The sequence below is a fragment of the Boleophthalmus pectinirostris genome, unplaced genomic scaffold (genome assembly GCF_026225935.1).
Source record: "Boleophthalmus pectinirostris isolate CB_2022bp ecotype Guang Dong unplaced genomic scaffold, ASM2622593v1 HiC_scaffold_22, whole genome shotgun sequence".
In the NCBI taxonomy this organism is placed as follows: Eukaryota; Metazoa; Chordata; class Actinopteri; order Gobiiformes; family Gobiidae; genus Boleophthalmus; species Boleophthalmus pectinirostris.
This window is the reverse complement of record NW_026571190.1, coordinates 13,800,162-14,087,692: the sequence shown is the minus strand read 5'-3', so window position 1 is coordinate 14,087,692 and position 287,531 is coordinate 13,800,162. Positions and strand designations below refer to the sequence as shown.

Sequence of the window (287,531 nt, the reverse complement as noted above, 5' to 3'; positions counted from 1 at the left end):
TATCGTAATGTTTTTCTTGATTATATTACACACTCACCATTTCTTCCTGACTTTTGATAACTACCAGGTCTGCACCCATATTTTGACATTGCCTTCTGCTGTTGCTCCAAGTGTTAACTGTTTGAGGCATAAAATAACATCTAAAGCCAAACCTCTTCCACCCATCGGGACAGGACACTGCATGACACAAAACAATAACAGTGAAATGTTGATACGTAAATGTCCAAAAGGAGATTTGTCCAGACAGTAGCAGTGAGCCGTGGTTATTAGTATAGTTATAGGTGAAGCAATAGCCTGTCATATTTCAGAAGTAATGGTGGCATCTGGGCCATACAATAGTCAGGGTACTACTACTATTTCAACATGTATGCTTAACTTTAGTATGCTTTACTGTAGTAGACTTTTAGACCTATTAATGTAAAATGATATACTAGTAAGTGAAATAACAGAATAAAATGACAATTTACACTTTCCCCACAAGGTGTCCCCCTTACAGCCCTGTTCACTTCCCCTCCAAGGAAGGGGACGTGTGTTAGTGGGGTGCTATAAAGTCCAGAAATTTAACCTGTACTTAAAAGTATATGATCAGATAAATGTGTTGTTTTCCTTCAGATAGTTCAAACCTCAGAGGACTCACCCATGTTGGCCTTGGCCCTGTGCAGCTCTTTCACCACAGAGAAATAACTGTTGTTCATCTGGTCCCTCTCCACTGTCAGGTTCAGGATCTGGGTCTGCAGAGCCTCTGTCTGTCGAGAGGAGTTCAACCATTGTCCCATCATCTGAACATACACTGTGTGGACTGAAAGAAGCAGGTACATTATTAATATGATTGTGCTGTATTATAACAAGTTAAAGGGCATAGTTATTGAATTTGTGGATTTAAGATTTTGTTGTTTGTACCCTCATATTTTTTGTTTTTGTATTTTATTTAGTTATGCTGTTTTTGTTTTGTTAAATTAATAAATGTTTAAATTACAGAATAATTTCCTCTTTAGATGAATCTTATTAAAATACATAGTCATTTGGTGTGGGAACCTGTGGCCTGTGTCTTGAAAGTGCCAGAAGTACCAGACTTTGTGCATCATTTTAAGTTTTATCTTTCCAACTACATTCATTTCAGTCAGATTCTACATTCAGATATCACTTTTAGTTTTCCCAAATATAGTTTAATGCTACTAGTTAAGTCTTGGAGCACTAATTCTTAACTTCCTATCATACTTACTTGAGTAATATGTAGAAGTATTCCAATTCAATTCAATATTTTATAATTATAACATTGTATACATGACATACTGTATATTGAACTGAAACTCACATCTGGCTCCAACTCCCACAGCAATGATGAATAAAGTGAAACTGAGGACACCCAGACAAACTGTGGCAACTTTGAATCTTGCAGTGTCTGAACTGACCACAGCTTCTGTAACCCCATTGTGGCTGTCTGTGAACACAACACAATGCAATGAACATGCACATTAAAAAGGAATCAGAGTTGGAATCTCAGTTACATTTTTTTGAGTAATTTTATTTATTTTTTTTTTCATAAAATGGTTATTCTCTAAGTGGTTTTCAGGCACGATACTTATACTCCTATCTGAGTTACATATATTTTACAGTGTAACAGGACTCTTACTTGAGCAAGTTTTTTTGGTTACTCTTTCTGCTTTGAGTAAATGGCAAAAGCTTAATGCTGACAATATAAAATGCCTTGAACATTTGTTTTTTGCAGTGCTCTTTCTGATATGATTTCATTTTTTCCACTTTTCCCAAATTACAAAATGTGTGTATTATGTTTTGTTGGTATATTACTTACTGATGCATCATGTCATATTTTTCACTTATTTCACTTGTTATTTTATTAGCATGCAAATTAAGGAATTACAATTTCTTACAAATTACATAAACATGATTTAATTTATTTTACATAATATTTACATTAAACCATAACCATTTCTTGGAGTGCTGACCTCCTGTTTATGACATCCTTCCAATAAATAACTAGAAAAGCACTCAGAGAGCGCAGACCTCCGCCAAGGACTACAGTCCCCCTCATATTAATTGTGTTTTCCATAAATATTTGTCTCGTATCTTTCAATTTGGAATATGAAAGAGGATCCGATTGTCCATCCCTGAGTCAAATTTCATGGGGTTTGGTCAATAATTAACCGAGATATTGAGAAACAAAATTTTTGGCCCCATTTACCACAATGTTAACTAAAATTTCAAAGTGATCCAGAATCCAGGATTTCTTCCGGATCACCCCCAAAATGAAATCAGTTCTTCCTTTTCACATTTCCAACAAATCCTGAAAATTTCATCAAAATCGGTCCATAACTTTTTGAGTTATGTTGCTAACAGACAAACAAACAAACAAACAGACAAACGCTGGCAAAAACATAACCTCCTTGGCGGAGGTAATAACAATGCATTGGATTTACATAACACTTTTCAAGACAATCAAACATTATACTAGTACAAGTAAGCAGTTATAGCCACAGCTGCCCTGAGGTAGACTGATGGAAGCAACCACCCTCTGACCATCACCAACAGTCACGTACACAACACGTTCGTACTAGGCCAGGTGCATGAAGTGTCTTGCCTTAGAACACAATGTCAGTATAGCCCCATACATATATATTCTACCAACATCATATTAAACAACAATTAAACAATTTGGTCACAATTGGTTTTGATGTGGTTGAAAATAAACTGTCCACAGTTTGCCTACCTGTGTCCACTGTTCCATGTGGTTGTTTTTTCCCAACGTCCAGCACCTCTAAATTCATATATATGTTCTCATCCATAGACATCCTGCCCCTTGTTTAATGTTGAATGCACTGACCTATACTGGCTTAAACGCAACTGAAACTTATATCGAAATAGTTATGTTCCTTAAAACCTGACCAAACATGTTACAACTGATGTAAACCTCAATGAGTTTTCTTTTATACTTCCACATTTTAGTGAAGGTTATGCTGATTACACCTGTTCATTTTTTCTCTCAAAAATGCTTAAGTAAAGAGGTTATAGAACTGTATTATTATGTAAAATTTTGAATCAATCCATCTAAATTAAGCCTTTGTTCAACTGTAGGGTGACCAGACGTTTCTATTTACCTGGGACAGTCCCAGTTTTGAGTTCTGTGTCCCCTGTCCCAGCAGATTTATACAAACCAGTGATTTGTCCCAGTTATATACAAGAAATGTCCCAGGTGTCCCTATTTTTGACTAATATGATACCTGCCAAAAGAAAAAAAGAAGCCTACATTGTCATTTGTTTAGGCAAAACATAGAAAAGCTGCTTAAAAATTACAGAAACACAAAATGAGAAAATGTGACTGACTCACATTAATGCCGAGTGCATAACAATTTTGTTTCACAATTTTATTATTACCAACCAACCCAAACCAGAGATGTCCTATTTTTTATTTTTTATTTATTTATTTATTTATTTTTTTGACAATCTAGTCACACTATTCAACTGTGTAACCTGTGGATCCACCACGTCCTCGTCTCTATGTGAATATGACGATGTTATTGCTTTGCCTGGAATGTTCCACAGTATGGCATTTAAATGATCATGTCTGCATTTGTTTATTGTCTTTAAACTTGCGATATTACTGTGAGTGAACAGTGTGAAAAACTTTCTTCAGTCATTTAGTTCTGCGCGTGCGCGATATGTAGTGTGTGCGTGCTCGTTCCCGTCAAGCACGTAGAAGGAAACGTAACAACTGCGTCATTTGCGCGGCGCCTTGCTCCCGATGCACTTCTCCCGAAATCCTAAAGATAGATGTTTCGATTTCAGGTGAGCACCAAACCCGTGTGGTATCAGATCTGAGCTGGTGTTATTTCTGTGTACATGAGGTTAAATGTCGTCCGGGAGCGTGGAGGTTTAACCCGCTGTTCTTTGTTTATGCGCGGCTCAAGTCCAATGCGGTGTTGGCCTGTGCAGCAGCAGTTTTTCCTGATGACATGAGCCACAGGGAGGACAAGTCTTCAGGGCGCGAACAGCCTGATCAAACAGGGGTCAATATCGCACTGCACATTATAAAAAAGACTGTGCTTCTTTGTATAAATGTTTTTAAAATCCACGATCCGTCCACGTCTTGCAATCGATATAACGCTGCGTCTCTTGCGTGATGTAACAGTGTTAGCATTGCGGCTAACGAGTGCCACTGATGCTACAAGACATCTTCAAATACAATAAAAATAAACCACGCAGCATGTTGTATTTTAGTACACATATACTCATTGGATCTAGTTAAGGAATTACCGACAGCTCATCACATTTTAAACCTGATTTATTTTTAGGGGATAGATTTTCATTGCTTCACATCTGGACATTGATTTCTGTACACTACACATGCACATTTTATATTACTCCTTTTCTTTAACGAACTGTTTTAAGAGAGAATTAACATACATTTTGTTAACTATTAGTTCTATGTTAATTTGGCTTAGAAAGATCAACCATATTATCTGCCATGTTATTGAACAGTATTTTGTCTAAATCTTGACAACAATAATATCACAGTCAAATCAACATCACAATTGACTAGTCACAAAAGTTGTTTATTAAGATATATAGATAATATAATGCCCTTTAGTAAGAATTAAATGCTTTGTCTCCATTGCTCTTGTGTTTTAAACCTGCTTATCTTGTAGTTTAGACCTACACAAGATTATATTTGAAATGCATGGGATTCTTGGCACATAGCATTTCTCTCTCATTTGCAGGATCTTGTCGGACATGTTTACAAAGTGTTCTGTTAACTGCCCTATTCTTGGTTCAACAAAACTAATAGCAAAATACAGTCACACAATCCTGGGTGCTGGTCCTTATTACTAATGTAAACAAATATAAACTTTGAGTATGTTTTAATGTTCAGTTCTTAGATTGATAGCAATCTCTGTCCATTATAAGTCTGTGAAAAGCTATGAAAAAGCCTTAGATAGAACTATGCATCAACAGCCCCAAAAACATCCATGCAGTATATGCGCTGACTGCCTTGATATTAGTTGTCAAAAAACAGTTGAATATTTGTTTACTATTTGTGTTTTGCATTAGAATGGTGTTCTTTGTATATTTCTCTCCCTGGTGTTTGCAATAGATCTTGGGATTGTGATCACATCATATGGAATTTTAAGTGAGCCTAATTTTAAACCAATAGAGATTTTAAGATGCTAAATACTACCCTTAGCATGCGTTAAAATTTTTTCTGACACTATAAAGTGATATATTTACCAGTAGTGACCCAGCAGTTTATCGGGTTGTTCCACTGTGCTTTTGCTTACTTTGTAACATTGTTTTGGCTAATACATCTCTGAGAGTATTTCACTGCTGTCACAAACATGAAACATTTCCATGGTAACCGCCATTTTTTGAAGTCCCATCCGAAGCTCCATCTTAACAACATGAATCTTTTTGCTTTTATTTCAGTCCCTGGATGATGACTGTACGTTGGAGGAGGAGGATGACGGGCTGATAGAGGAGGAAGATGAGATCGATCAGTTCAATGATGACACATTTGGGGCAGGAGCAATTGGTCAGTAAATACTTTTTATTGATTAAAGTATTATCTTTATGGCACTTATTGATTATACTTTTTTTTTTAGTTCTTGGTTAAATGTCTCTTCTAAAAACGTATATGTTCAAAATATGAGCATTAGCATTTTCCTGGTGTCTTTCTAACATTAGATACATACATAGTGCAAAATAGAAATGGAAAATAGGCATCAGTATTAGTTCCAAAGTTCCAAAAAAGTTAGTTCCCAAAAGCAATGCTACAAAGTGAGCAAGAATATGAAATGATGTAAATCAAAAAAGCAAGGCCAATATTGTGACCTGAAGTGCCCATTTTATCATTATATTAACTATGAATGAAGTTAAAATCCAGTCATGTCTCATGCTCGTGAACCCACGTCTTTTCATCTCATCTTGTCTAAAATTTGATACTGTGACATGCATAACAAATAATAATTTATTCTACTATTACTTCCATCGTCTTCAGAGGATGACGACTGGCAGGAGGAGCACAAACGTCTGGCGGAGCTGGATGAACGCGATGGACTGGGAGGGGTTGTGCCAGGATCTGGACCGGGATCTGGACCGGGACTCGGAGCTATGGGGGGAGCTGCAGACACCCCACCACTTGGCCCCCCTGCATCATCTCTGCCCTCACTAAACTTCACGTCTTCCTCTGGTTTTCCTCGTCCAGGTCAGTGAAGAATATAACTTAAAATATCTCTCTAGCTCCAAATGAAAATATGCCTTGCAACAAGATGGCCTGTAATATATTTCTGTCACTGAAGTAGATGATATGTGAAGTCTTTCTGAGATACAGTTTCAAATACGATGGATAAATGCTTTACCCACTATGTTACCTCCTCTCACTTGAGTTTTCTTTTCTTTTGTTTTGTTTGTGGTGCACTTCTTGACATTGGATCTAATCTAATGTTGTCTGAAATAATGCACAGAAATTTTGACATTCATAATATTTAACTTTTGAAATGTGACAACTACAACACCATTTTTTGTTTATGTTGTGGTTTATCTCTCCTGAGTTGGTATAATAATGTATCCTAAATCTTCAGATACAGAGGAGAGAGGAGGAGGGGGAGGTGACCTGGCAGAGTCCTTAGCCCGGTTCATACTTGATGCAGACCCTGCCATCGCTGGTGTGGGGGCAGCAGAGAGACCAAACCCCGCTCTGTCCGGTCTCCAGGGTTTGGACCGGTCCAGAGTCCTGCCTCAGCCAGCCCCCATCCCAAACCAACTCCCCCCTCACCCCCAGATGCCCTCCACTTCTGGTGAGACAGTACATTTACACCATACACTGCGCTTCACTTATGATGAAAATAATGAACTTGTTGATAAAATAATAATTTGCCTCAGATAAACAAAAATATTTCCTTCCTACTTTTATGTTATGTTTTTAAGTGGAATTCAAACAGCTGCAGCACAACATAATAATAAACACAGGGATGGATATATATATATATATATATATATATATATATATATATATATATATATATATATATAATACATATATGTAATATGTCTGTTGTAGGCCTGCCCCTTGGCCCTGCATCAATGCTCAGCTACCAGCAGCAACAGCAGCAGCACTTAATGCGCAGAGGAACTTCTCCTATGGGACAGGTTTGGTTTGATGTATTTTCGTTCTATATTGTACATCTCATCAAACTGACTGTAGTGTATGCAATTATGCACACGGTAATTGGAAATATCTTATTTTAGATGAACTCTCACAATATTTGGGAGAACAGTATGGGGTTTGGGCCCGTTAGCGTCACCCCAGGACTGCCCACGCACATGGAGGTAAGAAGCATTGGGCATGTGGCCACTGTTTTGATATAAAATATCAACAAACAGTAGTGTTTTTTCCCTGATTACAAAAATAAAATTTCAAAATTACTAGGGGTGTAACGGTACATGTATTCATGCCATTTCGGTACAGGGCGTTTTAGTTCGGTGCAGGGCTGTACATGAGTGAATTTGCGCAATTTGTGTGTGTTTACATTTCGTCACTACATGTGCAGCTACACGGAAGGCTCTGTTATTTAATATTCACAAGGGAACTCGTCCATGATTGGGGTGGCAGTGTTTTCCGCCGTGCTTTATAGTTAGGGAGGCCACCTTGACTCCATCCCTCTGAACCATGTGAATCCTTGCAAAACTACCGTCATTGTGCCTCAGTCCTCACTTTCGCTGGCATAGAAACTCCATCCGCACAGATCTGCACTTAATGTAGACAAGTGGACAAGTTGTTTTTTCTGGCCAAAAATATGAAGATCGTGTGAAACTTCTTCCTGGAACTGTTAGTGCTGCGCTTTACTTTTTGAAAAGTTTTGTTTATTGTTTACGAGGAATTTATTTTTTATAATATTTCATACAATTGTTGCTTATTTGAGAATATTTAATTTAATTTATTAGTATTACCAAGCAGCACTTTGCATTTAATTTATTTTCCTGTTTGTATAATGTTAAAACAAATTGTTGGTTTAATAAACGCGCAAATGATTTTTAGCATTTTGTTCCCATACTATACCACAAATGAACCGAACCGTGACCTCAAAACCGAAGTACATACCAAACCGTGATTTTTGTGTACCACCACTAAAAATTACAAATAATTACTTGGTGTACATGAACGTTAAGGTTTTGTTTGACCTGGTTCAGTAGTTTAATCCATGTTAATCTTTGGGAATGAAAATTGTACTTGCAAATCAATATCGTGAGTGGATGTTTGTTTTTATTGCTCCAGTGCAGTACAAAAATTAGGACTGGACAAAATGTATCACAATCAACTTGAAATTTGAATTGAGTTGAGTTTAAATTGTAGTTTGAGTTTGTGCAATTACTAAATTCGCTAAGGCTGCAATTATTTAGGGGGTAAAATATTCTCTGCAAAGAACATAATATCCTGTCTTCTTATTCAAATACTATCTTGTACTATACCCGCATATTCTGAAATGCATGGTATTTGTGTTTTCGTTTATCATCTCAGTCGTCGTCTCAAATGTTATTAATTCTAGAGTTATTTACATTGTGCACTGAACAGAAACCTCCTTTTTAAACTTTTATTGGGAATCTAATCGCAACCACAATAAATTTGTTTGATTTTATAAAAACATTTTATGTAAAAAATGTATGTAAAAAATGAGGTAGCTTTAACAAAAATGTATGATTTAAATTTTAGTTGTTTTTTTGTTGTTGTTTTTTTTCAGGACAGTCCACTTATGTCCATTATCAAAGAGGTGGGTTTGCCCAAAAGACCACCTCAGAACCGGAGCGATGAAAGCAGAGATCTGTCAGAGAGGGTGCCGCCCCCTCGCTCATCCTCGCCTGTGATTGGCTCTCCTCCTGTGAGAGCGGTTCCTATCGGGACTCCACCCAAGCAACCAATGAGCCACGCCCTCAACCATCAGGTGAAATAATTTTACTAATGTACTATACATGGAATTGTTGTAAATGCATGTAACATTTACCTAATAATGTTTACTCTTTAATGTTTTATGATAAGAATTGTAGCTTGTAAAATTGGACACCAACAGAAAGATTTAGGAGTGGTTGCATTTACCTTTCAACAGTAAGGTGCAACAGTATACAGAGACATTCTCCCAGTAACTATACCTTTTGTGGTTTCAATTCCTCCTAGGGTTTTTTGTATAATGTTGGGCTCTTGAGCAAAATACTGATAATATAACAAAAAAAACAATCAGCTTTTTAAATGATGATGATGAAGGCCATTTAAAATGTTTTAATTTCATAAACCTGACTTATCTGTGTCCCAAAATACTGTTGCAAAAATAATTGTAATATTTTGGGTTTAAATTCTTGGCTACATTAATTTAGAGAAACACTTGTCTTTTCTTTCCTCTCAAGTCTGTGATTCTAACTGTAGTTACTTTAGTCCCTCCTGACTCTCTCTCTGCTGTGTTTGTTTGTATTTTTATGCGTATTGCATTTAGATCCACCACCCCACTGCAGTACACGTCCGCGCCCCGGTGCCTCACAGATACCCCCCTCCTCATTTCCCTGAGCGCCTATCTCCAAACACCCTCCTCAACATAGCAGTGAGTCCACATCCTCTTCCCTTAGAGTTTAAACATTTTTGACTATCAGAAAGTACTCATGAGTTTCAACTTCCTGTTATATTTCTGCATCCATCTGGTCCTTGGGAACTTGGGTTTTTGAGATGAGATTTTGTGGTTCCATCTGGTTTGGGTTTAACTCAGAAAGTTGGGAATTTTATCTCTTAAGTAGTCAAATTGTGGAGTCTGCTCATTTTTTGTCATCGGCCATCTCAAAAGTTAAACATTAATGTTAACTTTACCTAACACTTTTACCAGTTAATGTTCTGTAATTATTTCAACAGTAGTATCAGGTCTTTCTTGTGCAGATTTGTTGCTCTTGGGATATGGGATAGTAAAACTCTAAATGTAATAACATCCAGAGAGCTCAAATATTTAAGATAAATTGACAAATCAACTGAATTTCATCCATCCGCAAGTGTTTGTGTGCATTTTCTTTTAACCCAGAAAAAACATATTTCCAAGCACCCAAACATGAACAGAGCACACAACAGTACTTTTTGTGGTGCATGAATTATGACTTTAAGGTGCATTTAGTAACTTTTCAGGAGGAGGGTACACCACCTGCTTTTTTCAAAGTGGCAGACACTACCAGCTAAGTTACCAGTTTCTACTTACACCTGTCAAAAATATGGCATAAAGAAGAATAGATTTTAAACATTATTTATTTATTTTATATTCATAAAACACTAGATTATCAAGAAATGACAAATCTTCACATTTTAAATTTGATTTCATGTTGATGTTGATCATTGTTTTGTTTTGCGCAGAACTCCCCTCTGTGCCGCGGTCCATTTCCTCCTGGAGTTTTGTCTCAGATCCAGAGAGCTCAAATGCTCAACTCTCAGGTTAGTTCAGTTCGTTACTTCAGTAACTAATTATATTTAAAATTATGGCCTATTGCTTCTCCACTGTTCTATACATCTTCATTTTCACTGGTATTTTCTTGAAAAGTATTATGAGTTGAATAGCTTGTAGAAGTAGGACTGGTTGATATAGCAAAAACCAGTGATATTCCATAAACAATAGAAACTTTTTACCTGTGCCTTTAACACAGAAAGTAGTACAATTTCTTCATCAAGTCCGTTTAATAAAGAGGATGTAAGCCTCTTTATTAGAAAGACCAAGTATGTATACTTGGTCTTTTTTAGTCTTAAATAGTTTATTTGCATTTATTGTCAGATTTTGTATAATTATAATGCTAACTTTTATATGATTGTTTTCTCTTTTTCTGATGTGGTGATTGGTGCAGCTTAGGATTGGAATGTAGTCTCTAATGATTTTTGACCTTCTTCTCTGTCCTGTGTGCAGGTGGCAGGCTTCCCTCGCGGAGGCCCCCCTCCCATGATGCCCGGAGGTGGGTTCAGGCCGTTCTTCGGTGGTCCTCCTCCTCATGGGCATAGGATGGGACCACCCCCTCCTCATGGACCCCCCAACCACCCGCCACCCATTCGCCACAACACCACCCACCTTCACCCACAGCATCGCAGAATGCTCACCCAGCGCATGCAGAGCCGAGGAGGGTAAGGACTGGACAATACGCTCAACTTTTCTGGCATAATGTGAAATTACTTGAGTTTAAAGGCTCAGTCTCACCAAAGATTTAGTGAGATTTAAGTGTGACATATAGCTAAAGAAAATATTGTTAAATTATAATACTGAAACCAGTTTATGCCATCGACGCAATAACACTCAAGTGGGATTATCCCCCAAAACATTCTAAATGTACAATTTTGTTAAAAATGAGGTATGAAAAAAGAGAACAAAAGTCTTGTCAGTTTTTATATATAATCATAGTCATAGAAGTTGTTTATTCAACCCTTTATTACTCAAATCCTATCCTAGTACAAAGAAATGACCAAAAGTTCACCACTACACACTTATGCACGATAAATATTGCCCCCTAAAAACTATTGTTCTATCCATCATCATATCTGAGTGACCTTGTCTCTCTCCTGTCTCCTTTCCCCGTCTAAAAGCTCTATTCTCACTGCAACAACACAATACCTTTCTACATCAGTAGGCAACACATTAGTTGCTAAACTTTGTGGAGAGGACGTTTCTTAACAAACTAGTTAAAAAACACATTTGACCAGTGTAGTTTAGAAAAATCAACTCCCAACTGCAAACGAATTCTACGAAGTTACCTGAACCAAGTAAATGACCATAATTGTTTGTTAAATGTCCTTATTGTAGGGGCCGGCCTGGACTGGATCGGCGCAGCAGAGACCCCTACAGTAACCTGATGACCCAGAAGGAGAAAGAGTGGGTCACCAAGATCCAAATGATGCAGCTCCAGAGCACTGACCCCTATTTGGATGACTACTACTACCAGGTAAGGGAGTATAGGAGTACTGGCTATGTTCAAGTCAATTCAAAGCACTGCACCTGATTTTTACTGCCTTAGATATAGAACTAGTTTATTCCAAAACTAATGACAAGCATGCATCTTATAGTTTGCAAAGGATAAAACTCCTTTGACCCTAAGAGTAGCTTATTATATATCTTTACTGATGTACAGAATTATTGAAGGGTAGAGTGTGAACAAGATCGAAGTTACCATCTATCTCTTCATCTCTCTATCTCTCTATCTGTCCATCATTAATGAAGTGGAGCAATAGAATATTTAAATAATTTGTTGATTAAAACTGGGACTTCAACCTTTTGAGTTAGTAAATTTAAACTTGTTATTTATTATGTTATGTATACAGAACTATTATGAAAAGATGGAGAAGCGTCAGGAAAAGGAACGAGACAGCAGTAAAAAGGAGCATACCACCAAACTCATTACTCCACAGGTGGCCAAAGTGGAGCACACCTACAGGCCAGGTGAGAAACTGTTCACTCACAACACAGTTTTCACAGATACGCGTCCACCTGCGTATGGTGGTGCTCGACCCCACGACACAAATGGGGTTTGTTGAAGCAGGACGACGCGCCATTTCTGAAAACACATGCACTTGTGTGGTGAATACAGACATGTCTCTGCTCTGTGACCAACAAAAGGAGCTGTAAACCTTGAGGAGATTCACAAGAGCTACAGGAGATGCACAGAAACCCTCAGTGTTCAACTCGGCAAAACACCATATCTTCTCCCCCTTCTCTCCGTGTGGAGAAACACTCGCTTTTCACTAAACTCACTACAACCTCCTCAAACTAGCGCCTTTGCTCTCCTCTCACAGCCTCATGCTGTGTCTTTTATTTTATAAATAATCTACAGGTAAAATGCTGTCAATACCATTTTAACTTTGTCTGAAAGAACGCTTAAAGAAACACTTTGATCAAAACTTTCAGCACGCGCACACACCAGTGTGAATAACCCCATTTTAATGTGCACTGTAGAGTGCTTACAGATGTTAAAACATAAATGTCAAATCTAATCAATTAAATTCTTCCTTTGATACTACTTTTGCATACAACCCACACTTTATTTACTCTCTACCAAAACATACCCTGGCCTGTAGTCTATTTACATGTCTGTCTTGTGTCCACAGTCCAGTTTGCAGGATCTCTGGGTAAACTGACAGTGTCCAGTGTCAACAACCCTCGAAAGATGATCGATGCAGTGGTGACGAGTCGCTCCGATGACGAGGTTTGTGTGGATGAAGGATGTTAGTAAAAAAATTTTTTGGCGAAACAAGGACGGCTATAACAAATCATAAGCTTGAATTGTTTGGCATACTGGCTTACTGTGTGGTTTTGTTCAGTGAAAGAGGCTACTCGTCAGTCATTATGCAAACTATACAATTCAGGTAGTGGCACTAAAGAACAGCGAGTGTTGCATTACTGGTACTTAAAAAAAATAATAAAATGTATAAATCGGACCCAACCCTAATCGGAGGTGGCACCCCTATTAATTCCTTTATTACTTTAGTGCAGATTATATTGTCTACCATTAAACGGAAATTTTAAACTACAACAAAAAATACAAACTTTTCCAGTTTCTGTTGATGTTTATGAAATACTTTTTTTATTTGCAGGAAAAGCGTGAGAAACAAGTTTGGAATAAGAGACGCCAGATCCTCTATACAGTGGAGAAGGTAAATGAGAGGATCAAACTGAAACATTAAAACTGAACTTATGATTCCATTATTACGCTGATAAAATGTTTGTGTTGCAGATGTACAGTTTGTTGCTGGAGGTGCAGGACTTTGAGAAACGTTTTGTCCTGACCCCAGAGGAAGAGAGAGAGGCTCTGCTCGAACAACACAAAACTAACACGGTTCAACTCTGCAACTCTTTGCGTGAGAAAGAGTGGGAGGACAAGTAAGGGACCAAGGCTTTAAGTTCAGAAATCTAAACCTAAGCATGCACAATTTCCAGATTATAATAACTGTGTAACTATAACGATAATACCTTTACTTTTACTTTTTAAATGTATAATATATGTATTTTTCAAATATAGGGTCATTGTTGGGCATGGCACTATATTGTCCACTCTATTTATACAACACATTTCTAAGATTAAGAATTCTTGATTTTTTTCTTTCTTTGATTTATTGATTAGTCTTTTGATAGCAAAATGCCTGTAAAGTTTAAAGGTGAGATTTTTATCCAATTTGCACCCAGATAAAGTTAATTAAAGTGATCAAGTACACTACAGATAAATGTTTAAAGACACTGTACTTGATTTTTACTGGTTTTCAGTGTAACTTTTCACACCAAGTCAGATCTGTGACACAGGCAACAGGCAAGTCTACTCCACACAGTAAGAATGTTTTTTCTGGTCCATCAATTAATCTTTTAATCGCGCCTGTAATTAGAAGTTCTGCAATTTTCCAGGCAAAGCAAAAGCATTTACATGTAGACAAGCAGGTGGCGGACCCTTGAGCAGAAAAGTTATAGTGGACCATCAAAAACTAGTAAACTTGTAGAGGCGACCTTCCACCAAAAACACTACATTTGTGCTGAGTTTTAACTTGACATGTTTCTTCCCCGCCTGCAGGGTGAGTGACGAGCAGCTGGTGATGATCATGTCCGTGAGGAAGGGGAAGCGGTTGATCTCCAGGCTCTTCCCCTTCCTGCCCTCTGCCCAGGCAACAGCCGTTCTCATGGCAATTGCCCGAAACCTGCCCGCACTCGCCAAGAAGGACAAACAGGACCAGGTGAGGAAACACAGCTGGAATGATTCCTTCTCAAATTGGCCATTAGGCACATATAGGAAAAAACGATAACTCTTAATTGGAAATATGTATATAAATATAAATATAAAAGAGTATTTGGGATGGGACATTTTGTACAAGAAAAGACTGAATTTATTTTTATTTTTTTTAACTATTTTGTTCAAATGTCCATGTTTTTTTGGGTTGTTTTTTTTTGTGTGGCATGTTTAAGCCCTACATTTACTACCTGATTTTTTTGGAATACAGCCAAGTAAGTATAGAGCAGTGGGAGAAGATAGGGGGTAGGTGAAAACATAATTTTTTGGAGCACAATGCAGGATTGCTCAACCATGCATGAATCAATCAAAATACAAACCTAGTTAAGCCAATGAGGTAACATTGTTTTAACGTGCTAAAGAGCTCATAAAAGTCTGTTTGCCATAATCGATCACCTTAAATTTTTTTTCTCCCTTAGGTGCTGTGTTGGTTAGTGGAGCCCGTCTCTACTGTGGTCCAGTCCATGTCCAGCTCTGCTCTCACTGACCTCCTCCAGGAGTTGCAAAGCACCGAGGGGCAGCTAGCATCAGTGCTACACAACAAGGTACTCAACAGTCACTATGCAATGAGTAGATTACTTAAGGCAGGATTGATTTTAATACCATAAACAACTCAACCCTTTGTCATTAATGCAAAAAAGGCACATTTTCTGCCCTAAACGGCAGTCTTTTACTGACAGAGAATTGGCCGTAGATAGATAAAAAACAAAACATATAACTGACAATTACACATGACTTAACCTCGATCCCGATTAGTCGCCCAACCGTAGGATGGCACAGACGACTGACAAGCAATTTTTAAACAGTAATAATAGTAACCCAGAGTTTAACAGAAATTGATTGGGGAAAAAACAAAAAATGGAAAAAGCCCAAAAGCATTTATATGTAACATTTTTAAAAATCTTATTACTTGATTATTGAAATTGTTCATGTGAATGTCACACATTTTAAGATTATTTGAAATTGGTAGTATTATAAATGTATATAATATTTAAAAAAATGTTCCCCCTTTGTCTGTCTGTAGTTTGGAGTGACGCTGCTGTATCTGATCCTGAGTGAAGGGGAGCGGATGCAGAGCTCTGAGCCAAACTGTCAGCTCATGGACGACAATCGATGGTAAACAGTGATTTCACCTGGTCTGGCCTAAAAGAGTTCAGTTAAGGTTGTTAGGACAGTCACAATTGAATCAAAGTTACAATTTTAATACTTTAAATCCAAGAACTAGTCAGCTGGACTATGTTTTGGATGTTAAAGTTTGTTACAAATTTTCTAACTATAAAGGTGCACAATGTAACTTTTCTGGTGCGTACTCCGCCACCTGCTTGTCTTCATATAGATGTGAACCCTTCACTGCATGGAACGACATGGTAACTAGATGTCACCACATTGCAGTGGCGCAGGGTCCAGCATGCTGATCTTACAGAGCAGAGGTACTGGGTATGAGCCTGAGTATCCAGCTAGCGTCAGGGCCCATGCAGTGTACATAATTTCCCTGTGCCAATGTAGTGTTCTCTACGAGATTATAAGCACAATATATAGATAAAAATAGACTGCGCCCAGGGTTAAAAGAAAAATTTAAGTAAAATATTCCATTGTTTTAATATTCTATTCATATTATTTTACCAAATGCATATAATACACGCACACAAATGTGAAACAAACTAGTTTTATCTGCAATCACATCACAGAGAATGTCCTTTGAACCTCTGTGCAATACTAAAACATTTCCTCTAGATGTCACTGTGGAAGTGTGTTTCGAAGCCTCGACACATTCAAATGCTTTGATGTATCAAGAAGCCTTAGTTTCCCCATCACTACAAATTGAATACTATGTGAAATTTTAAGCACTGCAAAAACAATCTTGGAGGCAAACAGGCGTGTTTACGAAACCAGAAAAGTTGTATAGTGCATTTTTAGCAATTTTCATCTTTCAGCAATTTCAACTTTCTTCCAAGTGAATTCATTTCTGATGATGTACTTGGAGTAAAACAAGATAGTAGTGGTTTTGTGATTATGTGATCATTTCTGTTGCAGATACTGAACATTTTAACATTGTGTCTTTTTGTCCCAGGACTGAGCTGGTGTTCTCTGTGACGCGGGAGCTGCTGTCTGTCCCGTCCGCGTCTCTGTCTCCTCCGTTATTCACACCTCCAAACCTCCTCTCACTCTTCTCCCGCTACGTTGACCGGCAAAGATTGGAATTGTTACAAGACAAACTACAGTGAGTGTGTTTGGGTTTTTATTTTAATGGCAGATTAATGGTTGAATGCATACAGTAATATCTACTTTGAGTCAAAACGTTGGGACACACTTTTTCAGTTAATGGTATTGGACTTTTTAGACAGGAGAGTCTCACTGAATGCATCAAAACTATGGATAAACACCTATGAAATGTAGTAAAATGACTCCAAACGTGTACACTGCTAGTCAAAAGTTTGGACTCCCCCTCTCATTCAATGTTTTTTCTACATGTTTAAAACTTTTTACATTTGATATAGATACAGAAGACATAATGAAATATGAAGTAAGATGTATGGAATTATGTAGTAAAAAAAAAAAAGTTACTAACTAACTAAAAAAAACTATAAATCTTCAAATTACCCACCCTTTGCTTTGTCGCATTATGTAACTTTTTTCTTTACTAAATAATTCTATATATTGCTTTATATATTTGATGTCTTCCGTATGTATCTAAAATGTAGAGGTAAGAAAAAAGGGGAAAAAATTAATGAGATGTGTGCGGTGTGTCCAAACTTTTGACTGGTTGTGTATGTGGACTTTAAAAGCTGGTGTTTGACTACTAACTAGCAAGCTTCATCGGGGCTTGTGTACTTGGTAGCAAAAGTTTTATTCTTTGATATATTTTACTCCTAGATGTCTCAATTTCTATCAACAATTAGATTTTTAGATTTTACATGCTTTAAAATAACCACTCTTTGCTTTGAATAAAGCTTTGAACTTAGCTTAGCTTTTCTGTTCAAAAAGAATAGATAATAATAGCTTAAAATAATAATAGCACTCTAAAGTTTCAATTTTGTACATGCACTAACCATCTTATGTCACATTTTTTGTATTCACAGGATCTCAGCTTTGTCCAGGTAGAAGTTACTACAGTGGTGGACACAGCCCTCATTGCAGATGTTTTCTTTGGTGTGAATGGTGACTGGATCTGTCATTTTTAAACAGCAGAATCTAACGAATAATGTATTTTGTTTAGTCTCTGGTTTGAATGTGTGTGTGAGACGATCATGAGCGAAGGACTGTGTGTATGACAAATGACAATGAAATCTGCATTTTTAAATATCTTGTTTACGATTATGCCCGTGATGAACCTTAAAATTAAAAAAGTATTTCTATTATATAAAATGTACTGTTTCATTATTTTGAATGTGTACATAAGTTGTTTCAATTTCACAGTTGGCACCAATAAAGCTTTTTAAAAAAAACACAGGCAATGGCAACAGTTTCAAGCTGATTTTATTCATGCATGTTTTTCTCACTGCGTGCATAAAAACACATACAACTGCTTAAAGATGCGCTATGTAACTTTTCTGATGGGGAGTCTGACACCTATTTTTATTCTTTTATGTTGAAAAACATTACATTCATACTTCTCCACAGATCTGACCTGTAACTCGGCCTGGTGGCATCGGCATTGCCCTGTGTCCCCATGGAGATAGTAGATGGTAATGCCATACTGTAGAACATTCAATTCAACATTTCCATGGAGACAAGCAGGTGGCAAATCCGTGTATCATTCGTTCATTCGTTTTTCAATATAAAACCAAAAATAAGAAAACGAAAAAACAACAGTTTTCTTCGTTATTTGTCTCCAAAACCAAAATGAAAAAACGGATAACGATTCGTTTTTTCAGTTTTTCGATTTTGTGTTTAAATGAAGAATGGAAAAAACGGATAACGGCCGTTTCCCGTTTACGTGACTTCCGTGACTGCGATGCCGAACTTTTGCACCGCATACGGACTGAACCGGGACTGATCCAGGTCCGAGACCAGACCGAGACCAGAGCGGGACTGAGACCGGGACCAGACCGGGACCAGAGCGGGACTGAGACCGGGACCAGACCGGGACCAGGGCGGACTCCGAGCTTTGACTCCGAGCCTCCACGGGGTCCGAGCCTCAGCTTGGAGCTCCGGCCCTGCCGTGGGCTCTGAGCCTCCGGTCTGGTCCCGGTCTTGTCTCGATCTCGGTCTCAGGCCCGCTCTGGTCCCGGTCTGGTCCCAGTCTCACCGCATACGGACTGAATCAGGACGGATCCAGGTCCGAGACCAGACCGAGCTGCTCTGGTCCTCCGCGATCAAGAACCGCGGCTGATTCCGAGGTGGTGCAAAGCCTCCGACTGACGCTTTCACCCCAACGAAAACGAACCGAACTAAGAGCTTTTGGTTCAGATGGACCAGGTCCGGGACCAGAGCGCTACTGAGACTCAGTCCCGGTCTCGGTCCCGCTCTGGTCCCGGTGTCAGTCCCGCTCTGGTCCCGGTCTGGTCCCGGTCTCAGTCCCGCTCTGGTCTCGGTCTGGTCTCGGACCTGGACAGTCCCGGTTCAGTCCGTACGAGGTGCAAAAGTTCGGCATCGCAGTCACGGAAGTCACGTAAACGGGAAACGGCCGTTATCCGTTTTTTCCATTCTTCATTTAAACACAAAATCGAAAACTGAAAAAACGAATCGTTATCCGTTTTTTCATTTTGGTTTTGGAGACAAATAACGAAGAAAACTGTTGTTTTTTCGTTTTCTTATTTTTGGTTTTATATTGAAAAACGAATGAACGAATGATACACGGATTAAATCACACCAGAAAATTTGCACAGTGCACCTTTAAATATAGATTAAACCTATTTAATTTTGTATGTATATGGCTGTGTTTCATTTTACTATATCCTGTCATGTGAAGGGAAAAGTTACAATTGTTTTTAAAAGTATACATGTTTGGTGTAGGACATATGTAATGCATATAGAATCAACTAAAATATAAACTGAAAAATTATTAATCAATGCCAAATATTTAGATGTTTTATGTGTCATTACATTAGAATTGTACATTGGGATAGTGACAAGTAAAAGTGTTACTTAAAAGGGATTTGGGGTGAGTAAAGCAGAAGACTGAATTACTCTTGCATGTTGCTATAATGGCCAACTCCATGTTTAGGAGCACTGTGGTCTCTCCACTTCACTAATGAGTCTGAACAAAAAGTGCTGTGAAAAATAAAATGGATTACACATAATAAATTATATTTATATATTAAGTTCTCTCCCAGGCCAGTCTCAGCTGGGAACGCCTCCGGGTCCCCCCGGAGGAGCTGGAGGACGTGTCTGGGGTGAAGGAATTCTGGGAGTCCCTGCTTAGACTGCTGCCCCCGTGACCCAGCCCCAGAAAAGCAGAAGAAAATTGATGGATATTAAGTTAAGAAATAAGTATTAAATTATGTTAGATGATTTGGACACGTATAGAGTAGGGAGAGAGAATACATGGTACAGAGGAGGGACAAAGAAAAGGTTCACATGAAGTTGGTGTGAGAAAAGGGATGCAAACTGACAGAGGAAAGTGAAAACATTGCATCATGTCTGTTTTTTGTTTTGTTCTGGGTTTTTTTTTCTCCTTGATTTTTCCTTTATTTTATTGAAAAATTAAATGAAATTTAAAAAGCTTTCAGCATTGATTTCATGAACATAGACATACAATGCCATTTAAAACAAAAATAGTGAAATTTCTTCCCCCAATAATGTAACACCAAAACACATGTATTTACTGATACAGGATTGAATGAGAACCTCTCATCTAAAAAATTCAACCATATCATTGATGATTAATTTGATAGATTGCCCAGACCTATGTACTTCAAATTTACATCTGGGGGTCACAGACCACTTGAATGGCGGTAGAGGAATACCAGGGAAGTACAACTCCACACTGAAGCAGAGCTGCCTCTGCCCCATTACAGTCGGAGAAGAAATTCCACATCATAATCACTTTTGGGAGTTTGATTTTTGATGTAGAAACTGCATTACCACAGCCCAGCTGTCTGCACACGATTGAGGCATGTCTCATGTCCCACTTATTATTCTCTGCAGCGATCATCCTTTGGGACCCCCATTCCTTCACAAAAAGGGTCCCTGAGCACACAGTGTGGCCAGTGTCTCGCACTAATCCATTGTCCAGCATAACATCCTCTGCATCTAACAATAACAAAACAAAAGCTTACAACATGTTTTAATATATTAAAAGAAAGAAGCCTCTGCTCTGGTTTAAACAGTACTACAATCACAGCTGACTCTCAGGAGCCAGTGCCAGTTAAAGTGAGGGAGTGGTAAATCTAAAGAGTACATGCTACTTGCTTGTCTCCATTGAGATAACATTGCCTTTACTACAGTTTTCCACAGTATGGCATAAAATTAAGTTAAATGCTGTATTGTTGGACATTCCAAATGAAGTAATAGCATTCCAGTGGATGCAGGTGGCATATACTTTTAAAAGTTACATAGTGCAGCTTTAATCTGCATAGAGGACACTTACACATTTTTGTCATTCTCCATATGGACATAAGTCTCATAAGAAAGCTCAGAGCATCCAGAGTTTCCTCACTGAGCTGCAGAGGCTGCACTGAGCAATGACTGGCAGCAAGTGTTGGGGTTTAAATACTGACAATTCAGAGAGGAAATGTCCTCTAGAATTAAACCAACTTGGGCATTAGAATTATCTTATTGGATGAATGTTATTATATCAAAAATAAATAAATAAATAAAGATATAGCCCCTTCAATTGGGTTTATGATGGGTTGGGGTTATTATGGGTCTGTTTCAGGGCTTATGAGATGCTTATGAGGCACTTATCAAAAAAAAAAAAAAAATCATAATATTTCTCTAATAAGAAATTTCACAACTAAAAACAGCTATTTTGTAGATGAATAGTAAATTTGTACCTTCCACTGCCACAGACAGCTTCCGGCTTTGTGAGGAGAAGTGGCGTCCAGCCACAGTGTTGTGATAGATGCACTGGTACACCCCAGAGTGGGATTTTTCTGTCGAAACAAACCTGAAGATGGCCGTGTGATTGACAGCAGTTTGGTTCTGAGTGTGAGTGGTTTTGCCTCCAATGAAGACCAGACTAAAATGGCCTCCAGGCAACTGTGGAGGCACTGAACAGTTAATGTAGAAGGTGTAGGGGCTGAAGATGATCACAGGGTCTTCTCCTGTGCAGTTTCTCTCAGATTCAACCTTGATGACAGCTGGAAGAAGTATGTCTGTGAAGAAGCACATGGCACTGTTTAAGATTGGATATTTAAACAACTATTTATGCTAAAATTCACTCAGTCAAATGTAACTGTTCTGTTACATAAGGTTTTCAAAAACAAACCACAAGCTGTACTCAGTGCTGTAAATCACAAGAGTTAATTCACATACACAAATTCAGACACACAGTTGGATCTCCATGTGCAGACAAACACCAGCGGCTCTGGGCTCACCTGAGCACAGCACGTGGATAGTGGAGGTGGACATGCCTTCCCTGACAAAGCCACAGCCCAGCAGAGCCCTCTCAGAGCCCTCACAGTTGGAGTAGAAATTCCACACAGGCTGCAGCTCCTTCACACTGCTCTGTGTGTGTGTGTGCACCACAGAACCACAGTCCAGCTGTCTGCACACCACTGCAGCCTCCTTCAGAGTCCACAGCTGCTGCTTCACAGGCCTCCACATTCGCTGGTGTTCTACCTCAAGAGTACCCAGGCACCTGCTCTTTGTTCCCACTAAACGCACATATGACGACTCTAAAAAGGAACTCATATAATCATTCACATATAATCATAACACCACAAGGTGGCAGATGGCCAATGTTCAAACACTTTTTTACCTTTGATATAAAAGTAGTCCATGCTATCAGAGCAGAAGGTGTTTGGTTTCATCTCAAAGTTGTACAGGCACCAGTACAATTGCTTGGTGGCGGTCATTACTGGGGGCAGAAAGAAGTGAGCTGTGTTGTCCTGGGCTGGCTGGGTGAACTCAGTTTCGTTGTTGTTGTTGTCATCATCATCTCGGATCCGAAGCACAAATGAGCGAACTTTAAATGGAGCATTGATGCTGCATTTGATCACATAGGGATGGCCCTTATACACACTTGACTCGCCCTGAGTGGAGTAGACATTGATCATTGGGGGTGCTGGTTTTTCTGTGGAATAAAAAAAGAATAATTGATTTTTTTGTTTTTACCAGCACACCTTTGTGGCTTTACAAGTTAATTTAAAAAAAAGTCCTATATTATGCTCAATATATAATCAAGATATTAAGGAGCTCCTGAAGTGCCTTAAACAAATTATCTTTTCACAAGGAAGTATGATGTTCCACTGTATGATATTAAACATCTATTTCCATGGAGACCAGAAGACTCCACCAAGCATAATTTTATGTAAGATCTGTGGAGAGGTGAGCTGGCTCCCGGTAAAAATATTTCTCAAGTATTTTTGAGCCATAAAAACACATGTAATTGCAAGATAGATAATTAAATGTGATACTTAAGAATAGTCCAGACAAGCCTTTGTAGCGTGTTTATTTCACCTTGTCATATGTTGTCTCATCTATAATGATTGTCTATTGTTTGTTCATGTAGTTGCTGAGCTTTTGCACATGTTTTTCCAGTGTGTTTTTAACTACAAATGATAAATAACCTAACCTAATCTTCAAGGGTGAATGTATCTCAGTAAACATACTATGTGGGTCACAGTGTTGGTTCTGTGTATCTTCTTGTGGTAGTTTGTCAGACTGAAATTTAAGCAAGTTGCCATGGGTAGCCCACAAATGCCCTTTCGAACTAAACATAATATATGTTTTAAAGCTTACTGCATTAGAAATGTCAGTTTTCCTTGCTAAGCTCCTTTGCAATCTTGCACAAACAAAATATAGTTTATAGGATCTCCATAAGAGCCAACACTTTTAATAGAAGTAGTGTCTATATGAAGAACTAAACCAGCTCTACCCAATGGATAATTGTTTCATACTGACCACCACAGACCAGAAGAGTGGGTCTGCAGTATGTGCTTGGGTCCAGTGGTGTAGAGGGACAGTCTCTGAGATGCTCCTCTTGGCCGCTGCAGTGAAATGCAGAGCTCCAGTTATAATAATCAGCATATCGGTACACAGAGTTGAAACTCCATGAGAACCCACAGCCCAGCTCCCGACAGGCCACAAAAGCATTCTCTGTGGTGAAAGTCGACTCACAGATGTTCAGCCAAGACTCGTTGGATTTTACTTGTGCAAGACCTGAACAGTTCTGATAAGTCTCCACTAGCCGAATGCCCTCTGAATCAAAGAAACAATCAGACATAAATCACAGTCATTTATGCAGCCATAGTTCAAGTAAAGTGCAATAATAAAAAGAGGGCAGAAAATATATATGAACCTATTTACTGCTCCGACCTCACGTTTGCCTCACATCCTATGTTCATGAACACTCTGGAACTTGGATGCTTAAAGACTCTTTGAGCTTTAAGTGATGTTAGAATGTTGTTACCTCATCAAAAACATACCTGGAGTTGTGTTCATTCACACATGTTTGAGTAATCCTGCATTATTAGTCTATCTTCATCTCCAAAGATCCTCTGTTCCACCTTGTGATGTCATGTTTTCATGTTAACCACTACTTTTTACCTTTAGTTCAGTATAGGCAGGGCTGAAATTATTCAAATTATTCTAGTTAAAGGTGTAGTCAGCCTAAATATGCAGTGTTTGTGTGTTAAACATGTGAGATTGAAACTAAACCCAACTCCAGGTCTGTTTTTTAATGAGTTAACAACATTATAATTTCAATCAGAAAATAGAGTAATATGGATCCTTGATGTAGTTAAGTCAGTGATTTCTCAAGTGGCTAAACATGGACTAAACAGATCAAACCAGGATAAAATATAAGCAAGTTTAATGTATGATACTATAGTCCCTGAACATGTTAAATAACAATATGCAATAAATTGTGCTTGTAAACTGTAACCATGCTGTAACTAATTCATGCATCACCACTCACTTACCTTTGGTGGTGGTCACAGATTTATTAATTGGTTTTGCTGATGACTTCCATCCACGTCGACTGTGGACCTCATTTGCCAGCAGAAAAACGCAAAATAATACCTCCAAAATCCATCTCTTAACTGTGATTCTGAGCAGAGACATAGTTTAGAATATGCTGCACATGTACAATGGAGCTGATCTAACCATAGAAACCCCGAAGTGGGAGTCTGCAATACAAATACAATACAAAGGTTGTGTTGACACTATGGTCTGGATAACCAACTGGAGATCTGAAGCAGTAGGCCTGTTTCCCAACCAGGGACACTTGGGGTAACAAACATGGATTATAACTGGTGACAATCTCAAAAAGTCTTAAAGGTTCTATGTTATGCAAAATTGACTTGTGTGAGTTTTAAGCCATGTTACCTCCTCATAGGCCTAACTGGAGTTGTGTTTTGTTTAATTCACATATTTGAGTAATCCTGCGTTACTAGACTCTGTACAGCTCAAAATGCTCTGTTCCACCTTGTGATGTCATTAAGCAGTAGTTTTCAAATTACTCAAAAGTCTCAAAGGGGATATAGGTGGGTGTATGTGTATTTTAGATTATAGGACACTTCAGCTGCATACACATTAGAGTTTTGTAGGACATCCAGATCATTCACCCTTTGAGTCTTTGGAGTCACTCATAGTAAATCTGTCTCCTGCTGTTCTGATTTGAACCAGTTTTGGAAGTTCCCACATTTATTTGCATTTAACTAAAAAAACAAACAATTTAAGAGGAGGAAGAAGACTTCTGGTGTCTTTTTTTATATATATTCAGGGTACGTTCACACTTACACAACACCACATCAAAATTGGGAGTAAACTAACTCTGGTCTAAGTCTACATTAGGACTAAACCAAGAGGGGCCCAAACAAAGTCAACATTAGGAATAAACTGAGAGCAAACTAGGTCAGAAGTTCAGAACCAGGGTCAAGGATGAAAGCACCCTTAGAGGACCTATATAGTGTACAGTAACATAATCAGCAATGTTCCTATCAGACAGAATACACTTTTTATTATTACTAACTAGAAACAATGAGATGAATCTTTATGTAAAATTTGGAAAAAATAGTTGTTAGATTAATCAATAAAAAAATAATTGTTAATTCGAACCCAAGTGCTATCACAACACAATCAGAGTGCATCCCTCTAAAAACTACTGCACATCGCATCAGATTTGTCAAGTTACTCCATACAGTTTTGGATCATGTTTTTGCGTATTTATTGTTGTGTGGTAGCAAGGATGTCATTGGTTTGTTGGCTGAGCATTGCACAGAATCTGACAGCTAACCGTAAGGAGGGTCTGAATAATGTCTGGGAGAGATCACAAAATTACTGAAACATGCATGGATGAGATCTAAAACCTCTTCAGGCATGTTTTATTTCCATTATGAATTAAGTCTTAAGCTAAGTTTAAATAAAATAATACCATCAAATCATCACTGACAACATTTGATCAGCATGCATTTTTGTTAAAACATCTTGTCTCTTTAGTTCTTTTCGTTACATATCACTTGAATGGCAGTAGGAGAAAACCACTCATCGATATGTCCACAGTCGAGCAGTGCCTCCTCTGGCCCGTCACAGTCAGAGAAAAAATGCCACATGGATTCAAACGTTTGGAGTTGGATTTTTGAGGTAGAAACAGCCTCCCCACAGCCCACTTGTCTGCACACAATAGAAGAGTGCTTGATGCCCCAGCCGGAGGATTCTGCAGTCACCTTCTTCATTTGGGACATGCCCTTCCTCATGAACAGTGTCCCGGAGCAAGCTTTAGTGCCGTCATTTTGCTGTTGTCCGTCATCCAGCATTATATCACGAGACTCTGTGAAGAAATGGAAGTCCATATGATGAGTTCAAAAACTTATTTCACTAAAACTTTATTTAAACATTAAAACATTAACGTTGTTATGTTTAAGATTTCACTCTAAATGTTGCTCTTGCTTTTTCAAATCCTTCCTGGTTGTACACGGGCAACACATGGGGCATTTGTAGAGGTAATTCTGTAACTATTACCTAGCAACCATGATGACAAGGGCCAAAATGTGTCAAAATTACACTATGGTTAAGATTAGACTAAGAAAAATAGCTGACTCCTTGCACGTAAATTGTCCTGTGTCAAGTCATGTTTATGTAATTTAAAATCAAAATCTTACATACAATTCTTTTGAACAAAATGTGCCCTGTTGTTGCAGTTGCCATAATAAATGAGTTTTATTTTTGAATCTAATAAGTAGTACTGAAGTAGTATCAAATAATTTGTATGGCGTATTTCTAATCCAAAAATAAAAAACTGGCAGGGCATGTCTTTAAAGAAGCTGTATGTAAAGTTTTGATTTTAAATTCTATAAACATCTATCTGTGTTCCCAGATATGAGGTTAACATGCTCAAATTAGGTATAACTTTTACTGATAACAAATAGAATGCAGATTTATTTTTAATTACAAAAAACTTTGGACATGATGGCCAACTTGTTCATGTTTTGATTCAGAAAGCAGCTCATATGGGTTTTTCATTTTGGTTACCACTTTCAATGCTAAAATCCAGTTGATTTAAACCTAGAAGGACTCTCTGACCTGAGTCATCATGACCTAAACTTCAGCTCCTGTACCCAGTTTTTAACCTGTGCCTCAGCTGCTGCAGCATGTGCTGTCCATATACTGACAATGATGAAAACTAGTGTCCTCTGTATGCAGCATAAGGCACTGCCAACACAGATGCAGTGTAAAAGTGCAGGATACATACAGTTCTTTTGTACAATTACCTTGGACTGTGATGGTGACTGCCTTGCTCTGAAAAGTGAAGTCTTGCTCATGAATGGTGTTGTAGTAGACACAGCTGTAGTTTCCACTGTGAGCTTTGTTGGTGTGTAGAATGAAAATGGCTGAATAGTTGCTCGAGATTTGAGTCAGTGCAGGTTTTTTGGTGCCAGTGAAAAGTAGAGAGAAGCGACCTCCAAGAAACTGAGCCTCCACAGAACAGTTCACAAAGATGCTGTGGCCCTCAGGGACCAAAACATGCTTAGTATCTTCAGAATAAAGTCTGTCTGTCAAAACTGTGATGGTGGGAGGAGCCATGATATCTGCAAAGAACAACAGAAGTATATGTAAAGGTTCAGCTGAACATGAAGTGTGGTATATGGTGTGAGCACTACGCCAAAGCTCGATGGCTTTGATTTTCCTCACACTGCTGTTATTCGGCAAATTAAACAAAAAATTATAACTAAACAATGTTTGCTATAGCAGACAAATTGGTCCATAAGAATTATTATCATAATGACTTGGATTTCAGGGCTTTACCTTGCATTGATTATTAATTTGACTCAGCGGTCAGTGTATCATGTTAAGTGGGATTGAACATTGAATTGGACATTGCTCTGACACTGAGCTGTCCTGTTTAATGCACATGTTGTCAGTACCTGAGCACAGCACGTGGACAGTGGAGGTGGACATGCCTTCCCTGACAGAGCCACAGTCCAGCAGAGCCCTCTCAGAGCCCTCACAGTCAGAGTAGAAATTCCACACAGGCTGCAGCTCCTTCACGCTGCTCTGTGTGTGTGTGTGCACCACAGAGCCACAGTCCAGCTGTCTGCACACCACTGCAGCCTCCTTCAGGCCCCACAGCGGCTGCTTCACAGGCCTCCACTCTCCTCTGTGCTCCAGCTCCAGACTGCCCAGGCACCTGCTCTTTGCTCCCACTAAATGCAGCTATGACGACTCTGAAAAAGAGTTTTTAAGGCAGTATAAAAATGGTTAGCTATGGCTTTTTAACAAGCACTAATTGACTGAGGTTTGTGATTTGTATGCATTTCAAATTAAAGTACTATTTACAATTTGTTTGATGAAGTATTTCTATTCAACCAATGATCAGAAGTACTGTTTTCAAGAGAAAGAGTAACAAACTAAAACCTTGAGGCATTAACAGAGGAGCATTGCACTCTCAGGTTGCAGATTTCAAAAGTTGAACTTGAATTTAAATAGAATTTTCAGAAATACTGTATTAAAATACACTTTATATGAGCATTAGAAATATTAGAGAAAGCTCCTGTAAACATCTAGAAACATTTTATTATTCTTTTCGCTCTAAAATTTAACTTCAAGTAAATTATTTTTTCATTTATTATGTGTATTTTTAACCTTTGATATTGAGAGTGAATGCTCTGTCCTTAGAGAAGATCCCAGGACTGGACTCATAGTCGTAACTGCAGTGATATTTTCCCTCTTGGAGCTGTTTGTCCAACACAAAGTGAGCAGCATTGTTCACAGCAGTTTTGTTTTCCAGCAAAATTAATGAACTCTGAGACTCAAACTTCAGATTGAAAGTTTTCACTCGATAGGGTGAAGTCACACTACATGTAACAAGGACCTGGTGAGTTCTGTATACAATTAGCGCTTGTGGTTCCATTTCTGCCACCCTGGAAAACATGGACATTTCAGGCGAAGATGGATATTCTGCAAAAGATAAGTATATTCTAACATAACCTATGTTTGGGACTGAATCAGGAAACTGCTAAGAATTTAAAAATACTGGCACTAAGCAAAAATATTTTTTGCTAATATTTTTTGAAAAAATAAAATATTTTGATTTTATAGATAAGCGGGTCTTAAGATAAAAATGAAAAATACAGTGCAATGTCTGCATCTAATTTAAAAGTGTTTTATCCTCCGAGAATCAGGGAGTGAGCTGTTAGCATGCTAGTTGTTAGCATTAGTATTAGCATTACCATGATGAAATATATAAAGTAAGTGAGGATGAACTTAAAATTGTTTAAAATAAAGTAGTTGAGTTTTTCACAGTTTTAAGACAAAATACAACATCTGTAAGTAAGAGCAGAACCGACCCAGTGTCCAAGGATTTTTGTCATGCAAAATGAAACCAAATGTCATACAAGATTTTTTAACAAGCCAGTAAGTGGCATCAAATGGGGTGAATGGTGAGGAGACCAGGAGAGACATTTATAAATTATCTAGGGCTGGGCAAAAATAATTTTTTTAATCGCGATTAATCGCATGTTATACGCAAAACCAATTGATGAATTAAAAAGTAGAGTATAGTTCTCTTTTATTGAAAATGTAAATGAAAGAGCCATACATTTGTTGTGCAAACAGCATTTCTTTCACAGGGGAACCTCAGAGCCTTCAAGGTGTTCAGGGAAGGCTCAAGAAAAAATATTGAATGGACGTTTGTTCTACTAATATATTTATTGAATATTTTTTCTGCTGTGAGTAATGAACACTTCACTAGTAATAATTTCTAGATCAGTGTTATAAACTTGGACTGATATTTCTTAGGAAACAAAGGGTTAACATAATGGAATGGAAATGGACCAATCAAATTTTTTCTTCCAATGGTATCTGGGTCAATCAGTTACTCCAGCACTAAACTAAAGAAATAAGCTCAGCTCAGAGCGCACGGCTGGTCCGGCCAGAGCCGGTGCCCGCGGCCGGAGACGCGACGGGAGTCGGAGCCCGCGGCCGGGCCCGCGGCTCGCGGTGGCTCGGGCACGTTGCATCTCACGTGGTCAGAAAAAAGTGAAAAAAAAAGTGTAAAGAAAAGACGTCAAACTTAAAGAAACGCTCGCGGTGGACTTTTTCAAAATAAAAGCCAGTGAGAAACAAACGTTTACAATAAAATAAATAAATAAATAATAAAAACTGCGTTAACGGCGTTAAAATAATTGTCGGCGTTAATAACTTAATTAGTTAACGCAAAGTTAACGCGTTAACGTGCCCGGCCCTAAAATTATCCACTATAGTACGTGTTCCAGGACTAAACCCTTTAGCCACAGTGCAGCATTGAAATATGACTATTTAATAAAGAAATAGCATATACTTACTGTCACATGTGAGAAAAGCAGGTTTGCATTTAGTATGATTGCCCTCTGCTGATGTTAAGGAGACACTGCAGTGTGTGAGTTGCTGTTCGTGTCCGCTACAACTTATGTTCACAGAAGTTGTCACAGTGAGTTTCATATTTGGTGGTGGAAGAGGCTGAGGAAATCCACAGCCCATATCTCTGCACCCAATAAAGCCTTGAAGATCAGTGAAGTCATCATGACACAAATCATGCCACATGCCGCCATATTTGACCAAAACATATCCAGTGCATCTGTTGTGTCCCCTCTCCAACATCATAGCCTCTGTCAAGCAATAAAAAATATGTTAGAATAAGCAACAGAATGAATAAAATAAATTTAAAGAGGAATTATACTCCTATAGAGTATTAATTGCAAACATTTTTGAAAATGCTATATTCACTATAAACAATTTATTAAAATGTTTAATAAGTTTAATTTTCATTTTTGACTCTGAGTCCCCCCTCCTTTTGTTCCTGCACTAAGTCACTCTATCATCAGAGTGCTATCACACACACAAATCACACAATAGGTGTGCTTTTGACTAATGAAAGCACTGTATATTTATGGAAAATTGCTGTGTGGAAGCTTGGGTGACGCAGGCTTGAGGGCTGAGCAATGGACAGAATCATACAACTAACTGTAAGGACGGTTTGAACAGAGAAGAGATTGCTAGATTAATAAGGATGACATCTAAAACCACTTCAGGCATGTTTTTGCGGAGGGAACATTAAAGTCCCAAAAAGTCAATTTCATATATTACAGTTTGCTTTTTTACATAGTCTTCCTTGTCAGGTTTTAACAATCAGAATCAAATCAGATCACATCACATAAGATGCAACAGTTTACACTGCATTTCATTAAATTGATAACTTCATAACTCAATTATCAGATTGGGCATGTTAGAAATCTCAGGCTAATAATGGACTCAGACTAGAACTTTAACAGCCATATCAAATCAATAACATCTGCAGCCTTTTACCATCTAAAAAACAGCAAAAATCAAAGGTTTACTGTTTAAAGCAGACTTGGAGAGACTTATCCATGCATTTGTCTCCAGTAGGTTAGATTACTGTAATGGTCTGCTCACTGTCCATCCATCCATTTTTGTCCGCTTATCCGGAGCCGGGTCGTGGGGGCAGCAGCCTAAGCAGGGACTCCCAGACTTCCTTCACCTCAGACACGTCCTCCAGCTCCTGTGGGGGGACCCCGAGGTGTTTCCAGGCCAGTTGAGAGACATAGTCCCTCCAGCGTGTCCTGGGTCTTCCCCGGGGCCTCCTCCGGGTGGGACATGCCTGGAACACCTCCCGAGGGAGGCGCCCAGGAGGCATCCGGAACAGATGTCCGAGCCACCTCAACTGGCTCCTCTCGACGTGGAGGAGCAGCGGCTCTACTCCGAGCTCCTCCCGTGTGACTGAGCTCCTCACCCTATCTCTGTAAGGGAGCGCCCAGCCACCCTGTGGAGGAAACTCATTTCGAGCGCTTGTATCTGCGATCTTGTCCTTTCGGTCACTACCCAGAGCTCATGACCATAGGTGGTCTGCTCACTGGCCTCTCCAAAAGAGCTGTAAAACAGCTGTAGTACATCCAGAAAGCTGCAGTTTGGGTCCTGACTTGAACCAGGAAGTACAAGCACATAAGTTCTGTGCTCAGGTTTCTGCACTGGCTCCTGTGGCTCAGAGAATAAACTTTAAAGTGGCTCTGCTTGTGTATAAGTCTCTCCACGGCCGAGCACCAAAGTACATCTCTGATATGTTCAGTGCCATATGAACAATCTCGCACTCTGAGGACCTCAGGGACCGGCCTCCTGCTGGTGCCCAGAATCAGGACTAAACACGAGGAGTCAGCATTTCACATTTACGCAGCTAAAACCCGAAACAGATGAAGATGTGAGACAGGCCACTTCTTTGATGATGTTTAAATCCAGGCTCAAAACTGTTAGGACCTTAATTCTTTCTGTGGCTGTGATATTACATCATGACACAGATGCAACTGTCTGGAAAAGTCTCCTGTGGTTGTTTGCTCTGAGTCCCCCCTTCTTCTCCAATCTCCACTTAATTTTAAATTTTGATTATGCACCAGGACAGAGAATCAAGTGTGAGGCAGTTGTTTACCATGATTCTTAGTAACATACCATGCCTTAGTAATGTGTCTGATGGGACAAAAAAGGTGACCTTGTTAGTAGTTTCTGTATTAATTGATACAGAATAAAATGCCTTGTGAAATGCTTAGATTAAATATTACAGTCTCAATAATATCTTATTTAGCTGTTTACTATGCAATGTAAGATGCAGAGGCATTCATCCTGACAGGAACAATTTAAAATCAAATGCAGGTCCCAACAATTCAACCCTACAGTGATCAAGTTGGAGATTTTGATACAATGAGAACACTATCTGGTATAATTTTTATTTATGTATTTTAATAATAATAATAATAATAATAATAATAATAATTCAACCTTACCAATTGTGATCTTTACCTGTACACGACATATTGAGGACAGTATGTGCTTCTTCATACCACCACTGGCAGAGGCTGGGAATGCTGCAGTCATAATTGAGTTCCCACAAGGGCTGTGGCTCAGGGAGGTACATGTCTCTGGAGGAGATGAAGGCCCCACAGCCCATTTCTTTGCACACGTTTGATAACCAGGTCTCTCTTAAGGAGCCCCAGCCTGGAATCAGAGGCCTCCACTCCACTCCATTCTTCCCCTCGAGATATATATATATATACTCCACACTCTGTGGTGATAAACTGCTATTGTAGCCACAGGTGACCTGGGGCAGACTGACTGGAGTAAGGCTGTCAATCTGCATCTGCCTTTCTGACTACCACCAACACTCACACACTAATCTTTTGAATGTGAATAAGCTCGCGAAATGTTGCACAAAACAAGAAGTTGAAACCCATGAAAAGACATGAGGTTATTTATGAAAATAAAATGTGTAGGCTTTACAGTGGCAGTTGAGTAGGAGCACTTTTTTGCAGTCGCTTTGTGCCGTGGAGTGACATTGATGGAGCTGTGTCTCGTTCCTTAAACACTGAATATTGATGGAGGGGACAGCTGTTTCTTGAATGGAGTATGTGGCTCGGCTGACAGACCCACAGCCCAGCTCCGCACACATCAAGTCCGCCATGAAGGGGTCCACTTCAAGGGGTTTTTGAAACACAAACGTGCAACCAATCTTGATCAGACTTCACCCTCACTGTTCCCAGAGCAATAAATAGAGTCAGTAGCAATTCTCAGGGTCTCTGCAGAGAAGAGGAGAGAACAAATAGATTATAGGTTTCCATAGCCATCAAATAGGCCTAGTCAGTTTTGTGTGACTACAATTGGACACATTTACATGGCCACATCAGATAACTCTATAACCCATGTTTATATGCACAAAAGAAATCTGATAACCAAAAACACATATGTTCCATTTCATTCATAGAATTTAGAGAAACAATGGTATTGGTATATATATGTAAGTACAGATTGTGGGAGGAGATAAGGGCTGGATGAAAGCAGACATTTTCTTAGCACTCAAGCCTCAGATACAGGACAAGACAAAATTGCTCAAACATGCATTAACCATCCTAGAGAACAACTCTGGAATATTTTTCTAACTAGTAAGGAGTAATGTCATGATAAGGAAACACCATTGGGACATGGCTTAGAAAAAGGTGATTTTGCATAATAGACCATGTGTCCTTTAAGATGAATACAGAGTGAACATGCATATTTAAAGATGCTTTGAGTAACTCTTCATGGAGATGTGTAATTAATATGATTAACTGAGATTCAGGACCATGCCACAACTGCCCTCTCCTCCTCATCAGCGAACCACAACTCACTTCGAACACACCTCTAATTTCCCAGAAGCCTATTTGTAGCAGCCTTTCCCATCATCCCAGTTTGTATTGGCTAACTCTTGTCTGCCTTTCAGCCATAAGACGCCTATAAGGGGGGGTCCCATTTTGGCTGAACCAACTGAAGATTGAGATGAAGCCCCCACTTCGAGTCTCAGCCCAGCCTTCTCCGCACTAACGTGTACATTATCAATAAACTTCTTCTTCTTCGCACTATGTCGTTGTTGGCGTGGTCCTTGCTAGTGAAGTTATTGCTTTCTCTGGAATGTTGTTTCACAGTATGGTATTAAACCTTTTTATCTTCATGGAGACCAAACCAGACCAAGTTACAGCTCAGATCTGTGGAGAGGCAACCACACTCACAGTCAGAATGCTTGTTTTTCTATGTGCTTTTTTTTTTTGCTATAAAACCACATGTAACTGAATAAATGTAAGGTAGAGCTGTTTAATGTTATACTGTGGAACATTCCAGGCAAAGCAGTAACATGTCCATAAAAACAAGCAGGTGAAGGACCCCCAACATTTAAGTTGTCAGGAGTAAAACAAAACTGGAGTCAATGTCAAAATATGTCTCCATAAATATGTCCCATACCTGAACACTCCACCATCGTGCCCGAAGCGTAGGACTCCACGGACTCCACTTTTTTGCGATTTGCCTTGTCTTTGCACTGCCGGATGGTTTGCTTGGTGCCATGGCAGAAGAAGTGGACCTCCCACGTGGGTTTGGGATTCTTGACGTTAAATTGAAACTTAACAGATGTGGCTGAACCGCAGTCCATCTGTCGACAGGCCAATTCTGCAAAATCCACCACGCGAGACCATTCAGTGGATCTCACTTTCAGAGTCCTCCACTGGCCCTGGTGCTTCATTTCCAAATGTCCTGAGCACTAAGCATCTCCATTTATGAGACGTGCATCCACCACAGCTGAAAACAGAGGGACACATGAAGCCTAGAGGCTGTTCTTATTAAAGCTACAATAAGTTACTTTCTGGAGGTGGCTTGTCACCTGCATTATTCCATGGAAATAAACAGAATAAAAATCATTCTTCGGAACATTCTCAGTGAAAATAGGTTTTATGCCAAATGGTGGAATATTACTGCTAAAGGAACAACATCTCCACAGAAATAAACAGAAGGAGGCTCTCCTCTAAGCCAAGTAAGAGTTAGGTATATGGAGATGCAAGCTTGCTCAGAGTTAGGTTGCATGTTTTCAGTGCAATTAAAAAAAGAAGAAGAAGAAGAAGAAGAAGAAGAAGAAGAAGAAGAAGAAAACATCTATTTTTTGCTACAGATTGACATAGTGTGCCTTTAATGTCATGTTAAACAATTTACTTCAAATAGTGTTTCAAGTGTTTCAGTGCACCTATTTTACACACCATAGTATCAGCTGATTAGAGGGAGGCCCACTCCCAGTAAGAATAAATGTTTTTCAAGATGAAGATAAATAAGTTTACTGACAATGCAACATTCCAGGCAAAGCAATAACATCTATAATGGAGGCATTCAGGTAGCAACCCCCACCATAAAAACAAACAAACCAAATATAATTATCTTAAATTACTAGTAAAAGGAAACACTGTACAAGAAAAAATGTGGGTATCAGCATCACTGGTTAATGCCTTTTAGTTTTAACATTTTAGGCCCTACTCAAAATATGAACACAAATGTTCTGCTCACTACAAAAATAAACAAACAAAATATATATTCTGTGTGAAAATACTGCAATGTTTTTTGGCAAGAGGTTTTAAAATAAAATGCAATTAATTACAAAATAATTAAAATATAATAGATGTACTCACGACTTGTGGCAGTTGGATTGGTGCCTTTTGCTATTGTTCTGGACATCAGAGCCCATATTAAAAACAGCAAAAGACATTTCATTAAACACAATTATCATGAAAAACTGAACTAACTTGAAATCAATCAGATGTTCCCACAGAAAACCCAGGATGAAAGGTGCAGTCATTTATTAGCAGCAGTTTATCAGAGCGATCAAGGGACATGTTGACATGCCCTGAAGGTTCATGTGATCAGATTGTCAACAAAAAAACAAAAAAAGGGCCAATTAGTAAATATGATGTCTTTTGGTTTACAGTTTGTTACTATTTAAAAGTCAGTTTTAGATTATTATGCAAAATTAAAAAGTATTTATAGAATAAAATACCCCAGTGGAGTGTGCAATATTTTATTGTTTGGTGTGTCATGTCTGTCCATTAACTTGCTGTTCCAATCAAATAAAAAAAAAATTAATCTAATCTATTTTCTGGGAGGAATTATCAGAGCCTGGAATAATTTAGATAATTATCTTTTTTCAAAATTGCGTATTGCACTTTTTATGCTTTAGAAATATTAGATCTACAGAATACAGACCTACAATCAGCCTGGCATAATGGGAAAGATAAAGCTGTAGACCTGTGTCAATAGCAAGGTGCACATATGGCCTGAAACAAATGTGAAATTACTGCTCTGGCCATTTTTGCCTTCTTCTCCTAGATAAGAGTCATACAAAGTTGATGCAGCCAGCTCAAGTGATGACCTGAGTGATTAAGTCACAGTGATGCAAATAATTCATGCATAAACAAGAATGTTTCACAGCAAATAGTTTATTCCAACTTTTTTATAGAAAAGTAAATAAACATATAAAACAGCAGTAGATGGCCAGAAAGCCACAGGGTTAAAAATATGACATTAATAATAACTTATTTAGTCTGATGAAAAAAAAATGCCCTAAAATAGGCTTCAGTTCAGAGGTAAATTATTAAGTAAAACAGTTTAAAAGTTTGTAGCTTTTTTTTTTAAGTCTATAACCCTCAACTTCATAATGGCCAAACCTTAGTAGTTGATCTTTACCATAACTCTTCAACAAGCTCTAGTATACCATAATCATAACAAATATGTGGAAACATAAGCTAGTGTGGAAGATAGAGCTCATTTTCATAAGTAGGAAAACGCACACACACAAATATAGTAAAATTCTGACTTAAAATGTGCTATCATCTTTTCATATTCTTTTCAGTTAGTGTTTCTTCAATATTACCGTATGGCCATTTACTAAATCTGCTGTAGATCATTCCAAAAACTATTCAGGTAAGGTCATATTTTTCTTTTCTCATTTAATTTATAACCATTTTATATAAAATTCAACTGCTTGGAGAAGGCTCAGACTTATAATAGTTTAAGTCAAGTGAACCAGCAAATCGATCTAAACTTTGTCAATATCAATGCCTGTTAAAACACGCAATGTAAATGCAGATAAGTGAAAAAACTGAGCAAATGTAAAGCATTTTGTTGTGTAATACTGATAGCACCTTGACTTTAAGTGTTTGCCAATAGCTGATATCAACCTATACCAAGGCAGACACTGAAATATAATTTATTTCCTTTAAACACAGTGTATGGTTAAAAATTATAATGAAAAACCTGTGAATATGTTTTCTAACTGTTATTTATCATTTAAAGCAACTACAGAACAACTTTGAAAAAATGTACATGGTGTTTTAGGGTTAACAGTTCAAACTACCTGTTCTTAACACAGGGTTCACAGTCAGTTACCAGACCTTTAATATTCAGATTTTTTTGTATCTCCAAAACAATTGCTGTAGTGTCTATTTTTGAGATTTCTCCCCCTTCTTCTCTCTCTAGGTTCCTCCTCTGCTCTGTTGCATGCAGCTGATTGTTGATTGTTGGTGCGTCTTTAAATTACAGATCCAAGCGAACGTCTTTCCACATTTATTGCAGCTAAACGGCTTTTCTCCGGTATGAACACGCTGGTGTTTTTTCAAATTTCCTGCTTCGGAAAAACGCTTCCCACAAGTATCACATTTAAAAGGCCTTTCTCCTGTATGCACTCTTTGGTGAATTTCCAAATTTGACCAAGCAGGGAAAAGTTTACCACAAATTTTGCAAATGTATTTTTTTCCTATTTTATATTTTTGTGAGGTCGAAGTTTGAAATGTATGATTTAACGATGTGCTAGTAGATGGTGCTGAGGTAGAAGAGGAGTTCAGTGTAGCATTGGGAGTATTTGAGTGGTTTTGTTGAGGTGTTCTAGTGTTGAGAAGCAAGTGCGGGTTTCTTAACATTGTAGGAGTCCATTGGGAATGAACTGACTGGATTCGTATTGAAGACAATGGGGAAGCTGTGGGCAGAGCTGCAGAAAGAAAAAAAAGAAGTCAAATTATTATCTTAAATATGGAAATGTGGGTAGAGCAGTCTTGTCCATGTTTTTCTAATACATTGCTGTGGCGCATTACCCTAAATCAAATCCATGCATCCATGCCTCTCCCCTGTTCCAGCACTGAGAAATTATTAATTATATATTTAAATGAAAAGATGAACATATCAGGTTTATCATTTTTCACTGTAAAATAAGGGTCTAAATTAGCGTATAGACTACTTGAATGCGTACTGTATGTTTTTTTCTGAATGAGGGCCCAGTTGCTTATCTCCATGGAAGTGTTATTGCTTTGTCTGGAATGTTCCACAGTATGGCATAAAACACATCCATTTTGCATTTATTAAATTACAGGTTTTATTAAATTACAGGTGTTTTTATTGACCTCATTCTTAATGTGATTGTTCTTTCTTCCCCACAGTTCTGTAACTGTTTGCTTGCTTGTCTCTGTGTACATAGATAGCAAGTGGCTGACCCTCCACCATTACACATGCATAGTGCACTTCAAGTAAATGGTAAACGTCTTGCCTTGCAAAGCACTGGGTTGTGGCTGGTTTGGGGCACTTGTTTCATTGAACCTCTCTCCATTCACTCTGCTTCTCTCATTTTCCACAGTAACCATGTTCTTCTCCCTCTCTGTGGAGGCATTTCCAGTGAACAACCCACCAGGGTGTGCTGTTAATCCTTTGTCTGGGGCCCAACTTGTGAAAAATGGCTCCAGTTCAAAAAAGGCTAAATCAGAGCCAGTGGCAGAGTGTGATGAGGCGGGAATCTTCACATTACTTTGCTGAAAAAACAACAAAAAAATGTTGATAAATGATTTTGGTAATTCATTGTTCCTATAGGAATAGTCATACACTGCAGGCGACGGCACCTTCTACAGCACCTGACAGTATTTGTGGCACCTGCCAGATATGCCAGACCTTTTGTGGCACCTAGCTGTCAGTACTGATCTAGGCTGGGAAGCACTAGTGTACCACCAGTTTCAGTTAAATTAATTCATGTGTGTATTTCAATGCATAATTTACTATTTTGGAGTGTCCTGGGCAACCTCTGAAGCAGTTTAGAAAGCAAAACAATAATCATTCCTAAATATGAAGGAATCAGATAGAGGGGTGCTTTACTAGATCAGAAATAGTAGCAGGAGGAAGGTAAACTAGATTGGAAATGTCAGCTAGAGTAGCACAGAGGGTTAGACATATCTGGCAGGTTCCACATCAAGTGCCACAAGTGTACTCAATTACATGTACAAGTATTGTTGCCAAAAGTGTACTTAAGTAATAGTAAAAAGTATGCATGAAAAATACTACAGTTAGTTACAAGTTACTCTTTAACAGAATTTTAGAAACATTTTAGGTTATGGTTTTAAACAAAAAATGATCAATGTTTAAGTGTGAGTGTAAGTGGGTTTACTGAGGATCTAACATCTAAATGTAAAATAAAATTTTGTTATTTTAAACTTCAGTCTGCCTATCTTCTGAGCTCTGGCCATCCAGAGTAGCCTATTCAGCACAGTTATGTGTGTTTGTCAGTATAGAAGGTACAGAAATAGCTGTGGATTGTGCAGTTGGGAACAATACTCAGTAATGTCAATGCTTTAAAATGTAACTAATTGCAATTACATGTGTAGAATTATACTCAATAACAGGTTGAAAAATTAGCTAAAAAATATATATATATATATATATATATATATATACACACACACACACACACACACCCAAAGATCCACTCAATTGCAGTAATGTGAGTATTTCTAATTAGTTACTTTCCACCACTTATGTTTATGTTGAAGAGGAGGTTATAGACCTGTGTGGTTTCTTTTACCAACTATATATTCAGAAAAAGCTAAATTTAAGAAAGTAATACAAATAATCTGCAATTGTGTCACAATTTTTTCTTATCACTTCTCTGTACAAAGAACAGATAGAATTTATCAAAATGAAACACACAAAACAACACATTTTCATTTTAAATTTTTAATTATGAAATTGCAGTTTATATATTACAAAATTGTGACACAATCCAGTCCTATTACATGATATCTAGGTTTATTACCTTTTGAACATACATTACACAGTATAATCATACAAAACATTATACAGTTGAGTTGAAGAAATAAAACTTATAAAATATATACTTTGTAAATATAGCTTGGTTTAAGGTTCAATTCTATCTTCTCTGATATTTGAGTGTGTTGATTTTGTTTTTGTTTGTTTTTTTTAGCTGTTGAATATGGCTGTTCTATTATAGAGAAATCATGATCACTATAAATTAAAGTCATGATCACATTTTGTACAGGTAAAGTTAACTAGTGGAAGAAGACAAATACCAAATAGTAACTGTATGTAAGATTTTGATTTTAAATTCCAAAAACATTACCTAACTGTGTAAACTTGTTGAAATCGAACATAGCTTTTAGTGATAACAACTGTAATGGTGATTTATTCTTAATTACAAAAATGACAGCCAAGTTGTTTGTTATAATTTGTTGTTTTAGTTCTCAAGATAATTATCCAATCAGAAAGCAAAATGAGCTTCAGAGGTGTCTCAGTGTCATCTGAATTTTCACTACCTAAATCCCAGTCCCTGCAGCCAGTGCCTTTGTGTGCTGTCCATATACTGAGAAAAAACTTGTGTGTGTCCTCTATATGCAGGTTTAGGCACTGGCAACACAGGTTCAGTTGTGACTGCAGTACCTTTTTAAAACTGTAAGAGTGCAGGATACATACAGTTTCTTTAAAGAAAGGCCAACACATGAACAGTTTGTTAGCTGAGGCTGAAACATGTGCAGACAAGAACACATTCATTTTCTACAAAATTACAAATCCCATTGTTCCTGATTTCCCAGTCCACTTTTTAAAACTATTTCTGAATTCATATCAAATAGCCGGAAGGTAAGCAAACATAAATTGTGGAAAGAAATCAAAACAATCATGGAGGAATGGATAGATTTATACTTAAACAGAATCTTTTTTTTGTGCTTTGTGCACAACAGGAAAGATGTCTGTACTTTTCTCTAGGTCTTTCCCTCCATATAAAAGAGAGATATCTTTCTGGATTTTCCAGGCAACTATTGTGGCACTTTGCCCAATCAGCTAGAAGTATTCGTCTGCCCATTATTATTTTGAGTGAAGTGTCTTTTTTCGTGTTTCTTCAGGTTACTGGGGTCTGAAAACTTTTCATTGCACACAGAGCACTGGTAGGGCCTCTCTCCTGTGTGAATGTTCTTATGAATCTTCATGTTCCAGATCTGAGAAAACAACTTTCCACAAATGTTACATGCGAATGGCTTCTCTCCTGTATGTGTCCGGAGATGGGACTCTAAATTAGCTGGAGAACTAAACCTTTTACCACAAAAATCACATGCGCAATTCTTTTTACGCTCAGTTTTGTCCCTTCTTTTCTTAAAACTAGTCACCAAATCCAAGTTTGGATCTAGGAATTCAGCTGGGAGCTGTCCAGTTAAAATAGCACCAGAAACTTGGATATTGGAAAATAGATTTGCACTGGTGTTGTAAGATGCTATTTGTGAAGAAGGACCAGGGAGATTTGGGTCTTGGGAGAAATTTGTTAAATTATCATTAGTCCAAAGAGATGTGGAGCTGAAGCTAACCTCAGATAAACCCTGGTTGGATTCGTGAACCTGATTGGCTGAAATCTGTGAAGCTGCGGCAAATGGGAGCTCAGCTTTGAAGTCATCTGTGCTGGACTCAACAAGACCTGCAGATAAAAATATGATTTTTAGGTTATCCAGTACAAATTACAAGTAGTCGTAGTAGTAATAGTAATGTATAGATAGTAATAGTATTTATTATTCCTTTTTAAACCTGTAAAAGCACATCCTACATATCCTCCCCCTTTAAAGGCACAATGTGTAACTATCCTGGTAAGGGATCCACTGCACACTTGTTGTCACTGAGACAGTATTAGCTGTTGTCTCCATGGAGATGGACAATACCTGGCGCCACCAATGCAAGTTACAGGTCAGATCTGTGGAGAGGCAACCTGACTCTCAGTAAGAATGCATGTTTTTCAAGGTATTTTTTTGGCAATAAAACACCTTATTGAAGAAATGCAACATAAAGAAGCGTAATGCTCTACTGTGGAACATTTCAGGTATAGCAATGACATCGCCATGGAGTCAATCCGGATGTAGGACACCCTCTCATCAGAAAAGTTACACAGTTCACCTTTAGCAAACTAACTTTATGAGTATTTCTATAGTTTTATGTGGTGGACCTTCTTGTATGATGAGGCTTGGAGTGTTGGGTTTGTCCCTCAGTTCCTCTGGCTCCTCCACTTTGACCAGCACCAAGTCAGGTTCCTCCTCCGACTGAAAAACATAAATTAAATGAAAACAACTTTATATTTCAAAATGTACAGAGACTGTGGTATAGGGCTACATGATTTGAGAATAATAGTAAAACTGTGTCAAATCTTTTAACCAAACATAGTGTGTGTTCACATTTGCTCTGGTTAAGTCCTCGTTTGCTTCCAGTTTTTGTCTTAAGGTAGAATGGGTCCAGTTCAAGTCCTGGTCTAGTCCAGCTTTATTTCATTAACTGTATAAAAAAATGGATTAAGGGAGTATGGCGTCACCCACAATGTTCAACTCCAGTCAAATGAAGCTCACCAAGGCTAGAAGATATACAAGTCAATATGGAGCAGAGTATTAGGAATAGGAAATTTATTTACAGACAAAATAGGATCACCAGGATCATGTAGAGCGGGCTAATACATACATTTTAAGATCAAAAGAGGAGCGTGACAGCAGCAGTTATGGAGAGAGGGGCAACATTTTTTCAATACTTTCTATCTGGAATGCAAAGGCTAGCAGATTAACTATATATTGAGTCTATGGTTTATTTCCAGTTTTAAACCCAGTTTTGAAAATTAACCAAATAGGCTATAATATATATGCTGTAAATAAGCAGCTGAACTACAGGATAAAAATAAAAAATATAATATATATATTTTTTTAAAGTACTTATTATTACTTTCTGTCAATGTCTTATCAAAGTGTTAAGGAGGCCTGTTACTATTACTATCTTGTATTTATTTTACTGTGGTTGCATTAGCTTTTCACCAATACAACAACTAAGAAAACCAACCAAGTCATTTGAATGCCATGCTTTATTTACTTTATTTTAAAAAAGAACAATTTGAATAGGTAAAATGTATAAATACAAAATCTATCACAACCTATATCTTATTTGTGAAACAAATGTCATTTTAACTACAATATATTTCTGGTGAATCAACAACATTAACAACAAAACATTTTCATTTTCTTCATCATGTTTGAAAAGTTTTGTCACTCTCAAACTATGATGATACAAAATAGTTAGTAAGAAGAAGTAAACTCCAAATTTAGAAAATCTTTTGCTACCATTGGAGGTAGAAATTAATATTTTGATGAGGCATTTAAGTGTGCACTACCATGACCGTGCTGCTTAAAGAAACTGTATGTAACCTCTCTAAGCTCTTCCAGTTTTAAAAAGGTACTAAAATTACATATGAACCTGGGTTGCTAATTCGTTAACCTGGAGACACAGGACACATAAGTTTTTCTCATTCTCAGTATATGGACAGGCCATACCTCAAGTGAAAGCTCAGAGCATCCAGATTTCCCTCCCTGAGCTGCAGAGGCTGCACTGGCATTGAGCAATGACTGCCTGCAGGTGCTGGGGTTTAGGTAGTGACCATTCAGATCAGAGGGAGGCATTTTAGGTTTAAACCAACTGGATTTTCACACTGAACCTGGCAAGCAAATGCATACCTCTTTATTAATGACAACTCATTAGAAATAAAATTGTTCTGACTGCTGGAATAGATAAAATTTACAGTATTGTGTAAAAAAAAACGTTTTGCAAGGGTGAGCAACGTGGCAAATCATAATATGCTTTACTTGGGGCCAGATCATGATTTCAATTTCATCCTGATTCATACACAGTTCAGTATCTTCCTAAGCCTTTCATAGGTAAAGTAATCTGCCATTTCTGAAAGTTACGCTTCACTGTAATCGATCCAGCGGTTACTCACTCACAGTCATACAGAGGCTGACCAATCGGATGGGAGTAGGTAGGGAAAAAGTGTGTTTGAGAATTGGACAGAGAAATGGTGAATGAATGAATGAATGAATGAATGAGTGAGTGAGTGAATATGACCAAAATAGGAGTTTATCACAGGCATGAGATCACAATTTCTTTCTGTATCCATCCTATTTTATTTTATTTTATTGACCTTTATTTAACCAGGATAGTCCTGATTCAGTCCTTAAGACATTGGACACATTTTAACTCTCGTCCTGGCAGGCCTCAGGATGACACTTGATCTTGTGGTTCTTAACGTTTCGGATCCAGGCGAACGTTGCTCCGCAGATGTCACAGCTGTACGGCTTCTCCCCTGAATGGACCCTCTGATGTTTCTTTAAGTTTCCAGCCTCTGAAAAACTCTTTCCACAAGTCGCGCACTCAAAAGGTTTCTCTCCTGTGTGAATCCTCTGGTGAATTTCAACTTTCTTTGGACGATTGAACGTTTTGCCGCAAAAACTACACACGAACAGTCTCTGCTTTGGTGGGGGCTGGTTCCATGGTTTCCCACTTTCTGGGAAATTTGTTGCTATGGGATATTCAAGGATGTAGGGAGAGGGTCCGTTCAGATTTGATGAAGTTGTTGAGAAATTGTTTGTAGACAAAGAGTAAGAACAAGTTGGCTTCTCCGCATCAATAACCGAAGTCTTGTTTAAAAGATCCTCAACTAGTGCCATAGGGCTTTTGTTGTTGCACATTAAGTCGAATGGTAAGTCACTGTTAGTTTGAGAAGTTTGAGGAGAGGAGTCACTGACCTCCACTCTCCTGTTGGTGGTGCTCTTTCGTCGCAGGGGTCTCGGTGGGGTCTGGGTCCTGGTCTTGGGGCAGGTCTGGATTTGGCCAATTTTGGGTCCCTCTGCTACACATGGGGCTGGCTCCATGATGTCTGCAACAAAAGATACAAAAAAGTTTGGTCAGTTATTTATTGGTCAGATCTGTGAAGAGGTGACTCACAGTAAGAATTTTCTAAATATCTTTAAGGAATAAAAAGCACTAACTACATAAAAGCAGGATAGATATATTAAGAATATATTAAGAATGACATCTCCATGGAGACAAGCAGGGCGTGAACACCCCACTAGAAAAGTTACATGGTGAACCTTTAAGTAATAGCGGATGCTACATTCAAGTGGTCAGCGATTCTTCTGATATGAGAAGTTAGGATCATAAAGTCAGAATAATCATGTCACTATGGATGGGCAAAAATATCAAAATATTGATATATCGTACTGTTTAATCTGTTGACACATTATTGATATCAGGGGTTGCTGTATCGATATATCGACAAGAGTATTTTTTTGGTATATTTTACTAAATTATTTTGTTACAGAGCTACAGTTTTATTGCTTGTTCAGAGGAAGGAAACTCGTATGCGACACATTTGACGTTTTCACAGTTTTGATAATTAAAATGTTTGTGTTTCATTTTAACTTTGCACAAGAAGTGGTTTAAATTTTTTTTTAATGTCACAGCCACGATTTAGCCGTTATTTTTTATTGAACTGTATCAAATTGATTTGAAATATATCGTATCCAAGCAAAAGTGCACTGTATCGAGGTATTTATCATGGCCTGTGTATCGAGGTATGTATTGTATTCGCAACTTCTTAATGATAAACAGCGCTACATGTCACAAATCAAGAAAATCACTTGGCCTGTTCGTGAACAGTGTAGAAAAGAGATAACCAGTAGGCTAATGTTGTCTTCAGATTGCTGCATCAAAATCGCACCAATTTCAGATTTTTAAACTCAAACGCCCCGCATGAATGCGCAAAAGTGCTGCAGAAACACTGGAACAGCATACACTTTGCATGTAAACCCAACGGCCCTGACGCCACATCTGAACACAGCATTGATGTTGCTACTAGCCTTCTAAACATTAGTTTATTTGTTTACATTGGCTAGTTAACGATACATTGGTAATTAATTAAATAGCTGTAGTGTCAGGTCTTTCTTGAGCAGATCTGTTGCTCTTAAGATATGAATGACTGACAGAAACCCCCTAAATGTAATATGTTTTAGTCAAAGAGCTCAAATATGCAGACTGTTGTGGCCTGGGTTCCTGAGTTGTTTTTCTGACTTGTGCCAGTGTTCATATGCATTTTTTAAAAACTTTTTTTCAACATTTTCCGGAGTTCCCAAGGACCACATGGACACAGCAAATAGCACATGCTCACACTGGCTTTTTGATTAGCTCCAACGCAATTTTAATTTGATTTTCAATATTTAATACTATATGCGTACCAAATGCCATGCCAATCTCCATTTAAGTTTTTGTTTGCCTGGATGCTCCAACGTGTTTAGTTATTACAAAACTGAATATGTTCCTAGAATTCTCATGTAAATACTGAATGCCATATATTTGAACTCACCATTGTCTTCAATCAAATGGACGACTTCTTCTTTTGTTTCTGATTTAGTTTCCTCCTTCACTATTACTGGCTCTGGCTCCACAAACTGCACATCTGGAGACTGATCAAAACAAGTAACAATGAAGACATGTAACATTGTGTTTTAAAATCCATTTCTTTGAGATAATAATTTAACGCATTATATACACTTACTTTACTCTGAGGACATTGCGGCTCTTCTGTGACGCTGGCTGTGAGGGCACGATCTGGCCAGAGCGAGACAGTCTGCTGGTCGAATGCTCCATCTAATAAAAGAAATTCTGTTAATGATTCTCACACCTCATACACCTTTAAACATCGGATTTAAACAGACAGAGCGTGCTTTCACTATCCCACCAACAGCACATGAATGTAAAAAGATCAGGAGGATGGAAATTCTGCCATCTGAACAGCCCAACATACAGGTGACAGCAACATAAATCAATTCATTACTGAGAAAGGGCAAAGGATCATGGTCTATGTAGTTCTTCTGCCTTTTTAGCTGGAAAAAGCTGCATATTTTAAACAAAGTAGCTTGAAATTGAATAAACTGTATTGAAAATCAAATATTAATTGTCACTAAAACTGCTATCAAAACTAGACACTCATTTAAGCAAAAGCATTGTATCGATAAGTATCAATACTAGAGGAAAAGAAATCAGGAAATTTCAAAACAGTTTGACCTTTCTTGAACAGTTTCATCTTGAGTTTTATCAGAACTAATGTAAGACCACATGTTATAATACCCCACAGACGCACCATCTGTGGTCAGAATGTATTATCTGTCCAAGGTGGCATTTATTGATTAACTGATTTTCTATGGAGACTTGCATACATATACTTGCATGTACAGGCAAAATATTAAGGGGTGGGTATAAATTATCTGTGTGGACAAATTGACAGAGACATACTGTGCAATATACATGGAGTGTGCAATATTCCATTGTTTGGCCCTCTGTGATCCCAGTCCTTTGGGACAACAGATGGAAATGAGCCTTTGGCTATAATCTGGGGTCTGTCTGTCTTAATTATTTTGTGTTGAAAATTGCAATCATGTCTAAAAGAGAGCTTTTAAAATTGTCATTTGGGTATCAAAAATTGGTATCGAATAACGCTACCTGGTAGCACATGCTCCATGTATGTACCCTGTGTATTACTCTGTAATACATTATATTGTTCTATTACGTTACAATACACTCCTGACTGCTCAGCCTGAAACCAGAATTGTCCAAGCAAAGCTGCTATAAAACAGAACTAAGAAAGTCAATAAACCAAAGTGTTTAAACAGATGTAAGTTTCGGGGATAGGACACAGTGCCAAAAACTGGGCATGTAGGCCTAATTTTGAATTTAGGGAACCTGATAACCATGTAAAGTCACACATCGGGTAACACGAGCATTTTTTTATGCAACTAAAGAACATCATCTAGCCAATTTATTCAACATTTCCTTAAATAATAATTCATATAAAAGTTGACAATTCTGTCAATAATGATCTAGTTTAATTTAAGAGGTGTGTACAGGTCAAATTATTTAGTTAACTATTGTATTCTCATGGCAGCTCATGTTTTAAATTGTATTGTACATTTTCAATTTTTGAGGGATAATTCTGCTTTCCTGTTATGGTGTCAGTTGCATAAATTGGTTTAGTTTATAGTCTTCACATTTATAGACAGGTCTACTAGCACGTGAGTTAGATGGTACTCGATACAAACTGGGAACATAAGAACTACTCAGCTGAAGTGATCCTTTTTCCTTCTTACCTCCGGAGGATATCTCCCGGAGCCTGTCGTTGCCGCCGCCGCCGCCGATCTGCACCCTCAAGCGGCCGCTGTTGAAGGCGCTCTCCCGCAGCCTCCTCTCCGCGGTTCCCCGGGCCATCTTGAGCTCCAGGAGATGCAGTTTTCTTTTCAGAGCTTTGTTTTCCTTCTGACACTGGGACATCTGTAGACTCACCACGGCATAGTCATCGTCCACCAGTTTGCAGATCTCGGCCACCGCGGCGTTCGCTAGTACCTCCATGATGGATGCTAGCTGGGTTTGAAAGGCTAAACGACTCGACATGGCTTTCTCTTTCTCTTCTTTTTGATAAAACTAATGCTAAAACGTATAATGACTTCTTATAAAAGCGAACATTTAAGCAAAAGCTGTCTAAATGTGCCCTTTGCGACAGTAAACATAAGCAAGCTGCACGCACAATAGTTCGCTTCTGGTTGCTCTGACTAAATCGTCACTTCCGGGGGCGTGTTAAGGATTTACAAAATACGAGGTTGCTGTTCGAGCCTCGGCACAAACACAATAAATAATTGGATTAATAAATTTATATCAGAATATACTTTGGATGGACACAAAATGGTGTAAAAATAATAAAACAGATTTAGACGATTCAGATTGCAAAAGAGCAAAGGTATCACATGCATATTTAGAATAAGACATAGTATAAGAAATAGTTGCATGTATAAATAGAATAAAATACAATTGAAAAATAGTAAATATAAATATCTTGGCTATTGTGGAGTAAGCAGGAGATACAGTGCACAGATGAAATGGTGATTTGAAATGACATAGGGTATACCTTTTATGTGTTGTTGGGGTGTTGTTGTACAGGTATATGGAGTATGGTATGAAGTTAGTCCTGTATCGTTACAACAGAGAAAATTATTATTGCATTTTAGTTATCCAAGTTGCTCTGATTTGAATATGGACATGTCCTAAACTGAACTTGACATTTTCTATAAAGTTCACTTCTCTTTTTGTTCACTAGATGGCAGAAGTCTTGCATTTCATTCATTACACTAAGTTTTTCCACATCCTGTTGGAAAAACTTGTGCCTGCACCCTCCCCCTTTACCCACTCTACCTGCGAGTTCAATTTTACAAATTTTATTTACTTTTACGCACATTTTTAGACATATAATAAACATGTGGATCTTGGATAAACATCGAATATCTTTTGGTTGGGGTTTGATGTTGTTTGGACTTTTCTCCACGTTGCTTTGTGTTTCGGGGGAGACCCACACCTCTTCTCCCTCTGGCTCCGGGTTGATCCAGGACTTACGGGCCGCGCTGGGAGATCTGGCCGGGGTGGGGAGGACCTACCTGGGCGGGCTGTTCGGGGAACAAACGGTGCTCTCTGTTCAAAAGGTAAAACACATGGATATCCACTTGGAAATCAACTTTTAAGTGACATTACAGGAAATCACATTTCTATCATTTCTATCCATTTTTACAAATTGACTATCCAAATTACTTTTATATTTTTATTATAAGGGTTACAAAAAGTGCCCATTATATGATTGTACATTTGACATAGTAGCCTACATGCTCAAAGCTATGCTAAAAACCACTTGAGCATCCCAACTTCCTGGTTTGACTAGTTTGAATTTAAACAGCAAACATTACTTGACCTAATTTGCTCATACAGAGTAGAAAGCTATAGGCCTAGACCTATGTGTGTATATATATATATATATATATATATATATATATATATATATATATATATATATATATATATATATATATATATATATATATATATAATATATACCTTATGTATGGCACTGGACATTTCTAAATTGCATTTCTTTTTCAGGCTTTCTCCAATGTTTTTAAAGTTGTTGCAGAAAATGTGGCCAGTGGACTCAATGTGATTCTTCAGTATATTTCACACTTATTTGAAACAGCTGGAATCAACGGTACTTTCAAAATCATTGTTCTTATAATACAATTTCAACATATTGATAAAAGATCAAACTTTACAACTACATTTTTCTATTGGTGATCATATCTCGGAACATATTAAACTGCTTTTTATCATTCATTTTCAGGGCTGAATGAATCAAAGCATGATTTGTAAAAAGACTAGCTATACAATGTTAATTTCAAGTTTTAATTATGACACATACTAGGACTGCAAGCTGCAAGTCAAATTGTGATCAAGTCAAAATCACAATTTGAATGGATGCAATTAGTAATAGTAATAGTGCCATAATCTCCTTCACAAACAAAATATCCTGTTTTATTCTGCATAAACACAGCTAATCCTGTAGTTGAGATATGTGCGCACACGTTCTAAAATGTGATTCTTGTATTAGTTTGTCAGTTAATTTTTCAGTATGTTTCTCAATTATTCTGGACACATGTAAAATACTTTGAACAGAATCTTATTTAAATATAAATCACAAATAACATCACAATGCTTGTCAGAAAAACACAGCTGTATATTTTTCCCAAACCATGCATCCCTGCCACATACAACTTGTGTCTTTGTCTTACAGTGAAAATACCTGCCCATGTGACCCCATCAGGAGTTGTTTTTGTGGTGCAGTGGATCCTCGTAGCCATCCTCACCTACTGGATAATTTCGCTCACCTTCCAACTTGTTGCCTCTACACTTAAACGGGCTCTCTGGCTTTTCAAAATTAGTGTAGCATTGTTTTTCTTTGTGCTAATTTTAAGAGACTATAGCGTTGGTACAGAGACGATGGCTATTCGATTGACTGTGCTGGTGCTTGTTTGTGTTCTGCTGGGGGTGGGCTCCTCAGGGGGGTCCAGTGCAGCTGATAAAACTGCAGATTTAGAGGAGCAGGTGAGGATTTTGGAAAGGCGGCTGAGAGAAATGGAGAGGTGGAGGAGAATAGATGAGTAAGTTCTGGTTTCCAAATGATATGACGACAATCAATAAGCCTTGAGTTTAATTGAAAAATTAAATGAACGAACCCTATAGGCCTTATGAGAATTTTAAATATGTATGCAAAACTAAACACAATCCCAGCCCTACTTATGTTATGCAGATAATGGACCTAAAATATCATGTTTTTATATTAAATGATCAGTTCAGCATTCATCATTTTCATTTCTTTTTTTTGTTTTTTTGTTTCAAATACCATATAATTGATACCTGCCCCCAAATGGAAAAAAAATCATTAAAATTGAGCCCACATGAGTCATATCTCTGATACAGTTTTAATTACAGTAATTCAAAGTCAAATTTTTTATTGTTTGTCAAATAATAATATAGTTTTGTACTCTTTAGGTAACTTGTCATAATTCCAGTCAGAACAGTTGTTTTACCAACTTAACCAACAACCCCCTCCGAAGTGTTCCCATAGACTCATATGTACTTTAACACCTTTGAACATCTCAGGACTTGTTTTGTAGGAGTATGTTTAGTTTTATTATTACCCAATGCCATTTTCTCTTTACCTATGTTGCTTTTGGAAATGTTACTGGTGTTGATGTAGTTGCTATTTCTTTTATATGCCATCTGCATAGACAGATGGCAACATAATCTGTTTTAAAAATGCTGGAATAACTTAGAAGTGCACTATGTAAGTTTTCTGGTGACGGGGAGGGGGGTAAAATCTTCATGGTGATATTATTGCTAAGCGTAGAATACGCCACAGTATAGTATTTTATCTTGCATTTATTCAGTGACAGGTGTTTAAAAAATACCTGGGAAAAACTGGTGGCTGGTGGTGTCGTGGCATCCCCTGCTTATCGCAATGGAGATAGATATGATTAATGATATACTGTGGAACATTCAAGAAACATTCAAGGTTAAGCAGTGACAACTCCATGGACTCTTTTTCAGAAAATACACATATTGCACCTTCAATATCTACGCCGTATGTGGTGCCTTAAATCTTTTCATGTATCTCCATTAGGTTAAATGTCACTATACTTGAATACTTTTTTGTCTCTGTACTTTTTATGATGCAGTTTTAATGTTTTGTGCTTTCATTGCTTTCCGTCCATTTGTTGTCCAATTTCTAAAAGGCACTTTACTACTTAACTAAATCTTGCAGTATATTAAATGTCTTGTCTTTTTGTATTGTGCCATTTTATTCTTAATTTCCTCAGTCCTTCCAAGTGTTGTTTACACAGAATAATGTTGCAAAACCAAAGGGTAACCAAATGGACATGAGGATATTGTATCTGAAAATGTTTTAAATAATACATATTAAATGCTTTCTTAAAATTGTGCCACATGTCTTGGTTACTTGAAAATTATGTGTGCTGAAAATTTGAGCAAAGACATAGGGCCAGATAGATGAAGTTGTTTTTATGACTTCCTTATAAAGAGTTTTCAATTAAAGTTGCACCAGGTGACCTTCTATTGAGAGTCCCAGCACATGCATGCCTCCAAGATGTAGGTACTTTGCCCGGAATGTTCTTCAGTATGAGATTTAACTTTATCTATATAAATACCTTAAAAAACATGCATTCATACTGAGAGCAAGCTTGCCTCTCCACAGATCTGACCTGACATTGGCCTAGTGCACCTGCCTGTCTTCATTGAGATAGATCAGTTTATTTGTATACTATGGAACATTTCCAGAGAAGCAGATGACAGAAACTCCACCCAAAAAGTTACCTTTAACATACAAATAGCCCAGGAGGTACACAAATTCTGCAGGCCATGACCCCCACTGCACAATGAAGTCATAATTTCAACTTGCAAAACATGAATTAATCATGTTTTGTTGTGTTTATTTTCAGTAGTTTACTGTGTTATTTGGTCGAATTTCTCATACAGTTTTCAATTAAAATTAGGTTAAATATCGTGTCATAACTTTAGCCTGTAGCCCACTTAAAATGAGATGGTTTCTAGTTTGAAGTGTTTAATTAAAAATACCTCATTCAACCTTCCTTGTTGGCCTTGTTCCAAATATAAAATCCTTCACTTATAATGTATGATTCTAATGTATGTGGCCTTTCAGGATCATCCGCTTGCTCAGTAATCAAACTGGGCAGAAAAGGAAGGAAGCCTTGCCCATAGCCCAGAGAAATTTTAAAGTAGAAAATATTTCCAAAAATGTGATGGTGCCCTTACATGACTTTCACTGCTAATATTTAGTTATTGCACAAACAAAAGGGTCATACGAGTACATACATGTTTCTGTAATTACCACTATATTGACTGAAGCCTCACCCAAGTGACAGTGAGCTTTCTAAGGATAACTTGTTTATACTTGATACTCAGACGCTGGGTGAAGGTACTTCATTACTACACTTCACTAAAACTGTTAGGGAATTTTGTTTCTTCTCTTCATATTTCTGAAGTGAATTTAAAAGTAGTGAGTTTTGATTTAAAGGTATTATTTTTTGTTGTGCCGTGCCGTACATGCAGGGGCCATAAAGATAAAATCCTTGGTAAAATAGTTGTAACCAAAATTTTATTCTCAAAAAGAAAAATATTTAGGTGCACTATGCAAGTTTTCTAGTGAGGTGTATACATTTTCTTCTTCTTCTCTCAATGGAGATGTTTTAGCATTGCTTGCAATGTTCCACAGTATGGCATTAAACCTATCTATCTCAATCAAAACAAGCATGCAGATGGTGCCACTAGGCCAAGTTACAAGTCAAATGTGTGGAGAGGTGTCTAAGTAAGAATGCATACAATGGAATATTTCAGGCAAAGAAATACCATTTCCATGGAGACAAGCAAAAGATGGACCCTCACACCAGAAACTAGAAAAGTTAGAGGCACCTTTAAATAGTCCATAGCTTGCTAAGTTTTCTTGAATAAATAGTTTTCCAAATCATATTTTTTTACATCTACGTTTTGATCAATATTTTTTTAAATTAAAACATTCTCTTGTTTACAAATCAGATGCCCTTCCCCATTCAACCTCCTTCATTTAGTTGAACTGGCTCAAAGATAAACCTGGCCTGTATTTAACTGAATCTACATAAAAATGGTGTAAAAAGACACACTACTTCAGAAGTTGTACAGCACATCCTTGTGTTTATTAGAATTGTAAAAGACTAAAAAAAAAGTCAGGTTTGAGGCAGTTGTTTTACATAAAGGCAGTTTGTAGGTGGTTTTGAGAACAGAAGGTTGTTTCCAGTGTTGGGAAGGTTACTTTTAAAATGTAATCCCCTACAGATTACAGATTACACACCCCAAAATGTAGTTTGTAACGTAATCCATTAAATTACTTAAAGTGAGTAACGTAATCTGATTACTTTGGATTACTTGATATTGTCATGTTTTTTTAAACATGAATGTAGCAACCACATCCTGAAAATTCTTGTTTGTTGTCTTCAAATTGTCTGAGCCCAAGTCTCCATGAATAAGCAACTGTTTGCTATAGAGAAACAAAGACCACGATATCTTAATATAAGAGGTTTTGTCTGTTAAAAGACAGTAACAAGATAAGCTTTTCCTTCACCATATTAAAAAATATTATTGATAGAGAAATTATTTTTTATATGAGATCACATTAAATTATGTCAACCTACTGTTAGGTGTCGTGTTGTTTAGACCTGGTTTAGTCCTGGTTTAGTCCTGTTTTACTCCTGATTTTAGACCTGGTTTAGACCAGGTCTAGACCAGGTCTTTAGTTCTGGTTTAGTCGTGGTTTAGTCCTAGTTTAAACCTGGTTCAGTCCTGCTTTAGTCCTGGGTTAGTCCTGGTTTAGTCCTGGTGTTAGTTCTGGTTTAGAGGCGCACAGGAGGAAGCGCGGTTTACGCGAGAAAACACGGTCCACACGCGGCGCACGAGACGGCGGTGTCCGCGCTGTAACTACGGAAGGAGACGTGGTCCGCGGGTTCTCAGGTTGATGACGATGATGAAGGTGTGTGTTTGTGTTTGTGTGTGTTTGTGTGTGTTTGTGTGCACGTCCACTCATGTCGCAGGTCAGTCTAGGACAGTAGTGCAGATATTATGAGTCTATGCAGGTTGTTTTCACCGGTGCCAGTAGCTCTTGTTTCACATTTAAGTTGTAGGCGATTTTATATTTGTTTTTTTTTATATATATATCTCACATCGGGAGAAGAATTTCCAAGACACAAATGCGTTTTTACCAATGCACTGCTGCTTCCACTGTGGGACTGACACCGCCAACGTTAACATGACGTTTACATCGCTCTTATTGCGCGCGTTCTGTTTGGGTTTCCGGCAATGAGTGAAATTACCGAAATAAAAAAATAAATAAATGGGATGTAGCACAAAATGTGAAAACAGGAAAATACCGCCTTGTAATCCACGTATTTCAGCAAAGTAACTGTAATCCAATTACCACTCATTGAAACAGTAACTGTAACGGAATACAGTTACTCATAATTTGTACTCTGATTACGTAACGGCGGTACATGTAATCCGTTACTCCCCAACACTGGTTGGGTCCACACTGGTATGAAAAGTAATGAATTCATCCAATTAAATCGTATAGTCTATAAATGGCGCATTAGCCATTTGCACAACAAGACTTTCACTTTACACTAACACTTTATAGTAATTATACTACTGCCTTAACGCTTTAATTAAGAGCAAAGAGTTCATATTAAACAGATGAGGGCAGCTAAAATGATTAATGTTAAAATGCAGATTTTGTTGCAACACAGTAAATTCTAGGGGTAAGTCTATAATAGAAATGATCCGGTTCAAGATTTGCAAATTGAATTTACCTTTTGGATATTTCATGGTAAAATACAATATGATCAGTGGGGAAATTTGGCTCTTGCCCCAACTGGGATCATCACATCATCATCACCTGCTCCCTGTGTCTCTTGAAATGAAAAGTTTGTGGAGCCAATCTAAAAAATATTCATATTCAGCATTTGTAGATCACAAGTTTACATATTTCTATCAAAGGCAGTGAATCCCCCATAGAGATATAGCCCTGTGCCCTCCATTTGAAATTATGACATTAATGCATAAACACAGCCTTCTCATGCCAGTAAAGTCTACCGTACTGTAAGAAATTTCAGTGACGCAATCAATGGCAAATGCATTGAAACTACTCTGAAATAGTTTCTCATTATTTTTTATACCAGTGTGAACGCATCTGCAAGTAAAAGCTTTTCACAGTTTTCCCCATGAGTATAAAATGAGAGGTAGGAGCTTTAGATAGTTCCTAAAATATTAGTATTTTATATAGATATAGTGTAGTGTTTTACATTCACAAACATCAAATTATTTTGGTGTTTAAATACCATAATATTTTTCGCTACACCACCATGTTAAACCCATCAGATAATACTGCCTACAATAAACAATACATTTCTACTTTCTGTTACATTTAAAACAACATTGAAGACTGTTAGTGGCACCATAGAGAAAACTATAAAAATAAAACAAGGTCTGTTAGTAGTATATATAACAAAAAAAGACATTCAAAAAGGCACAAACTGAGCAAAATCTAAAAGGTGCATCATATAACTTTTCTGGTGGAGGGTCACATGGTTGTCTCCATGGAGATGTTATTTCTTTGTATGAAAGATTCCTCTGTATGGCATTAAACTTCTTTCTAGCATGTATTTATTTACAGGTGTTTTAAATCCTCAAAAATGACTTGCATTTTTACCCATATAATTTGTGTCATCACCTGCTTGTCTCCATAATAGACTGATGGACAAACCATTGTGGAGACAAGCAGATGATGTATATGCCCTCCACCAGAAAAAGTTACATAGCGCAACTTTAACATGATACATACAATAAAACTAAATATTAGAGTATATGCTTAAACATGATCACATTGGAAACAGAAGCTAAATAATGATTGACAACAGGTTTATAAAGATGAGAACAAATTCAGTGTAATTTCTCCATAGCAAAGTGGGAAGTTAATTTGGCCTGTATAAACTTGCAAATGTTATGAAATATTTGTCTTATACTTGGAGTTAATTAAATAAAATAATGATAAATAAAAATATAACTACTTCATACATTTATACTCTAAGCTGTTTCAAGTTCTACATTGGTACTGTACTTAAGAGGGTATTGCACTTGAGGTCATAAGTGTTACCACAACATATTTATGTTACATGAGTTATGTTTTTGACACCATTTCCCCCCTCCCCTTGCTATCAGCACTAAGTCACAACATAATCAGTGTGCATTCTCTAATGAAACTACTGCACATTGTATCAGTTTGTGAAGTTGGAGTGTATTGTTTTAGATCCTGCTCTTATATTTATGTAAAATATGTGGGTACAAGAAGTATGGGCTCATACTGCTAACTGTAAGGAGGGTTCCAATAGGGCCCAGAGGCGGGCCGTGGGGGAGATCGCAAGATTACTCAAACATGCATGAATGACATTTGAAACCAGGCATGTTTTTAGATGAGAGAACATTATAACATGGTAAAAAATCAGTTTTTCCTAATACCCACTCTTTAAGATGTTTTCAACAACTGCTTTCTATGTCTAAATCAGCTAAATGTAGATATATTGACTGTGTGATTTTTTTTTTGATACAGCAGCAATATACAGCAAAATACATAAATAAAGCTACTAATTAAAGCTAATACTTTGTTGTCTCATACTTAAAAGGAAACTATTGACTGAAACTTGAGAAGTGGAGTGCAAGATTAAAAAAAATATCTAAAAACACACCAACAGAAGATACCCGTGTTCTTCATGTAACAGTTTCCTCTGCTATTCCACAGACAGTGATTATGTCATGCAAAAAAAATAATAAAATATATATGTATGTATGTATGTATGTATGTTTATATATATATATATATATATATATATATATATATATATATATATATATATATATATATATATATATATATATATACATATACATATATATATATATATATATATATATATATATATATATATATATATACATATATATATATATATATATATATATATATATATATATATATATAAAAAACACAGTTTAAATAATGTAAAAACACATTGAAATATTTGTACATTAGCATTGTAGTGGTTTTAAATTTGCTAAGTTATGGTTACCAATTCTCAACAAGCAGGTCATTTAAAATTTGGTATTTCAATGTTAATTTATTTCAAGCAACAATACTGGTAATTATTAAATGGGCAAATGACAGATTGATATACAGAGATTAATAAGGTTAGCGCTGTGATATAAATCTGGAATGGCCCCATTTAAATTATTTGGGAAGGAGACAGAAAAAAAAGGACACTTTGCCAATAATTGCTCCTTAATTTTTACAAAATAATAAAAAAATATATACTGACACTTGACATTATGTTTAACATCATTTTAACCTCGCTCTCCATTTTTGGCATTTTCTGTATTTACCCTAATCTTTAGAAGGTATCTATATAGATGCATTTTGCCTGAAAACCTTGACCATGTATTGTTATTTAAAAGTTACAGTATGTAACTTTCTGAAGGTGGCATGTTGCCAGCATCATTCCACAGAAAAATAGTTAGAACCACATTTTGGATCAGTGTCCATGGAGAGAAGTTTTATGCCATTACCCTGGAAACAAGCAAGATGAGGCCTTACGAGAAGTTTTTTGGACCAAAAAAAAACATACTGTGGCTTTAAAAGCTTAAACAACTCATATAAACTTTCTTTCCATATAGAGAGATGTTCTCAGCTGAAACAGGCTCTGTATTATATAAAGGAAGCACTTTAGCTAACTCTATATCATGAAACAGTTTTGATTAAAAGAGTCTTCTTGAAAATTGGCTCATTTTAGATCCATTAAGTTTTATGCTTAAATTTGCGCAAAAATTGTATTCCTACAGTACAGAGCTGTACAGGCAGCTTTTGAGGTAAAATGAAAAAGTCCACTTGCATGCTGGTTGTTGTTAAATTTACCATGGTGGCAAAACACCGCTCTGAAAAGTCAAAGTGAAAAGTGCTTATGAACTTGGTACGGTGAATAATTTGGATGCTCGATATGCATAAGGTAAGTAAGTGAGGAATAACTTTGAACCATTGCAAACCTTTATGGCAGTATTTATGATCCATACATATTTTGTGTGATACTGTCAGAATAATTTTATTATCCCACATTTGCTAAATACTTGTGTGATATTCTAGGCCTATGAGTTAACCATTTATGTACTACAATTCTTTGATTTATAATGTACCAATCACTTGTCACTTGTTGAATAACCTCTCTGTGTTTGACAACTGTGTGCAGTGTCCTATCGCTCTAGTGAACCTCGAGATGATTCCTCACATGAAGCCAACTCCCACTGTCACACATGCAAGAGTTATGATGGTGTCTGTCCATACCTAAGACACCTCCTGATTGTTAATCATGTTTTATGTGTTTGTACTATGCATAGCTGCATCAGTTTCTTATTATGTCTTGGCTGTTTCCCCTTCCCCTTGAGAATTATCATTCTGTAACTAGGGCCTCCTAATGAAATAAAAAGAGGAGAGCGGCCTTGAGTCATCAGAACGTGTGGAGACTGTTGGCCTGATGCCCACTCTCTGCCCGTTCTCCTCATGAGTAAAACTGAATTAATCTCTTGTCTTTCTTCTTGTTTTTAATGTTTAGATAAACCTAACAGATACTTAAATCTCAACTAAGACATTTGCAGGCACATTTTAGCAAATTCCTTATGCACTGTTAAAACATACCATCTGACCATCGCCAAAGAGATAATAAAAATGAGCAACTTTTTTTTTTTTTCCAATATCGCCCACCCCACTGTATACTCCCTGCTAACAAATAACCAATCAGATATTTATAGGAAGTTAGTGGAGTTTTTGCTGATATCAAAAGTAGCAGCAGTGTCAGTTGAATGCAGTGCATCTATAGTGGAGGGGGGAACTGGAGGGGCAGAGCCTGAGGATGGAGAGGTCTGAAAAGAAAGACAAACAGAGTGGAAAGAGGGAGACAATAAGTTTTTGTAAACAGAATATAGTTGTTGACATGTCATAAATTCTCTCAAGGTCCAACAGCATGAAATTAAGAATCTAACATCTATTGACCTTATTCCACCTTAACTTACTTTTGCCTCTAAATGCTACTAAAATGCATTTTTTGTTGTGGTGGCACTTAAAATTTGAGATTTTGAGAAAAGTTTTGCGGTTAATATAAAGTAGGTTGAATTATGTCAAATATTCAACCATGCACCTATTTTCTGTATAGAACTTATAGAACTTGTTTTCAAGTAACCTCATGCAAAATAATACAATCCCAAAGCAACTTCAGGAATAAAGTGAACAAACAATTTATAAACTGTGTCATGAATTGCATTGTTCTTGTGATTTTGGCATTGGAAAACAAATTAAACTAATATAACTATTGCACATCGCATAAGGTAAGTGAACTTGTAATGCATTGTTTTTTATCATGCTTTTGTATATTTATTGAAGATGGCAGTGCAGAGCCATGGGTGATGTAGGCTTTTGGGCTGAGCTTTGGACAGGCTTGTACTGCCAACCATAAGGACTAGGGGGGTTCGAATAGGGCCTGAGAGAGATCGCAAGATTACAAAAAAAAAATGCGCTGATAAGTACCCCATTTGAAGGCCTTTCATTACATGTCAAATTCAAAACACAGCAAAGGTAAGCTACAACTAAATAAGACTATACATTCTAAACTTAAGGCCGCCACACACTACAGAATTGTTCAGTCTTAAACGCTTTTTTAAACATGTAACAAAAAGTGCACACCTCAGACACAAGGAAAATCTTAAGAGATTTAAGACTGCAGCGGGATATAGCTGTGTACCAGTGGCTACAAAGTTATGAGCGCACCTCGTGTCAGCTGTTTCCTGTCTAGAGTAAAACCATTTGATTTGAGACTCAAAAAGATCAGAGCATTGAACTTCTAGTTTAGATGCAAGTCAAAACTGTGTTATTATTATTTGTGAAATGCGGTACAATACTTCAGATACATGATTTTTTAAGCACAGAAGGTTGACGATAAAGTACACAGGAAGTAGAGTCTCGATCTCTAATCTGCAGCTTCACCATAATCTGTGCTGCGTGGATGTAAACAGACACACATGAGGAACTACCCTTTTGAATGCTTCAAACTGGAGTAAAATCACAGTTTTGTGGACTGAGGGTTATTTGTAGAGGACAAGTTCTATGGAGAATGGATGAGGTGCTGCAGTTTAAATTTACAACTTACGAGAGGTGAGTAATAGTTATTTTCGCTATGTCGTGAGTTTGGTTATTGAGCCTCTATGTCCATCACTCCATCTGCCCCAACACTCTGTTCTATTGGCTTCTGGTGTGGTGATGCTTTGTGGTTAAATTCTGACAGCGCAACTGAGAACACTGAAAAAAATCGCACACAAAGACACAAAGTGGGGTCACGTCTCCCCGACCTTGGGGAGAAGCAAATCACAGCCTAAATTGGGCAAACTGTGGCGGCCTTAAAACACATTATTTTTTAATCGCTAATTGAAGACTCAACACAAAGAAAACACTGTGCTATGTTACGCTATACTGGTGTTCACTACCTTTTACCTTATTTCCAATTAGATGTTAATGTTCACAAGTGGAGGGTGAGCATACATTGGCAGTAAAATATTATTCTTGAAAAAAATAAATGAAAATCATCACATTCTTGCACACACATATAATTTAAACAAAAATAAACAGACAATTAATATGCAGATTTGTGTTCAGACCTGTGGAGGCTGAGCCAGCAGAGGGTCGGTGGGAGCAGGAGCCATGTTTTCCATTTTAATCTCTTCTTTTGCTGGAGGTTCACTGTACATTACTGGAGCTGGCGTATAACCCTAAAACACACAAGAGTTTAATTTAAAGGTACAGCATACACACCATATACACAATATGGCAGAGAATTTATTTATTTATTTATTTTTTATTTAGATTTTTTTTTTTTTTTTTTTTTATTACTATGTAAAATAATTGCCTTTATGTAGATTACTGTTGGAACATAATGCAATTTTATCATTTATCAAATATCCGAATAAAAGTATTATTTTTACAGCTGCCTATGTCCAATAATAATGTGCTTAAAGTCAAGTCAAATTCAGTTTGTGCATGATTACATTACTAACTATAATTTTATAACTTTTTTAATGCTGTATCCTAAATTGTGGATAATTAAGATAACATAGCATATGATGAAGTATATTTCTGGAGATTAAAGATTAAAAAGAAAAAATGACAACAAGAACCGTACAAAACCGAAAACTGCGACCTTAAACCGCAACATGAACCGAACCATGAATTTTGTGAACCGTGCTACCCCAAATATGTATTATATATTTGCAATAATGCCTGTATACTATAGTGCAGGGGTCTCCAACCTGTAGCTCGGGGCCCTTTACAAGTAGCACGCTAAGGGATTTCAAAGTGATACCATTGTGCTGAATAACAAAAAATTTGTTTAATTATACGCCTATTACCATTGTAAATGTATGATTTTGAAGTCCAAATTTGAGCAAAAGAAATGGATAAGGGTTTATGTTTTATGGGCATCTAACTGTAGCCAAAGGCTTGCCCCCTTTCTTATAATCTTCTCAGTTTCTTGCAGATGCTAATTTTTGTTTTGTAAAGGTAGCTCACTGGAGGAAAAGACCCCTGCTATAGAGAATTTTAATTTTTTTATTTTTAAATAATATTGTTTCCTTTTAATAATATGCAATATATACATATTTATATAGTATATTTCTTTTCTATGGATCATATGATTGCTCTCTGTGTCCGTAATAAAGATTTATCACACAAGTATTTTCAGCAATGTCTTTCTACCCTCCTGTCACTAGTCATAAAACTATCTTTGTCCCAAGAGGTCAAAGGTGATTCCCTGGAAATATTCAGCATTTCTTTGAGCCACAGAAAGCACGAGTCATACCATTGGAGCGTTGGGTGCAGGTGAGTAAGAGGGGTAGGGCCCAGCGGCTGGAGGTGGACCATTCCATTGGGGAGCTCCTGCAGGGGGATAACCTGGGTTTTGAGGAGGGTAACCTGGGTTTTGAGGAGGGTAACCTGGGTTTTGAGGAGGGTAACCCGGGTTTTGAGGAGGGTATGTTGGGTTTGGAGCCGGGTTAAAGCCCTGTTAAAAGAGAAAATAAGGAATCACTTAGGGAAATGTTTGGATTGAAGTAGCACTAAACCATATAAAAGGGAGTAAACTAGAGATTAATCGCAATTACCATAACTTTTTCCACAAAAAACACACACAAAAAAATGTATTCTGCATAAAACTGTTAATCCTGAAGTTCAGATATGTACAAACATGTTCTGAAATCATGTGATTCTTGTTGTTGTTTGTCATCATTAAAAAAAGAATCACAAATCTAATCACAATGCCTGTCACAAAAATCACATTCAGGTACTTTTCCTAATTTGTTAAGCCCTAGACTAAACAAGGACTTAGCCAATACTAATGAAGACTAAACAAGGTCAAAACCAAGCATATCAAAACTAACAAAGAATGAACTAAGCCTCCAAACCAGGACAAAATAAAAAAAAGACTAAAGTTACAACAAATCTAACCGGAGAAGTGGGTGGGCCATTCCACTGTCCTGGACCTGGGGCAGCAGGAGGAGGGTGGATGGAAGGACCCTAAACAGAAAACAGATATCATTATGTTAACATGCATGCTAGGAAAACCGATGAAGTGTGGCCATACCAGCTTGTCAAAGCCGGATACCATCAGATCTCAAAAGCTAAGCAAGGCTGGGCCTGGGTAGTACTTGGATGGGAGACCCCTTGGAATTCCAGGTGCCACAGTGGGGTGCCAGTGGTCAAAACTGTCGCTGTGTCCTTAGGCAAGACACTTTGCCTAGTATGGAAGTAGTGTGTGTGTGAGTGATGGTGGTGGTGGTCGGAGGGGCCAATGGCACAGATTGGCAGCCTCGCTTCCGTCAATCTGCCCCACGGCAGCTGTGGCTACAGTAGTAACTTACCATCACCGAGTGTGGGGTGAGTGAATAATGAACTGTAAAGCACTTTGGGTATCTTGAAAGGCGCTATATAAATGCAATGATTAATTAATTGAGTGTTATGACTAACACAGTTAGGAGGTAGAACACCACAAATGTATGGTCTGATATGTAAAGTATCAAGTAGAGTTAATTTAAGGCTAATGAAAAAACTATTTTGGAAGCCACAGTTGACCTGCGGCACACTGGCGGCAGTACAGCTGCCATTGCGAATCTACGTTTGCCACCATCTTATGCTTGGATTTTCATTTATTGGTGGTTTACTTACCATGGTTTACTTACCATGAAATCCAAAAGGTAAATTCTCAAATGCTGAACCTTATAATTTTTATTACTGATTAGATGTAAAAACACACTGTATTATGACATAAATCTACATTTTAACAATATTATTTTTAGCCGCCTTCCATCTGTATGAAATATTATTGGCCAAAAGAACAAAAGAAGCCCAGCAATAGACAGTGATTGTGCTATATTGTCACAACAGTACGTAACTGCCAGTAGTTTAGTTTAGTTTATTAGTTTATTTTAACAGTGACTATGTGCACGCATTCATCTCATAATTCTTGTAGGAGATGCTTGCTTTCTTTTCAAAAAATAACATTTGCACATTTAAAATTACTCAAATACTAGTCGGATATTACCATATATAAGTTCACATCACAATTAATGCACAATTACATGCAAATAAAAAAAGAGTATTGACTGTGTTTACTCTCTACAAAGGGCTTTCATTGTAAGTAAAGTCCCTGGGGTGAGAGGAGAGTTTCAGCTTGATCCACCCTTTAATGCCCTTGAATGAGAAGGCCATGTGTGCAAAGGCTGAGCTACATCTAGGAAGTCTGTCATACTGACTTGTGGACCTGGCTGTTCTGGTGGTCTGCTCAGAGCAAAGCTGGACAAATCTCTTAAGTGGTAGAGGTGCAGCATTGTTTAAAATTCTATGTATTAATTGCACATCCAATTAAACTGAGAATTTGCTTGTGTAACATTTTATATTTTGTAAGGATTTGACGATGATGATGCCTTAATGTTTACTTGTCTAGCACTTTTTTTGCCTAATTATACAAAGATTTGAGTGGTTTTAATGTTGTCTCTTTTGTTTGAGACCAACTGGAAATGCAATAGTTTATATCAGAAATGTTTTTAGCGTCTAGAAGATAAACCTTTGCTGCATAGTGAAGCTTGAACCCCAGCCTTCAGGGAAGTGTGTCATTTCTTTGTTTTTATGGTTGTAAATGTACCATTGCTGCAACCTTGTTTTCTGGCCATTCCACAAGCATTTATAACCTGCTTACTAATAATAGTGCCATCCCTATGATAAACTGAAGGGGATCACATATGCTACAATAGAACATAAACTAGTCTACATAACACTAGAATATGACAGCCGGTGAATTCTTACCAAGTCAGTGCTTGGTGCTGGGTAATATCCCTGTGAAAAAACAAAACAAAAACATCATCAGAATAACAGGCAAGGATCTTTATAGATATATATATAAAGTCTTTAAAATGTTCAGGCTGGAAATAAATTTTTTAAAGGTCTTACTCCTCCAGGCTGTGGCTGGTTGTATGGAGGGCAAGGTCCGGTCGGTCCACTAGGTACGACTACTGTACCAGGAGAGGCCTAAATTAAAGAAGTACTTAGGTTTAGCATTAAACTATAATGTAGATCATGATTTTACACTTTGTTTTACCAGTGATCTAAAATGGCTTATACGCAATTGTTTTTCATGTATTTGAGCTAAATTTGTCTTGCCCCAGTATAAAAATATTGTGGAAGCCGCATTTTAAAAACAGAAAATACCAGACTTAATAGGCCCCACCTCTTCAGGGTGGCATTTCACCGTAACAAGCAGTGGATTTTCAGTTACTTATTTTTACAGTTGAATAATGGCCATGTGAAATTTTTTAACTCTATATGTATAACTCAAATCTTTTTTAATAATTTTAAGTACAGAGCAGTGGACAGAGATTTACAATTTACTGAGCACTCAAACCTCAAATGCATGACAAGATAGGATTATTCCAACATGCATGAGTAGTAACGCAACTCACAATGAAACTCTGTTAAAACAAGGTTAAAATAAAAAGGTAAATTTTGGTTCAGAAATTGCACAGTAGCTTAGAAAATAGACTAGTTGGAAAGAAAAAAGGCATATTATATTTATAAATTTATATATAAAAGTTAGACCTGTGTTTGGGCGGTCGTGGCTTTCGACTTGAAGATCTTCTTTCGGCAGCAGCAGCAGATTCCAGCTGGTATCCCCAGGAGCAACAGCAGAGCAAGGAGTGGGTGTCCATTCACTTCAACATCTGCACAAAAGAATTGCCAACAGTAATACATAACATGCACAATCCAAAATAATTTTAGAGTAATTTATTTACTCGGCCACAATATTGCTGCGAGCACAGCAATCCCAAACATGTCAAGTGAAATGCGTTAATCCCTCATGATGATGAATATAAATTGTACGACAATACACCTGCACACTGTGCAGTGGTTCACACTAAGTTTGTCAGTGCAATTATCAGGTTCCAGGCTCTGTTTGGTAATGTCTCAGTAAATGTATTGGTTAACAGAGTTTCCGCATTTGTACAAGTCTGAAAATTAACAGGAATCGGGGCGAGATGGTTCTTTCACATCGAAGCTCATCTGAGGAGCACTTGTATTTACTATTGATCACAAAAATTGACTGCAGATTAAAAATGTGCACAGATAAGCCAAAAGGGCAGGTGCTTGAATACCACCTGGGCTCTAAGTGCCCTTGTGGTCAACACAGTTTTTAGGTTTAATATTTCCCCCATGAAGACAGCAGTTCTTTCTCTCCTGTGTGTCTCTTGCCTGCTCATGTGCGTCTGTCTGTCACAGCTTCTAGGCTCGACCTGTATGTCTTAACTTTAAGTACATAATGCCAGTTGAAAGGCTGTAGTTGTCATTCCACGCCATTTCAACAAATGGCCCACGCATTTCGATCTCAAAAAAATTTGAAAAAATTACCAAATAGTCCCTTACTATCATGTGCTAACCCTGTGAAGTTTTAGTGACTTTTGATCATTTTTAAGTTACAGCTCATTTTATGAGGGGAGTATGTGTCCATTTACGGGCCCAGAATGAGCATTATTTTTTCTCGGCTGTTTTCACAAGACGATATCTCCGTAACACACATACAGGGCTGAAATTTTGTAGGCTTGTACTCTTCTACTTTGTGTTTAAATAACATCTATCGAAAGTTTGCCTGCCAGCTACGATTCAAAATTTTGCCTACGATCAGAAATCTTTCAATGCAAACTGCCAAAATCGTGCAGTAGACACGCATCTAAAAACACTGAAATAATTCATATTTTACAAATTTACAGAAAATTACAGTTTTTAAGATTCACTGATGAGTCACTTCACTTTTTAGAAGTAGTGTAAGCGCATTAAGCTTAGAGCCATGCAGTTTTAGCACATTTCACATTGTGCATTAAAATTGTTCATCATTATATGCTTACTTAACTGAACTAAAATCTGAGTGCAATTTTAGTTTCAAACCCATCATATATATATATATATATATATATATATATATATATATATATATATATATATATATATATATATATATATATATATATATATATATATATACAGTCCCTGACTGTATATAATCTAGGATTGGGAGCATCATATGACAAGGCGACAAAACTTTTGTCTTGCCAAAATCTGACCTTTCTGTGTTCATTAAATGATCAATCTTTCTTCAATGAAGCAAATTTTTTTAAGTATATTGAGCATAATTTGGGAGGGTTTTAGCTTTCATATGAGACATTTCTAAAACCAATCGATTATTTTAAAGTCAGGTTATAAGCTTTTGTTTCTACAAAATGGATAAGCGACAAGACTTTTGTCAGGGACAGATTTTATAATAAAGCAACTCGCATATAGAAACAGTAAAGTTAGAGATAAAAATGAGATTAACGCGATTAAAAAACATAACGTAAAAACATATATATATATATATATATATATTAGGGGTGTCAAATTATCGCGTTAATTGCGATTAATTAATTACAGTCATATTTAGCGCGTTATGTTTTTTAATCGCGTTAATCTCATTTTTATCTCTAACTTTACTGTTTCTGTATGCGAGTTGCTTTATTATAAAATCTGTTTTTATGTGTTGTTGGGACAACAACACACACACACACACACACAAAAACACATTTATAATTTTTTTTATTTCGGTAATTCCACTCATTGCCGGAAACCCACACAAAACGCGCGCAGTAAGAGCGATGTAAACGTCATGTTAACGTTGGCGGCGTCAGTCACACAGTGGACGAGGCCTACAACTTAAATGTCACTGGTGAAAACAACCTGCATAGGCTCATGATGTCTGCACTACTGTCCTATAGTGACCTGCCACATGAGGGGACACGCACACAAACACACACAAACACACACACAAACACACACAAACACATACAAACACAAACACACACCTTCATCATCGTCATTAATCTGAGAACGCGCGAACCACGTTTCCTTCCGTAGTTACTGCGCGGACACCAACGTCTCGAGCGCCGCGTACGTTTTCTCGCGTACGCTGCGTAAACCGCGCTTCCTCCTGTGCGCCTCTAAACCAGAACTAACACCAAGAATAAAACCGGGACTAACCCAGTCCAGGACTAAACCAGGACTAAACCAGGTCTAAACCAGAACTAAAACCAGGTCTAAACCAGGTCTAAACCAGGACTAAACCAGAACTAACCCATTCCAGGACTAAACTAGGACTAAAGTAGGACTAAAGCAGGTCTAAACCAGGACTAAAACCAGTGATCTCATATATAAAGCAGTTATCTATTAATAATATTTTTAATATGGTTAAGGAAAGACTGGACTTTTTATTGTGTTTAAGTAGACAAAAGTTATTATGTTCAGATTTCCTCGTCTTTGCTGCTTTACAGCAAACAGTTTCTTATTCATGGAGACTTGGGCTCAACAGCCAATTTGGAGAGATTTGTTAAACAATAAATGACTTTATAAAGTCACTTTTTTTTGTTCTATATCAGTCTTTTGATCTGCCACAATAATGTAATAATGAATTTAAATGAAAATACCTCAAATTGAAGGCTTTTCTCAGCAATTTTTAGGTGAGATTAAAAAGAGATTAATTAGATTAATTAATTACTACAACAGATACCGGGAAAAACAAAGGACATCTCAGTCCAGAAAAGTGCAGTACTGAGAACAGCAAAGATACTGCGCAGAACTCTCAAGCTCCCAGGCCTCTGGTAGAGGACCCGAGCTGAATGAGGGTGAGAGAGACCTACCACCGTGGAAGGTGAGAAACACATTTTATATATATATATATATATATATATACATATTATATATATATATATATATATATATATATATATATATATATATATATATATATATATATATATATATATATATATACATATATATATATATATATATATATATATATATATATATATATATATATATATATATATATATATATATATATATATATATATATACATATATACATACATACATATATATACATATTATATATATATATATATATATATAATATATATATATATATATATACATACATACATACATATACATATATGTATATATATACATATATACATATACATATATATATATATACACACACACATATATGTATATATATATACATATATGTATATATACATATATATACATACATATATATACATATATATACATATATATATATATTATATACATATATATATACACACACACACACACACACACATACATATATATATATATATATATATATATATATATATATATATATATATATATATATATATATATATTATTTTTTTTTTTTTTTACTTTCACTTACCAGTGAGCTCCAGCTTGGTTGTAGACACCAGCCGATCTTTGCGGTCACTGAGGCTATACAATCCCACATCACTGATGTTCACCTTGACAATCTCAATGTTTTTACTACTGAGTCGAACTCTGTCATAATAATCAGCCAGTTCCTGAGACACAGGAGAGCCATGTCGGACCTAAATGAAGAGAATACACAAAAACATGATTAAAATGCATTGCACTAAAACATGGTTAACGTTTTTTTGTTTGTTTTGTTTTTTTAATACTTTATTATTTTTTTTAAGTTAATTTTTTAAAGTAATTTTACTACTTGGTTGGACATGGGCAGCAGATATGGCATACATAGAGGTAAAAAGACAACACCTTTAATTTGTTAAATGGAGGTTTAAACTCAAGAAATGCCTTCCTTGCATGTAAATTGTTGGTGTTAATGTCATAGCTATTTTTATTTGTTTTGGAACTCACCACAACCTTTCTGTATTTTATTTTTTTTTTCTTGGCACTGACACTTACCCTATATAAAACTATGATGCATTTTTACAACAGGTACTATCCCACCAAATCAAGTAATAATTAGAAAACATACTCACTTGAATGGATTACAAATGCAAGATCTCAAATCAATCAATATTCACTGATCATAACTGGTTATGAGTATTACAGTAAATAGCCTCTTTATTCATTTTTAATAAGAATCCATTTCACTAGCTAGGGCTACACTAACAACGACATAGTGTGAAGAAGTCTATTGATAATGTACGAAGCGGGGCAGAGATGGCTGGGTTGAGACTCTAAGTGGGAGCTCCGTCTCAATCTTCAATTGGCCCAGCCGGAACAGAACCCCCCTTGTAGGGGTCTTATGACTGAAAAATTAACAAAATAGGGGGTGGGAGGGTGGGGTCAAGTTCGCCGAGACAAACTGGGATGATGGGAATGGCTGCTACATATAGGCTTCTGGGAAATTAGAGGTGTGGTCGAGGTGAGCTGTGGTTTGCTGGTGAGAGGAGGGGACGGTTGAGGCGTGGTCCTGCTCCTGAATCTCAATTAATCATATTGACTACATTTAACTAAAAAACTTTCTCATAAATGATCATTATTATGATGGTGTATCTGTGGCTAGTTGGTGGTTAAAATTCTGCACACAATAGTTTAGTGTTTATATTTATCACATTATGGAAACTAAAATCCAAAATGTGCCCTTTCTACTAGTCACTAGGTAGCGTTGTGGGCCCTGTAAAAAGCTCAAAATAGGCGCTGCTAATTCTCAAGTATGGAGCACATTGTATTGTGGAACTTATGAACATATAGTCCACATCCACAGGGACTGATAAAAAAGTTAAAGACAATATATAATAATATATAAAAAATATATAAAACTAGTTTGCAGTGGTCCAAATTATTTCTCACTTATATTATGCATTCTGAGCATCCTAATTGTTCAGGTTATAAGAACATTCCACAAAACATAACTAATGTGGTAAAATGATATTATTATGCTAATGGTAAAAGTAACAGCATCTCACCAGTGTAACATTATCAGACTGTCCATAGAATCGAAGTGTAGCATCTTCTTTTCTGATGCCTTCTAATGAGATATACAGGGTTCTCCCGGCCACACGTTGTACAGCTTTCTTCTCAGCTGCAAAACAAACAAAATAACACATGTGGGGGTATTCCATCAAAGCCACAACAAGTTCAGGTTTATTCTGAAAGCCTGTGCCTGAAGTTTAAAGCAGAACTAAGTAATCTTTACCTTTTTCAACAGTTTAAAAATGTATTTTGAGTCGCGCCAACACAACGGAGACATGCACATGCTGAAACTTTTGGTAAAAGTGTTTATAGACATTTTTTTTTTGCCATGTTGTTGGAACAGAATTTAGGATTGATCAGGCTGGACTTGTTTCATCTCACTTCATGGAATACCTCCTAAATCAAGAACCTTGCCTTATATAATATGTGTGTTGTATATGTTATGTGTTGACTTACCCAATACAGCCACTTTGAGTGAGGAAATCTCTTTACCCCAGTAGTCTTTTTGGACGTACGTTCCCTCATCGTCAAATGTCACCTAGTAGAGCCAGTAGAACAAAACTCAATGTAGAAGGCTGGATTACATTACAGACTACATAGTACCATAGACAAACACAGTATATAGAATGTAACTCCTAACCCAAGGAACAACTGAAAATATGAGTTAAATTCCAAAACAAAGATTAAACAATTATTACTAAAACAGATTTTTAACAAGAATTGACCTGATCTACTTAAGGATTAAAGTAGAAAAAATAAAAAACTGAATTCACAACTAAACCAGATGCAATTCAGCATGAAACCAGGACTAAACTAAAACCGAACCAGGACTGAACCATGACTAGATTTAAACCAGTACAACTCAGTACTGTTTTACAGACAAACAGATAAAAAGCACCAAGATCCCTGAACTCACCTGTTCCAAGTACCAGCGCCGGTCATTACCTGACCCAGACACGTGACCCCTCAGCGCTCGACTACTAAAAATAATAAAAAACAATAAAAAAAACTTAATTGAACGTAATTCTCCATTGTAGCTACCACATTTTGGAAACAGAGAGGAGAATTATTCAATATTTAAATGAGTACTTTATTTTTATTTTAACATGATGTTTTTCATTCTTTACTTTACAGTAGTAATATGGTAGAACATTTTTTGTCATTTTCAGTCAGTGACAGTTTAAATGTCCTCAGTTTCAAAAACATTGTCCTCCTGGATTACACTAACTAATTAATAGTACAGCCCATGAATTTGCATTTACCTTGACCTCATTTTGTCCCAATAAACCAGTGTTGGCTGGGTGTTGTCCGCTGAGGTGAACTCCAATTTCTCTGAACTTTTGGGTAAATAAATCTTCAACTGTCGACCGTGATAGAGACGCTCATGCTGGTCGTGAACTATGTAGGACTCTGCAAAGAGATAAACATAAATTAAGTATAAAACAGCTATAGATGTTAATGAGCTTAATATTTGGGTAACTCATAATAAATGTTTTTACACAAAATTTCCAGATTTAGACGGTTTGGCCATGTACAGAGGGGTTACAGTGAATAAATGGTACAGAGGAGGGAAAGTGAATATATAGTAGAAAGGAGGGATGATGAATACAGTCCCTGACAAAAGTCTTGTCGCTTATCCATTTTGTAGAAACAAAAGCTTATAACTTGACTTTAAATTAATCGATTGGTTTTAGAAATGTCTCATATGAAAGCTAAAACCCTCCCAAATTATGCTCAATATACTAAAATAAATTTGCTTCACTGAAAAAAGATTGATCATTTAATGAACACAGAAAGGTCAGATTTTGGCAAGACAAAAGTCTTGTCGCCTTGTCATATGATGCACCCAATCCTAGATTACAGCCTCACCTGTGGTCAGTTACTGATCAATCAGTTAGTGGGTGTGTATAAAAAGAACCCCAGCACACCAGACCTTCACATCAACTGCAACTTGACCTCTGACAACATGCCTAAGATCCACCCTGAGACCAAAGCATTAATTATCAAGAGGCTGAAGACCAGATCCACTGCTGAGGTGGCTGACACCTTCAATGTGTCTCAGCGTCAAGTACAAAGAATAAGAAAAAGATTTGAAATGACTGGAGATATTTTTGACAAGCCCAGGTCCTGCAGACGCTGCAAGACAACTGCTCGGGAGGACCGTTTGTTGATTCGAAAATCCACGGCCCCTTTTCCACTGCAGCAGACTCCACCAGGCCTGGTCACCTCAAGTCCCTGTGTCAACCAGAACAGTTTGTAGAATTCTGTCTCGAAATGGCCTCCACGGTCGAATCAGTGCACAGAAACCAGCACTAAACAAAAGGCAATTAAAAAAACAAGTGGCATTTGCCAAGGCCCACAGCCTGCTAAAAGGATGGACACTGGAAAAGTGGCAGAAGGTGGATTTCTCAGATGAATCCTTGGTTGAATTACATCACAGCCGCCACAAATATTGCAGGAGACCTACTGGAGCCCGCATGTATCCAAGATTCACCCAGAAAACAGTTAAGTTTGGTGGCGGAAAAATCATGGTCTGAGGTTCCATCCAGTATGGGGGTGCGCGAGACATTTGCAGGGTGGAAGGCAATATCAATAACCTAAAATATCAAGACATATTAGCTACCTCTTACATTCCCAACCATAAAAGGGGTCAAATTTTGCAGCAGGATGGTGCTCCATCGTATAATTCTATCTCGACATCAAAGTTTCTCAAGGCGAAGAAGATCAAGGTGCTCCAGGACTGGCCAGCCCAGTCACCAGACATGAACATCATTGAGCATGTCTGGGGTAGAATGAAAGAGGAAGCATGGAAGGCAAAACCAAAGAATCTTGATGAACTCTGGGAGGCATGTAAGACGCTTTCTTTGCTATTCCTGATGACTTCATCAACAAATTGTATGAATCATTGTGGAACCGCATGGATGTAGTCCTTGAAGCTCATGGAAGTCATACAAGATATTAAATATGGATCTCACAGCACCACTACTTAATTCACTGACGTTATGCAACATATTTTTGTATTTGAAGTAAATTATTTGTTCAATTTTCTGTAGGCGACAAAACTTTTGTCTTGCCAAAATCTGACCTTTCTGTGTTCATTAAATGATCAATCTTTTTTCAGTGAAGCAAATTTATTTTAGTATATTGAGCATAATTTGGGAGGGTTTTAGCTTTCATATGAGACATTTCTAAAACCAATCGATTAATTTAAAGTCAAGTTATAAGCTTTTGTTTCTACAAAATGGATAAGCGACAAGACTTTTGTCAGGGACTGTAAGTGTATAAGGATGCTAAGGTTAGAGCTGCCAGGAAACAAGAGGCCTAGAGGAAAAGCAAAGATGTTTTTTCATAGAGAAAACATGGAGAATCTGTCATGACAAGGACTGTCTGAATAGAGCACTGAGTTAGGAAGGAGTTAGGAAAAGGAGCCTGCATGCTTCCTTTCATAGCTCCTTTAGCATAGAGGCTATGAGACATCCCACATTTTCCCTGAATGTTTCCAAACAGGGCCGATCTCTGCAGAAGAGTTTGTAATGCATTAAAAGTTTTGTTGCCTCAGACATTATTACAATACAAATACCTAGACAAACCTTAAACCCAAACTTTATATAAGAATAAACATAAAAGCTTTTAGGGTCATCACAGCTTTATGTTCTTTAACTGTAGACTACATAATGACATAAGGGAAGATCTGCGCGCAATGTTTACATTTATAAAAACAAAATTTAAAGCCACATGGCTCATTTGCATAAACTCTGCTGAAATTGCCGTGTATGCTCTGTGCTCATCGTAAATACATTAAAAGACAGGATATGGCGAAATACCTCTAGGCACAGAGGACATAGCAGAGTACAGGGCACAGGCTAGAGCTGCCGGTGAGTCTGGAGAATATATTTATTCTCTTCCATACATATGGAGATGTTAAAGGTGGCTCATGTTTACAGTCTGTGGGTTTTTTTGCAGAGCTTTTTTATTCAACAGCTGCACCTTATCTCATGTGTAAACATGAATTTAAGTACACTGTCATGCTGAAAGTAGAGGAGAATGAGGGCTTATTGTAGTCCGTTTTGTAGGTGTTGTAGTGTCACGCGGTGCCTGCATTGTTACCGCCACTGATAAAGAAAGTAAAGGAGTTATGGGCTAGAAGCTATCATTTCACGTATTTGGAACTAGCCTCAGACTATTATACCATAAATCAGCACTAGACCATGACCAAGCAAAATCAACATCAAGACTAAACCAGGATCAACCAGGACTTTAAATGGCAAATTAGCACAATAGCATTAAAGATAATTAATTTACTTACCCACAGTGAGGGCAGTCACCAGGAGGCCCAACCCTGCCCACATCATCTGCCAAACAAGATCATGGACTGAGTTAGAAAACAGATGAAATATATATTATTCCAGTCACTGAACTTTCTTATAAACATAAAATAAACATAAGCCCCCCAAGGTTACTTAAGGAAGGTTAAAGGTTGAGGAAAAAGCAAACAATGAGTTGGTGGTAGAGGTGGGAGAGGTATAAAAATTGGGTAACATTGCAATTGTTGCTGTGGACATACTGTTTGAAAAAAAAAAAAAAAAAAAAAAAGATAATCAAGTATATTTTGCATTAGATTTGCACATTTTATAATGCAATTTTACAATATAACATTTAGTATAACAACAAATATTTATTTAATAACAAAACCAAGAGACTTCTTAAGTGAAAATGTGTTGTCATACTGTATATTGTTCCTTGGTTTTGCCCTACTGTGCTGCGCATACAACGAGATAAGACACACATCATGGACAGAAGTGCAGCTTTTTCCACAGACCCAGTGAAAAAAATTAGCTCTGTCACTACAGTTATTTTAATACTGTGAAGAACTGTTTTGTTTTGTTTTTTTGGATAATCCTGCTTCAGGGTTGTTGTGTTCGCCAGTGTGTTTCTGTTATCATGTATCATCCATTTTTCTTCAGCAATATATCATACTTTTTATATTATAACAGAGTCTTCTGAACATGCTTTACTTTATCAACAGACTCTTACAGTTGTAGTCGCAGATACTGACAAAATTTAACGCTAAGCTATTGCAGTTATCTCTGTGTGTGTACATAGTAGTTTATTGATCCATGACCTGCCCCTGAGGAGAGCTACAAAATTGCACGATTAATTGATCATTCAAAACTGATAAGACTTGCAATTGTTTGTAGTTGAAAGTCAATTAAGCCAACCATTATTTGATCATGTCACAATTGCAAATGGAAGGCAGAGGCCTATAGAACTGTATGGGAGATTCAGAAATACCCAAACTTATGACTCTCAACTTTTGAAACTTGTCATCATTATTGGAGATTGGGTCCATAATCCTGCCTTTTAGTCTTATGGCTTAAAGTCTTTTTAAGTGGCAACAATCATATCTTTGGAGATGAACAATGGCACAACTTTATGAAGACATTCTGAAAAAAATAATTAAACTTTTGTTTATTTATGTAGAGAGAATCAGTTTTTGTTTCATGTCGCTAGCCCCAGTAATTACAGGGAAATTAATCATAAATCTACATCACAGTTAAACAGCAAACAGCAAAACCATAGAGTTCTGACCTGTCCTCCATTCTACAATGTTGAGATGTTACATTAACTTATTGGTGACGCATTTTCCTAATATCATTTATGAATATCAACACACAAACACACAACTATTCTGAATATTTTTGCTATGAGTAACTTCCTAGGAGCATAAAACATATACTGATGAATGGAGTACTCCATACTGATGCCAAATCCTGACCTGAATGGAATGAGCTTGTAGTGTGTGGGTGTAGGTTGAATGTAAAAAATGTTGATAAGTGCGTGTTTAGGCAGGTATTAAAATGAATGCAATTGTAAATAGGGCTGCACAATATATCACCACTGAAAAGGCTATTTCAGTTGCCACAGCTCACAACTGCTGTAATTAGAATATCCATAGACTTATTTGGACACCATAGCTCACACGTCACCTAATAACAAAGAGCAAAAATATAAATGGTAATAATACATTTTAAATAAGTAGCCTCTGCAAAGAGCATCTTAAAATCTAGTACCTGTAGTTTAGACTTCTACAGACATGTTCTTAAATTTACAATGTGCACTTTCAACTGAATCCTACTTTTGGCTTTTTAAACATAAAATAATTTTTTTAAATAAAAATTGCAATCTGAATAGAGCCAGACCGCTGAACTCTAATTGCTCTACCTATACCACTTACAACAGTGAGGTGCTTGGTTTAGTGGTCCTAGTCCTATAGTAGTAGTCCTAGAGTGAGAGGTTGATAACCCCCAAAAACTATTCTAAATGCACATCTCAAAAAACATGGGCTGCAATAAATGCGAAGAGAATGAAATGCGATTGGTAAATTGACTGATAGATAACGTTTGCACAAAGAAAAAGTGTGAAATAATTTCCCTTATGGATCAATAAAGTTTGTCTAAGTCTAAGTCCCCACGATAAACACTGACTCCTCCAAACTCATTGATCCATCTGTCACTTGTTGAGCAATAAATTAATCTATATACAGTAGTAGTGGTAGTCGTATCATCAGAAGTGCGCTTGACTAATTTTCCTCTACCTTCCGAGGGTTATTGAACGCATCGCAGGGCCTGGCTGTATTAGGGCGGAGTTTTGCTCCCGGTGGGACGTGATGGCATGCGAGAAAAACACTAAAAGAAGCGCAAAAATCTAATGAATGAATTGGCATTAACAACCACAGTTTACCTAAACAGTGCAATTTACTCGTCCAATTAAATTCCATTGCAAAAATACAAAATACACCGACGAAACAATAGGGGTGTGGCCGCTTTTAGATCGTCCACACTGATGAATTCCTAGTTATTACATTTTCATAGAGAGGCGCTGTAAGATGAAAACTGCACTTCAAAATGATAAAAAAAAAAAAAAAAAAAGAATTTCTTGATAAGTAAACAAATATCCAAATGCACAATATTTTAAGAAATTTACATTTTACCACAAGATGGAAGCAGACGGTGGAAAAAAACGTGGATAGCAACAGCGGTAAAACGACCACCAGTAACTGAAATACGAGACACAAATGCTAAAAGTACATTCCGTCCTATATAAACCTAGATTAGTTATGTTTCCCAAAAACACTAAGTGCATTGCTTTCAACAAGTTATGTGCATCAGATTCGCTTGTTGAAAACATTCAAAAAAAATTATCTAAAAATAGAGAGTTGTGTAGTAGACTGCAGTATAAAAAGGTAATAGTGTTAAAGACACTATATAGAGCCGCCATCTTACCTCTGCGTGTTGGTGATTTGTCTTCTCCGACAGACTACAACAGATCTAGGTTACTATGTCAAAACGCGTGCAGGGGAGTCGTATTAAAGAGTGGAGTCTGTGGGTTTGCAGAAGAAAGAAGACAGACCCACTGGTGCGTTCAGGAAACACGGGGCAAACGAGTGACAGCGTAATAGTTTAGATTTTGTTAGGTTTTTGTTTTTTTTGTTTTTTTCCAATCGTTTTAGCCGATTTTTAAAAACTTTTGTTTAATAATTTGCTCAAAACATGTATCTGAACAGTGGCACAGTACACTTAACTTAATTTAACCCAAACTGCTTTTAATGAATGCAACGTTTCGATCGGTGGATCTTGGTCAGGTCAAACGTTGTCATTCATTAAAAACTGTTTGGGAGTAAGTGTGCAGTCTTTGGATCACTTTCTATTTACGCAAATTTCTCATCAGTTCAAACAGTTCTTAGACTCTTTCTCATAACACTTCACACAGCTCTTATTCACAAACAAACATGATCACTGAATTCACCTTGTTTTTCCAACAGTACAGCATGTGGTCCAGGCGTTTTCCCACGTGGTTAAGGACCATGGCCCAAACACTGTCACTCTCAATATAAACATTCAAACAAGGGCAAAAAATATAATTTGAGAGCACCTAAAATCTAATACTGAAGGATTTCACACAGTCACACAGGGAGAAAGCAGACTGAATGGATCTATAGAAACATCCCACATAGTATATATACGGTGTTTAATTTTACCTAAGAAGCCATGCATTAACACATTGCACACTTTACCAAAGCTAATATGTAAATTTATTTAAAAACATAATACGTAAAATATTTTGACAAAAAGTTCATATTTTCCAGCCCCAGATTTGTGTGTAATGTGAACTCTAGAGTGTGAGAGTTTTGATGGTAATGATTGATCAGTTTTGAATGAAACACTAGACTAAATTTTGTTTTGGAAAACTAAAATTCTTTTTATGATTTTGTGTGAGCTGTTTTGCAAATGTACATTTTATATAGATAAATGTGCCAACACGATTGAAAAAATTGTAACACAAAATAGGTTTGAAATATAATAAATACTGAAATAAATTAAAACTAAAATAACATGCACATATAAATATTTCAAATAATATGTAAAGGTAATGTCATAAAACAACCAAGTGTTAACATTTGTAATCAACCAGCCATTACTCAAAACATGCCAAATGTCTACCATCACAACTTCTTTTACTATAGTCATCTTATTTATTATTTTATCCATATTTTCACTACTGCTTATGATATTACCACAACAAAGTAATAACAGTAAAATGGTGTATGCCAGATGCCCTTTCTGTGCCATAGGCTGCATAATGTTAAGTCTTTGCTCCTCTTTGAAAATAAACTGAGGAAAAGGAACCTGTTGGACCCATTGTTTTGTGTTTGTATTTGTAAACCTACACAGCTCAAATCCTGCTTGACCTGCATTGTCACAGAAAGGAGTGGCAGACACAAAGAAATGTCACTAGATTAGTTTTGTAGAATAGACAGAGGCAAATTACTATTCAAGAACAAGTAAAATGAAAAGATCAGTACTGATACTACAACTACTACTTAAAAGAGCACTATGTAACTTTTCTGGTGGAGGATCTGCCACCTACTTGCTTTTAATTGAATAAAACCAAAACTTTAAATTATCATGCAGTGGACCATTCCAGGAAAAGTAATATCTCCACTGACATGACATTTGGTACTTAAAGGGGTGCACAGGTGTTGTATATGCCTTGTATATGCATTGTATATCCACAATGTGACGAATAATATAATTAAATTTGGAGTAAACTGGAACTAAACCAGGACCAAACCAGGACAAGTATGCAGCCTAGAGCAGTTTACTACTATAATTGTTGATAACTAAAACCACAATTTTTACTAATACTATCAGATTTCACTCTTGAGAAATTCACTAACACAGAAAACGTACAAACAAAAAATGTGTGATTTACAATTTATGTTACATGAGCGCAATGCAATTCACGTGGCAGTTATGGGATGCATTTTATTATAACCTTGCTTGAATAATTATAAAGTTACAACTGAACCAAGAGATTCTAGAGATTCTTTTTACCCATTCATACATAATTATCAGCATATTGCCAAGTATTCAATGCCAAAGCACTAGCAATGACCCCCCTGTCACACATGCACCAGTCCAAGAACATTACCAGGTCTGCCACAGTCACACAGGACTCCCTAAAAGCTCAAAATTTCATCAGGACATAATATTCTTTTGCAACCATTGCCTATTGCTGTTGTAGAATAAATTATGGTAGCTCAAGAGTTGAAGAGAAGAGGCATGACTGAGAGACCGAGTTGGCAGTGAAAGCCCTCAAAACAGCACAGAAATAGTATTTCTTTAACAATTCCTTCCACTGAAAAAGGTGAATATGTACACCGGTATGCATTATTAGTCTGTCTACATCGCCAAAACTCAAAATGTTCTGTTCCACCTTGTGATGTCACAAAGCAGTAGTTTTCAAATTAAAATTTTTATCTTTTAATTCAGTAGAGTTTGGGAATTCCAGGGCTAAAAGTATCCAAATGATTCTGGTGAAGGTGTGCAGACTTTAAAAACACAATGGAGCACCTACTGTATTACCTTAAGACATCATAAAGTGAAATAGATTGTTTTCTGTTTGATGACAGAAATGGTTAAAACATGATATATAGACATAAAAATGCACAGGACTTCTTTAAGAGACACCACAGTCACAGAGAAATCAGTTCAGGATTTGATCCACAATTTTCTTGCAAAATGCAGGAAAATTCCCAGTTCAGGCTGCATGTGTGAATGGGACTTTCATGAAACTGTCCACATTCAGATATAAGCTGGTCCAGGAGATCCTTAGTGTTATGATTGTATGGTGATGTGGCTGAAGGAGAATGGGTTAAACTTGTATCCAGTGCCGCTGTAGAATTTACTCTGAAACTCCACCCTGAAACAAATAAACAATAATCAGTGCTATGTTAGTGAGTATGGCTTCAGCTTCTGGCTAATAGGGCTTAGAATGAAAAGCATAACACAGTGAATATAGATAGATTTGTCATATAAGCTCCACCCAGTTTACTCAAAAATTTTAAATGTAACCTCTGGCCTTTAGGCATATACATACTTATCAAACCATTTTGAAGAGACTGAGTATTTCCTATCAGGGTTGGGCATGGTATTTACCATTTTTGATTAAATTTATATTATTTTATTTAAAATTGCTTTAAAACTGTGCATGTTATTATTTTGCCAGAGCTGTTCCAGTATTGCATTGAACTTACTGGTCTGATCTGTGGGGGAGGCAATTCATTTACTGTACAGGTTAAAGAGGTTTGTTTATTTGTTTGTTTGCTTTAAATCAATCAAAGCACCTATAATTGAATAAAAGATGAAGATAGATAGGTTCAATGCCATAATGTGGAACATTCCAAACTCAGCTAAAATCATCACCACAACCAGAAAAATTACATACTGCTCATTTAACCACAGAACACCTAACACTTCCCCATCTTTTCTTATCACTTTCTGCAAAAAAATTATTCAAGCTTTATTCTCACCAGTGCAGTCGCAGAGCATGTAAAAACGCAGACAGCCCCTCCATCACCAGCAGAATGGAAACTGTGAGTAAAGCAAAGAAGGAGAAGACCACAGCCAGGACTACACTTCCCAGCATGCCTCTGGAGGACAGGCTAATCCGCATCACCATCATCCACAGCACGTCTGACAGCTCTGGGGGACAAAAATGGGTGTACATATAAATCCTTGCCTATAATTTAAATTGTATTTGAGCAATTCAATAAAAAGGCTTGGCAGACAGAGAAATCATTGCATAAATAAGACAAAGATTTAAAGGTGCACTATGTAACTTTTCTGGTGGAATGTATGCCACCTGGTGGAGGGTATGCCACATGCTAGTCTCCATGAAGATGCTATTGCTTTGATAAATGTTCCAGAGCAGGCATTAAGTTATTTGGCAGGTATTCAGGTATTAAATTCATAAGTCATAACTCATAAATCATAACGTCTTCTTTTTCCACAAGCACCTTCCAGTAAAACGTTACATGGTGCACCTTTAACTAAATAACTGCAGGCTTTTACCCTAAGTGCAATTCATCTTACAACTCTATCCAACAGTTTCTTACGTGCATGGGCCAGACTCAGTGCCCACAGCCGCAGGTAGGAGGCACTGTTGGATACACAGCCCAGACAGTACTCCAGTGTGTGAAGGGTTTGGTGCATGAAGACCTCCACAGCATCAAACTACAAGGAGAATAGCTATTAAATACAATTCTTGAGTTACATTTATAATCTAGATAATGTAATTAGATCATAGATACAGAATAGTCATTTTGACTTTATTTTGATTATTTTTGAGTAACTATAAACTAACTAGACTACAAGTAACTACAAAGAATCCTAAATCTTTCCTGCTGTTGTATGTTGCTTAGTATGTTGTTTTAATATTTCTTCTGACAAGTGATTACTACAAACTTGTCACTTTTGGAGAAAAACTTCACTATGAACAAATATTTTACTAAGAATTATTATTATTAGTAGTAGTAGTATTTTCATTTGAATTTCTCACCTCTTTCTGTTCACTATTGCCTCCTTCAACATCCCCCAACAGAGCATTGATCGAACTGGTGTCGGTAACAGCTTCAGACCCAGACTACAACAAAATAAAATACACCAATAGATAGATAGCTAAATAAATGGATAATGTGTAGAATGTATTAGATCACAATGTAACAAAGGTGGACATATTCTTACCATGGACTGTTGATGTTTTCTGTGATAGTAGAGCAGGTAAAGGGGTTTCCCGAGCAACAAAACAGGGACTGAAGTCAGCACCGTGACCATGAGGACCAACTGAACACACCACTGAAACAAAGAGCAATAAGCCTAGTGCATAGTGTTTTTCAAAATGTGTAACTCTGGTAGTACTTCTTCCTCATGAAAAAACAAAACAACACTGTTGAGCTCCATTTCAACACCAAAATATTGTACTTTGTTTATGGTGCATTCACACTTGCACACAACACATCAAACTGGGACTGAACTCCCAAATCCAGAGGGAATCAAATCTGAACCAGGTGTAAACCAGGACTAGACCAGAATCAAACCGAAGTTCAATTGGGCTCAAACCAGGACTAAACAAGTACTGGTACAAGATTGAATGCTCCCGAAATTTTTACTCTCATATTTTCACGTAATACTTGCACTCAGTTAAGTAATAAACACACTGGAGATCTTCCTGAATCCTGTTATAGTTTGATAAATTGGGTGACAGTAGCTCAGCTAGCACAGTGTTCATCCTCAGATACAAAGGTTGTCGATTTGAAACCTGCTCCCAACATAAACATCATTGGTTGAGCAGTTAGATCCACTAACCCACATGTTGGCTGTGTGATTCCAGCTCCAACAGATGAATGCTGTCATTGTGTCCTTGGGCAAGACACTTAACCCACCATGCCCCCAGTGTCTGCATACACTGGTGTGTGACTGAGTAAGTGGTTCCTTGATGTAAAGTGTTCTGAGTGTTTTGAAGGTGGAAAAGCACTTTATAAAAACATGACCATACAAGTTGTATATAACAGTAGACACTATTCAGACCAGACTATTCAGCTCTGTTGTGGCAGTGGTACGGTTTGTAAATCTTGGAAACACATTTGCTCAAATGCAATACAATATATAGCACAATCAAAGTTATCAAAATGAAGTCACCTGTCCATGGTAAAGAGGCTGAGTCTCTTTGTTCTTAGTGAATAGAACCATGTTGATGAAATGCAGGAGGAGACTGGGAGCTTGGTCTGACTGGTGTGGTCCAAAAAATACCCATTTATAAAAGATTAGAAACACGAGGTACCCAAATAACCCCAACATGAAGACCAGCTCAGGGAGTAGAACCAGCAACATATCACTCCACTGACGCCTGTAACTACAAGAAAAAAAAGGATAAATAATGTTAAAAAATGTGTGGTAAGTCTATTCTTCGTGGGAGATCTTCATACGCAACTTAGTAAATGAAGTGTGCATCCAATTAACTAAGCATGGCTAAACCAATAAAAACATAAGTACCAACATGCATTATAAAAAATTTAAAGAGTGGTTATATAGTACTTTAAAACAACTTCAAGGCACAGTAGGTAAGTAACGTTTTAGCCAAGAAAAATTACCTTTTGTTTGTGTTAACTGAATGAATGAATGAAAAATTTTGCTTCCTTCCTTTGAGCAGATTGCTTCATTCCTTTGAGCATCTCCACAAACCTGACTCTTTTTTTTTGGACTGGAGGATTATCTTCTCTAGCTTGAGTCCATGGAAATGTTGTTTTTCTTCTATTTGTCATAAAACTGAACTATCTCCGTGGTAAATATGTAAGTATGGCCATATTTAGAAGGTTACATACTGTTGACTGAACAACAGAAAACTGATAATATATAAATTTATACACACATAGATTATTTATTTATTTATTCATTTAGTTAGTTAGTTAGTTATAAAAGGACATTAATGTTACCTGTAGTTGAAATAGGAAAGGCAGATTCCAAAAGTCATGTGTAACACTCCAATAATGACAGACAGCTTCATCTTGTATGAGTTTAGAAATGATAAGCGGTTGTTTGCAAGGTGCCAAATCTGTAATACATTGAGGCTAGATTAGAAATGATGCATTAATTTACATAATTGAACTGCCCTGGAAGAAACTGACTGGGACATGAAACTTCAGTATACTTGAATGTATTACCGGGTCAATTCCCAGAGGGTATGGGCCCAGAAAGACTCCTGTTGTGTTCGGATCCAAACTCAAAATTTGGTTTGTTTTCAGAGTTTCAGCACTGCATGATGAAAAATAATTTTGAAATAATAGTTTAATTAAAAGTATCAAAATATACACAGTATAATAATAATAATAAAGATCATTCTCTGGCCTCCTCACCTCCAGTTCATGGCCTGTAGATGCCAGCCTGAGGGGAACACAGTGGCTCCACGGCTGAAGCAGTCATTGTAAATGGCCCCAGTGTAAATCGAGAAAAGTCCCATCAGTAAAATCAGGTACCGGCCTATGTACACCAACCTCCACAACTGTACGAAAAATACAATATCAAATGCAGAGGACAAATAAGAGTAATTTAACCTTAGTTGTCTGATTACTCCACTGAACAGATTTTTCTTGCCATGTGAAAGACAAACAGACAGGATACATACAGTAGAGTCAGTTAAATACAGCTAGTTAATCTGGTCCAGTACCTCATTTTTATTCTGAGTGCTTTTGTTTTCTTCTTTTATCATAATCATCCAGAGAGCTGCTGCAGCCATCAACATACCATGTCCCACATCTCCAAACATCACCGCAAACAGGAATGGGAAAGTTATTATGGTGTACACGGCTGATCAAAGACAAAACACATTTCAGCTGAATAATATTTGAAGATACGTGGTTAAAAATACGATGTACATTGCTTTTGTCCAGTCAAGTGTGCTCATGGTTTAAGACCAGTTTAGTCCAAATGTAGAATATTTCAGATTATTAGTAATGACCTGGGTTTATTTCCTTGTACTGTGCAACCCCGTATGCATCCACAATGCTCTGAAACGCTGCAGTGAAGGAGTTTGTGATGAACAGAGTTGGAGGAGGCGAGGATGAGGAGGAGAGAGGAAGACGATTATAGAAAGAGTCCACCACACTGCCACTTCTTCTCTGGCAAAGACAAATATAACAAATAGTCAGCCATCAAGGAATTTTAGAGAACAGTGAATTTTAAAACAACTCTCTCAATATTAAACATTTTCTCTTTCATTTTACTTTTTGCCACTTTAGTTTGGATTTTTTTGCATAATGTGTGAACAGCCAGAAAGAAAACAGATTACTTACATCAGATATAATTATTTACATGGCATTTCAGTAATCTGCATTAATGTACATATAAACATAGCTAGTTTGTCTCTATGTCATAATGTAATACACTCACTGTCCCCTCTATGAGAGCGCTCTGGAGCAACAGCAGTTTTTTGGTTGGACACCAAGCCTCAGCGATGAGACACTTCTCTGTCACAGATGGACTGCACAGGTTTAATATGGAGTGAACGGCCTTGCATTTCCCCACTTTCACCTACAGGGGACCCACAGGAAGCGTTATAATTCTGGTCCATCGAATTGTGTGCAAATTCACAATACAAAACAAAATTCACACAGAATTGTCTGTTTTTAAACTACTCATGTGCAATACTGTATGTGAATCACCACCAACATAAAACAATGAAGTCACTTAATCTGCTATGTTCTGACCATATGGTTTTCACAGCCTGGAATGTTGCAATGTATTTTGCCATGAAATATCTAAAAGGTCAGTTGACAAATATTTAACCTGATTATTTCTGCAGTGACTAAACCAATTACAACAAAAAGAAGAATTTATAATTAACAGCTTCCCCCATAGCCATATTTTAATAGTTATTTATCTTTTGGTTTGATTGCATTTTTACAAAATTCTTCTGGTGTTCTTGTACACTGAAAGCACAAATAAAGGTTCTATTTTTTAAGCTATTCAAAACTAGATTCAGCAAGATTGTTTGTAAATAAAAATATATTGGACTCTGCGGTTTTGCTTTTAGACAAATGCAATCTAGCAATAAATAGTTCTTATTTAATCTCACTCTGTCAAAGAAAATGTGTGTTTTTTATACAACTGGATCCTTATGTGCCACAGAGCAGTGATATAAGGAGTATTTAAAAGTACCTTCCACATTGGCAGCACTGAGACACATTGAGACAACAGCTGCTGGAGGTAACTCTCGGTTTGAGACAAAACCTGAAAGAAAAATGCATAGACTATATGTGGATGTTCAATTTAGTTTAAAAAATCAAATAGGACATTTCAATCTGGATATCTGGTTTTGAACACACATACATACTCATATATTAGTAACATACTTTTGAGATATCTTCAATTCTGTTCTGCAGTCCTTCTAATAGCTCCTCTCTGTCCTCTGCATTCTCTGGGTACAAAAATGTATTGGCATGGAAGCTAAAAATAAAACCAACAAATATATTTATTACTCATAGTGATACATTAATTATTTGTAGCATTAATTTCTAGATAAATTAATCTACATGGACGCCACAAACCAGTCACAAATTTTCTTGACCTTGCATCCAATTGTCTTTCCCCAAAATGAGATTAGAAAAACAGTCCACTGAGCCATTTCACCCTGGTTAGAAAGGAGCAGCAGTAGTAGAGGAGTAACTAATTAAATAGTCAAGATGCTGGTCAAATATTAAACTATATATGATTCTATATATGGATCTTACTGTTTGAGGGGCCTCCATCTTGTGCATTTCCTGGAAGTCAATAATGAAATATCCTCTGCAGGCTCGCCATAGCAACCGCTCAAATGCAGCCACTTTCCACGGATGCACCACACCAGCTACAAAACTATATATGCATATATATATATATATATATATATATATATATATATATATATATATATATATATATATATATATATATATATATATATATATATATATATATATCAATCATTACTGTAGCCACAATATGTAGAGTAACTTAAGCCTTTTAAGCTTCAAATGAAAGCATGTTTTTACTTGTTTTTATTGCATAATGTTAGGAATTAACAAAAATGTCTTGATGATTTGATAATGGATAACAAATTAGTGGAGGGCAATTAAAGAATATTGTTTGTATGTACTGTGTGATTATAGTTTACCTCAGATGATTGTCGCAGTCATAGTCCAGTGTTGAGAAGTCCAAAGGGGCATGAGCAGGTGGAGGGAGAGCCTAGAGCACCAAAATTATAATTTACTTCCATTATTTATTTAATGTTTTATTATTATATATTTATTTATTATTATTTTAATCAGAAATTCCTCCTGTCACCTGTCTATATATGTCAACCAGTCACCAGTCAGTCATGTAAATACTCTCTCCATGTCCATTTAAAGGGGTGCAAAGACTTTTATCACTACTACCGCCGCAACAGAAATATCAGCCTCTTTGGCCTATCTTTCTCCTCTGGGTGGTATTTTACCTAAAAATCTATTATTCTTTTGACTTATTGTGCAGTGTAAATTTGTTGATACCTGTGTTTGGATGAGAGAGTGGGTCTGCAGCAGTACTGATCTGTACTGCTTAAGGTGAATCAGCTGACGTCTTAGACTCTCTCTGTTCGTGGACACCTGTAAAATAATAATACAAAACAACTGACACACATAGTAATCAACAGTACATGTTTTTATGTCCTTATCTAATAAACTAAATGTCAAGGAGGTTGTAGGTTCAACTCCCACAAGCAACAGATTTTAGCTATTACCCTACACACTGGTCTATATTTATCAGTGCTGTCTGTTCATAAATTCCTTCTCGACACTGAGCAATTATTACACAGGTTTTGGTTTTTCCTTATCTGTAAGCCATAATCATCAAAATGTCAAGAAATAAAGGCTTAAATGATTGGAAAACCAAGGCTAACACATTGATTCCTCATTGATTCTTGCTCCAATCAGTGTTTTTGTGTTCTTGGGCAGGACACATACACATAAATGGCTTGTGTACTTTGCTTCTATCAGTCTACCTACCTACCCCAGGGCAGTCGAGACAGGTTTGAATTGAATAAATTATAACTAAAAAGTAAAAAAAAAAATGTTGATGGTATGCATTCGTTGTTGCAATGTTGTTCTGTATTATGTAATTCAGGCTCTGAAAAAATAGAATAAGATGTAATCCAAATAGCAAAAAAAACAAAACAATCCCAGTATTGAGCCCTATGTCCCTAGCCTCAGCTGAGATATCCAAAACCAGGGATTTGTCTTGGCTTTATACAAGGAATTTCCTTATTTTTGACCAATTTGTTACCCACCAACAGTAAAGGGGATAATATGTTGTCATTTGCTTAGCTAAAATACAAAAAAAAAAACTGTTGAAATTGAGCATAAGCCAAAAATTTTTTTTTTAAATGCAAAGACAGAAGTCCCTCATACCCACACGTGAGTCGAGAATGGACAATGTTACACACTATTTTCACAGTTTTATTTGTATCACCCACCCCAACCCAAGTGTGTCCCAGTTATGAATTTTGAACATCTGGTCATCCTAGTGCAGTGCTCATCACCTCAGAGAGTTGAATAGCAAGTCTCTCACTCTGCTCCTCGATGTGCAACAGGTCTCTGGGCTGAGGGGCCGGAGCAGAGCAAGGGGTCTTCAAAATCTCATCCAGAGACATAGGCACAGCTATGGACAGCTGATGCTCCAGGAAAACTATATGGACACAACCAACAAAACAAAAGTAATATTTAAAAGTAAGTATGTGTTTGGTACATGATAAGACTACTCATAACAACAACAGGAACCGCAGTAATAATAAGGTTTGGGGTAAGGCCTTTGAAACATCCTAGATTAAATGTATATTATTTTCATTCATTTCAGTACCCAATTTGGTGTATTTCTTTTCTCACCAAATCTCTTCTCAAGCTCCTCACATCTCCGGATTTCATTTACAAATTTCCTCTGGAACAAGTTTACATCTGGATTTAGCTGTAAAGAAGTACAAATAAAAACAAGCTTTAAATGTAGAAAATGTAAAGCTTATGTGGTTGCTCTGATCTTCTCTGTAAACCCAGCCACATGGAGAGGTCAGCATCTCATAATTTATGATTAAAAATGCTGCTGCAGCAAAAATACAAAAATACAAAAAAAAAAATTTTTTATTAAATAAAATAAAATAATCCAACATCCAAATGTAGGTATAAAAGCGCATTTCTGCACATTTGTTGACAATGATATAGTTATTTCAGATTTATCAAGATGCAAATTATATAGTGCAGTCCAATTTAGGGTTAAACTAGGCCTAAAAATATTCTAATTCTAACTAATAGTTCACGTACCACCGTTTGACAAACATTGATATAGAGTTGGTATACATACATCTCTAAACTCCACCAGTCCCAGTTCTCCCAGTTCACTGATGCAGTTGTAGGCAGATCCAGACTGAAGGAAGATCTGGACCAGGCAGATATCCTCACTCCGAAACATCACTCCAGATAAAGTATAATCCCTTTATATCAATTAATGCTAAAATTCATACTAAAAAAAAAAAAAACATTTCGGATATTGCTCATAGTTTGCAGGTCCCTGGAGTTTCAGAACTTGTGGCATACAAACGAAGATTGAAAAGTTTAAATTTGGAGGGAATCTAATCACCTACTCATGTACAAAGTAACTAGGTTCATGTGACCAAAGGCATGATTCTGGGTAATTTAATTTAGAGAAAAAAAGAGCAGTGTATAAACAATGAGAGAGAGAAAGAGAGAGAGAGAGAGAGAGAGAGAGAGAGAGAGAGAGAGAGAGAGAGAGAGAGAGAGAGAGAGAGAGAGAGAGAGAGAGAGAGAGAGAGAGAGAGAGAGAGAGAGAGAGAGAGAGAGAGAGAGAGAGAGAGAGAGAGAGAGAGAGAGAGAGTACAATATATGTCAAAAAGTAAAGGCAAAGGAATTTGAGTTTTAGAGCAAGAAAACAATAAATATGTTGTTGTTAAGATAACAACATGTGGCTCTAGTGCATACTGCCATTAGGTCATTGAGCAAGAAACATCACTGATTATGAAGGAGATTAGATCATGGCTATAATTTGGCATAGTTACACCATGTTCATTAACATGTATATGTCCCAATCAATTAAAACTATTAATAAAAACAAAACAAGACTTTGGCTTTGAATCAAAGCCATTTAGTGCAAATGTAAGTCTGAACTCTTTTCCAAACTCTAAAGTGTGAACCTTTCTATTAAAAAGACAAACTAATTATTGACAATTTTACATAACTAAATCTCTATCTTGATTAAAATCTTATTAGGAGCACAGTTGTAATTTATTATATAGAGATGTGATCCTATTAACGTAGTATGTGCTCAGGGCTTCTAGCTGAGATCTGAAGAAGGGTCCACTGCTCCTGACAGGTGGCATCAGCTGGTACTGAAGGAACTGATGGGAGACCTAGAGGAAGACCAAAGAAAGGTAGGCCAATGTTATGTGTTAGGCTACAACTGCATTCACTCTTGTCCTGTTTTGTCCTGGTTAGATCCAAGTTTAATCATGATGGAGACTTGGTTTGGTCCTGTTCTGGTTTAGTTCTGGTCTTGATGACATACTGGGAATACTCCAAGACCTTCCAGAGGAAACTCTTTGAGGGAATGACCCATTTCTTCACCAACCGAACACCAGAGCAGAATAAGAACAAGGCATTTCCTGTTGTGTTCACCTGATTCCCCTCTTGATGCTGCTGTGGTGCTACAGCACACAGAGGAGAGCCACTTATGGCTCTTCCTCTCCTCAAACTGCCCTGACACAGGATTTTCTGGCCCCACCTGACTAGTCCGCCTGTTAAACTGCACTGAGACCTTTGACTGAGTCACACAGTGAAAAGGTTGCAGCGAAACTTCCTCGGGATCTCTCTCTTAGCTATAGGCCTATAGCCTATTAGCCCAATCTGTTTTCATGGACAAAGTAGGTCTATACTACTTACTTCAGGGTTTCCAGCTTTTTAAACTTCAGAACTGGGACACACTTGAGTTGGGATGGTCGGTGTAAATAAAACTGTGAATAGAATGTGTAACATTGTCGATTCTTGACTCATTTGTGGGTCAGTCATAATCTCTCGGTACCATTTTCAATTACTGTTTTCTGTGTTATAGCTTAAGAAATGACTATCTATCCCCCTCTTTACTGTTGGTGCGTAACAAATTGGTCAAAAGTAGGGACAACTGTGACATGTCTTTTATAAAACTGGGACAAATCGGTGGTTTTGGATAAATCTGCTCGGACGGGACACAGGGCTCAAACCTGGGACTGTCTCAGATAAAAACTGGTGTCTGGTCTTCCTGCCTTACTTAAGAGTAGTAGGCTGGTAGTAATCATAGCAGTGGTAGTAGAAATATCTGCAGAAGAAGCAGTATCTTGCCTATATGAGTTAACTGTTATGGACATTTTTAAAACACATTTAATTAACTAAAGGCTGTAATTAGTTGTTTTTGAGAAACATAAATAAATATTATCTTATTTTAACCAGTCTCCACATAATCAGGCAACGATGCTCAACTGCGCCCATGTTATCCACGCTCTTATAACGCACCGGTGATCAGATGGACTGTGGGGGAGAGAGGTTTATCGTCTTGAACTGGCGCTTCCTAATCCGTGTTTAGAGGCTTATTGAGACGTGGTTGCTACACATCTTTACTTCACCTTTAGCACCTTTACGACCACTATTTTTCATCTAAATAAGTTTATTCTTTCAGCAAAACACTCTAATTTAGTGCGCAGAAGTTGTGTCTGTAACCCGCTTTTGGTAGCCACCCAGAATTCCCAATTACGGAATCATCCAATTAATGTTTATCTGGCTAATTTGGAGGCCATTTTATTAGCTCTATGTTAGCATCGCATTTGTTGACGGTTCTTTAATTTGTCTCTTTTTTACCGGGACCATTTGTCAAGATGAAGGATCGTTTGGCGCAATTGAAGGAGGTAAAGAAACATTTTTAGTAACTATTTTTAGATGAAATGTTGCACCTGTTACGCTCCTCGGGGTCGTCAGGTCGATTGTAGTAACTGAGTGCTTCTTTGACCCCGATTGACCATTTAATATGCATAATTATTCTTTGATTTGTGGATTTTGGGCATTGTAATATATATATATATATATATATATATATATATATATATATATATATATATATATATATATATATATATATATATATATATATATAAAGTATTTATTGCTAAGTTAAAAATGTGCAGTCTTGTAGCCAGAAGCAATATAACCATAGCCTTTATCATTATAATAGACCTATAATCTAAACAAATTTTAAGAACACTACTTCTACTTCTAAAACTCCTGCCAATATGTACAGAAAGGAATTCAAAAAGTTATCAGATTACACAGGATTTTTTTCATCTTTTGCACCCAAAAATAAGTTACACAGTAGGCTAAGTTATGGTTACTGCATCCTCTTTGTAGTGGCCTACTTAAGAAGTGGTAGTAGGCCTAACATAAAGAAAAGTTGGACAAATTATTTAGAGACACATCCACAAACTGGCATTGCTCAGTAGAAGCTTCTCAATCTGGTAGTGATAGTAGTCATAGTTGTAGTAGAAATAGATACTAGATATTCCAGATACTCAAAGTTGTTTAGCAATTTTGTGTATGGTTGAATGGAATGAATGGGGGTAGGATTTAGTATGTTTTAAATTCTTACTCCCTTTTGAACATGTCAGCACATTTTTGTCTTTTTCCTCTCCTCTCTCCTGCATTTTTATTGTTGTTTCATGTTTTGTTATTTATGTGTCATGTTCGAAACTTAAATACTCTATTCTAAGCCACCTGTGAAGCGAAAGCTGCCCTGCGGCAGACTGACAGAAGTGAGGCAGCAAAGCTGTGCCATTGGCCCCTCTGAATCCCCACCAACAGTCACTCACACACCACATTCATACAGGTGTCTTAAACACAAATGCACTAGACTCGAGCCACACCACCCTTGTTTACTCCACACCAAATATGGGATAAATACATGTTTTTTCAGCACCAGATAATGTTACAGTATTTGCAACATAACACATGGGAAAAGTCATTGTTTTACAACATCACATCATGATTTAGCCCCTGTAGTGTTGTCCCTGTCTGCTCCTCCAATAGAAAGTGTGTGATACTTAAGTCAGTGAATGGTGTGAGCAGGAGATGAGCATGCAGCCTGACATGACTTGGAGTTAAGAGAGTCTCACGATGTAAAAGACTCAACATCAACTACAGAGAGACGTGCACATTTAGTCCAGGTTGTAACTGTAACTATTGGATTGTGGTGAATTAAATTATAGATAGAAGAAGATAGAAGATAATTAGACATGGCATTCTATCAGAAATGTGCTGAAACTTGCACATTGTGGTTGTTGGAAGTAGTTGAGGTACTAGTACAGTACTATTTTTAATCAGATCAATTTGCAGTTCGAATTATTAATTGCCACCAGAGTTCAAAAGTTCAAAGTTAGCTTTATTGTCAGTTTCTTCACATGTATTAGACATACAAAGGAATCAAAATTACGTTTCTCTCTATCCTATGTACAGAGACACAACAAATAACATCATCTCTAACCACTACTGTAACCACAGATAAATAAATTAAGCTAATAACACTGTTGTACAGTATAGTGCAGTTAAGTCATATCAAGTATTAGCAGCAGAAATAAAAACAGCAGATGGTATACTGTAGTCCAGAGCACAAGACAGTTTCTTTCTTCTTTTCTTTGTGGAGTTCTGTTCTTGGGAAGACACAGATTCCTAGCTTCTTGGCAGCCTAGTGGTTAGAGAGGGGAAAGAGTTCAGCATCCTAACAGCCTAGTGGATGAAGCTGTTAGCGAGTCTGGTGATCAGGAACAGAGGCTCCTGTATCTCCTCCTGGAGGGCAGGAGGCTGAACAGATTGTGAGCGGGGTGACTTGCATCACTGACTGTTGTGAGCGCTTTGCGGGTGAGGTGGGTGGTGTATATGTCTTACAGGGAGGGGAGTGGTGCATCAGTGATCTTCTTGGCTTTGTTCACTATGTGCTGCAGGGCTCTGCTGTTGTGGTCAGTGCAACTTCTGTCCCACACAGTGATACATCTGGAAAGGATGCTGTCAGTGGTTCCTCTGCAGAATTTCATGGACTTGTTTCTATTTTTGATTGTGGAGTTCATTGAATCTGGAAAAACATTTTTCTTTGTATTGAACAGAAAAGTGATGCTGGAGGAGATGAGGTGGAAGTTCCTGTTGAAAATGAGGCATTCATGGATGATTTCTTTGCTCAGGTAAAAAAAAAATAATTTTTAAATAATAACAATACTTTTTTGTATAGCTCTATTCCCAAATTGTGTTTGCCTCCTTTATACCATCTGATTATCATACCGTCTTTCTTATTATACCATCGTTCGAGATTACAATATATGAAGACTTTTTCTTTTAGAAATTAACACTTCAGTGCATTGTAGGGTTGTCAGAAGTATCAAAAATCAAATACTAATCGACACTAAAACAATACTGAAACTAGATTCTCATTTGATATCGATACTGAAAAATGCCACATTCACAGAATAACCTTAGAATGAGCTGTATCAGAACAAGTTTAAGACACATAGACTACTATACACTTATGAACCACTTTGGAACCAACCTAAATGACTGAGGCATTACACAGGTATAAGGCTACATTCAGGTAACAGAAAGTACAATAGAAAATGAGATTCTGTTGTCTAAAGTAAGTGTTTTTTTTTTTATTTAGCACCGTGGTATTGGAATCAGCATTCAGCATTGTGTCTATTCCATAGAATAGAAAATGAGATTGAAATTATAATATCATGATGTTATTGCTTATTGATTGATCATATAAAAAAAAAAATTCTACTAAACTTTTTTAGGCTGACGATATTCGAATCAGTATTGAAAAGATGGAGGAGAGCATCACGGAAATCAAGAAAGTGTACTCCACCATTTTGTCAGCTCCAACTTCAGACCAGAGTAAGTGACAATTGTAAATATTGTCATAATAAAATAATTAAATTAATTAAATTAATGTCTGTTTATACCCCTGTGCTCTTTTTCCTCAGAAACACAAGACGATTTGGAAGCTCTGACAAACGAGATCAAGAAAGCAGCAAACAATGCCAGAAACAAACTCAAGAGTACGTATATTAGTACATTTATAAAAGACTAGGCATGAAAAAACAATAACTGAACAACACAGTGGTATAAAGGATTTTCTATGAGTTCTTTTTAAACATCCTGCACCTATAGCAGGAATTAAAATGTTTCTCTCTTTTTTTTCTTCTGTGTCCTTGGGCAAGACAGTTATGATAGTTTGAAGTGCCATGTTAATAATGTTCCCATTACATCAGCAAAGTTTTATGTACAATACAAACTGTAGTAACATAAATAGATAATATAATTAACATAAATAACATCTAAATATAGTGTATCAAGAAAAAAGTTACTTCTGTTTCTTCAGCCATTGAGCAGCAGCTGGCCTCCAACACAGATGAGAGAGCATCAGCTGACCTGAGGATACGCAAATCACAGGTTTGAGATATGTAAATACATTCTCTTTTCTTTTTTATTGTCATTAAAAGTAAACAGGCATTTGTTTTGTTCTTTTATCTAGCATGCAATCCTGGCAAAGAAGTTTGTGGAGGTAATGACAAAGTACAACGAAGCGCAGATGGATTTCAGAGACAAGAGCAAAGGAAGGATCGCCCGACAACTTGAAATCAGTGAGTTATCTACATCTAGCCCTTCTGCTACTCAAATCATATTTGGTGCATTTGCTGTACAAATACCAGTCCAATCAGCATGTATAGGAAGCAAAGTGTAGCCATGTGTGAACCATATTTGCTTTAGATAGGAGCTATGGCATTTGTTATGTGGACAGGATGTGGTGTTGTGTGTGCTCCTAAGGCCACATCTAAATAAAGCCACATCTTAACAACTAACACATCCCAACCCTGTTCATTAATGAACTATCAGAAAGTACAATTAGGTCAGTATCAGGGTTAACAATCAAAAAGTGATCTTTCTTCTTTTAGAAAGTACTGGTTCCAGCCAGCGATGTATTTGCCTAAATAGCCTAACAATGTATTGTATTGTGTTATACCTTCAAACTCAAAATTCAAACTTTTATACTTGAAATGAGCCTTTTAAACATGGAATGGGCTTACATAATAAAATTTTCATCCTAAAAAAAACATAGGTGGTTCATAGTAGTACAGTGATACAGAGTCTCCTAACCAAATGGTGTCTTTGCTTTCAGCGGGTAAAGCTACAACAGATGAGGAGCTGGAGGAGATGTTGGAAGGAGGAAACGCGGCTGTCTTCACTGCTGGGGTAAGATGCTACTCTGCTAAACATATGCTAACTTTGTGTTCTTTAATTGATTGGAGCAGTTGTAGAAAATAAAAATAGTGACTTTAGAGTACTATGGTAATCTGTTTAATAACACACACAAAAATTGTAAAATGTTCATGAATAAAAGAACAGATAAGTTATAGATTTTAAGTGATGGGTTGGGAAATGACTGAAATGAAATCAGATGGTGGACAAAGTATTGACGCCATGTTGTATGTTATTTTATGTTGTATTATATGTTATATTGTATATTCAGTAACCTCTTCATTCCTCAGATCATGGAGTCAAAGATAAACCAGCAGGCTCTAAACGAGATCGAGGCTCGTCACAAAGACATCATGAGACTGGAGAGCTCCATCAAAGAACTCCATGACATGTTCATGGATATTGCCATGTTAGTGGAGAATCAGGTACATCAGCACTGGCACTGCTGCTGTGCCTTTGGGAACTTCACCTTCCCTGTATCAATGTGTTAGTTGCGTTGGTTGTGTCATTTTAAAGCCTGCATAGCAGGACAGCACACATTTCCTATACATTATGATGATGTATATGTGTTGACTAAGTCCTCTCTCTTAATCAGAGAAGCCCTTGGTCAGTTTGTGCCAAAACAAACATGGTAGCTTACAAGTACAAGTTGGGTAATTTTCACATTATTGCACTCTATGGAGAAGACCCAATATGCACTGGATTTAGTTCTGTTATCTTCACTGTTGGGTCAGCTCTTGTTCACATACATCATTTATCATTCACCGAACCATGACCTACATGATCAGCTGACTGCTGCACATATTTTGATGAAAATAAACAGAGCTCTACATACGCACACACACTTTCTTCCCTAGTGCTATATGTGGCTTTCCGAACAACACACAGACAAATCCAGGCTCACCTGTGCAGAGGCGGGAGGAGACTTGTCGCTAATATTAAGTTGAACCAAATTAGCTCTTCAAATGAATGTATGTCATTCCTACAAATACAGGCCTACATGATCTGAACACTTTTTTACCAAACTGAATAAACTGGAATTGGCCATGAAAAAAAAACAAAAAACATAACAGTAGAGATAATGCAATATATCTCATCTCTCTATCTCTTTCTCACTCTCACAGTCTCTCTCTGCCCTGGACTGTCCATATTCAATTCAATTCAATGTTTCTTAAGAACAAGTAATATCCGGTTCATTCTATACTCTGCTTAATTATTTAGAAATAAAAATAAGAAAAACAAATCTTTTTTTCTCTCTCTCTCAGGGTGGGATGATCGAGAGGATTGAAAGTAACATGGACCAGTCCGTGGGGTTTGTAGAGAGGGCTGTGGCTGACACCAAAAAGGCAGCCAAGTTTCAGCAGGAAGCTCGAAGGGTAAGACGTTTATTTTTTATGACTATTAATTTTAATAATTTTAATCTAACATTTATTTTCATTTTATAATTTAATCCTTGTTTCTTTTTCAGAAACAAATGATGATTGCCTGCTGCTGTGTGATTCTGGCTCTTATTCTCGGTTCATTCCTCTACAGTTTTATCAAATAACTGAAAAAGGAAATGATTTTGATATTGACTTTTTTTTACTTAATTTATAACTTGTGGACGTTGTAGTGCCATTGGTTTGGATTTAGGTTTTGAATGGTTAAAAAATCTGATTATGGAAAAATAAATTGTTTTGTGTTAGACTGACTCTATGCAGGAGCGATTGTTAGACAGACTTAACATAGCTGTATACTAACAAATACAAAAATCTTAGTAACCACTTATACATGCATAACATATTTTTCCAGGACTGGAAAGCAATACTATGAGCTGAGGTAGCTGACTCACAAAATAAGACAACTAAGTTAGAATTAAAAGGTAGAAAAGATTTTTCTGATTTTGCATCTCTCTCTCTCTTTCTCTTTCTCCCTCTCTCTCTCTCTCTCTACACACACACACACATATATATATATATATATATATATATATATATATATATATATATATATATATATATATATCTTTTTTTTTTCTTTATTTGTATTTGTAATTAAGTTGTTTGTTTTTGCAATCTAATTTCTTACTTTTACCAAAATCAAATGGCTTTTTACTTTATTCAGTGGTAAACGACAATTCTTGAAACATGGGTTGCTAGGCCCATTATGTGAAACCAGTGCTTTGCATTTTAACAGAAGTCGTCCTACTGATTGTGACTTACCAGCTGTTACAATCTTGTCTCATTGTTTTCAAATACATTATGTGGCTTAGATTTTTACTGGCGTCATTGAGAATAAACTTATTTTTAATCAGCGATTCTGTGTTTACTCTTCTCGCTCGCCGTATATTTCTGACGGACAATCACCTGGCACCAATCACAAAAATACGCATTATTTTCTGACCAATCCACAGCAGCGTTTCCACAATGCACTTCCATTTACCGAGCGGCTTCTTCCTGTTTGAGGTGAAGGCTACAAAACGTGTCCCTGGGATGCGAGCTTTTAACAGCAAATATCCACGTCCCGAGTTGCGACAGATATTTGGAAACACTTGAATCCTTCGTAAGAGAGTGAGGCATCAACATCATGGGGGTAAGTTTCATAAAAGTAATTATTTTTCATTTATTTCATGTTATTAAGAGGGATGACTGGCATTTTAGTCAAGTGAATGCAGACGATGCGATACGCCGATGTGATTGGTTGTCACATTTGATTGACAGTCTCTTAAACCAACAAATATACGCTGTGCCGTTTTCTAGCCAATGAGATTGCTGTGGAGGTTTGGTCTGAGCTGTATTTTTCTCGATTGGCATGTTTTGCAGCCAATCTGCGCTCTATTCGCCTGATTGTGATTCGTCCACTGTGTTTGTGGGCGGGGCTTGATTAGTGTTTTGTGAGGGGAGGGAAAATGGCGGCTGATCTAACACTGCCCTGTATTAACTTCATATTACAGGATTATTAACTTAATTTTGATAAATATTCACATTTTAACGAAGCCTTGCGATATTTTAAGTGTTGTTTTATAGATACCGTTTATAATTTTTCGATATCCGTCTTGTTTTTGCTTACGGGACGCTGTTTTTTGTGCCAACGATAGCTGGGCACATCTTGTTCAAGGCAATGAACAAAGCTGGAGTTACAGAGTATTGATTTTTGATGAGCACTAACTTACACTTAATATGTAGCTTCGGTATTTTTACTTTCACATCTATGGGAATTTATAGGGGATTATCAGGAATAATTGCGAGGCATGTGACATTACATGTAATAAGCTGAAACTCCCATGGTAAAAGTGCATTGGATGCCTTTATTTTTTATGTGAAAAATGGATGACAAACCACGTTACAGCAAACGCCTGGTAAGTAGAGGAAAGTAGTAAATTAAGTCGTCCTTAATTTGCCGTTGCTTATTTGTTATCTGAAAACAATTGCTTTATGTTTTCTATATGGTAATGGCTATAAAAAGTAGGTGTGTTCCAGCAGAGGCATTTGTGGTGCAAGACAATTTCTTGAAAATGACAAGAAAAATGGGCATTAAACTCATATACAATTTACAACCCATTGCATTTTCACAGATTGTCGTATAAGCTCTATTGTATTATATATGCTGTTTACTGTATTGGTTTCCTTGACTCTCTTCCCTGCAGCGGACTGGCACTCGGCGGAGATACCATGATGACGGCATCTCGGACGAAGAGATTGATGGACGAAGGACGTTTGATCTGGAAGAAAAAGTCCACAGTCAAAGGTTCAGCTCGGACCGCGTTGTTCGAATGCAGGGAAAAGGTAAGAGTGTCTTCTTCTCTTACTTTTTTACAGTACACTTTGAACATTTTTTAAAGAACTATATTACACACAATTGCCTCTTGTGAGCTTTTAGCTATGTTAGTTGTGTTTCATACGCACATGTGAGTAACCTTTAATTATTAATCTGTCTACATCACCAAAACTCAAAATGCTCTGTTCCACCTTGTGTTGACATCAGGCAATAACTAAGAGCTCCTTTTACGTTTTTGTTGGGATTATTAATTCCAGGGCTAAAATTATCCAAATTATTTTAATGAAGGTGTATGGAGTTTAAAAACACAGTAGAGTACTTCCAGTATTACTACATGAGGTACAACAGAGCGTTTTCTGTTAGAGTGAAGAACTTGGGAATGAAACAAAACTCAACTCCGGGTTTGTTTGTGATGAGGAAAGAACATTATAACATAGATTAGAAAATAGAATAATGTATTCCCTTTAAAATATAAACTTGGCCTTTCAACAAAGCACAATGAAATCGAATCGATTATCAATATGAAGAAATAAAAATGAAGTAATAACAACACATCAAGGATTAAAACTTTTCATAAAACCCATATCCATTTTCACTAGCTCTTGTCAAAACAAAACCAGCTTTCTATCCTGAGACTGTGGCCCTCAAAAAATATCTTGTTCCTTTTTAGATTTTACATATGAGTATGTCCAGCGTGGAGGGTTAAGGGATCCTATCATCTTTGAAAGGCCCGATGGACTGGGAATCAAGTGAGTAAAATACTCTTTATTTTAAATATATAACATAACATTGATACTCAATAATGCCATTTTGTTCATAGGATGCCAGAGCCTGATTTCAGTGTCAGTGATGTCAAGTTGTTTGTTGGTAGGACATACATCTTTCTAATACTACATTTTTACAAGCTGTGGATATTTCTGGTACTTGATTGTTTTTTCATATTGGAAAAAACAGATGTAACAAAGCATAAATTTGTGTTAAAAATATGAATGAAAAATAATCCACACTTTCAGTGAAGCCAGAGTTTATTTTGACAGAACGTAGCTGTCACAATAACTACAATAATATTGTATAACAACACAAATATCAAAATATATACATTAACACAGTCTTTATACAATACTTACATTTTGTTTCAAACATGTGGTGTTGTAGCCCAAGGTCCTGTACCTGAGCCACTGTGGTGTATGGTTTTCCTAAGGTGTGTTCCTGCCCAAAGAAGTTCAATACTCCATTCTTAAGAATGACAATATCTTTTATAATAATATTTGCCATACTGTCCATTTAGACACTGTCAAAAGACAGTACCTCCACTCTCTGTAACACCTGATCCTACTGACTAGCCTTCTTAATGGGAGGTCTCTTTAAGAGTGAACCACAATGCCACATAATGGTAGCAGGTGAATATGGTGGCTACAATCAGGAAATTAAATGCAGGAGTTTTGAAAACAAGAATAATTTTTAGAATGTTTTTGTGAATCCACCGACTATTATTTTTTTCTCAAACTGTGGCTGTGTTAGCTTAATTATATTTTAATTTGTTCCCCTCTCAGGCAGCAGGCGCATGATTGACGTGATGGATGTGAGCACTCAGAAAGGTACAGAGATGTCCATGGCTCAGTGGACGCGCTACTATGAAACTCCTCCATCGCAAAGAGAAAAACTTTACAATGTGATCAGTCTTGAGTTCAGCCACACCAAACTAGAGAACCTCGTCAAAAGACCCACTACTGTAAGTACAATTCCATTGTGGGTTTATAAACATTGTTTAATAGATATCTAGAGCATATCTGAAGTTGAGTGTTGATTTGCACCCATGCGAATTGTGGCCAGCAATCACAGGGTCACTCATTTAATCATTGCATTTATATAGCGCCTTTCAAGATACCCAAAGCACTTTACAGAACATTATTCATTCACTCTACACTCAGTGGTGGTAAGCTACTATTGTAGCCACAGCTGCCCTGGGGCAGACTGATGGAAGCAAGGCTGCAAATTTGTGCCATCAGCCCCTCCGACCACCACCAACACTCACACACACTCCACTTTCATACTAGGCAATGAAGGTCTCCAATCCATGTACTACCCAGGCCCGGCCTTGCTTAGCTTCTGAGATCTGATGGGATCAGCCATTGACAAGCCGGTATGGCATGGTAATAACATGGGGGTTTAGAATGACATAATTAAAAGTATTATATCTTTGAAAAAGTCCTCAATATTTTGCATTTAACACCAAGCATTGAGAAATAAGTTGGTTAATATGTTATTTTTTGCATGAACAGGTTGATCAGATTGACTGGGTGGACAACATGTGGCCGCGTCATTTGAAAGAAAGACAAAGAGATGCTACAAATTCAATTAATGATATGCAATATCCCAAAGTACAGAAGTAAGTTATACACCCATTTATCATGTATTTGGTTGACTGCACTTTTAAATATAATATCCATGTAATGGTGATGTATTCATGATTTGTAATCTCTCTCTGTAGATATTGTCTGATGAGCGTTGAAGGCTGCTACACAGATTTTCACATTGACTTTGGAGGAACTTCAGTCTGGTACCACATTCTCAGAGGAAGCAAGGTAAATAATGGATGCAAACTGTTAATTGCAGAAATGATCAGAATCAATGAGAATCAATCGCATTAATGTTGATTTTAATATGTAAAGGTTTAGCTGTATCCAAGCCCATTACAAAACCACTATGACTTCTTAATATCTTCCTAACACAAATGACTATTGCTGCTAAAGACTTAAATGACTATGTACAATATTTACTATACTATTTAACTCTTGCATAATAAAAGCTCTTGTAAAGGGTAGTTAGTGGTGAACTAACTGATGGCGGTCTGCTACCTGTTTTTCTCCATGGATATTATTGCTTTAATTGTAATGTTCCACAGTAAACCATTAAATGTATCTCAAAATATGTAGATACTACAACCAGGCCAAATTACAGGTCAGATCTGTGGAGAAGTAAACCCATTCTCAGAAAGAATGCATGAATGTTTTGCAGCTATAAAACACTAATTGAATAAATGGAAGATAGATGAGTTTAAAGCCAAAGTGAATCAATCCAGGAAAAGCTATAATATCTGCATGGAGAAAAGCAGGTCCAGAAATTAAGTAGTGATCCTTTATTGTTGGTCTCACTTTGTGTCAGGTGTTTTGGTTGATTCCTCCGACACCTCAGAACCTGGAGCTGTACGAGAACTGGGTGCTCTCAGGGAAACAGGGTGATGTGTTTTTGGGAGACAGAGCCACAGACTGTCAGAGGATCGAACTCAAGCAGGGCTACACTTTCTTCATACCATCAGGTGAATAGTGACACACAATTACAGTCCACATACTCTTATCTTAATGGTCAGAGGCCCCAAAGGGACAGGTATTAAGAAATATTGTGGAAATTGTGTCATAGTAATCCCACAAATATGATGGGAAATTAATAGGATCACAAAAATAGTGCAACTGTTGTTAATTTGTTTGAACCTAATGATATATGAATATTAATACTAGTAAATGTAATCAAGTGATGCATTTGTGGATGCAGCAGTTTAATATTTAGGGGGGTGGGTCTGTCCTAGTCATGTCTAATAATAATAATTGTCCAGGTTGGATCCATGCGGTGTATACTCCAATGGACTCAATGGTTTTTGGGGGAAACTTTCTCCACAGCTTCAACATTCCAACTCAACTCAACATCTGTAACATAGAGGACCGTACACGGGTCAGTAATAACTGTTTTCCCTCCTCATTTACCCACTCACATTTGTTTGTACATGTTTGAGTGATCTTTATTCTCTTGTAATCGAGAGACCATTGTTCCCAAAATTCCCCCTGAATTATAACCACAAGCATAATATGTCTTCTTTAATTCTTCTTTAATGCCTATTTTTTAAGGTGCCGGTGAAGTTCCGGTTCCCGTTTTATTACGAGATGTGCTGGTATGTCCTGGAGAGATACGTCTTCAGTTTGACCAAAACGTCATATCTGACTCCAGAGTTTCAGAAGCACTCCTTAGGCATTGGTACGTCACATACATAAAATATATAGGGGTGTCTCAGTAAATTACAAGAGTTATGGATGCATATTTGGTTCTTTTTATGCACTCCACATGTGAAACTAAAATGCAGGTGCTCCCCTTGTTACTGTAGAGGTGAAATGTAGAATTGTCCTATTGTTTGTTGAGTTTTGATGTAGTACGTTAAGTTCTTGTAATGGAAATGATTGGGTTAAGCTTTTGTCCATTTTCATTTTGGAAATTTCATGGCAAAGTATAATGTATTCAATAGGAAAATTGGTCTCTGTCTCTGAATTACTTTGTGCTATTGTGAAATGTTCTATATTTGTGCTAAATTTCACTTGCCACATGCCCCTCGTCTGGGAGTATGGCATCATAAAATTCTCGAAACTGAAAACCAGCAATAGTTAAAGAGAGGATTAGGTAGTGATCGACAAACATCACCTTTCCAGAATGCTACTGGAATATGGTGTCTAAGTTTAGTTCAAACTTTATTTTTTAATATAAACTGAACTTACAAAATGTGTTTTACTGTTAGTATAATGTCTTCCATGATTTCATTGCACGCATATGACCAAAGTAGCTGCTAAAGGGAAAAAAGGTAATTGAACAAAAACATTTATTTTAGTGTTAGTAGTAGTTCTTGCATTGTACCTTTTCTTTGCCTGTAAAAACTTTCTGTAAAAATTCATGCTGCACTTGTTATTCTTCTGTAGGTCTAAAGAAGCCTGCAGATGCTGTTGACGACCCCAAAGCTTCGGACTCGAGTGAAGGCGAGCAGCGTTCGGATAAGGTGAAGATCTATCTGACTCCATTTGAGCTGGAGGGGCTTTGGAATCTGCTCGGAAAACTGGAGTCTCTGCCCACCAGCAAGAAGTGCGTACCATCAGGCATCCACAACGCACCTGCCCTCATGACGCACCTCAAGGTAAATATGTATGTTTATATATCTGTTTACCAATACAGCGCAGCAGATGTAAGTATATGGACCATATACTCATCCTCATTTGAAATGAGTCGTAATGGAATAATAGGAATGACCATACCCAAAAATCACACTATGATTATGCCATGGTCTGCTGCAACAAACCATTATTTTAGTAGTTGACTAGTCAAATGATTATTGCGAAAGTACATTTTCAAGACACATTTTAACCAAATCAAGATTAAACTATGGTAACTGAAGACTTCTAAACAGAGAATGTTCACAAATAATGAAGAGATGAAAATCTGAAATTGTTTTTTCTTTTCATGACATTTTGATTAGAGCCCGACCGATATATCGGTTGGCCGATATTATTAGCCGATATGGGTACCTGGAAGCATATCGGCTATCGGCCAATATGTTTGCTGATGTGGGCGTTATACCTCGTTATAAAGCTTAGACTCTCTACATTATGTCCATTTAATCCAATTTACAGACAGATAAATGTTCTAATATGTGGCTCTGCATCAGTATTTATCTCTGGAGTCATTTGTCTGTGTGTGTCCCTACTGCCCCTGAACACACCCCCAGAGTCACGTCACTAACGTGCGCTTGTTTACACCCGCAGCCATAGATCCATGTGCGCAACACTGAGATTATATTCTTTTTACGGACAATTGGTTTGAGTCAGGATTAAAAGGACATTTATTAGTGTAGACTTGTGATGTGAGGAGGAGCCTGTGTGAGCAGTGAGTGTTGGAAATATGTCGACTTTATTGTTAGTATTGTTACCTACATCTGAAAAGACGAGTCTCACTGTCTATGCTTGTAGTATGAAGTGTACGTCATATCCTTAATTAGCCCATTTGACCTTTTTTTTATGTTCTGAAGGTTAAGGTTGTGTCGGGTTATTGATAGCCTAAGGTTTACGAGGCACATATTATATGCAGTTTATTTTATTATTTCTAATTTATTTCAGTTGTTTGCCAACACATAAGTGGCTATAGGGCCATATTTATTTAGTTATGCATATTTTTTCTTGCCTATTTCAATTGGAAAATAAAGAGGGCATTGCCTGATTTCAATAAAGGTTCATCTGGATGAGATGATCTGTCTATTTTGTTTCGATATCAGTTATATTTTAAAACACGCAGACATTATAGCGTAGACTGCCACTCGGGGTATTTAAAACTTAAAGAAAGACCGATGGAGTGAGGCTATGACTTTGAAATAACATCGGGCAATGGCAGAATGTTCAGAATGTAACAACATCCAACACGAAGGCAAGAAGGTTCAAAAATAGCCTAGTTGGAAAACGTTGTCAATTAGCTGTGCAAGAAAACCAGGTAAGTTTGGGGTTGTTACGGACAATTAAGAATGCGAACATACACGCTGAGCGAATTTTGGAATGAATGAGCTATAGAGTTTGCATTTTTATCGAGGCTCCTTAGTTTGTTTGCTGTATGATTGTTCTAAACTAAATCTAAAATCAATTGGCGGATGGCGGGCAGGTGCGGTTTTGAAAACCATCGGTGCAAAATGGACAGCGGGCGGATGATGAGTTTTGTGTCGCGGTTGCGGATGAAAAAATAGCCCATCCGCGCATCTCTAATATATATGCTACTGGACCAGCACTGATATGTAAATGAGCTGTGACATTTATGCGTATAATTAATTACCGCAGCGCGCAGCATTTACAGCTAAAGGCTAATAGCAGTAGTTTACTTTAGCTAGTAGTGATGGGTTAGTCATGAACGAAGCGGCTCTTGGAGCCGGCTCTTTGAAGCGAACAATGGGAGCCTGCTCCTTATTGGGAGCTGTGTTTTCTCTTTCTCTCTCTTTTATTATCTTCACTCCGCATGCAGACCCGTGGTAGTTTGACAGCGGCAGCGGCTGAAAACGAAACTTTCAGACATATGCATGTGCATAGGATAAAAAAAAAAAAAATGCATATTTGGTTGTAGTTCAGCATCAAATAGAGAAACCAGGACTAATCTTGGGCTCAAGAGAGGGAGAGAGATAGAAACCGAGTCCCAACACTCAGTCCTGGTTCAGTTCTGGTTTAGTCCTGTTTTACACATGGCTTAGATCTGTTTTAGTCCTGTTTTAGTCCTGTTTTAGTCCTGTTTTAGTCCTGTTTTAGTCCTGCTTTAGACCTGCTTTAGACCTGCTTTAGACCTGCTTTAGACCTGCTTTAGACCTGCTTTAGACCTGGCTTTAGTCCTGCTTGCAACAAAACAATCTGAAGAGCCGCTTGGGACCCGAAAGGGCCAGCTGCTTTTAGTGAGCTGAGCCAAAAGAGGCAGTTCTCTTAAAAGAACTGGAATACCCATCACTAGTAGCTAGAATGTGATGCTATTAGGCTGACCTACTGTCTGTAAATATGACGCAAAGAGTCAGAATAACAGTAAATGTTGCCTAAATAAACCCAATTTAAAATCCCCTAGAGCCAAATGTAAGTTTTTTAAACAATTCAAGATTTACAGTGAATTTTTACATCACTAAATATATTGGCGATTATATCGGCTATCGGCAGCTCGATCTTCCATTTTATTGGTATCATATCAGCCACAACAAAACCCATATCGGTCAGGCCCTAATTTTGATTTAATAATGTCTTTTTTATGAAAAAGTATTTTCATGGATTTTTTTCATGGATGGAGTCTATATAGTCCAAATAACTATATAAAAATATGATTTTTTTCATATTTCTTATAGTTAATTTGTCACGACTAGTCAATTACCATTGCAGCATTGGTCTATATTTCTATCATGCATCAGTGTCCAGAGACCAGGGGAAACACAGATCAATTATTAGGGCAAAACAAGTAGCCTACAGTGATGAGGTATAGTAGGATACATGACTAGGGTTGCCATACATGAATTGAAAAAGACTATTCTGTATTGAATTATGTAATTTTATTTGTGATTTCTGTTATTGTATTTGTACATTGATAATTTGATGCATCTGTCTATTTGTTTTAACAACACTTAAATACTCAAATTAAATATAAATAAAATTAAAGATAGGAACAAAAAATAGGAAGAACAACAGAGCAAGACCAGAGACACATTAGAGAATAAAGGTGCTGCTGGACAGTTAACAAAAAATAATAAATAGACCATCCCTTCCTGGTTATTTACATATGTGGCATGATGGGTGTATGATCAACAAAAATAATCTATTAATCAATTCAAAGCCATGTAGGCACACTGCTTTTTCCACAGGCTCAGTGCAATGAATGAGCTCTGCCCATTTTTCTTGTCTTGGTTTAGGGGTGGAAAAATTATATCTCACCTGTCTTATTGCCTAGTTCACAAATTGGATTTAATCATGTCAGATGTAAATGTATTTGTTTCCTCCTTGTCATTCAAATACAGGCTCTGCTCAAAGAACATGCCAATGATGTTCCCAAACTCTCGTACACTGGTAAACCTATTATCAAGTGGCCAAAGAGGGTAAGAAACGGTCACGTATTATTCCTTTTAAGAACCACATGTTATCTATGTGTGCTGTCAGTTATAGTGTTTTGTATAATATTTATGTTTTGTCTCTCTTTAGCCCTCGTGGTACCAGCCTCCCCCTCCTCCCCCACCTCCCCCTCGCCCCAAACTGGCTACGACCCCCATCGTCCCTCGGCCACAGAAACCCTCTTCATCTATGTCTGTGCTCAGGAGACGCAGGGTCAGGTATGAGGAAAAATAATGCAATTTTTTTGTTGAACCCAAATGGCGTGAAAGCATGCCACATGAACCGTTAAATGCAAGAGCATAGCAACTTGGACTGTTTGCCTCCATGGAGAAAGATATGTTTCAAATCAAGATAATGCTAAATACAAACACATATCAATACATAAAGTCAAGATATATATTACTATCTACTTCGGGTCAAAAGCCAAGTACACAAGCAGAAGAGAAGACAGAAGTCTAGATTTTGTCTGAGGGGTCAAAGGTGCATGTTGGATTTCAGGTGGTCTAGAAATGGTCTGATGTACCATAATAAGATATAAAAATGCCACTTGGGAAGTATTTCTGTGTAAAATGTGTTGTATGTGTTTTAGGTGTAAGCGCTGTGAGGCCTGTGTGAGGACTGAGTGTGGAGAGTGTAACTTCTGCAGAGACATGAAGAAGTTTGGGGGTCCAGGAAAACTCAAACAAACCTGTGTGCTACGCCAGTGTCTCTCTGTGAGTCTTGACTATTATAGTTGAGAAAAGAGTAAACTAAACTAGTACTTATTCGTGATCTAAGACAAATTTAGCATAGCACTAAAGCATTGTGATTTTAATGCATTTTTCATGTTCGGCAAATAAACTTGCCTTGTCTCTGATACTGATACTGGTTTGTCTCTTCAGCCTGGCCTGCCTCTGTCTGCTGTGTGTGACATCTGCAAAGACCCAAACCAAGAGGAAGATGGACTCGCACTGATGGAGTGTTCAAATTGTGGACAAATTGTGCATCCCTCTTGTTTACGGGTAAGACTGTTTTGTGTTTGTGGAATATTTTTTAATTTTATAACCTAGTCTGACTCAAAAATGCTATTTCTTGTTGTAGGTGCCTGGGGAAGGAGTGATCAATAAAGACCTGCCGAGCTGCTGGGAGTGTCCCAAATGTGTCCAAGGCCTCACCGAACAAGAGGTGAGAGGGTATGGGTTGAGCAGTAGTATTGTAACATTTAATGTGTAGACACACAGTTCTTTTCCAAATTGAGCAAGGATATTTTTGTATTTGTAGAGTCGGCAAACAAATCATATAACTTTTTTTTTTTTAATCCCTGTGGGATAATTTAAGCTCACTGAGCTCATATTTTTTCCTTTTATAAGATAGGAAAATCAGGTTGAGGGTCTCCTCTTTTCAACTAAACCCCAACACGTTTACTATCTCTCCTTTTCATTTTTACATTGCTTTTGCTTCTTTCTTCTTTCACTGTCATTATTTTGCGTCAGTCATCAGGCAGTGATGGCGCCCACCAGCAGCACCTAATGGTGCTGAGGCTGGGTACCTCTGGGGGGGCTGCAGGGCACTCCTACTCTGGGTTTCTTCTGCTGGTGGCCCCTCCGCTCTCTCAGCCACTCGGCTCGAGACTGGTGAGAGTGGTTTCCTGCTCTCAGTTCACCTTTCATCGCTATTTCATTTTTTTAGTCTTTTTCTGTTTCTAAAGGAAGGAGACAGCTTTTGCCCCCAAACATTTATGGGCTGAACGTGTATTAGATCAGCATTTTTATATCTTTTTCATATTCTCTAACTTGATTATTCTGAAGAGACACAACTTTTCTATTCCTGGTTCAAAATTACTTTCTTAAGTACTGTACTGGATTGGTGCCTCTTCTTAGATGTTTTTTATGTTTCAGATCAATTCCATCTGCTGCTTTTTACTGACTCTGTGCTTATTTTGAACAAAGATACAAATTCACTGTTTGCAGGCAATCCATTTTAAAGCATAAGCAGTCTGAATATGAGGTCATTTGACTTATTTTTTATAGTTGTTGTACATGAGAATAAGGTATAATAGCTTGGTTAATTGTATTTTCACACCAACATTGCTTGAAGAATAAGAAATGATATTTGGTACCTCTTAATTTTTTCTTATTTTTGTCGAAAAGTTTGTGGAAAACCTACATTTTCTTTCAGAATTTATCTTATGATGAGAAAATAATTAATTTGCCCATTGCTGTGTATTTGACTGACTTTTAGAGTAACATCTGTCTTGTTGATTGAATACAATGAAAGTGGGTCATGTTTGTTCTAATAAACAGACGATTTTGTTTTTTTTAATTGTAATTTAAAGATTTTAATAGTAAATAAAAAGATCATAAAGCTTCTTAAATATGTACAATATACATATTTAAGCTTTACACTTGTTATATATTAAATAGTTGTATATTAATTGTTATATATTATATAACCATTTGTTTTTTTCCCAGGCAAAGGAAAGGGGAGATGGCCTTCCAGCAGTGAGTATCCATTCATTATCACATATTGCTCAGTATAGTTTTCTTCTTGTCCTGTATACATAATGTAATAGTAATAATGTGCTGTAATATTTTAGAAGCGTAAATCGTCCTCTCTCCTGGACGCTCGAATGGCTAAGATCTACCGTCAGCACAGACACAGCAAAGATGGAGACGACTCGGGCAGTGAGGACGAAGATGATGAAGGTACTTTTGCCTTCTTCAAAGCTATAATTTGAGTTTGCCTATGGTTTCACTTGTTACCATGGGTTTGCCTCTGCTAATAAGTGTATTTTTACAGAGTTTTGCCACTTGAAAGTAGAGGTGGGAGGTATATTGAAAAATTATCATCAAATTTTTATTTGCAATATTATGCAAGTGTAGTGTTTATAGTTAAAACTATTAAATATGATCTCAAAAACCGATAGAAATGTCTAGTGTAATCTACTTAGCAAGGGTATATATTTCTACCCTCTGGTAGTCAGTTCACTTGAACCTCAGTCAAGACATTTCACATTTTAGCACATTTAGATGCTTTGTTAAAATATCGCCTGTTTAAACAGCCCTTTGCACAACACACACTTCTACCCACAAATCTTATAATTTATAAAGCAGCATGAGTTTGATCATTCTGATTAAATTTTCACTATTTCATGCTGAACATTTCATCTCCACAGGTTCTCGAGGCAGAAAGCTCCATGGCCGCAGCAGTGGGACGTCCCGCAGAGGCTTGAGCTCAAGTCGAAGGGGCTTGCTGCGTGGGGGGCACAGGGGTAACCGAGGGGCCCTGTCTGCTCGGAGGGGGGCACAAGGACTGAGGGAGGGCAGCAAACGCGGGAGAGGTGTGAGGCTCAGGGGAGGGTCCAGAGTGCAGCGCAGGGGGGATGACTCAGAGGAGAGCGAGGATGACGATGAAGATGAGGACGATGAAGACGAGGATGATGAAGATGATGAAGACGAGGAAGACAGCGAGGAAGGAGAGAAACCACGAGCGAGACAGAAACGCAGGAGAAGACGCACTGAGGAGGACGAGGTGAGGGACTATTTTGCTAAGAAAAAGTTCATGGAGCCCAAAAAACTCAAAATGTTAGAGTTTCAAGACACTATGGAGGCTAGCCAGTCATTACTGTACATAAAGTTTTTGATTTTTGAATAAAATTATAGGTCTTATGTTACCACATAATTAATTAGAGTTTGAAATTTTGGCTAATCAGGGGACTAAACTGTTAATTGATTAAAAGTTTGTTTTGGTTTGTTTTTTTTTGTTCATGAAATTAAGATCAAATATGTTATGACCCGAAGGGCAACATATTTAAAAGTACACAGGACTCAAGTTAGCTTTTAGTTTCTTTTATTTGTGATCTTATTTTCTAGTTTGTTCTTAATTGTACGATTTTAAAGAAATTTTAAAACCCTCCCGTGCCCCCCCAAAAAATAATGAAAAGTAAAAAGTAAAAGTAAATAAACGGGTGGAACTGGTGAGCCGGCCAAACAGAACAAAAATGTGCAACACCGGGCCAACCCCATACAGGGCTGTAGAAGCTGGTGCCAGCACCCGTAACTAAAGACAAGAAAAAAAAAACAACAAACCTGAACCCAAATGAAAAGTGAAAACGGGACAGTCGGTCCCACCCGGTCAAAACAAAAGGCTAATGCTTAACGAAGGCTACATGGCATCCCACCCTGCACCTGCCTGACGGGCGAGGCTACCCTCAGGGTGCACGCACAGAGTCTGAGTGTGCAAGGTGAGTGGGGCTGGGCAGAGCAGGGCGCACAGAGTGGAGGAGCAGAGCAGAGAGAGTGCGCCATGGGCAGACAGCAAGTATTTATAGGCTCTGCACAGCCACGCAACAATAAACCATAAAAAGAAGTTATGCAAAAAAATACCAATTACAAAACTTACTACAAAAGGGAAAACAAAAACATCTAATGACCCAAATAAATACGCCCACACGTAACAAAGCCATATTTATTGGTTTTAAATAGAAAAAATATTCTATGTAAAATCATAACTGATCAATAGAAGAAGATATTTCCAGCCGTATTCTATTACTAGAATAGATCCAGGTACCCTTGATCGCTCATTGACCTCACAGAATATTATCTCTTCTCCAGGATGAGGACAGTGAGGGTGCAGATCTGGATGCAGAGGATGAAGATCTGGATTCTATGGAGGAAGAGGAGGAGGAAGGGCAATGGGACTCGGACCCAGAGCCTCCAGTTTTACTCATGTCTGACTTTAACGATGAGCTGTTGAGTGGAGCCTGCCTCAGTGTTACCCTGCAGACTCCACACAGAGGAAAGAAGCAGAGCAGTGAGTAGCAGAAGTCTTGTTACAGGTGCACTATGTAACTTTTTCTGGAGCGGTCATCTGCTTGTCTGCTTTTCTTTACCTTTACTAGCCATTGGACTGCATGCCCTACGGTGCAGCTCCACTCCGGTGGTATTCAGAATAAGTCAAAGTGAGGAGGGTAGCTTAGACCACACACTATGCACTAGTCTGGTGGTGGCGAAGGAGGCGGCTCTTGGATACCAAAGCTAATCACCTTTTTCCTTAATTAATAAATAGGTATCGTGTGAACATGTATACACTAATATTTTGTTGGACCCCATTTAGCTTTGATTGTGGTACACGTTCATAGCATCTTTTTCTTTTTTTTATGATTTTTTTTATTTTACCATGTGGTCTTATTCAAGTTCTGATGATAAAGATTAAGATCATTTAAGTACAAGTACATGCTCAAGGGGGTATCCATTTTCATTAATAGTATAGTATTTTAGTATAAAAATTATGCCTCATACTCCCTGAACTAGTCTCTTACTGTTAGCGCTCAATGATTCTTGACATTGTCATTTTGGAATATGCCACTGGCCATCAAAGAAGACAAATTCACTGATAGAATTCTTTGTCATTCAATATTGAGGTAGACATTTCTGAGCTCCTGGACGACATTAAAAGATATATTGCTTAGATATTTTTTTCTGATGTTGTAAAATCCCCATGAGATACTGTAATATATAGTGGTAGGTGGATGAAATTTATTAGATAAACATATTTTTTGACAGGTTTGATTGTCCCAAAGTTGGAGGCCCGGTCGAGTGGACAGGGACACAGAAAAACGCCAAAGTCATTGAAAAAGTCAGACACCACAGACACCCCCAAAGGACCAGGAAGGTACTGCAAATACAAATCACAAGTTTTAACATATATACTATTGTTTTACTCACTATTTGTATTTTATTTGTGTTATTTTTCTAGGCCTCGTGTAGGATCCAAACGTGACACTAAAGACCACCCCTCTTCCTCTGATGAGGAGTCTGCTGCTGCTGCCGCAGCCGCTGCTCTGTCCATGTCTCCTCCGTCACTTCTGTCCTTACCTTCCTTTAAGGACATAGGAAATGAGAAAGGAGGAGAGAAGGAGCTGTGGGTCTCAGTGTTCAAGTATCTGAGCAGAGCCGAACTCCTGAGCTGTATGTTGGTCTGCAAGGCCTGGTACAAGTGGTACGTCAAACTATGTCTCACCTTTTTCTGCGAATTTACATTGAAGAAATTAAGAGTCATTTTTTTCTGTACTAAATATTTATTTTAAAACTTTATATCTGTTCCAGTTAAAGTTATGTATAATGAAGTTGCTCAACAAAATTTGACAAACTAAGGAATAAAATGAGATCAAACCAGAGCCAAACACATAAACTGTAGCTTTGTCTTGTAATATTTCTAATATAAATTTAACTGTACTATTTTAGAGTGTTGAAAGGGGGCTCAAAATGTATTATTGTTCTTTTTAAACCCGTGGTTTACAGCACTAAATTTAAAATATGTTAACTGTACCAGGGTTTCTCAAATTGTGTTGTGTACTGGAGATATGTTGGACCTTCTACAGTTAGAATATTTTTCAAATTTTAGAGACAGTCTTATTACACTTTCACCACTAAACATTATATCTAGGTAACAATAATGGCATTACAAGAACTAAACCAGGACCAAAGTAGGGTTCAGTCAAATAAAACAAAACACTTGGATTGTACCTGACTATTGCCTAGATTTTCATAGAATCCACCTCCTGTTTGTTTAGGAGCTGTGACAAGCGTCTCTGGACTCATATGGACATCAGCCGCTGCAGTGCACTCAGTAATCAGGCCTTAGCCGGGATCGTAAAGAGACAACCCACTGCTCTGGACCTGTCGTGGACTCCTGTGGCCAAAAGACAACTCAATTGCCTCCTCACCAGGCTCCCAGGTAACCATCATATTAGTTATCGCAAAATCGCTTACAATCTGTATACAACTTGCAGTACCAAGTTAAGTCATTTTCATCATATGCTTGTAATAGCCAGGAGGAGGGCACTGCACAAAATGTGACTATAGCTCCTTTATAGATTAGTTGTAAAATAGAGTTGTGTCTTTTTATTATTTTTGCTTATTATAGGTTTATCATGCAGAGCAGTGCATTAAAACCAGTAACTGAGGTTGTAATCACAAATCACATGTTCTGGGGAAAAAAAAATAAAAAATCTGTCCTATATATCGGCCCAAGCATAGCATTAGAGCTTGTTGACCATTGGCTGGTTTGAAGTATCGGTACCTCCATTGGCTATGAACCCATATCTCTTTTTATTTTATTATCTGATAAAAAAGAATTCAGTATACAACTTAAACGATTCTTCCCTCCTGTCTGGCCCTCTCTTGCACCTTAGGCCTCCGTGAACTGAGTGTAGCCGGTCTGTCGTGGTCCTGTCTCTCTGCTCTTGTCTGCCCCTCTCTGCCCTGTCTGCGGCTGCTCGACCTGCGCTGGTGTGAGGGGCTCAAAGACCCTCAGTTCAAAGAAATCATCCTGCCTCCAGGTTCGAATCTGCATCTTAATGTGTTTACAATGATTTTAATTTTATAACTTTTTCCCCAGAATTGATAGGAGTACTTCAAATGTTTGGTTTTATTTGTGTACATGTAAATATGATGTGAATGAAAGTGAATTAAGCCTTTCATTCACGTCATGTTTCTTAATACATGTACCACTAAAATCTGATGCACCTCATTTGTTCACATTCACATCCAGAAGCATTGACAAAAAGACAGAAATATGAACTGACAATGTATTTCAGAACATGTTTGTACAGTACAATTTTTATTGTGGAGGAAATATGGTACTTAAAAATTGCAGCCTGTGAGATTTGTTAATGGGTTCATTAAAATATAGATTTTGAATTAATTGCGATTAATCTTAGACAGACTTTATTCATCCACAAGGCAAATTACTTGGACCATCTTGCATAATAATAATAAAAATAATCTTCCATTCCTACTCCACCCCACATGCCTTTTACTAATAGAGGATAGCTGTGGACCTCTCTGTTGAAATGATTGAATCTTGATCACTATTAAAATTCAATTAATTGCACAGCCCTATGTGAATGTCTCTCTCCTCTTTGCTTAGGTCTGGAGTCTTCTCGCAGCCGACTGAGGAACCTGCTGGAGCTGCGTGTCTCTGGTCTGGAGATCTCAGACTCAACGCTGAGGCTGGTTCAGAGGCACATGCCACAGCTGCAGAGACTGGACCTGGCTCACTGCAAAGATGTCACTGATTCCTCCATCGCCATGTTAGCTGCCTCTGGCACACACACACGCCACAATCTCTCCGAGCTCACTCTCTCAGGTCAGTGTGAAGTAATGATGAGCCAATATTGGTTATGAACCAGGGCAAGGAGTACTGGTGAATGATTATATCTAATTGCAAATTTTCAAATTGCTTTTATGATCAGTTTTGCTATTTATGTTTTAATAGTTGGATTCAAAGTGAACATTTTAAACATGTCTCAAAGTATGAACATTTGAGAGAAGACTGAAATATGAACAGATAGGTCACTTATGGTCTGAAATGGATGATTGTATTAGTTACTATAATATTAGTTGTATTAGCAGAATGAGCCTCAAATGAATGTCTCATTTGGGTTGCCAGTTTCATTAGATTAAACCAACTGGATTTTTGTAATCTGAATCCTCACTATTTAACACCCAGCAACTGAAGCCAATCATTGCTCAGTGCTAGTGCAGCGTCTGCAGCTGAGTGAGGGAACTCTGAATGCTCTGAGCTTTCACATGAGGCACGGTCTGTTAATATACTGAGAATGATAAAAACCTGTATGTGTCCTCCATCTGCAAGTTAAGGCACTGGCAACCAAGGTTCAGTTGTGATTGTAGAGGGTTTTTAAAACTGTGAGTACAAGCTATATATAGTCTTCAAACCTGCTCTTGTTTATGTCTGTTCTGTAGGTTGTGTTAAGTTGACGGACGGCTGCCTGTTGTATCTGAAGCGACTCTCGTCGCTCTCGCTGCTCGACCTCAGGGGCTGCTCCCACATCAGCAGAAGAGGGTGTGACTCTTTCATCTCAGACCTGTCCCACACTGCTCTGTTCTGCATGATGGAGGAAAAACTCATACAGAGACTCGACTGAAAATATAAATTTCTATAATTTAAAATACATAAAACTATTTGTATAAGCCAGATGATTCCTACATTATTCAACCATTTCTTCACATGCCCACAACTGTCAAATTTACTCCAAGGTTTGTCCTATTTTGTGCAGCTCTTATTTGAACTGGTAATGTCTAGTGCTGAAATTTACTTGGCAATAATTTAAAATACATAAATAAGCCAGATGATGCCTACTTTGTTCATATATTTCTGCAGTAGCTCTCAAAACTACTAAAACTACCTTCTTTGTACAGTATTTTGTATAAAAACATCTTTCAAATGTTGTCTTGTCTTTTTGTCTACAAAGATGTTCAGTACATGGCCAACTCAACAAAAACAATATTACTTTGGTGTCTTGTAACACTGTATTCTTATGTTGTAACATGAGGACAGCAAAACTTATCTGGCTGCCTATTATGTCTTTTAAAATCATCTGAATTGACTGGTCTGAAAATGAAGACCATTGAATCAGAAAATTCAGATCAAGAATTGGTCTAAACTGGAACTTAACTCTGGACTAGACTTGTAGAAGGCCAGTTACCTGTTTGAGAAAAACTATTTGGATCATTTTTACCATTTATGGGCTGGAGTCATTCTTAAGATCTTACTAACAATTCTCTTGTATATTTTATATTTATATTAATTTAAAGTAACCATTTGGAAACACATTTTCACTTTATTTTCACAAATTGAGCACCAACTGTGTCAAGGTCAGCTGCGATACAAGTATTGACCAACTATAACCATACATTTTTAGTAAATAAAACTAGAGAGTGACCGATACATGGGCTTTTTTCTTGGCCAGTAATAATTTGTTATGGAGTGAAGCTAAAGTTAAAACAAAGCTTCAGCATGTCCTTTTGTCAAAGCTTTTTCACACACAAAAAAAAAAAAAGCCTAAACTCATAGTCATACCCCTGATATATCGGTCCATCTCTAAATAAAACTAAACTGTTATACCTTAAAAATTGAAACAAAATTATTCACATCATAACAGAAAGACATTTTACAAACATTTTTCCATTGTTATTGTAATTTTACAGTTCTGGTTTGAAATTGCTGGATAAATATTGGTTCAGTAGCTCTTGGTGGTTTCGTACATTTCAGGGAAAGGCAAGCTGACATGTCCATGTCCGGCCACTAGGGGCAGGATTCCAGCGTTTGGCACCACGTTCCAGGAGAGACTTAAGGTGATATTTTTGTTTGCCCTGTGGATTAAAAAAATATATATCTTAATACTTTTCTCAGATGGTATAGTGCAGATGCCCTCCCATTGACATTCACTGTATTTCTGTAATATGGATATATTATCTTATTAAAGACAATTTATTATCTTATTAAAAACAATTAGGTGAGTTTGATGTTAGCTTTGCTCGTTTCAGTCAGGTTTCAGTCAGGTTCGTCACAGCAACAACTATACACCAAAACATGTCAAGGCAACCATATGCTATGACCATTTTAGATACCTATTAGTCTTCAAAGAAAATAATATCTGATGCACTCCCCTTTATCTTGCTTGAGAACAACGCATTGAGGACAATGAATCTTTTTTTTTTTTCCATGCTGTGGAATTTTTATAATAGTATTGTCTTGTTTTTGTAACCAGATGACACATTTTTGATTTGCAGATTAAAAAATATTTGGCAGATCAGACAGATAGTGATAAAATTACAACAATTGTTAACAATGAACTATTCAGAAAAAATATGGCCACATTTAAAGGTGGATGTTCCACCTCAATCAATCAATCAAACTTTATTTATAAAGCGCTTTTCATACAATAAAGGCACAACAAAGCACTTACCTGAGTCCGTTCCCGTCGTCGAAAAAGAAGTATTTGGATTTCATGTCTCGGAGATTGAGTTTGGTGTTTTCTCCCCGAAGGACGATCTTATCCCACAGCACCACCTGGTTCAACGCCTGATTACGACACACAGAGAGATGAAGGATACATCCTAGCATATATGTGTGAGTGAAGGGTTCCACAGGACTTACATTGTTTTTTGTTGCGTATTCTGCAGAGAGATAAAGGAACAGTTGTTTGACATTCCAGTCAAAAATTGGCTGCAAATGTGATCAATGTTATAGAAAAGTAGAGGTGTCTTTTGTTATTGCGCAACAGATTTTATTGCAATATCCAAACTGTCCCTTATACCAGTGGCTCCAACCTTCTTTGTCTTGAGTATTCCCAGTTCTTAAATCTGTTACTGAGAATTACTTCTATCACTTTTATTTTCTGTTTTAATGCTATTGATATCCCACAAAAATACAGTATATACATGTATAGAATGGTATTTAAATTTTTTTAAAAGAAATCACAATCAAGTACTATTCGATTTAATAGTACTTTTTAAACTATTCCAAGTGCCCCTAATATATGCTCCCAGGGGCCCCAGTACACTTGTTTGTGAAACACTGCCCTATGCACAGGTACAAGTTAATGTTCTCATAACATGCTAAAAAAATTTGTTTGTGCTGTTGTTCATGTTTGAATAATCTTGTCTATTACAATAGTCAAGTCCATCACCCTCCCCAAAGCTGAAAATAAGCTGAAAATCTTCAACATTAACAGTTCCAAGTACCAAGTTCTAAGTCTCATGCCTTAAAACATTTGGTGGAATCATTTTGTGTTGATTCAGGAAGTGATCCTACAGTCCATACACCCCAAATGCCTTCACTAAGAGGCATTTCATGACTGACTTTAGGTCTCAGAACCGTGTAAAAAAAATAACTATATAATAAAACAAAAAAAATGTCAAAAGGATATCAGCTGAGAGGTCAAACGTGATGAAACCCAAGTCACTGCGCTCCCTGGGTCCAGTGAAGTCATCTACATTCTTCCTGTTGGTCAGAGGGGGAAAAAAGTAATCAAAAATATTATTAACATTGGACAGCACTTAAAACACTGCATTCTTGTTACTATTATTCATTATTGTAAATCTTATTTGATATATACACTCAGTTAATTATAGTTTAAGGAGCTAATACATTATTATCTCTGTCTTATTCTTTCATACTACATACACTGCATGTTAATTGAATACATAGCTACCTGATGACTTGACCCATAATTTTTTAACCCATTGTTTGCCTAGCTAGATGCTACGCCACATTTTTGCATTTTGCATTTAAGGCTTTTTTGCAAACTCCACAAAAACCACAGCCTTTTCAATACGAAATGATTATGCTAAATATATTGAATAAACACAAAACAAAAACATATTTCACATGCATTAAGGTGTAATCGCTAGCAGCTGTTGAAAGCGCTGAATCTTACAGCATGACTTTAGATACGTGTATGTCGACTGGAACTCTTCTGTCTTTAAACGCCGTCGTAATGAAACAGCCGAAGGTTAGAGCCGCCATGACACTCAAGGAGAAGGCAAATAACGAGTTCGCTCTCGATAAAACCGTATTCATCTTTAAAATAAACCCAAAATCCGACTAAATGAGAAGAACAGGAAAGGAAATGAAATAGTGCGGTTACGCGTAAACGGATGTCAAGAAAAGTCGGATAATAGAACAACATCCTGATAGATTTCAAAATAAAACCAAGCAAATTAGCTTTAGTCTTAATGAACTGGTTAAAGCTATAATTTCACTGATTAAAACTATATTTTTTTACGTATAATTATTATAATGTGCATTGTAATGAATAAATTAAGAGCAAATACCAGCAAATAAAGGGTCTTCATTAATATGGTTTCCGGGTTTGTATGTAAATAATTTTAACTTGGCAAATTAAAAAAGGCGGAAACAACAAAGAGTGAGTAAGCGGAAGCGTTTAGATTTTTTTTTCATAAAAACTTTATTTAAGTTTAGAATTTTATTTAGGCCTACATATCATCTGGAGAGCGGTCACTGATATACTGGTTGGCAGAGCGATTCCAGTTTCCACAGATGAATACTGTCATTGTGTCCTTGGGCAAGACACTTAACCCGCCTCGCCCTCGTGGTACACTATATATATATATATATATATATATATATATATATATATATATATATATATATATATATATATATATATATATATGTATTTATTTTTTATTTTTTTAAATAATTCTAAATATGCTGAGAATAGGAATGCCAGGCTAGAGAGTCAAATGCTGCCATCTAGTGCTTATAGAACATACTTGCAACAAAAAATTATAACGGACTAGGTGTTGTATTTTGATGCATGTGTGAGCCTTATTGCAGTCATTCCCAACCTGGGGGCGTGGACTCCAAAGATCCTCAAGGGGTCCACAGGGAATTTTAATTAAGGGATGACTTACTTGTATCTATGAAGTATTTTATAATCCTTACTGTTCTATAGCATTCTATAATATAATATCGCAACATTACTATCCTGGCTCATTCTGGAAAAGTAACACAAAATTGAGGCCTCCTAGACTATTCAACACAGTCCCCAATGAGGTGCTTGCAGCCCTTGCTAACCCTTATTGTTAACATTTTGGTCTGGTTTGTTCTCCCAGGTTTTACACTATGACTCTTCAGCTACACATAGGTCTAACTATATCCTTTGCATCCCCCTCTTCCCTTACACAGCAATTCCATGTCTCTTCACTACATCAATAAATCTCCTTTTTGATTTTCTTCTAGGCTTCCTGTTGTTCTCTGTAACCTCATCGTCATTCTATAGCCATATATCCACTCTTCTTCCTCTGTGCCATAGATTCCCTCTCTCCCCCTCCCTCTGTACCTTCACTGTCCCTCCTCTGTACCATATATTCACTGTCCCTTCATATATTACATATTCACTCTCCCCCCTCATACCATTTATTCACTACCTCCCTCTATATATTCACTGTCTCTCCTCTCCATATAGTCATACACTGTCCCTTCTCTGTACATGTCCATATCAGTTTGGAAACTTGATCTACAAAATATGTAACGTTAGCTGTCTCTGTGATAGTCTTCTTTTATTCATTCTCGTATTGAACAATACTATCTATTTTCCACAGATTTTTGATAAAAGGAGTCATTTTAATATTTAAAAATAAAGGGGCCAGGACAAAGAAGATAATTTTAAATTAAATAGCAAAACTAAAACATCTAATATAAATAACGAATGGACATTAAAATTGATTAAAATACTATATTTGGCATTAAATAACAGCTTTTGTTTTATGTTTACTTGTGCACTATAGGCCTATAATAGATCACACATTCGCATACCATTGGCCTTGGTTAATTATTTAATATTATTAGACCTACATGAAACTTTATATAAAAACGCATAATTTTGATCTCATCATATGCAAATGTGAATTATGTTGCAAATGCAAAAGTACTGGATAGCCTGTTGTGGTGATGCAGTCATTCTTTGCCCCATGTCCCCACTTTACCTAAAAATTCTTACACTGTCCAGTCTTTTCTATAATGGTCCCATCTGCAGGGGGCCACGCATCAAAAATAACCTGTGTCGTCAACACGTGGGCGTTCATGTGAAGTGGTCATGTGACTCTTCTGGAACAACAACAAACCCTCTCAACTAATCAGAGCTCCCCGTTTTGTCCAAGAGACACCTTTCAACCAATCGGAGTTCTGTATTCTGACCAAGTCCCTCCCCCTATCCACGGTGTAGCCTTTGCGCTTCTCCTATCACGGTAATTTGAACGTGTGTGAAAGAAAATACTGGACATCTGCGGCAAGGATCACCCGACATGCCCGAGGTACCGACTGTAGCCCCTGCGGTGTCCCGGAAAAGAGGCGCGGAGCCCGCGGAGCCTCCTCCAGGACACGACCGGGAGGCGAAAAAAGCCTGCTGGGGCATCCTGACCAGCCAAGGTCGGTACTGCGCTCTGGAGAAGTTGTTTATGCTGGGGCAAGAGTCAGGTGCAGAGTGGGTGGATGGCGTGTGACCCGATAAAACCTTATCGCAAAATACCTTTATAAAATTTCTCAATAAAGCTTTTAGTTAGAGTCGGACAGATTTGATTGAACTGTACTTACTTTGGCTATATTTCTTGCTATTATTATTTATTGATTTTTACCATGGCTTTTTACTTTATTGTTGAATAATAGTAAGTAAATAAGTAATTAGGCTGTATACGCATTTATATGCCATGTAAATATAAAATCCTTGCTTACAGATTTAATCACATGTAATATAATAATAAAAAAAATAATAATAATAATAATCATAACCATAATAATAATCATAACCATAATCATAATCATACATTATATGTGTAAGCTTAATATTTTTGGGCTATAAATTATACTTTATTGTCTGTGATCAATATGTGGTAAAAAGAATAATCAGAATCACAGTGACTTTACTTAAGTGCTCTGCTGCAATTCACTTGTACTTGCTTACATAACTGATAAACTGCAGTGGAGTAAATAGACAAAAGATAAGCATTATGTGGTAGTAGGGTATGTATGATTGCTTAATAATAACATCATGTGCCTATCATTCTATTACTGATTTCCAAGTTTGAGTATTAAAGAGGATTTAAAATTACTGAAAATATTGAAGTGTGAAAAGATGAAATAGTGGTAATGACAGCATTCAAAAAACAAGGTGATCAGAAAAATATGGTAACAAATATGAAAGCTGAATTATAGGAGATTTATTTCCAAATCTAATTCATATTGCTTGATTTGATGTTTAAAAAAAAAAGAAGATTACAAAGACAAATTATGTTGTTTTTGTATTAAGAAGTTTAAGGACCATTCATGGTTTTCAACTTCCTATTATAGGCTATTCAACATTTTGTACCTTTCCTAATTTTAAAGAAATAATAATTAGATTTAAATTGTGCTGGCTATATGTTTTAATTATTCTGAAATCCATGGATAGTTTAATAATGTCCACAAAATCTCTGAACAGGAGTAGTAGTGGAAGGGAACAGTCTGTATGTTCTGAAGTTCTCTGACATGTGAATATGATACTCTAGTTACAATGTTCAGTTAAATATAGTCAGTTAAATATTTAAACACATTTTCATTTGTAAGCCTGTAATATAGCCTAAATGTAACTTCTGGAAATACAGTACCTTGTAGTGGTTGAATAAGTCAAAATCAATAATCAATAGCAATATTTTGTGTGCTTTGTAACAACATTTATAGGCTTTTGTAGGCTATATTATTTCAATCATATATATATATATATATATATATATATATATAGAGAGAGAGAGAGAGAGAGAGAGAGAGAGACAGAGACAGAGAGAGAGAGAGAGAGAGAGAGAGCAATCCAATCATGTGTTCAGCTTTACACATGACCTTTCCAATATGGCTGCTGTTTACTTCAGATGGTGAAGTGTAGACCTATGAATTCTCATCTAGAACTATTACTATCTATAATTTAACCTAGATCTTTTGCTAAATCAATGGTTAAAAGCTGCTTTCTTGTGTAGCATGCTCTTTTTACATAACAAATTGTACAGTTTATCTTATTTTTTGCTATAGCCTAAAAGCTATAGAAGGGGAAGAGCTGCTATTGAATTGAAATGGCTTATATTTACAACTGGCTGGACGTTCCATGGGGAGATGGAGATATGGGTATGTTAAAATATGAGTGAAAATCCATTTGAGCTAAAGCTAATGCTATCACAGCTTTGAAGGGAGAGCTAGTGCTAAATATAGATTTAAAAGGAATGCTGTATCTAGTAGTCAGTAGGATGAATGCTACAGGAGTGTTTAGTTACTAGTGGTAAGAGTAACCTATTTGACAGTAATATAGCCTAGGCCTGATTTTTATTTTAAAGAGGTGAATGATATGACAAAAATGAACATTACATGTGAATATATATGGTAAATGTACCTTTATATTTCTTTATGAAATAATCAAAGCTATCGGCTTCTCCTGAGAGTTCACACTTCACTGTGATTGGTTGAACCTGCCTGTCACTCACTCTGAAAATGACAGAGGGAGGAGTGTGTGGCAAAAAGTGGATGGCTTGTCTATGTGTAGAGCTATATTAAACAGAAAAGCACAGAATCACTATGTTTTCAAATGGTCACACACAGGACCAGATTACAATTTGATTTTAATATGTGTAGGATAGTTGGTTAATTATGAAGATATGGTAGCCAAATTTATATATATAAATGACCAGAAAGTTAGCAATGGTTTATTATGAGAATTATTTAAGAAAGATTTTAAATTTGATCATGTCACTGTCAAATTTAATCTAATTTGGCCTTCATTATAAAACACATGCACAAAATAACTTTACCATCAATGCAGATACATTTATTTGATTTCAGATTTTTATTCCAGGTTCTTGGGCAGACCGCTCCCCTCTCCATGAAGCCGCCTCTCATGGTAGACTCTTAGCTCTACGCACTCTACTCAATCAGGTAACAATCATTTCATTACAAGATATTAACCTAATTCACTCCAAAAACATATATTCTTCCATTTTCAGGGATATCCAGCGAACATTGTGACCATAGACCATGTGACTCCTCTACACGAGGCCTGTTTGTCCGGACACGTGGCCTGTGTAAGGGCTCTGATCAACGCTGGAGCAAATGTAAGAGAAACCATCAGTAACAGAGGTGGGAAATATATTGGAAATAATAGCTGCGCAATATGACAAAAGAATAATCTCTGTTTCATTGATCGTATTGATCGATTTTATTTAATTTTATTCTAATAAAATTAATGCTTTTACTGATAAAGGATGCGATGTAGACCTCTCATTTTTATTAAATGCACAGCCCTACCAATTATAGATAATATTACAATTGGTGATTAGGAGATATACAACATTAAAATATCAAGTATGTAGTCATTGAAAAAAATATTTTAACAGTGTTGATTGATTGTGATTTAAAATAAAACAAACTTGCAGTGTAATAGTTATACATACTGTATATACAATTATATTATATTACTGCTCTTTTGTGGAAAATTTTATAATCCATTCATGATTCTTTTTATTAATTGTGCTTTTCAGGTGAATGCGACGACTATAGATGGAGTGACACCTCTCTTTAACAGCTGTGCAGCGGGGAGCTCAGTCTGTGTGGAGCTGCTGTTGCAAAATGGAGCAAACCCCAGAACCACTCACACGCACCACCCCTCTGCTCTACACGAGGCCTGCAAGAGAGGTACCGCACACAAGGTTCACTAGACCACATGTAATAACTGCAACAACTCACACAGCTAGAAGTACGATACTTTTTTTTTTTTTCATGAATGGTGAAGTTAATGTTAAAGAGGACATATTTTGTTTTTTTTTCTTGTACTTAGTAATGAGGAAAGTGAGGATAGATAGGGGGTAGGTGGAAAGAAAAATTTACCCCTGCCCCAGGTGAAGGTTATAACAGGATTATTACTCAACATGCATAAAGAAATTATTTTAAGGGAATACCATTGTCATTTGCTTAAAGCAAAGTTTATGTTGCATATTATGTTATATTTAATGTTTTACTTCCCTTATTATCATATGTCCAAACTATCTCAATCTGCATCGTAAATAACATTAAACATTACATATGAAATAGGTTAAAAGCTCCCTCCTTTCTCCTGCAGGTAGCCGAGAGTGTGTGGAGTCCCTTCTTTCTCGAGGAGTAGACCCTGATTATGAAGTGCCACATTTAGGCTCCGCCCTCTACATCAGCTGTTTGCACAAACACTGCGGCTGCTCCCAGGTCCTCCTGCACAGAGGTTAGAGAGAATTTAGAAAAAAACAATAGTGTGTACAGCTAGAATGTAAATATAATTACTGCTACAACTTAGTATAAAATATGTGAATTTGAAAGACATGAACTCAAGTGTGTTGACTTCCTGGACAACATTGAAGATATAATTGTTAGAAGACTGCTGTCAGCATGGTTTACAGTCATGTAACTATAAAAGCATGTTGTTGGGAGCACAATTTCTACTTTGCTACAATAATCTGAATAAATTTGTGTGCAAGTGGCGCAGTAAGTTTATTTAAAAAGTATGCCTTGTCTTTGCTGCTTATTGTGTTATTCTACTAATCTTATTATTATTAAGAATATTTTTTATTCATTTTACAAAATAACCATAAATCAAATTGAAACGCAGGATTTATCAAAATATGGGAAAACATCTGTGATATTTTTTGCCATATTGACCAGTTCTAGTAAAAATCTTATTTTTTCTATAAACATGCCTTTAGTGTTTTATTTTAAATGTTTATGACCTTATAATTCAGTATATTGTAACCACGGTATTACTGAGACTTTTGACAATACAGTATCACAATATTTCATCATTGTTATATCCCTACTTGTAACTCAGGTTGTGTACAAATCAAAACTGGGACAAAACGAGGACTAGACCAGAACTAAACTAGAAAAGCACTCAGAGAGCGCAGACCTCTGCCAAGGACTACCCCCATTTTTTATATAAATTGCGATAAAATCAGTCTTCTGGATCAGATCCGGATCAGCCTTTGGAATATGAAAAAGGATTCCATTGTCCATCCCTGAGTCAAATTTCATGGGGTTTGGTCAATAATTAACCGAGATATTGAGAAACAAAATTTTTGACCCCATTTACCACAATGTTAACTAAAATTTCAAAGTGATCCAGAATCCAGGATTTCTTCCGGATCACCCCCAAAATGAAATCAGTTCTTCCTTTTCACATTTCCAACAAATCCTGAAAATTTCATCAAAATCGGTCCATAACTTTTTGAGTTATGTTGCTAACAGACAAACAAACAAACAGACAAACGCCGGCAAAAACATAACCTCCTTGGCGGAGGTAACAATGGCCAACCCAAAAAAACCTCTAGGGGGCAGGAGTGCTACTTTTATGTGTAGAGATTTTGCACAATTGTCCTTTTGGTGCTCTTCAGCATAGGGACCAGTCACAAATACAAAGCTGAAACTGCAGAAGCACTCAAAAAGTACAAAATAATTAAAAGCCTTTATGGCAGATAAAGTTAAAATCAAGCAAACGCATTTCAGCTCTTTGGCCTTCATCAGGGCAAACTGGCCCAACTTAAGTCTACATTAGGACTAAACGCATCCTTTTTGGTATTACAGTTTTACATTACATTGCATTTTGTGATCTGACTTGAATTGAACTTGAGCACTTAGTGCTTTCATCTCCCTTACATTTACAACCACTTTTTTGTCTATCTGTCCTGCACATGACATCAAACTGCAGAATTTATCAATGCATTTTGTGTTTTTGTTTTTTCCTCTTAGGAGCCAATGTAAACAGAGGTCGAGGAGAGGATACGCCCCTCCACGCAGCTGTGGCCAATGACAGCACAGAACAGATTTCTTTACTGTTGGATTTTGGAGCTGATGCAAACCTCAGAGACTGCAACAACCTGCGACCTCTGGAGCTGGCGCCCCCTGGCGGGAAAGCTCAGCAGTTGCTACAAGCTCACAATGGTAACATACTTGTATCTATATTGAAAATATTGTTATTTACTTTAGATTAACTGTGCTCTTTGTCTTTGACATTATTGGGCAGTAGGTAGTTTAGTTACAAAACTAACACTTTGCCAAGGTTGTTTCTGTAATTATTACCTTGTGTTTACACTGAACTTCTTGGTGGCTATAGCAAGGTTGAACAAACAGGTGGTCCACTTTCACTGTAAAGCCACAAACCATCAATTTGGAGATAGTATGGTGCATATTTTAACCAAGGAGAGATTTTGGTTTGGGAGAGGAGTGAAATAAATCCTACTTTACAATCCAACTTTATTCATTGAGGACTTTAAAACAACACAGTCAACCAAAGTTCTGTACACAACTTCTTAAAAAAGGACTGGTGGAATAGAGCTGTTTCACAACCTGACCTTTTCTATTTCTATAAGGGTATGGGTCCGTGGGGCTACAGTAGCACTTAGCAGGAGCTTTCAGACGATGACAGTGAAATTAATTAATATTTGAATCTAAACATTTTAAATTTAAGAATCTTTTAGAAGATTTTGGACATTGCTATTATTGAAACAAGAAAATATAATAGAAATCACTGACAATACAATATTATAGTAAATCAGTTTATTTGGCTACTATACTATAGTTCTCGATTTACTAAAGACGTGCCCTGCCAATCAATTTGTCGGCCAAAATGGAGGTGTGGCAACAACTCAAAACTATTATATATCTCTATGTACCTGACCCAAAAGACTACAGCTGCATTGGAGTGCAGAAATAATCCCAAATCTTTAGCCAACTCAGTCACTACTTTCTGCTATTTTCCCTGTAAAAAAGCATCCTAATAATATTAATAAAATATTAATATTAATTGATAATATTAATATTCTCTTTCAGTTTCCCCTCGGTCTCTGTGTGAACTGTGCCGTATCCACATCCGTAATCTGATTGGTCGATCCAGACTCAAGTTTCTCCAGGAACTTCCCCTTCCATCTTTACTCACGCAGTACCTCGAGCACACGTAAACATCAAGGAGGCATTTGTCAAATAAAATATTTATTAATAACGTTTGAACTTTGTGCCAATGCAATTTATTCATTGTAATTATTTTGGAATATGAACTAAATTAATGTCTTAACTCAGTGCTGTTTGTGCATCTTGTTGTGGCCACTTTTCTTGGGTTTAGAAAATGTCAGCATGCTCCCAGTTAGGAAAGGCAGACAGGAGAAACAATCATTATTTTGTGGTTTCATATTAAATTATTTAATGGTGAAAAAAAAAACCACAATAATTTACAGTAAATACTTTTGACAAATTACGCCTCTTAATCGGTTCCTTATTAATACAAATCTAAAAACTAAAGGGTTGTTTAGATTGAAAATTTGGGGTATTCAAGATTAGATTAAATGTGCAGTTTTTTTTCTAGAAGAGTGTGTGTGTGCTTGTCTCCATGGGAATTGTATTATAAACTTATATCTCTTTCATTTATTCTACTAGTGTCTTTATAGCTAAAAGAAATACCTTGAAAACATAAAAACATGTCTCTACAGATCTGGCATGTAACTTAGCCTTATGGTGTCACCTGTCTCTATGGAGATAGAGAGGTTATTTCCATAGTATACATACCATATGATTCCATACTGTGGAACATTCCTGGCAAAGCAGTAACATCTCTAATCTTCAACATCAAAGGAGCATAGTTAGTCTCTAGTTTATTAAATGCAAACATGAAAACGTTGTGTTGACTACGGTCTATTTCTGAATAATAATGTTGTATTGCCTCTCATATGTCTTCTTTGTGTTTTTTACTTGTGGAGATGTTAAATTTACTTCCGCAGCTGAAATTATGTTTAATTCATCCAAAATACTATCCCTTTAAAAATGTTTATGCCTGCTCTTAATACAGGTGTTCATACAGTTGTTTTGTGTATCATCTTTATAGCTCTGTGTCCATGTAAATAAAAATAAATTATGTGAGATGAGTTGTAATCTCTTCCTGATGATGATATTTTTTCAGTTCTAACACAGTTGTCAAATAGCTTTTATAAAACACATATATTTGAATCTATACATGTATTCAGTTTGCATTAAAATGTACTTATAAGCTGAAAAACTTAATCAACTGAAAAAAGGGTGGATTTAAATCCTGGCATTCCTTTCAGGTGGACAAATGCTTTTGGCATGACATCATAATAGCCATTATGTTTCTTGCATCATGGCATTAGCCTTCACTTTTGTGTAGCAGAACCAAAGACAAGATATGAGTGGAATTTGATTGACAGGTTTGATGAATGGTTAGACACATAGATCTATTAAAAAGCATTAAGGTGTACAATGTTATAATAAGTCAAGTTTTGTTATCTTAATTGTTTTGGTTAAATGTTTACATGGGCTTGTGTTTTCTTAAGGTTAGCCTTTATTATCCTCGTAGGGAAACTTCTGATCACTTCATATTTTTCTTAAACGGGAAATACCCACGAACTAACCTAATATTTGCATTATTTATTCAGGTTTAGCTTGCTCCATAGTTTGAATTCAGTCAATCCATTCTGGTTAAGCTTGATTTTAGTGTAGTAGGATGACGTGTCTTATCTCCACACCTAGAGACACATAATACAATACATCTAGCAGAAGACATTACACTCTGGTGAAAGACTTAGGGATAATTTTTGCAAACCTGCTTTGTACCAATGGCAAATACACCTGGTGCGGGGCCCATGGCACTTTGAGGGGGCCATCGCGGAGTAGGATTGGTGTCGCCCCCCACCGGTCCCCCCCCCCCAATTAGTTGAAGGGAGGGGGCCAGACTTGTCCTGGGGCCTTGTGCAAATAAGATACGCCACTGCTTTGTACTCATATATTAGTTTTGTCCATAGTAGCTTGATGGTAAAACACTGCACCTATTAGGAATGTTTATTTATTTATTTATTTACTTACATTTACACAAAGTAAATGAATGAATGAGAGGGTACAGCGCATTTAGCTGTTTAGAGTCTGTCATTATAAAGAATATATTTTTGTTTTCATGTTTTTTCCCATGCTATTTTTATGGGGTTCGTTTTTTGTCAAGAAGTAAACCCAGTAATCACATGCAAAGTTTGCATGGTTTAAATCATTTCATGGCATGCCACGAATTCTTAAACCCATATGGTCCGTGTACTTATTTATATTACTTATTTTTACCTACTATCGTTTGCTTAACTTTATGGGATTATTTTGAATCCTCCTTTAGTGAGCTTCTTTCATATGCCTGGTTACTTATTTCTTTCTTGAGATCTGGCAACCCGGGCAGGCTGGCAGAAGCGGACTTGCTTGCTACTACCCAGGAAGAAGGGCTACTACCACGATGAGGATAAAAGTGGGGTTTCTTTTACGGAGTTTGCTCGTAATTGGGACATTTTTGGGTCTTGTAGTGCTTTGGTCATCGTTGTCACCCAAACCGAGTGAGGACAATCCTTTCGCCAAGCGGGTGAGTTTTGCGTTTCGATCGGCTCCTCTGCTCCAGTCTAGGTGAAGAGATTTCATTGAGTTGCGTCTCACCTAACCTTCAAATCTTCATACACAACAGTGTTAAACAAGATACACATGTTAGCTTTAAATCCTTGCATCAGCTGTCCATATCTTTACTTGTTTATTGCTCATTTCTAGCCAGTCTGTACCACTGACAGATATGCTATACGAGCTGTCAATGCAATGCTGACAGCCTGCTTCTACACCTCACCACCTACATGGCTAAATTCATTTTCATAGTGATTAAACTGTTATTTCATTAGATATATTTAAGACCTTAAATGTATCTCTCGTCATGTGTTCTTTTTGGACCAAAAATGTACCCCTATTCTTGATCAAATGATGTTAATAATCACTGCTAAATAAGTCTAATCTTTAGCTAGCCTACATTTCTGATCTATTACGTGCCTACATAGGAATATTAGTTTACCCGTTTGCAAATCATTTTATATATTGCCATTTTCTTGAATTTTTAACATTTAACATAACATTTAGCGTAAATGGCCATGCATTTGATTCATTTGTTATCACGCCTTGCCTAATTTTCCAACTTTATCTAAGCAATGTTAAGGTCTTAAGTTTGTAAATGGTTATCTTTTAGCATGACAGTTAAACAGACATTTCCTGGTTATCATTCCCTTACCCAATGCAACTCTAGTATTACCAAGATATTTAAATGTATAATTGTATTGTGCAGCACTTTGGAACTATTTTTGTTTATGAAAAGTGCTATGTAAATTAATTGGTTTGGATTGGATTAAACTGCATATTAATTAGGGCATGTACTGTAGCCTGTTGGCGGTATTACGCTCTAGCTGTAAAGCCACATACTCCTAAAGACAGTCCAGGATGTGAATGTCCGTGTGTTAGTTTGCTGCACTGTAGACATGTGTCACTATGCTCAGCTCCTGAACTTAGAGGACCCCATCTTTCAAGATTTACTAGGTTAACCTGGACATTATTTGACATAAACTATATATAAAGGAACATAAAAACTAAACTGTATTTTAGGTTGATTTTGACAAGGATGTGTCAAAATCATCAATTTATGTTGATGAAGAAAGTTTTCATTAAATTGATGATACTCAAACTTCAAAAAGACAATTATTTGAACTCGTATCTATAAAAAGTAGAGATAGACTGGTTGGTTGGTTGAAGACACATAAAGCTTGATTTGAATACTTCAGTCATAAATTATAGTCTAAATTGGCCCTCTATATTGGCTCAAAAATATTGGCAAAGTTTATCGGCCTCGGTTCCTTTGCATTCTCAAAAAAAAAAAACCCTAAAAAACATATTGGTCGATCTTTAATAAAAAGTAGAATGGTCTTGATCTAGATGACTAAAAATTACATTCTTTTGTATGAAAAAAAAACATTGAGTATCACTCTTTTTCTTTTGTGTCATGAATTAAGTTTGGAACACTAGTGTTGACCTTATTAAATAGTTCAATTTTACTACTCTTCCTTTTCACCCTGAATTTACATTTTGTTGTAAATCATGTGTTTTGCATTGCTTTGCTTTAAGTGGTTACGTGTCTTAAAGAAGTTACAACCCTTTGAAGTGGTCCCCTCAGATATAATTAAAGGGATAGTTCAGATAATTACATTAAGTTCAGAGAAGCAGACAGGAGGAGCAGGCTAAATCTTACAGTAATAAACTACTTAAACTAAAATGCTTACGTGTACTTTCAGGGATTTTCAGGGTAAGGGGAAACTGAATACTCTGTTGTCTTTTTAAATGCATGTGGCAGAGATATCCAGAGTTCCAATTAAGACATAACAAAAAGCTAGACCTTGCTCCTGTTTTCCTCTCCAAACTGAAGTGGTATTTACACAACCCACCTTGTCAAAAATACTCCAACAAATCCTTTTAAAGTGCATACAAGTGGTTTCATGTTTTTATCATTATTTCTTGGACTGGTGGGATAGTACCTGACCTGTGGTAAGTATTAAGGGACAGTTAATGTCCCTTAATCTAGTGGAAAAACAAGTTTAGAAATAAAATAACTCCAGGAAGTAACAGCGAGTTCTAAAACTGAATCTGCCTACAGTATGTCTTTAACACTCAAAATTACAAAATGCAGGGACAATTTACAAACAAGGAAGGCATTATTCTAGCAGTTTAAATTTTTATTCAGCTAAATAAAGGTGTTGTCATTTATTTTTATTAGTCTAATATGAACTATTGCAATTTTGACAATTTCGAGCCCTTGTTAACATTATGGTTGCTGGGTAACAATTATGAAATTACTTCATACATGTTGTGTTTGTCCAACCAGGGAGTGAAATTATAAACTTGGGTCATGTGAAGAATAAAACTGCAATCTGATCCCTGTGACAACCTGCTATTTTGGTGAAATTGTCCTACCATAGTTCAGTGTTGTTTTTTATTTTCATCATTCAAAATTGTGATTGGATAGACAGATATACATTTTGTTTATCAGTGGCAGGGACAGCAATTCAATAAATAAAATAAATTCTATTTGTCATATTGCTCCAGTCTACATTAAAAGTAGCTCAAAACACTGTGATAAAGATCAGTCAGTCTGCAATATTTAGTATCAACTTCAGTTGTAGAGCTTTGATAAACAAACCAAATACAATGCAGAGCCAAATCTTTTCAACTTCATAACAAAAAGGTCTGTTTCATCAAAATCATGATGATCATTTTAAATATTTTCTCAGAACATGTGTAAGAGATTATCCAGTTTTGTTTTGTTTTTTTTTGTTGATGAAACAAATTATACTTTATGCTTGTTGTATTGTCAAAAATGTACAGAAGTAACTATTTTATCTTTAGCCTAATCAATGTTTTTTGTTTTACAGGCAATTTAAACTCCAAAATTATGTACAATTTTTAAAATGTGGATTGTTTGTTAAACTGTTCCACCGTAGTCTCAGTATAAACATATGGAAAAATTTACTATTAATCACATTGGTTCTCTGCATTTTAAAAATATCTATAAAAGTGTACTAAATAAAATGTAAAAAAAAAAGAGATCCCAAAAATTTGGAAACTTTGTACCTATTCTTCATATCCCACAGCCTCTTTCTGAATGTATGAGGCCAAATTAACCCTCTATCTATTAATATACATGACAGGATTTTACTCATGGTATCATTTTGCAGCAGGGCAGAAACTGACTGGTTTTTAAACTCAGATATTGTACTCTGGGGACATGTGGCACTAACAATGTTGTGTATCCAGACACTGCATCATTGATAAATAATAGATTGGGATCAGATTTTTTTTTTTAGGTTTGTTTTACACCCAATCTACCTCCAGAAATGAAAAAAACATAGCCCTAAGGTACACACACACTTCATACACAACAACAAAATTAGGATTGACCTGGTACTAAACCAAAAGTAAGAGTAAGGGCCCGGGCTCAACCTAGGGACTCAACCAGGGTACTGAGCCTGGATTTTGCATTTAACGGAACCAGGTCAAAAACCCAGACATAAACTAGGGTCTGAAACAGGAACTAAACCAGGAACTAAACCAGGAACTAAACCAGGAACTAAACCAGGAACTAAACCAGGAACTAAACCAGACCAATGAACTATAACAGGACAAAATTAACAAACACAGACAAGACCAAGGCAAAACCAGGACTAAATCAGTGTCCAATAAAGTTCAAATCAAGTCTAAACCAGAACATATATTTTTTCAGTAATCTTTCTCATTGTAATCAGTTATTCAGTTAATTTGCACTATATAGGGACCACAAAACATCCTCCACCCTTCCTGTTTCAGTGTGTCAGCATTCTTCTGCATATTTGTGGGCTCAAAAATCTGTCCCAATGCAGCACAGTGATGGAGAGTTGACAGTGGAGTAATGAAGAAAATGGGATTAAAATACGGAAGCCTTTAATTATATACTTTCTGGTACAAAGTGTCACTTAATTAGCTATACAAACATACAATGCATACAATGGAATGTGGCAGAGTGATTATCCTGCCTCTCAGTCAGAAGGTTCTGGGTTAGACTCCTGATCTATCTGAGTGGGGTGCGCATGCCCTCTGTGTTGCTTTGGCAGAGTGGTTAGCTGTGTCTCCTGCTTCTCAGTAAGGAGGTTGTAGGTTACTCCTTTAGAAGGTTACTTCCTTCTAAACTGATTAGTATAGAGCTACAATCTGACACAAATATTGCAAAGGTTGTTTTTTTTAATAGAAGGTCTACACCAAGTGACATGAGTATAATTTTACAATTAATTTAGCCATTAATTTTGCATGAAATTGACCAATATAGCAACAACCTCCCTAAACAGTTAGTGAGCTAATTAATAAATTTACTGTTTTTATGTTATAATAAAATGTCAATGCCATCTTGTTTTTTTGTCTTAGAATGAGGATTTTCTGCCCAAAGGAGGTCCAGTCGACCAGTTCAAACCAGTGGTGCCCTGGCCCCATGTGGAGGGAGTGGAGGTGGATCTCAACGCAGTTAGAATTAAACATGGTAAGACGTTGTTGTTTGTATACCAAACTATACAGAGGGTCAGTGAATATATGGTACAGAGGAAGAATAGTGATTATATGGGGAGAGGAGAATGGTATAAGATGCAGAAGCTATAACAAGATAGATATGCTATAAGATTATAAAGAAATATTATTACCTCCGCCAAGGAGGTTATGTTTTTGCCGGCGTTTGTCTGTTTGTTTGTTTGTTTGTTTGTTTGTCTGTTAGCAAAATAACTCAAAAAGTTATGGGCCGATTTTGATGAAATTTTCAGGATTTGTTGGAAATGTGAAAAGGAAGAACTGATTTCATTTTGGGTGTGATCCGGAAGAAATCCTGGATTCTGGATCACTTTGAAATTTTAGTTAACATTGTGGTAAATGGGGCCAAAAATTTTGTTTCTCAATATCTCGGTTAATTATTGACCAAACCCCATGAAATTTGACTCAGGCATGGACAATGGGATCCTCTTTCATATTCCAAATTGAAAGATACGAGACAAATATTTATGGAAAACACAATTAATATGAGGGGGACTGTAGTCCTTGGCGGAGGTCTGCGCTCTCTGAGTGCTTTTGTAGTATTGAAATTTGATACTTGTTGTATACTCGTTGTAAGTGTCAAATCTGAAAAAAAAAAAATCACATGACAAAATTATATCTTCTAAATTATGAATTCTAAACAGTCTTGATCTATAAGTCTATTGAAATAGTCTTAGTTTTTAATATCATTGTTGTATTGTGAGTGACAACACTTTTAATGCTACAGGTAAAATAACAATATGAAAATGTCCATGTTTAATTTGAACCAGTGGTCTTAGCAGCTACTATTGTGTACTACTGGGTAGAACTAAAACTGGAGGCTTAGACCACACCTGTGTTTCTGTGTCTGAGGTTGAAAGCTGTTGCAAAATTTGCATATCTTTAAACTTTAGAAAGATTAGATAAGTCCACCAGATCAAACTTTATCAACCAAACCAATATACAGGTAACACTGTGGACACTTTAGTGCAAATTTTAGAATCACAATATGTGTTTTAAGTTGGAAGTGAAGTGTGTTTAACTTGAACAGGTTTCTTCTGCTATCTGTTTTCTAATATACATTCTTTTGCTATGTATTCTTTCATACTTTGTGGAGTATTGGATATTTGTATTAAAGTGTACTTGTTCTGCTAAATATCCCATATTAATAATACCTAAAGAAGAAACTGTGTAATATTTTAATTCTCTCATTTGACATCAAAAGAAAAAAACTGTCCCATCCTGTGACCTAATGATTATAGTGAGTTATTTTCATTGCAAATATTAGGAATGTGGCAATAACTGAAATACTGTGATATATATAAAATATCGTGAACCATGGCAGTATATATCGAATTACAAGTCTCTTCTCTTAAATGAATACTTATGGTGCAGCAATAGCAAAAAAAAAAGAAAATAAGGGAACTACACAGATCATGATCCTTGTTTCATTGCACACTATATGGAGAAATAACTGTTATAAGCACTTTTAAACCTTAGTTTTTTGGATTAAGTCTTGTCCATGCATTTTAAGAGGAAAATGTAGCATATCAAAGGTTTGTTGCCTCCACAAAATATTGCAATAAGATGTATATCATGAGCATATCATACCAAGAGATTTGGATACCTTTATATCCCTAGCAAATATAGGTAAGGGTAACTGAACTGCACCATGATACAGACCTGAATTAATTGTCCAAGCCCTATTAAATACAGTACAGTAAGTACAGTACAGTGGCTCTGTCAAAGCTGTGTTAAATGCCTCCATCTGAATGACTCATTGGTCTGTGGTTGTCTGCTACAAATAAGGATTTTTCTTTTCTCTAAGAAAAGTTTGCACAATGGACATACTGCTTGCAGAGATCTTACAGGGTTAGCAGGTTTTATACACAATAGACCTTTTGGACATTCACTTAGTTTTGTTTTTCTTCAAGCAATAATATTACGTAAATCAATGCAGCCTTTTTGATTTGCAAATTGTGACCTTTGAAAGAGGTCATAATTTGATTGCAGTTAATCATGCAGTCATATTTAAAGTCTAGTTTATCTAGTCTAGATTACATTTAAATGCATTGATTGAACAATTTAAATATTCAAAGTCTTAAAGTCTTTATCATCAGGAAGTGTGTGGTTAGCATGCTAGCTGTTATTGCTGCACAGTGATGGCAAAACTCTACTCTTACCTCTCAAAATTATGAAAATTGCTTATAAACTAATCACTAATTCATCCTAATTATTCATCGCAATTAGTTTACAGAATGCATAAGGTAAGTGAGGAATAACTTTGGACCATTGCAAACCATTTAAAATGAACTAGTTTACATTTTTTAAGACAGTAAAATTGCGCATTTTAATTTAGTGTTTTCTGTATTTTATTTTCCAGGAAATGAGAACCACCCCCCAAACGCAGACCAGAATCAAAATCAGGTGATGCAGCAACAGTATGTCACCTTTAAACCACACTCCCAGGCTTACAACAACCCCGTGTTGAAGAAGGGCATTCTGGGCAACTTTGAGCCATCCGAACCTGAGCCCCCAGGAGTGCCAGATGGGCCAGGGGAGGGGGCCAAGCCTTTCGTCCTGGGACCCGAGTACAAAGAGGCAGTGCAGGCTTCCATCAAAGAGTTTGGGTTCAACATGGTGGCCAGTGATATGATCTCACTAGACAGAAGTATCAGCGACATACGGCATGAAGAGTAAGTGCCAAAGTCATGTAACATACACTATTTATTTACATAATTTAGTTTTTTAGTTAAAACATGAGTCTATTTAGGAATAATATTCTATCTATATTTTAAAGATAGCATGTACGCATCTTAATATTAAGAGTTGTTACAGGGCGCACTCACACTAGGACTTTAAACTATGCCTCAAGCGCGATTGCATAGGGTTCTATGTTCCGCACTCACACCTGCACAACCGAACCGCCTGATGACGCCATCACACGGCACTGTTTGTTACTTGTGTTAAGGCTTTTAGCTGAGAGAAGAAGTCCTGCGGCAGAAATATCTATTAAATAGTGAGGCAGATGTGCGTCCTCTTATGATATGCCCTCCTCCATGAGTTTATGGATATAAAAACAGCGCAGAGCAGTGATGACAGCCGCAGACAAGAGGTAGCTAAACTTCTGTCATAGTCCTAATTGAAGGTAAGCACGACTTTGCCTTGTTTTTTGGAGCAGATTTTATTCACTGTTTTCCTCGTATGAGTAACAAACAAGGAACCGGACAGGGCTCATATAGTAAAGTTGTGTGTGTTCACATACATGAGCAACTGTGCCGTGCTTTGGTCCATCTCCTCCAAACGGGCCAAAGTCCCATTCTAAACTGTTCTAAAGTCCTAGTGTGAGTGCACCCGTAGATTAATAAAGATCTTGTAGATTATAGCATTTGTTAAAACTGGACTCAACCCGGACTCAACCCGGACTCGTCCAAAACTCAACCCGGACTCGTCCAAAACTCAACCCGGACTCGACCAAAACTCAACCCGGACTCGACCAAAACTCAACCCGGACCCGACCAAAACTCAACCCGGACTCGACCAAGACTATATTGACCAAGGGCACGTGTGGTTAGAGCACCTCAAAGTCAGAAGCTTAATTCCCAATCAGACCAATTTCTGCCATTGTGTCCTTTGTTAAGACATTCCACCTTGCCTAGTATGAATGTGGCGAGTGTTGCTGGTGGTCGGAGAGGCTGATTATGCAGATTGGCAGCCTCTTCCGTCTACCTTGAGTCTATCTCAAGACATCAGTGGCTACTACAGTATTAGGGCAAAGCATTATTATTCATCAGTTCAGTTCTTATTATTCATAGCATCTATATAATTATATAATGATTTTATTTTGGTGGTACTGGAAGGTAGTCATTTCAGGTGATTGCATATTGTTTGACAGTAACGCAGTTGTTTGACAGGTTTTCATCTCACAAAAGGCCAGTCTTTTCTTTTGTTTACCCAGAATGCATTGAGGTGTGCCTTGGACTCGCCCATAAAATATTAGCACTCAATTATTGTGTCATCTTAACCATTTCAAATATGGATAAGGACAAGGTCTGCCTCTCTATAGACATAACATAGACAATATAAAAAGGAGTGATGAAGTAAACAACAGCATTTGCAGAAAGAATAAACCTAAGATCAAACTGATCTTAGGTTTGAAAGGAAGCTAAAGATGGTGTGATTTATGTTAAAATACTTTTTTATGGGAATTGTGATTGTAAAAAAAATGGTATTAACTACATTTTAAATATTAAAAAGATGATTTAAAGGAATGTATCTGCCACCATGGGGATGTTATTGCTTTGCTTAGAATATTCCAAGGTATGGTATTAAATGTATCTATATTGCATAAGTGCAGTGTGATTGTGTAAATAAATTGGCCGACTTCCATGAATAGCTTTGGAATTTAAGTGTTTTTATTGCTCAAAAATGTATTGGAAAAACTCCTTCACAGATCTTACTTTACATGGCCAGGTGGTGTCCCATGCTTGTTTTGACTGAGATAAATAGATTATTGCCATACATTAGAACATTCAGTTTATCATTTCAGGATTAGTTGAATTTCAACATTCCAACATTCCAAGGAAAACAAAAACTCTTCATGGAGATGAGCAAGTTTTTTCTTTGCACCGTTAATGACAACTGATCACACTGTTGTGGTGAAATTATAGTGTTAATTAATTCATTAAATTTAGTTAGTTAGTTAGTTAATTAAAATATTCCTTGTGTCCTACAGATCTTAAGGATAAAGTTTTCTAACAGGTTTAACATGTATGACATGTCAAGTCTTGTAACATGCATATGATGAAGTGTGTTCTTACTCACATGCCAAAAGTAGAGCTTAGAAATATGCTATATAATGCAATTTAATTTAAATAAAACAATGTATAATTAGATATAGGCAGCACACAGCTGACTTGTTTGGTCCTCAAATCAAAGACACATTTTGCTCAAATACATGAGAAAAATATGCTAAATACTAAATACTATTAGTACTCAAGTAAGTTTAATATATTATTGCCCCCAGTTAATGTGAAGTTAACTGGGGCATTAAGTCATCCAACTAAATAAGATCTTCACTTAACCACAACATCACAGTCCTGAATTACTGGTTATGTAATATCTTCTGTCTGTTTCTCTGCATCTCTTGTGCAGGTGTAAATACTGGCATTATGACGACCGCCTGCTCACTTGCAGTGTGATCATAGTATTTCATAACGAAGGCTGGTCCACTCTGATGCGCACAGTGCACAGTGTCATCAAGAGGACTCCGAGGAGATACCTGGCCGAGATAGTCATGATCGATGACTTTAGCAATAAAGGTACTGCTCCTGATTATATTGGGTTTAGCTATGGAGGTTTGTTTAGACCACTTTAGACCTGCTTTTCTGATTCTGGCTTAGCTTCTGGCATTTTGAACCTGGTTTAGAAACTGATCTGCTTAGCCTTGTTTGCCTGATATCCAGAATACACTTATCCAATACTTTGAGAAGATGGTTACTGATGAATCTCTATGAGTTCAGATGGCCATAACTGACAGGTGGATTAACTAATTAGGGACGTGTATTGGCTTTCCGTATCAAAACAACTATGGCTACTTACGAAGAAAAAAAAAGAGGAAAAAACACAATAGCTTTATAAGAATCTGGTGAAAATAAAATGATTATAAAGCAGTACAGAGCTGACATCAACTGTGCAACCTCTAACGGGGGGATTGAGTAGGCTATCAGGAATAATTTGTATATATATTTTTCCAGAGCATTTAAAGGAGCGGCTGGAGAAATATATACAGCAGTGGAACGGTTTGGTCAAACTTCACAGAAACGAAAAACGAGAGGGTCTGATCCAGGCCAGGAGCATAGGAGCTAAAGTGGCCACGAAAGGACAGGTAATACTATCAAATGCATACACTGCTATGATTAAAATGAAGGGTTTAAACCTGCCAAGTCAAGTTACTGAAAGGGAAACTTGATCTACCCTTGAAACTGGCTGTACAGGTGTTAATGGTTTGTGTTTTGTAGGTGCTTATTTACTTGGACGCTCACTGCGAGGTGGGAGTAAACTGGTATGCTCCATTGGTGGCTCCCATTTCAAAGGACAGGTAATAAATCTATGCTCAGAGTTCTCAGATTTATTCTTTTGCATTTTGTTTTTTTGGGTAAGACTTGGAGCAAAACAGTGTAATATTATTCATCTATTGTTATTGTAATTACTGTAATAATGCATTTAATTTTACAGGAAGGATCTCATTAACCTTTTTTAATAACAAGATAGTACAGTTTTTTTAATGTGTTGCTGGAAGACAGGAATACTATTGCCTAAAATAAATGACACCCAATGATTTTCTTTTGAAGACAAATGTTTAGTTTGTCAAATCATTTCATGCCAGAAATGTAACCTATATATCCTATATGTCAACTCCAGAGAAAAGCTGCCTAAACTGCTCAAATATCTGAGTGGTCCTAATCTTCACAATCTGCTGTGGTGCAGACATTTATATAATGACAAATTACAGCTCCATTAAAAAAACTAATTTGGCTTCTTGGCTAATAAATGATTAGCATTTGTGATTAGCATACAGGTCAAACATAATGGATTCTAAGAAATCTTGCAACACCTGAAACGTGACTAGTGTCCTTTTTGCATGTATAAAAATTCAAAGTAGAAAGACTAAACACTTTCTGTAGAAACAATATGGCTCCACAAACCTGTGGCATAAGTTGGCATAAACCAAATAAGTATCAAGCTACATTAATTTATATTTTTATCGTTTATTAAGATACTCAGTAGCACTTATCTTTTTTACTCTTGAAAGGCTACATAAATGTTGCTACATAGGATACAGTTTGCTTTAAGCCTGTTTTTAGTATCAGGGAAAAGATTTCTCTTCTACCAAGCTAAATTCCTTATTGATCAGTGCCATCATTACGTCCAATTCCTGAATGGCTTAGCAACAACAAATCAAATCAACTGGTTGGGCATTCTTGGACATGGAATACAATAAATATAATGCATTTAAAAGGCCTCTCATTATAAGTAGTATTTTTGCCAGAGCGTTTGCTAACATAATCAATCAATAATAATAACAGACAATATTGGGGCTGTAGTTTCTGTCTGGAGCAGCCTGCAGACCACATCTTGTGCTTCTCTATAGGACAATTTGTACAGTGCCCCTCATAGATTACATAGACGGTAACGACTACACCACAGAGCCTCAGCAGGGGGGCGATGAGGACGGTCTGGCCAGAGGTGCGTGGGACTGGAGTCTGCTCTGGAAGAGGGTCCCGCTGAGCCAGAGAGAAAAGGCCAAACGAAAACATACAACTGAACCTTACCGGTAAAAAAACACTGCATTTACCATTCACTAATCACTCTACCATTCTTTTTTTCTATTCCCCATCTCATCACCCCACACCACTCTCTCTGTAAACTGTATGCTCCATTGGATTGCCATTTTTTTTGCCTGCTTGCTCATCCCTCCTCAACCACCATCAACGCCTCCGTCACCAAATTTGTTTGATCCACCTATCCATGCACCAATCCTTACCGAATCTGGATCAGAACGGTCTGTACAGTGCCCCTGATTGACTCCATTCACGGGCAGCAGTTCACGTTGGAGCCACAAGGGGGAGGCGACAAGGACGGTTTTGCCAGAGGAGCCTGGGATTGGAGCATGCTTTGGAAGAGGGTTCCACTCGGCGAAAGAGAAAAAAAACAGAGAAAGACTAAGACAGAGCCATATAGGTACTAACAATTCAAGTAATGGAAGTTATATGGCACAAAGTTAAAGAAATCAGATCTAAATCTACTTTAAGAATATACACTGTGTGTGTATATATGCGTGTGAGTACATATACTGTGTATATGTACTTTGCAGTGACATTACACTGGGGGTGTTCCACATATATGTATATTGCAGAATTTTCATCAGTTACTATGATGACAAAATGCATACATTAGCAAACACTGCAAACGTTTTTAGATTGTTTGAAAACTCAAAATGGATTTAAAGAACACATTTTCAGGAGCCTGTGATTAATTTGACTGTTTATGGTCCTGTTTAGATATTTTATTTTCAACAAAAAGGTGAGCCTGACTAACTGAAAAACTGCTGACTAATGCTAGTTAGCTTGTGACTATAAAGTTATTTGAGAGAAACGTTTAACAGTAAAAATCCACTCACCTGTTGTAGTTCTAAGTCAGTTCTACCTGGTCAGAATGTGTTGAAATAAAGCTCAAATTAAAGTCCAACAAGCGTCAGACAGGGCATGCCTACAGTAAGCATTACACCCCCAGGGAATGTTGATGAGATCAGCTGCAAAGTATCAATATACCACTCAATACTAATAATATACTACTACTAATATTTAACTTAGAAATGTATTAGTAAGTATATATTTCTTGAATTAAAAGTGCACTTGGAAACTTTTTTGGTGGAGGGTCCTCGTCTCTGTGGTAGGTGGTGGACCCTCGACCAGAAAATGACATCGTGCACCTTAAACTATAAACTACTACAATTAAATCCAGCATCTTTCTAGCACTTAAACTTTGTCTTGAAATAGGAGTTCTGAGCAGTAAGTACATATATTGACACTGTATTGTATTTTCGGTAGTTTGAAACTTCTGGTTTAATTTGAATTCCGGTCTGGGGCACTGCACACCCCTTCTATTTCATTCATTCACCCTATTCTGTCACCATTTTCAAGAAAACCTCACCTTTTCTGTTCTTATCATTGACTTCTTCTCTTATTATGTATTCAAATGTATCTCCGAACAGAAGAAGTTAGGCAAAAATGTATGCATTACTTCTCTTACCTGCATGTGCTAAATGGGCTTCTGCATATATATATATATATGTGTGTGTGTGTGTATATATATATATTATATATATATATGTGTGTGTGTATATATATATGTATATATATATGTATATATATATATATATATATATATGTGTGTGTGTGTGTGTATATATATATATATATATGTGTGTGTGTATATATATATGTATATATATATATATGTATATGTGTATATATATGTATATATATGTGTGTATATATATATATGTGTGTATATATATATGTATAATATATATGTATATGTATATATATGTGTATATATATATATGTGTGTGTGTGTGTGTGTGTGTATATATATAAATATATTATTATATATATATATATATATATATATATATATATTATATATATATATATATAATATTATATATATATGTGTGTGTGTGTGTATATATATGTGTATATATATGTATATGTATGTACTGGCATGTCTTTACGTTATTGGGGGAAAAGTATACATTTAAAAACATTCCTTTTGGCAGCCTGCATACCTTATGGATCATAAGAAAGACATTATTAAGAAAAGACATTATTAACTTGGCTTTTACAGCACAAGTTAATGACAAAAAGGTGCACTGTGTAACTTTTCTCTCTTTAAGCATCTTTGAGTTTCCCAGATAGCACTATAATATGATTTTTGTGGTGTCCGTCTATTCCTTCTCTCCATGGAACTACTAATGCTTTGCTTCCCATGTTCCACTGTACAGTAACAACTTGCCTATATTGGGGGTTATTCCTTAACGGTCCATATTACACTGTTTTCTGATCTATAATCTTGTTTTCTCATTACATACAAACATACCTGTTGTGTTTTGTTTATTTCACACAAGTTTAACACACAAATCCTGCATATTTAGATTGTGTTGTTCTCTCAAACAGAAAACACACTATTCCACCTTGTGATGTCATACAGGAAGTGCTCCACTTTGTTTTTAAACTCCATACACCTTCACTAGGATAATTTGGATAATTTCAGACCTGGAATTGCTCATCTCTACTGAACAAAAGGTAAAAGGAGTTATTATCTTGAAGTTATCTTGAAAACTATTGCTTCATGACATCACAAAGTGGAACAGAGCATTTTCAACTTCTGGAGATGTAGACAGACTAATAATAAAGGGTTACTCAAACAACACCAGGTATATTTTGGATGAGGTAACAACATTTTAACCTGACTTAAAGCTCACAAGAGTCAACTTAAAATGCTTGGCCCTGTGATATCCATGTCATCATGGATATACAGAGGTTTAATGTTTTACTGTGGAACATTTCAGGCAAATAAATAACATCTCCATGGAGACATGAAGGGGGTGGACCCTTTAAAAATGAATACAGTTGGTTTATTAATTGTAATAGAAGTAACACATTGTTATATTTAATGCATCATAACAACATAATATTGGCCAGCCCTCTCTGTAGAAGGCATTGGAAATAGTTATTGAGAGGTTGTTTAAGTTTTTTAAATTTTTTTATTTCTTTTGTTCCAGGTCTCCAGCGATGGCCGGAGGCCTGTTTGCCATTGAGAGAGATTTCTTCTTTGAGCTGGGTTTATATGATCCTGGATTACAGATCTGGGGAGGGGAGAACTTTGAAATATCCTACAAGGTAAACTGGAAACACTATAGCAGTTTGTGGTGTAGTTCTTCATTTCAGTCAGTTGTATAAATATATAAGGATCTGGCCTAAAACAGGCCGGGACAGATGGGATTTTAGCTTTAATGAGCACTAAATTAGGGCTGCACACATACCAAATGTTTTGGTATCACTACATAAGAACTTTAGCTTCCTTTTTGTGGTATACTGCCTATCATGAGGCAGTACGGGATAAGTGTGACACACAGTCTTTTGTTCTTATTTGAATGTATAACTTCTGCATTTAGTTAGCAAAGTTACATGATTAGCTCATTGCCATATCGCTACCATGGTTGCTACAGTTACAGTTAAATAGCTCATTTCTCACTTATACAAGAATACGAGTATCCTGGTTTCTCTAAGTGTGAGTAAACAACCAGATTAAAGCTCATAATACTCGAGAACGTGTAAATGCACTCAGTGAGAACTCCAATGGCTAACTGCTGTTTGTTAAGTGTACATAACGCACAAGTAGTAGCTTTGTCCCTACAGTCTAGAATCAACTGTTTTGACTCTAGAATGGACTAGCTTCATGTAAAACACAGAAACATCAAATATTTCAGACATTTACATGTGAACAGGCTTTACAGGTTCAGAGGTGAGCTATTTTGTAACTGTGGTATTTTTATCCATTATGAGTTGTTTAATGCTTATGGAACCCAGGACTGAATCAAGGCTAACAATGTACATACATTTTATGCATTTTTTTTTCCTATTCAAGTTTGTGATTTGTTGCATTAACTCTTGTTTTCATCTTTATTATGTTAGATTTGGCAGTGCGGGGGCCAGTTGCTGTTTGTGCCCTGTTCCAGAGTGGGGCACATCTACAGACTGCATGGGTGGCAGGGCAACCCTCCTCCAGCTCACGTGGGATCTTCACCAACACTCAAGGTTAGACTCACACTAGTCAATAACACAGAGATCCTACATATCACAGATTACTGTAAGAAGAAACATTGCAATAAAGGCTGCATTTTAAAAAATTACATATAGCAGCGGTTTTCAATAGGTGAGGCGCACCTTCCCTGGGAGGCGCCAAAGAGCCACTGGGGAGGCGTGACACAGGCACACTAAACCAGGACTGATCCCAGAACTAAAAGCAAGGACAGGCTCGGAGGTGCGCCCACGCAGACTGTCGGGTGACCGCAGGCAAAAGGACCGGCGCAGAGCTCCGCTCCTCACAGAGCCAAAAGCAGAAAATTCTGAAAACTGAAAATTCTGTCCTGCACAGACCTCTTGCTCGGCGTTCTACCTTTCTCTCTCTCTCAAATCCAAGATTAGTCCTGGTTTAGTCCTGGTTTAGTCCTGGTTTAGTCCTGGTTTAGTCCTGGTTTAGTCCTGGTTTAGACCTGGTTTAGACCTGGTTTAGTCCTGTGTCCTACTGATGTTCAATGATGTTAAAAGTCACCTCAGTTAGGCCTGCAAAAATTGTTTATGAATGGATGAAATATGAAAATACAATATTAAAAAAATATTATCAGCTGTTACTGAAACTCATCAACTGTAAGGGGAGGCTCACATTCACCCAATTTGAAAACCCCTGACATGTAGCATTCATTTTCATTCTTACTGTTAAATAGATAGAGGCAATAGTATGTGACCAATATTCTTTATTATTATGTCATATGAAATAATTGAAGAATGTTTAAGGATTTGTAACTTCTCAATTAAATGGTTAGGATTCAGAGTTTGGGTATTAGTTAAGTAGTCACTGTGTAGTGTAGTTATTATAATGTGTGACCCAGAAATTATTATATCATTACAATTAAGTGTTACTAGAGGAACACACAATGATGTAATTGGGCTTTTTGATGTTAACTCTTATGCTATCTGCAGAATTATGTGCGCGTGGTGGAGGTTTGGTGGGATGAGTATAAAGACTATTTTTACGCCAGTCGCCCTGAAACACTCACTCTGGCCTATGGAGACATCAGTGACCTCAAACGCTTCAGGTACATTTACATGTATTTATAAATATTGTATTGCATTTTCCTTGTGAGTCCCAAGTTAAACATTTTACACTTTAGTTACATTTTGGTTGCCTGTACAGTCAAAACTACATACCTTTCCTGCACTATAGTTTAAGAAGTGTAGTTAAGTCCCTGGTCCTGCCTTCTAATTGCCTGGCATTATTTTTTATACAGAGGGATATCAGTCTGGTCACCACTCCCTCCGTCCTGTCTCAAGCCAGGATCAAACATGGCCAAGCAATGAGATTAGTTTTTCAGTGACACATGTGAAATGAAGGAGCTCATTGGCCACTCATCATTTTGAAGAAAACTGAATGTAGTGCTTTGCTCCCTGATTCTGATGAAATCTAAAATCTGTTTTTCGGTCCCATATGATTTTTTTTTTTCTAATTTTCTATGCCATATTTGTTTTGATATGGACAGACCATGCATATCCCTGACTGGTTAATCCACCTGTCAATCATTCCCCTCTGAAGTCTGGAATATTAGCTGAAATAAACAAACCTGATTGGACAGCTTTTAGTTTGGCCTGAGATGCAGAGGAGGGGATTACCAGACTCAGAGATCTCCTGTATTAGAAAATAAAGAGAGAACCAGTCTATGGTTTTAGTCTATCAACAGATGATTAGCATTGTCACAGTCCAGAACAGACAACTGATAGTCTAACTAAAAACAGGCTAAATGTAAAAATGTCCAAATTAAATCTATAAATGACAATAATTTTGTTATAGGAAAACAAAACAAAAAAATCTCAAAGACTTTTAGACCAAGGCTATGTAAAAGTATAATTAAAGACTGCACAAAAGGGTTAATTGAAAAACATGTCCAAACTACTTGTGACTTTAGTAACTCCAGTGTGTAGTGAATCACCTCTTTATGCTGAGTATTTGGGGTCAATCATTTCTTGTCATTATTTTTCTTTCAGAGAGGAGCACAGGTGTAAGAGCTTCAAGTGGTTTATGGAGGAAATCGCATATGACATCCCTCTGCATTACCCTCTGCCTCCGAAGAATGTGGAATGGGGAGAGGTCAGAACCTAACAGTGTTACAGACTATTTTATTTAGCTAATTATAGGTGCTGTACCACATTTTTGACATCCTCAAAAAGTGAAAAATAGAGCTACTTCATTTGAAACTGTTTGCAGTGGCCCCAACGTATTCGTCACTTTCCTAAAGCAATTCTAGAATTCAAATTATTCACAACAATTAGTTTATAAGAAATGTTCACGACTTTTAGAGCATTAGCCTTAGTTTCTGGTTCGCTGACGATAAAAACTCTTTAAAATAAGATGCAGATGACACACAGTGGTCTCTTTTTGGCCTTGAGCTGTTTTTACATTATGTCTGTAATGGAGTAAAACATTTTTTATTGAACTATTTGCACAGTTTCGACTTAAACAAACTTTACAAAGGAAACTCACTAGCGTACAATTAAAATAGTTCTGAATCAATTAATAGTAACAAAAGCAAATAGAGTGGTAATTAATCTCTAAATATTAATAGTAACAAGGAAGTTGTGGATAATTGGACAAATATTTATATTTGCTTATGTACAATAAAAAAATTAAGTTTAAGTAAATATGAACCCTCTTATATTAAATTTTGTTGCAGATTCGTGGCTTTGAGACAAGTTACTGCATTGACAGTATGGGGCACAACAATGGAGGCAATGTGGAGATTGGACCCTGCCACAGAATGGGAGGCAACCAGGTAATCAAGAATAATTCACCCCATACAGACCTATAGAGATTGGTACTGTACTGTATTATATACTGGATTTTTGAAACAAGCATTTTTTAAGTATTTAAATTCTTTTGCTCTGTGGTTTTAGTGCCAATGGGAAAAAAATGGTGTAAACTGAATATATACAAAAATATGTATTTTCTCTTCTTTGGCGAAATAATTAATATCCTTTTATGAGCAGGCAGTTTAATTGATTAAAGCAAAAACAACCTTTCTAGCCTCCTGCTACTCAGCAATAAGTGTGAGGGGATCAATAGGCATTTTAAATAATAGATTTTGTGTATTTGTGCAGTTGTTCCGCATTAACGAGGCCAACCAGCTGATGCAGTACGACCAGTGTCTGACCCGAGGCAGCGACAACTCTGCTGTCATCATAACTCACTGCGATCAGAACCAGAACAACGAGTGGAAATATTTTAAGGTCAGAAAAACAAGCACTAAATCAAGTCCAAAATCCTGGACTGAGTCGACTGACAGTGATTAACCAGTACCCAGGCCCAAGCATCAATAGCATCTTGGAACCAGTATAACTGTGTATAACTGTTTTTCCTTGTATTGATCATTCATAATTTTTTATAAAATTTTACAAATAAATAACTACAAAAAAACATAAACGTAAAAGACTTCTGTGTTTAGAATCCTTCAGTCGTCCATATAGAGTTCATGGCAAAGGAGAAATTTTATTTGTCAACTGAACAAACGTTTATTTAGACTTTTAAACATTTATCCAGTTGACAAATTGAATTTTTCCTTTGCCATAAAAGACTTTTAATCACTGCAATTTAACACCACAAATGATCACATTTCTTTTGTTCCAAACCAAATGCTTTTTTGGTTGTAGCCCTCTCACTTAATAAGACCCAAGGTGATCATGGATGATTCAAAATAAGTGAATCTTGATCTTGAAACTCAATAAATTGCACAACCCTTCTAGTAGACATGATTTTTATCTCAAAGTTTAGTATTCTTGAAGGCATATAAAAAGATGTTAAGCACTTTAACTTTTTTGGAAAATGTACAGTTAACTAATCTACCTTGTCTGTTTTCCCAGGATCTTCACCGGTTCACTCATATGCCAACAGGTAAATGTATACATTCTAATATACTGTATGTCCAATCATATGCTATTATGTTCAATAGCTAAGGTCCCCCTCTTCAGTCAGTTTGTCAGACAGTTAATCTTTATCCTTCACTCTACAGGAAAATGCTTGGACCGCTCCGATCTCCTCCATAAGGTTTTCATCTCAGATTGTGACAACAGTAAAACCACACAGAAATGGGAGATGAACAACATTGTGGCCGTATGAGGACCTTAACGGAGAACAAAACTTGCACTAAATGTCAACCATTTCTTATCCCCATTTATGGAGGAATACAGTGGAAATAAGGGGACAAAATACCACACCATGTTTACAAAGGCTCATACTGTCCTCTAGGGGGAGACATTTTGAAGTTGGATGAAGTTTGAATGAACAGCGTCAAGGCAAGGCTAAGAATATTTTGGCACATCAAAAGTTGAACAAGATAGCACTGAAATTATGTTGGATCAAAACACTATAGTCACGATGCTCAAGTTTATTGAAAATACGTTATGTAACTTTTCAGGATGAGGGTCTGCCACTTGCTTGTCTCTGTGGGGGTGGTATTGTTTTGCCTGTAATAGATCACAGTATAAAGTTATCTATTGTGCATTTACAGAGTTACAGGTGTTTTAATTGTGCAAAATCCTCTTGAAAAACAGTGAGGGTTGCCTTTCCACATATCTGACCTCTAACTTGGCTGCAAGTTTAATGCCATACTTTTACAATGTTCTAGGCAAAGCAATAATATAACTGTAGACAAGTAACTCATGACCCCTCCATTAGAAAAGTTACATACCTTTAAAGCTGCACTGTGTAACTTTTCTGGTGAGGTGGTCTGCCACTTGTTTGTTGCTATGGAGAATTCATAGTTTTGCCTAAAACTTTATGTAGTATGCCCTAAAACTTACTTATGTTGCTTGAATTCAATTAGTAAAAATACCTTGAAAACATGCATTTGTATTGTCAGCAGGGTTCTCTTCATCTAAGTTATAACTTTGCTCGGTATCTCCATGGGGATAAATGTGTTTACAAGCAAGTGGCAGACCCACACAGACAAAGAAGTTATACAGTGCACCTTTAAGCTCGGTCTACTAGTTTAAATACTAATTTTTAATTTTAGTTAATTTAGACAATGTCAAACATAATGGACTGATTCAAAGCTATTTTAATCATCTTTAGTCATATCAGAATGACCAAAATGGCACTGAAATTATGTGGAATCAAAACGCAGATAGTCAAGATACTCACCAGTTACTAGGCTTAGTCCACACTGGCCTTAATAATAATTTATATTTTCCATTAAATAAAAAATGATAGCTCTACATTACTGCATTACTGAAATTAATTCTGTTGAGTCAGTACTCAATGTCAAAAAGTACAAAAAAAAAAAAAAGCTGTAGGTCTATATTTTTTTATTTATTTTAATATGTATTTTTCAAGTGTGAACAGGCTTGAGATAATGCAGACAGTAGAAAGGACATTGACACATTTAGGTGAACAAGATGGCTCTAAAATTATTGTATCAAATTATATAATATAATGGAAATATATTAAATAATACCTTACGATGTGTCCACACTAGTTGCCCATGCCATATTTTTTTACTCCAACAAATCATGATTCACAAACCTGATTCTGAAATGGCATAATTCAACCAATTCAATTGAACCAAAACAATGCAAAAGAAGGCTTAAATAAAGAAAATCCTGAAAAAAATCTGCCTTTTTCACATTTAACTTAAAAAAAAAATTCTATAATACCAATTGTTGCAGTATATTCATTCTTGAATATCTGGCAATATATCTTAGAATGGTGGAAAATGATGCCCACTCCAGAGATCAGGAGACTAAACGACAACCTCCTCCTGAGAGACAGGAGACAAGATAACCACTCCACAGTAACACAGGGATAACATACACACTCCACTTAAAGCGATCGGGAGTCTAACCCACAACCTAATCTAGAGAAACAAATCTGAATACCAGTTGTTTTTTGACACTAATTACACAAATTTGTATTGCCCTGACAAGATCACTGTAATCTTGCTTTCATTTGTTTTATTTTACATATATTCAGTTAAGGCCTATTCTTAAAATTATTGAAAATGTATTGACTTTCTGCCATAGTTCAGTAGCTGACCAATCAACTGTGACTTCAAACTGCCTGAAACCTGAAGAAGAAAAGACTAGATTTTGGGGATTTTTTGAATAACTTGATTATGTTTTTTGGGGGGTAAAAATATTTTGAATGGGTTTGGTGGTGAATGAATGATGTTGTGATAAAATATGTAATGTTTTTTTTACAAATGTAAATATGTTTCTTTATAAAAATCATGATGCATTTTGTGAAGGGGCTTGAATTATGTAAATATTAAGTTATAAGAGATTTAATAATTCTATGGGGTGAGACTGTGGGAGAAGAATAAAGAGAATGGTTTCTATTTGGTCTATTGTACTTTGTATTCAAAATATTAACATGGATGATGTGTGGTAGTACATGGCAACCAAATTTAATGAAAATTGCAACAACAAAAAATGTAACTGAACCGTGACCACTCAAAGTCTGGTCTGAAAGTAAATTTCTCATTTATTTTTCCCATAGACCTCTAGAATGAGGTATTAAAAATTTGTGGAAACTAACGACCACATTAGTTTCTGAAACTTTACACAACCAAGATATTAAAAGCCATACCTTGTGTCTTAAATGTGCTATTTGGAAGTAAAACAACTGCATTGTGAATATTAGTTACCACATAGCTGATTAGCCTCTGCGATGTCTTTAACTCTTAATATTTTACATTTTTTGAACAATCTATGGGAAAAATGAATGGAAATTTTACTTCCAGGCAGTCATATATTTATGGGTTATTTATGTGTTATGTGTTTTGCTCCTAACCTTTTAAATTTAATTCAGTTCAATATATCTTTAACCCTGAGGAACAATTTAAGAACTATGTAAATTTTCTGGTTAAGGATGTGTCAGGCCATCAGGTCAAGTTACAGGTGAGATCTGTGGTGAGGCGAGCTCACTCATAGTAAGGAGTAGTAGCAGTAGTAGTATTTTCTTTTTCCAAGGCATTTTTGAGCAATAAAAACATCTAAAATATACACTGGAAAAGTTACATAGTGCACCTTAACACTGAAACATTGGACAATTTGTGTTTAACAATATTTTATGCACATTTTAATGTTTTTCTAAACATAGCTTTTGAAGTTATCTATGATCATTTATACTCAATTTTTCTATAGTTGGATGGCTCAGTCATCAATAATTAGTGCTTTAGACAAAAATGAGTAAAAAAAAAAATAATTTAATGGTACAATAGTAATATCGCAATGAGATGCCATTCTAAGCTGGAGTCCAGTCTCTTCATGACCTCCTAACCTTTGTCTTTTACTCTGGGTACCCCATTACTCGGGTAATGGTGATTCTTCTTTATCATTTGTTTACTAGCATAATGTCAATTAATGATCTTACAAATCCTACAAAAACGTAAGGAATGTGCTTCAGTTATTTTTGTCCACTGATCTAAAGTTTGGTGGTTCAAATCCCACTCTTGACATAAAACATTATTGGTGGAGCGGTTAGATCCATTGATGCACAGGTGCTATTCCAACTGTTGTTGTGTCCATTGCCAAGACACTTAACCCATCTGACCCTCAGTTTCTGTGTACAGAAGTACCCCATGGTGCAGTTCCCTGGTTCCTGTACTGCTAATTGGAAAATACTGCTCTACACAATTGTGAATACAAGACTGAATTCACCTTTGATTTACCTCCCAGTGTTTAACCCATCCCCTCTCTCCTTCCCTCTGCCATCTCTCTATTCTTCTCTCTCTCCTTCCCCCCTCCTTTACCCCCCCTTTCTTTCTTTCTTTCTTTCTTTCTTTCCTGTCTCTCTCTATCTCTTTACCTCCACCCACCACCGCACTCCCCCTCCTGCTCTCTCTTTACCTCCCCCCTCACCTCTCCTTCTTTCTTTTTCTCTCTTCTCACTTCTCTCGACCCGCCACACCCCTTCTCTCTCCCTCTACTCCTCTCTCTTACTCCTCTCTTTACCCCCCCCACCCCACTTCTCTCCTTCCTCTCTTCACCTCCCACTCTTCTCTCTTTTACTTCATCCCACCTCTCTCTTCTCTCACTCAAATCACCTAACCCCCCCCCCACTCCAATCACATAATTCCTCTCTCTCCATGTCTCTCTTCCCCCCACCCCACCTCTCTCTTTCTCTCCCCCTCCTCTCTCTCTCTCCTCTCTTTCCTTGCCTTCACTGTGTGTGGGGCACCTCCAGTGGACTTCCAGGACTCGGCTTCAGGACGCTGCTCGGATTTGGGCCTAAAAGAGGATTATCCTTGGGGTTCTGGGACTGGGTGGACCATGGCTCCGTCCGGGACTAGTCTGGTCCTACTTTTACTGCAGTTTGTACTCATTTGTACCGCTCAGGTGAGAAAAAATTTCACTACCTATCTATACAGACATCTTAGCCAAAATTAAGGTAATCACATGTTCTTTGCAGTATGCAATAGCCTAAAAGTACTATTTGTGAATCTATGTAGTAACAAAGGAGCTGTTTGAATTAGAATATACTATGTATGATTAGGGTACAGTCCAGGACTGAATGTAAGATTGTAGTGAGCGAGCTCAGAGGAGCTGATGACACAGATTGACAGCCTTTCTTCCAGTGCACCCCAGGGCATCTGCGGCTGCACAAGTGGTTAACAAGATTAAAGACTAAATATTGCATTATCATGTGCTATAATAAATAAATAAAAAATTATTAACAATGAATAATGAACTTGTTAAGAAGGATTCAGGGTTAGTAGTACTAAATTAAAGGTTATGGTTATGGTATTAATTAAGTAGTTATTAAGCCTGAAAAATTCTTAATAACCCCCCATAATGAACTACATCTTTGTTCATGCTTTACTAAAGCTAATAGAAGTGTAGTTAGTTAAGTGTTACCAACAAGACACAACTTTTGTTTAGCAGATTTCCTACACACTGAATCTTCTATAAGTTTAGAAAATTTTACTCACATATTTTGTGTTGCTATATTTATTTAATTTTCTATATAATTCACACACATCAATGCCTCGCTCTCTCTCTCTTTCTCCCCGGACCCCCTCCTCACATGTAGACCCTCAGACTAACAGTTCTATAATTGATGCAGGTTTGAGCCGGGACCTTTAGCCTCACATGGCTAACACAAAGAGCTCTGTGTTAGCGTCTGCTGATTTCTACAGGATAAACTGATGGTATTCAGATCATTTTCATGTAAAGGTCAATTATCCCACTGCTCTGAACAAGTTTCTGTCTAGACATTGAGGAACAGAGAAAATGTAAGATTGCTATAATGTAAATTTCTGATCAGAATAGCTAAAATTTCTGATAATAAAAATAATAATAATACTTGAATTCTTGAAGAAATATCTACAAATTTCTCTACACAAGTGTAAGATCTTTTATTGTCTATAAGTGCAAAGAGGTACTGAGGATAGTGTAGCAATTGTACTAATAGTTATTTCAGTAGAAGTAACTTTTGGTCGTACAGTGGCTGACTAGCATTGCTTGGTTTAGATTTGCCTCTGACCTACTCCTCCCAACACTGCCATGGTGCCCTTGAGCAAGAAACTCTGGTAAATATAAGAACTGCACTGTGCCATTCCCCGGTCCCAATAAATAGAGAGTGGTGGGTCAGTTAGTAATTTGCAAATCAAGTTATGATTGCACCATTAGATGTTTCAATTATTTCAGGTAGAACAGTTGTTCAATAAATGGAAAGTAACTTTAAACTTGTTTCGAAACCAATTTTCATCTAAGCATGTGGTGAAAAATGAAGCAGACGTAGAAGTGCCTACTATCTCTCTTCAAATTGTTGAACTAGGTAACTGTCCAGGTCAGGATCCTAGATGCACAAGCGCTCCTATAGTAAATATTATATATTCAATATTATTGAAATCATCAGCTCCAGAGCTCCAGATCTATAAAGCTCCTCTCTTTGAGCCTTTGTGCTGCTGTGTGTTCCTCTGTACTGACCACAACAGTCTCACCAGTGTGATCTGAGTCTTAGTTAGCCCTGTGTATGTACATGTGTGTTCTGAAACCGTTTGAGTTTGACCTGTTTATGTCTCACAGAGGGGTCCTGTTGGCCCCAGAGGTCCCCCAGGACCCCCAGGACCGGCAGGAGTCCCTGGAGTCGATGGCATTGATGTGAGTATCACTGTACAGTTGGTCATTTTAATGTGTTTTTGTTGATTCTTGAACTAAGTCTTGCATGCAGTCACTCACACAACAGATACACTGGCCTGGATGCGTTTCAGATGTGGAGGGTCTTCTGATCTTGTCCTAGTGGATGGGTTTGGAAATGGGCGGGTTTTAATTATATTTTCTGGTGGCATGTTTCTTAATTGGGCCTAGTTGAGAATTCATCAACTTGTCGCAGAAGGAAGAACTACCTGTGGAGATTGAGATCATGCATAGTAAATTGTGTCATGTGAGTGTTTTGGGGCAAATCTGCCATTTTTGTTGACAGTTAGAAAAGTGAAAGTGTAATTATTTACCCTGGACACAGTGCAGGGAGGGGCTTCCTAAAGTCTGAGAACATGTTGTGTGGGTCAATCTAGTCTTTATTCAGGGTTCAGAATTTCTTTCCATGTCTGGGCGGATTTCCTCCAGGCACTCCTGTTCCTTTCATCAGCCTAAAATATGCACAATATCTAGAATCCTCCAGCTAAGGTAGTCCTACGTAAGCCTAGCTAAAGATCTGGAGATGGATCCCAGAAACTGTATAAAAGTGGAATAAGGGAGTGTGACATCACCCATAGTGTTCAGCTCCACTCAAATGAACCTTGAGATGCTAACGGTTACAGAAGTGAATTGGGAGCTAGGCTCCATATTAGTTTTTACAGAAAAATTAGCCAAATAAAAACCCCTGGGTTGTGTAGAGCAGGTTAATAGGAACATTTTAAGACCAAAATGACAAGGTTCACAGCAACAGTTACAGAGAGAGGGGCTTTAATTTTAATAAAAAACATTTTCAACATGATTACAAATCTCCAGTTCTCTTTACTAAAACATTTTTTTTGCTTTGTTTTGTTTTTTCAGGGTGACAGAGGAGTGGACTCCACAGTAGACGGTGGGCCAGTGAGTACAGACTGTGTGTAAATGAATGGATGAACATTGATGAAGAAATCTTTATTTAAAGCAAATCTTTGTCTTCATTTCCAGGGCCCCGATGGTGACAATGGTAAAGACGGAGCAGATGGAGCTCCAGGACTTGCAGGAGCTGATGTAAGTGTCACAAAAGGTGTCAAAAACATAATTATTGCATTTTCAAGATTTTACAACATAGATACATAAGCCTTTAGCATCTGACTATACAAAGCCTTTCACCTGTCTGTGATTTCAACATATCAAAGTATTACTATTAAAACCTTTATTCAATAAAAGGTCTGTGATTGTTCAAAAATCTATTGAAAACCACACCTCTCCACAGATTTGCTCTGTAACTTTGACCTGGTGATGTCATTTCTTTCTTTACATGAAGATAGATAATTTTAATGCCATAATGTGGAATATTACAAGCAAAGCAATAACATTGCCATAGAAACAAGCAGGTGGCTCTCCACCAGAAAGGTAATATGGTGGCATCTTTAACATTAACCTTTTCTATCAGTTGTATGGTAAAGGAAAATTTTGACTGTAAAATCCGAAGCATTGCATATTAAACTCCAGCTCTAAGTATTTGTCTGTGTTAAAACTGGGTACCCAGCTTAATTTTCTGGTGACCAATTAACCAAATGATCTTGACAACCACAACAAAACCCCTGTAGACACATGTAGGATATTAGCAGCCAAATTCCAGCCCTGATTCACTGCTGTTGAAACGTTTTTCTTGGCTTCTCTGAGTAAATGTGAGAGGAGAGAAATCACTGTTACCTGAATGAGAGCTATTTTTGTACAGAGGGTCCAGTGGCAGGGACAGGCTCAGCTTTGTTTGAATTCAACCGGGATCATTTATCAGAGTAGAAAGAGACCAGTGTAGCAGAGCAAAGTGTTTCGGAAATGGTTAAAAAAAAATGATTGAGAGAACCACACATAGAGGTCAAAATAAGGTCACAGGCACCACTACAGGGAATTATAATGGATGGTAAAAAAAAAAAAAAAAAAGACTATAAACTGTCTTATCTTACTGCTTGCTTCACTGAAAACTTCTTAAGACTGTAGGTTCAATTCCAACATTACACTTGTGCACACACAAAGGTTGGGTTTAGATCTCACACAGGGAAAATACATAAACTTGCCTGGACTAGAAAAGAACCAAACCATATGTACTAAAGCGGAAACAAACCAGGACCAGTTTGCATATTCTGCCTGTGTCTGGGTGTGTTCTGGTTTCATCCATTAACGTAAGACATGAACAATAAACCTGTTCATCAGATAACCCTACAGTAATGACAGTATGTTTAGTGGCTAGCACTCTGTCCTCACTACAAGAGGGTCTAGTTCCTGGGCTGGGTAGAAGTTGCTTGTTGTCCCTGTGTTTAGATGTGCTTGCTCTGGGTGCTCCAATTTTCCTCATCAAAATAAAACATATACAGTTTGTCTTTCAGCTAGCAACTCTGAAATTTTATTCCCACTCCTAGTTAATAGTCTAGCCTTGCAACGAGAAGATCCATGGTTTGATTTTTTGATCTAATGGGCTTTTCTTTGGGGGAGTTATAAATAGGAAATAATAAAAAAAACACTTTAATTGACCCATAATTAACAAATATATATGTGACTTTGTGTTTTCATGCAGGGACCAGTAGGACCTCCTGGAGACCCCGGACCAGTCGGACCTCCAGGACCAAAAGTGGGTTTATTTTGTGATGTTATTGTGTTTGTTATTTTAGTACAAATGTGATTATTTTAATGTTGCCTGGGCTGTGTGTGACGATGTTTGGTTTTAGGGGGATCCCGGACCTCAGGGACCTGCAGGAGAACCAGTGAGTAAATGCAATTCATTCTGGCCTTAAAAATTATGTGTGAGTTAGGACTGCAGTTTTTCTTTTGATGATATGCAAAATAAGAATATTGACTATATTATATTAAAAATAATTTAGAAGTGGCTGTCATATTGGTTTTGATGCAATAGAAATCATGCATTTGGTTGAGCTGCCTGTCAATCACACCCATTGAACCAAGGGAGAATTCAGAATTGTAAGGAATAGAAAATCAGTCTGGCTGACCAGGCTAGTGACACTGTTGTTTATTGTTGCATTGTTATCTTGGAGTTACAAGGGGCAATTTCTAAAAAAAAAACAAAACAAAAAAACAAAACACTAGCACTATTCTGTTATAATTATTCTCTCTTTTCTCTTGTAGGGAGTTGGCCCTGATGGACTTGATGTAAGTATTCTTTCACATTTACTACAGCAAACCATACTTCAGGTACGTTCTAAAGGTACTATAGTGATGAAGTGTATGAAGTAATAGGGGTTTTTGTTTGTTTGTTTGTTTGTTTGTTTGTTTTAATAAAATTTCATATTTAAGTCAAACAAAATACATAACAATACATTGTTATTTTCAGGGTATTCCAGGCACAGATGGACTCCCAGGTGAACTCGGGAAAGTTGGACCTCCTGTGAGTAAATGTATACTTTTAGTGAATTATATTTCTAAACACAAAGATCACAAAATACCTATTCACAAAAGATGGCATTGCTAATGCCATCAAATTTGTAACTTGCAGTATGATTTTATTAAACATCTTATTTTTTGCAAACTTAAGTATCTGGAAAAGCTCCACGTGCACATTTTTGCTCAGTTACACAAATCAAGACTTTTGTTTTATATGAAAATTAAAATCATTTTAAAAATATGTTGTTGTTTTTTTTTCTTCAGGGCGCCAGAGGAAAGAGGGGACCAGTGGGTCTTCCAGGTCCAGCCGGGCCTCGGGTAAATTCCACTTTCTTATGTGCTATATTTATATAATATAGCACATGCAATTTAATGTTAGTTGAGGCAAAACTAACTTATGTTTGTTTCAGGGGGCTCCAGGAGTCTACCAGGGAGAGGAGCTGGTGAGTTTAGCTGTAAAGGCAGAATAATGATGAGCCAACAAGCCCTAAGTAACCAAACTAACTGAGGCTGATCACTGCATACTTGTGGGATTGTGAACAGCGCCCCCTAGTTATAAGACTATTCCTTGACCTCAAATAGACTCCTGTGTTTTTCAGTGTCCAAATGCCTGTCCCTCTGGTCTGCACGGACACTCTGGACTGCCAGGGATGAAGGTAAAAACAAATCATTTCAAATCAGCTTCTACTATTGTATGTTAGACTTCAGTGCACTGTTTTACTTTTTGCATGTTGTTTTTAGGGTCACAAAGGGGTCAAGGGTGAATCTGGTGAACCTGGGAGACAAGGACATAAGGTGAGGATTCCTAAAAGCACTGAATGGAAACAAAGTCACTTTAGGCCATTCAAGCAAAGAGCGATCAGCAAATCTACATGTACATTAAACAGTAAACAGAGCTGCTACTGTATGTATAGAGCAGGTTGTGCAATGTTATTCAATATTACACAATGCACTACACCCGGCTCATTTCTACCTTGCTGGATTTACAAGACCACTGTATATGACAAGTATAGCAATAAGACAAATATTTGCAGGGGGGACAAGAAAACTCCATGGATTAACACACTATCTTTTTGAACCAAAGACACATCAGATGGTTCCGCAGTACGTCCAGGCTGAGATACCAGTTACTCAATTCATCAGATAAGTTAATAATATAATAATGAATCTTTATTTATAAAGCACTTTTAAAAACAAGGTTTACAATGTGCTGTACAAGCAGCAAAGAACAATAAAAATAGCAAACACAAAGCATACAAAATCAAACAATGAGGCAATCAGTTCAATTAATTATAATAAATGAGTTAATAAAATAGAATAAATATAAACAAGGAACAAAACCAGCTAAAGGAAGGCTAACTGATAAAAATTCGTTTTAAGAAGTGATTGAAATGATAATACTGATTCTAGCCTTATAACCTCAGGCAGGTCATTCCAAAGCCATGGCGCCCGGACTGAAAAGGCTCGATCACCTTTTGTCCGTAGCCTGGACTTTGGAACAGCTAACAGGGACCTGCCTGAGGATATAAGGCTGTGGGAGGGCTTTTTGAAAAAAAAAAAAAATAAATTAAAAAATCTTAACAGGATAACCGGTCAGGTCATCAGATCACGTGTTAGGGCTGTCTGAGGAGAGCAATAGCCCTCAGGACCAAAGTATCCCACTTCTATGTCCTGCAGCATCACAGCAGCCTCCAGGGGGAGCCAGGGGAACTGTGAGACAGAAAAGGAAAGCTCTCTCCGAAGCTTCTCTCAGCTCTTTTCCCTCTCCTTGTTTTTGGTTTGGGGTTGAGATGAGCTATATAAACTAGTATTTCTCTGGCTCCTCTTGTTCTCAGATTTACTGCTGTTTTACTACCATTTTGTTCTTAGGCAAGACACTTGATTGATTAGACTGCTAGCCATGTTTTGATCAGTCAGTCCCAGGACAACTGAAGTTTCAGTAATAGATTACCATCACTACAAATGAGATTGAGGGTTGAATATAGCAGTTCAGAAACAAAGTCCAGATCAAAATATTTTTATTTAATATGAATCTCTCTGTTTTCAGGGAGAGGAGGGAGACCAAGGAGCACCCGGAGAAGTCGGAGCCCAAGGATTACCAGTAAAATATTTCAACATTACAGAAATGCACAAACTACAGCCTCTAGGTGTGAGAGTGATTTTGTTTTCATGTTTTTAACGAGGTTGTGTTTGTTCGCTGAGTAATTCTAGGGCCCAGGAGGACCTCGAGGATATCCAGGAATTATGGGCTCCAAAGGCGACAGGGTGAGGCAAAGTGCAATGATAATAACAAATTTTAGCATTTTGTTTAGTTCTTCTTGTGGTGCTGCTGCTCATAATGTATGTCATAATCAACTTCCGTTGTGATACATTATAATTGCTCCAAGCTTAACTCATAATTTTTCACTTTTCCAGGGACCGAGGGGTAAATTTGGAGATCTTGGTCCTCGTGGGATTCCAGGAGCTCCAGTGAGTTGATTTCTCTACCTAGAATGTCAAATGTGATTTTAAAAAAGGATTGAAAATGATCTAAAACTGTTCATTTTTAGGGAGATCCCGGTCAAAGAGGATCAATTGGAGAAACAGGCCACATCGGAGCTGTGGTGAGTTATTTATAAGAAATGACAGAACAATATAGCATAGTTTCAACCTTACTCCAAACCAGTGCATACAGTCATTGTGTCCTTGGACAAGACCCTTCATCCACCTACATACCGTATATTGTCCATACATATGAATTTAAACTGTGAAAACTGTAAGATTAGTAACTTCTGTCAGTTAGATTCAGCTCTAAGGTTTTACCATCTAGAAAAAAGACAAATGCATAGTTATCAGTAAACAAAAAGAAGTCAGTTGTTTCTCAGCTAGTTCTGTTATCTAGTTATTTCACAGTTGTCACTTTCTGGTGTTATGTATAGTGGAAAATCTTTTTGGAAAAAAACAACAACACTGTGGCTTGTGTAGCTGGTGATACAGTAAATGGGGGCTTCAACGTTTTGTAAAATGGGTCTACTGACTAATTGTTCTAATCTACTGAGTTTGTTTCTTGTATTTTATTTTTATGTTTCTGTGTAGGGTGACCCTGGTCCAGCTGGGATCAGAGGAGTTCCTGGACCAAAGGGAGAAACAGTCAGTGTCCTGATTTACTCATACAGATTACATATGATCGTGCTGCATTTCCCCTCTTGTGTTACAATATAAACTATTGTTCATAATTAGGGTCTCGCTGGTCCTGATGGGAGAGAGGGAATTCCTGGACTACCTGGATCCAAGGTACAGGACCCAAACAAACAGAAGATTATATATAAATAAGTAACTTTACAGATTTTATAATGTAAGAAAAATATATGAATAATTTTCAGGGTCTTCCAGGAAAGAATGGCGCTCCGGGAGATGGTGGACCTCAGGGACTTCCTGTATGTACAATATCAGTGCTTTACTGCTTCACATTGAATCTTTTTGCTTACACAGTGTTGTTTTAGTCTGCGGTCTATTCCCCATTAATTGCAAAATATGCTGTTATTTGGTCTTTGGCCAGACACCTAACAACCCTAAATGTGATTGTGTGGTTGGTGAAGTGAAGGTGCAGATTAGCAGCCACACGTCAGTCATTTTGTCCCAGGGCAGCTTCTTTCTGTTACAATTTGAAGAGAGTTCATCACTTAGCTTGGGTACATGATTATCACACAGCAGAAGGTATGTGGCCATACCAGCTTGTCAAAGCCCGATGCCATCAGATCTCAGAAGCTAAGCAAGGCTGGGCCTGGATAGTACTTGGATGGGAGACCACTGGGAAAATCTGTCACAAAAAGTGTCATTGTGTTCTTAGGCAAGACACTTCACCTATGTTGCCTAGTATGAAAGTGGTGTGGGTGTGAGTCCATCAGTCTTCCCGAGGGCAGCTCTGGTTACAGTAGTGGCTTGCCACCAGCGGGTATGGAGCGAAGGAATAATGATCTGTAAAGCGTCTTTGTGACATTATGTCTGTGAAAGACACTATATAAAAATAAACTTACTTACTTAAGGAGGAAGCTCTCAAAAACTCTTTGGCAAACTGTTAATATCCACAATGTTTAGCCATGTGTGTTAGCAGTTAGCATGTGTTAGCATGTGTTAGCAGCTTTAGAACTGTTGTTTTCAAGCCATGAACTAGGGTTGACTGCCTAGCCCATCAGAGCTCTGCTTTTGACACTTACTTCCAGGTCAAATTAAAAAACTTTAATATTAGCAACAGATTGTGTCCGGTGCTGATTTTGCAATATAGTCTTATTATTTAAAAAAAATAAAAAAATAAAAATCTTTAGGTTTAATTTAATTTGTTTCAATTTCAGGGTTTACCAGGAGCTTTTGGCATGAAAGGACACCAAGGACCAAAGGTATCGAGTTGTCGTACATAAACTTTTACAAATGAAAATAGATAAATAGATAATAATAAATTGATCATCAAAAATAACTGCTGTTGTTTATAGGGAGGAACAGGAGACCCAGGTGTAGCCGGGATGATGGGGTCACCAGGGAAACAGGTCAGGACAAAGGTCAAAGTTAATGGTATCTTTATTTAGGAGAGATTTAATGTGCCTCAATATGGCTTTTTAGGGTGAACGAGGAGAGCAAGGAGAGGTCGGACCTCCCGGTCCCAGAGGAGGACCAGTGAGTCAAGATGAAACCTGGCACTGTTCAATTTAACTCCAAAAATACACTTTAAAATAAACATTTGTATTCACTTGTCTATTTCACTGCATAATTTCAGGGTGAACGAGGAGTACGAGGACCTGATGGGCCAATTGGATTACCAGGAGCCAGGGTAAGATGCCACTTCACAAAAGGCATAGACAATATTATTGTTTTTACTTTACTGTTTTTGTGGATAGTAATTTCAAACCAGTGAACCAGTCCTACATCTAATGTTCAGAGTGGATAAAGGGCATGAAGTGAACAGTATTATGACCTACAATATCTGCTGGATGAGACCAGTGACCTCTGAACACCAATAATTCTGGTTCACTTCCTCTGGCATTGTTTTCTCATTCATTGTGTCCTTGGGCAAGACACTTGTCCCTGGACAAACACCCTGTAGAAGTCTGGTTTGCTGTGATGTAAGGGAAAAATCTTTATATCATACTGAATCATGGAACCGGCCAGTAGTCTAGTGGTCCAGATGCTGTACTAGTCTCTGTGTCATGAAATTAATGGAATGTCCCTTCCCACTCTTCACCCCATTTCACACTTATTCTCTAATCTCTAATAAAGAAAAGATCTAAACGTGAATAAATTCACTGAGTTAAGTCACCTCCCCTTTTTGTTAAACATAAGTATCGCTGTTGAACATTTACACTGAATCTAATTGGCTGATGTCAAACCCTTGTTTTACTGCTCAGTCTCTAATCAAGCCGAGAGGAGTATGAATGGACTCTTGTTACAGAAATCCTGATTCCCCGTCAGTTCTAGCCCAGATTTTGGGGGCTGATTGTGACAGGAAAAGTGCCTACCTGAGCCTGAAAGAACCCTCTGTGTGCAGGAATGCATTCACTGTACAGCAAAGTGTGGGAGATTTGGCTGCTGCGTTTAAAAGGTGTACGAATGTTTTTCTGTGGTTAGGAAAAGATGGGGGGAGTTCAAACATGGTGCACAGTGCACAGTCTGTTAAATGTATGAAAAGTGTATTTAAAGACATTTTAAATATGTGTTTTTGCAGGGGCCCAAAGGAGATCCTGGGTTTCCAGGTTTGCCAGGACCAGCCGGGTACAGAGGACAGAAAGGAGATAGAGTAAGAAATGTGGAAAATATAATGGCAAAATTGGTAGAGTGGTTGTCTAACCAGTACTGACCATTGCAGACTGTCATTGTGTCCTTGGGCAAAACACATCATAGATCTTGCCTATGTATACACAATCCAGAAGTGTTAAAAACCGCTTCCTATTGATTTATCTGTGTTATAGTTTCCACCACGTATTAAGAGTCAATAGCTAACTTTCAGCTGTGTACTTATTGTATTTATATTATACTTATATATATATATATATATATATATATATATATATATATGGCCAATATATGGAACTATAGATGCCTTTAGAAGCACTGTAAGTATAAATGTTGTGTTTTAGTGATTGGTGGTACAATGGACCAATTCATTATTATACTGATTATAAAAATGTATAAAATACTGTTCAAAGTTGGTTGCTTATATAATTGTTTTAATGTTGTTTCTAGGGAGCAGTTGGACTTGATGGGCCAAAAGGAGAGCAGGTATGTTAAATAAAAAAATAAAAATAAAATTATTTGCTAACAACAGTGTCAGAACACGGTGCCAATTTTCAACTCCAAAGATGTGGATTATAGATTTATAGACTCAGCATTTGTGGATTTTCTTTTCAACATTTCTTTCAAAAACTGTGAATCATCTCTATAGGCCCTTATACTCCACCTGCAATGATGGGAACAATTTTTAAATATGAACCAAGCCTAGAATTCACAAATTTTTTATAGTTATTTATCTAAAATTATAGATCCAAATGGAACTTTTATTTAGACAGCTTCCCTCAGACAGTTAAACCTGATATTATAGAGTGATGATATTTAGTTGAATTTGAGCCAACTTCTGTCTGTTCATTACAGGGACCTCCAGGAGAAGAGGGGGTGGCTGGAGAGAGGGGAGACCTGGTGAGTGGTACAAACCATCACAAAATATTATTCATTTATATTTAAAGTTTATTAATGTGTGTGGAAAACAATATTGTGATTTGAATTGACATAGCAAGCCACTGACATTTTAAAACTTGGATATTTTTTAGGGCGACGAAGGTGAACAAGGAGAGAAAGGATCGGTACGTATTATCCAAACCAGTGACTGTAAAAACTAGGACCAAACTAGGATTTAGGTCTATGAAACAGGATTTTGAGGAAGGACTATGGTCTAAGATATGGGTGCATTCACTCCTGCACATTAACCAGATTGAAATTGGGACTAAACCCTAAAAAAAATCTGGACTAGATCAGAACTAAACCAGGAGTAGAATGGAACCAAATCAAGTCCATATCAGGACTAAAATGGGCAAAATTTAGGACTAAATGACAAGTGTGAATGCACCCTTAATCAGGCTTAAACCAGGACTAAACCGGGACTATCCCAGGACAGCGGCAAGACCAAGACCAGACTAGCGCTAATCCAAACCAAGACCAAACCAGAACTAAGGGTGTATTCACACTTGCACAATGAATACATCTAACTACATCTAAACTTAATTTGGAATCGAACTTGAACTAGATTAGGACTGAACTAGGACTAGAACCGAGTCAAACCAAGTCTACATAAGGACTCAAATGGGTTCAATTTAGGACCAAATAATGACAGACGTGAACGTACCCTTAAGGAGGACTAACACAGGACCAAGACAGGACTAAACTAGGACTAAGCCAAGACTAATCCATGACTAAACCAGGACTAAAACAAGACTAAGACAGGACTAAAGCAGGACTAAGCAAGGACTAAAACAGGAGTAAAACAGGATAGAAGTAGCGCTAAAACGGGACCAATCCTAATCCAAACATTCACCACATTTTATTAGTTGTAAATTGGGTGTTAATCCAGAATTAAATTTGAACTAGACCAGAACTAAACCAGAACAAGAAAAGAGACAATCCAAGTCTATTTTAGGACTCAAATGTACTCAAACCAGTATCTAATAATGACAGGTGTGAAGACCCTTAAACAGGATTAAACCAGAACTATCCCAGGACTAAACCAAGACTAGAACAGGACAAAACGTTTACATACTGACTTAAATGGGTTCAATTTAGGACCAAATAACAGCATGTATGAACACCCCCTTAAACAGAAAGAGAACCAAAACCAGACTATCCTAAATCCAGACCAGAACTTGTACGTGTACTTAAAGTTCTTGATGATATTGCACATACAGACTGGTCCTCCTGGAGAGACGGGAAACAAAGGCCCTGAAGGCGGCCGCGGTATCCAGGGGAAGGAGGGCAAAGCTGGGCAGCCCGGACCCAGAGGCATGCAGGGAGATATGGGAGTACCAGGCCTGCCTGGGCTACAGGGACCAGCGGTGAGGAGATAAACACTTAACAAACATTATTTAGATTCAGACACATGACAGAATTGTGTGAGACTGTGTTTGTCTGTACGTTGCATCAAATTTTTACTGACTTAAAATGTGAAAATCAAAAATAGTTAATTTTAAATGGTTTGCTGTTGTCCGAAGTTATTCCTCACTTACCTTATTCATTTTTAATATACCAAGTATTCATCACATTTATAAGTGCCTTTCACAACTTTCACAGATAAGAACAGATTTTCCTATGTTCTCATAGCTCTGTGTTCCTACATGTACTGGGCTGTAGGGTTATGGTTAAAGGGCTCATATTATACAATTTTCTACCTATATATTTAGGCTGAGTTCTTCTCTCAAACTGAAAACACTGTTCCACCTTGTGATGTCATGTGGTAATACAGGAAATCCTCCATTTTAAACTCCATATACCTTTAGTGGAATCATTTGGATAATTTCAACCCTGGAATTGTCAAACTCTAATGAACTAACAGTAAAAGGTAACGTGAAACCGATCACTTCCTGAAATCACAAGGTCGAACAGAGCATTATGAACTTTGGAGATGTAGACAGGCTAATAATAAAGGGTTACTCAAACATGTGTGAATAAAACAAAACACTACTGTGGTGAGGGTAGAGGTTTTGGAAATGAGAGAAAACAGAGCTCTTGGAACATAGATAGCTAACAACAACTGGCATGCTATCATGCACTTCCTGATTCTTAAAATGCTTTAAAATGAAATGTAGACAGCACAGCTTGGTCTGATTTTGACCTCAAGAGCTACTTATACAATATATCAGTCCTGAGGCAAGACAAGTTTTGGTACAGCCATTTTAACATCTACTATTATGATTTATTAAGGGAAAAACACCCACAGATGAGCACATCAAACAAGTCTGCACAAGAGTAATGCAGGGTAAGTCCATCTATCGTCTTATATATAGCCATCAATGTTTCATTTCAAAAATTAAGCTTATTATAGATTAGAATTTAATTGTTACCATCTATCTACATGTAAATGGACAGATATCTTCGTAACTAGGCCTGTCTTATTATTATTGTAACAATTACAATCCATCATTGATGGAACATTGGTTTGGGGGGTCAGTATTAATGGTGGGTACTTCTGGGGAACTTTTTGTTATTGTGTTGTGTTGTTATTCTTTGCAAGATAAAATTTGAGCTGTAGAGGGTTGAATAAATCATTTATGTGATGATAAAGTGCTGCATTTATTTATTGCAGTTCATGTTCATTAACAAAACTGTACATATATCCCCTAGTTGTGTATTTCTGAGTAAAATGTGTTCCACCGCAATATATATGGGAAAGGTTATTAATGTATTAGCAAGTAGCCCGGTTCAAATCTGTTAGGGGTGGGAAAATGTGGAATAAACCAATCACACATACAATGCACTTTGTTCTAGCAGCTGGTGATGCAAAAGTGCTAAATTAAGTAAAGAATCCTGGGTCTACGTTACAATATAAGCAGCTCATCATACTGAATTGAGAGCAGATATGAATAAACTCATCTTAGTCAGTTGCCCTACCAGCCAAACCCACAAACTTTGATAAAATTGACAAAACAAGGCATATGGGTCTGGAACCATATCCTGTCTCCCCAGTTTCAGTTGGGTGGGATTGACAGGTGGGCTGACCAATTGGGGAGACATTGGAGTTCATTCAGGTCAAAACAGACATGGCGGGTTACTGAGAAACAGTGCAGAGTAAATAATTGGTCAGGCAGCTAGGGTTATATAAAGTAAGTTAGTGTAAAGCTTACTACAAATCAGAAAGTGACAGATAAAGTATTCATCTAGACTAGGTTTTCTCTTTTTTGTCTCATGACTGGTCAGGTGAGAATGACTCCTGCTGAGTAAATAACAATAAATTTCTAATAAAAACTAATACATTTGAATACAGTTTGTCCTTTTTTTTTTCTTTCATTCTCTGCTGCACTGACCTTGTCCCATTGTCCCACAGAGCAGCTAGCCCAGCTGGCAGCTAGCCTAAGTCGGCCTGAGTCTGGGATTGCTGGTCTGCCTGGTCCCCCCGGGCCACCAGGACCTCCAGGACCCACCGGAGAGAATGGCTTCCCTGGACACACAGGCTCTAGAGGGCTGCCCGGGCTCAAGGGACCCCCAGGACTGCTCGGGCGCAAGGGACCCAAAGGTAACATTATCATATTATGCTGGCATGAATAGTGGAGGTAAGGCAGTGTTTGGTTGCAGTTGTATTTACTAGAGTAACTTTTTAAGGAGTTGTATTTATCAGTAGTTTTCAAACACTATACTTTTGCTCCTACTTGAGGAGTATATTTTGCATGTAACTGTACTCTGAGGTTTTGGTTTCTCTCTCCACTTTCTCAGGATCAATAAAGTATCTATCTACCTACCTATCTCTCTTTCTCTCTCTCTCTCTCTCTCTCTCTCTCTCTCTCTAGATATATATATATACATACATACATACATACATACATACATACATACATACTTACATACATACTTGTTGTATTAGTTGTTGCTTCCAGTTGCAAAATTGTCTTCCCTTTTCTGCAGGTGACCAGGGAGACAGAGGAGAGAGGGGTCCCACAACCAGAGGACAGAAAGGGGTGCCAGGAGCTACAGGACTCCCAGGTGAGAGACAGAACTCAAATGTTCTTTTTATCATTTTTATAATCTTTTGCATGAAGTGTACATGTAAAGCCCCCACATTATTTAATCTATTACTGTGTTATTATCACCTAACAAGTCAGATATCTTATGTTCATACAAATACATGTATGGGTTTTTCATAATAGTCTCAGAAAGTGGCTCAAGGACTTTAAACTATAAGATTAATTGCAGTTTTATTGTCTCAGTCCCTAACAAATAATAAATGTTTTTGGATTTATATTTTGGTTATTTGTTTCAAAAACAATAAATCTACCAGAGAGTTATATAGGCCCCTGTCCTCCATATGAGATGATTAGATCCCTCTCTTTATTTTAGGGGAGCCGGGCAGAGCAGCGTATGGTACAGACGGTCGTGATGGCGACAGAGGACCTCGGGGGGCTCCGGGTGTCGCCGGGGTACCAGGTCCCCCTGGTCCTGCAGGCCTTCCTGGGTACTGTGAACCCTCTCAGTGTACTCTGCCCGAAGTACCATCAGGATTCGCTACCAAAGACACAGGAACCAAGGGCCCCAGCGAAATGTGAGGGACTGGAGAATGAAACTGGACTTTCAAATCAACTAGAAGAAAGAACTAGTGTTTTAATATTGTTGCTTTGGTCATCAATCTTTGCACAGTTTTGAAACAGTGCTGCATATTGAGTTTGACAAAGAAGCAACAAAATATTGCAGAGTTAAGGAAGAACAATTTGCTGTTTTCAGAGAGTTTAATGATCTTCTTCTATCAGATGGGGACATCTTTCCTCTATTCATTATGGTATTGTCCTTAGAAATATCCAAGGGTCCATTGTATTGGCATAGCTATCTAACAACACCACAGATCAGCAGATTACCAGGGCATTTTTGCCTGTTCCCTGTCTCAATTATACAATTCAAATCAAGCTGATAAAATTTCTTTACTTTCACCACAACTTGTATTTTAATCAAAGATTCCACCTATGCTAATTTACCATGCTTCTCTCCTCTTTTCTTTGTTTCTGTTTTCAGCATTCACAAATCTAACCGGCACTTAAATAGACACTTTCATTTGCTCACCTATTATTTCAAGCTGTTTTTTTTTTCAATTTCCTTAAATATGACATACAGAAATATTGTTTAAGAACTGTTTTGAGTGTAGTTCTATTTTTACAATGAAAATAAATAACCTTACTATTTCTCAGTCCACAAGCCAGGACGGATCAGTCTTTGCAGCAGTGCCAAGGCTGTATAAATGGGATTTGTTTAATCAAAAAAGGTAAAAGAAAGCTTGGAAGTAATATAGTTACTCCTCCATTTCAATAAGGGATTACTTCTGTTGCCAAAAGATGCATGTGACAATGACTATAAAGAATGACCTAAAAAATTACCAGAGCTGATAAAATCCCAACATAAAAAGCAAAATCTTGAATTCATTGTCTAATTGTCTGTCTTTCTGTATCATATGAACCAATCCTTGTCTTGTCTGTTAAATTGTATTTCTATGTGTTTATGTAAATGTGTCAGTATAAAATTACATTGCTGAATGCCATGTCTTTTTATCTGTCAAAATCTTTGTTGTCAATTTTTCCACTTGAACCCACTTCCTGTGACTTTCCTGTAAGTGTAGAATTGACTGTACTGTTTGAACCATGGGCTGTGTAAAAAAACTAAAACTATATAGCAGTTTTCTATTACATATTATTTATTTTCTTGAGGCTGAACACGACAACTTCAACTTGTACAAAGGAGGAAAATAAAAATGTTTTTATAACCTCTTGCATGGTTTTATATGGATACGTAAAAATTACTACTACAGTTTTTATATATATATATATATATATATATATATGATCTTGTAGTAATAAAGTTAAATTTCCCATGTATATGGCAAAAAGTATATGTGTGATTGGGCACAACATTTCACTATACCATATATGAAATATATTAATTGTAACTGAATAAAATTAATTAAATTTAGGCCTCTTAATGGAGAAAGCAGAGGAGACAAATTATGACGTAGGTGAACGCTAAAGGAAGAGCAGCATTAGAATAATAATAAACCCAAATCTATCATGTTTTCGTTATCTACAGTATTTTACTTTTAGCTGTTTGGTTGCCAGCAGTAAAAATCTGAATGTCTTTTAGTCCATATATATTCAAAAATAAAGCTCGATTTGTCTGAGTCCAGCAGAAAACCATCTAGTCCCGTTAGTGGCGCTACTCTCCGTTAAACTCAAATGCATGAAGAAGAAACCAGCTTTGTAGCGGAAGTTTACATCTGACGTCAGCGGAAGTAGTTTTCAAAGCTCGTAACGTTCGTTGTCTTGGTGCTGCGGCTCCATCTGAAAACAATAAAATCCAAAACCATTTTTCGTACAAATTTAGCCGATATGAACTGATTTTAGAGCCTGGATTGGACCGCGTGCAGGTAAATAAAGAATCAATTGCTATTTTGTCTTGAAATTAGTTGTGTGTTTATTTATTTTGATGTGAATTTGCAGCAAATCAGAGACCCTCTAAACTGGGGCTGGTCCTCCTGGGACTAGGCAGGACAAATTAGGTCCATCTCACTTTACATCAGAATAAACGATCAAGGAAGCTACTAAATGTGAACTATGAAGATCGAAACCAGGACCTAGTTATGCACAAAACCAGAGTATGGTTTGAGGCAGTCTATTAAAATGTGTACAATTATAGTGCACTGTCTTTCATCAAAATAGAGGTAGATAATAGTGTTGTTCTTATTTTTATTATAATTTTTTATTATTATATATATTTTGATAAATATATTATGGTAAGAAAAATGAACATAACAAAGTCTGTAAAATTCTGTAGTGTTGGAAACTCTAATTGTTAAATAGCTATCTCTGCAATACAAAATATTATTAAAAGTTAGAAAATCTGATTTATTTGCCATTTAGTGGAATGTTTAACATATTCTCAGCTTGGTATTGATTGTGACCTGTGTGTGATTTGTTCAGGTTTTTTTTTAGCTTTTAAATAATGGAAAGTTTAGAGTTTTCTGAGGAGGAAATCCAGCAGCAACTGGAACTTCTGGGCTACAAAAATATCTCCAAAGAGAAGCTACAAGAGTTCAAGAGAGGTGGGAATTCATTTCAGAATCATAAGTTATGGGGCAATACTGTAAAAGAAAACCCAAATAACCCTCATAATGTGAAATACAGTTTGTGTTTTTTTTTTTAAATATTGCTTGTATCCCCAGATTTGGATAACCTAATAAGGAGTGGAGAATGGACAACTCTTGTGTCTCCTGAAAACTCACAGATAGATGTGAACACAAGCCCTCCTGCTTTCACTAAAGAAAAAGGTGATAGTGACTTTTAGAGCATCTTATAATATGAGTGAAAATAAATAAATAAATACCCTTTAAACTGCTTTAACAGCTAGCTACTTATATCAGTGTTTCTCAAACTGTGGTACACAAGCTTGTTCTGGTGGTACAGACTCCACTTCAGTTCTACTGTCAAATAGAATATATAGTATAGTACATATTTCCCACAATTTTGTTCTCCTTTGGGTTAGTCCTTGTTTAAAAGTTCTGTAACCATGCCACTGTCCTATTTTAAACCTGTTATAGACCAGGTTTAGATCCGGTGGTACTCAGAGGGCTAAATATTTTGTTTAGTGGTACTGGGGGTGAAATTGAGAACCACTGCTTAAATTCTACTGGAAGTGGGCAGCCAATCAGTGTGAACTCTCAGCTTATTTATCTTTGACAATACTAGATATCTATGTGTACAGGAATTGTGATGTAAGCTCTAAGAAGAATATAATATGAAGTGAATTTTGTGCCTACACATCGTACTAATGACTGTCTTTACTTTTTTGTAGTGAGTCGATTTTCACTGAACAAACCCAGGGAAGGGTTTTTCTTGCATCCACAAAACGGAGATCATGATGTACGGGTGAGTTTAAAATGCACTTTGATATTTCTTGTATGGTGATTGAAGCACAAAATGTAACTGATCCAACACAACCCAGTCCAAACTCTTGATACAAAAATTAGACAAAAAATATAAGAATTCCTTGGGGGAAGTTAAAGACGCTCTCCCAGTGTAACTTTTCTGGTTGAGAGAATGTAATGTTATACAGCATGGCATTAGACATGTCTATCGTGCATTTATTCAATTACATATACTTTAATTGCTTTAAAAAATACCATGAAAAACATGCACATGGCATCACCTGCTTGTATTTATGACAATAGATTGTTTCAAAGCCATTCTGTGGAACGAGTAGTGTAATAAGTAGAGCAATCACTCCTTTAAGACAAGTTTAATGGGTGTGGTATTCTGTAGCTCTGCATCTAGGAATAAGAACCTGGCCTGTATGGTCACAGGACCATGGATTTCAGTCAGATGGATCCTCCACCAGAAATGAATACCTACCACTATATAATTGCAGGACTGTTGAATAACCAGTGGCCCCTACTATATACTTTTATATTCTATAAATTATAATAACCCCTCCCTCATCTTTCAGGTGCTGTCTCCTCAGAACAGAGCCGTGGCTCCCCCTTATGGCTGTTTGGACTCATACGCTCGACACTCTGTTGCCCCTAAACCCCCTGTTCATGTGGGACATCCCAACAGGTTGCAGACAGAGACGGACCTAGAGGACACATTGCAAACTGACAGTTATATGTCCACTCCGGGCAGTGGTCAGGGCAGGAGGTTCGTCAAGAGGAAAGTGCTAAGGTAGGATAATTATTTGTATTTTAATTATAGTAGAAGAAGGTTGAATTCTGTCAGCTGGACACATTTGGACATTTATTTTTTTACTTTAGACAAAATTCAACCTTTCTATGGACCCTTCCTGGATGACCTTTCTGGTTTACAAATATGTATTTTATTATAATTGCATCTACCACTCCTTATGGTTCAGTTATTTTCTACAATATCTGCAAAACTCAGTTGCATTAAGAATAATACAATGTATGTTTTTGTTTTCTTCTGTAACAGGAAACATAAAGGGCAGTCTCTGGTCTGTGATGAATCTGTTTACAGTGAAGACTCAGGTAAATTATATTTTTTCAGTCAAATTTACTTTTTATATAACTAAAATTGAAATGTTTCAATAAAAGCTCTTCAGTGTAGTCATGGTAGTGCTCCTCTCTGCTTCTCAGGAATTCACAGAATATATTTAGATATGAATTTAGAGATAGTTTTGTTGCTATTTTCAAAGTAGGAATTCGCTTTGATGATATGGTGCAACATAAAACAATGACTAATAACAGATATCAAACAATTTGTTGCAAAAAGGTGAAGTGTACTAGGCCTGAGTCTACTCCCATTTCCACCAATAGGGGGAACTGTTCTGGATTCTCTGCTGCTAAATAATCCTCTTATGTCTAAGCCACCTGCTTGCAAGGATATCAGTCTTTCGTTCTGGCCGCAAAATGTACAAAATTGAACAAGAAGATGCTGAAGATTCAACCAATTCTTCATTTTGGTCAGACAAAGAGACAGAGGATGAAGAAGAGAAGGCTCAACCAGGATTTAAAACCAATTTGGAGTTGACAGAATCTACTACAAAGGATCTTAATTCTAGTGATAGTGAAGTAATTGAACGTTTTGTTGCAAACTATGGTTGTGACAGTTCGAAAAGCACAGAAGATTCATGTGAGGAGACTTTGGATGAGGAATTTTTAAAGCAAGATGTTCAAAATGCTTCAGAAAATTCAGAAAATTGTGAATCTGGTGACAGCTGGGAGGAGTGTGGCAGTGAAGAAGAGGAGGAGATTGAACAGGAGATCCAAGATGAAGAATATACTTTGGGAGAAGACATGTACAAAAAATCTGAAATTCAAAATCGTATCCAAATTGAAGAACATTCAGACATTTTGAATACAACTGATGATGAAGATGAGACTGAAAATTGGAGGAAAACTGATAAATCAGAATCTAGCACCGGAACGTCTAGCAAAGAAAGGCGTAAAAAGTGGAAGGATTTTAGTGACGACAGCTCAATTAATGCAGAAACAAGCAGTGAAGATGACAAAAAACAGACAAAAAATTACTGTTTCAAGTGTGGATTGTAATTTTGAAAAAAATACAAAGTTTAGTCGAAATAGCTCAAGGAATCAGCATTCTAGTCAAAACAGTGAGAAGGAGGTTAAAACTGCAACAAGTAACACATATTCCAGCAATGATGAATGCATAGTTGGTGGGACACATTTGGATGGAGAGAAAGCAAGCAAAACTAGTTTGGATGATCTGAAAAGTTTCCAAAATGTACAAGATTTTAAGACAAAAGTTGAAAAGAAAGAAATGGCTAAGACAACAGGAGAGACAAAATTTAGTGGTTGTAATCAAAGTTCAGAAAATATAAGAAGTGATATTGAATCTGGTTCTGAATTTGAGGGAAAAAAATATTGCAATGTAATTTCTGAAGATGTGAAATCAAGTTTAACAAGACAGTATGGGGAAGATTATGACAGAAATAGCAAAGAGGAAATACAAATGACTGCAAATAAGACAGATAGCAAATGTACTGAAGACTCAATGATGGACAAATTGACAAAAAAATCATCAGAAAACAGTTTGAAAAGTGATTCTAAAAATCTTACTCAAATTAATTCAGAATATGATCGAAATTACGTCAGGTCAAGTCAAGATATCGAATCAGAAATGGATGGAAATTGTACAGATAAATATGAAGCTAAAACAATTAACAGTACAAGTGAATTTACTGAAGGAAGTCTGGCAAAAAGTAGCAGCAGTGAGGTTGAATCCACCAACTATGAAAATTGTAAAGATAGGAAAAAGCTTAGAAAACAGGGTAATTTCTATGATAATTCAGAGAGTGGTGATGGGAGCAGTGATTCGACTGATACTAGGCAAAATGGGAGTGGTAGTCAGGATGAAATTGCTGTTGGAAAACAATTAAAAGACTGCAAGCTAACTGGAAGTAATGAATTGTCAATAGAAGAGAAAAAAATTAAGAAATATAAGGTTTTTAGTGAAGACAGTTCAGAAAATGATGAAATTGACAATAGCAATGATAAAACATGTACATTTATTGAACTTAGTAAAGGCAGTTTGGAATATGGTGGAAGCAAAATAGGTAGCGAAATTCAAAATACAGAAAACAAAATGTGCAAAGAACCGGCCAGTTCAAATTCAGAAACTGCAAATATGAGTACTGTTGAAAGTGATGTCAATACTGAACCTAATGAAGAATTTGAACCAAGTATTTCAAGGCAAAATTCCCAATCTTCTAGCTCTGATGAATGGGCTAAAGATGAGAAAAATCTAAATAAAACTCAAGGTAATTTGGACTTCGATTTAAGACCTTTTAACAATAATAACAATGATCAAGTGAAGAAAGAAAAAATGAAAAAAGACATGGAAGAATGCCAGAAAATTGTGAAAATGGTGGAAGATGTAAAAAATACAGGAGGATTTAAAGAAGTTACTCAACAATGTAGTGCAATGGAGGAGCTAAAATCAGCACCAGAAAATGAAGTTGGAAATTTTGTCAGTTCAGTTTTCAAAAATACATGTTTAAATGCAGACAGCAATAGCTATAAAAGCTCACAATCTTCAAATAGTGTGGAGGAAAAAAATGGGCAAAGTCTAGACCAGGAAATGTCAAATAAACTGATGGATTATACTCAAGAAAGTTATGATAAGGAAGGAATAAATTCCAATGAACTAGTGGAGACTGACCAGAAGGTTCATAATGTTTTAGGCAGTTCTGACAACAATTTGCAGCAGGAAATGTTGGAAAAATCATCCAACGCAATGCAGGAAATTTCAGAAAATTACAATACAACATTAGAACTGAGAAGAGATGGTCAAGAAAGTTACTATATTGAAAAACAACTTGAGGGGACTGACAATGATGATGAAGACCTTGAGCACTGGTTTGAAGAGAGGGAAGTAAGCAAAAAACTGATTGAAATTACCCCCCAAAATTTCTTGGAAAGACAATATTTGGATAAAATAATTCAAGATGACACCCAAATCCCATCAGAAAGTCCTGCTACCAGTTTATTAACATCCGGATATGGCACAATACGGTCAGAAAAACTAGATGGCCCTCACAACATAGAAGATGACAGGTTAACTATTAATGACTTCGATAAGGATTCACTGTACAGTTTTGGAGTTTGTGAGCAAGAAGCTGGAGAACATAATTTTACAAAAAATTATCGATTTGGTCAAGAAAATGAGGGTCAAATTTTTGCTCAAGATGAATTTTGGGATGGGAGGAAATCAGAAAATGTCACTGAGAGAGAAGAAGGGAGGGTGGAGGCGCAGTTGTGTTTGGAGAAAGGAGAGAGTAGCGAGGAAGAGGAAGATGAAGAGGGAAATAAGGATATAAAGTTCATAGACTCAAAAGTGGACCCGGGCCACCAGAGGATGTACCAGGAGTGGGAGGGAAATCTACGCCATCCAATGGGTAAATACTAACAATAATTTAGTTTCTAATAGTTTAATAGAAGTCTTTGAACAGTTGTTTGTTGCCATAACAATTAACAATTGGCAACATAATATCTTGAATAGTGAAAAAAAAGATATTAATGAAAGTCTTTACTAATGCCTCATTGTGTCCTCAAAGTCTTGCCTATAAGCAGAAAGTTAAAAACCTTGCCATGGATACAGTAGGCTCGAGTGATATTTATTGTTCAAGAAATAGAACACTTGGTCTTAACTGTCTAAACAGTTAAACAATAATTTAGGGTCTAATTCAGAACCATAACGGTAGAGGGTTTTTGAACAATATTTGGTCCTCGGAAATGTTGTACTCTATTACTACTACTACTACTACTACTACTACTACTACTACTACTACTACTACTACTACTACTACTACTACTACTACTACTACTACTACTACTACTGATGCACTGACTGCCATATTTGGTTTGTACTTGGTAGGGCTTGTTCTTTGTACTGCTGCTGCTGCCAGTACTAATGATACTAATTCACATTATGAACACAATAAAAAATTAGGGTGATTGCACGTGTGATAGGATTCTGTTCAAAGTGCACAACTGCAGGAGCATTTGAGAGAATTAAATATCAACTGATAAACTAATAGAAGAATCCCATGAATTTGTAGAGAGACTACAGATACAATCAGTTCTTGCTAGACAAGATATTTTCTGCTTTGCAAAGAACAATTCTATTTACAGCTTTTGTGATTTGCCAACTGTGCAAACTCAAATTTGATTCCAATACATTGTATAGCCCTAATAAATCCTTTTATACATCTACACATTCATTTATAGAGCACAGAAATGGATCTAGTTGTGGCTCTTGTTAAAATCTGATTATTTGCATTTCTTCAGGAGCTAGTTGTCTGGAGGAGCATTTGGCTGATTTTCACGTGTCAACTTCAGTTCAGCACGAGTCTGAAAACGAGGAGTCGACGAGCCACAGCGAGTCCCCAAGCTCAGAGTCCCTGTCGGATGGAGCCTTCGAGTCCTACGTCAGGGGCATGGTGGGTAATGTAGTCCACAACACTGCACCTCAAATGAAGTGTTTCAGACAGGTTTACAGATTTTTCTAATTAGAAAAATAACAAGGTGGCTGTGTGTCTTAGTTTTGCAAATGTGGACTAAAAACAAATAAATCTTACAGATTTTATAATTTTCTAAACAAAAAGAAAAATAAGCCATAAAAAGTTCCTGAATATGTAGGTCTTCTTCTTTTTAAAATAACTATTATTTGTTAGTCCTTATGATAATATGATGATTAGAACACACAAATGTAGCTGAAATCTAATGCACTGTTTTTTGCAGACTCGAAGCCACAGCGACAGTGACATCAGGCCTAAACCCAAATCATGTGAGTCAAATTTAAGTTCTTTCACAAAATTTCATTTAAAAAAACCCACCCACTGACTAACCACTGATTATTTCTGTTTACAGTTATACGCCCAACACTGGGTCCAACTGGCCCTAAGAAAACAGACCCAGTTGCAAAGTAAGGTTAAACTCATACTCTTTATCATTGTATAGTATTTTATATATCTTTAAATATAAATGTGTTCTTTTTGTACAGGTATTTCCAGTACAAACAGCTGTGGGACATGTTCAAAATGCCCGGTGAAAATGACAGAAAGGCTCTACGATGGGAAATCAGGGTAATGTAACTCTATGAAGATAAAATACATGGCACTTTTAACATTAACACCAAAACAAAGTGTTCAATATACTTGAAGTTACAAGACATAATTATGATTAATACATTCTGTGAACTCCAGCCACAAAAAACAGTGCATTAATAGTATAACATACATATTTGTAGTGGTAGTAGTATTTTGTACTGATTTACCTTTCCTTACATGCATTATTTAAACACTTTGTATTTAATCAAAAATTAACTTTAACTGTCTATTTTTTGTATTTTTGTTGGTTAAATGTTCTTTTGGTGTGGTTGTCTATAGCTGTAGAGCCAGGACTCTTAACAACAAAACAGTGTCACCTCAAGAACAAAAGTAATCATAACTCTTTTTTTTTCTCAGGAGCGTCTCGCCTACCAACCTCCTCCCGTAAGTTCTGCTTATAAATCATTCTTTTGCACAGAAGTGGGTAGATTAGGCAAGTATTGTACTCCAGGAAATTACTCAAATAACACTCACATCTGATGCATAATTTGAAGTTTATGTAATTGGAACAACATAACATTTGATTTTCTACAATTTAGTCCACAATATGAGAAAAGCCTTTGTCACTTGTACACTTACTCACAGTGGTAACCTAAACTTTTATTTAAGTAAAGTTACATGATTTGAGTAGTTGACTTAGTATCGTGTTTGAAAAGTACTCAAAGTACAATTTTATTTATAATATTCTACCCATCTACATTTAATAATATCTCCTACTAACATAGTTTTATTTTCTGTTTCAGCCAAAGCCTCGTAAAATCCAGGTGCCAAATACCTACACAGTGCCGACAGAGAAGAAACGCTCTGCTCTCCGATGGGAAATACGCAATGACCTGGCAACCGGAAACCTGCCCCATTCGTACAACTACAGATTTTAGCCAACAAGAAATCACCACAACCATTTTATGAACTTTTTTTTTTATTATTTTGAGAAATTTTACATAATTTATTACAGTTTTAGTAAACATAATAAAGTTATCTGTTTCATATGTCAGAGTACGGTAGATTGAATGGATATAGGGGGGAAAACCGGACATCATGCCAAAGTAACTTCTCTTCCAAAAATCGAACTGTTTCCAATGTCAAAATAAGAGATTCGTGTTTCAGCATACTGTGGACATTCAGACCTAGAAAAAAGTTAACAAAACAGTTATACATGTACAAGACAATGGTAAGATCATTAAATAATCCTTAACAATTAATAACAAATTTTAAAGGAGGGCTGTACAATTAATCTAATTTTAATTTAAAATTTTGTCATTTGAAAACATCAATGATCATCTTGGGTCATAATAATCAAACTCTACTGGCAATCCTATCAGTAAAAGCATGTGATTTGGAGCAGAGTTCACACTTTGGAGGAAGAAATTGGGCTATTTTTCTGAAAAATGGTACAGATAAGAAGTCTTCCTTGCTTAAGGTGAGGAAGTGTATGTTTTGGAGCTGCAAGGAAAAATGGACCCTAACCACTGATTTTTAAAGGACAAAACTCACCCATGGCTGGAATGATGTTAACGGTCTTCAATTCTTCTGTGGCCTTAAGTATATTTTCAGGAAATTCCTCACCACTGAAAGACAAAAGACATTAAATTCTATACAGTGTGTTTACAGATACATTGTGTTATTATTATTCATATGTCCACAAGTAATTTAAAAAATGTGGCTGTAAATATAAGCCTTTGATAACCAAGGAAACATATATTTATTTATTTATATATATATTTTTATATGGGTTAAAAAAACTCTTTCCTTAATTCTGGGTAATAAAAGTTTTTAAAAGGCCCACTGCATTGAATATGTACGGTTCTGTATAACTCACACGTCGACGATGAGCACAGACTGTCCCCAGTGCTTCTGTTTGATGAGCTCTGTGAGATACTGAGAGTCTGGAGTTGGGATGTCTAAGGAGTCCACAATGTGAAGGTAATCCTAAAACATTTATACAAGAAATCAGCAAATCATACCAAAGATTTTATCATGTTGTTTTATAGGAGAAAACTATGGTATATATTAGACCATTAAAAACAAGCTTTGATTGTCTCTAATTGGCAGTCATTCACTGTTGCAACAGATGAACAGCTATACGCTTGTTACAGTCATTGTTATAACAAAGTAAATGATGATTTGTACCTGTGCCAGTTTGGAGCTGAGGGCCACTTTAAGCCCCATTACTCTGACTTTCATAGGCAACATGTAATAGTAACTGGTGGGGCCCCGTGGTCCATGTGACACTCCACCTGAGAGAGACATAGGAGGGCATTTAACACTTACTTTTTGTTCAGGTCACCCAAAGCTACTGCAGCAAGATGCGGTCATTTATCAAGCTGTAGTAAATGGTAGTAAATTTAGATTAAATGCTATAATAGTAATGTAATTGTTTTTATTATATAATTTGTATCCAAATTCAGAATTCAATATTTACCTCCCCTCCAAAGCGGGGACCTGATGCTGCCGTGTCTCGCTCGTCCACTTCCTTTTTGCCGCCATGGTTTCCGGCCTCCTCCTCTGACCTCTGACCTCACCTTTGTTTTGGCGTGACTCTACAAAAAATAAAAATAAAGGGGAGCGGGGGTTGAATTTATACCAATCTCCTACACACATCATGGAAAACAAGTAATTGCATTCATTGACACATTGACCTGATCTCAAGTACTTACAATTCTTTTAAAATTCTTCTGCCATATTTGAACTTGATGAAGAATGTCCAATCTAAAAGGAGTAAATAATGCATTCATTACACAATTGTTTTTTATTATTGTAATAATGTTTCACATTATAGTTTTTTGGGTTTTTTTCTCCAAAAACATTTTCTTGTCAAATTAATTTTACCTGGGAGGGACGGCGAAAACATCTGGATGCAGCTCGGTCAGTCCCAGTGGTTCATCGTCCGGTTTCATTAAAGTCTGGACCCAGGTTCGGACCGGACTCAGATGAGCAGGCACAGGAGCATCACAAGACCTCAGGATGGGGAGGGCGGAATCAGGGGGAGGGGCTGGACGTCCTGAGAAGAGTGAAAAGTTCTGTTTAGTCCAGCGTATTGGTCTGTGTACATGAGTACTGCATTTAGTGTAAGGGGGCAGAAGGTGGTGGTTTGAATCTCCTCACCCACACTGCATACTTTTGTGTCCTTATGCAAGACATTTCATCCACCATGCCTTAAAATGTTGTTGGGGTGATAATGTGATTTGAGAGTAGTGTTGTCAAGAGTAACTTCAAATTGATGAGTGGCTGAATTGTTATCAGAAATGTCTACATATCTGAAATAATACTCACTGTGTCTGGAGGGGTCCACCAGGTTTGTGGGCAGCAAGAGATTTGGGGGGACAGCGCTTTCTCCAGCAAATGTAGAGGCAAACTGAGGACAAGAAATATAGGTTACCTAAACAGACAGGACTTGGCTTTGTAATGTTGTAATGATGAAATGTTAACCCTAACTATAAGCAAAACTCTTGTTGGCCTCATTATCTCATATATTATGAACTCAAAACCCTAAATTTTAAGCACACTCTTTACATTGCACGCCCCAAGCTACTATCAGCAACAATGTAAAAAGGCCCAAAGACAATATGCGTTTGTGACATTCCCCATATTTTCCTGGTATATCCCACCCAGCCACGCTTTAGTCCATATAATCTGATTACTCTTTTACTGGATCTGTCTAAGATCTGCCTACAGTGTGCCTATGGTGTGTCTATTGTCTGCCTATGGTCTATCTATGGTCTGTTTATGGTCTGCCTATAGTCTGCCACAAGCAGGTTCACATTGGAAACATGTTGGCATTCGCTATCCCTTGCACAATAATGAAACAAACTCACCCTTTTAGCGGCGCCACGGCTACAAAGCACAACTGAAAAGCGGAGCATGTCTGTGTATTTCTATCGACTCTGAAGTTAGATCATTTTAAAGTTATACAATATATGTTTCAGTGTTTGCAACGTGAAAGGTCGAAGCGATTCATCCGTGTGGGCAGTCGGCGCTTACTGATGACGTCAGGAGTGTGGGACGTTGTTGTCGGGCGCCACCAAGCGATCAAATAACAAAAACAATATACCAAATAAAATCATGGACATTCATGTTCCATTAAAAATAATATTATTAAAAAAGGGTTATTTGAATTCAGATGATGACCTGCTGAAAACCTGTTTTGTATGAAATGTGTTTGGTTTAGTAAATAAAGACCTTTTAATGATAGGTCCTTGTGCGAATAATACTTCCTTCGAGTATCTGGTTTTATGTTTTTTTTTTAGCTTGAGCCATGTTCCCAAAAGCACTCATTAACTCTTTCACTTGGAATAGCTTGAGCAAATAGCCACATCTTGTTTCTAAACACTAAAAACCCTTTAAAGGTCCCATATTTCACAAAATGGATTAGAGACTTTATTGTCTTCGAGGGTGAATTATTTACACAAATGTGAGATATGATGGCTGAGAGGATGAGGCTTCTGTCAAAGTATGTACCTAAGCCCCATGTATCAGAGGGGTGAAGTGTTTCTCTAGAAGGTGAGTGGAGTCCTGTTTTAAGGAGAGTGCAATACATCTAATGGCCTTGTTGTTAAGATCTGCAAGGCTGGGTGTGAGACAGCAGTATGCATTACCTTTGTGAGTTTAGACCGGTTTTTCAGTGAGTATACTGAAAAAGTAGGTGGAATAATACAACATGATGGGTTGGATGATGGATTAGTACAACGGTAATAACAGATTATACAGATTTAGAGATATTGTATTACCACATGACATCACAAGGTGGAAAAGAGTGTTTTCTGTTTGAGAGAAGAACTCAGTAAGATTTGTTTATTAAACAAGTGGGATAACTTTGTGTGTGTTTTTGATGAAGAAACAAGATCATAACATAAATCCGAAAATAGTGTAATATGGGCCCTTTAAGAAATAGAGACAGGCCAACTTATTTTGAAATAGACTTTGATTTAATATTAAAAACTGTACAAACATGGCAGTATGGAAAACTCTTTTGTTTTGGCACAGTATAAGTATTACTACCTTTACAAATAATAGTTAACATACACATTGCAGGTTTAATATCACAAAATATAATAAAAAGTGCAAATGAAGAAAACAGTATTGCATTGTTACATGTGGCATTGTGTCAAAACGGTACAATAAATTCAACCTGTAAACATTAACAAAAATATGCATTACAAATAAATTAACAAAAGAATATTTGACAGAATTTGTATCTTAACTCATGCCTTGTCCACACATATATGGCTATTTCCAAAAACATACAAAAGTCAGTGCTACAACTACAGCCTACCTTGTGCATAATCTGTTTTTGAAGATACCCATCTCTATGTGACCAGGGCATTAGATAAGGTTTGAGAAGAAGTAAGTTGACCCTTTATTCACATCAAGCTCTGGAACTTCTAAGTCTAAGTTTCCAGGGTTGAAGTCTAGACCCCCAAGACTGTACGATTTACGATTTTGTGTTTTCTGATTTGTCTGATTGGAGAAAACTGTGACATAGAAGCCATCACTCGCACTGGCTTGCATTGACGCTTGACCTTTCATATTCAAATCTGCTCCAACTCTTCTATTTAGACCACTATCAATTGTATCTAAATTAAGACCAGAAGAAGAAATTTTATGCGAAGTTTGGAGGTCCATGGTTGAAGCTCTTGCTCTTAATACGTGATCTTTACCAGTGAAATCATCTATATTTAGATCTGAACGTGTAAAGTCAATGTTACCGTCCATCACTGGCAAGCTGGCCCTCAAATTAGCGTTAGGGTTTTGGAAATGGTAACCCATGTCATCAACATTTAAATCGGGTATTTTTACACTTCCAGGAATCTCTGACCTATGTTTATGTGAAGATGTTTTAAGTTGGAAAGTTGGATCATCAATGTTAAGATCAGGATTGCGGAAACTAGCTTTTGGCATGTTCAGATTTGGAGATATGGTGTTTCCTGTCAACTCTGGTGGTTTTATGTTAATAGAAGGCATTTTCATTTTGCCTTCTGCCCAATCAAGATCTGTACTAGGTCCCTGGAAATCAAAATCAGGTGTATTGATGCCTCCTTTAATTTTAGAAGCTTTCAAATTTAAATCAGGATTGCCCAAATTACCATTCAAGCTTAAATCACCCCCTCTAACATTAGCATTAGGCAAGTCTACATTTGGTCCCTTAAGTTTTGGGCCTGAAAGACTTGTATCGGGAATTTTCATCTTGCCCTTTGGAGCATCAATGTTGATATCTGGGCCTTCGATTTTAGGTCCTTTTGGCATTTTGACTTTTGGCCTTCTAAATGTAACATCAGGTGAATTAGGTGTGCCAACCTCTAATTTAGGTGCTTTGAGATCCAATGTTCCTCCTTTAACCTTCGGAGTCTTAACATTCATTTCTGGAGTCCTTAAGTTAGCGTTTACATTTAAATTTGGACTATCTATTTTTGGGCTTGAAAACCCAACATCTGGAACTTTGAAATGTGACTTTTTAACCTTTGCTGATGGACTGCTAAAACCTACATCTGGTATTTCAACTTTACCTTTAGGGGCTTTGAGGTTGACATTTGGAGAATGTATGTCTAAATCAGGACCATCAAATTCTCCATCTATGTCAGGTCCCTTCATGCCTGGCAAGCTAATTTTGGGCATTTTCAGTTTGCGCATTTTTAAGTTAGTTTTAGGTGAACTCATATTGATGTCAGGAGAGTTGACATCCAGTTTAGGAGCTCTCATGTTTAAATCTGGACTATCAAAACCACCTTTTATCTTTGGAGCCTTCAGGTCCAGCTCAGGAGTGCCCAAACCTCCTTTGATGTTTGGAGCTTTCAAATTAAAATCTGGGGCATCAATTCCTCCCTTTATTTTGGGGGCTCTCAGATCAATGTTAGGAGCATCAATGCCACCTTTAACCTTTGGGGCCTTTAAGTTTAAATCTGGACTGTCAAAACCTCCTTTAATCTTTGGAGTGTTCATATTAAAATCTGGAGACTTCAGGTCTGCACTCAGGTCCATGTTTGGTCCTTTGGGCAGAGTGCCAGAGAGGTTCATTTTTGGCATTTTGAGTTTTCCAGAGGGGGCCTTCATGTCCCAGTCTGGAGCCTGGAGCTCAGGGAGCTTCAGTTTTCCTGATGGCAGGTCTGCACTTATCTTTGGGCCGTTCAGGTCTGGACCACTGAGTCCTCCACTGAGATCTGGACCAGAGAGGTCCAGGTTTGGACCCTCCAGCTTTGGACCGGACAGACCCAGATCAGGCAGATGCAGGTTGGGCTTTTGGAGGGAGGGTCCAGATACATTGAGGTCTGCTTTAGGTGCCTTCAGCTTCATGTCCATGTCTGGACCTTCGAGACCTCCATCAATATCTGGGCTTTTAAACCCTGGGAGGCTGAATTTGGGCATCTTTAGTTTTGGCATTTTCAGTTTAGTTTTGGGAGAATCAATGTTCAGATCAGGACCCTCCAGTTTAGGCCCTTTGAGGTCAGGTAGGTCCAGATCTGGGCCTTCAATCCCTCCCTTTATCTTTGGAGGTTTTAGGTCAAAGTCTGGGGACTTAAGATCAGCATCCAACTTTGGACCTGAGATATTAAATTTAGGCATTTTGAATTTGCCAGAGGGGGCACTCATGTCCCAGTCTGGTCCCTCCAGCTGAGGTGTCTTCAGTTTCCCTGAAGGCATGTTCAGACTCAAGTCTGGGGTGCCAACGTCCAATTTGGGAGCTTTTAGATCGAGGTCAGGGCCATTTAAACCACCACTCAGTTTAGGACCAGACAGATTCAAGTCAGGTTTTTTAAGGTCTAAATTTGGACCTGAGAGACCAAAGTCCGGCATGTTAAAGCTCGGCTTCTTAAATTTACCAGAAAGATCCACATCTGGCATGTCCAGATCTGCTTTTGGGCCTTTTAAATTCACATCTGGAGCATTTACATCAAAATCTGGACCATCCAGTTTTCCATCTATCTCAGGTCCCTTCATACCTGAGAGACTGAACTTGGGCATCTTCATTTTGGGCATTTTAAAGTTGCCTTTGGGTGACGGAAAATTCAGATCTGGAGGACTCATGTCGATGTTAGGAGCTTTAAGGTCCACATTAGGGAGGTTTAAGTCTGGGATGTCAATACCCCCATTTATTTTAGGAGTCTTTAAATTGATATCAGGAGCATGTAATCCTCCTTTAATTTGGGGGGCCTTTAAATTTAAATCTGGACTGTCAAAATCTCCTTTAATCTTTGGAGTGTTCATATTAAAATCTGGAGACTTCAGGTCTGCACTCAGGTCCATGTTTGGTCCTTTGGGCAGAGTGCCAGAGAGGTTCATCTTTGGCATTTTGAGTTTTCCAGAGGGGACCTTCATGTCCCAGTCTGGAGCCTGGAGCTCAGGGAATTTCAGTTTTCCTGATGGCAGGTCTGCACTTATCTTTGGGCCGTTCAGGTCTGGACCACTGAGTCCTCCACTGAGATCTGGACCAGAGAGATCCAAGTTTGGACCCTCCAGCTTTGGGCCGGACAGACCCAGATCAGGCAGGTGCAGGTTGGGCTTTTGGAGGGAGGGTCCAGATACATTGAGGTCTGCTTTAGGTGCCTTCAGCTTCATGTCCATGTCTGGACCTTCGAGACCTCCATCAATATCTGGGCTTTTAAACCCTGGGAGGCTGAATTTGGGCATCTTTAGTTTTGGCATTTTCAGTTTAGTTTTGGGAGAATCAATGTTCAGATCAGGACCCTCCAGTTTAGGCCCTTTGAGGTCAGGTAGGTCCAGGTCTGGGCCTTCAATCCCTCCCTTTATCTTTGGAGGTTTTAGGTCAAAGTCTGGGGACTTAAGATCAGCATCCAACTTTGGACCTGAGATATTAAATTTAGGCATTTTGAGTTTGCCAGAGGGGGCACTCATGTCCCAGTCTGGTCCCTCCAGCTGAGGTGTTTTCAGTTTCCCTGAAGGCATGTTCAGACTCAGGTCTGGGGATCCCACGTCCAGTTTGGGAGCTTTTAAATTGAGGTCAGGGCCATTTAAACCACCACTCAGTTTAGGACCAGACAGATTCAAGTCAGGTTTCTTAAGGTCTAAGTTTGGACCTGAGAGACCGAAGTCCGGCATGCTGAATTTACCAGAAAGATCCATATCTGGCATGTCCAGATCTGCTTTTGGCATCTTCAGATCCATGTTAGGACCATCTAAACCAGCATCAATCTTGGGTCCTTTGAGACTTGGGAGATTGATTTCTGGCATTTTAATTTTGGGCATTCTGGGTTTGGCTTTAGGTGCACCAATTTTGAGATCTGGAGCGCTCATATCTAAATTAGGACCCTTTAGATCCACATCAGGCAAGTCCAGATCAGGGCCATCTATCCCCCCTTTTAAACTTAAATCTGGTGTTTTCAGATCTGCATTTAGGTCTGGCTTTGGGAGAGAGCCTGAGAATTTAGGCATTTTGATTTTTCCAGAGGGACCACTTATGTCCCAGTCTGGCATGTTTAAATTTGGCTTCGATATGTCAAAATCTGGAGTTTTCAATTCACCATCTACACTTGGCTTTTTAAATTTGGGCATTTTGATTTTGCTTTTTGCTCCACCTATGTTTAAGTCTGGAGATTCAACAGCTATATTTGGAGTTCCCACTCGGGGGAGAGTCGCACTGGGACCATCCAAACTGATCTTTGGTGATTTCCAATTCATTTCTGGTGTTTTAAGACCCGCATTTAAATCAACATCTTTATTTTTCGGTACTGTGCCAAACAGTTTAAATTTGGGCTTTTTGATCTTAGGAGCATTAACATCCAGTTTACCAGAAGGCATGCTAAGGTCAAAGTCTGGAGAATTAGCTTTCAACTTAGCATCAGGTAAATTTAGCTTTGGGGATGGCAAGTCCACATCGAGACTTGGTGATTTCAGATCTGGTCCATCAAAATCTGGTAATTTTACTTCTGGGAGATTAAACGATGGCATTGTGAAAGATGGTGCTTTGTATTTGCCATTGAAATTGAGAGTTGCAGATTTTGGGCTAGCGTTGGGTAAATTTGCATCAACTTTTGGTGTCTTGAGGCTAGTATCACCAGAAAGATCGATTTTGGGTCGAACAAGCTTAGGAGCATCTAAGTCTAAAGATGAACTTTTTAAATCAAACTTTGGTTTCTTTAATTTACCAGAAGGTATGCCGTTTAGATCAAGTTGTGGTCCTTCAATTTCTGGCATATCTAAATCCATGTCTGGCGTTTTTCCAGATAGTCTCATTTTGGGCATGTTCGTGTTAATGGAAGGATCATCCAAGTTTGTTGACAAGCGGCCACTGATTTTACCGGTTGGAATCTCAAAATCTGGTTTATCAGTGTCAATATTTGGCCCAGTTACGACAACATTTGGCATTTTGAATTTTGGCATTGAAAAATTTGTATTAGCTCCATCAATGTCTAAACTTGGAGCATTTACTCCAAAAGATGGCCCCGAAAGATGGCTACTAGGCATGTCTACATTTGGACCCCCTATGTTTGTAGCTAACTAGGTGCTTTGAGTCCACCATTGACTTTCAATCCAGGCGTTTCAACACTTGGCAACTGTAAGCCAGCACTGGATGAATAATCAGGAATGTCTGAGAAACTTCCTGACAGATTTACATTTGGACCATTTAAATTAGTATTAAGCCCAAGTTGTGATCCACCAAGACCCAGTGGTGGAAGATTCATGTTACTACCCCCAAAATCACCAGCTACCGAACCAGATAATGCTGAAGACTCAGCGTCTAAATTCTTGTTTTTTGGTTTAAGAAGGCCAAAATCAACTCCAAGACGCGGCAAACCTGAGTTTGCATTAAGTTTAGATGAGTTTGGTTTAAGAGAGACATCTCTGCTGAGGAGGGTTTCTGCGTCCACTGAGCCACTCTTCAGGTACTTCTTGATTTTAGTGTTGTAGAGTTTGTTGTAGGAGTCATTCAGCATCTGGAAAAGAAAGTTATATGTTATATTTAAACATAATTTTGTGTGGAAATACTTGTAAAATGTGGGAGTAATAGATCAAATAAAAACAGGGGAAAAAGTGATTGAAAATTTAATTTCACTAAGAAAACTATACAGATTGAAACAGTAGGGGCTATTTAAGAACAACAAAGTGTTATTGGCTCACATAGAGAAAATGTCATCAATTAGAAAAGTCACAACCAGTAAACTGGGTGTCAAGATTATTCAACTAATTAATAATAATTATTCTGAGAATCATTAGAAGCAAAACTATTTAATTTGAGATTGATCTATGCTCCAAAAAAGTTTTTTAATCAAGAACAACTGTAATCTATTAGACAATGAAAAAAATAAATATGAACTGCATTGTTGTTTAGTCACAGTGTCAATAATTGTGAATAAAATTGTGATGTGATGATCACAAAGACTGCTATTATTTAAGAATTATAATGTCCCCTGCAAACAATGTCTTGTTTGTCAATGTCTTTTTACTAACTCTGTAGTTTAGACCTCTACAAACATGTTCTGAAATGCATGGGAGTCTAAGTTTAGCAGGTCAGTCTTTTCTCAGATGTTTTTGATGGAGACATTTTACATAGACACTCACTGTTTCTGGAGACTTGAAGGTGTGGTCCCTGGGGATCTGGTCCAGGTTTTCCATACTCTTGCTCATGTTGCTCCTGGTCAGGACTCGGACATTGGAGTTAAATGGTTCCATGGCCTTAAGCACCTGCAGCACCTCGTCTTTGGATAGATGATCAAAGTTTATGGATGCTCCCACCAGCTCATCTCCTGAACACACAAAACCCCTTATGTATAAACATCACTCAAAAAGTTACAGTTTTTAGAAACTTACTTTAGAAACTATATGTAATCAAAGTACCCTTTGAGCACCAACAATATACTGTATGCATAAATCCTTGCAGAAAATCACATAATGGGACATTTATGGACCACTTACCTGCTCTGAGCTCCTGAGTGTCTGACTCAGTGTTGATGCTGGAGATGACCACGCCTCCATCATCTGACTGCTCCAGGGTCAAAGCATCAGAGAGACTCCGCCCTCTGCGATGGGACAACTATAACACATAAATAAAGTGTTCATGTAAATTACAACAAAAATATTCAGTTTACTGCATATTTGGCTGTTTCATAATATGTTACAACTTTCAGTTCATGGGTTTCAAGTCAGGTTTAGATATTTGTGGTTTAATATAGTGCCGAAGGAATAACAACAAAAAAATACAGTCATGCACAATATGTAATTTAAATCAAATATTGTTTTCTAATATTCAAAGTGAGATGAGGTCAGGAAAAATTTTAATTGTTTTAAATGATTTTGAAGTATAGTCTAATAAACAAAGCAGAATTATTGACCTTGCTTCTAAAAAGTGATCAGGTTTAACTTTTTTTTTTTACTTTCTTATGAAAATTGTATTGATATTGAATTATCAGCCACTGAACTCAATCGGGAGAGGGACATATGAAAAATAAAATATATTACATATATTTAGTTTCCAAATTGAGATAGTTTGGACATGTACAGTGGAGGGAAACTGAATATATGGTATAGAGGAAGACCATAGGGGTGTGAGAGGAGAGTGTTAGGAACACATCAACATTGTAGACAGTTTAAGAAATGGCCATTTTCTTCTCAATAGTAAAATTTTGTGAAAACTGTCTATAGCTTCAGGCTGCACTATTTTTTTTACTAGTATTTGTTTCAACAGTGTACTGATAATACTCAAGTTAACCCAATGGGAAAAAAGTTCAAAGTATAATAGGTTTTCATTATGCAGTCAGTTAAATCATGGTTTAAAGTTTCTGTCTCTGGGGTTGAAATCACAGTAGTTCAAATCTACAAAAGAAAAAGAGAAGATTGTTTAGACCTAGATTCAGGCTAAAAGAATGAGAAACACGAGCTTGGTTGTCTGTGAATGCAACACAATGACATATTTGTGGATGCAGTGGAATGTAGGAATTTCACATGAAACAAAAATTAGATGGATTAAATATGTGCAAATTACTAGTATCAGTGTAATTGGGCTGAATTAATAGTGGATATGTTGAAAGAAAAATTGTTAAAATGACTGTCCTGGAGGGACATAGGCTTATAGGCTCCCTAGTTTAGCCCTTTTTTTGCTTATGGTTTAAAATGTTTATTTAGCCTTAGTTAATTCCTAACCACAATGCTGTTTAATTCAAGTTTAGTGCAGGTCTAGACCTAGTTTAGTCATAGATTTATCATCGTTTGGGGTTGACAGATGTTAATTCTTCATTAACTTATTGCTAGTGCATACCACCTCCAGAAAGAAACTATTTCCATGGACAAGCTCTCTCTCTCTCTCTCTCTCTCTCTCTCTCTCTCTCTCTCTCTCTCTCTCTCTCTCTCTCTCTCTCTCTCTCTCTCTCTCTCTCTCTCTCTCTCTCTCATCTATATATATATATATATATATATATATATGTATATGTATATGGTTGGTCTCTCTCACCCTCATGCAGCTCGCGTCCTCGACAGTTCTGCGTAGCATTTTTGCTGTTTTTGTTTTGTTTTTTCTTTTGGCTAAAATATTATATACTGTGGCTTTAAATGATCTTTGTCTTATTATCACACTACACTGAATTTCTATTGTTTTTTGTTTATTTTGTTTATTTTTGCAGATTCAAACTATAGCACTCGCTGTTATGTAACCAAGTAACCTTGCAGCACCTTAGTGACTGAGTATTATGATGATCATTCCTATTGTTTTGGGTGTGTCCGGTCACAAAAATGTAAACGGAAAGTCTAAAAGCAGGGCGTCAGTCAAGTCCTGAGGCCCCAAACAAACTGGTTCATCTGGAGCTGTTGTTTGAATATATTTATTTACACCAGGTAACGGGACACACCCACCTCTTTCGAGAGATCCCATGCTGGCCAATGTACAAAACAAAATGATCAATGAAGTCTTCACTGATTAGATGCAACATTAGAATCACTTGCAGCCGATTTAAGGGAATAATTCTCAATGCAAAATGTATATCTATATAAAATTATCAGAAATCATATGACAAGTTTAAATACATTGTCTTATTACTCCTAGATAACTTGATTTGGTATATTTCTGACTAATTTTAAAGGCACATTATGTACCTTTTGTGGTGCAGGGTCTGCCATCTGCTTGTCTCCATGGTAATATTCTTTCTTTGCCTGAAATGTTCTGTATGGCATTGAACTTATGCATTTTGCATTTATTCAATTACAGTATTATGGGTGTCTCAACTATTCCTTGAAAAACATGCTGTGAGTGGAGTCACATCTTTACAGATCTGAAATGTAACTTGGCTGGATGGTGTCACCTACTCTCCATGGAGACAGATAAGTTTAATGCCATACTTTACAGCCTTCCAGACAAAGCAATAACATTTCCATGTAGATGAAGTTACATAGCTCATGTTTAACATTTTGTAGGCCAAGTAATTTACCAGTGGAGTAAGAAATGTATACTTGAAATAAGAAAAAAATGTCTAAATGACAAATAACTCATTAAAACAATAGTTACACAATCTAGGTCTGATATGTCAAAAGTAGTGCCAATAAAGTATTTGTTTTTCAGGCCATTTACAAATATATGCATTCATAATTCATTCCACTTACTCCTCTGTAGTCACAGCTGCCCTGGGACACACTGACAGAGTTAAGGTTGCCAATATGCACCATCCTCTAACAACCACCACTCCTCACTCACCACATATGACAAGATGCATTGCATAAGGACACAACAACAGTATGTGCTGGCCAGAGCTGAAACTGGAAGTGGATGCTTCATTAAAACCATATATTATTTTTACAGGATAGAAACAACTTCCTTTTATTAACATTACATTACTGCCATGCCTCTGTAATCAGTTGAGTAGCATTCTTACATAACTTGACCTCACTGAGTTTATGGTAACACATTTATGGTTTACTCGTGTCAAAGTTCATGCACACCAAGTAAAACAAGAAAGTATAGCCCAAATATTCAGGTTCTAGTTATTTTATACAATGTATTTTACCTATGTAATAATAGGTAATAATGTAGTAACACAAGTCTATGGAGCATACCACTAATATAACAAAGTACTAGTCAAAAGTCATTTAATTTTGTGGTAGTTTTATTATATGGATATTATAATATATTGGAGCTTTATTTTATGATATAATTCACCCAGCATATCTAAACATTTCTTCTTTATTCGCAAACAAACATGACCTTCATGGCACTGCCATAACAAAAGTCCAATTATTGTACAGTTACAATTGGCTGTAGGCTGTGAATATAAGGCGTGTTTTAAATAAATATCTTTTGCATGTCAGAAACCTTGTCTTGGTGTTGAATGTTTGGTGGAGATAAAGAAAACTGGATATTGAGCTGAACTTGAGCTGTTTAACTCAGTGATCAATCATGAGATATGCTAGAAATTATACCGCCTTAGTTAAAAGTAGAGCATCAGCATCCATTCACTATCCCTGCTCTGAAATTGGATTTATGTATTATCTGTTATCTGTTCCACGGTATGGCATTATCCATCTCCATGGAAACAAGCAGGTGGTGCCACCAGGTCAGTTACAGGTCAGATCAGTGGAGGTGCTACCTCATTCACTGTAAGAAAGCATGTTTATTAAGGGATTTTTGAGCAACAAATTGCCTGAAATTGAAAAATTGCAAGATAAAGAGTTGGTAAACCTCCAACAAAAAAGTTACATAGCAGCTTTAAACAAAGAAAATACAAGCTTATATTGCTCAAAAGACAGCCACTGTTTTGTCAGTCTGCCCCAGGGTCAGTTTGTGTACCACAGCTTGATATCTATTGAGAAAAATGACTAAACCATATGATTGTTTCTACTGTGTCTTGAATTTAAGTATTTATAAACTACAATTGAGCCCTGGCAGTGAGCGTGTGAAACTATGCAAGTGAAACTAGCAGCACAGGCGCGTAACATTCAAAAGCTACAGTGCAATCAGGGGCATCTTTGTTTTTGAAACTGGAACAACACTTTTGCAGCATAACACCATAATATATGCCTTTTCTAATCCTTTAAGATGTAGCAAAAGTGATTGTCTTTCAGTGCATTGAGAGCGACCAAATTAGAATTGGGATTAAACCGGGATCAAACCAAAGTGTGAATGCACCCTAAATCAGCAAATTATTTTTTTATTCAAATACAATTTATTGTATTTTTTCTTGGAGCTTCAAGGATCAGAAATGCGTATGATTTTGTGAAAAGTAATACATTATGATTAAAAATAAATCCAAAATCTTTTACTGGAATCTTGGATATTCACTCTATTTTTTTTTTTTTTTTTTTTTTTTGTACTTTGTTGATGAAAATCTCACCCAAAAATTTGCCTTCATTTTTATTAAAATTTTTTGGCAGATGTAATCCAATTCATCTTATTCCCTGTTACAGTCAAAGCATACTGTTGTTGTGTCTTTTGGCAAGACACTTCACTCATCTTGCCTGCATTAAAATGTTAAACCTCAGGGCAAAACAAGATACTAAACCTAGTTTATTTCTGAATGGAATTGGGACTGAACTTTTAAATAGTTAATAATCTCATCAACATAAATAATGAAGAAAGTTGCACTGACCTTGTCCATTTGTGTATTTCTTGTAGTAGTTTAGCAGTAGTAGTACTATAGCAGTTTACTCCATGCTGTCCCTCATGGAGTACACAGTATGACAGATCAGCAGTAGTTCATGGGACAGATACTGGACTGAGGTCGACAAACAGGTTAAGCTCCGCCCGCCTGAGCTGTCAACAGAAACGCCTTTAAACAAACACGCCCCAGTGATCAGGGCGCACTCACTACTGTACATACGTCACACAATTGCAAGGCAATGACTGTGACTACTACTTCAAATATGTACACAATGTAAATGTATAGGCCTTTGGGATAGCAACGGGAAATACAGTTAGTATTTATTTTATACACACCGGTTAAATTGTGATTATGATTTTCAATTAGCAGGCTATAGGCCTTGATCACTTTTATTTTTTTGTTTTGACCAAAATTATCTGTCCATGGAGTTCACTATTCTGTCTGATTCAGTTAGATTATCAAGTTTGTTCAACTCTTATTTTTTCTTATTAAAAAGAAACTTATCCAAAACATATGAAAATGCCTTGGCGATCTATACCAAATAACCAAAGAAATCTAAACTCATTAAACTTCTTAACTATTGTCTCCATGGGGATTGACAGGTTTAATACCACAATGTGGAAGATTTCCAGGCAAAGCAATGGCATCTCCAAGTAAATAAGCAGGTGGCAGATACTCAACTAGAAAAGATACATGGGGCACCTTGCAATAGATCCATGCAAAATCCACATATTTGCTCTGGATCAACAAACATGCAAGTGAACATTGTTTGAGGGCACAATAAACTTAAATAAAAAATACTGAAGTTTTATTCAAATTGGTATTTCTGACAAAATAACTAAATTTTTAAACAATTACAGCTCCGCTTGTCAATCATTGTATTCATGGGTTCCAGGCATAATATTGTTTGCTTATTTGAATTATTTGGCATGACAATAGTCCTCTGTTGTTATAGCAACAGCACAGTTCAAACAAAATAATACAATATCTTTTGAATGTGGAAAATTCCTCTCAAAATTCTTCAAATGAGGAAGGAATCAATGCCTGAAATCATAAATAGAATCATTAATGGCCAACAAAAGTATCTGATTTCTGGCCAATTAACCATTTACAACAAAATATTAAAGTATATAATTTTGAATGTATACAAAAGGATAGCAAAATCTTCAAAACTATTAAGATTATCAAGTAATGTATAACTTCTTAGCAACATTTATAAGCACATTTTAACATACTTTTGATGGATAAAAATATTGTACAAATGCAAAGATATTGTTTATATATTATTGTGATATTATATTATGAGTAAATCCATTAAAAAAAATTTTAACCTACTTTCAGTCAATACCAAGTTTATATCAGCACATTTCCTTCAACAGTAGTCTAGACACTATCTATTGAGTACAAACATTAGTCTTGCGATTACTATTTGTTCATTCTTCTTCAGTCTGTTCCCACATCGAAAGTCCTTTAATGTGCTTACCACCTTAACCACCTTATGACAGCAGAGGTCCCGCCCTTCTCTCTATGAGCTAAACAATGACAAAAACAAACAGTGGCTTGTGTTTGAAAGTTCAGTAAAATAACAAAGACAATAAATGTATCATGTTTTACCTAGAAAGGGCTCTGAACTAGACAATCTACTTTGAGGACTGTGGTGTTCTAGGAAAAGTTTAAGAACCATTGTCATGTCCACCATGCCATTATCACATATTAGAAATACATGGAATGCCTTAAAAATACTTTGATAACATTTTTTTTTTATAGTTTTATATTCATTCTCAATTGTCAAAAATTGCTTGCTTTATTTATAAACCTACTAAAACCAGAACAAAATCATGAGACTCATCTTACAAAATTTTGTTCATGCCTGTTTTCCTCTTATACAGTTTTTTGAAATAAAAAACTAAGTAGAGTGCATGTCCTCCTGGTATGGTGTTACTGGGGGGGGGGGGGGGGAGCTTTTGTCTCACTGCCAGATCTCTGGTTCAATTTCCAGACAAAAAAAAAGCATAAGATGGTACAAAATAATGTAGTTTATTGACAGTCTTCAAAGGGGCCAGACCCTGTTGATTCTCGTGTCAAGATTTTACAAAATTATTGTCTGACAGAAAAGAATTGTAACAAACCAAAAAATATTCAAGTATAAGAATTCATTTCTAAAAATAAACAGATAAACAGCAGAATCAGCAGAGAAAAATAAGATGCGATGTGTATAGTGCACAGTAGTTTGTGTAGACATAGTTGCGCTATAAGCAAAACTATTGCATAACACACAAGTCATTATTGGTATGATTGCTGCTAATGTGTCATTTATCAAAACACTTACATAATAACTCCTTTTGTTTGATATTCTGTTCTTTCTGTTTAATTCATAATTAAACCATATTTTAAGCAATTATTATACAATATTTCTCTCACCATGTTTGTGATCCCAGCTTTCTAAATTCCATTAAAACGTCATCGAAAGTTTATAAATTTTAAAATAAATGTAGCCAGAGCTTGACATTAACATTATCTAATTAGAAAAATGCTGGTAGTTTTGGATTTTATGCACATATATTTAGGTTGGGGTTTCATGTGCATTTAGTAAGCATTTACAGAAATTAATCATGAAGAAGAAAACATAAAAATAAAACACAATGATTACATGTCCTGACAGCATGTAACTTCTGCCTAGCAAAAACAAGTTAGCACAAAAAACAGCAACAGTGGTCCTGAACAAAAGTGTCAGTGTGAACATTTATTAGCTTTTCACAATTTTCCCTTAATTCTTGTCAGTCCTTCAAATAAACAAAAGTAAAAAATACATTCAGATTTTAGTCATCTTCCTGACCAGCTCCTTTCATCACCAGTCTGTGAAACACTGAGCTTTCATTTTGACAAAGAACTTCAGGAGAATCAAACTCCAGCACCTGCCCTCCACCCATCACCAGCACACGGTCACAGTCCAAAATTGTGTTTATCCTGCAAGAAAAGGGGAAAAAAAGAAGAAAAAAGAAAGAAAAAATATCACTCTCTATTTTATATTGCACAATGCGATCACTCCTCACAGGGCTAACCACCAATTGACCATCAAAAAGGTTAGATAATCAAGCATTTGTCTTACAAGAGTCAGAATCTCTTACAATACTGCATTTATTTTAAAATGGTAGTACACCACTATAGGCTATCTGTGCACAATAGCCTCTTCCAATGGCACCATGATTTCTCTATGTTTTTTTTTTTTTTTTTTTTTGCAAAATGACAGTAAAATGAATAAACAGATCATGCAGTGGAAAGGGAGCTGTGGATGGACACTGTGTTGATAAAAGGTAGAGGTCTTTGAGTCTCAATGCTAATGCTAATGCTAATTTGAGAGAGTAACACTTTGCTCAGACTGCACCCGGTCCAGCTGCGACTCCAGTGTCAGACTGGTTTTGTTGTGGTGTGACACTCACACGAGGACCAGAGCTTTGCCGTGCTGTTGTGGTCACCCCTTTTGAACCTGCATGCGATAACTATTTGTTTATTAAGGGAAAAGGCTCAAGGCCTTAATTAATCCAGAACGCCACAGCACCTCTGCCATCACCTTCTCGCAGCTTGTGATTATACAGAATACTTATACACCCACAGGAGCTGCACTGCATTCAGCCTGAGGCCAGAGTAATAAATATTAAAAGCATGTCACAAACTAATAATCTACACAACCACCGTGTGATCTGTCAGTAATCTCTTCTTTTATTCTAAATGTAAAAACCTTTGACAAACTAGAAAAAAAAAGATTCACCTGTGAGCGATGGTGAGTACAGTTTTGTCTCTGAAAGTCTCTCTAATCGTCTGCTGCAGGAGTTTGTCTGTTTTCTGGTCCACGCTGGCTGTAGCTTCATCTATGCACAGCACCTACAAAAAGTAAAGAAAGTACTGATAGCTTCAGTAGCAGAAATAATAATAGTGATAGACATAGCAGTAGCAAGAACATTCGACTGAGGGGCAGAGCTTTGGCAAGTAGTCATACAAGTCAGTAGTAATGAGCTATTTAAAAGTTTAGTGATAATAATATGATCTGATAGTTGTCTATGTATTATCTAATGTAGTGACCCTGGAATTTTAAATAAAAGGACCTTTATTTACAAGTAGTACAAGAACGGCAGCTAATTTATTTAGCAATGATTAGAATGACTGTACTACTAATAATGACAAATTATATACATTAAAAACAAATGACACAGAACATTGAACTGGTAGATTTGAGTATGATTCTAAAATAGTAGCTGCAGTAGCAATAGCAGCAGTAGTAGTAGTAGTAATAATAGTACCTTGGCCTGAGTAAGGAGAGCTCTGGCCAAACACAGAAGCTGCCTCTGTCCCACCGAGAAGGACTTCCCTCTTTCTCCCACCTCTGCATCCAGACCTCCTGAACATAAACAAAAACAACTTCATATTAGGTTCAGACAGTCACACTTCCTCTTACTTGAGTACTAGTTTCATCAAATACTTTATTTTTACTTGCGTCATTTCTTGGACCACCACTTTGTACTTGAGTAAAATATTTTGTGTTACTCTATCTACATCTGTAAATAATGCAAATGTATCATGTAGAAAAACACCTACCTAACACAAATTACTGATAGGGACTGAGCTGGCGATATCCTTGGTATTGTGGTGACATTTTGCTTATATTTAGCCTACGTCATCAGATATTATAATGCTCCCTACAGCAGACTTGAATGGATAATACCACCACAATGCGCTGAGTGTCTGATTGTGAATGTTCTCCTCCCTTAGTCTCTTGGTTTACTTGAATTACTTCTTCAACAACTACAATTATAAATTTAAACCCATGTATTACCAAAATATGTCATCTAATCATGTTATCATTTGTCCTGAAACTGGTATAGTTAGGTGGTGGCATGGCCTATCCCAGTTGCTTTAGACGTTAATTTAGTTCACCTAAACGTGTCCGGACAAGGCATGTTGAAGTTTTGTCGTCATGTTTAACTTTTCCATTGATGTAATAAGACATTGTGAAACTGCTTTGTGGAGTTGAGGGTGGAGTGAAAACTGTAAAATGCAGTGAGTCAGTTTATGTTTGAAACAGACACGCCTCATTTAAGTGAACAATATAAAAGATAATTAAAAAGACTACCAAAGACTAATTCAGAGAGATGAGCCTTAGAAAAGTGTTAGGACGAAGAACCACACAATTGCCATTCACAAAGGAGAGACAGAATGACCATACTTGGAAATAAGTCTTAAAATGCCAAATGCCAAATGCTTGAAAATCTATTATGAACTCATTCAATTTGTATAAACTACAAGATTAATTGTAACTGAATTGGAATCACAGTACAAAAAAAAGTAACAGCTGCAAGAAAACAAATAACCTGTAAAAACTTGGTAATTGAAAACCATACAATTACTGCATAGGTTTATCAATTCATATTTCCGTCTTTTCCTGTTAATGCTCCTAAAGTGTGTATTTGCAACAACTCAATCTTCAAGTTTAATTACAAATGTTAATCTTACGAAAACACTTTTAACTTGAATTCTTGGAGATGATTTTTGTAGAGTGGTTGCCTGTCTTATGGGAGGCACTACCACATTTATGGAGTTGGTAAACTATTAAAATGTCTCACTTACCGCAAAGTCTAATGTGAGTAATCTGAGGGTTCAGGATCAGAAAGAAATCTGATTGCTCACAACATATTTTTTCTGTCTAAATGTCATTTGAATACTCTGATAACTCTAGAATTTTTTTCAACAGCACTGTGAAGCACTTTTAGCACAGTTGCTAAAAAGACATTTTGGCATAACATCACAAAGTATTATGGGATACCCCCTTAGACACACAAATGCTAAATCAAAGCTGGTATGTCAAAACAACTGACTCATTTCCATGTCTCATTTCCAAGTAATATTAACTTGTTGGTGTAAATAAAGAATATGTGCTTATTTAAGGCTGTGACGTCACCTGTAAAGTGGGCTATTGCACATGGACTCACCCATTCTGTGCACAGTGTTGCTAAGGTGGCACTGCTCCAGGACATCTTGTAGCTGCTGTTCTGAGTGCCTCTCACAGGGGTCCAAGTTCTGCCTCACAGACCCACTGAACAGAAATGGGTCCTGAGGGATGATGGCCAGCCTTGACCTGCAGGGGGCATCAACACTGTTAAATCAAGGGTGGAGAAGCTTTCTCCTGACATTATCATGTGTTGTGAAAGACCGGTTAGGTAAAATGAATAATTAAAATGCTGATTTTAGTTGTAGTGTAGTTAGTATTAAGGTCTAGTTACTATAACATAAACATATCATATCATAAACACATCATAAACATATAGCATTTTACACTTCAGACTGTTGATAAGTGACATTTTTAGTACTTTTCTCCATCCAAATGATATCATTTTGCAGCGGTCCATAGTACTAGTATACGCCATCCATAAGAGCTCTGCACAAATGTCAGATACCAGAGCAGAGTTTTACACAATATCAAGATAAACCTAAAAACAACTAGCATGCTAACAGTGCTCTTCCACTTTACTACACAATAAAACATTTAATAATTTGATGCCGACAGCCCAGTGGTCTCATATTGACCTTAAGAGCTGCTTTTACAATATATCTGTAGTGAGGTAAAACAAATTTTACTCAGCGACATGGACAAATGGATATACTTTCTCATCACTCGGATAACCTTTTCCCACCTGAGTTGATGAACTCCGACAGTGCTGATGTCTATTCCATCCAGTAGTATCTGCCCCTGGGTCAGTTCCACCATCCTAAATAGAGCCAGGAACAGAGAAGACTTGCCTGATCCCGTCCTGCCAACAATGCCCACCTTCTCCCCAGGGCGCACAACCACACTGACCCCCTCCAGAGCATTGGGAAGCCCCTCCCTGTAACACAGCACCACCGACCGAAACTCCACCCAGCCCTGCTCAGGCCAACTGGGAGGCAGCTGTGGAGTAAACAAATATTAGTAAAAAGCTTAAATTTCCAACTTTTTCTGACTATTAAATTATGTTTCTCCCTCCCAGAAATTATATTGTTAAATTATTTTATTGTATTATATTATAAAAATGTAATTATTGTGAAATTATAGGAATAACTTTGTGAAGCCTGCTAATTTCAATGGATATGTTATTGTTTTTCCTGAAATGTTACATGGTATGGCATTAAAGTTATTTTATCTGTATAGTGAAAAGCAGGTGATGCCACCAGTTCAAGGTGAAAAATCTGGAGTCCTTTTTTTTTGAGCAATAAAAACATGTAGTAAATTCACATAGTTTAATACCATAGTGTGGAATATTCCTGGTAAAGCAATACAGTAAGTTTGTGAATGTATTATAATAAAGTAGCAAATAAAGTATACTTAAATTAACAATGTGTTGTGTGATCATTTAACTGAATAACAAAACAGAACCCATGATTATATGTCGCACTGTTTGAGTAGGATATGGTAAACGAACAAATGTGTAAAAATAAACAAATTAATGAGACTTTAATGGGGCAAAGGCTCATTTTGTCACAGGATCTATGAATAAAATGAAGATAGTATGATAGATGTGCTAAAGCTGTACCTCAGCCTTTTTTCCTCAAGTGGTGTCTTTATCTAATTAGAAAACATTGTATTTATGCCAAACCATAACAATATGACAGCTCGGGATGAGCCCTGATTGGCTGTCCAAAAATGGTCCACCCTGCTTCTCATTTCTGTCTGAAAAAGCTGTTGTAAAATGCGAATACTAGCAAAGTGCCCAAAGGTTTGTTAAAGCTAGGAACAAGTTAGATTTAAATACCTACTACCTCCTTTCATTGTTTGTAAATCAGATACCCCAGCTTTAAAGGGAAAATATCTCCACACAGGACAATGAGAGTGGTGGAGAATGAGATATAGAGGGGGGGAGTAGCAGCCTCTAGATGAAATGGCCTGATGAAGAAAGTGCATTTATACGAGCATTAAAATTGTCTCACGTCTGAGGTGTGGTCCTGGGGCTCCGTGGGCAGGTCTGTGCTGTACTCCTCCGTCCGCTCCACACTCACCATCTGCATCTCCATCTGAGTGAAGTTCGAGATGAGTTCAGCCAAGAGCAGCGTGATAGAGAGGGCATAGGATAGGGCCAACCCCACCAAACCTGAAGGAGACAAAGCAAATTTGTGAATACAATCACTGTTGGATAGAGGTCTCTTAGTGTACTGTATACTGTTTAGTGGTGTCAAATTATCACGTTAATTGCGATTAATTAATTACAGTTATATTTAGCGCGTTATGTTTTTTAATCGCGTTAATCTCATTTTTAATCTCTAACTTTAGTGTTTCTGTATGAGAGTGTCTTTATTATAAAACCTGTTTTTATGTGTTGTTGGGACAACAACACACACACACACACAAAACACATTTATACATTTTTTTATTTCGGTAATTCCACTCATTGCCCACACAAAACGTGCGCAGTAACAGCGATGTAAACGTCATGTTCATGTTGGCGACGTCAGTCACAATGGACGAGGTCGAAGAGCCAGTAGAACAGAGGCAGCAGTGCACAGGGAAAAACACATTTGTGTCTTGGAAATTATTCTCCCGACGTGAAATATAAAAGAAAATAACAAATATAATATCGCCTGAAAACAACCTGCATAGGCTCATGATGTCTGCACTACTGTCCTATAGTGACCTGCCACATGAGGGGACACGCACACAAACACACACAAATACAAATACACACAAACACAAATACACACAAACACAAACACACACCTTCATCATCGTCATTAACCTGAGAACGCGCGGACCACGTTTCCTTCCGTAGACACTGCGCGGACACCGCTGTCCTCCCGTGAGCCGCGTGTGGATCGTGTTTTCTCGCTACGCTGCGTAAACCGCGCTTCCTCCTGTGCGCCTCTAAACCAGAACTAACACCAAGACTAAAACCAGGACTAATCCAGTCCAGGACTAAACCAGGACTAAACCAGAACTAAACCAGGACTAAACCAGAACTAAAACCAGAACTAAAACCACGTCTAAACCAGGTCTAAACCAGGTCTAAACCAGAACTAAAACCAGAACTAAAACCAGAATTAAAACCAGAACTAAAACCAGGTCTAAACCAGGACTAAACCATTATTAAACCAGGTCTAAACCAGGACTAAACCAGGACTAAACCAGGTCTAAACCAGGACTAAACCAGAACTAACACCAGGACTAAAACCAGGATTAATCCATTCCAGGACTGAACTAGGACTAAAGTAGGTCTAAACCAGGTCTAAACCAGGACTAAAACTAGTGATTTCATATATAAGTATTTCTCTATCAATAATATTTTTAATATGGTTAAGGAAAGACTGGACTTTTTATTGTCTTTAAGTAGACAAAAGTTATTATGTTCAGATTTCCTCGTCTTTGCTACTTTACAGCAAACAGTTTCTTATTCATGGAGACTTGGGCTCAACAGCCAAATTGGAGAGATTTGTTAAACAATAAATGACTTTATAAAGTCACTTTTTAAAATCTATATTAGTCTTTTGATCTGCCACAATAATGTAATAATGAATTTAAATGAAAATACCTCAAATTGAAGGCTTTTCTCAGCAATTTTTAGGTGAGATTAAAATGAGATTAATTAGATTAATTAATTACAGATCATAATTAATTAATCTCTCAATTTTTTTAATCGCATGACAGCACTAATACTGTTTAAGATAAATATATACCAGTCAGACACATAACATGACCATAGACTGGTTAAGAGAACTTCCTCATCCTCCTCCTCCTCCTCATCATCCTCATCCGGCCTGGAGCAGAGCCTGGCTGCTAACCGGCAACATCTGACCCTGTGTGTACCACCAACAGTCACACACCACACCACATGTGCCATGTCTAAGGACATAACAACTAGTGGAGCTGGTAGTTGAAATAATTGTTCAGTTTGTGGTACAAATAAATGTCATTAAATAATAAAACACAGTAGAAAGAAATCTCATGGACAAATCTTATTGAAACCTACCTGAAGAAATATTAAATATATGTAGTACCAATGTTTTTGTTAGAATATATATGTGTTTATTCTTGAAATGGGTGGGGTCGTAGCACAACCAGGGCAAGCCGTGAAACTCAGCATGGGGTTTGGTGTCGGCTATGTAGTGTTACTAACATTCTAATATTTAATGTAGTTAATGTAGCATGATGTAGTGTCCCAAATGCCATCTAATTATCCCTGTAAAGACACCAGCTAGTAGTTTTAGTATTAGTTATACTACTATTAGTTGTAGTATTAAAGTTAGATAGCCGTACCTGAATTGACAGGATATGCCAGCGCGGGAGAGTCGAGCCAAGGGTAACAGGGCTTTAGTTACCTGGATGGTGTACAGATCGCACGGGACTGAAATGGCACTAGATGAACGATCGGGCCAGGTGTAGAGCAAAATTGCTTGAACCTAGTTGTATCCCATACACAAATGTGCTAATTGAAACAATAAAATTAATGGTAAGGTGGTAAAAGGATAGCCCCTCGCCCTAAACCATTGTCAAAGATGTCTAAAATCAATAATCCACTCAGCATTGCAACAAAAACTGACTGGAGTAAATGTTGCCTTTGTCAGAATGACAAAAATGAGGATCTTAAGTGTCCTCCAACTCATTATTCATGCAACCCAGAGAATAGTGGGTATGGTATGATTGCAAGGAATGTGCCATTGTTCAAAGACATAAATCAGATGCCAATGAGATTGGATTTGTCCATACTGAATGTTGGTAGTGGCACTGAAGAAACGCTAATAAAAAATTATGCCAAATATCACCAAAGCTGCAGATTATTGTTCAGTAACAGTAAACTTGAACAGGCAAACAAAAGAGCAGCTTGTGATACACTGGACTCAGACAAAGGACATTCAAAAATTAGAAGAACTGTGCAGAAGCCCCAGCAATATATTTAACGTGATAACATAGAACCAGCTTCTGAACAAGACAAGCATCAACAATGCAGTTAAATGACAGGCTGAATGAATGTCTCAAAAATCTTAATGATGGCAAACTTTTGGCCATCTTAAGTGCAGGCGATGTGGTAGCACAAGAATTAAAATATAATTTAATTATTTTAAATTAACTTTTACATTCTTTTAAATTAAATTAAATTAAATTTAATTTAATAAAATAAAAATAAATTAAATTAAATTACAATTTTAATTAAATTAAATTAAATTAAATTTACATTTAATTTGGTCAATGTAAATTAAATGTAAAAAGCTGTCAACAATTGACCAACTGTGGTTGTAAAGGAGACTGTTGTGGTAGCTGTAAATGTTTTCGTCTGGGTTTAGATTGCACACAGCTTTGTGGCTGCAACTGTAATGATTAAGGTCAATAAGCAAAGTTTAACAAAAAAAAAAAAAAACAAAAAAAAAAAAAAACTGTATTGTGTTTTTTTCAATAGTTCTTAAGCACATACAGCACTATGCATGGTTCCATTTTAATAGCTTTATTTCTGAAATTAACAGATGTCAATATGTTGCATTTTATTTTAATTTTGCTCGTGTTTTTATTTCTACTTCCCAAATGGTTATTGGGATACCTTTGGTTTCAAATTGCGAGAAAATTTAATGAATTTTGTGGAAAATTAAATATATTTTGGTGTAAAATTAGTTGAATACCTGACATTGCATTACTGTATATGTATATATTTGCAAATTTGTGATTTATTCCATTAATTTTGATTAAGAACATGATGACTTATTGTCTTTTAGCTCATACTTATGCGAAATCAGTTGTTTGGTCGGCCATCTTGAAAAATGTTAGCTAAATATAAGAGAAATTTGGTGCTTGTACCACCAACTGAACGATTCTTGTGGTTTGGAGACCTAATCTGCTCCACTAAACAGTTTTGCCACTGGCATACCGCTGTGGCACCTGATATTTCCAGCAGTTTCCTAACCAAGTACTAACCAGGTCCAGCTCTGCTTAGGTTCTGAGATCAGGCTTTGACAATGAGGTTTAGCCACACACAGTATATGTGATGATCTTAAACCCATTAAAGTGCCCTGTACCATCCCATCACTATTAAACAACATATGATATTAAAGTTGTATGGAGGATTTTTTTTGTTTCAAATTGTCAATGATAGCATTATAAAGATGCAGTAGCCTTGTAATTATGATGACCAAAAAAAAAGAATAAAAATTCATCAACTCTGGACGTGGTGGGGCTAAACATTTGCCAATAGATAACGACACTGCCTCGTTATCTATTAGCTGATAGGCTGTCAATCAAACTCCCTACATTTCTAGCGTAACTGACTTGCCTGCGCGCCGCCGTTACGTGGTTTACGTACGCCTGTCATGCAGTCCACAGACGCATAGACGCTGTTTAATCCACCAACACAACAGTTCTTAGCGGCTTTTTTGACCTATATCTTCCTCGCAGTTAGCACAAAGTTTGTTGCAATGGCAGACAAGAATCTACGAGCAGTTAGCCGCAAAAGAAAGTCCGTTTTTGAGGTCGCTGAAAGAAGAAGACAAGGGGAAAAGCAGCGAAGCCAAACTAAGGTGATTCTTGGAGATTCATTCCAGCGATGGCGCGACTGAAGCAGACGAAGGGTCTAAAGACTGACGCACTGGTCGCCAAATTACTTCTGGACAGGTCACTTCTGCTTATTATGAAAACGTACTTTATTTCCAAGAGCTAGTCAAACGTTTTTCAGGACACGAATGCAATATCCTATGCCTGAAAATGTAATTTTCAATGCAAAGAAAGAGTCCGCTTGCTGCTGCGTGTCGTAGCTAGTTCATTCGCACGGAATCTCCACGCACCCCTCTCTGCACCGCTCCCCTCTCCTCTCCCCGCTCCTCGCTCCCCGCTCCGCTCTTCTCCCTGCTCCTCACTTCTTCTCCGCGCACGAAATGTCCGCGCACCCCCTCCCCCCGCTCCTCACTTCTCCACCTTGCCTAACCAACACTGTAGTTAGTTGTTTACAAGTCATTTGCAGCGATGAGTACTTGTTTTCTAGAAACAAACGTGTTTCTGGCGTAAAGAGGAGGCGGGAGGAGGCATTTCTACGTAGGGAGCTGTGGGGGAGGGGGGGGGGTGGTTTCACACATGCGCAACATTTGAAAAACGACAAACAGTCGCTGGATTTCTCATTCCTTGGAAAATCCTCTATACAACCTTTAAACCGGGACAATACAGATGAAAAAGTGTGAAAGAATGTAAGTAAAACCCAAAAAGATTTAAAGATGAGAACTCAGCAAGTATTACTGTCATGAATCACAATACTAACATTTCGCACACTCATTTTGATATTAAGGGCAGGCCCGACACGTAATGTTTTATTTTTCAGCTTTGATAGTCAAATGGGCAGGTAGTCCTGTTAACAGTTAGGAGCATTATGTCACAACTGTGGGTTTCTCACCAGGGTCAACGGACTTGAACTGATGTTGCACCACAGCGATGACCGCGAGTGCCGTCACCACAGCAACACCCATGAACTGCAGTCGAACATAGAGCCATTGCTTCGCTGCGTTGGAGACGAACAGGCAGCGTTGGTTCTGCTCCAGGTGCTTTGCATTCTCCTCCTTAAACCTGTGGAAAGAGAAAGTCAAATCTGCTCTAAAGACTGCTCTAAAAATTTAAATATTTCTGGATCAGTGGTACAGTTGTATCACCTAACAACAAACATGTCAAGTTCATTAGTAGGGCACCATGACTTGTATTTATAATGAATTCATACACAACCTTGACATAAGTTATTTAAAAGCAATAGCAACTGTATGTAATCTGTGCTCTTACATTAAAAAAAAAAGTACTACAATCAAAACTGAACCTGGGTTGCCAGTGTCTTAACCTGTACACAAAGGATACACAAGTTTTTCTCACTCTCAGGAAATGGACAGATGACTCTCATGCAAAAGCTCAGAGCCTCGAGAATTCAATCTGAGCATTCAGATCAGAGATAGTGTTTGTGGGTTTAAACCAATTGGATTTCAGCATTGAAACTGTCAAACCAAATGAGAAACTCATGTGAAGCTCATTCTGCTTTCTGACTGGATAATTGTCTTGAGAACCAAAACAACTAATTCTTACACTTGACCGCTTGGCCAACAGTCAACAGTATTACACTTTTCAATCAATCAATCAATCAATCAAACTTTATTTGTATAGCACTTTTCATACATTTGAAATGTAGCACAAAGTTTAGAGAATAGTTTACAGGGATTCTGCAGATTCAGCTTCACTGTGACAGTGGCATAAAGTACTAGTTTCACAAGAACTTAACCTCAAGAAAAAACATGGGTGTAGTGGGAACATATAAGATGGTCCTGAGATCAATTCACTAGGCCTGCATGCCTGCACGAAGTCAATATTATGCTTATACAACTCGCTATCTTCTAGTGGGGATTGTGCCAAGGACACTGTGTTTACGAAAAACAGGGCACCCTGCCCCACTGCCAGTTTCAAAAGACTGGACATGGGACAGGAATGCGCCTCCATGTATGTGTGCGCGGTGGAGACTGGCCCTCTCTGCACGCACAGGTGCATGAAGAGAATATATAGAGGCGGAGGGAAAGCACCCACTTTAGAGTCTGCTGCGGGTTGCGTACGAACGCCCAGCCGGGTTTAAGCCACTCTGCCGTGGGTTGTTGGCTCTCCAGCCCAGTGTCAACGGTGAGTTTGATTTTCTTATGTGCCAGTTTGTGTGATGATTGATGCTTAAACCCATTGATTGATTGATATGATTGTAACAATGTTGAGCGGGGAATAAACGGACATATTTATTCTAGCCTCATTGTGTGATGATTGCAATGTTGAGCGGGGAGTAAACGGACACATTTACTCTAGCCTCATTGTGTGTAGCAATGTTAAGCGGGGAGTAACCGGACACATTTGTTCTAACTTCATTGTAACAATTATTGAGCGGGGAATAAACAGGCACAGTTATTCTAGCTTGTTGTAACAATGTTAAGCGGGGAATAGACAGACCCGTTCACTCTAGCTTCATTGTGTGCTGGCATTGATTGATGTGAAATAGTGATTGCCTGGTTGTGACTACTTCCCACGAACCTTTTAAGATATTTCACAAAACATTTTTGGCGTTGTCGGCAGGATACTAAATTAAAGGGGAAGATTCACTATGTTTTCACGAAACAAGAAAATGCCTGAGGAGACCGCCCCGCAGATGGGGACGGGTTGGACCGGGCTGTGGCAGCCCGTGTATACATGTTTGTTGGACCAGGGGGGGACCCCTGGTGACTGGGGACCTGGTGTACAGACCGGGGATGTCCAGGCTGTGTTGACTACCTTGCAGGGGGTGATTCCTGACAAAAGGGCTCCGCTGGCCGGAGTACGAAGGCGCATGTGGATTTGCGCACATGCATGGAAACAGCAGGCGCAGTACGCGCGGTATTTACAGGAGAGAAATGCGGAGCTAGAGTCACAAGTAGAAAGACTCGCCCGAATGGCAGAGAAAGCTGTAGGAAGAGTTTCTAAACAGAATAGACAGGCCAGGCGTAAGGCGCCTCGCGATGTGACACGGCCCCAGGTCCGCGCTTTTATTGCAAAAGTTGAGGCTGAGGACTGGGACCCAGAGGACTGGGACCCAGAAACCTGGGATGGTAATATCTGGAGTGATGATGAGCCTGCACCCGGAGGGGCAGTAGCTCGCCCAGTGATCAGGCGCCGTAAGGTGCAGCAAGTGGTGCCTGATCAAATGCGTCCCTTATTGGATAAGCAACGTAGGGAGCAGAGAAGAATCAGAAAACAGTGGAAGCCAGGATTGTATCCTGATCTGGAGGACGTGCGTAGAGGCTATTAAGATTAGGGAGGTGGCCAGGCCCTGGGCATAAGGGCAATGAGATGGTCGTTAGACGACGCCCGCCCTCATGTGCCGGTGGAACTGCACTGGCGAACCTCAATTTAGCATTAGTAGATACCGGGGCTGAGGCCAGCTTAATTCACGGGAACCCGGACAAATTTAAAGGGGAAACTATTGTATTATAAGGATTAAGAGAGTAGTGTGATCAAATGGAAATGGTACGTGTCTGAACGTGTAAAGTCTGGACTCAAAGGTGTGTCTGTATTGCATGAACAGGTTGCGGACGCTCCCCAAGAAGGAGAGACTCGCTTTGAAATAAAGCCAATAACCGAGTCACCAGTCAAAGAGGGGAGGCCCTTTAATGAACTGACAGATGCTGAAAAGCAACATGCTTGGTTCACGGATGGCTCTGCTAAGTGGAGAGCTGGTAAACGGAACTGGAAAGCAGCAGCATTGAATCCAGTCCAGGGGGTGACGTTAGAAGAGATGGGAGAAGGCAAGAGTAGCCAATGGGCAGAATTAAAGGCGGTACATTTAGCAGTGAGACAAGCAGGCATTAATGCATTGGCCCCCTGCCCACATCACAAAACTGTCGACATGCGTGCACCGCAGTAGACACTTATTCTGGACTATTGGTGGTGCATCCGTGTAAATTTGCTAACCAAAACTCGACGCTTAAATGTTTGCAATTGATTGAACAGTATATCATGTGCCATATCATCCCCAAGCGGCTGGTTTGATTGAGAGAATGAATGGGTTGTTGAAAGGAATCTTGAAAAAACTGTCAGTTGATAACTCACTGTACACATCCTCCCCAGATCGGGACTGTCCCTTAAAGGCGTAACCGTTCTGGCAGGAGTAATTGATAGTGATTATCAAGGAGAAATTGGAGTAGTATTGCAAAATATTAAATCTGAACCATTTGTAATTAACAAAGGAGACAAACTTGCTCAGTTGTTAATAAAACCTTGTGACATGTCCACTCCAGTTGAAATCCAACCTCCCACGCACTTGACAGGGCGGGGAGAGGGAGGATTTGGCTCAACTGATAAGACTGGGGCTAAAGTATGGGTAAAACAGCCTCAGGGGCCTCCTAAAGCGGCAGAAATTATAGCCCAAGGTAATGACAAAATAGTTACCGTAATGTACCCAGGATAAGAACACTGGGTAAATGTGCCTGGGGACAAATGCTACCCCAGGCAATAGGTTAACATGTTCTGAAGTGCTTTATGTTAACAGGGATGCCCTGGTGGACCCTGTTGATTGGCAGACGACCAGCACGTGGCTGCCGACCCCGGCGGAGGTATGGCCCTCCTCGGACAGTGTGGTGCAGGTTCATGGGCCATGTGCCTGGGTGACATCGCTGCATGGCTGGGATGGCTATGACGTTAAAGGAGAAGTAATGGGACATCAATTGCATCAAATTAAAGAATTTCGATTTGGCTGGAAAAATGCCACCCTGATAAGGATACAAGATAACTTCACCTGTGAGGCGAACCGTGCGTGTATCACCACCCGAGTACGGACTAAATGCACGCTATTCAGTTATCGACAAAGAGGTCATGTGATACCAGTCGTAAGCCCGGACTGCATAATACATATCTCCAGCAATGTATCGTTGTGTTTATACAATCTGACTGTAAGACAATGTGTGGAGCGGCATAACGGCACTGAATGGAACATAACCGTATCTGAATCTGACATGGCGGTCTGGTTGGTCAATGCTTCCGCCATTGCGAACAGAACAATATATGGGATGAAAATAGAAGTGGTGCCAGCCACTTCTCGACCGGACCCAGCACAAGTAGTGCCGATTCCCGGCACGTGCCAACCTTTGGTAACTGGATTGACTAAAACTAAAGTACACTGGACGGTTAACTTTCCACCCTTTCCACCATGCCCTCGTCAAAAGCGGGTCTGGTACGATACCATTTTGGGAGGGTCAGGAACGTTATTGGGATTAAGCAACATGGTTGATGGACAGATCACTACTAGTAAGCTACACTACACTGGACAATCAACATCGGCGGGACTTGATTTGGTGGCACAATGGATGCCCACCGCACTAAAAGGACAACAACAGAATGTCCGATTATGGAAAGAAATGTTTAAAATAGATTGGAATAAATGGAATACTACTGATGGGGTGTTTAAAAACATAACACAGTTACTAAACTGGACTATATGCTCAATACAACATGTTAATGCCCTTATGCAACGTGAACGGATGCAGCGTGTTTTAACTTCTGATAATTATCATGAATGGCGACAGCAATGGAACATCTATAATAGTTTGTGGTTACATTTATATTCGGCACGAACAAAATGTAATGATACCATGTGTTATGGTAAATATGATATGTATAACGTAACTCACCCACATCTGATATGCAAATTCCACGTGTTACCTGTTATCGTTCACGGTGCGTATTGGGTATTAAGAGTTAAAGGGGAGTGGCTAGACGCCGCTAAAGATGTGACTTATGATTTAACAGGATGTGATGAAACGGACAAAGGTGTTGTATGCCCACTTAGGTCATCTTATACCAACCAATGCCTGAAAGACGAAAATGCTTTGTGTGATTGGGACTATCAAAAACCCGATGATTTGTTATTCCAGCTAGGTCCTCACACTTTGTGTGTAGTGACAATGAATCAACATCCTTGCACACCTTTCTCTGGTTGTTTGAGAAATGTACATGTCTGGACTTGGCACAACATCACATACAAATTACTCCACACTCAGTGATTTCACAGAGGTGCAGTGGACTCAATTACAGCAACCCAAGTTGGGGATATCTTTGGAACGCTTCCAAGGCGCCCTGGAATCGTCCAAAGATCTGAAAGGAATGATCGCATGCAGTGTCCAAGTTACAGGTGACAACCCTCTTCCGATCAAAGAAAGTGGAGGCAGTGGCAAAATTGGTAGAGCAAAATTCACTGGTATGACATCTTCACGGGGCTATCACCCTTTGCCCGTCGGCTGCTAGCGCCGCCACTTGTTATACTGATTTGTATTATTGCTGCTTTAACGTGCTGTAACGTGCTTACTTGGATTATATAATTTTGCACCATGAAGATCATAATGACAATCACTGAGGGGGCCTTCGGGCGTGACATTATACATGTTGAGGTGGTGCCAGATAATCCTGAGCTTCATACACTACAACTGACGTGGTGGCAGAACCAGGATTACTGGCAACGCCGTTTCACTTTGGAAGAAAGAAGGCACTGATATGATTTTATATTGCAATATTTACATATTGATGATGACTTGGACTCCTCTGCCTTTATGAATTGATCACAGGACCACAGGGTGGAATGTAGTGGGAACATATAAGATGGTCCTGAGATCAATTCACTAGGCCTGCATGCCTGCACGAAGTCAATATTATGCTTATACAACTCGCTATCTTCTAGTGGGGATTGTGCCAAGGACACTGTGTTTACGAAAAACAGGGCACCCTGCCCCATTGCCAGTTTCAAAAGACTGGACATGGGACAGGAATGCGCCTCCATGTATGTGTGCGCGGTGGAGACTGGCCCTCTCTGCACGCACAGGTGCATGAAGAGAATATATAGAGGCGGAGGGAAAGCACCCACTTTAGAGTCTGCTGCGGGTTGCGTACGAACGCCCAGCCGGGTTTAAGCCACTCTGCCGTGGGTTGTTGGCTCTCCAGCCCAGTGTCAACGGTGAGTTTGATTTTCTTATGTGCCAGTTTGTGTGATGATTGATGCTTAAACCCATTGATTGATTGATATGATTGTAACAATGTTGAGCGGGGAATAAACGGACATATTTATTCTAGCCTCATTGTGTGATGATTGCAATGTTGAGCGGGGAGTAAACGGACACATTTACTCTAGCCTCATTGTGTGTGTAGCAATGTTAAGCGGGGAGTAACCGGACACATTTGTTCTAGCTTCATTGTAACAATTATTGAGCGGGGAATAAACAGGCACAGTTATTCTAGCTTGTTGTAACAATGTTAAGCGGGGAATAGACAGACCCGTTCACTCTAGCTTCATTGTGTGCTGGCATTGATTGGTGTGAAATAGTGATTGCCTGGTTGTGACTACTTCCCACGAACCTTTTAAGATATTTCACAAAACAATGGGGATTATAGGAAAGTGTTAAAAGTTAATTTCTGTGACAAAATATAGAACAAAACTGAATCTGTACCTGGCTGTGCTGCGAGTCGCCCTTATTGTTGCCAGTCCGGTGATTGTTTCTGAGAAGTGCGAGTAAAGGGGGGGAGAGGGTAATGCTATAGAGGCGTTTGAGCTCCCTTGATGTGTGTCTATAAAAGGACTGCAGTTTGTAGTAGACTAGAGCCAGAGGAACCAGCAGCACTATGACCCAGGGCAGCCCATAGCTCATCACGACCAGGATTCCCATCAGCCCGAACACATTGGCTAGAAGTATGTTGAGGACAAAGGGAAGGCTGTCGTCGATGGTGTAGATGTCCGAGGAGAAGCGGTTCAATATGCGACCGAGAGGAGTGGTGTCAAAGAAACTCACCGTCGCCTAAGAAAAGATTTTACAGTGAAAAATTTGAAAATGTACTGCAACTTCAACACCCAGAAACACACAGTGGAAGAGCTGTACAAGACTGTGATGAGGAGGAATACAAGTTACAAGAGTTGAAAGCCAAAGTGAAGTTTTGTTACCTTCAGCACTCTATCCAGGAGCCTGTTGTGGATGGTGGTTGCGGCACAGATGGTTCCGTAGGCAAAGAGAAAAGCCCTCAGTGCAGTGAAGACTGTGTTACTCACAGCAATTCCCCCATAAACAGTGAGGTAAAACTTCACATCAGTGCTCATGTTATTCAGTGAGTGAACTGATGACAAAGGAGACCTGAGGAAGCAAAAAGGTGACTTTTTGAAAAAAAAAAAGTGTGATCTTTTTTAATATTTTCATAACTGCAACTTCCTCATGCAATGCATTGATTAGACAATTGACAATATAGATAAGGCATAACACATTTATTTCAAGCCATGTCAAAAGTTAGATCCTGGTGTACTAAAAGAGATATATAAATCTAATGAATTAGAGATGGGCAGATTATTAAAATATTGCGAATAATAATGATTGTGAATGTTGTTTTTTTAAGTTATGGAGGAATTTGAATATTGAGTTAATTATTTATGTGCCTATAAGACCTAATTAAACTTAAACTTATTTTGTAAACCTCCAAATAAAAATCTAAAGATATATTTCCGAATTATCTGATATGTAAGCCTCAAGTAATACATTCAAAAACATGTTTCATAATAACGTTTGATTACTGTTATTGGGACACTTAAAATAAATATCAAGCAGGGCCATACCAAAAAATGTGAAAGTCTAACCATCAGTCTATTCTGTGACTATTATTCCACTTGCACATTGCTACAGTTGTATTTTTTTGCCTGAAAAGTGTGAATTTTATAAAAACACCCACTCGAGAATGTGTCTGTATTTACATTATAGTTGATATTAACACACAAATCTTAATATGGAACAAATATAGGTTAGGGGCAAATTTTGAACAAAAATTATGCAATTTTCGGCATTCTAATCTAGAGCATTTTAGAGGTAAGTTAACTTATACTTTGTAGTCTGAATATGGCTTTGCCTTTAATTCCCAGTAAATAAAAAAATAAAACTGTTATAATTCTTCACAAGAGAATCACACAGGACTAGGATCACCATGCTGTTTGAGCATTAAAGAATGAGCTGGTATCCCATACAACTCGATAAAGAGGATACAGTAGCCATTCTGCTCAAGTCTGCAGCCGATTGGCTCCTGTGCATGCATGAGACACAAACTGTCCCTCGCAGTAATGACAGTGCGCCATAGAGCGCATCCTGGACCACGCACTGAACCAATGGGAGTGTGCTCCATTTGGAGTTTTCCATTCGAGTGAATGACCTATTTCGAGCTCAAAAAGGCCAAAAGGTGACACGTTTGCCGTCCTGATCATGATACAGCTTTTGTCATCATCACACACCCGTGTAAGACATAGTAAAATTTGAATCAATATAATAACGGGTAGCAGTAACACTTAACAGCATATTTATAGGATGGTACATTATAGGTACATACACAAGTTGGTGGTGGGAGAAGAGCAGTAGGTGAGGAGAGAGAGGGCTCCCTGGGGAAGAACCATCAAAACTGTGGGAACCATTGTTTCTGAGCTGTGAGATCCAGTAGGACAACCACCAGTCGGACACATTTTTAGAGGCTGAAATAGAAGGGAAATAAAATTACTCTTGATGTTGACGAAGAGCACAGACAGAATTAAGAATGAAGTACTATATTTAGATTGAGGTGGTTTGAACATTTACACAAGAGGTACAGTGAATATATGGGTAGAAGGATGCTAAGGTCACTGCTGCAGAAAACAGAAGGCCTAATGGTAGACCAAAGAAGAGATTTATGGATGTGGTAGAGAAAGAAGACATGAAACTAACATTGTCACAATGTCACAACAACAACATGGACCTTAATTTAATGTGCACAAACTACAGTTACAGTAGATTTTAAATAAAGTACCTTGCTCAAGGTAGTAACATATGTCAATAGCTATGGATGTGTCAATTATTTAACTGACATGAACCTAAATTACCAAGTTGGAGGAATATATCCAAACCTTGCATGAGGAGCAGAAACAGAAGCACGGAGGAGGCCAGTGTTGCCCCCACCGACCTCCCGTACGACCGGTATACTCTCCAGGCAAGTCTCCCTATCGCCTTCTGTTCTTCCCCAGAAGAGTCATTGTCCTTGGGTACAGAAAGGAGCAATATTGACCCCTCTTCCTCTGGACCTCCATCCTCTGCAAATAATCAGTCAACTTTAATTCTGTATTTTATTTAGTCAATAAAAAAATAATTATAAATGATTAAAAGATTACATAATTACCATTTTCATTCTTGTTGTCCTTATTTTTCTGAGTCTTTGGTGCAACTTCCACCAAAGGAATTATTTCAGCTGGAGACCCTATGAAAAACAAAAATTACACAAAATTATGCACCTGCTTCCCTTGTTACTGTCTTGCTCAAAATGTTCAGCATCATCACATTAAACACATTGTTTTTATTGTTAAAAATAATGTTCCCTCATCAAAAATATGCCTGAAGAGGTTTTAGATATCATCCATGCATGCATTCATGAGGGGTGCACAGGGAGAGAACACTCCCGAGTCAAAAATAAAAATGAAACTTAGAAACATGTTATTTTTTTTTTTTTCAACAAAAATAGGACTTTCATAACAACAAAAGGTAACTTGGTGATCTAAATATGTTAAGCACTTAGCAGTTAATACCCCATAAAACTAAAATACCCCTTCTTTAACTGCCCATGTTGAACCCCCACATAAGGTCTATACGTAGTTACTAGGAAGGCTGCAGTCAACAAGCCCTGTTACTAAAAAAAGTAAAAGAATATTTAGTGCATATTTATGAAGTAGTTTCTTACCTGTTTTTATGATTTTCCCATTCTCCATCAGGATGACCAGATTGGCTTTATCGACAAACTCGATACGGTGAGTGCAGAGGATCCTGGTCTTTTCTTTCAGAAGATCCATAATGCACCTCTTCATCAGGTGTTCTGCCACATCAGTGTCCACGGCAGCCAGAGGGTCGTCCAGGAGGTAGATAGGTTTGTCCTGGACAGAAATAAAACAATAATACAATAGATGTAGTTGCAGTAGATGTAGTTTAGATTTTTTTTGAGTTAATTATAAATCTTTTTAAAAAAGGGGGTATTATTATCCCTCATCCAAAAAATGTCTGAAGAGGTTTTAGATGGTATCCATTTATGTATTTTAGCATTCTCTCCTGGGCCCTGTTCAAACACTGACGGTTAGCTGCCCTTTGTCACCGGTTCTGTTCAGCTCGAGTGGCTTGGGTATCTGTTTCGGATGGCTCCTGGACGTCATCCTGCAGAGGTGTTCTGGACAATTTGACATTTACGCACAAACAGGCTGCGCAACAGCTTCTATCCACGAGCAGTGGACGTGCTCCAAGGGCACAGGCACAGATAAAAGACCTGAAGGGACTCAGTGCAATAATCTATTTATTTTATTTAATAAATGTTTTTTTTATTGGTATGGATGTGAGGATGTGTGTATATATTGTCAATTTTTACTGCTACAGATCTGCTCTGCTGAAGTTTCGTTGTATTTCATACAATGACAATAAATAAATCTATCTATCTATCTATTTAGTATTGTTTTAATTCTGGTTTAGTCCTGATTTAGTAGAAATTCACTCACACTTTCTATTCCTTGATGCATGCAGGCATTACTTTTAAACAACAGTAATTACTAGTTAAATATTAACAATGTAAATTCTACAAAATTATCATTTTATCACAGAAATAACACAGAAAGAGGATACTGGGCAGATTCACTCATTGTGCATGTCCCAAGCCCAAGAGGAGGATTCACATAAGTGGTGTACAACTCAATATTCATTATATATAAAGTAAATTTAGTTTTTTGTATACTGACCATGTAAACAGCTCGGGCTAAAGCGAGTCGGGCTTTCTGTCCTCCACTCAGAGTCACTCCATTCTCCCCCACCTCCGTTCTGTCGCCATTCGGCAAAACCTGCCGGAGCCCACAAGACAACATATAGCAAAGAAATAGACAGTGAAAATGTTTATCTACATATACAGTAAAATATATTATTCTTCTTCCATGCAGGTACATACATTTAGCAACAAGGGCTGAAAGTCACAGGGTCATTATTTAGTAATTTACATAAAATAACAGAAACCTCCTAAGACCAGTAACGTGAATGAATGATGTAATTTTGCTCATATTAATTTCAATACATATTTTAGTTAAACATGTGCTGCCAAAATGTAGTTTTGTGCACTTTTTAAATAAATATGTATGCATGTATGTATGCATGTATGTATGCATGTATGCATGTATGCATGTATGCATGTATGTATGTATGCATGTATGTATGCATGCATGCATGCATGTATGCATGTATGCATGTATGCATGTATGCATGTATGTATGCATGTGCATGTATGTATGCATGCATGCATGCATGTATGTATGCATGCATGTATGCATGCATGCATGTATGCATGCATGCATGTATGCATGCATGTATGTATGTATGCATGCATGCATGCATATGTATGTATGTATGTATGTATGCATGTATGTATGTATGTATGTATGTATGCATGCATGCATGTATGTATGCATGTATGTATTGGTCAGTTATACCTCGATTAGATAGTAGCAATCAACCGTACGCATTCACATCTTTCACTCTGGGATATAGGACTTTCAGAAACTAAAATCCACAAATTAACAATGTCCTGTCTCACACCAATTAACTTCATTCCTTTCACTATTATCTACAAATCTCCTCTTTGGTCTTCCTCTACAGTCCTTGACAAAAGTCTTGTCGCTTATCCATTTTGTAGAAACAAAATCTTATAATCTGACTTTAAATTAATCGATTGGTTTTAGAAATGTCTCATATGAAAGCTAAAACCCTCCCAAATTATACTCAATAAACTAAAATAAATTTGCTTCATTGAAGAAAGATTGATCATTTAATGAACACAGAAAGGTCAGATTTTGGCAAGACAAAAGTCTTGTCACCTTGTCATATGATGCACCCAATCCTAGATTACAGCCTCATCTGTGATCAGTTACTGATCGATCAATTAGTGGGTGTGTATAAAAAGAACCCCAGCACACCAGACCTTCACATCAACTGCAACTTGACCTCTGACAACATGCCTAAGATCCACCCTGAGACCAAAGCATTAATTATCAAGAGGCTGAAGACCAGATCCACTGCTGAGGTGGCTGACACCTTCAATGTGTCTCAGCGTCAAGTACAAAGAATAAGAAAAAGATCTGAAATGACTGGAGATGTTTTTGACAAGCCCAGGTCCGGCAGACCCCGCAAGACAACTGCTCGGGAGGACCGTTTGTTGACTCGAAAATCCAAGGCCCCTTTTCCACTGCAGCAGAGCTCCACCAGGCCTGGTCACCTCAAGTCCCTGTGTCAACCAGAACAGTTTGTAGAATTCTGTCTCGAAATGGCCTCCATGGTCGAATCAGTGCACAGAAACCAGCACTAAACAAAAGGCAATTTAAAACCGTGTGGCATTTGCCAAGGCCCACAGCCTGCTAAAAGGATGGACACTGGAAAAGTGGCAGAAGGTGGATTTCTCAGATGAATCCTCGGTTGAATTACATCACAGCCGCCACAAATATTGTAGGAGACCTACTGGAGCCCGCATGTATCCAAGATTCACCCAGAAAACAGTTAAGTTTGGTGGCGGAAAAATCATGGTCTGAGGTTCCATCCAGTATGGGGGTGTGCGAGACATTTGCAGGGTGGAAAGCAATATCAATAACCTAAAATATCAAGACATATTAGCTACCTCTTACATTCCCAACCATAAAAGGGGTCAAATTTTGCAGCAGGATGGTGCTCCATCGCATAATTCTATCTCTACATCAAAGTTTCTCAAGGTGAAGAAGATCAAGGTGCTCCAGGACTGGCCAGCCCAGTCACCAGACATGAACATCATTGAGCATGTCTGGGGTAGAATGAAAGAGGAAGCATGGAAGGCAAAACCAAAGAATCTTGATGAACTCTGGAAGGCATGTAAGACGCTTTGTTTGCTATTCCTGATGACTTCATCAACAAATTGTATGAATCATTGTCAAACCGCATGGATGTAGTCCTTGAAGCTCATGGAAGTCATACAAGATATTAAATATGGATCTCACAGCACCACTACTTAATTCACTGACGTTATGTGTAACCTGTACCAAATGAACTAGTAAGATATGAATGATACGTGTACCCAGGAATCTAGGTTCTAAAGGAGGAAAGAAGGTGTAATAAATTTAGACTGTAGGTTGAAACGAGAAAAGTGTAAAATTTATTGAACAGAATCAATATTCTTCCCCAAATATTACCAGCTTACCCCTACATAAATCAGTCCTTTTGTCCAACAATTTGTCCTTTCAAAATAAAAAGTTCAGAGCTCTGAAAAAAAAACTATTTTGTCTCATCTACCCAGGTAGTATGATTTTTTGTTTCTTTCTTTCGTTGGTGCACAAGATCTTAGCTTAATTCAACTGTACTGCAATGAAGGCCAGGTCCACCAAGAAGAGACGTCAAGGCATCCAGCAGGTCTACAGGTCCTGGATCCAGTGACTCCAGCCTCACAGCGAAGTCCCAGGTCAATTCGGGTCAACAAAAAAACAACCGGAGAACAAGAACAAACAAAACCTGGATAAAACTTCCTCTCCAGAACACTTTACAATTTGACGTATCTCTAAGAACCAAAAACAAGTTGTTATTTGACAATCTAAGCAATATTTTACCACATTTTTGCACAATAGAGCTTACATGTGCTGTCCAGCTTCTTCACAAGATGGTGTGCATTTGCAACAAAACCTACAGCACCGTCTACTGGGCGCATATGACACTGCATAGTTAAATGAAATTTAAAGGAACACATTTCCAATTCAACAAGTAAAACTTGGGTGGGTTACATATGCAACATACTTTTGTATTTGAAGTAAATTATTTGTTCAATTTTCTGTAGGCGACAAAACTTTTGTTTTGCCAAAATCTGACCTTTCTGTGTTCATTAAATGATCAATCTTTCTTCAGTGAAGCAAATTTATTTTAGTATATTGAGCATAATTTGGGAGGGTTTTAGCTTTCATATGAGACATTTGTAAAACCAATCGATTAATTTAAAGTCGGGTTATGAGCTTTTGTTTCTACAAAATGGATAAGCGACAAGACTTTTGTCAGGGACTGTAGGCCTCCTGTTTGGTAAAACTATATCTGTACATATATAAACCTCTTACACTGAGATCATCGCTGAGAGCACAAGCCTCGATAACCTTCTGATAAAACTCTGGATCGTAGTCTTTCCCAAACAGAATATTGTCCCGGACTGACGCATGCTGGATCCAGGACTCTTGAGAGGCTAGGCCAAATCCCAGGTCCTGACCGGTGACAAAAACCACACCACTCAATCTGAGAGGAGACGAGAAGTGGAAATTCAAAAAAACTTAACAGGCAGAATGTAAGATACTTTTTTCTTTTTTGTCACAAAAGAAAAGAAATATAAAAATAAGATTTACAAATATTTATTTGTATATATATATATATATATATATATATATATATATATATATATATATATATATATATATATATATATATATATATATATATATATATATATATATATATATATATGTATATATATATATATATATTTTTTTTTTTTTAAGAAGGAAAAGATAGAAATTGTTGCACAAATGCTGAATTTGACCATTGTTATTTCACAAATTATGTCACTATATTGACAAAGTAATGTCACCACAGTTCATTTGTACAGAGAGAGAAGATACTGAAACTCTTCTTTTATGAAGAACGTGCCAGTAATTACAGAGATAATACAGTTAAACTAGAGTAACATCTGCATTGAAGGCAAATTCCATCACAGAATTCTGAAATGCCCTCCATCTCAATTTAAAATAATAACATATATATATTTTTTACCTGTTGAGTTCTCCAGTGAGAGCAGCCAATAAGGAGCTTTTTCCACAGCCAACTTTTCCCACAACAACCACCAGAGAGCCCTGAAAATGACAAACATAATATGCAATTTTTATACATGATGCAAAATGTACACAGCTGCTTGTCTCTGTAAATTGCACAAAGGCAATCTATATTATAGCCCCACTACATAACTTTTCATTTTGGATGTTTGCACTGTGAGCGGGCTTGCATCTCCACAAAACTCCTGCTTGTCTCCATGGAAATATTGTTTTTTTTTTTGGCTATAATAATTCACATTCAGTATGGCATTAAGTGTATATCTCTGTAGGAGCCATTTTTCTTTCATTTAGGCTGGGGTTAATTTGGGTCACTGTTTGTCTGGGCACAGGGTGACCTATATTCGGCTTGACCACAAGGGGGCAGGGTGGAGTCAAGCCCTATATAAATGCACAGGTGCCAGTGCACTGGGTGTATGGGTGACAGGAGGTCAAACGGTTTTTAGCGCTCTCTTTACGGCCGGTGGTCTAGCTTTCACTACTCAACTCTGTAATATTATCGAACATCTTTTTATCCATTCTACTCCCTACTCCTTTCTGCTCTACGATCCAATGTGCCAATCGGGTAGCACGTTAGGCCTGGATCCCCTGCACCCAGAAACGACAAAAGGTTAGGACTAAAATTGTCGCTACACAAGTAAAAACCGCAACCTTTTGGAAAAGAGAAAGCCACCTTTGGGAATACATTCCTGGAAAAGTTTGGCGCACGCTACACTGAGCCTCGGCCTAGCTAACTTGTCTGCAGCAATAGTTGCTCTCGCCCATCTTCTCACTGCTGTTATTTCAAGTAAGTCCGAGGAAATATAAGATTGGAGGCACGACTATATGAGACGTCTTTGGTGAGTGCAGTCATCCTTTCATTTGTTATTCCACGGACAGAGTTTGATGCGCCTATAGGCCTGTTCCAGGAGTTTACGTTAGCCTGCAAGCGGCTAATGATTTGTGGTGGTTTCTTGTTCATTCAAATGAGTCATTTTCTGAGCCCTCTGGCGTAAAGTTTGATAAAGCACAATGCAGCACGCTACTGTTTGTCCACAATTGAAAATGAATGATACTTCTGATAAAAACGATCACATTGAAACTGAGCAAGTGTGCACACAAGGTGAAAAAAGACAAAGAAAATTGTCACTAAAAGGTACGGCATTAGCCGCTGAAAGGATTCAAAAGGAAAGAAATTATCTATTTAAGCGTGCGAGCAAAGCAAAGGATAAGATAACGGAGCTCTGGTCATCAAATGCGAATCTATACGAGGTTCATCAGCAATTAAAATGTTTCAGTAAGTTATGTCAACATGCGTCTTCTCTTCACAACACATTATTAAAAGTTATTATTAAAAATTTCGATTTGCCCGATGATGAGCAACAAAAACAAGATGCTTGGTTCCAAGTTAAAAGTGCTGCCAATGACGCGTTTGTGCGTAAAGTGAATGAATGGTTGAATGAAAACGTAGCGCTGGCAAGAAACACAGACGGTGACGTCAATATAAATGAATGTGGGGATGACTTTATCGAAGAACTGGACGTGGCCACACAAGGTGTTATGAATGAAAATGGACACAATGCAGAGGCTGGGAAAAGTTACGCGGTTACTGATTGCGTAAATCCTGAAGACAGCGCCTTCAACGTATCCAAGCGCTCTAAGCACAGCCACAGGTCTGCGTCCAGCACGTCCTCTGCTCTTAGGCTAGCCATGGCCAATCAAGCAGCTTTAATGACAAAGGCCGCGGCTCTAAAAATGAAACATGAGTTGGAGGCCGAAAAAATAAGAAAGCAAAAGGAACAAATGGAGATGGATGTGGAAATAGCTGCCGCGGCAGCGCAGCTGAATATGTTAGGAGGCAGCTCTGTTGGAGGAAAATCTGCTACAAACGGAATGAATTCATATGTGAGCAAGGGAGTTAAAGAGCGAAGACTTATTGAATTCAACCCTCTTGCAAATGAGTTTGTACCTAAACCATTTACTGCTGCTTTGCCGAACTCTGCGACTCCTACTTCTGCACCTGTGGTGTGACCTAAAATACTCAATAAGATAAAATCATGTACACCATTGCCGCATGTGAACCAGCCTCACCACAGTGTCAAACATGATCTCCAACAGGTTTCACAAACAAGGTCGGCTACTTCAAGGATTCATAGCTTAAATGCTATGTCAAAGTCAAGTAACATTCCAGTTCACCCTCCGATGTCACCTTTAGAACTGCCTGGTTCACAAGCACAACGTCAGTTTATCATGCCACAAGCTCCTATCGCCCCAGATAATGCCATCTGCACCATCATGCAAAGGCAGAATGAAATTACATCAATACTAGTACAAGAGCAGTTAGCAGCCACTCTGCCACAGCGGGACATTCCAATTTTTTAAGGCAATCCATTGTATTGCTCTTCCTTTATGAGGGCATTTGAACACTGTGTGGAGGAGAAGACTAGTAGCTATCAGGACTGTTTGTATTTTCTGGAACAATATACCAGAGGGCACCCAAGAGAGCTGGTGAGGAGCTGCATGCATATGCCATCACAGCTCAAAGGGCCAAAGAACTTTTAATGGAGCACTTTGGAAATGAGCACAAGGTTGCTACAGCATATATGGAAAAGGTGTTTAACTGGCCAGTCATAAAAACGGAGGACGTTCAAGAACTGAACTGGATAATTTCACACTGTTTCTAAGAGGATGCTCTAATGCAATGTCTGAGATACATTATATGGAGGAGCTGAATGTACCTTCACACATGAGGCAAGTGATCATGAAGTGGCCCTACAAGCTGCGTGAGAAATGGAGAAACACTGCTTGTGAGATACAGGAGCGGAAAGGCTTCAGAGCCACATTTATGTATATGGTGAACTTTCTTGAACGCCAAGTTAAGATCCTGTCTCATCCTCTGTTTGGAGACATCTCAGATAACTCCCTCAGTTCAGCACCAAGGAATGCATACAAGAATAAGATCCAATCAAGGAGCAGTTTGAAAGGCAGTAGTTTTGCAACATCTATCGCAGCTATTGAGGGTGTTACATCTTCTTCTGCACAGTCTAAGTCTAAGTAAGGTTTATGGAGATCATGGACAATTCAGTGTGTGTTCAACAAGGACATTATTGTGTGGATTTACCTTTTAATAAGGATGATATCCATATGCCTAATAACCGGTGTATCGTGGAGCAGCGAATCCAGAGCCTCAAAAGGAAATTTGAAAGAAACAAGGATTTTAAGGAGGAATATGTGTCATTTATTACAGATCTTATTGACAAAGGTTATGCAGAGATGGTGCCTCATGACCAACTGGAACTAAAAGATGGAACTGTGTGGTATATGCCTCATCACGCAGTCTACCACCCGAGGAAAGGGACATTGCGAGTGGTTTTCGACTGTGGAGCAAGCTATAAAGGGACCTCATTGAATAGCCAACTTATACAGGGTCCGGATCTCACAAATTCTCTTTTTGGTGTGCTGACCCGATTCCGTGAGGAAAAGGTTGCTCTGATGACTGACATACAGGCCATGTTCCATCAGGTGAAGGTGTCAGAGAAGCAGGTGGATTACCTTCGCTTTTTATGCTGGCATCCATTCCAGAAGAGAAACGATCAAGGCCAATCAGAGAGCTTCACCTGGATCAAGACAGTTTGCCTGTGGAGAAAGCCTTGGGCCTGAGTTGGTGTGCAGAGAGAGATTCATTCACCTTTCAGCTTGGTGTGGAACCAAAACCTCACACCAGATGTGGGATTCTTTCTATGGTCAGTTCCATCTATGACCCCTTAGGCTTCCTGTCTCCATTCACTCTGTTGCCTAAACTGTTGCTGCAGGAAATGTGCAGGCACAATTTATCTTGGGATGATCCCATTCCACAATCAATGTCTCAGTGCTGGACAGCATGGCTGCAGGATCTTCATAAAGTGGGGGAGTTCAAAGTGAGGTGTTGCATCAAGCCCTGTACTTTCAAATCCCCCTTAGTGGCTCAGCTCCACCATTTTGCAGATGGCAGTGACCACGGATATGGGACAGTATCTTATTTGAGGCTACAGGATGAAAGTAGAAAGGTGCACCTGGCCTTCATGCTGGGAAAGGCTAGAGTGGCACCACTGAAACAGACTACAATTCCCCGTCTTGAACTTACAGCTGCCGTTCTGGCCGTTAGGGTGGATAGGATGCTACAAAGGGAGCTATCATTTCAGCTGACGAGTTCATGTTTTTGGACAGACAGTCAAACAGTGCTGAGATACATTAATAATAACTCTAAAAGATTTCACACCTTCGTGGCAAATAGAGTGGCCGCAATCAGGGAGGTGACTGATGTGGCTCAGTGGAGATATATTGGTTCAAAGTTCAATCCAGCTGACGAAGCCTCCAGAGGTCTAACAGCAGACAGCTTTATGGCCTGTCATAGGTGGATAAATGGCCCAGAATTCCTCAAGAGGCCCGAACAGGAGTGGCCAGAGCTCTTTGCACCCCAGCCCGTTTCACCTGAAGATCCAGAGGTGAAAAGGGACGCTCTGGTGAACACCATAGACACTAAAACAGAAGAACCCACTTCCAAGCTGGTGCATTATTTTTCAAGCTGGACCAAGCTAAAGACCTCAGTGGCTTGGTTTCTAAAGGTCAAGGACATCCTGTTGAGCTTAAGCAGAAAAAGGAAAGAACTGCTATCCTCTCTCGTCACTTCTGCTACTTCTATCAATATAGAGGAGGAAATGAAGCAGGCCAGAGCCGCTGTGCTTAAGCAAATGCTGTCAGTGAGCATCTCTCCAAAGCAGAGGCTACTATTATCCATCATAGTCAGCATGCAACATTCAGAGAAGAAATCTGTGAGTTGCAGAGTGGAGCATCTGTTAAGAGCAAGAGTGACATCTATAGGCTTGACCCGGTGTTACACGATGGTTTATTGAGAGTGGGTGGTAGGCTCAGTCGCTCAGCCCTACCTGAAGAGCAGAAGCATCCCATTATTCTTTCTAAAGGACAGCACATTTCCAATCTCATCTTGCGGCATATACATCAGCAGTTAGGACATGCAGGAAGAAATCATATGCTTTCAGTACTAAGACGGAAGTACTGGATCACTAATGCTAACTCAGCATGCTGAAAGGTTATCTCTGAATGTGTTGTTTGCAGACGCTACAGAGGACAGCCCACGGAGCAGAAAATGGCCGATGCTGGAGAAACAAATTTGTCCTGATCTACCACCTGTGGGCGTGGACTATTTTGGGCCTACTGAGGTCAGGAGAGGCAGAGTGATGGTGAAGAGATATGGGGTCATTTTTACCTGCATGACCAGTCGAGCCGTACATTTTGAAGTGGCGTATTCTCTTACAACTGACTCCTGTATCAATGCCATTAGACGCTTTATCTGTCGTCGAGGTCCTGTGCGTCGGATGAGGTCAGACAATGGTACGAATTTTATCGGTGCGGAGCGTGAACTGAGGGCAGCTTTGGCAGCTGTAGACCATACAAAGATCCACCAGGCCCTAGTATCAAAGGAAATTGATTGGGTTTTTAACCCACCTGCTGCATCCCACCATGGAGGCGTGTGGGAGCGACTCATTAGGATGGTCCGTAAGGTGCTTTTCTCAGTTTTACAACAGCAAGCCCTAAATGACGAGAATCTGAATACTATCTTATGTGAAGTGGAAGCCATCCTCAATGACTGGCCCATCACGAGAGTCTCAGAGGATGCGAATGACTTTGAGGCCATTACCCCAAATCATATTCTGCTGTTCAAAGGGAATCCTGTTCTGCCCCCTGGTGCCTTTCAGGAAAATGACAACTACATCAAAAAACGTTGGAGACAGGTGCAGTATCTCTCAGACTTGTTTTGGAAGAGATGGACAAGAGAGTATTTACCTCCGCTGCAAGAGAGACAAAGGTGGTCCAAGCCTCGGAGAAATTTTACAGTTGGCGACATCGTCGTTGTCATGGATCACACTGCTCCTCGTGGCTCCTGGATTTTGGGAAGAGTCAAGAGAACTTATCCAAATAATAAGGGACTAGTGCGAGCCGTGCAGCTAAGAACTAAGAATGGACAGTTGGAGAGGCACATATCTAAAATCTTTCTTCTCGAAGAAGCCCTGTGGAGAAGAAAAACTTTACATAATGGGGCCCTGCACTTAATGGCTCTTCTCTGGGTGAATTGTGCGGTTACACAATTGGGGCCGGTGTGTAGGAGCCATTTTTCTTTCATTTAGGCTGGGGTTAATTTGGGTCACTGTTTGTCTGGGCACAGGGTGACCTATATTCGGCTTGACCACAAGGGGGCAGGGTGGAGTCAAGCTCTATATAAATGCACAGGTGCCAGTGCACTGGGTGTATGGGTGACAGGAGGTCACTCGGTTTTTAGCGCTCTCTTTACGGCCGGTGGTCTAGCTTTCACTACTCAACTCTGTAATATTATCGAACATCTTTTTATCCATTCTACTCCCTACTCCTTTCTGCTCTACGATCCAATGTGCCAATCGGGTAGCGCGTTAGGCCTGGATCCCCTGCACCCAGAAACGACAAAAGGTTAGGACTAAAATTGTCGCTACAATCTCCATGAAGAATGCTGAGAAGAATGGTTTTAACTTTCTCTTTGCCTGGAATTCTGCAGATGACGTTTCACCTCCAGAAAGTTACACAGTGTTGCCTTAAATGCTGTAGTGTGGTCAACTGGGTCGCTGGGTAAAGTCCCTCTTACCTGAGTTACATGGAGGTTGAGCCCCTGCAGGAGTAGACTGCCTTTGGCCTCTCTTTCTGGTCTCCCAGGTCCTTGGTCTTGATTTACATCCTGGTTCTGGTCTGGACTCTGCCATGAGAAGGTTCCTTGGCTCAACAGAATGCAGGTCTGGTCATCTTCAGGACAAACTGTGGGAAAAAGAGGATTAGTTTGTACTTGATGTGAGACATGATCACTGGTTGCATGTCTCCATTGGCCAGTCAAGGGCTTGCATGGTCAGTTAATTTCAAAACAAATATGGGCAATATCACAAGGGACATAAAAACATTGTGGATTTCTGCAGAATCAATGAGCAAACTCTTAATCTGAGTTGAGATAAATTAGATTTTGCTGTGTCACTTTTTGTTTAAATTTTGTCCTTGTCACATTAGTTCGTCCTTTTCTGGGGAGTTTTGTCTTTTTTAAAAACCTGCACAGATGTACTGTTTATATGACATATCAATAATCGGATATGAACTATTGAAATAATTATCAGATGTCTGAATGTAACAATGAAACAGAGTACGTGGTGACCAGACATATTACCCTGTATTTAAAAAAAAGAGATCATTCTGGATATGCCAGGCAGTTGGGTTTGAGTAACTTTCATATTTTTTTTCACCTTTTTCCTTTGAAAGTCATATTAGCCTCAGTAGTATACATTTTGGGCCGTGTACTATTTTGAAATTGATTTTTAAATGTACAGTACAAACTTTTATGATTTATACAGTGTAGTGCAATTACCCAGAGCGTAGTATGATTGCAAGTCCTGGTTCTTGAGTTTAAAGAATTTCTGGATTCGATTCAAAGACACTTTCGCCTCCAGGATCCCGTTCACCACCCACGCAAAGGCATTCAGAGGGATTACGAGCTGCCCCACCAGAGCCAGAGTTGTGAAGACCTGGAATTAACAAAAACTTTGTGAAGGAACATTTAATTATAATACTGCTGCTGTTGATTGGATACTGAATATCTGATTCAGTAAGTTTTGGATTTAACCATTATTTTTAGATTATTAACCTATAATAACTTATTAATTATAAATTAATTATTATAAATTAATTAATTACATTAAAACACCAAGTGTAGGTGTTACTGAAACAAATTCTTATAAATATGTTATTAATTGAAAATGTTCCAATATAAATTAAATTAAAATGTATCATTCAATTTGTTGTGATGGCAAAATCATCTCTTCCTTGTTCTCATGGATCTATACCTTTACTCCTGTCAAAATAAATGCTCTTTACATCATGCAGTGTGTTGCTAAACAAGAAAAAAGTGAGACACTAAATCAGAAGAAAGAATTTTCTATAATGGTAATACAGAAGTTTTTTGTCAAATCAGGTACATCGTTACACTATCCCAGACGCAGGATTCGTGGTCATCATGCACTTTCAAGAGGAAGCTTCTTGGTGCAATATCATAGTGGCAGAAAGGACTAAAACATGCTCCAGACTCATGGTTGAATCAGGTACAGGCCTTTTAATGAGATACTAGATAGATACTTACTTTAGCAGCAGTGAGGGCATGCCCCAACAGTGTGTATGTGACGAAGGTGAGGATGGAGATAACCACAGGCAGTGCGGCCCAGGTGTACACACACAGAGCGTCCAGGTACTTCAGAGCTTTCAGGCGAGACAGCTCCTTCACTCTGCTCTCAAACACTCGTGCTGTGAAGTGAGGCTCCCAGTGATAAAACTTTATCACACGGATCCCAAACAAGATCTCTGTCATTAGCTGGGAATAAAACACAGCAGGGTATTCAGTTATTTTATACTTAACATACTACTTGGGGGCAATACAACAAATATATATGGAAATTTGTCCTCTGCATTTGACCCATCCTTCAGTGATTCTGACAGAACCCGTCAGTAGCAGTGGGCGCCCAGATCTTGAGCTAGGCTTGATCAAGACTACCTTAGCTGGAGGATTTCTACCTACTGTGCATGTTTTGGGTTGAAGTACCTTTTTCATTAACAGAAAAGCACTGAATCACAAAAAATTTTTTTTAAAAACATTTAAATTGGGAGATGACAATATGTTTGCCAAGGAGCAATTTGTATGTTGTTAAAAGTACTTAAATAATAGAGTCTGAACAAACCTGGACTAAACTAAAGTCCTAATCCTATTCATCTACTCTCACCTTGACTCTGCTGTCCTTGTGTTTAAGCATTTCCTTATTGTTCTTGATGATTTTTGAAGCCAAGAACTTATTGAAGGGCACCAGTAACAGCGCCACCATGAGGCCACCGAGGAATGCCGCACCCACCTGCAAGCAGAGGAGGAACAAGATTGAGAAGGTTACAGTGACTCATTGTGCTGCTTTACTGTTATATTTTTGCCAGTATATAAGTGCAGTGCCTCACAATATCACAGGTGGTTTTATCATATCACTTTTTTTTTTTTGTATATTCTGCAAAAATAAGAAGCATTATAATTTTGGTATTTATTTAAATAAATTAAACTTCAAGTTGCTGTTTTGAGTGTATATGAAAAAACAGAACTTACTGAGCGAAAATACTGTAATAATATAACGTACAATCTTACTAAAACACATGAGCTGCAATAAATAAATAAAGTTTACAACAATAAGGAGTCAAAGTTTACATCAATAATGAGTCATAGATTCAGATAAATAGATATTCAGACCACAGTACATATACAAATAAACTGTTCTCCAAAAGTAGGAAGAAAAAGAACACAAAAAAGAGCAAAAATTACTGTTCCATTTATTATTTTTAATTAACGATAAGTCGATATAGTAATTATTAAGAATGGGACAAGATCTTGTGCCACAATATCTCCTGAGTTAAACTTGCCAAAAGGTTGTGCACACATAAGAAAAATTATCACGAGATTTTTTTTATGTATGAGTTTACATTGGAAAAATGTGCTGGTGAGTTACATTTCTTGAGAATTTGTAGTTCCAAAAAGCAGTCCTATACTAACATTGAAAATATTAAATTAATTAAAGAAAAAATGCTGAGGCCAAATTTGTGAACTTAATATACCGAGTATTCATTATGTCTAGTTCTTAGACATAATGAATAGTTCTTCTTCTAGTCCTATTTTTGTGTCTTGTCTTATATACCAAATATTATATCTTTGTGAATTGTTAATAAGAGGAAGATGATACCCATGAAGAGTGGCTATTAATTAGCTGCCCCCACCTGCAGATAGAGGAGGTACAGGGCGATGGTGAAGCGGAAGGGTAGGCTCCAGAGTTCATGGAAGCTGTTGAAGAAGTTGACAACGCGATCTGTGTCAGTGCTCATGAGGTTCACCACTTCTCCCAGAGAGAATCCACTAAGCCCACTGCCACAAACACGCAGAGCTTTACTGTAGATGGAGGAGATCAGAGCCGCCCGGGCACACAGGGAAACTTTAGAGATCTGAAACATTACAGAGAACAGAGGAAGTATATGATTTTGCTCTTTAATTGTTGTTACTGGAAAAACACTTTGGTCACCGTGAGTGCTGAAAATGGCTCTATAAATAAGGATAGATTGGTTTATTACAATACTTAAGTAAAAGTGTCATGGAGTATGCTTTTATGGATTTGGAAACATATTTGTACCGTTTTGCAATCAGATGAGTTCTTTTTCAAGAAATCATGATTCAGTTCACACAAGTTCAAAGAGCATTTACATTTGAAAGAAACTGAAATACAGACTGCTAAACTAAAACAAGAATCCCATAAAGGGCTGCTTGATTAAAAACAAAAGAAATTAAAGCCGCTCGCGGTGATGGTGGCCCTTGTCTCGGTGCACACTCCCACATGACTGCCCCATCTCATTACTCGCTTCTACAAACTGTGTTTCATGCTCTAAGGACAATTCGTAAACCCCCATCATCATTCTGGACTCAAATAATTCAACTACTATTTTGTGGAAAGCGAATTAGTGACTACTGCGGTTGCAGTAATTGTGTTGGGAAAAATCACTGGACTATACTACTCTAAACTGTTGTATATGGTCACACATTGATTGTAAGAAATCTGTTATTTGTTGAAACAACATTTTACTACCTTAAAGTACCTTAACTACTATTGGTATCAAGCTTGATAATAGAATCTGCAGATTTTGTACATATTGTTTTTTTTGTTTAAATGTTTCACCTTTAAATCACAGTTAATATACGGCACCAGCCACAAAATCAAAATCATTGCCTCTCTATTATTAGCCTTTCTTTATTTTGTCACGCACCTCCGAGAGCCGATCCTTAAATTCTGATCTAGCCTACAATAATCTTTTTATCCCTTTTGGCCAGCATTTACATATATGCTACACGGAGCATAATGCTTACGACTAATAGACTAATAGATTAATAGATTAATTTGATTAATTTGATTACTTTTCAGAACATGTTTGTAGCATAAAGGAAGGATTTTTTTTTTGAGTTGTGCTAAAATAATACATACATTAATATAACAGACATGACAAATGCATTAAACAATTACATGAAATGTAAAATTTTTAATAATGAGTTTCAGCTTTGTGTTCCTCCAACATTTTCAATCTCAAAAGATAAAATAATTTGTTTTAAATTGTTAATTAATATGGCAACGCTCCTAAATTTGAAATCCATGGATAGCTACTTACCTGAAACACATATGTACTCCTGATTAGCGATGTCATTAGAGTGGAGGCAAAGAGTCCAAAAGCACACCAGGCCCCAGTGCTGAGAGGGGCATCTTTTTCCTCAATAAAATTCACCAAACTGCTCAGAAGAAGTGGTCCAGAAAATAACAAAATATTCACCGTCAGTTTCATCAACCCCAGAGAATAATATTTCAATCCAAATGCTTTGTGTAACACTTTTATGAGTGAAACATCTCCCTCTAACTCTACAGTGTCTTGAATTGAATGGGAGCTACTGACTGGACTTGGCCAATCGTTATCCTGGTTCAGGACAGTTTGGCCTCTGCAGTGATCCCAGCTTTTTTGAAAATGGCGGGAGATAACGCTAGTTCGGAGAGCCCAAGGTAAGTGGTATACATCATCAGGTCGGTTCAAATCCCCCCTTTTGCCTCTGAGCAGCAAAGGACTGAGCCACAAATAGAAAAGACAAGAAAAAAAGGAGCTCCCATCTTCTCCAACCATCTCACCTGCAAAGAAAAAACAATTTACATGCAATTACTTCTAGAATCCACATGCTTAATTGCTTTTTATACGTTAAAGTAAATAACATCATTTATCATTCAGAAAGTTTTATTTGATTAACCTGGTCACCTACTAGACTAATGATATTGTATTAAAGATAATCGTAACCCAAAAATTATATATTGTGGCATTCCTAGTCATTGTTATGGGCTTAGAACATGACTTTATTGTAACTGCACCTTAAGGCCTTCAAGGGCCCAGTTGTTTTTTCTCTGTGCAATAACCCCAAGCAGATCCAAATATGTGCAATGCTTTTACCTTAGAACTTTAGAACTTGTAGATCCTGTCTGTCTTTTGTGATTAAAATGTATTTATGCATTAATGTGCTGTGTAATATTTTATGTTGTTTGTTTCGTTGTGCCCTTGACGATCGAAGATTAGTGGTTCCAAGATCTTATCCACTGTCTGAATGTCATAATTATTTCAAAATATTCATTCATTTTAGAAAAATTTATTTAAATTATCATAACGTCTTACCTGTGTCCAACTCTTGATCGGGAATAAGTGGTGATCCATCCACTGCATTCACATATAAAGTATATCCAGCATCTCTTACACAAGGAAACAAATAAGCCAAAAGATAAAGAAGCAAAACAAATGCGCGGCTAGACGCTACAGCGAACTGTGTCACTTTTAGGGGCTTGACCATGTTTGAATAGTGATCTGATTCAATAAGTCCAATAATATAAAAACTAGATTTGGAATGGACAGCAACACAAGTAAAAAAAGTAGCATGGGTCCTCTGCCTCTTCTGTGGATTGATTTTTGGAGAACAAAAATGGCTCCAGAGTGAATAGTCCAGCCCAGAAGCCCACAACTGGTGGTGAGGATTGAGAGGTACATGTCTTTTTGGTGTAGAATGGACACTACAATGAGGTCCACAGTGAAGAGGAGAGAGAGGAGGACAGATGAGAGGAGTCTAAGTGACCAGCCACAAGGAGGAGAGGACTGAAGACTGCCGATCCTGTAGAGAGACAAAACGGATTAATAAAAATAAAAACACATACAATTATATGGGTGGTTATTTGTACTGAATAGTTGGGTAAAGAATAATATAACTATAGCTTATAAATATTTTGAAGATTAGTTTGACTCGAGTCAAGAGAATCAAGAGTTTAAACATGATACTTCGAACAGATACATTCTTGGTGAACGTTATACTAGGGCACAAAATCAGAAATGTTTCCTAGGGTCACAGGGTGTTTTAGGTCTTTAAAACATCATACACTTTCACCTAGGCAACCAGACTAGGGCTGACCATTACCCAGTCAGTGTCCTAGCAGCAACCCAACAATCCCCCCATTCAACCAAAGCCATCTAGACGCTTTCTCTGCTGTGTGTGTGGTGGCAGATATGGCTTGGGACTTCTCACCCACAGAGTGCACTGAATGCCTTGCATGCGGTGATTGGCCTGCCAAGCTTCGAAACCCAATCGCCGGCACCCAACCGCCATGGGCCAACATTTGGCTTGCCAGCGTCCATTCTGGAAGTTTGATTTCAGCTCCTAGTATTTGTCCCTCTTCTGCTCACGGGCTTCCTCCATTTGCTCCTCCAATGGAACAGTGAGCTCAATCATGAGGGTCTGCTTTGAGGAGTTCGACCACAACACTGGCCGCAACATTGTCTTTGTCATGTGTGGTGGCAATTATTGTTTGTCCAGGTCAACCTCCACTCTCCAGTCCTGGGCAGAGAATAGCAATCCCTTCTGCATTTTCACAAGCCCTTTCTTCCTACAGCTGCTGATTGTGTTAAACAATAAAGCAAAGAACCTGATTGTGCTGCCAAATGTAATGACCATCAGCAAGGGCTCATGGACAGCAACTTAAGATGTGTGCCAATGTATACATATTTCCACACTGCAGACATGAGGCCCCATTAGTGCAGGTTGGATGGACTGGGAGGAATTAGATGTTTTGGGGATGCATTTTCCAGAGGTCATTCCAGGTTATTTGTCGCTCTCTTGCCTGCTACTTAGTCCATGCACCCTATTGCGACTGCTTTAAATGTTCTCTCTTCCTCTACTTCTGCTCTCATCCTGGAAATTATGTTTTTCTTTTCCTTGAGCCTCATTAAATCTAGGATCCTCCAGGTACCTGAGGCTGACTTTCCCCTTAGCTATAGCTCCCATGACCATTTTGTGATGCAACCTTACTTCAGCTCCCTGCCTCCTGTCCTCCATTTCCTTCCAGTTTTTACTGGCACTCCTGCCCCGATAGATAACCTTTGGACCTGATGGTTCCTGGCACTGGATCACTTCTCTTGCCCTCGTAACTTTGAACTCTTCCTCAATGGATTTAAAAGGAAGCCTCTGTTTACAGCTATTACTGTACAGAGCAATGATGCTGACGCTTACGGGTAGTCCCACCCATCTGCACAGTCTAGACAAATCTTTAAGAGCTTAAACATTATAGTCAGTGTTGGGAGTAATGTATTATAAAAGTAATGTATTACAGTAATGCGTTGATTTTTGCTGTAACGCAGTAATGTAAGGCATTACAGGGGGAAAAATTGTAATATTTTACTCGGTACAAATGTGAGTAACGCGCGTTACAATGCTTTTTTTTAACCTGAATTGAAGTGGTGGGTTTTTCTTCATAGAAATTCGCTAAAATCACCGTGAAATCAGCAGCGGTGAAACGCCGGAGACGCGGCCGGATAAACCTTCAGTTAACCGCGGGTGAAAGGACCGAACTCTACGCTGTTTAGACCTGGTTTAGACCTGGGTCACTTCTGGTTTAGACCTGGTTTACAGTCGTCCCTCGCTCTGACGCGATTCACTTTTCGCGGTCTCGCTGTTTCGCTGATTTTTAGAATTTTTTTTTTTTTTTTGTGCAATTTTGCATGCCTTTTGTTTTTAGTGTATGAACACGTATTGCGTTCCTCCCGCTGTGTCCTGATCGGCTAAGGGACTCCTGTCTACTGTACAGTACAGTACAGAATGTGTTCAGCTGCCAAATTTAAATAAATGTTCAATCTGTAGCAGTGTGCTTCTGAAGTGCTGTATGTCTGCAAGTTTTCTCTCCGACAAAATCCACAACGTCGACGAAACGTTCTGCACCGACAAAGTCTCCTGCGCTCACACCCAAAAGACAGAGGACGATGCAAACCATCGCACAAAAAGTTGGACTTCTGGACACGCTGAAGGAAGGTAGAAGTTACGCGCTGTAGCAGAGTTTTGCACCGGGTCTTGTACCCGCAAATAGTTGCTGAAATCAGGACCGTGAGCCTGAGCAGCAGGGTCCATAAAGAGCGATCGGGCGGCAGCCGCTCTTACCTCCATGAGGTGCGGAGCAAAGCCGGTCCTTTCTCTTGCGGTCACCTTCGAGCCCATCCTGACAGTGAGTCCTGTTTTAGTCCTAGTTCAGTTCTGGTTTAGTCCTCCTCTTTAGTCCTGGAATCAGTCTGAGGTTAGTCCTGTTATAGTCCTAGTTTAGTCCTGGTTCAGCTCTGGTTTAGTCCTGGTTTAGACCTTGTTTAGTCCTGGTTCAGTCCATATACGGCTCAAAAGTTCAGCTTTTTCGCAGTTATTTTGGTGAGAGTAACTTAAAGTAATGCAATAGTAATGTAATGCCTTACATTTTAAATGCAGTAATATTGTAATGTAACGAATTACTTTGAAATGACAGTAATAAGTAATAAATAACGCATTACAGTTTTAAAGTAACTTGCCCAACAGTGATTATAGTAATATTTTAACAGAAAAATTAGTATTGCTGATGCACACGCACAAAATCTATAACTTACAAATTTAAGTAATCACTCTTAACAGCTAAAACATGACTCTACCCTGAAACATTTATTTAAAAAATATTGATAACTCTAACAAAACATATGTGTAAGAAGTGGCTGAGGAAAGTTGTGGCTATTTTGGTGACCAATTTCTTTAAATATGAGCATTTCAAATAAAGGACAATTCGGGGTAGAATTTAAAATAGCGTAACAGACAGCAAGCAATAGGCAGTAATAAGGTCCCTATTTTTCATATCCTACAATGTGATGTCATACTGCCAGATGGGGGCAAGAGCCAGTTTTTCCAGTTGATTACACTATGCTTTGCCATGAAATATCCAAAGGGTAGAGCTAGATTCATGCACTGATTGTATTACAACAAAAATGTACATTTCAACAATATTCATTGTAGCTCCCAGCATCTATCTTAAAAATTATTGGCCTACTAGATTATAGTGATCTCATCTGTGAAAGAAAGATACTTCTGCAGCCACAGCTGGCTTTATTTTTACTGTAAGAAATGTAGTGGCTGTCTATCTAAGCCAACTGTCACTTATCTTTTCTTTAGCTGAATCTTACCTGTGGACACTGAGATACGCAGCACTAGCCACGGCCAAAGCAGCATGAGGCAGAGCTCCCAAAACCAGCGCATTAAAACAAATACCGACGTGTCCATTCTCCCAAACAGGAAACAAACTCTCCCCATCGCTGATACAAAGCGCAGCCAGCAGCTCAGACGGACTGGAGTCCAACATGCTGATGCTACTTTACTGCCTGGAAATAAACAGAATAATTTGGTTGATTTAGCTTTGCTTTAGGCCAAGTCCAAAGTCCAGCCCTGGTTGCTCTTTGCAAGTCCAAAGCGAGAAGCAGGTGGGTGAGGAGGAGACCACAACAAAGCGTTAATTTATACAAAGTAATTAAACGTAAATTTTATTATTAATAATAAATACAGAATTGATCGATGTGAAATCCAAATCCAAAATATTGCACGAGGCTCTTGTACAGAAGTCACTCAGATTTTGTTTTGGGTTAGGCTATTTTGTTCAGGAATTCAGGCTATAATCACAGCTTTTAAACAACGACAACCTCATAAATTTGAGTATAATCATTTCAAAACATTTGTAATAAAAATCTACAGATACTGATGAAGAATATCGACATAAAAACAATAAAATCTTACAAAAAACACTGCCTACTGCCGGGTGCTGCATCAGCGAACATCACAGCGGCGCACACTGATGATGTCAGAGAAAGAAAAAAAAAAGATCCATCAAACCCATGGATCTATAACATGGATCTATAATAAGAACTTTGAAGAACTAAGAAGATTTTATTATAGTTATATGATCTATAATAAAACTTAGAAGAACAAACAAGATTTTATTATGGTTCTATGTTCTATAATAAAACTTAGAGGAACTAAGAAGATTTTATTATAGTTCTATGTTCTATAATAAAACTCAGAAGAACTAAGAAGATTATATGAAAGTTCTGTGATCAGCTCTCCAAAAATTTCAACACATTGAAAATAATAGAGTTGTTTCAATATTTTTGCATATTGTTCAAAATTTGTTATGGCAGGGCTAAACAGATCTAAATGCTGACAATTTGTTTTGTAATGTGAACAGACAATTAAAGTGGAGAATATAAGGCCTATATTTTAACAAAGTATGTATTCTAAGTGAGCCTTGAAAGTAATTAACAGATGAATGTAATTGATTGATAATTGAAATAATTTATCATCTTAATTAGTAATTTAATTATTGTGATATGGACTACAGTTACATCTGATGTAAGTAATCAGAATAACTGATTTATTTCTGATTCTTCATACAGTTGCTATTTCTGTTTGTAAGGACCAGTAGTTTGTGTATAGTAGTAGTAGTAATAGTGTTTTATCACACAAATATGCAAAAACATTCATTTGTAATCTTAAATTGTACAGTTTAGGCCAACAGAATAATTAGAGTGGAATGAATGAGTGAAATTAGTTAATTCCTTAATTCTTTAATTTACATGTGTTCATTTTGCACTTTTTATAATCTGATTCAATTTCATACTTAGAAGAGGGCTGATTTAGTCACTGTTTCAACAGTAAGGTTAGTCATTTAATCTTGAATCTAAATGAGTAGTTCTTGGATAGATGTTTTTGGAACAAGTATCCTGATTTGATTGTACGGGCCTTTGGCTGTACATTTAGGTCCAAGAAGCACACCGGAGAATAAAACCAATAAAAATATCAACAATTTAAAAATATTCTCATATTTATTCACCATCAAGATCAATGTTTTACAAATTTGGATTTTGTGATTTCAATTTTTGCACAAAAGTTGAGCTTAAGTTATAAGACAAACAAAATATATTAACAGGAAGGAGTTATTTGCAGATACAGTGTCTAAGGCAACAGTAATTCAATAGAAAAGGGTCTTAACATCTTTAACAAAGTAGGAGTCAAGTTTCACAATAACATTTTATTTTTACACACTGTACAAAAATCCTTCTAATATCAGCAGCTTCCTCCTACATTTACTGGGCCTTTGAAAGACACAAATTTTATGTACAAGCAATTCTCAAAAAGCAGTACAAAATATTGACCTTTTGAAATGAATCACCTTCAAAAGGTAAATAATTTAGAATGCAAAGTTTTACAAAGTTATTTATAAAGCATTATTGAACTTTTAGATTCCGTTTAATGGGATACTTATCTTGTAAACTATGATTAAATATGACTATGAGACAGACATACACCGTTGCATTTTCTCTACAAACTTGTATATCTAAATTACTTTCCAAATTATGGAAATCCGAAAGGGATAAAACTTCAGAAGAATCAAGTAATTATATACGGTTTACAGATCTAAACTTTGAACAAACATATTTAGAAGTGATTCTTGGTTATAAATAACTAATATAAATACTTAATAAAATAGCCACCTCAAATATTAAAAAGAATATTAAGGTATTTTATAGAATTAAACTCATTTCTAGGATGCCATCTGAAAATGTGTACAGTGCTGATTTAGTCCTAGTTTAGTCCTACTTTCCATTAATACATTATTACATATGTAATTGAATCATAGCTTAACAGTACAATGAACAGCACAATGAACCCCATATTAACGCTACAGCATATCAGAGAATTGTGTACAAAGGTATTTTTGCTTCAGTGTGATTGTAAATGTACTCCATAGTTTAAAGTAATACAAGTAATGCATAATTTCTAATTCCAAAAATGTCCTCTAAGTGAAACAAGATGTATTTTGTAAAAGGCAGAATTTGAGATATTGTTAGAAGTTTGGAAAATCAAACAGAAGCAAAGTAATACAGGTCGCAATAAACTAAACTAAAAGTAAAATTGCCTTAATGACAGCTGATAATGCTAACAACTAAAATTTAGCTGAGAGCAAAGTAGAACTAAACCAGGACTAAAGCAGGAACTATTTGAACCAATACTGGTCTTAGAGTTAGTTTCTCAATTAGGGGACAATCCCTGGTATTTTCTCAATGGTTATGCTTATTATAGAATAAGGACAATGTTATTTGAAATCTCTTTAGTATATTTATGATCATTTTGTAAATACTGTAAATCAGTAACATTAAAAATTTGCCTGATGTCTTATAATTTCGATCACTTGAATTGACAGCGTTAAAGAATCACCACTAGATGGAGCCACAAGAACGTTCAAGAGCATAGACTTTATACAGTCTATGTTCAAGATTTATCAACCCAATGATACAGAAATAAGGGAAAAATCTAAAGAGTGGGTAGTGGGGGTGTGATATTTAAGTACCATTTTAAAGTAATTTAATAAATTATGCAGATAAGGAGAGAAAGGTGTTTTGGTAAAAGTGCACCTTGTAACTTCTCTGGTGAGGAGCCCACTGCCTGCTTGTTTATGGAAAAGATATTGCACTGCTTTTCACAGACAGAATGTTTCACAGTTTGGCATTATCTTATCTATTACATTACAGGTGTTTTATTGCTTAATATCTATTGTGAGTATGGTCGCCTCTCCACAGTCCTGACCAATAACTTGTACTGGTGGTGTCATCTGCTTGTCTCTCTGGTGACGTGATGAGACAGGCTATATTGTGAAGTGAAATATTCCAGGCAAAGCAAGAACATCTCCATGGAGACCAGCAGGGGCCAGGACTCTTCACCAGAAAAGCTTTTAAGGACATTGCAAAACAACATATTTTAGTTTTTGTCTTTACAGACTATGGACAAGATGAATGGAAATCAAATGTGAGCAGGGAAAATATTGTTACTTTTAAATTGATGGATTAACAGGAAATCATAAATTAGTTCAGTGGATCACAAATACCAAAATTCACAAGTATCACTATAGAAAAATATTTGGATTTCCGAGCACCACCAGATCTAGACCAGGTCCATAACAGGACTTTTCCAGGAACTAAATTAAGATTAAAGGGTCTGCACCCGACTTGGATTTATTCTAGTTTAGGAAAACACTTATGGTATACAGTAAAGCCATTTTTAACTGAATGATATTTGCACATTTTAACAAAGATTAGGCCTTAAAACTATGTCTAAAAGAGGAATTATATCACTTCTAATGCAGTTCTAACCAGGAACAAAAAAGTGGACAAAACTGACAACCACTGACTTATTTAAGATTATTATGTAAGAATTAGTTTGTAACTTTTCTAGTTGAGGGCTTGCCACCTGCTTGTCTCCATGAAGACGTTCTGGCTTTTTTGGAATGTTCCACAGTATGGCATAAACCTCAATCACCATGGAGACAAGCAAATTACAGATGTGGAGAGGCGATCCTGTACACTGCAAGAATGTGTTTTCAAGGTATTTTCAAGGTATTTTTGAGCAATAAAACTTTTACTGAATAAAAGCAAGATAGAGTTTAATGCCATACTGTGGCTCATTCATAACAAAGCAATAAAATCTCCATGGACACCAGCAGATGGCTAACCTTTCCATCAGAAAAGTTACATAGTGCACTTAAATTGCACCTATGCTTGAGGAAGAAAGCTTGAAAATTAAGTATGCCATAAATTAGTTTAATTAAAATATAAATATGTTTTAAGATGGCAGGTCATTCATTTACCTCCATTCAATTCAATTAGCAAATGATATACCATAAAGGCCACTGGTACCACATTCACCACAATTTAACTATAATTTTGCAGAAGCACTGTATTTCTAAAATAAAACTCACAATTCCGCTCAAAACTTAAGTAAAACAAAGTTGTATTAAATAATTACAATTCAACATCTTTTGGGCCAAGGCATAATATCTTTCTCATTTTCTACATACAAACCAAAGTTTTTTGCAGAGAAAATCCAATCTTGAAGCTAAATAATAAAAAAGTCACTGTTGTTTGATGATTTGAAGTCTATAAATTAAATTAAATAAAAAGCATCACCATCTTGTTTTCTTGCTGATAAAAAGTTGTTAATAAGTATGAAGTCTGTACACTATGTTAGCTTCGAGACACTTTCTGGAGTTGATCCCATTGTGGGACAGTCATAGGGTCCCGTCCTGGCCGCTGCTCCTCATCGTACACAGTTAAATATTAGTGAGATTTTTTTTCTCAAAACGTTCATTTTTTTTAAGTTAAGGTCTCACAGGTTTTTCGTGTTTATGTGAGTCTTGTAATGCTTCGTCAAGTGGTCACTCCTCATGAAGCGTTTCTGACACTGGCTGCACTCGAATCGTTTGTCCCCTGCAAAAAAAAAAAGATCTCTTTCAGTCTTTCACTTGTGTCATATTTGATTGTCCCTTTCAAAAACATTTCCTTGCCAAAAAAAAACTGCACAGAAAATCTCATTTCACTAATCTGGTAACTCGAGAAACCAAGATTTTTGGTGTGCATGCAGACATAGCCAGTGTTTCATTGAAAGACATTATGGTTTTCCATCATCATATGTTTACTGAGAGTTGTATTTTGATTCATGCATGCCTGAGTAATGCTGTATTGTCCTGCATTCAAGCCTTACACCTGTTGTCTACAACTGCCCATAACCCTGTAATTACTAATTACACAAGCAATTGTAATAGTTCTTGTATATATTTTATTAGAATAACATTTACATTTTTGTCAAGTTAGTCAAACAAGCATTAGGTATGTTTTTATGTCAGTTTTTTCTGCATTTGATCCATCCTTGTAGGCCACAGGGGCAACCTGTCAGGAAGAGCAGTTGTCTCTAGATCTTAAGACTTGGTCAGGACTACTGTAGCTGGTGGACTGTTGGACATGTACTGTATATCTGTGCATGTTTTGTGTTATTGTGGTTACCTGTGTGTGTGCGTGCATGCCTCTGCAGCTCGTCGCTCCTCGTGAACCTCTTTCCACAGAAAACCCAGGAGCACACGAAGGGCCTTTCCCCAGTGTGGAGCCTGACATGTGCACGCAGCAGAGATGTTTTCCTGAACGTTTTCTCACAACCAGGAACGTGGCAGATGTGCTTCCTCTTACCCACCTCCCCGGGCCTGCAACCAAGACACATGGCAATAACGCATGCAACACCTATATTTCTTTTTCAGTGTATGGGGTTTCCTTCAAAAAAAAAAAAAAAAAAGATTATTATGGAAATCCTCTGCAGTATAATCTTCTATCACTAAAAAGAAGTTATGGTAACACTTCCATTTGTGGACCACATACTAAGGACTGACTAAGTAAGCAAGATGTTATTTAGCCATTAGTTTTTATTATAAATCACCTTGCACCCGTTGCTAACACCACCAATGAACTGTAACTAAGAGTACTGATTGCAAGAAATAACCATATAACCAATAACTAACCCTAAGGAAAAATGTATTTTGCATAAACAAGCATGGACAATGAGCTAAATCTAATTGGCAAACTATTAGTAAAAGGTATACTAAGTGGTGATACCCAAGTTTTCAATAAGTTTATAAATTGATGTGGGTGCTTACTCTTGTCTTATATTTGATATTATTTTACTCCAAAAAGGTATTTTGAAAAATTGTCAAATAAGAATTGCTAAGCCAATATAGTTTCAGTAGATCATGAATCACTGAAAGACATTGATCTTATCATGATTTAGTTTAGTTTTATGCTCAAATGAGTAAAAAATATAATTTAGTCAAGAAGTGTGTAGTGCAGTGACAGCAATGATAAGAATTGTAACCTAGGCTCTTTCTTTCCCAATATTCTCTTGCTCACCTCTTGTCTGCGTCTTTACAGTTGGGGCAGGTGCAAGCCACCCTCCTCTTCTTTTCTCCTGGCCCCGGAGGCAGTTCCAGCGTCAGAGAATCCACCTGGACTGTGGGTTGGTTCAGAGCCGCGAGCTGCAGTCCTCCGCCCTGCACTGTTTGGACTGTCAAGTGCTGCTGGCCTGGGACACACACAAGCAAGCATTTTAATTGCATGCCATTTCATAACGTCCAAATGAGATGCTGTATCAATATTTTTCAAGTTCTGAAAACACTGATTAATTGTTCTTGCCCTTGACTAATCATTTTTTTAAATGTTTTTTTAATAATTATAATCAGATCACTTGGGTGTGAATTATATTTTTCCTGTAAAAAATACATTGAGTCTAAAGTGTCTAGGTTCAAGACATTAGTATGTCTAAAATTAATTCAGAGCAAACTATTGCATTGTTTTTAAAGCTCACCTCCAGCATTGGTAATGGTGACAGGGACGCCCTGCACCTGGACCCCGTTGATGCTGATGGTTTGAACAGTTTGTTGTGGAGCTGGAGACAGGGGAGAGTTCAGGGTGATCACGCCTCCTCCGATCGCTCCTCCAGCCGGCGCAATTTTAGCAAGAGTCCGCTCCTTCCGTCCCCCACCCTGCGCTGACTTCCTATTGGTTGATGTAGGTGAACATGCTGTAGATACTGGGGTTGTAGCTGTGGCAACAGAGGGCATTGTTGTTTGTGACGTTGATTCCTGGAGTTGCACTGCCTGCCATTCACCAGAAGTCGTCTTGAATAAAAACTGGAGGAAAAAAGAGAAATTATTACCAAAGCCGAGAGCCCAGCAAAAACATCAAAATTGAGCTAAGTGCTAATTTGACCGACTACACAAAAATGCTAATCCAATGTCTTAATAAAATTCACAATTTACAAGTAAGACGGTGCAGGATTCCTCTCTGTTCATGAAGTTATGCTAATAAAATATGTAAATTGTGCGCTTCAGTAGGGCAGTGTTTCTGGTGGTACACCAGGTCCTTCACATTTTGAATATTTGCAATTAGTCGGTTGTATCTAGTTTTTGGGCTTTGATGGCATCATTTCTTGATAAGAGCTATAGTGTAGCAATGGTGTAGTCCAATTTTAGACTTGGTTTAATTTAAACATGTAATATTCCCATCGTATCTGGTGTTACTCAAAAAGCCTTTTCTTTTGGTGGTGCTTGGCTTAAGAACCAAGGAGATGTAGAGAAAGAAACTGCTCAAAAGTTAAAGCCCACAAAAAATGTTAAAATAAAAGCATTTATTTAATTACCTGTGTTGTTTTTTTTTTTTTATTGCACAAAAAAATTACTGTGAGCAATGGGGTGGCACGGTTCACAAAATTCATGATTCGGTTCGTATTGCAGTTTTACATCACGGTTTTCGGTTCCGTACGGGTCCGTACGGTTCTTGTTGTCATCTTTTCTTTTTAAATCTTTATTCTCCAGAAATATACTTCATCACATGCTATGTTAGCTTAATTATCCACAATTTAGGATACAGCATTAAAAAAGTTATGAAATTATAGTTAGCAATGTAATGATGCACAAACTGAATTTGACTTGACTTTAAGCACATTATTATTGGACATAGGCAGCTGTTGTGCATCGGTGAAAAAATTTTACCACCTTCCTAACCCTCCTCAGGAGTTGGGATACTTGGTTTAGTGAGACTGCGCTCTTGGCGACAAGGTTAAGGGCCTGGCTCCACTGCACTGCTCCACTGGCAGCCGCAGCAGGACGCGCACACACACAGCGCCGGCTCCACGCCCGCCAATGAGAAAGCCAACCAAACCTGACTGAGCGCACTTAGCCACTTGTATCAGGTCTACAGTGAAACTAACAGCAGAACAGACTGGTATTTACCTTCTGTACAGGCTGACCACAGCAAACGCGAGGATTTCAAAAGTAAATTTGACACGCGTGTCTAGCGTGTACAGTGTATCCGCCCTCAGTCACTTTCCATGCATTCTAAAAGTTAAGTCCAAAAGTTGCAGTTTTTACGCTCGTGTAGGGCAAAATATGCATGCCACGCCCTTAGGACCTGGCCCCACTGCATGGCAAAACATGCCCAGTCAAGCCCGATTGGCCCCCCCACGACAAATAGAGCCAGCGCCGCGCATGCACGTCTTGCTGCAGCTGCCGGCGGAGCCGCCTCTGCGCCTCCGCGCCTCCGCGCGGCCGTGGCCCCGCGAGGCAACGACACTGGCGCATCCTCCATCTCCTGGCGGCCCTCTTCTCTCCTACTTGCCATTTCTACATGTGATGCGCAGCACCCACCCTCCACACCTCTTCTTTTGCGCCAAGCGAAACAGGTCACATACAGACATGAGGCTACAATGCGCAAGCCGGGAACCGTGGAAGCCGTATGGTACGCACACATCCTGAACATCCCGTGACAAGCGAACCGAACTGTTCATTTTTTTTCATGAACCGTGCCACCCCTAGTGAGCAAGCAGGCCTGACTTACCTGCGTGGGCGTGGGCTCGGCAGGAGACACCTGGATGCTGGTGGGGCCACTCTGCCGTTGTGGGACAGGGGGCAGAGTGGCAGAAGCGGCCTGGACCACCTTCAGAGCCTGTTGTGGGATCTGCACCACCTGAGTCTCGGGCTGCTTGGGCTGCACCAGCTGCACCTGCTGCACCATCGCCGGCTGCCCTGGGCTCTGAACGATTAGAAGGTTGTTGCCCGCCTGAGTACAGATGACACATACATGAATTAAACCATTTATTGCAATATTTATAATAGTAAGAGCAGTAATATTCAGATTGAATATGACTGAAGCTTCACTTGAATACAGTTATGGGTTTATAAACTCTTTTTATAAACTTTTTTTTTCTTCCTTTCTACCCATGATCAGTTACAGTAACAGTAGTTTGTAAGGGTTCAAAGTACGTGTATGTATGTAACAATACTTGCCCGGGTTATAGATCAGATCTGTGGCAACTGAAGAATGCATATTTAATGAATGTTCAAGCAAGACAAACATCTGATTGAATAAATACACCACCTAACTGTGGAAAATTCTAGGCAAAGCAATTACATCTCCGTGGAGACAAGCAGATAGTGGAATGCACACCAGAAAAGTTACATAGTTCACCTAGGAATGACAACATGACTGCAGTTGTTAGATTAAATATATTAACAAAAATAATAGGTCTGATACTAAATGGCCACCTCAAATCAAGGGTGTAACTTTCATGGTGGAGGTTTACAATTACCATATTTTACCTGTATAATATTATCCCCCGCTTCAATGAGAATGGTCTCCATTTGCTCTTGCTGCTGCAGAGGGGATTCTGCCTGAACTGTAACTGGATTTTGATTAGTCGTGGCCTTTTTCTTCCTCCCACGACGACCTTTCAGAATGTTTGGACCTGTATGAGCATCTGTGATCATATCCTCCATTTCTGTTGCTCCCACATTCAAAGGCAGAGTCAGACCTCCGGGTAATTGCACTATGTTCTGTGAGCTGTTCTGGGCTGTCTGCTGTTGTGCCTGTTGTTGTTGATGATGCAGTTTTCGTGCTTTGGCAGAGGAGGGTTTGATGGAGACAGCTTTTTGGGGTGGGGTGGGAGTAGGAGCAGGACTTGGGACAGTCATTGGAGCAGCGATTATGGCCTGGTTTGTGTTCGGTATGAGCTGGATTTGCCCCCCCTGAGGCATCATCTGGATGGTCTGTGGGGCTTGGATCTATGGGGACAAAATGTAAAAGTTAGCCAATTCATTTAGGGCTGGGCGATAAAGATAAAAAAAAAAAGAATAATAAAAAAAAAAAAGAATATATCAAATTGAGATAACGCAAAAAATATCAATAGATATTTAGATGATATTTCATAATGTGCTAAAATGTGCCTGTAAATGTCTTGGTTGAAGATAAAGTACCACACAAAATGTGAATGGCTCACTCAAAGGTTTCTATAATTAAGTTGCTTTTTTCCCTTTTTTTAATTTGTATTTTTTAATTGTTTAATTTATATAGAGACTATACTTGGTACTTGGTGACATTGTTAATTTTTTAATATATTGCCCACACCTACATACGACCTTTATTTCGTTGAGTAATTTCATGTAGATGCGGATGATATTGACAACCATTGAGATCTTGACTTTTTTATTATCTCAATTACAATATTCAGACAATATTTTACCAAAGCATCAGGAATGGGCTAAAATCTACCCATCTTGGTTGCAGTTCAAAATGTTACTATATATAGACAGATGTATAGATAACGCTAAAGGTTTTATGTCTTTTTTTAATAGTATTGAATTTTACAATATAAATCTCCAAACTCTAAGTTTGTGAGTAGACTGTGCTCCTAAAAAAATGTAATAGTAATCATTAAAAAACATCTCAAGGTTGGATTTCAATGTTGATAAAGTCATTGTCCATGTTCTTTGATAACACTTAAGCAACTCAAAAGTGAGATCACATTCTGCTCTCTGATTTGATAGTTATATAAAAATAACAAAAAGTAAAACAACTTTTTAATGATGTAAAATAATTGTATTGTAAATAAATAAACAAACATTAGAACTGTTATCAATAAAATCAATATTTGATTTGAACATGCTATACAATGCTTATGAAAAAAAAATTAAATAAAATCTTATCAGACTTACATACTGCTATTTGATTTTCTAACTTTCTGTTTTGATAAACCCTTCAAGGTGACTGTAGTTGTGATTTTGGGCCATATAAAAATAAACTGAATCAAACTACCTATAATAAAAAGGTATATAAAAATGCTTTGCTGGCTTTCAGATTACGTCACAACATTCTTTAGTCCAATAATATTTAATACAGATGGGGAGCAGCTAAAGGAATTATTTAAATGCATTTTTTGTTGTAATACAGCAAGTTAGGTCAATAATAGAAATGATAATGTTCATTTACTTTTTTTGATATTTCATGGCAAAGTATGTATGTTCAGTAAGTGGTTCTTGCTCCCCATCTGGATATATAACATCATCATCACATTATAGACGCCGAAAACCAAATACTGCTTTTACCTGATACTGTATGTTGGGCACATTGGTTCGGGCAGGGCTTTGTTGTATTGTGAGTACTATGGGGCTCCCAGGAGCCGCTGACCCCAGAGCAGGCAGCTGGATGACATTGCCTTTAGCAGAGAGAAAGCCAAGATTTTTGGGGGGCGCAGGGGCGATTGGGGCTGGCTTGATGGGCAGGAGTCTCCGCGGCTGTGGCTGAGTTGGAGGAGGAGAGACTGGGGCCTGAGCTGCCGGAGGGCCGATCTTTGAACAGGTGGCAGCAAGCAGCGCCAGAGGAGAGGGCTGAGAGTCCTGCTGCAGGGGACAGAGGAAGGTAAAAAGGGACATATTATGTAATTATATATTATGTGTTTGAATGCCAGAGATGCCAACGCAATAGCTAAATTTCATCTGTTGTTCTAAGGCAGGTAAAAAGTTGAAAAGTTTGAGTAATATAATATGGCATTTGAGGTTTGAGTGCTCAGAAAATTTCTCATTTCACCTGCTCTCCTTCTCTGCCCAGTGCAATACTTAATAAAAGAGATTATTTTAAATATTCAGACTCCAGGACATACATGTCACATGTTACAAGGTTAAAAAATGTCACTTAACCACTTTCAATAATCTAAACAGAAAAATTAGTATGGGTCTATCAGTTCTACAGTTTTGAATAAGAAGTGAATAGGCCCATTTCTTTATCAAGCCTTTTTAGATAATTGTTGTGATTAATAAAGAAATCAATAAAGAAAATTACAAATCGCATACAAGCTATGTGATTTGAAGTTTATTTAAACCACACATATAAATAAACTGTTTATGTTGTTTCTTATAATGGCATACCTGTATAGATCATCTCTAAAGGCTATCATTTTGGGAATAGTTGAACCATGTTACTGACCTGTGTGGAGGAGGTGGAGGAGGAGGAAGTGGTGGAGGGCTGCAGGTATTCACTGGGACTCACAGCGACAGTGGCGGCCATGTTGTCCTGTGGTTCTGCAGAACACACACACTCTACAATCAGATCACATGATCACCGACAAGGGTTGTCTTTATTTTTTAACCATTATTTTGGATGAAATTTGTGATTTCTGTAAGTGTTCCATAGATTTCCAAATTATTATTTTATTTACAGCACACATTTTAAAACATATCCAGGGATATAAACGTTTAAGAGATTTAAATATGAACTGCAGAGAAGACAAGTAAACTACAGGGTTAACTACTTTTTTTCATAAAAAATAAAGGATCTTTTGTTTGCAAAGGACATTGCATATATAGTACTATTTTGATTTGAGTATGATAAATTGTATCAACAACTGTTTGGATTAAGCACCACTTATTTTTGCTACTCACAGCAACAAATACAAAAATGTCTACTAACCGGGTACAGACCTAACAAGACCTAATAAAATGAATTTTTGATTTTGTGTGTTTGAAAATCTAATGACATTTGCAGGCAGCACAAGAAAGGCCCATCTACAGACATTACAATTTACCATCTACTCTTCTACTCCACAAATCAGAGCAAGCATTTGTACACTACGCATTTTCCCTGGAGAAATAATTATAATCTGTCACAGCCACAGATGTTGTTACAGTGATACAGTTTATTATGGTAAAAAAATAACATCAGCTTTTACATGTAACAAATATGTTTTGTTTAATTATCAATAAAGAAGTAGCATCTTTTGCCTAAGCTTTCAGAGGAAGCAGCACTGTTAAATATTGACTAAATAAGGTAATTTTGAAAATGATTTTACAGAATGGTGTTAAATGTTTTGATTAACAACAATCCAAATATGTACTGTACATCTTATATCCTCCCAAAAATCTGTTAACCTCATGGAAATACCAAAATATCCCATCCAATTGTCTGAAGTTATGGGTGTGCATGACATACTGCTCAATGCAAATGACAGAATGACAGTTCAGTGGTAATTATCCTTTTAAAGCATAACTACATTTTTTTTCCCCAACGTTTAATTATCAACAGCAACTTTTAGTAAATAGTATTTTGGTTGAGTTAATATGTGCCTTGAAAAAAAAAAGATAAACAATAATCATTTTGGGGGTCAGAAACTATGACAAACTTGCAGCTCTGTTTGTCACATCAGCAGTGAAAGCATCCAGCTCAGCATCAGCTACTTTCTCATTCATCACAATAGACACTCTTTCAGAGCGCCTCAATATCACAGCCCATATATACGTTTATTTTACACTTTTATAATAATTAGAACCACAGCAAGGCCTCAAAACAGTGCCGCCCTCAAAAATTCTGTGTTGGTTTTACACAGACATGTAGCTTGGGCTAATGCTGCAGTGAATAGCGGACTGGATAGGCTAGCGCTGCCTTAAGCTGATTGATCCCTTTGAAGCTTAGTCAACACGAATATTACAACCACAATAGGGTCGATAAATGCTAATGCTATGTAGCTTTATGTTAGATTAAATAAAGCATGCATAGGGAATACGAGAGAATAAATTAAACCCAAATGAGACTGGCTTACTTTAGCATTAGCATTAGCTGACGCGCAGCTCGCCAGTCAAACTCTTTGATAACGTTGCTGAAAAAAGCAGCCCTTATCCGGAAGTGCATTGCTTTTTAGATGCATATTATAGCTCTGATTGCTGTAATATATATCTAAGCGTAGCGTAAAGACCTCACCGCGACTCTGCCAACAGTTAAAATCACGTTAAAAGAAGTAGATAGAATATAAACACCAATGTTTTAATTCCTACCCACCGCTCATGACGACATTCGCTCTCCGTGAGCCTTGAAGACCGAGCCCATGGAGGAGTCCGCCCGCCCCGCTGCACCAATCCGTGGGCAGCACTCAGATGACGGACAGGTCAACCAACCAATCAGCTTAAGTAAGCGTTATGATTGAAAACTAAACAAACCAATGAAATAACGTTATTCCAGTACGTCAAGAGCAACAGGACGGTTGAACCAATAGCATTTTGAGTTCGCTCTAAAAGAAGGCGGGTTGTTAGGATGGACATAGAAAAGCCATTTGCCCAATTAGAGCAGGGGTAAAGTTTCACTGACGTGCTCTGCTGCCAATGTGGGCTCCCGGGGGCTGTTCGGCCAAAGAAGAATGACATTTGTGCGATTCAATGAGCTTTAAGAGTCTGGAGGCTGACCCGTTTACTCTACCCGAGGTTTATTATGGGCTGCGAGACCGTTATGCGTGGTACTAGGGATACTCAGGGATGGCTGTTCCGATGTAAAAAGCCAGCTGTTAACAGTAGGCTAAAAAAAAAAAAAAGAAAAGAAAGAAAGACACGATCCTCCCCACAATGATGTAACCAGTCTAATCATGGTTGAAGATGGAGTTTATATGTTTGGTAGAGTGGTAGTCTTTTTATATCCAGAATGCCAGTGATTAAATCCCAGCTCCAACCAGTGCATAGCCTACTGCGGCTGTGTTCTTGGGCAAAACACTTTATCCATCCGTGTGGATGCGATTGGTAGTGATTAGAGATGCTGTTGTCGCAGATTGGCTGCCAATATAAGAGTAAAACATAATTGCTGTTATTGTAATACTGTTCAAATTACAGTGATATTATTTGGCTTTATTCTATTCCCTGGAAAATCACTTCTTTCTTCTAGTTTGTCATATGTCATCTCCACCTGTCCCCATTCCCTCCAAGGCTACGAGCACATTTATGCCAGCACCACAATTAAGTACTAATATTATTAGCCCAGCCTGCACAATTAACTGTTTTTGTTTTCTTTTTTCATCTAAGTTTCATGTTTTCTGGAAGCACCAATCTCAGTCTAAAAACAAAAAAAAAAAACAAAAAAACAAAGAACAAAAAACAAACTAACAAAAAACATGGGTATAAGAGCATTACCACTGTGACTAAAAAGATTTAACATTGAGTTTAACTGCATGACACGTGCATCCTCCACTTTCTTCTGTCATCTCCATCTGGCCTTGCACAGTTAAGATCCTGCCTCTAGCGCTGTCTATTCACTTACTATATCCACACACACAATTCTCATTCACTATATGTTTCTTCCACCAAAGAGTGCACTTGACCCTATTAACAGACTGCAGCTTGCATGTTATTAGCTACATCACTGCGTCACTATATGGCCATACACTACACTCTAAAAACAGAATGTCTAAATAACTATTTAACTTCAAAATGTTTATCTTGATTTAAATTGTATTTAGATGAGAGATTTACTCTACATTATTGATAATAATAAGATATAGACACATTTAATACTATATTTTTAGAACATTCTGAATACTCAGATTCTCTAAAGAGACAAGCATGTGGGCAACCCTCCTGCATTAAAGGTGTATTGTGTAACTTTATTGGTGAAGGGACTATCAAATGCTTTTCTTCGTGGAGATGTTATTGCTTTGTCTGGAATGTTCCACAATATTAAACCTTTCAATCATCTTGGAAACCAAACCAGGCCAACTTACAGGTCCGATCTGTAGAGAGGAGACCCCACTTACAGTCAGAATGCAAGTTCTTCTAGGTATTTTTGAGCTATAAATCTACTATAATTAGTAGTTGAGCTATAATTTAATAAATGTAAGGTAGAGCTGTTTAATGTCATACTGTGGAACATTACAGACAGAGCAATGATGTAGCAGTAGAAACAAGCAGGTGATGAACACAAAAACAAAAAGTTGCATAGTGTACCTTTAAATACATTTTAAAGGCACTGTAACCCCACAGACAAATAAGAAAATAAAATCAAAATAAAATCAGACACAAAATAAAAATACATCTAAACAAATCAACATAATTTTTTTCAGTGTTTAAAATGTATGACCATTTGAGCTTTGCTTTTAGCCATTTCTCACTGTTCTTGTCAAGCTTGAGATATGCATTGGTTTTCACTCCCCTGGCGCTGCTAAAGACAGCCTCAAAGAGTAGCAAGCTGCATAATTCAACCCGATATCTCACTTTTCCCTTCCCCTAACAGGCTTCCAGCTCTCGCACAAGCTTTAAACATTTCTAAGTGAACTGCCTGTGTTAAAAATGAATCACTTTAATGCGTAGATTCGTCAACCATATAACCTTTCCTTCTGACTTCATTTGTTTGTTATCTTGCACAGAAGTTAATTGATTTTGGTGCAAATTTACAAATGCACTTTATTGTACAAAGATAAAAGGTAATTAGCCAGTTATCGCTGGTCTCCAACATGGTGCCCATTTCTTTTTAATTGGATCTTGGTTATTGGTGATAAGCGTTTATGGCTGCAGGGTACAATTTTGGTGTTTTGGTTTCTACTGAGCATGCTCACTCTTGCCAATGGGACATTTAAGGGTTAAATGCAGAGAATTGTTTTCCTTAAAGCGCACACTCTTTATTATTATTTATTTACTGATGGTAAGATAAATGGACGATAAAAATGAGACTTTAAAATATAATCTATTTATTTTACACAGCATTTTCTTGTGTAATAGTTAATACAGAACTGTATTGACCAGGTCGCTTTTTTTCATCCAATTAAGCACATTGTTTCTAAGAATCATGGGAAAATTGATTCCCTATCATGGAGCAGTGGCAGAACGTACTAAGTGGGCGGGGTTAAAAGTTCAAACTAAAACATTTTCTTGACACATGATTTGAAATCACAAAGGATCACAATCTCTGACTGATGTTTAAAACATTTTCAGGCCAATATGATTTTAAGAGGGGAGCATTTTCAGGGACAAAAACAGATTTCCTATTAAAGGACTAATAACTTTTCTGTTGGAGAGTTTGCCACCTTATCTCCATGTATTACGTTATTGCTTGCCTGGAATGTTCAGTATTTATCTTGCATTTGTTCAATTACAGTTATTTTCATTATTAAAAAATAACAATCCTACTGTGTAATTCCTTTCCACTGAGCTGACCTGTAACCTGGTGTCATTATCTGCTTGTCTCCATGGAAATAGATATATGTAATGTCATACTGTGGAATATTCCAGGCTTTACTTCTGTTCAATCACTTCTTTGAGGACATTTGGTGGTCAAAAGTACAATTGAGAATACAGTATACAATTCATACTGACTTTACTTGTAACCTATGCTCTTATTTACTTATTTATGACCAAATCAATTAATTATCATTCATGTGTTTGGCTGGTTGTGATGATACAGCAGTTTGGGTCTTTTTTAACCAAGTAATTAAATGGGAGATCCTACACCTATTGTATTATGGGGAAGGGCCCCACAAAAATGACAAAACACATTTTTATTTTTATGTTTTTACTGAAAACGCTGTAGCTTCAGGATACCGAGAACCAAATGAGCAAAATACACCTGACATTTGAACAGAGAAAACCTAGAGATTTGTCGGAGCAGATAATTGCACTCGGAGGCAAAGGATCATGGGAAGTATAGGTCATTTGGTTATGTGTAATTTGTTACTCCTCTGGCCCATTAAGGCTGGAGTTAATAAATGTGTCTTTCATACAAAAACAAAGCAGATCAAATTTAAAAACAATATATATATTTTTATATTAATATTTAAATTTTATTTTTAACCAACTGTAATCTTCACTTTCTAGCATTAGTCTTACTTTAAAATGTATTTTCAATGTTTATATTTAAGTGGAGGCTATTTCTACTCAACTTTATTTTTCTTACATCACACATTGGAGACAAAAATTGCACTTAAAGAATCTACTGAAATCCTACTTGAGGAATTGATAACTTAAAGGCACTGTACCTGATTTTTGCCATCGTAATATGTGAAAAACAGAACTAGTTCATTTTAAAATGTGGTCCAAAACATTATCCACAATACTTTCTTAATACATTCCTTGCATACTCGTTATTCACCACAATGAGTTTATAAGTGCTTTTCATAACTTTCAGAGACCAGAACAGAGATTTGGTGACATGTCACTGCTAACAACAACTAACACGCTAACAGTGCACCAGTGCAACAGCTTTAGTTCCTGTTTCACTGTTGATAAAAATGCTTTATAATTAGATGCATACAGCTTTCACAATATATGTGTACTGAGGGGTAACAAATTTTAAATTATTACATGAAAGGACTGGATATAGCCCCTTTGAAACTGAAATCAATGTCCTAATAATCAAAGATATAATAATAAAGGCCATATATGAGTTTTCCCATAGACCCTGCCTCTGTGCAATTATCTGTCATTGTTGAATGAACAACCCTCATCTTCGACAAAATGGAGGGAAACAAGAAAGCGTCAGCAGAAATTACTTGTACAAAGAAACCAGTGCATTTTTAGAGTTTTTAGAGTTTTTTTTTTTTTCTTAAAGTTCGATCATGTTTTAGTCTCAACATGTCCATCCTCTGTGCTCCTTTGGGTTCACTTCAGTTTTTACGTCTTTATTCCTTCAAGTTTCTTTTTTTGTATCAAAGCAGCAAAACAAAACCCCTCAGGTAAAATCCAACAGGTAGCAGATCCGTATCAATCAAACGGGACGCTCATTTCCAGGAACTCGATTGGACAAAGCCGGGGCCAGGGAACCAATCACAACAGTCCTCCATCCACAAACCTTTAAGAAACAGGACAAAATAATAATGTTGTTAATACGTATAATATTCATGGGGTTCAGCCTCTTGTTGTTTTTACTGGTATTAAATATCACAACCAATCCAGAAAAAAATCCAATATCGTGTATCAGTTCAAACGATATCCTGGTTAGACTGTTTATATTAATTAATACAAAGCTGTTCAATAGTTACTTGGAGGATACATAACAGTTACATAACACAATTATAAATTTTGTAATAAGTTAACTGTATTTTGAGAGATGAAAAATGCCGTTTTCAATTCATACATAGGTATCAGCTAATATCGGATATCAGCAGATATGTAAAGACATAGTATCGATATCAGTATTTATAGTAGCTTCCTAAACCAACCTTATAGCCACTTGGGAAGGTAAAAGTGGGTCATGGGGTTATAACTTTGTGATGCACTTTGAGCCTATTGTACACAGATACACTGAGATCCAGAATGCATTTTGGATGTTTATTCACAGACAAATAGTTATCACAGGAAAGAGGATGGATGTGACCAGTGAAAAAAAACTACAGATAAGAATGGATAAGTAGTGACGATCAACAAAAAATATGGCTACCCAGCTGTGACCTTCAACTAATCTGAGTCACTGGTAAGTGCGCACTTTTACAGTCTTCCACGTGCACAAGTGCGTGCACAAGTCTCCATGTGAGCACCAGAGCAACACACTCACACTTTCAACCACAAACATAGAATCAGTCCTGTCTCCTACAGTATCGGAACTGAAAAACCTGGATTGTGTATCCTTTATTTTTAGTTTTGATTTGTTAATTGTTTAATGGCTACACTGCTAATTATTCGTCACTCAGGTAAACATATGCAAGTTTCTACACAAGTTAAACCTATCTTTGAAACATTTGTAATATTGTGGTAAAAGTAAAATCAATAAATGCTGAATATTCAGTCATAAATAACATGGGGGTCTACCACCCCTATGTTAGATTAGGGTTGACTGTGGACCTCTTTATTAAAAACACCCAAGCTGATTATTGACAATTAGAAATGAGTGAATCAATCTTGATGAAAATTTGAGTAACTGCATTAGGTACAATTATCACAGAACGTAACAAGTGACATACTAGTATTTATAAATGCAACCAACACCAATATGCAAATGAAAATGATAACTCTCCTCATCAGTTCTGTTTCAAACAAAACTAGACTTAGGTCATTGTCAGTCTTATCCAGTCTACTGTATCCCTTTCCTGGTTGTGTTTTAGTTGTGAGAAACACTTTAGACTCACTGTTGTTGGTGTTTGGTGCTACGTTTGGGGTTCTGGCTCAGCCTCTGCCTCCTCACTTGATCGGACACTCTTCTTCACTGACATGTACATCTCCTCCTCCGGGTCGTAGTAATAAAACTTACTCAGGTATGAGATCAGCGGTCTGCATGGAAACAAAACATATAATAGCACATTACACAAGTACACACAAGTATTTGAGAATCCAGCTTTTACCAATACAATCTGGGTACTTTGCAGGGTAGTAGTAGTTTATTGGTCTCAGATTAGCAAAGGTTTTTCTTTTATTTTAAGCCTTAAAAATGCGACCATTGTAGTTAAAATAGCAAACTATAACACTGTGATGAATTGAACAGTAGAAGTGGTGGTTGTACTAGGAGAAGTAATGTAGTATTGCAGTAGTAGTAGTAGTAGTAGTAGTAGTAGTAGTAGTAGTAGCAGTAGTAGTAGTAGTAGTAGTAGTAGTAGTAGTAGTAGTAGCAGTAGTAGCAGTAGTAGTAGTAGTAGTAGTAGTAGTAGTAGTAGTAGTAGTAGCAGTAGTAGTAGTAGTAGTAGTAGTAGTAGTAGTAGTAGTAGTAGTAGTAGCAGCAGTAGTAGTAGTAGTAGTAGTAGTAGTAGTAGTAGTAGTAGTAGTAGTAGTAGTAGTAGTAGTAGTAGTAGTAGTAGTAGTAGTAGTAGTGTATTGTACAAGTAATTTTATTTTTTAGCATCAAGACAATGAGAGTTCTTGAATTGTGTATATAATTAGAACTAGATAGATTGCAGTAATTGCAATGTGGGCAGAGGTAGCTCCTCTAGATTGCATTCAGTATATATAAAACTATAATTAGCAGTAGTAATAGTAATAGCCCTAGTTGTAGATGTAGTATTACAGTGGTAAGGGAAAGGTACACTTTATTTCCTACAAAGGGAAACTTGCCCTCTGTATTTGACCCATCCTTCAATGCTGGGGCAGCCTATCTATACACAAGGAGTTACCATATACACCTGGGCAGTCCAGAAGTCAGAACTCGGACCTTCTTGCTGTGAGGCAGCAGGCTAAGTAGTAGTATTTGCTTGTACCTGGGTAGCTGAAGTTCCTGGATTTTGGTCATTATAATGTGTACAGTAGTAGTAATAGTAGGGTGACCAGATTTCCATTTGTGAAAACCTGGACACCTTACCAGGGGTGGGAGGTGGGGCCTCGACATTGAGTCGTCCCTCTCTATATCACGGTTCACCTTTCGCAGTCTTGCCGTTTCGCTGATTTTTTTTTTCTTTTCTTTTTTTTGTGTGTGTGTGTCAATTTTGCATGTTTTTTTTTTTTTTTTTAAATACATGGTTCAGGATTAAACCAGGTCTAAACCAGGATTAATCTTGGACTTAAGAGAGAGATCGCTGAGCAGTTTGTCTGCAAAGCGCGATTGGGCAATTGCCGCGTTTACCTCCGTGAGGTGCGGAGCTCTCCATCGGTCCTTTCTCCTGCGGTCACCTCCGGGCCCATTCCGACAGTGAGTCCTGTTTCAGTTCTGTTTTAGTCCTGGTTTAGTCCTAGTTTACTCCTGTTTTAGTCCTGGTTCAGTCCTGTTTTAGTCCTAGTTCAGTCCTGGTTTAATCTGCCTCTTCAGTCCTGGAATCAGTCCTAGGTTAGTCCTGGTTTAGTCCTGGTTTAGTCTAAATTCAGTCTGTGGCGTAGGCAGCACAAAAGCTTGATATAATCATGGGTTAACGGGCGGGTGCAGTGTTGTACTGAGTGAGTGCGGTGTTGTACTGCAAGTCTCCAAAAATGTACCCATGTAGGACTCTGCGCTGTAGGGCTCCATTACAGAATAAATTAATCTCGGGTTTGTTACATAAAGAAGGAGGAAAATAACAAAAGGACGACAGCAACAATAAGTTTTAAGAAGGATGTAAAAAGGGTTGCACCTGTCCTGTCTGAGAAAAGTGTATAAAGTTTGTGCTGAGGGGTTTTACAGCTTTAAAACAGATATAATAACTGTAAAATATAAAGTTGACTACTTTGCGGATTTCAACTATCGCAGGTTATTTTTAGAACGTAACCCCCGCGATAAACGAGGGACACTGTACTCTCACCTCGCAACCTGTGCACATGGACTCTCACTTGTCCCGACCGGGATGGAAAATGGAGAATTTCTTGTACAAGTCATTGTTAAATGCGCATTTGCGCTTCGGTATGTTGCAGGCTGACCGACTGTTTGTGGTTGCTCGCTCCTTCTGAGTCACAGAGAACTAAGAGAGATGCTCAGTTTAATGCCCCAATGAATGGTAATGAAAACCCAGACATTTCCATCACTTAAAAAAAAACAAAAAAAAAACAGCATAAGACGCAAAATATGGACATGTCCGGGGAAAAACAGACATTTGGTCACCCTAAGTAATAGTAGTTTACGCTGTATTGCAGTAGTAGTAGTAGTAGCTGCAGTAGTAATACATTGCTTGTACCTGGGCAGTGGAAGTTCCTGGATGTGGTCGATCCGGACGATCTGTCTGATGCAGAAGCGACACAGGTGCTGCAGAGACTTGACGTTACTGAAGCGAGAGACTGGATACAGCAGCTGCACCGGAGTCGGAGGAAGACCTGAGGACGTAATCATCCATAAGTACTTAGAAAAATAAAAAAACTGTTGAATAATAATGTGTATGGAAATATTTGTAAATGTATACATTTTATGTTTTCCCCAAAGAGTATATTGTAAAAGCAGTACTTTGTGACAGCTGCATGCTGTCTGTACAAGCTAATAATACAGTAAATGTATTTTATCTCTCAACCTTAAAGTAAGTGCACTCTGATTGGCTGCCCGAAAATTAATGCAGGTAGATACTGTGTGCTAAAGTGTGAGCCTCAGACAAGTTCAGCAGACTCCTCCTTTTATGGTGTGAAAATCAGGTGCATAAGCTTTAAATTTGTGTTAAAGCGCACAGAAAAGACAGAAGCAGTCTAAATCAATGTCAACTTTGGTTAGCACAGTGACAAAAATGTCAGAGCAGAAATGGACTGAATGAGTCAAGTGAAGATGAATGGATTTTAAAAGCACAACAGACCACTGCCTGCCTTATTAGATAGAAGATTAGATGGATAATTAAGTTTCCATTTATAGCCAGTAATCAGTAATCTGATCACTGATCTAACATTTTATCAGTTAAATTAATTGAGTATTCTTATGTAATCAGCAATCAGAAATCAAATTACTTTTGTAGAGTCAGTTAAATGTTCATATTCATATTCTGCATATATTCTAACCTGGGACCCGAGATCGCAGGAAGTAGAGGAATTTTCCATTTTTGGAGTGCATGATGGCCCTTTCAATGAACTCCACCACAGAGTGACAGCGGTCCTCGAACTTCGGATGACACCACAGACTAAACGTACCTAAAACAGGAAACAGGGAGGCCATGTTAGCCCACGTTATCATATGGACACTCAGTATTCATTATTCATCACTGTGTGCATTTTAGATGGCGGTGAGAATGAAGAAAACAGGTTAAATATCACTTAGCAGTCTGTGGTATAGTTTTCCTTTCAGTGGTAGACCTTACATGGACCTAACCTGGTCCAACAGTAATAGGCCAAAAATCAGGTCAAGACTCAGAAATAATGTACCTGATTATTACTGTTCTTTTATGATAATAACTGTTGAAATGTGAATGACGGCTTACCTAGGTCAATAAAGCTCTACAACATAGAAACAACAGCCAGGGTGAGGATAAAAATAAAAATAGACTTCCTCCTGAATATCCAAAATAAGGCACTAAGAGCAGCAAAGATAAGTATACAAAAAAATTATACAACATAAGAGTGTAGAGCTAAGCATGAAAAAAAACCAGACACAGAAACAGATAAAACTGGCTAAAGACTATTCAGACTGAGACTATTCATAGCAAGATTAAATTATTTTCAGAAACAAAGTATTACCACTGCAACCATGTTCATTTTATATGTATAGAAATGTACAAGCCCCCAGGCTCCAAAGGAAGATAATTTTGTCCCAAATAAAATAGGACTGCCTGTAATATTTAGCATGAACAAAACAAAATTGGTATTGTAGCAGTTAGTAAATTACATTTTTTTTCTTGTATCACTTAATTCATATTTAATTTTTGTCTCAGATTTAAATGCTTTTGCACAGGTTTAAAACTTTGAACAGAGTCCAACTTAAACTCAAAATGTAGTCACTAAAGCTATACTTTAGAAATGCAATAAAATATCCTTATGAATACAACTGAAATAAGTCAAATAAATAAACAAGAAAAAAACAAAGTCAACAACCACGTTGAATTAACATTAAACAAAAGCAAAGATGCCCATGCCCCTTTCCAGACAGCAGACCTGATCTACAGTAAGACCATGTCTGTCCCTGCACTGGCTCTGGGGTATATGTCTAAAAGCCTGTCCTGAATTTGGGCCCTGGTGCGTTCAAGCGTTCACCGCTCAGCGCACTCATCTGAGTGTCGTTTCAGACCCACTCTGAATAATGAATGTGTTTCTAGACATGACTCTATGGCCCCATAACACAACTCAAGCAATACATATTATGTGTGTTCCATAGAAGAGGATTTCATATATGGACAGCACTATCTTGCACTATGGTGGTATGTTGTCATTGTATGCACTTGAGGAATGATCTGATCCTGGAAGAGTCCTGTTTTAGATCTGGTTAAGACCTTATTAAGATCTGGCTACTAAATTTTTGGCCCAACTTTATTTAAACCAACATTTACCAATTAATAATAACTGCTACCATTTGCATTTCCCAAAGACAAAAAGAAGACTATTACAAAATGGTACAGATGGTACAGTACAGCTGTGTTTCTAATGTTCACCAGTGCATTTAAAGCTATACATTACCACTACTACCACCACCACTACTAATACTACTTATTACTTGCATTTAAGATTTTAATTTGATCTATAGCAGGTCTCTGTCTCTCAAGTTTCCCATGGTTCACCGCAACTACAACTACAACTACAACTACAACTACAACTACAACTATAGTTTATCTTCAGGTTTAATCCCAGTTTAGACCAAATGATAAAGGTCCTATATTATACAAAATTGACTCTTGTGAGCTGTGTTTTGTTTCATTCCCACATTTTAGTACCACATGACATCACAAACTAGAAGTGAACTGGAGTGTTTTCAGTTTGAGAGAAGAACTTGCTAAATATGCAGGGTTTGTTTGTTAAACGTGTGTGAATGGAACAAAAGAAAAAACCCAAGGCATGTTTGTGATGACGAAACATAGATCAGAAAATAGCTTAGTATGGGCCCTTTAATGTGATGTTTGTAGAAATGTGAATGCACTCTAATACAGTGATTGTGATGTTACGTTGCTCTCACCTCTGTAGTGCTCCATGCGTGTGTGGTGGGTGACCCCCTGAGACCTGAAGCTCAGACTAAGGATGTAACGTGGATCAGAACTGTCCCGCACCAGAAAAGACCCATCTGGTTTCCCTTTAAGCTTCATCTCTGCATCGCCCCAGTTCATAGGGCCCCAGTACCAGCCACACTGCAGAGACAGACACAACACATGTAAGCACAGAAATATACAGGTGTTTGTTGTGGTCCCTAAATTGGATATCAAGGCAACAGATTTTGGACAGATTGACTGTAATGACTATAGTTGAACTTTAAGTCAGGCATTTACAACTTAAGGCTTGGAAACCTAATGTGAGCCTCAGAACTACAACTCCTGGTGAGTTGGCCCAAATTACAAAAAGTAGTACTTTTTTACTGCACTTTTACTCTGTCTTGTTTGTGTTTCAATTTGCTGCTTTTGACTTGATGAAAAAAACAACAACTATTAGACAGTGCACCGACCGGGGACTCCGTTGTTCTACTGGTGGACTTCAACGCCCACGTGGGCAATGACAGTGACACTTGGAGAGGGGTGATTGGGAGGAACGGAACAACATCGCGTGGTGGTCGGGGACAGTACCTCTGGACTTGCAGACCGGGGGTGGTGGTCCCTCTGTATAAGAAGGGGGACCAGAGAGTGTGTTCCAATTACAGGGGAATCACACTCCTCAGCCTCCCCAGTAAGGTCTATACCAGGGTACTGGAGAGGACCAGCTCTATACTCTCCATTGGGTGCTCAAGGGGTCATGGGAGTTTGCCCAACCAGTCCACATGTGCTTGTCGATCTGGAGAAGGCATTCGACCATGTCCCTTGTGGTGTCCTGTGGGGGGTCTTGTTCATGAGTGAGAGGAGGATGGAGCATAAGATTGACAGGCGGATCGGTGCAGCGTCTGCAGTAATGCAGTCACTGTATCAGATCGTTGTGGTGAAGACGGAGCTGAGCTGAAAGGCAAAGCTCTCGATTTACCCTACCCTCACCTATGGTCATGAGCTCTGGGTAATGACCGAAAGGACGAGATCGCATATCCGGATGCCTCCTGAGTGCCTCCCTCGGGAGGTGTTCCAGGCATGTCCCACTGGAAGGAGGCCCTGGGGAAGACCCAGGACATGCTGGAGGGACTACGTCAGCTGGCCTGGGAACGCCTCAGGGTCCCCCCGGAGGAGATGGAGGATGTGTCTGGGGTGAAAGAAGACTGGGAGTCCCTGCTTAGACCGCTGCCCCCGCGATGGTTTTACAAGTGTAATTTTATATATATCAAAAGAGACAGTAATAAATTGTTCAAGTAGATCAGTACTTTTTCTTTCTTCCTTTCCTTTTTTCATCTGTAAGGCTCAATGTTTGTTTTGTTTTTGTTGTGTTTCTATGATTGCATAGTCCACCCATCAATCATGCTCATCAGAGAGAAGACCCTGTCCCAGACTTTACATGTTTGTAAATGCGTATAGTTTTAAAATATATATTTTTTATATATTATTGAATAATTAATATGATATGAGATTGCACCAAGACAGCAGTTGAAGGTGAAAGGAAACAGTGTGTTGTTCAAATAAGTATGTAGTGATATGGTATACAGCCAGCTCATACCTTCTCAAGCTCCCGTAAACTGGCTGCAAAGTTGCTGGCCTCAGACCGTCTCAGGGCACAGAGCACTGAGGGCGGGGCCTGTCGAGGGGGTGGGGCTTCAGCCGCAGAGGGGGTGGAGAGTGGGAGGGCTCGGAGGAATGCGTCTGAAACAAAAACAAGCAGTCATTATTAATAAAGTAATAACAGTAATAATAGTGATAGTAAGTAATAGCGTGGCCCTCGCCCACGTCACACAATGTAAATTGTGTGACCTCAAACCTCTGACCTTTTTTCCTCGAATGTCTTAATTGAGGACATTTATCACACACTCAAACTTTGCGGTTGCGCCACCAAAGACCATAGCCCTTGTCCAAAAACACTGATAACTTTTGATGCCCCATGTTCATTCCCACATGCAATACAAATTTGTGTACATGACTTGATTTGTGCACCAGTTGTTTTTTTTCCCCCACACATATGTATCTTTTTATTTACAGTAAGGGTTAACTTTCCCATGATTCTTTGCTGCTTACCATTGAGGCTGAGGCTGTGGTGGATGGAGAGGGAGGGAGGAGGAGGGGGGGGCAGGGGAAGGGACTGAAGAGATGCCCCCATCACACTGAGTACGAAGGGCCCCCGCTGCACTGGTACAGCACCCGCAAAATCATCTGAATGTAAAGGGAATATATACGGGGGGGTGGAAAGATAGAGGATAGAGGAAGAGAGGAAGAGTGAGAGGAAAGAAAGAAGGAGTGATGAGAGGATAGAGGGAGAGAGGGAGGGAGTGAGGCAAGAAAGAGGAGACAGCAATGAGAAGGGAAGGGAGAGGGTCAGAGGTCAGAAAACAAAAGCGAGAAGAATCAGGGGGTGAGATGCGTGCAAGAGAAATAAAAGAAGGTGGAGGAGAGAGAAAAGAGGTGAGAGAAGAAGATAGAGGAGTGGTTAGGAGGTTATAGAGGAGAAGGAGGGGAGAGAGTGAGAGAGAAGGGAAGGAGAAAGAGGGTATAGAGAGGGGAAACAGGTTTGGATTGAGAGAGTCACAAGAGAGAAGGGAGATAGAAGAAAGAGAAGAAGAGGGGAGATAGAAAGAGAAAGAGAAGGGGAAAGAGAAAGAGACGCATGAGAATAAATGGAGATGAGATTAGAAGAGACCGAGCAAGAATGAGAAAAATGAATAGAGAAAGTTAGAGGGGGAGAGGAGAGACAGAGAGTGAGATAAAGAAAAAGGGGGGAGTCAAATACAGAGAAAAAGGATGTATGGCATGGAGTGAGGACAGAATTCATAGAGAAGAGAGAATGGAGGGAAATAGAAGCACAGAGGAAAAAAGGAATAGAGGAAGACAAGGGTTAATTTAAGGGTTAACTTAAGGGTTAATCAAGGGTTAATCAAGGATTTAGCAAGGAATCAACATAAGGAAATAACATGCAGATCAACGAGTTACCTAAACACACCGAAAACTGAAGATGCCTGGTAGCATCACTGTCTCCATGGAGACTAAATATTGTATGTGGAACATTCCAACCAAAACAATAACATGTCCATAGAGAAAAGCAGGTGACGGCTAATATACATGAGTATTCATATATATGCATATCTGCATCAGTGTCTGGCCACATCTTTCCCACTTTCAGGGAATGATTTACTTCCATAAAACACTTCTTTATAAAAGAAATATAAAAAATCATATCACTATACTGTATATGGACCTATCATAAACACAGGCCTCCTCCACCAGAAACGTTACATAGAGTACCTTTAAAACAAAAAGTTTATTTGGCAGATTCATAATGTGTATTATAATAGATACTCAAAGAAATTGATTTAAATTTATTTCAAATACATGGATCCAAGTATTTTATATTATGCATTTAGGATGGCTAGGCTATTCTTCTTTTTTTTTTAGTATTTGTGGGAAACAAATCCATAAAACAGTCATGTTAAAATGCACCAATGGTTTAATGGTTTGCATGTTGCGTGTTTATCTGCTGTTTACCTGAGCCTGCATTTAGAGTGGTGGTAGTAATAAATCATGTCTGTAGGAGTGCTGTGGAGTTATGTGGGTCAGAAAATAAGAAATGGCTTGAAGCATGAGGCGTACGAGTAAAGGTCGAAGAAAAACAGAAAATGCACGTAAGAAAAACTCACTCAGCACTTTTAAGGCAGTTTAAAAATAATATTCCACTATCAGGAGAATGAAGCTGCACATATACTAGTCAAGATGGGTATAGTGAAGTTACTTTGAAGTAATATGTTTAAAGGTGTACTGTGTGACGTCTCTGTCTCCTGCTTCTCTCCATGAAGATATTATTGCTTTGCCTTGAGTGTTCCAAAGTAATCAAATAAAATATTGTATTGTATTGTATTCAAAAACATGTGTTCTAACTCTGAGCGTAGTTGCCTATCAATAGATTTGACCTATAACTTGCCATGGTGGCATCCCCTACTTGTTTTCATGGAGTTTATTTTCATACTACTGAAAGTAGCATTGTCAAGTATTAACATCTCCATTAAGACAAGCACGTGGCAAACCCTCCACCAGAAAAGTTACTGAGAACAGTGAACACTGAAAAAATAGTGATAGATGTTAGGCAATATAGCAACTACTTAAACGTCTCAACAAATATTACAAGTACCTTAACTCCAAGATGAGAGTACCCACACAGTTGATAAGGTCCAAAATATGTTAAAAATAAGTAGTTGTTATCAAAAATATGTTCCTTGTCAAAACCAGCCAAGCAAGACACACACATGTAATGCGCTCTAAGTTACGCAAATAAACAGTTCACTTCTCCTTTAAGCACAGAAAAGGAGAACTTCTTTTTTCATAAGAATAAGTTGCTGACAAAGATACAGATTTGAGGTTAAATCAGATAACAGATCAAGTATGCTTTTATGGTCTAAATGCAGGTGAAATGGATCATGTAAATCAATGTTCTATTTCACCTGCTCATATTTTGATTTGAGAGAATGGAAATATGAACTGCTTAATAAGAGTCCTATGAAACTGAGAGCAGGTTTGAAAGATTAATAATCGAATCAAAGTAACAATTTATAACTAAATGTAATTCTGCAATTATGTAGGAGATGTAATATTCTGTTCACAGATCAAAACATCCTGTATCCATGGAGACTACTAATGCATAAAATCCACTCAAATACACTGTAAAATTTGTATGATTCTTACAGTGGTTAAGGTGTTCACATTTCACAGTTTTCTAAAATGCTTAAGAATCCAGAATGCTCATGGTTTAAGAAAACGTGAGTCTGGTCACCAGTGAATCAGTGGATAAGCCAATTAGGGACATTCATGGCTCTTTGTATTGGGAAAAAATAAAAGAAAAAATATCACAGGAAAAACATTGCAGATTTTTACAGAATCAATGAGCGGAGCAGTAACTGTTAATCTGAGATGAGATATATTAAATTTTGTTGGTAAATGATAGGTGTCTAATGAGCGCCTTCCTTTCCATATAATATAATAATATAATAATATTCAGTCTGCCCCAGGGCAGCTGTGGCTACAGTGGTAGCTTACCACCACCAGGTATGGAGTGAATGAATAATGCTCTGTAAAGCGTCTTTGAGTGTCCAAAAAAGCGCTATATAAAACTGATGCATTATCATTATTATTATTAATAATAATATTTCCAACAGAGTGCGTCAGACCTTTTTTGGATGCTTTTTTACTGTATCACAGTTAAACAACAAGCATGGTCATTGGTTTGCAGCCAGTCCTTCTTGAAAATTTTCAAAATTCAGAATAAAAAATTCAGAACAAAATATAACTTCTTTCAACAGTTTCGTGCGTTGATTTTTGATTCTGCAGAAATGTGTTATTTCTCAGTGATCTATGTTGTTCTTCCCCTTTCTTATATATAAGCAGCCACGTTTGTTTTTGGCATGAACAGAACATACATCTCTCTGACTGATTATTTATCTGTCAATCACACCCTCTGGAATGGGGGAGACAGGATATGGCCTGGGGCCCACTCATCTTTATGAACTTTTGTCAAAGCATGTGGTTCTGGCTGGTCAAGTACATTTTTGTCATCAATACTTCTTCAAATGAGTATTTAGTTTAAACACTAGTTTTAGTATTGATTAGCTTTTGATTTCTGATACTTTTCACAATAGTCTCAGAAAGTGCTGGCAGTATTCAACTCCAAAAATTGTTAGTTGAAAGGCAATGAGATTCATATGGCAAGTTTGTGGACCAAATCTCTAAGAAATATTGAGTCAGACGATAGCGTACCTAAAAGACTGAGGGAGCGGCGTGGAGGGGGAGGAGGCGTGGGAGGGTGAGGAGTGTTTGTCCCTCTACGTGAAATGTCCACATCCACCAACGAGACCGTCTCACCTGAAACACAAGAAAGACCAAAACATTATAGGGAAAATGGCTTTAGTTAAAATGTTCCACAGTTTAATATTAAAGCTTTATAGCAACATTGTATGTCATCACTGTGGGCAAACCAATAATACGTAAATCAGTAAAAGTTAGCACACCTTTGAGAATACTTTATAGTCCCTGGAAGAGACTTTGTACTCTACTTCACCCATCCTTCAATGCCACCTGGTCAGCTCGTCAGTAGGCCTTTGTAATGTATTTAAATATGATTACAATGATTGGTCCAATGAATTACAATACATACAATGGAACAAATGTATTCTATCCATTCTGTCCTGAATGATATATGTACAAATTCTAGAGCAAAGACACCAGTCAGTATAATATTAAATATTCTTCCTCTGATTGTTCCCATTATTATGATTTCAAATAGGACCTTACGCAGCACTCAAAGTACAATTTTTCAAAAGTCAGCATTATTGACACAGTAAAAAGTGGTGAAATACATATGACTTCTAAAATTGAAAAGGTATATGTTATAAAATGTGACTTACAAAGTCCTAAATCTTATACTAAGTTCAGGTATTTTTTAAATTGCTGCTATTCAGCAAATTTCAGGACCACTGACAAAGTAAAACATGGTGAAATACATCTGCTCAGCTTTTAAAATTGCACATATCATTTGACCTAAATGTGATTTACATACAGTTTGAGTGACTTTATGTATAGTTTTGTTCTAAATTTCAGTATAAGAACTACTAACACTGGTCCTACAGCTATATACCTTGGCTGGAACTCATGTCATCAAAAGGAATCTAGTCAGTAAGATAAAAAGTAAAAGTAAAAGTAAAACTTTTTCATTCATTAAGTCAACTATCAATGAAACTTCTCAGTGTCCTTTGTTAAAATGAAAAAAAAAAGAAAGAAAAATGTTTCAAATCTTCCAGTTCCCGTTTTGGTAAAAAAAAAAAAAATCAATCAAATTTCATCAATCAAGCATGTGGGCTCTAAGGTTTTCTTTTAATAAGCTATGGCATTTGGGTATGTAGTGCTATTGTGCACACGCCAAAATTAGGTGGATGGTATGAGGTTAAAAATCATTGTAGATTTACAGTGTAAACTTTCAGACAAAAGTCTTTTTTTTTTTTGTAGACGACTTTTGTCATAAGTAAAACAACCTATAGTGATACACAAAGGTCTCAAGAAGACTACCCCGGATTGACAGGACTAAACAGGACTCTAGACCTTTATGGAGTGGATGGTCCCTCTATTATGGTACCACTATTGCAGTCCCTCTCACAATGATGTAGGACAGTAGCAGTGATACTCAGGGCCTGTGGGTGATACAGTGAATTTTGTGATTTCAGCAGAATTTATTTTAGTCAAACTACATCACCTCTCGCCCATAAAACCACCGGCCTCATTCTGCATCAATTTAGACATGATGGCTCTCTGCAACTGGGTTAGAATAATTTAAGATGATATGGGGTAATTTGGGAGTAAAGGGTATTTTGTAAGCATATTGGCATATTTTTAAGCAAATAATTACACCAAATCATGAATATTTACTGTTTTGTATGAGGTGTGAGCAGATTGTCATCCTCATCTCTCATAAGGTGCTTTATAAATTCAAGCTATCATCATTATTATTCTTAAAGATAATAATAATATGGAACTTTCTGGAGGTGACTCATCTCCTGCATGATTCCATGGAAATAAATACATTTTATCCAATACTGTGAAATATTAAAGGAACATTTCCCTGAAGGAGGTTCATGGTGATGCAAGCCCGCTCACAGTAAGGACACACATTTTCAGAGAAAAAAACAAAAAAACAAAACAAAACAAAAAATGAAAAAGCTGTTTTTGTTACACCAATAAAACCTAAACTGGATCAAAAAATGTGTTAACATTTAATGGCCAGCGTGTTGACATGTCACACCTTATTTTTTGGGCTTTAGTTTATCAAAAAGTTGGCCTATACTGTTAAAGGTGTATTAAGGAACCTTTCTGGTGGAGGGTCCACCACATTCTTGTCTCTATGGAGATGTTCTTGCTTTGCCAAGCAAGTCAAGACCAACACATACATCTGTTGAGAAGCGATCCCACTCACAGTAAAAAATCATGTCAAAAGGTATTTGGCATAGCCTAATACCTTAAATGCAAGACACATGCATTCCTGGTAATAATAAAGTAATGACATATCTTCATGAAAACAAGCAGATGGTGAAAAGATAAATTGTGCACCTTTAATTTTGTTTTAATTTTGAGCATGTTTTCATTAAGTTTGAATCAAGCGATAGTATGTTGACTTTGTTCTAAGCAAATACTAGGCTACTGATAAGTGCTGATACACAGAGTGAAAAAAAAGATTGGTGCGTAGGCTACATGTCAACAGAAATTGTCCTGAAGCGAAGAGGTTGTAGCCCCTTGTGCCCAATCAGAAGACCTGAATGAGTGAAGCCTTTACCCTGCATATCTGCACTATTTTTCTTTTTCTCAAAGATTAGGATCTGTACTTTAGTTAAATGCATTACAATAAACACAGGTAGGAGCTCTTACCAGCAAAAGCAGCAAGTGAAGCCGAGAGGGCAGCAGGAGAGAAGGCACTGTGGGCCCGGGTCAGTCTGGGCTGGCTGCTCCCCCCACAGCAGGAGGCAAAGAAAGAGAAGACACAGAAACAGGAGACAAGAGTGGAGACATGGGAGGACACAAGGAAACAGGAGACAAGAGAAGAGACATGGGTGGACATAAGGAGAAAGGAGAGAGGAGACAAGGAAACAGGAGTCAATTGAGAGGAGACATGGGATCAAGGAGAAAGGAGACATGTACATAGAAGAAAAGGGGAGAGGAGTCAGTGGGGGAACATTAACAGGGTTAGATAAAGAGATGTTAGTGACACAGGTATTAAAGATACTTTAAAAGTGCAGTGTGAAAATTGGTAAACAAAGTTCTGAGGCCTCCTGGTGGAGGATTTGAGTAGTGTTGTCCGCAAGGTCTCGTTTCAGAAGAATTAGCAATGATCAATCAACTTGGTTTAGGGGCCAGATATTACCATATTTGGATCTGAGTGAACTGTTCTCCTCTGCCTCAGTCTAAAGCTCCACGGGGTTCATGTGACATATATGTTTGTAGAGAGACTGACCTGTGTGCTGTGTCCTGCTCCGCGCCCACGTCCAGGAGGCTGTTGGACGATGACACTGAAGTCATGGAGGGTCGTTTGTCCAGGAGATGCGAGGAGCCACTGCAGCTCTTGGTTCTGAAGAGCTTACTCAGACGAACCTTTAGGCCTTTTTTGGACTTTCCCTTCAGAGTTTTCTCTCCTGATGCTGCTGCGGCACGGCTCGTGCATGGAGTCCGAGGAGCGCTCGAACAGCGCTCGGGTCTTCTCCTGGGCGTGCAAGTGAGACTGGGCATGCACGTGAGCCCTGGACTAGGACTACGGGCCAAGTGCAGCCCAGGTGAGACAGGAGTCTTTGCAGTTACCTGTGTGACGTCAGAGGGCACGCCTCCATCTGCACCCTGCACGTGAGCTTGCACCTGGCGCGTGAGCTCCGCTTGGAGGCTGCTGATGGATACTGACATTTTCTGCACAATGTCGCGTTTTCTGTGCAGCAGAAAGTCCTGCCGCGCTGCATCTTCCGCGTCGCTTTGCGGTTCGTCCAGTGCGCCTCCGAGGCCCTCCAGCACGAGAAGGGCATCACTGGTCTCCGTGGGGTCGTCCACCTCGGGCCCCGCGGCCCCTGGTGCGTGAGGGGCCTGACACGAGCACCGCGGCAGCTCCCCAAACCTCCGCGCGAGCTCAAACACTGCCCCCCGCGTAGCTCTGTCCGCGCCTGGGGGCTCGTCCGGAGGATGCTGCGCGTCTTGCGCGCTCAGGCCGTTGTTGTTGTTTACAGCGGGACCGCGGTCCAGATCCAGCTCTGGGAACACGAGCAGCTGCGGCCTCAATCCGGGGCTTGTGCTGAACTCAAAGCCGGGGCCCTCGTGCCTCTGCGGCTCTGACTCTGCTTTGTTGTCAAGGCCCTGCTCTCTGCTGAGCTCCAGAGCCGCTTTGCCTCCACTGTGGCCCAACGCCACTCCGTTTACCGCAGAGACGTTCCCATTCTCCGCGTCCAGCCGCTCCTCGGCCGCGGACACCAGCCGCATCAGCACGAAGTCCGGAGACATTTCCTGTGTGTCGTTCATAATGAGTCCTGTTGGAGCGGAGGATGACGACTGCACCGCGCTACCGCGGACCGCTCATCCTCCGTTCAGTAGCAGCAGCAGCCTTTTCTCCAGGGCGGGCAGGGCCCGGTGACTGGCGGCAGCGCGGTCAGAGACAGTCTGCTCCCTCCGTGGCCCCACCCTCCGCCTCTCGCATCAGCCGCGTTATGGCTCCATCATCACCGCGATAAATTACTGCACGGCGCAGCCTCTCACCTCATCTCACCGCGTCTGTGCCGTAAACATCCACAGAAACACGATGCACCGCTGCAGGCGCAGACCACAGCCTCTGATTCACCCCACAACGAGTCAATACGGATCCAGAGCGACCCCAGTCCGCGCTAAATCCGGCCGCGAGCGAGAGACGCTGTTGTTGTTTGGAGCAGGTTCAATCATGGGCATCATCTGTGGACCAATAAAACGGGTCCTCGCGCTGACACTTCCTCCTCCTCCGGGAGAGAGAGGCTGGACCAGGGCTAGCACAGAGGAACTAGCCGTCTAAACCACTGCATATTTAACACACACTGCTCAAAACAGCAAAATAGGATAAGCATACACCAGCCTTTCAACGCAGAGGATGTCTTTTAGTGAAGGGTGCAATGAGATTCTTCATTATGACACGAGGATGGCGCTCTGCTGCTGTCTTATTTCTCCAACCTGTAGTGTAGGCTTATTATAGCCTACATATGGCCTATATAAACCCATTATACGCCCGTATCATTGCATGAACCCCAAAGTTACACTGGGGTTCATGCAGTGAATGAGGTTATCCAGTTTATCTGATGCATGGGAAACGTAAATAGCATAGGCAGACAATGTATAAGAGTAAAATGAAATGTAATTTATTAAAGTGTAAATTATTTACAAAAGTACACTATTCATAAGGTATGAAGGTTTTGAAAATACTAAGGAGGCAACCAGCAATAACGCTTAGTCCCTTTGGCTGCAGGTGTAGCAGATAACCAACAGAGGGCACAGCATGACAGAAAACAAATAAACTATAGCCCGTTGAAGCGATTTAATCCCTTTTGTTTGGAAATAATCAAACTAACGACCTGTATGTCACGTGATGCAGGGGTAACACATCAAGACACGCTGTACAATTTGAGATAACGAAAACATAATTAAAGTGTTAGCCCTTGTTAACTCAGAACTCATGCTAGATATATTGGACATAAAGTTTATGTTGAGAGGGTTTGGACATGTACAGAGAATGGAGAGGGAATACTTGGTACAAAGAAGTCAGAGGTAATCATAGACTGTATATATTTTTATACAGTCTGTGGAGGGAATACCTGTAGGGGATGTACAGAGGAGGGAGAATGAATATCACTGGTTGAGTGGTCAGGTCCACTGACCCACAGGTTGGCGGTGCAATTCTAGTTCCCACAGATGAATGCTGACATTGTATCCTTTGGCAAGACACACACCTTGCCCTCAGTGTCTGTGTATGGTGAATGAAAGTGTGGTGAATGGTTCCTTGATGTAAAATACTTGTCTTGAAAGTGGAAAAGTGCAATATAAAATGTGATCTTTTACTATTTACAAAAGAGAATAGTTGGTACAGAGGAAGGATCGGTATTAAGGGAAAGTGACTTTATGGTACAGAGGAAGATAGTGAATAATACAGCTAGAATGGTGCTGAGAGCTTCAGGAAGTAGGAGGCCTAGAGAGACCAAATGTCATATCCTTAGGATAGTGAAAAAAGAAGTTATTGCTGTGAGGATAGCAGTGTCAACTTCAGCTAAAGATTAAAGGTTTATTATGTAACTTTTCTGATGAGGGTTGCACCACCTGCTTGTCTCCGTTGAAATATTATTCCTTTGTCTCAGATTTTTTTGATTAAATGTGTGTTAATTGCACAAAATACCTTGAATAACATATATTCAGCTGTAAGTGGCTTGCCTCTCCACAGGGCTTACCTGTCACTTGGTCTGATGGCGTCTTCATGGAGATATTGTGGAACATTCTACAACATAATGATCTCTCCATGGAGACAAGCAGATGGTCTACCCTAAACAAAAAGTTACATAGTGCAGTACAGCTGGGTATCGTTAACAAGTTGCCGATACAATACATACCTTGATACACAGGCCACAATATGCATCTCGATACAGTGAGCTTTCGATTTGATACGATATATTTCAAATCGATTCAATACGGTTCAATAAAAAATATCATAACTGTGATACTAAAAGTCTTTGTTAAACCACTTCTTGTGCAAAGTTAATATGAAAAACACCCAGTTTAATCATCAAAACAGTGAATAGGTTAAATGTGTTGCATAAATGAGTTTCCTTCCACTAAACAAACAACAAAACCGTAGCATTGTAACAAAATAATTTTGTAAAATATAACAAAAAATACTCTTGGCAATATATCATTACAGCAGCCGACAATATCAATACTGTATTATCACATTAAATGATATCATATATAGATATTTCACTTTTTTGCACACCCCTATAGTGCAGCTTTAACTGTGTGGTCACCTCTGAAGACATTTGACACTCCACCCACATTGGCTTATTGTGATGAGGAGAGCGGGTTTTAAAATGTCTTCACTTGGTGTCCCTTTAGTCCATCTCTCTCCCTCCACTGCCTCAGAGTTTTTATGTTTACTCTTATTCTGCTGCAGTGATGTGTCCCAGTGCAGGGGGAGGCGGGAGTGGTATTCGTTGCTGTGAGAACGAGGTGACTGATGCTCGGATGCGGTTTCCATGGTCACAGAGATTCCTATTATTTTTACTGCAATCGACCACTGACTAAACTAGAATATAAAAGGGCTAAACTATTAGTGAGGAATGAACCAGCTCTTAATCAAACCCAGATTAGGCTGACACAAAAACAAAAGCAGGACTATTTTTTAATTTAAGGAGTAAACTGAAAGGATAAATAAATAAAACAGTACTATAGAAAGATTTGGACAAAACACCTATGTCCAAAATTTTAATTACTAAATTAAATAGAATAAATGGGACTATGCAGAAGAAGAATGAAGACTTTTGGTCATGTTGTTACAATATTCTCTCTCTCTCATCTTTTTGTGTGGGCTATGACACCTTCGTATTTGTGTTTTATGTGTATAAGAATACTTCAGGTCTATGTGAATTGAGTATTGCAAGTTAAATTTTAATAAAAATATAAATCTGTATGAGTACAATATCTGCGGAAGCGCTGAGAAGTGAAGGAGGTGAAAAACAACATCAACTGTATGAGTTAGTAATTGTTAGTTGTTTAAAATGGCTATATGACATTTTTTGTATGTATGTTTGATATGCATAAATCAACAAATAAAATATTGAGTAGGCTAATGTTTAGGGACACCTTTACCTGCTGGAACGTTCCCGCCACTTGCTTGTCTCTGTGATGTTATTGAATTGTATGGAATGTCTCACAGTATGGCATTAAACTTATATACCTTGCATGCATGTGTATGTAAGCACTAGTGTTGTTTGTTGTTAAAAAAAAAATACCTTAAGAAAAAAAAAAAAACTTACTGTGAATGGAGTTGCCTCTCCACAGATCTGACTTGTAACTCAAGTGGCATCACGTTGCTTGTCTTCACGTAGATAAATACATTTGGTATTTTACATTGTACATTCCAAGCAAATCAATCACATTTCCATGGAGACAAGCAAGTTGCAGACTCTCCATCACAAAAGTTACATAGTGCACCACTAAAACAAGTCTATTTTATGTAATATTTCCTCTAAGCATTTATTCTTGCCACAAATGCTCATGTGTTTTTCTACTGGCCCTGTCCAGAACATACAGGGTTAATCTATTCACTTAACCATCAGGCGGATTGATATTGCTCAAATGCAGCGCAGCTTAGTCTGCTCTTCATCCTCTCACCACCACGAGCAAAGCGTAACAGATGTCTCCCCCTCTCTCCTCTGTCACCGTCAAACCAAGAGGATAGCGGAGAAAAGCACTAATATGAGCTGCTCCTATAAAGTGGACTGGTCTATAAAGGAAAAAAACGCACACACATCGTCGCGAGCCAGGACTCCTCCCACTTTGGAAGGGGATGCCACAACTTAGGGCTTTCCCCATTTTAATTCACTGCACCAGCAAAAGAAGATGTTTGCGGACTTTTTCATTAATACTTTAAAATCTGGTCTTTCGTTTTTTTGCACTGGATGCGCACAGAAAACGGTAAGTAAAATGGGATTTTTTCTTGTTTTAATACTGAACATGCACATATTTTGGATAAACAAATTGCAGCGCTTAGTGCGTTTGTGAGTGCTGCTGCAACAGTTGTCTGTTACGTTCGCTGTCTTATGTAAAAGGGAAAATTATCACTAAAATTATACAAACTATTGTATCTCTTAATATACTAGCATAAAATACTACATGGAACTTGTAGATTACAATTTATATTTCAGTGATTGTGATGTAGTTTAGCTGCAACAGAAAAAAGATATATACAGATGATAATGATGTATGCCAATGTGATATGCACAATTGTGGCATAAATATCACTTTATTCCCTTGTATGGCAGATTACACAGGAATATTTTTGCATTTTTTGATATGTTCAAATATATCATCATATTCTAATCAACATACTAAATATTCTAATTTAATTTTTTTTTCTAATTTCTTATCTTCAACAGAACAATTTAAATATGTATATGGTAACTCATCAGCCTCTATAGGTATTTTTGTCACAACATTCTTTCATGCTGGCTATGTGAGGTTAGAAATGACTAAGAAGATATGAAAAAAGAAAACACAATATATAGCAGGCTAACACAGTATTATAGTTATATTTCATATCATATTAAATTATTATGGTTTTAATGAACAAATCACTAATTTAGTTTAGGGTCATTGCACTGAATATATTTGAAAAGGAAGAGAGAGAGAAAGTATAGGAACAAATATAACATTTTGTCAGATTATGGGTGTTTATTTTAAAGTGACATACAACATACTTCTATGCTCTCTTAATTCTATGAACTGAGCACCATAAATCTGACTGCATAATATATTAGCAACAGTTTCAAATGACATTATAAATTGCTGTGGATTGTCGTTCACTGATCCATTTAGGCATATGTTTTAGTGTCATGAGATGCAAATCAGTGGACATTACAAGTGTTATGATCATTTTTGGCACTTACTTTTTTTGGCACTACTACTACTACCACCTCTACTACTACTACTACTACTACTACTACTACTACTACTGCTACTGCAGGTACTACTACTACTACCTCTACTACTACGACTACTACTACTACTACTACTACTACTACTACTACTACTACTACTGGGGTGGGACGTGACTGAATTTTCACGAGAGAAGATGCGAGATAGGGTCCATGTAAATGAGACAAGAATGGATTTGGAAATAATCTACAGTGGATCAATTCTCCACCAAACCTACATACTGTAGTAATTACACTTAAAACTTTAATGCTGAAGAGCTTATTCAATGTTTCTTGGGTTGTACTACTATGACTTTGACTACTGCCTGCTGCTAGCTAGCTACTTCTACTAACACTACATTTACTACTACTACTACTACATTTACTATTACAACTACTACTTCTATAGCTATTACTACTCCAGAAAAGTGTCTCTTCACTTAAAGTTCACTTTTTCTTCATTCCAGAAAGGAGAGCAAAAAATGTAGCATTTGAATTTGACCAAAACTCAGTGTTATTAACACTTCAACTGCCTGTTCACTTTTTCTGCCAATCTCACAAGTTTCTCTTTTCTCTCAGTTTTTGCACAGATGGAGCTCTGAATTTAGTGTCTGAAGGGATTGATTCATCTGCAAAAATGAAGACTATCGCAAACCAACACAACCAAACTGTACCAACAAATCATCACTTTGAGATATTTTTGCCAAATCTACAAAAACGTTGCAAAAGTGATCATTCAATTCAAGATGGCTGA

General features: G+C 37.7%; 20 protein-coding genes and 1 pseudogene across 28 annotated transcripts in view; 10 read left to right on the top strand and 11 right to left on the bottom strand.

Annotated features, from left to right (window-relative positions):
- Window positions 1–2,843, bottom strand: part of LOC129410338 (C-type lectin domain family 4 member A-like) — a 3,971-nt gene extending 1,128 nt beyond the window's left edge. The window contains exons 1-4 of the mRNA XM_055158258.1: window positions 2,729–2,843; window positions 1,316–1,441; window positions 638–799; window positions 38–177 (exon numbers count right to left, since the gene is read on the bottom strand). Of these exons, the coding sequence (XP_055014233.1) occupies window positions 38–177; window positions 638–799; window positions 1,316–1,441; window positions 2,729–2,810 (510 nt within the window). The 5' untranslated portion in view covers window positions 2,811–2,843. The remainder of the gene's footprint in view (window positions 1–37; window positions 178–637; window positions 800–1,315; window positions 1,442–2,728) is intronic.
- patl1 (PAT1 homolog 1, processing body mRNA decay factor) lies at window positions 779–18,230 on the top strand. 2 transcript variants are annotated; one of them, XM_055158241.1, is made up of 20 exons: window positions 779–812; window positions 5,440–5,545; window positions 6,011–6,217; window positions 6,594–6,809; window positions 7,073–7,161; window positions 7,261–7,341; window positions 8,751–8,951; window positions 9,495–9,599; window positions 10,388–10,465; window positions 10,929–11,140; window positions 11,814–11,952; window positions 12,329–12,446; window positions 13,112–13,209; window positions 13,598–13,657; window positions 13,738–13,883; window positions 14,563–14,722; window positions 15,195–15,320; window positions 15,800–15,891; window positions 16,847–16,996; window positions 17,856–18,230. In XM_055158241.1, exons 3-20 carry the CDS (start codon window positions 6,124–6,126, stop codon window positions 17,875–17,877), a joined length of 2,187 nt encoding a protein of 728 aa, XP_055014216.1. In that variant the 5' UTR covers window positions 779–812; window positions 5,440–5,545; window positions 6,011–6,123; the 3' UTR covers window positions 17,878–18,230. The 2 variants fall into 2 exon arrangements, with proteins under 2 accessions (XP_055014216.1, XP_055014214.1); XM_055158239.1 differs by lacking the exon at window positions 779–812 and adding an exon at window positions 3,677–3,804.
- An 18,899-nt stretch (window positions 18,231–37,129) lies between these two features.
- On the bottom strand, window positions 37,130–49,421 carry si:ch211-89o9.6 (zinc finger protein 35). 2 transcript variants are annotated; one of them, XM_055158245.1, is made up of 8 exons: window positions 48,963–49,421; window positions 47,375–47,466; window positions 47,183–47,282; window positions 45,567–45,697; window positions 42,959–43,052; window positions 42,333–42,439; window positions 39,245–39,503; window positions 37,130–38,692 (listed from the first exon to the last, which is right to left on the bottom strand). In XM_055158245.1, the coding sequence occupies exons 1-8, from the start codon at window positions 49,261–49,263 to the stop codon at window positions 38,181–38,183; spliced, it is 1,596 nt and encodes a 531-aa protein (XP_055014220.1). In that variant the 5' UTR covers window positions 49,264–49,421; the 3' UTR covers window positions 37,130–38,180. The 2 variants fall into 2 exon arrangements, with proteins under 2 accessions (XP_055014220.1, XP_055014221.1); XM_055158246.1 differs by having other exon boundaries at window positions 39,383–39,503.
- A 601-nt stretch (window positions 49,422–50,022) lies between these two features.
- On the top strand, window positions 50,023–53,186 carry LOC110164358 (transmembrane protein 109). The gene is made up of 3 exons (XM_020929390.2): window positions 50,023–50,342; window positions 50,794–50,896; window positions 51,479–53,186. The coding sequence occupies exons 1-3, from the start codon at window positions 50,121–50,123 to the stop codon at window positions 51,847–51,849; spliced, it is 696 nt and encodes a 231-aa protein (XP_020785049.1). The 5' UTR covers window positions 50,023–50,120; the 3' UTR covers window positions 51,850–53,186.
- Window positions 53,187–58,904: 5,718 nt separating this feature from the next.
- On the bottom strand, window positions 58,905–79,687 carry wu:fc21g02 (uncharacterized). The gene is made up of 14 exons (XM_055158250.1): window positions 79,552–79,687; window positions 76,575–76,620; window positions 73,531–73,678; window positions 73,185–73,248; window positions 72,725–72,806; window positions 72,262–72,377; window positions 70,746–70,914; window positions 67,034–67,155; window positions 66,389–66,466; window positions 66,245–66,274; window positions 64,391–64,459; window positions 63,747–63,947; window positions 62,551–62,661; window positions 58,905–60,765 (listed from the first exon to the last, which is right to left on the bottom strand). The coding sequence occupies exons 2-14, from the start codon at window positions 76,618–76,620 to the stop codon at window positions 60,649–60,651; spliced, it is 1,353 nt and encodes a 450-aa protein (XP_055014225.1). The 5' UTR covers window positions 79,552–79,687; the 3' UTR covers window positions 58,905–60,648.
- Window positions 64,513–64,630, top strand: LOC129410464 (5S ribosomal RNA; annotated as a pseudogene).
- A 2,759-nt stretch (window positions 79,688–82,446) lies between the features above and the next one.
- On the bottom strand, window positions 82,447–91,638 carry LOC110164361 (V-type proton ATPase 116 kDa subunit a 2-like). Its single transcript, XM_055158438.1, has 21 exons — window positions 91,531–91,638; window positions 91,062–91,140; window positions 90,719–90,864; window positions 89,691–89,786; window positions 89,318–89,388; window positions 88,896–89,019; window positions 88,713–88,795; window positions 88,518–88,611; window positions 88,324–88,395; window positions 87,556–87,696; window positions 87,125–87,284; window positions 86,834–86,973; window positions 86,523–86,668; window positions 86,331–86,421; window positions 86,103–86,221; window positions 85,309–85,522; window positions 84,355–84,465; window positions 84,170–84,253; window positions 83,727–83,844; window positions 83,142–83,313; window positions 82,447–82,531 (listed from the first exon to the last, which is right to left on the bottom strand). The coding sequence occupies exons 1-21, from the start codon at window positions 91,636–91,638 to the stop codon at window positions 82,447–82,449; spliced, it is 2,454 nt and encodes an 817-aa protein (XP_055014413.1).
- Window positions 91,639–93,995: 2,357 nt separating this feature from the next.
- Window positions 93,996–100,050, top strand: LOC110164362 (syntaxin-3-like). The gene is made up of 10 exons (XM_055158259.1): window positions 93,996–94,117; window positions 96,359–96,433; window positions 97,040–97,139; window positions 97,229–97,303; window positions 97,627–97,697; window positions 97,780–97,888; window positions 98,425–98,498; window positions 98,795–98,929; window positions 99,770–99,880; window positions 99,973–100,050. Exons 1-10 carry the CDS (start codon window positions 94,088–94,090, stop codon window positions 100,048–100,050), a joined length of 858 nt encoding a protein of 285 aa, XP_055014234.1. The 5' UTR covers window positions 93,996–94,087.
- Window positions 100,051–100,926: 876 nt separating this feature from the next.
- On the top strand, window positions 100,927–119,909 carry kdm2aa (lysine (K)-specific demethylase 2Aa). The gene is made up of 26 exons (XM_020929382.2): window positions 100,927–101,075; window positions 102,130–102,268; window positions 102,931–103,009; window positions 103,081–103,127; window positions 103,814–103,992; window positions 104,543–104,649; window positions 104,752–104,845; window positions 105,426–105,579; window positions 105,874–105,989; window positions 106,163–106,289; window positions 107,000–107,211; window positions 110,590–110,667; window positions 110,771–110,898; window positions 111,270–111,393; window positions 111,562–111,681; window positions 111,761–111,844; window positions 113,131–113,160; window positions 113,256–113,364; window positions 113,835–114,190; window positions 115,273–115,471; window positions 116,224–116,332; window positions 116,417–116,659; window positions 117,234–117,397; window positions 117,855–118,001; window positions 118,592–118,810; window positions 119,428–119,909. Exons 1-26 carry the CDS (start codon window positions 101,070–101,072, stop codon window positions 119,607–119,609), a joined length of 3,552 nt encoding a protein of 1,183 aa, XP_020785041.2. The 5' UTR covers window positions 100,927–101,069; the 3' UTR covers window positions 119,610–119,909.
- A 376-nt stretch (window positions 119,910–120,285) lies between these two features.
- spcs3 (signal peptidase complex subunit 3) lies at window positions 120,286–123,140 on the bottom strand. Its single transcript, XM_020929386.2, has 5 exons — window positions 122,907–123,140; window positions 122,397–122,470; window positions 121,625–121,701; window positions 121,434–121,549; window positions 120,286–120,837 (listed from the first exon to the last, which is right to left on the bottom strand). Exons 1-5 carry the CDS (start codon window positions 123,047–123,049, stop codon window positions 120,705–120,707), a joined length of 543 nt encoding a protein of 180 aa, XP_020785045.1. The 5' UTR covers window positions 123,050–123,140; the 3' UTR covers window positions 120,286–120,704.
- A 1,770-nt stretch (window positions 123,141–124,910) lies between these two features.
- LOC110164374 (ankyrin repeat and SOCS box protein 5-like) lies at window positions 124,911–132,949 on the top strand. Of its 2 annotated transcripts, none has more exons than XM_020929408.2 (7): window positions 124,911–125,422; window positions 127,866–127,945; window positions 128,014–128,121; window positions 128,548–128,701; window positions 129,126–129,260; window positions 130,778–130,969; window positions 131,858–132,949. In XM_020929408.2, exons 1-7 carry the CDS (start codon window positions 125,299–125,301, stop codon window positions 131,983–131,985), a joined length of 921 nt encoding a protein of 306 aa, XP_020785067.1. In that variant the 5' UTR covers window positions 124,911–125,298; the 3' UTR covers window positions 131,986–132,949. The 2 variants fall into 2 exon arrangements, with proteins under 2 accessions (XP_020785067.1, XP_055014232.1); XM_055158257.1 differs by lacking the exon at window positions 124,911–125,422 and adding an exon at window positions 126,864–127,144.
- A 1,298-nt stretch (window positions 132,950–134,247) lies between these two features.
- Window positions 134,248–156,680, top strand: galnt7 (UDP-N-acetyl-alpha-D-galactosamine: polypeptide N-acetylgalactosaminyltransferase 7). 2 transcript variants are annotated; one of them, XM_020929385.2, is made up of 15 exons: window positions 134,248–134,429; window positions 138,821–138,932; window positions 141,336–141,648; window positions 144,107–144,273; window positions 144,709–144,839; window positions 144,973–145,052; window positions 146,513–146,695; window positions 149,301–149,418; window positions 150,214–150,336; window positions 151,282–151,397; window positions 152,341–152,443; window positions 153,027–153,125; window positions 153,451–153,579; window positions 154,210–154,240; window positions 154,359–156,680. In XM_020929385.2, exons 1-15 carry the CDS (start codon window positions 134,307–134,309, stop codon window positions 154,463–154,465), a joined length of 1,935 nt encoding a protein of 644 aa, XP_020785044.1. In that variant the 5' UTR covers window positions 134,248–134,306; the 3' UTR covers window positions 154,466–156,680. The 2 variants fall into 2 exon arrangements, with proteins under 2 accessions (XP_020785044.1, XP_020785043.1); XM_020929384.2 differs by lacking the exon at window positions 146,513–146,695 and adding an exon at window positions 146,106–146,288.
- Window positions 156,681–158,616: 1,936 nt separating this feature from the next.
- On the top strand, window positions 158,617–176,279 carry col9a1a (collagen, type IX, alpha 1a). Its single transcript, XM_020929396.2, has 32 exons — window positions 158,617–158,682; window positions 160,375–160,449; window positions 161,344–161,382; window positions 161,467–161,529; window positions 163,040–163,093; window positions 163,191–163,226; window positions 163,606–163,629; window positions 163,811–163,864; window positions 164,125–164,178; window positions 164,271–164,303; window positions 164,460–164,516; window positions 164,602–164,655; window positions 165,908–165,961; window positions 166,072–166,125; window positions 166,276–166,329; window positions 166,410–166,463; window positions 166,936–166,989; window positions 167,080–167,133; window positions 167,223–167,276; window positions 168,192–168,236; window positions 168,330–168,383; window positions 168,457–168,510; window positions 168,611–168,664; window positions 169,556–169,627; window positions 170,074–170,109; window positions 170,479–170,523; window positions 170,655–170,687; window positions 171,783–171,929; window positions 172,795–172,849; window positions 173,915–174,103; window positions 174,490–174,567; window positions 174,922–176,279. Exons 1-32 carry the CDS (start codon window positions 158,617–158,619, stop codon window positions 175,125–175,127), a joined length of 2,055 nt encoding a protein of 684 aa, XP_020785055.1. The 3' UTR covers window positions 175,128–176,279.
- A 572-nt stretch (window positions 176,280–176,851) lies between these two features.
- Window positions 176,852–186,312, top strand: hyls1 (HYLS1 centriolar and ciliogenesis associated). Of its 3 annotated transcripts, XM_055158253.1 has the most exons (13): window positions 176,871–176,986; window positions 177,060–177,280; window positions 177,540–177,661; window positions 177,782–177,886; window positions 178,411–178,484; window positions 179,062–179,276; window positions 179,541–179,596; window positions 183,878–184,029; window positions 184,331–184,376; window positions 184,460–184,514; window positions 184,593–184,674; window positions 185,056–185,082; window positions 185,442–186,312. In XM_055158253.1, the coding sequence occupies exons 3-13, from the start codon at window positions 177,562–177,564 to the stop codon at window positions 185,574–185,576; spliced, it is 1,047 nt and encodes a 348-aa protein (XP_055014228.1). In that variant the 5' UTR covers window positions 176,871–176,986; window positions 177,060–177,280; window positions 177,540–177,561; the 3' UTR covers window positions 185,577–186,312. The 3 variants fall into 3 exon arrangements, with proteins under 3 accessions (XP_020785068.1, XP_055014228.1, XP_055014227.1); XM_020929409.2 differs by lacking the exon at window positions 177,060–177,280 and having other exon boundaries at window positions 176,852–176,986; XM_055158252.1 differs by lacking the exon at window positions 177,060–177,280 and having other exon boundaries at window positions 176,871–176,988; window positions 177,543–177,661.
- mrpl4 (mitochondrial ribosomal protein L4) lies at window positions 185,600–188,688 on the bottom strand. Its single transcript, XM_020929389.2, has 9 exons — window positions 188,514–188,688; window positions 187,972–188,053; window positions 187,528–187,699; window positions 187,356–187,407; window positions 187,121–187,238; window positions 186,829–186,935; window positions 186,518–186,627; window positions 186,193–186,266; window positions 185,600–185,825 (listed from the first exon to the last, which is right to left on the bottom strand). The coding sequence occupies exons 1-9, from the start codon at window positions 188,559–188,561 to the stop codon at window positions 185,683–185,685; spliced, it is 906 nt and encodes a 301-aa protein (XP_020785048.1). The 5' UTR covers window positions 188,562–188,688; the 3' UTR covers window positions 185,600–185,682.
- A 913-nt stretch (window positions 188,689–189,601) lies between these two features.
- Window positions 189,602–195,134, bottom strand: LOC129410336 (neuroblast differentiation-associated protein AHNAK-like). The gene has a single exon (XM_055158237.1). It carries the CDS (start codon window positions 195,112–195,114, stop codon window positions 190,021–190,023), a length of 5,094 nt encoding a protein of 1,697 aa, XP_055014212.1. The 5' UTR covers window positions 195,115–195,134; the 3' UTR covers window positions 189,602–190,020.
- Window positions 195,134–201,342, bottom strand: LOC110164351 (neuroblast differentiation-associated protein AHNAK-like). The gene is made up of 4 exons (XM_020929381.2): window positions 201,216–201,342; window positions 196,564–196,681; window positions 196,210–196,394; window positions 195,134–195,584 (listed from the first exon to the last, which is right to left on the bottom strand). Exons 1-4 carry the CDS (start codon window positions 201,222–201,224, stop codon window positions 195,144–195,146), a joined length of 753 nt encoding a protein of 250 aa, XP_020785040.2. The 5' UTR covers window positions 201,225–201,342; the 3' UTR covers window positions 195,134–195,143.
- A 1,903-nt stretch (window positions 201,343–203,245) lies between these two features.
- Window positions 203,246–246,451, bottom strand: abcc10 (ATP-binding cassette, sub-family C (CFTR/MRP), member 10). The gene is given in 27 exon segments (XM_055158238.1): window positions 203,246–204,194; window positions 204,997–205,109; window positions 205,526–205,623; window positions 207,212–207,357; window positions 207,914–208,167; window positions 209,184–209,344; window positions 214,610–214,779; window positions 221,193–221,263; window positions 221,265–221,537; window positions 221,681–221,867; window positions 223,099–223,237; window positions 223,646–223,828; window positions 223,915–223,992; window positions 224,470–224,659; window positions 225,506–225,604; window positions 228,872–229,043; window positions 229,575–229,654; window positions 236,283–236,449; window positions 237,045–237,201; window positions 237,813–238,040; window positions 238,447–238,572; window positions 239,474–239,695; window positions 240,905–241,410; window positions 241,943–242,144; window positions 242,147–242,429; window positions 245,774–245,968; window positions 246,378–246,451. Coding segments are annotated over 26 exon segments (4,629 nt in total). The 5' UTR covers window positions 245,950–245,968; window positions 246,378–246,451; the 3' UTR covers window positions 203,246–204,046.
- On the top strand, window positions 215,666–220,943 carry LOC129410337 (uncharacterized). The gene is made up of 2 exons (XM_055158251.1): window positions 215,666–215,862; window positions 218,249–220,943. Exon 2 carries the CDS (start codon window positions 218,412–218,414, stop codon window positions 219,756–219,758), a length of 1,347 nt encoding a protein of 448 aa, XP_055014226.1. The 5' UTR covers window positions 215,666–215,862; window positions 218,249–218,411; the 3' UTR covers window positions 219,759–220,943.
- A 3,609-nt stretch (window positions 246,452–250,060) lies between the features above and the next one.
- On the bottom strand, window positions 250,061–260,186 carry sp2 (sp2 transcription factor). Of its 3 annotated transcripts, none has more exons than XM_020920131.2 (9): window positions 260,114–260,186; window positions 258,269–258,363; window positions 257,392–257,682; window positions 255,610–256,071; window positions 254,849–255,070; window positions 252,819–253,143; window positions 252,365–252,536; window positions 251,474–251,667; window positions 250,061–250,900 (listed from the first exon to the last, which is right to left on the bottom strand). In XM_020920131.2, the coding sequence occupies exons 1-9, from the start codon at window positions 260,118–260,120 to the stop codon at window positions 250,800–250,802; spliced, it is 1,869 nt and encodes a 622-aa protein (XP_020775790.1). In that variant the 5' UTR covers window positions 260,121–260,186; the 3' UTR covers window positions 250,061–250,799. The 3 variants fall into 3 exon arrangements, with proteins under 3 accessions (XP_020775790.1, XP_020775791.1, XP_055014219.1); XM_020920132.2 differs by lacking the exon at window positions 260,114–260,186 and adding an exon at window positions 259,878–260,107 and having other exon boundaries at window positions 257,392–257,685; XM_055158244.1 differs by lacking the exon at window positions 260,114–260,186 and adding an exon at window positions 259,878–260,107.
- Window positions 260,187–262,761: 2,575 nt separating this feature from the next.
- Window positions 262,762–282,018, bottom strand: socs7 (suppressor of cytokine signaling 7). Its single transcript, XM_055158605.1, has 10 exons — window positions 280,558–282,018; window positions 279,975–280,048; window positions 277,320–277,424; window positions 273,600–273,734; window positions 273,088–273,230; window positions 271,484–271,652; window positions 269,386–269,514; window positions 268,587–268,722; window positions 266,148–266,289; window positions 262,762–264,874 (listed from the first exon to the last, which is right to left on the bottom strand). Exons 1-9 carry the CDS (start codon window positions 281,598–281,600, stop codon window positions 266,166–266,168), a joined length of 2,058 nt encoding a protein of 685 aa, XP_055014580.1. The 5' UTR covers window positions 281,601–282,018; the 3' UTR covers window positions 262,762–264,874; window positions 266,148–266,165.
- Window positions 282,019–287,531: the final 5,513 nt, after the last annotated feature.

What these genes read in the sequence shown, in the direction of transcription:
- si:ch211-89o9.6 (XM_055158245.1), bottom strand. Translation starts at nt 49,263, where the DNA reads ATGTCGAGTCGTTTAGCCTTTCAAACCCAGCTAGCATCCATCATGGAG. An exon ending in CCGGGAGATATCCTCCGGAG is followed by an intron (nt 47,467 to 48,962) that starts GTAAGAAGGAAA and finishes TTCTTTTATTAG; the next exon opens with ATGGAGCATTCGACCAGCAG. An exon ending in CCACCAACAGGAGAGTGGAG is followed by an intron (nt 43,053 to 45,566) that starts GTCAGTGACTCC and finishes TATGTTTTTCAG; the next exon opens with TCGGAGGAGGAACCTGACTT.
- hyls1 (XM_020929409.2), top strand. Translation starts at nt 177,562, where the DNA reads ATGGAAAGTTTAGAGTTTTCTGAGGAGGAAATCCAGCAGCAACTGGAA. An exon ending in GCTACAAGAGTTCAAGAGAG is followed by an intron (nt 177,662 to 177,781) that starts GTGGGAATTCAT and finishes TTGTATCCCCAG; the next exon opens with ATTTGGATAACCTAATAAGG. An exon ending in AAAACAGACCCAGTTGCAAA is followed by an intron (nt 184,515 to 184,592) that starts GTAAGGTTAAAC and finishes CTTTTTGTACAG; the next exon opens with GTATTTCCAGTACAAACAGC.
- LOC110164351 (XM_020929381.2), bottom strand. An exon ending in CACTCAGGAGCTCAGAGCAG is followed by an intron (nt 196,395 to 196,563) that starts GTAAGTGGTCCA and finishes TTGTGTGTTCAG; the next exon opens with GAGATGAGCTGGTGGGAGCA. An exon ending in CCTTCAAGTCTCCAGAAACA is followed by an intron (nt 195,585 to 196,209) that starts GTGAGTGTCTAT and finishes TTTCTTTTCCAG; the next exon opens with ATGCTGAATGACTCCTACAA.
- LOC110164362 (XM_055158259.1), top strand. Translation starts at nt 94,088, where the DNA reads ATGAAGGATCGTTTGGCGCAATTGAAGGAG. An exon ending in TGAGGATACGCAAATCACAG is followed by an intron (nt 97,698 to 97,779) that starts GTTTGAGATATG and finishes TCTTTTATCTAG; the next exon opens with CATGCAATCCTGGCAAAGAA. An exon ending in CGCCCGACAACTTGAAATCA is followed by an intron (nt 97,889 to 98,424) that starts GTGAGTTATCTA and finishes CTTTGCTTTCAG; the next exon opens with CGGGTAAAGCTACAACAGAT.
- LOC110164361 (XM_055158438.1), bottom strand. Translation starts at nt 91,638, where the DNA reads ATGTTTCGGAGTGAGGATATCTGCCTGGTCCAGATCTTCCTTCAGTCT. An exon ending in GGAGCTTGAGAAGAGATTTG is followed by an intron (nt 90,865 to 91,061) that starts GTGAGAAAAGAA and finishes GTGTCCATATAG; the next exon opens with TTTTCCTGGAGCATCAGCTG. An exon ending in ACCCTCTGGGAATTGACCCG is followed by an intron (nt 86,222 to 86,330) that starts GTAATACATTCA and finishes AATGTATTACAG; the next exon opens with ATTTGGCACCTTGCAAACAA.
- patl1 (XM_055158239.1), top strand. An exon ending in GAGAAAGAGTGGGAGGACAA is followed by an intron (nt 13,884 to 14,562) that starts GTAAGGGACCAA and finishes CCCCGCCTGCAG; the next exon opens with GGTGAGTGACGAGCAGCTGG. An exon ending in CATCAGTGCTACACAACAAG is followed by an intron (nt 15,321 to 15,799) that starts GTACTCAACAGT and finishes GTCTGTCTGTAG; the next exon opens with TTTGGAGTGACGCTGCTGTA.
- LOC110164358 (XM_020929390.2), top strand. Translation starts at nt 50,121, where the DNA reads ATGTGGATCTTGGATAAACATCGAATATCTTTTGGTTGGGGTTTGATG. An exon ending in CGGTGCTCTCTGTTCAAAAG is followed by an intron (nt 50,343 to 50,793) that starts GTAAAACACATG and finishes TTTCTTTTTCAG; the next exon opens with GCTTTCTCCAATGTTTTTAA. An exon ending in TGAAACAGCTGGAATCAACG is followed by an intron (nt 50,897 to 51,478) that starts GTACTTTCAAAA and finishes TTTGTCTTACAG; the next exon opens with TGAAAATACCTGCCCATGTG.
- spcs3 (XM_020929386.2), bottom strand. Translation starts at nt 123,049, where the DNA reads ATGAATACGGTTTTATCGAGAGCGAACTCGTTATTTGCCTTCTCCTTG. An exon ending in CACGTATCTAAAGTCATGCT is followed by an intron (nt 122,471 to 122,906) that starts GTAAGATTCAGC and finishes TCTGACCAACAG; the next exon opens with GAAGAATGTAGATGACTTCA. An exon ending in GACGACGGGAACGGACTCAG is followed by an intron (nt 120,838 to 121,433) that starts GTAAGTGCTTTG and finishes TTTAATCCACAG; the next exon opens with GGCAAACAAAAATATCACCT.
- LOC110164374 (XM_020929408.2), top strand. Translation starts at nt 125,299, where the DNA reads ATGCCCGAGGTACCGACTGTAGCCCCTGCGGTGTCCCGGAAAAGAGGC. An exon ending in TACGCACTCTACTCAATCAG is followed by an intron (nt 127,946 to 128,013) that starts GTAACAATCATT and finishes TTCCATTTTCAG; the next exon opens with GGATATCCAGCGAACATTGT. An exon ending in CCAGGTCCTCCTGCACAGAG is followed by an intron (nt 129,261 to 130,777) that starts GTTAGAGAGAAT and finishes TTTTCCTCTTAG; the next exon opens with GAGCCAATGTAAACAGAGGT.
- LOC129410336 (XM_055158237.1), bottom strand. Translation starts at nt 195,114, where the DNA reads ATGCCTAGTAGCCATCTTTCGGGGCCATCTTTTGGAGTAAATGCTCCA.
- kdm2aa (XM_020929382.2), top strand. An exon ending in CTCAGGAGACGCAGGGTCAG is followed by an intron (nt 110,899 to 111,269) that starts GTATGAGGAAAA and finishes TATGTGTTTTAG; the next exon opens with GTGTAAGCGCTGTGAGGCCT. An exon ending in TGCTACGCCAGTGTCTCTCT is followed by an intron (nt 111,394 to 111,561) that starts GTGAGTCTTGAC and finishes TTGTCTCTTCAG; the next exon opens with CCTGGCCTGCCTCTGTCTGC.
- col9a1a (XM_020929396.2), top strand. Translation starts at nt 158,617, where the DNA reads ATGGCTCCGTCCGGGACTAGTCTGGTCCTACTTTTACTGCAGTTTGTA. An exon ending in CTGGGAGACAAGGACATAAG is followed by an intron (nt 164,656 to 165,907) that starts GTGAGGATTCCT and finishes CTCTGTTTTCAG; the next exon opens with GGAGAGGAGGGAGACCAAGG. An exon ending in AAGGACACCAAGGACCAAAG is followed by an intron (nt 168,237 to 168,329) that starts GTATCGAGTTGT and finishes TGTTGTTTATAG; the next exon opens with GGAGGAACAGGAGACCCAGG.
- wu:fc21g02 (XM_055158250.1), bottom strand. Translation starts at nt 76,620, where the DNA reads ATGATGTGGGCAGGGTTGGGCCTCCTGGTGACTGCCCTCACTGTGG. An exon ending in AGTCTGATAATGTTACACTG is followed by an intron (nt 70,915 to 72,261) that starts GTGAGATGCTGT and finishes CTCTTCATTTAG; the next exon opens with GTCCGACATGGCTCTCCTGT. An exon ending in ATGGCCCACCCACTTCTCCG is followed by an intron (nt 63,948 to 64,390) that starts GTTAGATTTGTT and finishes CTCTTTTAACAG; the next exon opens with GGCTTTAACCCGGCTCCAAA.
- LOC129410337 (XM_055158251.1), top strand. Translation starts at nt 218,412, where the DNA reads ATGGGACATCAATTGCATCAAATTAAAGAATTTCGATTTGGCTGGAAA.
- galnt7 (XM_020929385.2), top strand. Translation starts at nt 134,307, where the DNA reads ATGAGGATAAAAGTGGGGTTTCTTTTACGGAGTTTGCTCGTAATTGGG. An exon ending in ACTAAGACAGAGCCATATAG is followed by an intron (nt 146,696 to 149,300) that starts GTACTAACAATT and finishes CTTTTGTTCCAG; the next exon opens with GTCTCCAGCGATGGCCGGAG. An exon ending in AGAATGTGGAATGGGGAGAG is followed by an intron (nt 152,444 to 153,026) that starts GTCAGAACCTAA and finishes ATTTTGTTGCAG; the next exon opens with ATTCGTGGCTTTGAGACAAG.
- sp2 (XM_020920131.2), bottom strand. An exon ending in CGGGGGATAATATTATACAG is followed by an intron (nt 255,071 to 255,609) that starts GTAAAATATGGT and finishes ATCTGTACTCAG; the next exon opens with GCGGGCAACAACCTTCTAAT. An exon ending in CCGAGCCCACGCCCACGCAG is followed by an intron (nt 253,144 to 254,848) that starts GTAAGTCAGGCC and finishes TTTTTCCTCCAG; the next exon opens with TTTTTATTCAAGACGACTTC.
- socs7 (XM_055158605.1), bottom strand. Translation starts at nt 281,600, where the DNA reads ATGAACGACACACAGGAAATGTCTCCGGACTTCGTGCTGATGCGGCTG. An exon ending in GAGCAGGACACAGCACACAG is followed by an intron (nt 280,049 to 280,557) that starts GTCAGTCTCTCT and finishes TGGGGGGAGCAG; the next exon opens with CCAGCCCAGACTGACCCGGG. An exon ending in CCGCTCCCTCAGTCTTTTAG is followed by an intron (nt 273,735 to 277,319) that starts GTACGCTATCGT and finishes CTTTACATTCAG; the next exon opens with ATGATTTTGCGGGTGCTGTA.
- mrpl4 (XM_020929389.2), bottom strand. Translation starts at nt 188,561, where the DNA reads ATGCTCCGCTTTTCAGTTGTGCTTTGTAGCCGTGGCGCCGCTAAAAGG. An exon ending in AGAAGAATTTTAAAAGAATT is followed by an intron (nt 187,239 to 187,355) that starts GTAAGTACTTGA and finishes TATTTTTTGTAG; the next exon opens with AGTCACGCCAAAACAAAGGT. An exon ending in TCTGTGCTCATCGTCGACGT is followed by an intron (nt 186,267 to 186,517) that starts GTGAGTTATACA and finishes TTTGTCTTTCAG; the next exon opens with TGGTGAGGAATTTCCTGAAA.